General features: G+C 44.1%; 1 protein-coding gene across 2 annotated transcripts; it reads right to left on the bottom strand.

Annotated features, from left to right (window-relative positions):
• Positions 1-161,911: 161,911 nt before the first annotated feature.
• On the bottom strand, positions 161,912-280,293 carry MICALL2 (MICAL like 2). Of its 2 annotated transcripts, none has more exons than XM_033914326.1 (17): positions 278,901-280,293; positions 244,121-244,169; positions 229,096-229,237; positions 224,074-224,264; positions 222,411-222,541; positions 218,181-218,885; positions 212,769-212,920; positions 206,061-206,145; positions 202,495-203,501; positions 191,761-191,907; positions 189,438-189,502; positions 183,569-183,692; positions 176,592-176,682; positions 175,027-175,100; positions 174,209-174,323; positions 168,803-168,849; positions 161,912-162,908 (listed from the first exon to the last, which is right to left on the bottom strand). In XM_033914326.1, exons 1-17 carry the CDS (start codon positions 279,041-279,043, stop codon positions 162,808-162,810), a joined length of 3,369 nt encoding a protein of 1,122 aa, XP_033770217.1. In that variant the 5' UTR covers positions 279,044-280,293; the 3' UTR covers positions 161,912-162,807. The 2 variants fall into 2 exon arrangements, with proteins under 2 accessions (XP_033770217.1, XP_033770216.1); XM_033914325.1 differs by having other exon boundaries at positions 202,495-203,504; positions 278,901-280,292.
• Between the last annotated feature and the right edge of the window lie 8,065 nt (positions 280,294-288,358).

The raw sequence follows: 288,358 nt of genomic DNA, 5'->3' as shown, positions 1-288,358 counted from the left end.
TCATAGGATTTCTTCATTTTCTGTCGTGGCTCCCCCTCTCTGGAGTTCTCCGCCTTTTTATCTCCGTTCAGAAAAATCATTCGCAAATTTCAAGACACAATTAAAGGCATAACTACTTCTCCTTGGCTTTCTTTTCTTAATTTTCTAGATAACCTTTCTCTAAAGTTCCATTTTTGGCTTTATCTCGAGTAGTGTCGGCAGAACAAACTTTAGTTTTCTCCCCTACCATATTGTTCATTCCTTCCCTTATTCAACCTTTTCTGTTTTATTTTAACCTACCGACTCCCTCCTTTCCTCATATTCCTTTGATGGTTTTACTGTTTAGCTGTATTTTATGTTTTGTTTATTTTTTCTTCCCTTTCCTATTTAATTTTTACATTTATTTATTTTAAACTTTTAATGTAAACTGCTTAGATTTACCTTTGGTTTTATATTTGCGGTATATTAAATAAATTGAACTTGAACCTGAAGTACAGTGAGGCTGCTATGAGAGCTTGTGGCAGCCATTTTTTCTGACAGCCACAAGGGAGTAGGAGTGAGCCGGCTTCGCTCCTGCTCCCATCGTCCCCACTTGAACCACCAGAGATATCAGGAAGGCCTGCGGGGGGGAGGGGGGCTATCTGGTCTGGGGGAACCTGAGAGTTGGGCGGCCATCCAGAGGGGGGAGAGTGGTTGGGCCTTGTATGGGCTAGGGGAGGGGGTAGGAGGGAGGCGAGCTTTTTTAGGGACTGGAGTGGGATTGGGGGGTTTAGAAGGAAAAAATTGGTTGTGCAGGTCTCAACTGGGACCCATATACTTCATCTGTCTTGTGCGGGCACTGACTGAATATCAATCAAGACCTGCGTAAACTCCAGTGATTAGGCCCAGATTTTCAGTTCCGGTACCTGGACATGGCCTGGCACTGAATATTTGGGGCTAATATATCCGGTAGCAGTCGACATTTTAAAAAATGATGACCGCCACTGCCTGAATATTGACCAGACTCTGACTAAAAGGAAAATAAGTCTATAATTCCTGTGTTTCCAGGAAAACTAATGCAATTCTCCCTCTCCTTCCAAGTGGACATTAAAAGCCTGTTTGAAAAAAAGAAAAAAGGGGACGGGGTTAATTGCATTTTAAACTTCCTAAAGTTTAACCCAGCCTTAATTGCTCTAGAGAGATAGTTGGGGAGAGGTTGAGGGCTCTGTAGATGTCAGAGTGTGATTTTGGGTGAAGCGGCCTGGAGTGTAGTTCTACCAGTTTTTCAGGCTCAGCTGTATTCTGTTCCAGTCTCTTTCAGGCAGCCTGCATAGAAAACGCCTGGTGCAGAGCAGAGAACAGTATCCCTAATCCAGCCCCTCATCTCCTGCTACTCCTGCCTCCCCCCTTAGCGCCATAGTTCCACATCCCTTTTTGTCTACAAATTAAACCCTAGTGGATGTAGAATATATGTTTGGATTAGGACCATATAAGCACAATGTGAATGCTTGGGGACTGAGGAGGGGGCTGTGGCCCCCAGAATGCAACTTTTTGTACCACCTCATGTGGCTTGCAGGATCCTAAATCCTGCATTGATGCTTTCATTGCAGCTATCTGTTGGTAGTGTTGCCAGATTTCTTCTTAAAAAAAAAAAAAGAGAACATCTGGCACCGCCCCATTCTGACCCAAGCCACACCCCATTCTGCCTTTAGCTCCACCCCATTCCACCCCAGCCCCGCCCCTAGATGAACCTCCTGTCTCCTTCCCTGAGGTCTGCGTAAGCTTGGATGTCAACATGATGATGTCACGCGCATGCGTGTGCATATGATGTCTTCGTGTTGACATCCACTCATGCACAGAGGGCCTCCAGATCTGGTCCTGAGCCCGGGGACTTCCAAAACCCAGACTAACTGACAGGTTTTGGAAATCCCTCCATGCACCCGGATAGTGTTCTAAAAAGAGGGCATGTCTGAGTTTTCCCGGACTCTGGTAACCCTATCTGTTGGGACACAGCATAGGGTGGGGCTGGGAGCAGAGTATAGGAAGACTTAGGAGCAATGTTAGGAAATTCTTCTTCACGGAGAGGGTGGTAGATGCCTGGAATGCCCTCCCAAGGGAAGTGGTGGAGAGGAAAACGGTGATGGAATTCTAAAAAGCATGGGATAAAAATAGAGGATCTCTAATTAGAAAATGAAGGATGTAAATTAAAGAACTAAGGCGTGTATTGGACAGACGTGCATGGTCTGTGTCCCATATATGATGATTCGGTGTAGGATGGCCTGGGGTGGGCATCAATGGGAACTCCACTAATTTGGAACATGAGGACGTTACTGGCCAGACTTTACGGTAGATGTCCTGCAAACAACGGGATGGTTAGATAGGCTGGAGTGAGCTTGGACGGCAACTTCAGCATTTGGAACCTAAGACAATACCAGACTTTATAGGCAAAGGCCCAGAAATATCAAAGAACAGACAAGTTAATTTAATCATGTATTTTTTAATGGGTACAACTTATGGGCAGACTTGATGGACCGCTCAGGTTTTTTATTTGCCATCATTTACTATGTTACCTGGCAGAAACCCGAAGAGTAGCAACATTCCAGAGCTGAGATTGTGATGTCATAATGCCTCATTCCACCAATGTCTTAGAGCCAACTTCAGCAGTGATGTCACAATGGCTTGATTAGATGGGAACTTCAGCATTTGGAACCTAGGACAATACCAGACTTTGCAGTCTACGCCCCAGAAATATCAAAGAAGAGACAAGTTAATTTAATCATTTATTTTTTTAATGGGTACAACTTATGGGCAGACTTGATGGACCGCTCAGGTTTTTTATTTGCCATCATTTACTATGTTACCTGGCAGAAACCCGAAGAGTAGCAACATTCCAGAGCTGAGATTGTGATGTCATAATGCCTCATTCCACCAATGTCTTAGAGCCAACTTCAGCAGTGATGTCACAATGGCTTGATTAGATGGGAACTTCAGCATTTGGAACCTAGGACAATACCAGACTTTGCAGTCTACGCCCCAGAAATATCAAAGAAGAGACAAGTTAATTTAATCATTTATTTTTTTAATGGGTACAACTTATGGGCAGACTTGATGGACCGCTCAGGTCTTTATCTGCCGTCATTTACTATGTTACTATGATTGGTATCAGGTTTTTCTCTTTCAAAAGGTTGGCAGCACTAGTTCTTCCCAATGCACTAGGGAAGTATGAGAGTGGGGCTTGCAAGAGAGAGAGATTGAGAAAGACAGCTACATTTTAACTGGGGATGTAGATTGTGCTGTTTGCCTGAGAAGCTGATCCCGGCACAAGGCAGTTTAATGAGCCACTGTGACATTTACTTGTGCTGCCTGTCCAAGAAACGGAGCCCAGCACAGGTCTGTTTACAGAGACATTTTGATTTCAACTTGTCTTGTTTACCTGCAGAATTAAAGCCCAGCACCATCCATTTAAAGAGATAATATGTGACCTCATCTGGGCTGTCTGCATGAGCCCTTGAACCCAGCACAGCTTCCTATGGAGATCTGCTAGGGATTTAAGGAAGCCCCAGCTGAGTGAGGCACTACCAAAGGGTGCCAGAGGGAGGCACTCTATTAGGACTCTGCCACTTCAATTAAACAATTCCCCTTTTCGGTATGACCTCACATTTCTCATTGCCTTGCTGCTTTGATATATCAACTGAAAGCCTCTTGTCTTCAGTTATGCATAATGTGACCGTCCCGTTTTTAGCTCACCCGTCCCGTTGTCCCCACGCACAGTTTTGGGACGCCGAAATGTCCTGTTTTCAGAAAGAGTGTCCCGAAGCTGTGCCCATGCCGCCACTGCCACTTATTTCTTCAAGCCACCGCCGCACTAACAGCTCATCTTCATGCAGAGACTGCACAAGCCTTCTCCCCGATGTCAATTCTGATGTCAGAGAGGAAGTTCTGGGCCATCCAATCACTGCCTGGCTGGCCTGGAACTTCCTCTCTGACTTCAGAATTGACGTGGAGGGGGGGAAGGTTTATGCAGTCACTACACGAAGATGATCTGTTAGTGCAGCAGTGGTTTGGAGAAATAGGTGGTGGCAGCGGCTTGGGGGGCGGGAGAGAGAAAGAAAGAAAGAAAGGGGGGCAGGGAGAGAGAAAGAAAAAAGAAAGGATGCACAGTCAGAAGGAAATGCAAGAGGGGGCGGGAGAGAGAAAGAAAGACAAAGACAGAAAGAAAGAAAGAAAGGGGGAAGGAAGAAAGAAAGAAAGGATGCATAGTCAAAAGGATGCATAGTCAGAAGGAAGTGCAAGGGGGCTTGGAGAGAGAAAGAAAGAAAGGGGACAGGGAGAGAGAAAGAAAGAAATGATGCACAGTCAGAAGGAAGTTCCAACAGAGACTCATGAAATCACCAGACAACAAAGGTAGGAAAAATGATTTTATTTTCAATGTAGTGATCAAAATGTGTCAGTTCTGAGAATTGATATCTGCTGTCTATATTTTACATTATATTTAATGGGTTCCGGGATCTGGGACAATCCGGGGGAAGGGTCTTGTCCCATCCTGTCTATCCACCTTTTTCACACTATAGGCTTCAAGAATCAGGGACTGTACATTAGAAGGGTAATTTTCTAACTGCTCCCGTTGGGGATAAATACGTTTATGCTTTCACTTTGAAAATTATGCTAGGAAAAGCACATTTATACCTGTGTGAATATTTTTGCCTGATAAAATGTCCTCATTGCTTCTGAAAATTCAAAACAGTGTTTGTAGTTCCACATCCTGCTTAAACTCTGCTCCCAGGAAAGCCTCCCCATTTGTATATTTTTACTCTTAAAAAAGCTCTTTTCCATGACTTATATACAGCTTTACCTAGGGAACCGGCCCTTAATATAATCTCCATCCCATGATGTCTATAAATAGGATGTAAAAGGCATGCAAATACATGCCCACTTATAGAATGTGGTCAATAACATAATTAGCTAATTGGCACTAAAGAGGCATTTAATTGGAGATTAGTACCAATATTTGGCATTAACAAGCTAGTGCGAGCAGCAGACCAGAGGAGTTGCTCGCGCTGGCGAAGATTTGAAGAGGTGTGGGGAGAGGACGTGAGTGTGGCACGGAGGGGAGAGGTACCAGCGCCCCCCACCAAGACAGGGACCGCTCGCCTCACCCCTTACTAAGCCGCTGCACGTGTAACTGACTTATGGCCCTAAGCTGTAAACGGAGCGCCTAACTTCTCTCACGTGCAATTCCAAAGGAGATGTGGCCAAGGGAAGGGCAAGGGTCAGCCATGAGTGTTCCCAGGATTTAAGTGCGGAGTTCTGGAATCCTTACGTTTTCAGGCCTGACCGCTGCTAGATGCAAAATGACACAAAAAGTTTCTTGGTTCATAGTCTACAGTGCGCGAGGACAAAGGCGCGCCGACAACCGAGCGTGGACAACTGAGCGCAGGACTTCATCGCGCCAAAGAAAAAACATATTTTAAAGGGCTCCGACGGGGTGTTGGTGGAAACCCCCCCCACACACACACACTTTACTTAATAGAGATCGCGCTGGCGTTGTGGGGGGCTTGGGGGATTATAACCCCCCTCATTATACTGGAAACTTAACTTTTTCCCTGTTTTTTAGGGGAAAAGTTAAGTTTTCAGTATAATGTGGGGGGTTACACCCCCCCCCAACATGGCCGCGTGAGGCAGCGCGATCCCTATTAAGTAGAGTGGGGGGTTTCCCCCCCACACCCCCTGTCAGAGCCCTTTAAAATACGGGTTTTCTTCAGCGCGATTAAGCCCTGCGCTCAGTTGTCCGCACTCGGTTGTCGGCACGCCTTTGTCCTCGCGCGCTTTTGACCCGGCACCTTCTTTGGTGGTCCAAGTATCAATACACTAACCCCTTCTTTTACAAAAGGGCGCTAAGCTTTTTAGCACGCATTAAATATTAGCATGCGCTAAACACACACTAAACGCTAACACTTGCATGTTATCCTATGGACACGTTAGCGGTTAGCGCACGCTAAATCTGCGCTAATACGCTTAGCGCGCCTTTGTAAAAGAGGGCCTAAGGGCTCCTTTTATCAAGCTGCGCAAGCCGGTGCGGTAAATGCGCCGATGCTCATAGAATTCCAATGAGCGTTGGAGCACTTATCTCGCTGGCCCGTGCTAAAAATACCTCTAATGCAGCTTTATAAAAGGAGGGGGTAAATAAATAAGAAAACTTCCACCAAACTAACCCAGAATGACAAAACATATCATTCCATTCCATTAATTGACTGGAGGTAGGAAAAGCCCCAGAAAATAGGGCTGGAACCCATACGGGTATCAATCACAAGAAAAATCCTGCTGTCCTTATATGGTCATAGGCATAAAAACCTCCCCCAGTATATTAACATACATAGTAACATAGTAAATGACGGCAGATAAAGACCTGAACGGTCCATCCAGTCTGCTCATTAGTAATGATTAAATTAACTTGTCTCTTCTTTGCTATTTCTGGGTCATAGGCTGTAAAGTCCACCTGGTATCGTCTTAGGTTCCAACTGCTGAAGTTCCATCTAATCAAGCCATTGTGACATCACTGCTAAGGTTGGCTCTTAGGCATTGCTGGAATGAGGCATTATGACATCACAATCTCAGCTCTGGAATGTTGCTACTCTTTGGGTTTCTTCCAGGTAACATAGTAAATGACGGCAGAAAAAGACCTGACCAATCCATCCAGTCTGCCCATTAGTTATACCCATTACAAATACATGATTAAATTAACTTGTCTCTTCTTTGGTATTTCTGGGTCATGGACTGTAAAGTCCACCTGGTATTATGCTAAGTTCCAAAAAAGCATTACAATTCAACACATTACAAAGTTGCCATCCAAGCTCACTACAGCCATCCTGTTTGCAGGATTTCTACCATAAAGTAGCTGAAAAGTGTTATCTTAATTTAAGTGCCAATTTGCAGAAACAAAATTCTGTGTTTTAACATTGTTTCAGATCATATCCACTTTTCAGCACCCCTTTGTACATGTTTACTCTGAAACACCCACAAAACACCTCCTTTCTAAGTACATATGTTTCTAATCTAACATGTAAATTACATGTTGAATCAGTACACATGACAGGGAGTAATTTCATGACCAAATTCTGCATCCACTGATGCAAACCAGAATTGAGTTTTCAGGTTTATGCCTGCTCTGGGATTCTATTCCGTACGGCGTAAACTTTGTATTAGACTAGGAAATGTGATCCAAAGTAGCATTTTGGGGGCAAAGGTTTGCTTCCCCCCCCCTTTCCAATTGTGCTGCCATGTTGCAGCTTTTGACAGCATGTCGGCTCCTGCACCCTCCTCACACAGCATTGCCAATATAAAACTGCAAATTGCCAAGCAGCGCAAAATGCACCCGCTTACATTTGCATAAAAATTGGTTGTGAACAGCAATTAGCACTTCATTAATAATCAATGAAGTGCCAATTTACACATTGCCCAGAAGCAAAACGCAAATTCAATTTTGTCTGTATTTGAGATCCGGGTGCTGTTTTGATAGTTGCTGCTTGGAATGACCTGGGGGAGGAAACAGCCTTCTGTGATCGAGAACTCCACTAGGCCCTGTGTCAGTTGCGACGTCTATGGGACTCAGATGGTCACCTTTTTGCTGCAGAGTGCAGATGTTCACATCTATTCGCCTGCCTCGTCCAGAGAAATCCTCATTATAAAGGAAATCAGAACAAAAGGTTGGGTTCTGATTTTACTCTACAATGTTGACAGGTTGTACCTGTCTTAGAAAGGGGATGGAATTTGATATACAGGAAGTCCCCGGATTAAGAACGAGTTATATTTTTTAACCTGTTCTTAAGTCAGATTTGTATGTAACTCAGAACTTGTAGATTTTATGATTCTTGCTGCTTACCTCTGCTCTCAGCTGACATAAGGGCCAACTGTCCTTTCCAGTGTTCCCTCTAAGGTACAGCATGCATAACCACACACTGTTCTTAATGTGGCCACGCAATATTCCTGAATCGGCTACAGGAGAAGTGTAGGAGTTTATTTCAGGCTGCCAAATTGAATATGTGGCTCGGAAAAACTATGCAAAAGGCTACTTCCTATTTTGATTTTAGAAAATTGTTAAAGACACATCTGTTTGATAGGCTGATATCTTAATGCGTTCTGTTTTAAATTATCTCGCTTTTAAATTGATGTATTTTAATTATATCTGCCTGTTCTATCTGTATGTTATTTTATTTGCACTGTATGTATCCACTTTTCTTGTTGTGAACCGCTTTGAATCTTTTGGTATGGCGGTATATAAAAATAAAAATAATTATTATTATTTATGGCATGGGAAATACTGCTCAGTGAAATCAAATGAAGCCACAACCACGCTCTTAAGCAGCAACATTCTAGAGCTAAGATTGTGATGTCATAATGCCTCATTCCACCAATGCCTAAGAGCCAACCTCATCAGTGATGTCATAATGGGCTTCACTGTTCTATACTTGGCTCACATCTGATATTATTGGAGGAGAGTGTGGTGCAGTGGTTAGAGCTACAGCCTCAGCACCCTGAGGTTATGGGTTCAAACCCTGCACTGCTCCTTGTGACCCTGGGCAGGTCACTTAAATCTTCCACTGCCCCAGATAGGTAGATTGTGAGCCCAATGGGACAAACAGGGAAAATGCTTGAAGCACCTGAATGTAAACTGCTTTGAGTGTGGTTGTAAAACTATCCCTTTCCCTGATGTCATAATGTCTGGCAGAACCCCAAATAGTAGCAACATTCCAGAGCTCATATTGTGATGTCATAATGCCTCATTCCACCAATGCCTAAGAGCCAACCTCATCAGTGATGTCACAAAGGCTTGATTATTCCTATACAGGTAGTCACTGAGTTAAGAACGAGTGACATATTTAAAGTAGAGAATGACACGGTGACAAAATTCATCACCGTTCCCGTCCCCGTGGATAACCGCGGGAAATAATCCCATGTCATTTTCTAGTGTCTATTTCATCCTCAGTCCTTCTACACCAGCATTCTTCAAAGCAAAGCTTGCGGGTCAGTGGTTGTGGCCATTCATACTCTGATTCGTCCCTCTCTCCTTAAAGAATGACATGAAGATGGTTTCCCGCGGTTATCCACGGGAACGGTGATGAATTTTGTCACCGTGTCATTCTCTAATTTAAAGCTGTTCTTAAGTCGGATTTGTATGTAACTCAGAACTTGTAGATTTTAAGATTCTTGCTGCTCACCTCTGCTCCCAGCTGACAAAAGGGCCGACTGTCCCTTCCAGTGTTCCCTCTAAGATACAGTATGCAAAACCACACACTGTGTTCTTAATGTGGCCATACCTCATTCCTGAATCTGCTACAGGAGAAATGTAGGAGTCTATGCCACTGGAAATCAAATGAAGTCGCAACAGTGTTCTTAAGTTCGAGTCGCACTTAAGTCGGGTGTCTGTAACTCGAGGACTGCCTGTATAGTCTTTCTGTGATTGCAATCAAAGTAGTTTACATATTAAACGTAGACAATCATTTTGTGCTTGGGGCAAGGGAGGTTTAACTTGCTCGGAGTCACAGGGGGCTGCAGTGGGCATTGAACTCATTTCACCAGGATCTCAACCCATTGCTCTAAGCCAGTGTATCGCAAACTGAGTACCGCGGAACACCAGTGTGCCTCCTGAGATTTCAGGTGTGCCGCGAGACACTGGCGAGGAGGAGAGTCTTCTGCGTTGGCTGACTGCCTACAGGACGTGCCTCTCCAGTCCATTTACACCTGCCCTAGACCTGGCTTAAGTGGATGCAGGAATACATCATATTCTATTATGGAATCTGGCCACCCACCAGACCGCATCATGGCGCCTACCTATATCTAAACACCCCTTTATAGAAATGACCCTGCTGAGCCATTCACTGGTATGTTCTCTGGTCACATTTTGCGATAATCTTCCAGACACGACAATGAGCTCAAAATGTAGGGAGCGATTTCTAAGCAAGTGCAGCTGAGTGTATTTGAACGTGGCAAGGGAGGGGTGCTGGATCTTTCGAAATGGATGTTATTGTTGTAATAAGATCCTTGCTATGGGATGTTCTAAGTCTCTCAGCTTTCACATGGTAATGTCCCCGCCTTCTCGGAGAGATTGAATTTACACCGGACTCTAAGACATTTAAATCCTTTTATTGCAAAATTACTTTTTGATAATTGCATCACTACCTGACTGTACTCCATAATCCAATAAACAGGAAAAATATTAGAAAAAGGATATAATGTTATATGGAAGATCGAGATGCCTCCTCTTTTCCAAAGGCTGCCCATAGCTGAGCTGAGAAATAAGCTTTTGAATGGAACTCGAAGGCATGCGTTGTATGATAATCATATAACGTCTCGGGCATAAATTAATTAATTTATCGCTACACTACTTTGCACGACTGGCCTGTTTTCTTGAGAGATGGCAGTACAAAAGCTGGGATAATGATATGGTTACACAAACAACATTCGATCGGGCCTCTGGTACCCTTTTGTGTGGGAGACCTGGGTGTGTTCATAACCCCAGATTCTGCTCCTTGAGCTGGCTGGGACTGAAGACTGAGCAGAGGAGTAACCTGTAGCAGTGTTTCTCAACTCGGTCCTGGACTCCCCCCCCCCCCATTGCCAGTCAGGTTTTCAAAATATCCACAATGAATTTGCATAAACTTGATTTGCATGTGCTGCCTCCTTTTTATGCAAATTTCTTTCATGCATATTCACTGTGGATATCCTGAAAACTTGGCTGGCAAGAGGGGACTGCAGGACCGAGTTGAGAAACACTGGACTATAGTTATGGGTAGTGTAATGAGCTTAGAAGCTAGAGAACAATGTTTAATTCCCACCGTGGCTCCTTGTCAGCCTGGCGCAAACAAGAGGTTGACCCCCTTAAACTCCACAAATGGACTACTGGCAAAAACAAAAAAACATGTTGAGAAGGAGATTTTCAAGATGCAGGCTTTATTAAAATCACAATATAATAATCCACATAAAAATATCTGTGACCCAAAACATTGGGAGCTGTGGAACCAACATGGTCCGTGTTTCGACAATGCTGTCTTCATCAGGGGTCCCTAAAGACAGTGGCATACCAAGGGAGGGGCGGTCCTTCCTGGGTACAAGCCATGAGGGGGGTGTTCTCGGCCTTGGAGTCATGGTCCGGGAACTTCCCTTCTCACGGCTTGGTCCCAAGGCTCTGGGTAGTCCCCGTGGCCCAGCATGTTCCCAGCCTTCTCTCCTGTCCGATGGCCCTATACCTTCCGTGAAGCTGAAAAAACTGCCGACCTCAGCAGTGATTCAGCTCCATCGTCCGCGGCTCCCCTTCCTGCTTTCCGCATCTGCCAATGACGCAACTTCCTGTTTCCGCCCGGGTGGATTGCGGCAGAGGCAGACACGGAAAGCAGGAAGGGGAGCCGCTGGCGACGTAGCTGAATCACTGCCTAAGCTGGCAGTTTTTTCAGCTTCACGGAAGGTAAAGGGCCATCGGACAGGAGAGAAGGCTCAGAACATGCTGGGCCACAGGGACTATCCAGAGGCTTGGCACCAGGCCGTGAGAAGGGAAGTTCCCGGCCCATGACTCCCAGGCCGAGAACACCCCCCTCATGGCTTACACCTGGGGGAACATTACTAAAAATATGTCTTTTACATGGGGGGGGGTGGCAGGAGTGTCAAAAAACAATGGGCCCCAGGTGTCACATACCCTAGGTACGCCACTGCCTGTCCAGATATGGAAACTCCTTTGAGAACTCCTTACTTGCAGAGTTACATTTTAGGTTATTTTTAGTTTTTGATCCATGAGTTTCCACTCCTACACATTTCTATACCATCTAGCACCTGTCAGCCTTTCATATTTACATGCTATATATCGGTTCATAGACAACGGTGCGAAAGACAAAAGCGCGCACCGACAATTGAGCGCAGCGCACACCGCTGCGCCGCTCTAAATTACAGTTTTTAGGGGCTCCGACGGGGGGTTTTTGTTGGGGAACCCCCCCAGTTTACTTAATAGACATCGCGCCGGCGTTATGGGGGGTTTGGGGGGTTGTAACCCTCCACATTTTACTGTAAACTGAACTTTTTCCCTAAAAACAGGGAAAAAGTGAAGTTTTCAATAAAATGTGGGGGGTTACAACCCCCCACACCCCCCCCACAACGCCCCCACAACGCGGCACGATGTCTATTAAGTAAAGTGGGGGGGTTCCCCCCCATGCCCCCCCGTCGGAGCACTAAAAACAGTAATTTAGAGCGGCGCGGCAGCGCGCACTGCGCTCAATTGTCTGGGGGCGCCTTTGTCCCGGCGCGTTTTTGACCTGACACCCTATATATCACTTGCCAGCATTGTACATTTACACTTTTTGGTACCAGTCACTCTTCACATATTAACAGTTACCCGCAAGACTTCTTGCACAGAAATCAATTTATGTGATTTTGAACCCTTGAGGAAGACAGCATCATCGAAACACAGACCGTGTTAGGTCCATAGTCCCCAAAGTTCTGGGTCCTAGATATTTTTATGCGGATTATTGAATTGTATTTTTAATAAAGCCTGCATCTTGACCATCGCCTTCTCCAGAGAGGTTTTTTTGTTCTTGCCAGACTTCATTTTTATGGAGCATCAACGGTCAACTTTTTGTCTGCGTTTCAAAAAAAAAAGGCATAGCAGAATTAGAAAAGATACAGAGAAGGGCGCCAAAAACGATAAAGCGAATGGGATGACTTCCCTATGAGGAGAGGCTACAGCAGCTAGGGCTCTTCAGCTTAGACAAATCAGACTGTGTCTATAAAAGGTGTTTCAGTGGAAACCCACCTGCTTCCAAGACTTTAAATCTTAATTCCTGTGTGGTAGCACCTACTGTAAGTGCTTGAGTGTGTAACCGCATGGGCGAGCCATGGGCAGGTTGCACACTTATGCATACAATTTATGGAATATTGTAAGCTATGTGCATAAGTGCCAACATTTAGACCAAGGGTCTCCAAAGTCCCTCATTGAAGGCCGAATCCAGTCGAGTTTTCAGGATTTCCCCAATGAATATGCATTGAAAGCAGTGCATGCAAATAGATCCCATGCATATTCATTGGGAAAATCCTGAAAACCCGACTAGATTCGGCCCTCGAGGAGAGACTTTGGAGACCCCTGTTTTAGACACTAACATTTATGTTCAATAATTTTTATTGAGTTTTAAAAATAAAATATACATAACAAAAATCTTACAAAGAATATCATCTCAACTCAATTAATGCATTGTAGATATATAAATTCAAAGAAATCAACAATCAATTATCATCACAATACAAACACGATAAAGTACCTCCCAACACTCCCTATTCCCTTCCCATTCCCCCATCCCATTTCCAAATATTACTAATAAATAGTGCTTCGCTTTCTGATTACAAATGTAATGAGTTCACTAGAAAACTGCCTGCTTTGACTGATAATTGCTGTATATAAGGTTCCCAGGTCATCCAAAATTTACTCTGTTTTTTATAAGATGGGGAGGTCACCCTAGCTTCCATAATCATAAGAGCATGGAATACTACCCTCCAATGCCAAAATGAGGGTGGACTTTCTTCCAACCAATGTTGTAAAATACATTTTTGACCTATAACAAAGGATTTACGAAATAATTCCCTAACCCCTTTCTTAAAAATCCTGTCCCATTGAAGAAATAATACCATCTTGGATCAATTCTAGAAATAATTGATCCAAGAAAAATACAAACAGCATTCCAAAATTTCTGAATTTTGGGACACAACCAAAAAGCATGACCCAATGTATTATCCGTAGAAGGCATTGCAATAATCTATACATGAAATAATGAAGGAGTAGATCAAAATGTTCAGAGAAGCGGGTTTTAGCAATTTGGATAGAGATCTAATCATGCGCAGCTGATAAAAGCAGCGCTGGACTACTGTACTAATATGAAAATGATAACTGAATTTGCTATCAAAAGTGACTCCAAGTAATTTTAATGAAGGTACAACTTTGATTGAGTTCTGAGTTTAAGAGGAACCTGCAGGGAAAGTCCTTCTTTGATGGGAAAGATCATTAATTTGGACTTTTCGATGTTCAAGGAAAGCATATTTGAATCAAGCCAAGAGTTGATTTTTTCCAATTTGGGGTTTATGAATTTTACTTCATTTAGGTTGTTTAAGACTATCGGATGAACTAGCGGGACATCGTTTGTATAAGCGAACATCGTGAAACCAATAGATTGCCCTAATGTTAAAAGAGGGACCAGGAAGATATTGAAAAATAGAGGAGATAAAATTGAACCCTGTGGGATACCGTATTCAGTTGTGAATGAATCTGAGGATGTTGCATTAAAGACTACCTTAGAGGACTGTTCAGTAAAGAAAGATGAAAACCAGTCTAGGACCTGGTCTATGATTCCGATTTCGCTCAGATGTGACAGAAGGAGCTTGTGATCTATCGTGTCAAATGCTGACAAGAGGTCTAAGGAGATGAGCAAAACTGACTGGTGGTGATCAAGATGATAAAGTATTTTTGTGGTTAACCCAATGAGTGAAAGTTCTGTGGAATGGTGTTGACGGAATCCAGTTTGATTTGGGTGTAAAACCTTGGTTTGTTCGATGAAATATGAGAGATTTGGGTGTAAAACCTTGGTTTGTTCAATGAAATACCAGATTTGGCGAAAGACAATTTTCTCTGTAAGCTTTGCCAAGAAAGGGATATTTGCGATGGGTCGGTAATTTGAAACTTCATGTACACTAATTTTGTGGTCCTTGATTATTGGGTGAATGTATAATGTTCTATTCAGTTCAAGTTAGGTGCCATTGACTTATGTTTGAGTCCTAGCAACTTGATGAATTACAGATCTAAAAAGAAATTGCTTTTGTGCTAGTCCAGTAATGTCCTCTAGCGTCATCCCCATGGTTGTTTTCAACATGTCCAGCCATCTGATTGCAGGTCACCCTCTTTGTCTGGTTCCTTCGATCTTCCCAAACATCATGTCCTTCTTCAAAATAAGACAGTCATAACTTCATCATTTGAGTTTTGAGTGACATAGCCAGTTTGATCTCTTCCAGAATCGATTTGTTAGTTCTTCTAGCAGTCCATGGCATGCATAAAATCTTTCTCCAACACCAAAGCTCAAATGAGTCAATCTTCTTTCTGTCTTGTTTCCGTAGTGTCCAGCTTTCGCATAATTGACCACTGAGAAAATGAGTATGTAGCCAAGTCTGATCTTCATTTGGAGTGTTATCTCCTTCCTTTTGAATACTTTGTCGAGAGTCTTCATTGAAGAGCGACCAAGTGCTATTCTGCGGAGTATTTTCTCCCTACTAGTTGTTCTTTGTTTACAAAAGAGACCCAGGAGATTGAAATCCTTTATAACTTCTGTTCTATTGCCTTCAAGTTCAAAATCATCATCATTTTCCATGCTCATGATCTTCGCCTTGTGTATGTTCAGTTCTAATCCCATGCTATAACGTTCTATAGTAGAGTTATATCCTTGTACTTTAGCATAGCTCACGTCCATGCTTTATGCTGATTGAAAGCGGCCGACATAACTTCCATGATTCCCTCAGACAAGATTCCAGCTTCTATTCCTTGGAGGAGCAGGGCGGCAGAAGGGAGGGCAGTCAGAAAGGACCTCAGTGACTGGTCCTCAGCAGTCGCTTCTTGTGTTGATCAGCCAGCCCAGTCAGTTTGCAAGATTTCTGTAGTAAATTGCGTCCCTGCCTACTTTGCATGCCATTCCCCTCATTTGCATGCACGGATCGAAATCGGATCGGAGGAGAGGTAAGTGAATCGGGCCGGAGTAAAATCGAGTCACAAAGGGGTCACAAACCGATCGGTTTGCGTAGTGAATCTAGCCCACGCAAACACTAAATTTAAACCTCTCCACCAAAATGCTCTATATCGGTGGTTCCCAACCCTGTCCTGGAAGACCACCAGGCCAGTCAGGTTTTTGGGATAGCCCTAATGAATATGCATGAGAGAGATTTGCATATAATGGAGGTGACAGGCATGCAAATCTGCTCCAGGACAGGATTGGGAACCACTGCTCTAAGTAACCACTGTGAACACTCTCTCATAGCCTCGGATCATGGCGTGCCAGCGACAAAGGCTCTACCGGCTGTGTTATGTATTAAAAAAAAAAAAAAAAAACATTGGGAGGGAGGGGTTTGTAAAACATATTGTTTGGCGCAAGAGTATTACAATATTTCATGAGGAGCATTGAAGGTTTTTTTATGCCTGTGATGTGCGTGTGCTGGTGCCACTGTCGCTGGCACGCCACGATCTGAGGCTTTTTTCTTCTTAAGAACATAAGAACATAAGCATTGCCTCCGCTGGGTCAGACCCGAGGTCCATCGCGCCCAGCAGTCCGCTCACGCGGCGGCCCAAAAGGTCCAGGGCCTGCACAGTAATCTTCTATCTATACCCTTCTATCCCCTTTTCCAGCAGGAAAATGTCCAATTCTTTCTTGAACCCCAGTACCGTACTCTGCCCTATTACGTCCTCTGGAAGCGCATTCCAGGTGTCCACCACACGTTGGGTAAAGAAGAACTTCCTAGCATTTGTTTTGAATCTGTCCCCTTTCAACTTTTCCAAATGCCCTCTTGTTCTTTTATTTTTCGAAAGTTTGAAGAATCTGTCCCTCTCTACTCTCTCTATGCCCTTCATGATCTTGTAAGTCTCTATCATATCCCCTCTAAGTCTCCTCTTCTCCAGGGAAAAGAGTCCCAGTTTCTCCAATCTTTCTCTATCTATCTATCTCTATTTCTGTCTCTCTCCCTTTCTCTCTCTCTCTCTCTCTCTCTCTCTCTGTCTCCCTTCCTTTCTCTCGCTCTTTCTGTCCCTCTCTACTTTCTCTATGCCCTTCATGATCTTGTAAGTCTCTATCATATCCCCTCTAAGTCTCCTCTTCTCCAGGGAAAAGAGTCCCAGTTCCTCCAATCTTTCTCTATCTATTTCTCTCTATTTCTGTCTCTCTACCTTTCTCTCGCTCTTTCTTTCTCTCTCTCTCTATTTCTCTCTGTCTCCCTTTCTTTCTCTCTCTCTTTCTGTCCCTCTCTACTCTCTCTATGCCCTTCATGATCTTGTAAGTCTCTATCATGTCCCCTCTAAGTCTCCTCTTCTCCAGGGAAAAGAGTCCCAGTTCCTCCAATCTTTCTCTATCTCTATTTCTGTCTCTCTCCCTTTCTCTCTCTCTTTCTTTCTCTCTCTCTCTCTATTTCTCTCTGTCTCCCTTTCTCTCTCTACTCTCTCTATGCCCTACATGATCTTGTAAGTCTCTATCATATCCCCTCTAAGTCTCCTCTTCTCCAGGGAAAAGAGTCCCAGTTCCTCCAATCTTTATCTCTCTCTGTCTATTTCTGTCTCTCTCCCTTTCTCTCTCTCTTTCTTTCTCTCTCTCTCTCTATTTCTGTCTGTCTCCCTTTCTCTCTCTACTCTCTCTATGCCCTTCATGATCTTGTAAGTCTCTATTATATCACCTCTAAGTCTCCTCTTCTCCAGGAAAAAGAGTCCCAGTTTCTCCAATCTCTCAGCGTATGAAAGATTTTCTATCCCTTTTATCAGACGTGTCGCTCTCCTCTGAACCCTCTCGAGTAACGCCATGTCCTTCTTAAGGTACGGCGACCAATATTGGACGCAGTACTCCAGATGCGGACGCACCATCGCCCGATACAACGGCAGGATAACTTCTTTCGTTCTGGTTGTAATACCCTTCTTGATTATACCTAGCATTCTATTCGCTCTCTTAGCGGCCGCTGCGCACTGTGCCGTCGGCTTCATTGTCATGTTCTTGATATTTTAATCAATTTTTTTTACATGTATTAGAATTTATTCTGTGTACAAATTGATAGTATGTGTGGTAAATTGATTTTGGACCTGATTCTGGAAATGGACGTGCGAATCACCGGTAGGCGGCACATCCAGAATTGCATCTACGTTTAGTACAGATGGCTAGTAGGCTAGTGTTGTACAGGCCTCCATTTAAAGCATGTGACTCATGCCTAGGCATGCCCAGTGGCATAGTTTGGAGGGAGTGGGGGGGGGGTCTGCCCCAGGTCTTCCTAATGGCGTGGCACCCCCTCCTTGCCACACGCGCGCTCCTTGCCTTCCCCTGTACCTTTTTTTTACTTCCCCGGCAAGATGTTCCTGCCCACGTCGGCATTGCCACTCTCTCCGATGTCACTTCTGGGACCCGCACCTAGGAAGTGACGTGAAAGGGCGGGCGGACACCAATTTGGGCATGCTGCTCACAGCAAAGGAGTCGTGAGGATCAGAGGTCAATCATTCAGCCACGGGTGTAAAGTTCAAAGTTCACCTTGTGGACAGTAGCACTGCGAGGACGCGAAGGCTCAACGCTGACAGTGTTTCGGCATCTTCACCTTAATGGCTGGTAGTTCTATCACATAAATAGAGCATTCAAGGGCAAATTCTATAAGAAGCGCCCAAACGTCCAAATTAGGCACCGTTCAGCGCGATTCAAGTAAAATTGGGCGCTGTTTAACGAATCACGCTGAGCGGAACCTATTTTGGAGGCGCCCAAGAAATAGGCCAGCTCTAGGCGCAGCTGAAAGTTAGGCACCTAGCTGAGCGCAAAAGCACACCTAAGAGCAACGATTCTGCAGCAAGGCGCCTAACGTGTAGCCACGCCCACGCCTAACGTGCATAGTGCCTATTTTTTTAAAGGCTGCCTAAATTTTTAGAGGTGCCTTCTTACAGAAGCGCGCTTTCTTGATAGGCGCCTATGTTTCAATCAGTGCCAATTAAAAAGCTTAATTCAATTTAGATAGGTGCATATCTAGTTGAGCGCTTCCGAAATAGGTGTCTAACTTTAGGCCCTCAATGCTTCACTTTGGACACCAGATATTTTTCCTGTTCCTTCTAAATTTGACCTGCATTGTAATTATTTAATGTAATTCAAGGGAGAGAGACTGAAGATGTATCACTCTTAACATATCAATTACCGTCCATCCTCCTGCCTTCTCCCCGCCCCACAGATACCACCAGTTCTTCTCAATTGCTCTTGAAGTCACCAATAATTTACTGTATCCCACTATGTATATCTCTTTTATATCTCTTTTTGTAATCCGCCTTCTCAACTTCTCTTGAATTTACCAATGATCCAATATTGTAACCCACCTTTTATAACTCTTTTGTAATCCGCCTTGAACTGCAAGGTAATGGTGGAATAGAAATCTCTAATGTAATGTAATGTATAGTGAGGGAGCAGTATACAAACGGTATTACTCAGAGACATTATGTGAACCAGAGATGGAGAAAGTGATGCATTGGACTGATTAGATCCAATAGGAAATGTGTGTGTTAAGTATTGTAATGCAGTGAAAGAAGTGAATATACAACGGTTAAGACCATCATCAAGGGAAGGCCTGTAGGAGTTATCATAGCCAGATAGAGAAATCTATTAAGATATTTATGAGAGGCATTGCTCGTGCCTGTAGGAGTTATTAAAATCTTACTGTCCCGCACCAATGGTGAAACTTTTGGGCAGCTTACAATCTATACTCTGATAAGGAACGACTTAGGAGACTGGGGTTGATCTCCCTTGAGAAGAGGAGACTGCGAGGGGATCCGATCGAGACTTTCAAAATACTGAAAGGATTCGACAAAATGGAGCAGGGGAAGCAGTTATTTACAATGTCCAATGTGACACGGACAAGAGGACATAAGCTGAGGGGGGACAGGTCCAGGACGAATATCAGGAAGTTCTGTTTCACGCAGCGAGTGGTGGACACCTGGAATGCTCTCCCAGAGGAAGTAATTGCAGAATCCACCGTTCTGGGATTTAAGGGTAAACTAGATGCATATCTCCTTAAGAGTGGCATAGAGTGATACGGGTAAAGGTAAATTAGATGCATAGCTCCCTTGAGAAGCATACAGTGATATGGGGAATAAACCTATGCCAGGGTACACCTGGCGGGGCCTCCGCGTGTTCAGATCACTGGACTTGATGGACCCAGGGTCTGATCCGGAATAGAGGTCTGCACGGGAACGGGGATTGCGGGAATCCCCCCTAACCCACGGGACTCCCACGGGGACCCCCCTCTAGCCAACGGGATTCCCACGGGGATGGAAGGCTTTGAAAGCAGGGTTCGTCCATATAATATAATGGGCACGTCAACCTTAGTAAAAGAGGGGGTTTATAAGTTAATTACCTGAACAGAAAACAAAAAAAGGTTTCCACCAAAGAGATTCCACAAGGAAAACAGCAGCGCAAACACAAAAGAAACTAGAATTGATGATCCTGTCAGAAGTAATTGCTGCTTTTTATGGGGACGGGCGGGGATGGAGGTAATTCCTTGCGGGGATGGGTGGGGACGGAAAGGATCCTGACGGGGACGGGTGGGGACAGAGAGGATCCTGGCGGGGACGGGTGGGGACGGAGAGGATCCTGGCAGGGACGGGTGGGGACGGAGAGGATCCTGGCAGGGACGGGCGGGGACGGGCGGGGATGGGTGGGATTTCTGTCCCCGTGCAACTCTCTAATCCGGAGATGGCAATTCTTATGTTCTTATAACAATTCTAAGATAAAAACATAAAAACCACAGAACCACATAGGTTTGAAGCCACAATCTACACATTAGTTTCTGATCCTGTTCAAAAGATGCCACCATGGCCAAAAACACATGCACTGTAGAAGCCTTCGGGTACTTTTAGCCCAATTAAATGAAGTCAATTTTCAGACAGAAAATCACTATCTGTCTAGGTAAAGGCTCTAAAGATTCACTACAAAGTTGGGGTTTTTTTTAGCCCTTCACAATCACGGCAAAAGAGGATGTTCATAAAACATCTAGATTGCTGGTTGAAATATAAAGCATGAAGGTAATAAGAACCGTAAAGGTCTAGATGTCCAAAGAGCTTCAAGGTGCAATCCCATAATCATAAGAACATAAGAATAGCCTTACTGGGTCAGACCAAAGATCCAGCTAGTTCAGTATACCATCTAGTCACAAGTATCTAGCAAAAAATATAGTAGCAGCATTCCATGCCACCGATCCAGGGCAAGCAGTGGCTTTTCCCATGTTTGTCTCAACAGCAGCTTATGGACTTTTCCTCCAGGAACTTGTCCAAACCTTTTTAAAAACCAACTACATTAACCACTCTTACCACATCCAATGGCAACACATTCCAGAGCTTAACTATTCTCTCAGTGGAAAAAATATGTCCTCCTATTGGTTTTAAAAGTATTTCCCTGTAACTTCACGAGTGTCCCCTAGTCTTTGTAATTTTTGACGGAGTGAAAAATCGATCCACTTGTACCCGTTTTGCTCTACTCAGGATTTTGTAGACTTAAATCATTTCTCCCCTCAGCCGTCTCTTTTCCAAGCTGAAGAGCCCTAACCGTTTTAGTCTTTCCTCATACGAGAGGAGTTCCATCCCCTTTACCATCTTGGTCGCTCTTCTTTGAACCTTTTCTAGCACCACTATATTTTTTTGAAATAAGGAGACGAGAATTGAACGCAATACTCAAGGTGAGGTCGCACCATTGAGTGATACAAAGGCATTAGAACATTCTTCGCCTTGTTTACCATCCCTTTTTTAATAATTCCTAGCATCCCTAGTTTTCCCCTGGCTTTCCTCACTTCTTCACAGCTTATTGAGCTTATCCCAGGTTTTCAGGAATTCTGTTACTGCTTTTGCCTCCACCTCCTCCCCTGGGAGGCTGTTGCTATAGTTGCATTTATAAGGTGCCATAAAGAACAAAAGACCAGAAAAGAGAGGGAACGGAACAGGGGGGAATGGCGGAAGAGAGAGAAGCGTCTGTAGAACCGATGGGTCTGTTGTTCAATGCAAATTTCAGTACAAGAAATCAAAGAGTCTGAAAGAGAGAAACAATTACATTAGTATCTACCACTTTCACCCGCTATTATCATCACATTGTAGGCTGCACACGACACAAATCTCAGTGCTTAGATGCTGGTACAGAAAGCCATGCAGTAGGGTCAAGCGCTGATGGTTTACATGGCTTCGGCCACAAAATCGCCAATAAAATATACTGTAAACTAATGAGATGGAAATTTCAAGTGCACAGAACTTGTGCACTAATCAATTGGGAGCCAGACCCAGTATTTATGGATGGGCTTACAGTTAAGAGATATCAAGGTTTGTTTGTTTGTTTTAATATATCCAATATCTCTCCCGTCTTCTTTGCGGTGTCCTGGCATCTGCCCTCCAATCTCTCAAACACCTCCCTTTCTAGTGTCCACGCACTTGCAGCAGTTCATTTTTGCAGCCAGCATAGGCCCCCGAAAGGCTTCCTTCTGCCAAATTCCGCCCTCTCTGATGTCACTTCCTGATTCCTGTCTGGGGACTAGGGGACACTCGATGAAGTTACAGGAAAATACTCTTTAAAATCAATAGGAGGAAATGTTTTTTCACTCAGAGAATAGTTAAGCTCTGGAACGCGTTGCCAGAGGTCGTAATAAGAGAGGATAGTGTAGCAGGTTTTAAGAAGGGTTTGGACAACTTCCTGGAGGAAAAATCCATAGTCTGTTATTGAGAAAGACATGGGGGAAGCCACTGCTTGCCCTGGATCGGTAGCATGGAATGTTGCTACTCTTTGGGGTTCCGGAATCTTGCTATTCTCAGAGATTCTGCATGGAATCTTGATACTCTTTTTGGTTCTATAATCTTTTATTACTCTTTGGGATTCTGGAATGTTGCTACTCTTTGTGTTTTGGTCACGTACTAGTGACCTGGATTGGCCACCGTGAGAACAGGCTACTGGGCTTGATGGACCATTGTTCTGACCCAGTAAGGCTATTCTTATGCTCTTATATTCTTATAGGAAGAAGTCTTCAGGACCAGCACCAGCAGCAAAAAAAAAAATCAACAAATTGCTGCAGGCACGGGACATGTGAAATGTATACCAGGGAGGGAAAGGGTTGAGAGATAGGAGGGCAGATGCCGGGATGCTGTGGAGAAGAGAGGGGGAGGACAGTGTAGTGCCATCACTTGGGTGGGCCTGAGCCCAGACTGGGTGAACCTGTGCATAACCCCTCCCCCCCCATAACTACACCACTGGCCAGGGCCGGACTCATGTACACAGAGGTTCTGCAGTAAGGGCGCTTTCAATGTGCAGATGTCCGAATAAAACAAAAACATGGATTTACTAAGGGGAGATCCTGCCAATCCAACCTGATCAGCTTCTTTGACTGGGTGACGAGAAAGCTGGATGTTGGGGAGTCCCTGGACATTGTATACCTGGACTTCAGCAAAGCATTCGATAGCGTACCACACCGTAGGTTGCTGAGCAAGATGAGTTCTATAGGATTGGGCGACACGTTGACGAAATGGATTGGGAACTGGCTTGAGGGTAGGCTTCAGAGGGTAGTGGTGAATGGCACCCCCTCCAAAACGATGGAGGTGATCAGTGGAGTGCCACAGGGCTCTGTCCTGGGCCCGATCCTGTTCAACATCTACATAAGAGACTTGGCAGAAGGGCTCCGAGGTAAAATAACATTATTTGCCGATGACGCCAAACTAAGCAATGTAGTGGCCAAGAGTACAACAGACAAAATTTCAATGCCCGACAACATGATGCACGACCTACTACTACTGGAGTGCTGGTCTAGGTCCTGGCAACTCAGCTTCAATGCCAAAAAATGCAAAATCATGCACCTGGGCAGCCAAAATCCATGCAAGACTTACACCCTAAATGGCGAGATCCTAACAAGAACTGAAGCAGAACGTGACCTAGGGGTGATCGTCAGTGAGAACATGAAGACTGCCAATCAAGTGGAGCAAGCTTCATCCAAGGCAAGGCAAATCATAGGTTGCATACGCAGGAGTTTCGGCAGCAGTAAGCCTGAAGTCATTATGCCATTGTATAGATCCATGGTGAGACCACACCTGGAGTACTGTGTGCAATTCTGGAGGCCGCATTACCGAAAGGATGTGCTGAGACTAGAGTCGGTCCAGAGAATGGCCACCCGGATGATCACGGGTCTCAAGGATCTCCCGTACGAGGAAAGGCTGGATAAATTACAGCTATACTCACTCGAGGAATGCAGAGAGAGGGGAGACATGATCAAGATGTTCAAGTATCTCACGGGCCGCATCGAAGTGGAAGAAGATATCTTCCTTCTCAAGGGTCCCACGGCAACCAGGGGGCACCCGTGGAAAATCAGGGGAGGGAAACTGCACAGTGACACCAGGAAATTATTTTTCACTGAAAGGGTGGTTGATCGCTGGAATAGTCTTCCACTTCAGGTCACTGAGGCCAGTAGCGTGTCTGATTTTAAGGCCAAATGGGATAGACACGTGGGATCTATTCACTGAGTTAGGTGGGGGAGGGTCATTGCGGTGGGCAGACTAGATGGGCCGTGGCCCTTATCTGCCGTCTATTTCTATGTTTCTATGTAAAAGTCTTTCAAAGCTGATATTCTGGTTCATGCTGGCACTTTCATTTTCGCTCAGACAATTCGCACAGAGCTATTTCCACTCATTTTGCTGTTAAGTTTCAGGCACTAATCTAGACGCATATAAAAGAAGAATTCCCCAAACTGGGATTAAATCCTTCAGCAAGCCCTTCTGTGCCGCCCTGAGCTTGGTGATATTGTTGCCTAAAATACTGGTGCCAACTAGAGCGGCGCTTAATGTGATTCTACAAGCTGCGCATGCTTTTCACAAAATAGCGCTTGGTGCCTTATGTGCAATGCTTCACTTAGGCGCATCCGGTTAGGCCAGCTAAAACCAGGCCTAAATGCCTGACCTCAATGGTGCACGCATCAGGTGTATTCCATAGCAAAGCGCATAACTGTTAGGAACCTCAATCTGCCCTGGCCACACCCCCTTTTCAAATTTGCACACTGCAACTGGCGCCTACTTTGCATAAAATCCCGCTTTCTGAGTTGTGCGGGTAACTTTAAATTAGTTCTAATTAGCATCAATTACAAAGTGTTAGGCCCTCTTTTACTAAGGTGCATTCGAATCGAATTGGCGTGCGCTAAACGCTAACGCGTGCATGTTAGTCTATGGACACATTAGCGTTTAGCGCATTCTAATTCGATTGACGCCCATTAATCGGTTAGCACACCTTAGTAAAAGAGGGGGGGGTTAATTGCCAATTATCATTGCTGATGGGGCCAATTAGTCAATTAAGTTATGTTCATACATCGGCTATGCATGCTGACGTACGTGCACAACTTCAGACGCCATGTACAGAATTGGGGAGGGGCACATTAAAATCCCCCGTCCTGCCCGCCAACCAATGTTTGGGATATCTACCGATGGATCAAACATTGGTTGGCGGGCAGGAAGCAGAGGGTTGGAGTAAAAGGCCAATACTCAGACTGGCAATGGGTCACGAGCGGAGTTCCACAGGGGTCAGTGCTGGGACCTCTACTGTTCAATATATTTATTAACGATCTGGAGGCAGGGACAAAATGTGAGGTTATCAAATTTGCTGATGACACCAAACTCTGCAGCAGGGTTAGAAACACGGAAGACTGTGAAGACCTGCAAAGGGACCTAACGAAACTGGAAGACTGGGCAAAAAAGTGGCAAATGAGTTTTAACGTAGAAAAATGCAAGGTCATGCATGTAGGGAAAAAGAACCCGATGTTCAGCTACAAAATGGGGGGAACACTACTAGGGGTGAGTAACCTTGAAAGGGACCTGGGGGTGATGGTCGACACATCAATGAAACCATCGGCGCAATGTGCGACAGCCTCAAAGAAAGCAAACAGAATGCTGGGCATCATCAAAAAAGGTATTACAACCAGGACGAAGGAAGTCATCATGCCGCTGTATCGCGCAATGGTGCGCCCGCACCTGGAGTACTGTGTTCAATACTGGTCACCGTACCTCAAGAAGGACATGGCGATACTCGAGGGAGTGCAGAGGAGGGCTAATAAATGGTATGGAAAATTTTTCATACGCTGACAGGTTAAAAATGCTGGGGCTGTTCTCCCTGGAGAAGAGGAGACTTAGAGGGGACATGATAGAAACCTTCAAAATCCTTAAGGGCATAGAGAAAGTGAATAAGGACAGATTTTTCAAACTGTGGGGAGCCACAAGCACTAGGGGTCACTCGGAGAAACTGAAAGGGGACAGGTTTAGAACAAATGCTAGGAAATTCTTTTTTACCCAGAGGGTGGTGGACACATGGAACGCGCTTCCAGAGAATGTGATAGGCCAGAACTCTGTACAGGGGTTCAAGGAGGGTTTAGATAGGTTCCTGGAGGATAAGGAGATAGAGGGGTACAGATATAACTTGAGGTAGGTTATAGAAATAGGCAGAAACCACTTCACAGGTCGCAGACCTGATGGGCCGCCGCGGGAGCGGACCGCTGGGCGAGATGGACCTCGGTCTGACCCAGTGGAGGCAACTTCTTATGTTCTTATGATCTGTGCATTGCGGAGGAATGCCTACCGGCGTATTTTTAATATAGTGAGCGCCCTCGTCTACCGCGCAAGCTAACTGCTGTGGTGAACCCCTTTCTGCATGAAGCAGCCAGCAACGTGAACGCAGCATGCTCGCTGACTGCGCACCTCTGCCCGTGGTAGTTTTCTGCGTCGGCCTCTCACAAAGTTCTGGCCTGCTTCCGAAAAGGTGAACTGAAAGTTACAGATGTTCAGAATGTTTTGAGTTGAGCTCAGGTTTGAGAGGTATGGATTAGGAAAAGCAGGGGTGCCAGTCCCCCCGTCCCCCACCCCCCGTTCGCCTGTGTCTAGCCACAGCAGTGTGCCACCAGTTTCTCGTTCAGGGTTTCCACCCACACCGCTCCACTCGGTGAGATGTTCTTTGTTCCCAGAAAATCATTTAACAAAGGGGTCTCAGGAGCCCCCCCTCCCCTCCCCCCAACATATCACAGCCAAGCCGTGAACTTAATATCTACCGCAGCAGCCAGGACAGACATGGTTCAAAGGTTAGATCTCAGCCCCCCCCCCCAGCATGCTCAAGGCTTACTTACTATTTTATGCAGAATAATAGAAAAAGTTAATAAATCTCGCACTACTTAATTTATTGATGAACTAAGAAATACTGTTTAATGTGGAAAACCTAAGCAGATCAATAGCAGAGAACACAAATAAGCACTGCTATTGGCACATCCGTATTTTAAACCTAATTGCAGCCATATGCACTTTCTGAGGGCATCTCACCTTCTAATAGCACCCTAGAGATTAAGGGGTTAATTGATGCAGCTGTTTACTTCAGACCCACGTGATCTGGACTGATAATCTCTAGGGGGTTTGATTAACACAAAGCGTTCAATACAGCACTGAAGAGCACAGTTTTAACATTCGTTTTTTTGAATTAACTTAAAAAGAGACGAAGGTCTCGTTACCTGTCTTTTTGAAAATAAAACCTCGGGATTGAGCCATTTGGAATCATTCCTTTACTTATTTTATTGTGCACAAAAGAACAGTCTTCCCTCTCCAACTCGCTAACCGTGACCAAGGGGACCCACTTTCTCCAGGGATGAAATGAAAATTCATTTCCCCACATTCAGGGATTCCCAGGCTTCTGAGTTCTCTTTCTGTGACTTTCAGGGTCCAGAGAAGAGCGACTAAAATAGTTAAGGGGCTGGAGGAGTTGCCGTACAGTGAGAGATTGGAGAAACTGGGCCTCTTCTCCCTTGAAAAGAGGAGGCTGAGAGGGGACATGATCGAAACGTTCAAGATAATGAAGGGAATAGACTTGGTAGATAAAGACAGGTTGTTCACCCTCTCCAAGGTAGAGAGAACAAAAGGGCACTCTCTAAAGTTAAAAGGGGATAGATTCCATACAAATGTAAGGAAGTTCTTCATCCAGAGAGTGGTAGAAATCTGGAACGCTCTTCCGGAGGCTGTTATAGGGGAAAACACCCTTCAGGGATTCAAGATAAAGTTAGACAAGTTCCTGCTGAACCGGAATGTATGCAGGTAAAGCTAGTCTCAGTTAGGGCGCTGGTCTTTGGCCTAAGGGCCGCCTCGTGAGCGGACTGCTGGGCACGATGGACCACTGGTCTGACCTAGCAGCGGTAATTCTTATGTTCTCATGACGGCTTATGTGGCCTCTTTTTCTTTACAAGGCACTTTCTTGTCTTGCAAATTTTACTGGCCCTTCATAGAACTGCCCTTCACGGAGACTGCAACCTCAGGTAGACATATTAAAATATTATTTTTTTAAAAAATAGGCTATCACATGTTAATTAAAGAGTAAAAGTCAATTAAAGAAAAATAAGAGAATAAAGACATTGAATGGAAGAGAAGGAAGAAGGAAAAATGTAAGAGGAAAGAGAGAGGAAAAGTGAAAGCCAGTGGAAGGAAATAGAAAAGAGAGGTTGTGGCCATGTTTAATTCACGTTTTACTTTTCTGAAGATTAATTGGAAAAGACACTTCATTACTCCAGAGCAATTTGTGTGTCTGAGTCCAAACACAGTGATAAATTTCACTTCTGAATGTGTAATTAATGTGAATTTGGACGTAGGCCTAAAAGGAAACAAAATTCCATTGTATCACCTGAACCTCCGGCAACAAGAGCCCCATCGGAATATAATCATTCTCAGCTAGTCAAAAATTTCCAAGCAGCCTTCACCTCTTGAGTTCCTCTCCTCTCTCCACATGCACTTAAAAGACATACATAAGAACATATGAATTGCTGCTGCTGGGTCAGACCAGTGGTCCATTGTGCCCAGCAGTCCGCTCACGTGGCGGCCCTTAGGTCAAAGACCAGCACCCTAACCGAGACTAGCCCTACCTGTGTACGTTCTGGTTCAGCAGGAACTTGTCTAACTTCGTCTTGAATCCCTGGAGGGTGTTTTCCCCTATGACAGACTCCGGAAGAGCGTTCCAGTTTTCTACCACTCTCTGGGTGAAGAAGAACTTCCTTACGTTCGTATGGAATCTATCCCCTTTCAATTTTAAAGAGTGCCCTCTCGTTCTCCCTACTTTAGAGAGGCTGAACAACCTGACCTTATCTACTTGAATGTTTCGATCATGTCCCCTCTTTTGTTTTGGTTGTAATACCCTTCTTGATTATGCCTAGCATTCTGTTTGCCTTCTTAGCGGCTGCTATGCACTGTGCCTTCGGCTTCATTGTCATGCCCACCATTACCCCCAAATCCCTTTCTTGGGTACTCTCATTCAATAACATTCCTCCCATCGTATAGTTTCCCACATGTAATACTTTACATTTCTCAAAGTTGAAATTCATCTGCCATCTCGTCGCCCATTCCCTTAGTTTGTTCAGGTCCCTTTGCAATTCTTCGCAGTCCTCTTTAGTCCGAGCTCCACTAAATAGTTTGGTGTCGTCCGCAAATTTTATTATCTCACACTTCGTCCCTGTTTCTAGATCATTTATGAATATATTAAATAGCAGCGGCCCGAGCACCGAGCCCTGCGGGACCCCACTCGTGACCTCCTCCAGTCCAAGTAGTGGCCCTTCACTCCTACCCTCTGTTTCCTACCCGCCAACCAGTTTCTGATCCATCTATGTATGTCTCCTTCCACCCTATGGTTCTTCAGTTTCCGGAGTAGGCGTTCATGGGGCACCTTGTCAAAGGCTTTTTGGAAATCTAGATATATGATGTCTATGGGGTCTCCTTTGTCCATCCATTTGTTAATTCCTTCGAAGAAGTGCAATAAGTTCGTTAGGCACGATCACCCCTTGCAGAAACCATGTTGGCTGGTTATCAGAAGTTCGTTTCTTTCAAAATGTTCATCGATGTTTTCTTTTATCACTGCTTCCGCCATTTTCCCCGGAACCGAGGTCAGACTCACCGGTCTGTAGTTTCCCGGGTCACCTTTTGATCCCTTTTTAAAGATGGGCGTAACGTTGGCTATCTTCCAGTCCTCCGGGATCATGCCTGTTTTCAGGGATAGATTGCAAATTTGCTGCAGAGGTTCCGCTATCTCCATACAGCCATTTTGCACTTGGGGCAGCGAATAAGAGGCCTAGCCCAGATCTCTTACTTGCACCTGGGCTGGATGTCCCAGGTTTGCACGGTCAGTCTCTTTAAATGAAAGTGCAGGGGGGAGAGACAGAATTGGGGTAATGCAGGATGGGTAATGAAAGAGAAGGAACAGTAAATGAAGGATTTGGAAATGAGAAGTTCTGGGTGAGAGAAAGATATGGAAAGCTGTAGGCAGGGCAGGATTAATTTGTCGAGGGCCCCTAGGCACACAAGTACACTGGGCTCCCTGCCCCGCCCCACCCCACCCCACCATGTGCCCAGGCGGAAACAGGAAGCTGCGTCAGAGGGAAGCTTTGGACAAGCAGCACCGCTTGCACAATTACAGTTCCTGTTGCCTTTCTTACCCACGTTGCTTGCTTGTCTTACTTTCCATCGATGGAGGGGGGGGGCACATTGCCGATCAGGGTGGGGCCCGCATTTCCAATCGGGGGAGGCCCGCGTTGCCAATCGATGCTGGAGGGGCCCATCGCCGTTTGGAAAAAACAATGTTGATGTCCTCCTTCATCGGGCCCCCCTGACCATTTCAAGCCCTAGGCATGTGCCTACTGGGCCTATTGGTTAATCCTGCCCTGGCTGTAGGTAGATACAGTGAAAAAGAGAAAATAAAGACTAGATAGTAAGAATAAATTTGAATGGCAAAGAAACAGAAAAATAGAAGAGAGCAGAAAGAAAAAGACCAATGTCAGAGATGGATGGATGGAGAAAGTAAAGAATACTGGAGGAGAGAGAAGAAGAAGAAATGAAATGGAGACCCTGAAGAGCTAAGAGATGGCAGGAAAGGAGGGACCAGTGATTGCAAGCAACACAGTTAAATGGCCAGACAATAAAGTTAAATAAAAGACATTTTATTTTTAATTTACAGTGAAGAAGTGTGGTAGTGACATTAGTCTCCTTAAAGGTTAATAAATTAAAATTTTAAAAAACAGGAAAATTTGGTGATGACTTTTTGGAGACTAAGGGCTCCTTTTACGAAGGTGCACTAGCATTTTTAGCGCATGCACAAGATTAGTGCGCGCTGAAAAACTACCGCCTGCTTAAAAGGAGGCGGTAGCGGTTAGCGCGCGCTAAAACCGCTACCATACCTTTGAAAAAGGAGCCACAAATATTGTTTGACCAGCTTTCAGAGGCCAAAATCTTTTTCCTCTGGTAACTAAAACACGTGAGACAAGAACGTGCTGGCAATCCCGCGCAGGACTTTTGTGCGCCGGATTAAAACAGTTGCTGTAGCGCTCTGAGGGGTGTGGGGGGGAACCCCCCAGTAAAATCAGCAGTGTTTACGCTCCCACTGGGGGTGGAGCTGGGGGGTTGGTAAACCCCCCCCCCATTATAGAGGAAACTGCCATTTTCCTTCGTTTTTGTGGTATTCGGCAGTTATACTGTAAAGAGGGGGTCCCACACACACACACACGCACGGGAGAGATAATGTATGTTTAGTGGGGGGGGTTCTCCCCCCACATCCCCTTGGAGCGCTAATAGCAACTGTTCTAAACCGGTGCGCACAAGTCCTTTGCGGGATTGTCTGCGCACGATTGTCGGCGCATTCTTGTCTCACGTGGTTTTGACATGCCACCAGAGTAGATAGGTAATCAAAAATGTATTAAATTAGTCCAATAAAACGTTTCTACTTATTTTCCTTTTTTGTTTGTTTGTTTTAACTCATTTTTTATTGAGGGATCCTTTTACTAAAATTCACGCTAGTGGGTCTTAGCATGTGCTAAATGCTAACGTGTGTTAATGCGTCCATTATATCACAGTTTTGCGGCATATAAATAAACTGTTATTGAATAAATAAATAGTGTGAAAAATTTCAGCCTCTGATAACCAGAGCTGGTATTGTGATGTCATAATGCCTCTTTCCACCAATGCCTAAGAGCCAACCTCCTCAGTGATGTCACAATGACTTGATTGTCCTATTTTTAGCTCACTTTTACTACACCTGGATCTCTAGGGTGGCACAGTGGTTAAAGCTACAGCCTCAGCACTCTGAGGTTGTGGGTTCAAACCCACGCTGCTCCTTGTGACCCTGGGCAAGTCACTTAATCCCCCCATTGCCCCAGGCACATTAGATAGATTATGAGCCCGCCAGGACAGACAGGGGAAAATGCTTGAGTACCTGAATAAATTCATATAAACTGTTCTGAACGATATAGAAAATTGAATAAATAAATAAACCTAGTCAGGCACTCTCAACACAGTCCCTTACATCGTTCACAAAACAGGAGAAGCACTTTCCATGTGTCAAAGGACAAAAGCAACATGGGTGAACTGAACCATGAATGAACAGCAAATTTAGCCAAAGACTATTTTGTGGTCATTTAGGAAAAGGCCTCACAGAGAGGCATCTCTTTTCTTTCTATATAATGTTTCAGCAGAGAGAAGAAGAACCACACCTAATTAGAGCCTTACCCTATTCACGGACTAGAGGACATGTAATGAAGCTAAGGGGGGACAGGTTCAGGACTAATGTCAGGAAGTTCTGCTTCACTCAGAGAGTGGTTGACACCTGGAATGCCCTCCCAGAGGAGATTATTGCGGAATCGACCGTCCTAGGCTTCAAGAGCAAACTAGATGCATATCTCCTTAAGAGAGGCATATAAAGATATGGTGGACTATAAATTACGCCAGGTGTACACCTGGCGGGGCCTCCGCGTGTGCGGATCGCCGGACTTGATGGACCGAAGGTCTGATCCGGAGATGGCAGTTCTTATGTTCTTATTTATTTTAATTGATTTTTAAAAAATGTATAGACCGCTTAGGTCGAAACGGTTTACATTAGAAACAATGATAATGTTAAAACACACGTCACATAACTCAGTTATTACAGGATACTAATGTTTTCATTTCTCAATAAGGCGATGTAATAAAATAACAATGTCAAATTTAAATTTCTCCTTTCCTTTAGATCTCTCAGTCTCAGAATCTCGCTAATATCATATCAGTCTCCATGTCCTCTCATCATGTATTACATGAAGGCTTCCACGAACAGTTGAGTTCGTGGAAAGGGCTGAGTGGTGGCGTAATTTAGTCTAATGAAAACATCACCCTTTTAGTTGAAATCAAGCTGCCACCATTTGTCCCAGAGCCTAATGGAAGAAGCAAGTCATCATCTAATCCGCAATTGTTCAACACTGGTTCATCACTGCATGAGCATTTAGTTCAGTCTGCTTCTGGCATGTGTCACAAACACATATCACTCTCTGCAGATTTAGCAAATCCCCTAACAGACTGACAGTTTTCTAGACAATTTACGTACAAAGTTCTTTGAACATGGCCTAGTATTGTATATAATTCATTTATTTATTTAGATGTCTTTCTACGGGTGCTCAAGACAGTCAACGGTTTAATACTTAAGAATTTCCACGAACCTAGGGAGAAGGATTTTCAAGCCATTTACAGGCAAGTTACTTTGTAAAAATAATATATTAAAAGTTACTAGTTAATTCTCCTATTTGTATCAAATGTGAGAAAGATCCGAATACTTTATCTCATGCATTGTGGAAATGTCTTCTTATTAAATCTTTCTGGTCTGCCATGAAGGGTATAGTGAAGGTAGAGAGGGACAGATTCTTCAGACTAGCAGGGGCAACAAAAACTAGAGGGCACTCAAAAAAATTGAAGGGAGATAGGTTCAGAACAAATGCTAGGAAGTTCTTCTTCACGCAGAGGGTGGTGAACACCTGGAATACGCTTCCAGAGGAGGTGGTAGAGCAGAGTACGACTTTGGGGTTCAAAAGGGGATTGGACGAGTTCATGAAGGAAAAGGGGATCCATGGGTACAATTAGAGGGTTACTATACAGTACAGAAGGCTGTAAAGTAATAGAATAGTAGAGTAATAGATCACTACAGGTCATTGACCTGGGAGGCTACCGCGGGAGCGGACTGCTGGACGTGATGAACCTATGGTCTGACTCAGCAGAGGCAATGCTTATGGGCTTATGTGCTTAGGTTCATTGTGGAATTGTCAATTGGTGGAATCTCCAAGGGGGGTGATATTTAGTAAAGCCACGGCTTGTGGGGGTTTTCGTCAGGGAAGAAGTATTCTATTTCAAAAGGCATGTATGATTGGTCATAAATGCATTTTGCAATATTGGTTACAGAAAGATTCGCCTAGTTATTGGCATTGGAGGAATCAATTTCATCATTTAATTTTATTTGAGGTTTGGGAGGTTCGTAAATTTCCTAGAAGAACTTGGTTATTTTTGAAAATTTGGGACCCTTCTATACAAAAATTATCCTCTAGAGCAAGAAATATGATTCTTAATACTTTACATTGAAGCTTTGGAATCGTTCTTTGCATTTTTAGTATTTGGTAATTGATATCACCTTTCATTCTAGGGTCAGGGTGGTAATAGGGGGATGATAGTAATATATATGGAATTATTTGAATTGTATTTTAATTCATTTATTAAAATGTTATAATTAAAAATTGTGGGGGCGATGGGGAGAGGTGAATAGGAAACAGGGAAGGGGGGGAAAGGAAATAGGGGAAGGGTATTGAGAGATGTAATGGGTAATTTGGAAATATATTTTGAAGAAATGAAAGACATTTGATGGAAATTAATATGATGAATTTTAATGTAATAACATAAGAACATAAGAAATGCCTCCACTGGGTCAGATCTGAGGTCCATCGTGCCCAGCAGTCCGCTCACGTGGCGGCCCAACAGGTCCAGGACCTGTGCAGTAATCCTCTATCTATACCCCTCTATCCCCTTTTCCAGCAGGAAATTGTCCAATCCCTTCTTGAACCCCAGTACCGTACTCTGCCCTATAACATCCTCTGGAAGCGCATTCCAGGTGTCCACCACACGTTGGGTAAAGAAGAACTTCCTAGCATTCGTTTTGACTCTGTCCTCTTTCAACTTTTCCGAATGCCCTCTTGTTCTCTTATTTTTCGAAAGTTTGAAGAATCTGTCCCTCTCCACTCTCTCTATGCCCTTCATGATCTTGTAAGTCTCTATCATATCCCCTCTAAGTCTTCTCTTCTCCAGGGAAGAGTCCCAGTTTTTCCAATCTCTCAGCGTATGAAAGGTTTTCCAAACCTTTTATCAGACACGTCACTCTCCTCTGAACCCTTTTGAGTATCGCCATATCCTTCTTAAGGTACGGCGACCAATATTGGACGCAGTACTCCAAATGCGGACGCACCATCACCCGATACAATGGCAGGATAACTTCTTTTGTTCTGGTTGTAATACCCTTCTTGATTATACCTAGCATTCTATTCGCTCTCTTAGCAGCCGCGGCGCACTGTGCCGTCGGCTTCGTTGACCTGTCCACCATTACCCCCAAGTCCCTCTCTTGGGTACTCTCATTCAATAACATCCCTCCCATCGTATAGTTGTACCTCGGGTTTCTGCTTCCCACATGTAATACTTTACATTTCTCAACGTTGAACTTCATCTGCCATCTCGTCTTTTATTGTATTATATTATTGTATATTTACTGAATTTCTTCAATAAAATGTTATAAATTAAAAGTTACTAGCTACTGCAAGGAAAAATAAACTTATTACAGTTACTAGTTATTTGTTTAATGAAAGTAATATGTTAAGTTGCTGTGAGCGTACTATGGGGCCAGATATTTTAGCGCACGCAAAATGCTAACATGTCCATTATAGTCTATGAATACGTTACTTGTAGTTACTTTTTTATTCTTGGATATAAATGGTTATTTCAACATTACATTAAATTAATTCTAGCAATTGGAAATCCATCCAGTATCAGAGAAAACATCTAAACAGCAAAAATGCTTAAGTCCTCAAATATAGGGATCCAATATAATTAGAGAGAGCGATTAAAATCAAATAAGTCAGTCCAATAAGATTTAAATCAAATGAGTTAGTCCAATAAAAAAGGCATTACCTTATTTCCTTAGTTTTTTTAGTTTATTTCTATATATTACCAAATCAAATAAGAAAAGACAAACCATGAAAATAACAAGCATATAAGCAGTGCAGAAATCAAACATTATCTATTAGACCTTGGTGTGGCAGCAGCCAGCAGAGCTGTACAATGGGAGGGATGTTAGTGAACGAGAGTACCCAAGAAAGGGACTTGGGGGTAATGGTGGACATGACAATGAAGCCGACGGCACAGTGCGCAGCGGCTGCTAAGAGAGCAAATAGAATGCTAGGTATAATCAAGAAGGGTATTACAACCAGGACGAAAGAAGTTATCCTGCCGCTGTATCGGGCGATGGTGCGCCCGCATCTGGAATACTGCGTCCAATATTGGTCGCCGTACCTTAAGAAGGATATGGCGTTACTCGAGAGGGTACAGAGGAGAGCGACGCGTCTGATAAAAGGGATGGAAAACCTTTCATACGCTGAGAGATTGGAGAAACTGGGTCTCTTTTTCCTGGAGAAGAGGAGACTTAGAGGGGATATGATAGAGACTTATAAGATCATGAGGGGCATAGAGAGAGTAGAGAGGGACAGATTCTTCAAACTTTCAAAAAATATAAGAACAAGAGAGCATTTGGAAAAACTGAAAGGGGACAGATTCAAAACAAATGCTAGGAAGTTCTTCTTTACCCAGCGTGTGGTGGACACCTGGAATGCGCTTCCAGAGGACGTAATAGGGCAGAGTACGGTATTGGGGTTTAAGAGATCACTGCACAGGTCCTGGACCTGTTGGGGCCGCCGCGTGAACGGGCTGCTGGGCACGATGGACCTCAGGTCTGACCCAGCAGAGGCATTGCTTATGTTCTTATGTTTTCTCTGGCATCAATACCAACAAAGCAACGAAACTTGTTCAATCAGAATGGTTAGGGTTCCAGTTTTTGAAGTATCATTTAGAAACAAGGCACTATGGTTGAAGTATAACACCTGCTAATGCTTTAACTAAAACAGTTCCTATTACAACAAAGGAGCAATTGCATTTCAGAATGCTTTGTCTGTCATTCTGCATATTTTTGGAGTCATAATTTGTCTGCCCATGCTGAAAAACCTCTCAGCAGGAGTACTTGAAGGTAAGCTCATGATCTTATACTTCATAAACAGTGCCTTGATACAAAGAAACTGTGATACACTATTACTTCATGAGAATTCTCATCTAGAGATACAGTAGGTCTAAATCAGCAGCAACATCACTTCTGCCACTGTCATCAACATTCTAAATCAATCCATAAAAGTAGAGATGAAAGAAATGCTTCAAATGGGACTTTATTGCACTAAAACAAACATCAGATTCAACACAGCCTGTGTTTCAGCACCTTAGTGCCTTCCTCAGAAGTAAAACTATTGATCATTTCTGTTGTTTGGAGAACAACACTTCATATAATGGTTTACAAAAAAAAGCCCAAACACTGCAATATTAATCTCTTATGTCCAAATAAATCAAGCTAACACTAATTCACAATGTTTTGGATTCATCGGTATTTTGGTGGAACATAGACCTCCTCCTTGTTTTGGGAAATGTCCATAAACCATTATTGAGGTAGACTTAACAAGAGGCATTTCTTATCTCTAAGGGTAAGCAGCATGGAATTTTGTTAATTTGTGGAATCCTGCTAGGTACTTGTGATGGCCACTGTTGGAAACAGGATACTGGATTTCATGGACCCGTGGTCTGACCCTTTCAGACAGTTCTTATGTTCTTATGTTAAATAGGTGGTCTGAAAATCACCCACCTTGTAAGCAACCTTTATGCCTTTACCTACAGTAAAAAGAAATGAGCTCGGGGCGGAGTAATTTCAGTAGAAATAGCAAAACGTATAGAACATAAAAACATAAGAATTGCCGCTGCTGGGTCAGACCAGTGGTCCATCGTGCCCAGCAGTCCGATCCTACGGCGGCCCTTAGGTCAAAGATCAGTGCCCTAACTGAGACTAGCCTCACCTGCGTACATTCCGGTTCAGCAGAAACTTGTCTAGCCTTGTCTTGAATCCCTGGAGGGTATTTTCCCCTATAACAGATTCCGGAAGAGCGTTCCAGTTCTCCACCACTTTCTGGGTGAAGAAGAACTTCCTTACATTTGTACTGAATCTATCCCCTTTCAACTTTAGAGAGTGTCCTCTCGTTCTCTCTACCTCAGAGAGGGTGAACAACCTGTCTTTATCTAATAAGTCTATTCCCTTCATTATCTTGAATGTTTCAATCATGTTCCCTCTCAGTCTCCTCTTTTCAAGGGAGAAGAGGCCCAGTTTCTCTAATCTCTCACTGTACGGCAACTCCTCCAGCCCCTTAACCATTTTAGTCGCTCTTCTCTGGACCCTTTCAAGTAGTACTGTGTCTTTCTTCATGTACGGCAACCAGTGCTGGACGCAGTATTCCAGGTGAGGGCGTACCATGGCCCGGAACAGCGGCATGATAACCCTCTCCGATCTGTTTGTGATCCCCTTCTCAATCATTTCTAGCATTCTGTTTTCCCTTTTCACTGCCCTTTTCATCGCCGTCACTATTTACCAAGCTACAGTAGTTGCATAATGTAAGAATTCTGGTATGCTAATTTTTAACGTGGGCCTGTGGTAACGATCAACATGGCACTTTAATTTCTATGTTAACTGCCTAATATGGAAGGCAGAGGGCATGGGTTCTTTATTTAATGCAGATTAGATTCCACTATACATTCAATCGTGTCCTACCCTTGGATACGCTATAGGCCAGTCCTCGACATGCTTCCCTGTTTTCCACAGTTGTACATGCTTGATGTTCGTTCCTGTGTCATTCTTGATGGTGTCCAGCCAACGGGCCTTTGGTCTTCCCTGCTTCCTTTTTACCACTGGAAATTCTTCTGCATAGTATAAATTCAATGTTGTCACTGTTGTCGCATCAAACACGATCTTCTACCTCCAACACTGCCCATCGGCTGCTACCCAGATGGGTGGTATATCGTTAATCTGATGCCTTCGCTAAAACCTGTCCGCCTTGGGAGGCCCTGCTGGTAGTGAAACTACGGACGGCAGATTAGATATCACATGTTAACTGTTAACTGGACAGATATCAAGGAGCAGGGTTGTTGGGGGGGGTCATTTTTATTAAATTTCAAATTTAACATAACACCAAATCCATAGAGATATATAGAAATGTAGATTATAGTAACAATTCCAAAATACGAAAAGGAAAAAACAGAAACCCAAGAAAAAGATATTATTAAATCATCCACAAGTGAAGTAATGGATCCAAGATTTACCCAATAAACAGAGAAAATATTTTAAACCTTAAAGATTATCCAGGATCAACCCCCCTCCCCCCAGGGTTGCCAGATTTTCCAATCGGAAAATCTGGCCCCCTAGACCTGCCCCCCAGGCCCGTTCAGTTCTGCCCATCCCTGCCCTGTAATGCCCTAATCCTACCCCCAGTCCCATCCTATCCTCCCCCCCAACCCTCCCACCCACCGCTGCCTGCTCTTGTTGGGCTGGGAGGAAGTCCGCCCGACGCGATTTGAGGAGGCTTTTCAAAATCCGGACAAAATGCTGGGTTTTGAAAAGCCGTCCGGACCCCCGGACATGTCCTCGAAAAGGAAGACATGTCTGAAGAAATATGGATGTTTGGTAACTCTAACCGTATCAACAGGAGATTTTGGAAAGTTCAAAAATCTATATTATGCCTTCTAACTTGATTTTCCAATCAAAATTGGGATAGATCTTCTCTTTAATTGAAGCAGTCTCACAACTTTCCAGTCTGATCCTTAGTTTATAGGAATTCTAAATCCATAGAATTCATGGATCCAATCAAGAAGCCGCTCAGCGCCGAACACAAGCACCAAAGCGCGCTCCTGCTCAGTGCCGTTCAACGGCTGAGGAAGCCAGAACTCGGGGCAACCATGGCAGCGACCGACCAACTGGGTTAGCAGCAGGGCAGGAGTGCGGAAAGCTCACTCCTGCCCACTGCACCTCTGGACCACCATGGATTCCAGCGGCAGGGGAGGTAGGACGGACAGGGTGCAGATAATTTAGATAATCATAATTTAGATTCTCGGTGTATAAGACACACCCGTTATTTTAAATTTATTTTGAGGGGGAAAAAGTGCGTCCTATACACCTGCAAATAAGGTAATTTTTAAAAATCGGTTTAATTGGTGTACTAACAGGACCATTTCTAGGATAAGCAGCATAAAATCTGGTTTTCTTCATGGGATCTAGCTAGGTACTTGGATCTGGTTTGGCCACTGTTGGAAACAGGATACTGTACTGGGCTTGATGGACCTTCGGTCTGTCCCAGTACAGCAATTCTTATGTTCTTATGTGAGCCAAGTATAGGACAATCAAGCCATTGTGACATCACGGATGAGGTTGGTTCTTAGGCACTGGTGGAATGAAGCATTATGACATCACAATCTCAGCTCTGGAATGTTTCTACTCTTTGGGTTTCATGGACCTTTGGTCTGTCCCGGTATGGCAATTCTTATGTTCTTATGGTTTAAAATGACTTTTTGTCGACCTCTAATATCCTTATAATCCACCACAATTTTAGGATTCTATTGTAAATTCAAGATATCAAGGAGTATAGCTGCAATATTAAGCTAACCAGTGCTACCATTAACAGGACTACCGTATTTTCACGCATATAACGCGCGCATTATGCACGATTTTACAACCGTGCATAACCATGCGCGTTATACGTGTGAGCGCGCTTTACAATTTTTTTTTTTTACATTCTGATCCGGCATTCCCCCTGCGAACCGGCATCCTTCCCCCCCGCTTGAGTCACCCCCCTCCCCCGCGATCCTACATCCCCCCCAGCACCGCAAATACAACTCTTACCCGATTGGGCACCGGCACCAGCACCAATGCACAGCATGAGCCAGTGCCAGTGCCCGAAGATCCTCCCTCGTTGGTTTGGGCTGGGCTGGGCTGGGCCGGGCGGTGCAAGAGAGATCCTCCTTCTTCCTCTGCCGGGCTGGACTAGGCTTTGAGCATTTGCAAATGCTCAAAGCCTAGTCCAAACCAACGAGGGAGGATCTTCGGGCACTGGCACTGGCACGTGCTGTGCATTGGTGCTGGTGCCGGTGCCCAATCGGGTAAGAGTTGTATTTGCGGTGCTAGGGGGGGATGTAGGATCGCGGGGGAGGGGGGGTGACGCGAGCGGGGGGTGAGGATGCCGGTTCGCAGGGGGAATGCCGGATCAGATTATCTCAGATCACAGGGGGAGGGGAGGGTGACATGAGCGGGGGGGAGGATGCCGGTTCGGAGTAGACGGGAGGAGGTTTTAGCATGCGCGGTATACACGTGTGCGCGCTATATTAACATTTTATTACATAACTTTGTGTTCCCCGCGCGCTATACCCGTGTGCGCATTTTACACGGGTGCGCATTATCTACGTGAAAATACGGTACTTGTTATGCATAGTAACATAGTAAATGTTGCACTATTCATCCAGTCTGCCCAACAAAGGTTACCAGTCCAGCTTCTGAATATAAGTTTATCTGAAGAGCAGCTGAATATCATCTCTACCTAGGTGACTCATAGCTCTAGCCCTTGAATGCCTCTTGCTCCATTCACAATTGTGCAGATACCAACGAGGGAGGAGGGGGTGGCAGTTCTATAACTGGGTGCTACTAAGCAGGTCCCAAATATAAACAGATAGTGCATTTATTCTATACATCTGTTATTGTCATTAAAGAATACCAGTGTAAGTCAGCATCAATGTGTCGATACTTGGGCACTAACATGTACGCCAGGTTGAAAATGATGTGCTTAATCACATGCAGTATTCTGTAAGTTGATGCCCTAATTCAATAAAAGGCACCTAATGGCTAGGCATTGTTCGGCACGCTTGTCAATCAACTGATAGGTGCCATTTATAGAATCGCACTTACCAATGTCTAAGCGCACTTAAACGCCAGTAGACGTTGAATCCTTAGGTACACTGCCATTTAGGCCAGGGTTTTCTTGGCCTAAATGAGTGCACCTAAGGTAGAGGCCTACTGGTACCTAAACCCAAACTCCACCTTGAATCATCTCCTAACCATGCCTACTTGCTGGTAGGTACCTTGGAGTAGACGCCTACATTAATCTTTAATGAGCCTCTATTCATATCAAAAATGATTGTCCCTTATAATTCTTCTCGTTCTCTACGATCATCTTCATTGAATCTGCTTTCAATCCCGTCTTTGAGGGTTATCGGCACAAGAAGAAATGATATGTTCTCAGTAGTAGCACCTTCCTTGTGGAATGCCCTTCCAAATTTTATTAAACTTGAAAAAGACATCACTTCTTTTAAAAAAATTTTAAAAACATATTTATTTCAAGATGCATTTGATTTATGATAAACATATTCCAATTTCCTGCATTTTTATAATAATTAACAAAAATTTTTTACATATCTATCCCATTCTTACCTAATGTGCTTCCCTTTTATGTTATTTCACTAAATATTACAATTGTAACTTTTTCCCCTCTTACCCACTTATTCATGTATGTCCAATTCCTCTGTCTAATGTCTTGTCCCACTATATTAAATGTATTACCAAAACCTGTTGGTTTTTTAATCTGTACATCGCTTAGATATTGTAATAAGCGATCCATCAAATGTAAATAAACTTGAAACTTGAAACTTGAAGTAGTAGACATGCCTACCAAGCTAGGTGCCTGCCAGCAAATTATCCGCCCCCTCCCCTCCTCCCCCCCCCACACACTTTTTCAAAACCGTAGCGGAATTCTTTGAGCATCAGAGCTGTTATCACCGCGGCCAGGGCTAAAAACCACACCAGTTTTGTTAAAGGAGGGGGTTAATTTTTTAAATAATTTTAAATTGGATTTTAATAGTGCCTTCAGTTATCAGCACTGATTAAGCCAATTAAAAAAATTGTTAAGCACCTAGTTCGTCTAAGCGCACTGATCAATGTCCCTAACTGTAGGCGTCTTTTACAGAATCAGAGCCTAAATGCAGCCTTTAATCTACCCATGTGAATGCCCCTCTGACAATTATACGCTTTAGCATTTTAGAATGTAATTACAGAATGGAAGGTAAGGGCTCCTTTTATCAAACAGCGGTAGAGCGTTTTATGATGGACCGGTGAGGTAAATGCTCCAAAACCCATAGAAATTGAGTGAGTGTCAGAGCATTTACCTTGCCCGCTCATGGTAAAACGCTTTACCTCTGCCATTTATCCACTCAATTGATCGCTGTTATAAGGCTGTATTGGTTGAAAGTAAGGGACAAGATACGTTACAAGCTCACGGTAAATGTTTTCATGTGCTTACAGAAGTTGGTCCCTAAACACCCAGTCCAGAGCATCTTGCCGTGTGAGTTGGCGCGACTGCGTCGCTCAATTGAGCATTGTGATCTGTCTGTTCCATCGGTGCGGGACTTAAGGCTTTCCTCTTCCAGACACAGTGTCTTTCACTGCATCGGCCCCAGGGAATGGAACAACCTTCCAGGATACATTCGCCAACAGCAAAATTTAGGAAAATGCTGACAAGACACCTGTTCCGTAAGATGAAATGTAGGGTCTGAATTAGGCTGAGGGAGAAGATCACTGTTGAATGCTGAGTGCTGGTCACGGAGGTGTTTGATGGTCTGGCCTGTTTATCTGGCATAATGTTGTCTGCCATTGAGGCATCTTGTATGCCTTAAGTAATTTTATATTTTGATGTATGTTAGGGTTTCACCAGTTTTTGCCTTAAATGCTATTCATCATTGAAACGACGTGTATGTCAGATGCAATTTGATTTTATATGTAAGTATGTAATTTGTTATAGTGCGTTTTTGTATTGATTTGTACGATAAATGTTAATGTCTTATTTTGTATGTTCATATGTAGCTCACCCTGGATAAGGGCGAGGGAGAAATAAGCAAACAAACATGCATGTACATGCTAATATTCTATCAATTTTATTATTTTTATATTCAGAAATGTTTTAATTACATATCCATCCAAGATACCAAATATGGAAACACTCACAGAAAAAAATAAATACATTCAAAAACAATTTAACTAATCCATCAAGCCCACTTCGTGGGAGGTCAATACCTAATATATTAAAATAAATACAAAAGAATCCAAGGATAAAAATATCCAACCTAAAAGTGTTTAATTAATTAAATACACCTCTGTTACTTTAGTTATCATCTTTTTTCCATATAAGTTTAGAAATTGTTCCAATTGTAATGAATCCCAAAACACAAAAGTAGTTTGCCTTATTAAATGTATTTTGAGCTTAATAAAGTAAAAATAAAAACCCAGAGAGCTATTTAGCAGATCGCTTAAGAACGGCCAAACTGTGCCTAAGTTCTGTCCATAGAATTCTGGTCTATCTGAAGTCCAAACTATGCTGAAAAGTAGACCTGGTTTTCATTCGCCTACAATGTAGGCATGAGATGGTGCCCTAGGTCGCTCAGCGTTATGCAAATGAATCAAAGGATGCCCATATTGAAGCCTCACCCATTCCACGTCCAATGGATGTCCATGAAATTTTGGATGCGCCTACAAAGTGACATTCGCATCCTTTGGATGTCCATGTGCCAATTATCATCCGTTAAGACCCTTAAATGGCTCATTAACTACTTAATTTGGATGCCTAAGTCCTGCTCAACGTTAGGCGCCCTTTATAGAATCAGGGCCAAAATCTTTTCCTTGAAATTTTAACAAACATTTACAGAGAAATTTCAAAAAAATATATAGCAGCCAATGTCAGAACTCTAGACTTCAAAGCAAAAAAGGCTTTTTGTCTAAGCTATTGATTTGGCCACATCAGGAAACATCAATACTTTCGTTCCACAAAAGACAGCATTTTTATTCTGAAAGTACATTTTCAAAATCAAGGTTTTATCCTTCTCATTTGAACACACTACTAATAGGGTTGATCTAGTCTGTATCAAATCTTGGAAATCTTCAAGAAAACCCATAAGATCAAATTCTGTTGATATAAGCTGGTCCATCCCATGTTCAGTAAACAGCCTCTTCTTTTTGGGAATATAGTAACAATTAGAAATTAACAATTTATCAGCATTCTGTAATCCATCTCAGAAAATGCTAATTCTGTATTGTAACACCTTTACAGAAGCTCATATATTGTAACACCCTTACCGAAGCTCATGTAAACCGCTCTGAATTGACTCCACTGTCGTTAGTAGCGGTCTAGAAGTTTTAATAAATAATTCTAAAATCTCTTTGAGATATTTTCTCAGTAGGATTTCAGATGATAGTAAATGTGTAATAGGAAAAATAATTAAACGCAGATTCTTAGATCTCGCAACATTTTCCTGATCACTTCAATTTTTAAATGTAAATGATAAGAATCCTTAATAGCAGAAATGATTCCATCAATTTAAGTACACAACAGCTGCTTAAATTAGGTGACCCCTTATAGAATGAGGGAGATTACGCAGACAAAGACGTTCTCAATATAAAATATATCAGTTTAGAAACCTCAAAATTATAGCGCCAGTGATCTATGTAAGTGTAATGCATTTGATATGGGGTTCACTCTAGAGTTATCTGCACTAGTCACTCTGAGTATTGACCGACATATGTTGTTCTCCAGACAAAATGTGGGTCTAAGTCTCTGTGGGTACGTCTTTCCATGGGCAATTTTGATAGGGAAGGTATCCATGCTCTTTCTCTTCAAGAACTAGTGTTAAGTCCGTAGGGAAGAAATGTCTAAATGTTGCACCTGCCCAGATTTAAAATACATGAAATATGGCAAAATTATAAAGATGCAACTCGTACAAAACCATAGTTCAATAATATAAAACCTAGCCGATCTACGAAGAACATAAAATCCAATGAAAGCATATCCCTCTTCATGCCTGTCCTGCTTGGGGCTCCTGCCCCGCAACTGGAAGATCTAGTAGGCATCTTATGCTGTTTATTAACAGTAGCAGAAAGAAAAGAGCAAGTTATGCTGAACAGTACAAGTGGTTTCCATTTACGCTGTAATGCACATGATTAGTTTGGATAGTCCATTACAAGGGACAAAACTGATTTCCCAAGCTAACTCTATTAAATGCAATACATTTTTCATTGGCCATAATGGACAGAAACTTCCTCTGGAAGAGGCATTTAAGACTACTTTCCCCTACAATGCACCAGGGCCATATGCTCTGCAGAGGAAGCACCAGCTGGCGGCGGCTGTGCAATAGAGCATCGAAGCTTCTCACAGTGGTAGCAGCCGTCCCAGCAAAGCTAAAGATTTGTCTCTCTGTGACCTCTTCTGAAACCCCTACCAGGGATGCTCCAGTACGAAGAGGAAAGAGAAAACGCATTCAATTTCAGTAACTAGGATCTACCTACCTTTTAAGCATTGCAGGCTTCCATTACGAAGAGCGTAGAACCTGATTCTGTTTTCCAGTTTGGCAAATAAAAAAATAAAAAATAAGTCCCCCAAATTGGGTTCTCGGCTTACAGTTGAGTCAGAAGAAATTTCTGTGCTTACTTCCCTACCTCTCCGTGCTAACCAGCTGCTGCTGTTGACAATGTGGTAAGATAAGCTGGACTGGTGCAGGGCCTTGAGCATCTACACGTGGAGAGAGGTGGGAACTGGGAAGTCTTGAGCATAGGCAAATCGCTTTCTGTAGTCTGTCACTCAACCACTTTCTGATCCAGTTCACCACGCTGGAACCCAACCCCAAGCTTCTCAGTTTATTCAAGTTTCAAGTTTTTATTAAAATTTGATGCTATCACTCATAACACTTCTAAGAGATTTACAGCTAAAAATTGGGAAAACGTACAGAAATTTAAAAAACGCCAACAACAGTGCAATTAGAAGATTAAAACAACTTAAGTAAATGGCATAGCATTAAAGGACAGAATAAACATGATACTAGAGGAATTGGGTAGAAGTACAATCGGTCTAGAAAAGTGAACAACAAAAGGAAGGGAGACACGTTGATCTGAATCTTTTAGAAGAACAAAGTCTTATTTGGGTGAAGGGCTAGAGTGTCTAAAGGGAAGGATTAAATATTGAAAGCATCATTAAACAAATGTATTTTAAGGAGACCTTTAAAACGGTCTAAGATGTTTTCTTCTCTGATAGGAGCGGAAAGAGTGTTCCAAAACTGGGGGGGCATCCAAGGCTTTGCTGAAATCTAAGGAGACCACATGGAGCACATGTCCTTGATCTTAGTTATCTGGTCACCCATCAAAGAAATCAATCAGATTCGTTTGACACAATCTTCCTTTGATAAAACCATGTTGCCTTAGATCTCACAACCCGCTGCGTTCTAAGACGTTCACTCTCCTATTCTTAAGCAGCAGTAGTTTCCCCGTCTCTTATGAAGAGGAATTACATCAGCCCTTCTTCAGTTCTAAGGACCTCTTTTGTCTCCAAGGATCTGTTAAGCACATCTTTCAGTGAACCTCCTAGAGCATCTCAGAGCTCTTCAGTATCCTGGGATGTGTTTCATCAGGTCTCATGGTTTTGCCCCTCTTTCACTGTTCCAAGTTGTTCATAAACACATTCTTCTGACAGTCACCTGAAGCCCTTCTCCAGGATTTCCTTCTGTGAACATGGAACAGAAGTGTCTGTTTAGCATTTCTGTTTTATTCTCATCACTCGCCACACATTGGTTCTTAGCACCTTTGAGTCTTGCAATTACACATCCTCTGGCAAAAAATATTAGAATTTAACCGTGCATCGATTAAAAATATGTTTTCTCCTGTTCATCTTAAATGTGCTACTTGGTAGCTTCATGTATTTATATTTTTAAAAAAGAATCAATTCATGTGTTCCCATTCTACTCCACTCAGGATTTTATAGATCTCTATCATATGTTCCCTCAGCCACCTCTTCTTCAAGCTGAAGAGCCCTAAAATCTTCAGCCTTTCCTTGCAAGAGAATAGCTCCGCCCCAATTAATATTTTGGTTGCCCTTCTCTGTGTACTTTTTTCTAACTCCACTATATCTTTCTGAGGTTTGGCGACCAGAATGGTACACAGTACTCAAGGTGTGGCCATACCATGAAGTGATACAGAAGCATTATGATGGCAGCTCTTTCAAAGGAGGAGGAGTTGGCCTAGTGATTAGAGCTGCTGCACACTGAGGCTGACCTCAATCCCAGCCGGTTCCCTGCGACCCTGGTCAAGTCGCCCATCCCTCCATTGCCCCAGGCACCACAGCCAGACTGTGAACCCGCCAGGACAGATAGGTTGCGAGTCTTTCAAGTATGAGGAGCTACCAGAAGCAATTCTTGCTGGGGACACTGTTTTATCTTGCATCTGCTCTACTAGGATGTTCCGTAACATCCATATATTAAAGCAAAGTTCCCTATATGGATACATTTGGTCAGGATTCTTGGGATAGATTGCTTCTAGATAGATATGGGACAAATTGGTTTAGAACCAATGCTAGGAAATTTTTCTTCACTCAGAGGGTGGTGGACACCTGGAATGCGCTTCCGGAGGATGTAATAGGACAGAATACATTAAGAGGATTCAAAGAGGGATTGGACAAGTTCCTGAAGGATACGCGGATTGAGGGATATAGATAGAGACAGAGATAGGATGATGAAAGGGTATTGAAAGGTTTTAGACAACGGATCACTTACAGGTCATGGACCTGATGGGCCGCCGCATGAGCGGACCGCTGGGCGCAATGGACCTCTTGTCTGACTCAGCGGAGGCAACTTCTTATGTTCTTAAATATTTACTTTTCTCTATCTAGGCCATGTCTATAGATCTCTTTAAAGTAAAAAAGAATATACTTTTGGTTTATTTTTATATCTCTTTTCCTTGCATTTTATTTTTTTTCCCTTATCTTGTTGGGTATTTTTTTCTTATCTTTCTAATATTTCTCTCAACAGCTGGACTTCTCCTCTTCCTTATTCACCTCCTGGTTTTTTTTTCTCTCTGTTCCTTCTAGCCCTCCTGTCTCGCTCCTATCTCTTGTCTTTTCTTCGCTCTCCTCCATTCCCCCATCTCACTCCCTCTCTATTCTCCCTCCTCCCCCACTCCTTCGTTCACTTTAGATCTGTCTCCCTCACTTACTGATTGACAATTCCAGCAATTCTGATGGAAAATTCATTAGTACTTTCTCTCGGTTTTTTTTTTTCATTTTCCCAGTCAGCTTCGCGCCTGATCTGTCAGCCTCTTCCATCCTGATTATCTGGAGACGCCAATTTCAAAGAGACATCTTAATAGTGATGTCAACGAATTAATTAGATGTGTTAATGAGCTAAAAGCAACCCAAATTAAATTAATGCAGTAATAAGCACAGACAGCAAAATTAGCTCCAATTTCTGTAAATGATTCTGAACTGTACACAACATCTCATCCTGCTAGAACATTACCATCCCCCAAAGCTAATCAAGAACTCCAGTGCAATTAACTGCTTAATTACAAAACACACACACACATGCACACACACAGCCCAGAGATTTAGTGGCAGACAAGATGCAGGATACTTCTCAGTAAAAGAGGGCAGATCACTGAAACAACAAAAAAACCCTGTTTAATTGAGCATATTCCTTCTCTTCCTCAACACAGTACATTATTGGGTAACAGCACCATATTAAAGCAATAGACAGTAAAGGGGTCAAACCAAAGGCAATGAAAGATGCTACAGCTGAATCGTGCTGGCTCTTTTTGCTAAAGAAAATGGGTACCAGACTTTGGTACTAAATCAGTCGTATGCTATATATATATATATGAAATTCAAGGCTTTCACCATGTTCTTCTTTGCTTATTACGCCGTCAAACTGTAGGAACCAGCCATGGCAACTCAGACATTTAGGTCTTTATGTACTCCTAGCTACTTGAAGGTATCTAAAGATTGTCCGGTGCCTCCTATTGGAGGCGAAGGTCAATACAATCCCAAGTGTTGGAAACACAGTGGGATTGGGTAGTTTATGGCTTGAATCTGAGTCTGAGCTGCTCCTGGAAGCCTAATTGTCCGATGCTGCTGGTTTCCCACTGGGGGTGAGTGGCTAATAGCTTTGTAGAGCTACGCAGGTATCTGATTAGCGCTAATTACAGAGATCGGAGAAAGGGGAATGAAGGAGGGGGGAGAAAAAGAAAGGAGGAAAAATGGGAGAAGGGAGTAAAAGGAAGGGCAAAATGAAAGAAATATTAAAATACAAGGAACAAAGAAGACGCAGAAAGTGAAGATAATGGGATGGAGAGAAAATAGGAAAGAATAAAAAGACTAGGAGCAGAAAGAAAAAATTAAAGAGAGATAGAAAAGTGAAGGTAAGGCAAAGAGAAGAAAAGAAAACAAAAAAGAGGACCAGATTTAGACATAGTCAACTGCCTAGGGTACCAAATTTAGAAGACACCAAATACTTGGTCTAAACAAGAGCCTTAATAGCCTGACTCTGTGCTTTACGACAGTTCTCTATTTTTTAAATTTTTTTTAATTTATTCTTTATTGAATTTCACATTTTTTTTTTTATAACAACAATCATATTGAAATCAAAAGTACCCACAGGATTCCAAATAGTTAAAAAATAACAAAAAAAGGAAATATAACATTCTTTCAACTGTTAGTTAGTCCAGAATAATTGGGGAAGGAGTTGCATAAATCGGAGAGTAATTCACACCAACATTATTTTATAGGCAACACAGAAGGAAGACCTAAAGTGGGCCTAAAATACCAGATACGAGCTTTATTCTTGTCTATTGATAGGGGTGCTTGCTGTCCTCACCTTACTATATATATTGGACTTCTGCAATATTATTTATTTGGGATTACCAAAGAAAGTTGTGAGTAAATTGAGAATAGTGCAGAATACAGCTGTTCGCCTGATATTTGGGCTGAAGAAAAGTGATCACATCAGTCCTTATTATCAATTATTACACTGGCTACCAGTGGAAGCACAAGTAATTTTTAAATGTTCATGCCTTTGTTTCAAGTTGGTCTGGGGATTGACCCCTACCTACCTTTTATCTCATTTTGTGCTATATAACCCCGTGAGGATAACCAGGAATTGAAACTTATTTGCATACCTGAAGATTTTAGGCTGTAAATTTAGGTCTTTCTTAGACAGGATGCTCGCATTCCAAGCAAGTAAACAACAGTCCTGGTTGGGTAACTATATTAGCGGAGCCATGTTGTCATACGGCGCCTTCCGAAAAGAAATTAAGACAGTACTATTTGATAAATTTTCTCCTAATTCGAGGTTTTATTCTCAACATAATAATTTTACTGTATTAACTTAAATATTTTTATTGTCTTAGTTAATATGCTGTATTCTTACCATTAATATTTTGTATTGCGCTGATTCTCCAGTTTTCTCTTTTATGTAAACCGCCTAGAATTCTTTTGATTGAGGCAGTATGGAAAAATAAAGTTATATTATGTTATCAATAATAAATCTAGATAACTGCGAAGAATTAAAGAAAATGTATCTAACTCCTTTGAAATTAACCAAGATTTTATATGGGAATCTTAATACAAAGGTGGTTCCCAATTTTAAAACTTGGGGTCAAGAGCAAAAGCTGTTTCCCATTATTTATTTCATTATTTATATACCACTTATATCCTAAGTGGTTTTACATTCAGCTACTGTATCATATTTCCCTATCTGTCCTGGCGGGCTCAAACTCTATCTAGTGTACCAGGGGCAATGGGGGGATTAAGTGACTTGCCCAGGGTCACAAGGAACAGTGAGGGATTTGAACCCACAACCTCAGCGTGCTGAGGCTGCAGCTCTAACCACTGCGAGACACACGCCCTACGATCACGGAGGGAAACCTGCCCGCCACACCAGCCTCTGGTGCAAATATCTTCAATCCAGCTCTTTGTATCCTGTGATTTATGGATCCTTTACTAGGCACAAATGAACAAATACTAATAATTGATTTGATTATCCATTTCTTATGGCGACCTGACTGCATTGTTTTCAAAGTATAAACAAAGGACAGTCAAAGTCTTCCCATTTCCTTTTTCTAGGGTCCAGTCACCATCACTTTGGCACGGTGCAAAGTCCTGGGATTAGTCAAACAGCGTGTTTATCAAAGAATTACACGACCGGTGGTAAGTTTGCAAAATCGTTAGCCCGTTTAGCAAAACGAGGACTATCTCAGATGAAATGCAAGGACAGATTCGATGTGACAATCCCCCATCTCTGAGCTTCTCGGCTATCGTTTCCCTTTATTGCAATTAGTTCACTTCTGTTAATGGGTAAAGGATATTTTTAGTTAATTTCAGTTCCAGTTAATTGATTCAAAAGTGAAACCTGGCAACTGAGTTAATTGATCCATGTGTATTACACAGTAACACTGAGGCACTCCCCTAGCAACCGTAGGCCCTGGGACTCATAAAAAATAATGATGAAGAGAATGAATGGGGCATTGAACGAGACAAGCTCATAAAATTTCTCTGAGCGGTGGGGAAGGACTGACTATGAAAGTATGGATCTTTGCACCCCAACAGTGCAAAACAGAGAAAGAGCAGGAAAAAAAACTGGGGATGTGTAGGCAAAGAAAAATGTTTTCCTTGCATTCCCATATCATTTGCAGGGTTTATTTTTTGGGTTGTTTTTTTTTTTTTTTTTTTTAATGTAAATTTACATTTCAGGGCAATTTTACTCATTAAGAGGTGGTTGTGACCTGAATCCTCAATAGTCACCTGCAGTTCCCGAAAGAGCATCAGTTGATCCACCCTTGACCTTCACTAAACCTCTGGCGCTAGCATTAGGTAATGTGTCCCCCAATACCCTCTCCTCCCAATACTCACCAAGGTTATCATTGTTTGTATAATATCAAAGCAGGAGTGATCCCAGCCCCATTGCGCTAAAACAAAGGTAGCTGTAGCCGTGGACTGGACTACTAGGAGTATTACATAGTAACATAGTAAATGATGGCAGATAAAGACCTGAAGGGAAGAGGTAAAACATGGACCTCACGACCTCGCGGATCTAAAACCGCACATCCTTAAAAATCTGAGGTCCGTGCCACTTGTAGTTAGTTTCTGGCTCTGACAGACCTCGATGACAATTTAGCGCTGACGGATCCATCTCAGCATAGGGAGGGAAAAGTATTAGGATCCGTCAGCGCTAAAATGTCATCGAGGTCTGTCAGAGCCAGAGACTAGTGCTGGAGCGGCTCAAAAACGAATCCTTTAAACCGGTTTCCTGCAGCCCAATAAATTTAAAAATCTGAAGACCTCGATGACAGACCTCGATGACATTTTAGTGCTGACGGATCCTAATACTTTTCCCTCCCTATGCTGAGACGGATCCATCAGACCTAAATTGTCACCGAGGTCTGTCAGAGCCAGAAACTAACTACAAGTGGCACGGACCTCAGATTTTTAAGGATGTGCGGTTTTAGATCTGCGAGGTCCGTCAGGTCCATGAGGTCCGCGTTTTACCCCTTCCCAGACCTGAACGGTCCATCCAGTCTGCCCATTCTCATTAGAAATACATGATTAAGTTAACTTGTCTCTTCTTTGATATTTCTGGGTCATAGACTGTAAAGTCCACCTGGTATTGTCCTAGGTTCCAACTGCTGAAGTTCCATCTAATCAAGCCATTGTGACATCACTGCTGAGGTTGGCTCTTAGGCATTGGTGGAATGAGGCATTATGACATCACAATCTCAGCTCTGGAATGTTGCTACTCTTTGGGTTTCTGCCAGGTAACATAGTAACATAGTAAATGACGGCAGTTAAATACCATCCAGTCGGCCCATTAGTTATATTCATTAAAAATACATGATTAATTTAACTTGTTTCTTCTTTTATATTTCTGGGTCATAGACTATAAAGTCCACCTGGTAACGTCCTAGGTTCCAACTGCTGAAGTTGCCATCCAAGCTCACTCCAGCCTATCCAACCATCCCGTTGTTTGCAGGATATCTACTGTAAAGTCTGGCCAGTATCATCCTCATGTTCCAAGTTAGTGGAGTTCCCATTGATTCCCACCCCAGCCCACCCTATACCGAATCACCACATATGGGACACAAACCGTATACCGGCCTTAGTTCCGTAATTTATATCGTTTGGTTTCTAATTAGAGATCCTTTGTGTTTATCCCACGCTTTTTGGAATTCCATCAACATTTTCTTCTTCACCACTTCCCTCGGGAGGACATTCCAGGTATCTACCACCCTCTCTGTGAAAAAGAATTTCCTAACATTACTCCTAAGTCTTCCTCCCTACAACCTCAAGCTATGCCCTCTAGTTTTACCATTTTCCCTTTTCTGGAAAAGATTTGATCCTATATTAATACCTTTCAAGTATTTAAACATTTGTATCATATCTCCCCTGCCTCTCCTGCAGGAGGCTTTGAAACACAGCTTAAAGCCATAGATTTAGGATATTTGAATCATGCGATATTCCCAAGGTACCATATGCAGTTTTGCGACAGAGACAGGACCCCTGAGGAAAGCAATTTTTGCCAAAATACGGCCTGTGTTGGGTCCAGGTTCCAGTGTATATTTGTTATTTAATTAACAAAGTATTGTATGATTTATCTGCTGGTTCCAAGTTCTGGATTCATTTTGCGTGCTTGTGGATACTTCTGATTGTGTTGTGGAACCTCGATACTTTGCCTCTGACTTTGGGCTAGCTGCCCCTCTCAGCGGCACTTGTAGATTGTGCAAGATTGAAAATGACACATTTACAGGATTTGAAGAGCATTTTAGCTAACTGTTTGAGGGCCATAATGGAGGATTCAGGGGTCGTGCTTTGGAGACCACTGGCCTACAGAAAGGCCCAGGTATTTACACCAATTATTTAGCTAACATAAGTGCTTGCACCTAAAATTATTCAAACCACAATAGTATCATATAAATAATAATTCATTTAAGCAAGGTCCTCAGAAGTGCCGGTATTAGCCAAGTGTTTTCAATGATGCAGTACTTTCAGCATTGGCCTCCTCATTAGACCCGCAATTAATTCTTTTAATATATTTTTTTTACTTTTCTAGGGGAAAGGGTATCTAAGGACCCATAATTCAACTGAGAAACTCTTACAGTGAATACTTTTCTGGTTCCATATCCATAGCTCGTAGAGGTCTATCCTGAAGGCTGCTCCTTTCTGCTCTGGGCCTCCCTTAAATGTTCAGACTCAAAGGTTTTACTGTCCCCTTTCTGGACCGCACCCTTCTGGCTAGGTAGTATATAGCTGTGACTCATAAAAGGTGACTGTATGAGAGAGTGTATTTAAGGGAAATCAAGTTTATTCCACACACTTCATCACCTGTCCAGAACATGTCCAACAACCCATCCTTTAAATGCCTGCATTCTATTATCTAGGGGACGGGTGTATTTAAAGCAGAACACCTATGTGGAAAGTCCAAAAAGGTGCCTAACTTATCTTTATTTTATAAAAACAAAATAGATGCCTATTTGATTTATTTTTAAAATATTTCAAGGGGATATATGCACCAGAAGAGTTTATTTCACTAGGAAATTGACTTGTAGATAAGCTGTTTCCTTCTTCTGTAGCAATTCATTTAAAAGAAATACTTGAAGAATCTTTTTCTTATATGGCAGCAGCCATGTGGAACCTTCTACCAGATTTTATTAGAAATATTGATTCTTGATTTTTGTTCTTCAGAAGTTTGAAGACTTTTTATCACGGATAGTTTTTTGAGGGATGTGTAGTTTTCATAATCTTAGCTAAAGTGGCTCGCAGATTAATCTGCGGACTTATAACACTGGATGAGCCAGCGAAGATTGTTTTGGGGGGGAAAGGGTTAATTAAATAGTAGTAGGTAGGTAAGAGGATGAGTCGTGGGCTGTTAGGCAGGTTAGGTAAGGGGAGGGGTGGAAGTAAGAAGGTAGAGATAGGTGTAGGTGAAAGCGAGCGAGGATTGGTTGGAAAAAGGGGCTTAAGGATTGGTGGAGTTTTCTGAGGAGATTTGGCGGGCAGTGGAGAATTAGGGGTTTGGAGGGAGTGGGGAAGGTTAGGGTTGGAGGAGTAAATTGTCCCACCCTCCCCTTCCCTATTTTGGGGATCAGTTTTTGGTGTTTTTTTGGTTTTGGGGGTGGGGTGGCGGGGTAGGTTTGGTCGCAGTTTGGTTGTGGAAAAAATTATTTGTTGGGGAAACAATTTTGGATCAGTGTGGCTATGCAACAGATTTGGTGACTAAACGTTGTAACTGCTCATGTTCGATACCGCCATGGGTGGCGGCTGGACTCTGCGGCACCGCAAGTCTTGCTGTAAGGGAATTGGGGAATGGGGGAGAATTTTGGAAGAGGAGCTAGTTCGACACCGAGTAGCTCCAGGATTTTGAGAATAAGCTACACTGTTTTTTGAAAATGTTGATAAGTTGATTTTATTAAGGTTTGCTCTTAATAAAAATAAAGCTGCGGCCCATTTTTTTGCCACTATATCTGAGTTGGTGTATTTTATTGTGAACAATCTGAGTGTGGTGCGAATTCCAGTGTTATAGTTTTTGGGCACCTACAGTAGATACAGCCCCAAAACAACACAAATGTGCATGGACAAATTATAGCAAAGATATTATAAATGTGCATGTACTCTGTTCATGTACACTTTATTGATTATTGCTTATTTTATTTATTTAAAACTTTTTTATACCATTTACAAAAAAACCTAAATTGTTTACATCAACAAGACGCACGGTGTCAGTTGACAGCATTTGTACCATACGCGGTATGACACTTCTCTTTGATTGAGTTTTGATTAAATCTATTTGAGAGCCAGCATACTTCGTATATCATCATTCACGATTTTTAAGACTCCTGAGGCAGGCCTGATGGCCGAAACATGTACATGTCGAGTCATTGAGTTGAATGTGTCATTGTGATATTTGAACAATAAAGATCTTCATATTACCAGACGAATTGGAGGACACTTTTTTAGTGCACATCATTCCAGTCTGGACAATTCTGGACATAAGATCAAAACAAACCATATTTTAAAATATACATAATTAAACAATTTCTTCTCTTCGATTGTCAACTAATAAATCATAAGCGTACAAAAGCAAACATGGTTAAGCAGATTCTTTTCTTCAAATGCCGACTAATAAATCATAAAAACGCAGTAACAAACAGCTGAACTTTTAACCGTTTCTTAAACTGAAACTGGCTTACACACAGTCGCAATTGGCCCACCAGAGCATTTCCGCGATTTAACACCAGCAATACAGAAAGTCTGCATAATTTCCCTGCGCTATCGGAATGAATAGCTTTTGATTTTCAAATCCTAGAGATCTATTAGGCTAAATGAGTGCCACAACTTGTCGAAAGTACCAAGGTGTTTGATGGTAAATAGTCTGGTGGACCACAGAAACAACTTTGTGTTGCACCTGAAATACAACTGGTAACCAATGTAATTGCTTCAGAATTGGCCATCGAGTCAACTCCCATTACTAACCAAGCTGCGGTATTTTGTACCAATTGTAACGTTCTACCTCTTGTTTTTGAAATTCCAAGATAGAGAGCGTTACAGTAGTCTAATCCAGACAGAACCATTCCCCTGCACAACAGTCCGAAAATCAGAAGGCAAAATCAATGATTTCAAATAATAGAGACTATGAAGTTGGTTAAAACATGCCTTAACGTGTGTATATACCACGATTTGCCCCAACTCTGCCTACTCTCCACCCTATGCAGAGTGTCATACACAAAATTATACCTTCTATATATAGTACATGGCTCTGGTGTGAATGTCTATCTTTATTGTCTCTCTAAAGAGTTCTTTTCATGGTCTGTATATATTTGAGACTAGCTCTACTCATTTGCACATTGCTTAGACTTGATTTTAGCAAAATTTTGTGATTAATCAACAGTCAATAAACATAAACAGTCACACAGTTTTACAAAAGGTCTTTCCTGCCTATGAAGGCCCTTCTTTTTATACTTCTATCTTTTTCTTTCTTGTTTCTCTGTCCTGTTTTTTGATACTCGTTCTTTTCATTTTGATTTATTACAAGTAGTCTGTAAACCGCTCTGATTGTACACACTGAAGCTATGAGTCCTCTAAGCTGGGCACGTGAGCAATCGCTCACAGATTTTACATGGTTGCTCACAAAATACTTGCAAATTTGGACAATTGTTGTTTTTTTTAGAACTTGTTCCTTACACAAATTTTTTTATTATTTTTTTTTTATTTGCATACACCTAGCCAATCCTTAGAGGGAGCATTGCACTGAAGGGCAGTAAAGCAAGAAATTAGGACCTGATATTCAACCTATAGCACTCCGCATTTTGCTATCTGCCACCGGTTTCATTCCTATAAATTCAATACTGGGCCATTTCCAGGTTGCGGCACTGAATTTCCAGGTTTATGAAGCTGCTGAAAACATAGTCGATCAAGTGCGATATTCAGCACTTAACCAGTAATAGTGAACTGCGTAAAGATAGCACTGACTTTTAAGCGGTCCTACTAATGCAGTATGTATGTCCTAGAGGAAAGGAGGGACAGGGGAGATATGATTCAGACATTCAAATACTTGAAGGGTATTAACGTAGAACAAAATCTTTTCCAGAGAAAGGAAAATGGTAAAACCAGAGGACATAATTTGAGGTTGAGGGGTGGTAGATTCAAAGGCAATGTTAGGAAATTCTACTTTACGGAGAGGGTGGTGGATGCCTGGAATGCGCTCCCGAGAGAGGTGGTGGAGAGTAAAACGATGACTGAGTTCAAAGAAGCGTGAGATGAACACAGAAGATCTAGAATCAGAAAATAATATTAAATATTGAACTAAGGCCAGTACTGGGCAGACTTGCACGGTCTGTGTCTGTGTATGGCCGTTTGGTGGGAGATTGGCTGGGGAGGGCTTCAGTGGCTTGGAGGGTGTAGATGGGCTGGAGTAGGTTTTAACGGAGATTTCGGCAGTTGGAACCCAAGCACAGTACAGGGTAGAGCTTTGGATTCTTGCCCAGAAATAGCTAAGAAAAAATTTTAAAAAATTTACATTGAATCAGGTTGGGCATACGGGATGGACCATTCGGGTCTTTATCTGCCGTCATCTACTATGTTACTATGTTACCTTGGACAGTTAAGTACTGCAGTATCAGCACTTGACCGGCCAAGTGCTAACTCTGCCTTGGAACGCTCCCAAAATAACCAGTTTCAAGTTGGATGCTAACCAGACATTTTCAACAGCACTAACCGGTTAAGTGTCGCTAAATATAACTGGTTAGCCCCGAAGAAATGATTTAATAATAATAATAATAATAACTTTATTTTTATATACCGCAATATCACAAACAGTTCAGAACGGTTTACAGAGGAAGAGACTGTATACAGACAGCGATAGTACAAAAAAGTTTCAAAATTACATTAACATGGTAAGATTAATCAAATTTATCTGGAAGTGTTTTAGAAATACATCAAGGCAGAAGTGGGGGGTCAGAGAAATTTGTCAAAGAGAGAAGTTTTGATTGACTTCCTAAAAGTTTGATAAGAAAATGCGTCTGAAATAAAGTTGGTTAAACATCTAGTGATTTCTGGCAATTAAATTGCTTTGAATATTGACCCCTTTATAAACATAAAGCCAGTTCAGCTCATGAAAATATTTCATAAGTAATGCCTTTTCAAAAATTGCCACACGTATGCCTTGTAGCCAGTCTACGTATTCATATGTGCTCTTTAGTGGCTTCTAAAGCTTACTCCAAGTTTTCCTAATAAAATATAATCACTGGTCAGAGTGGCAGAGTAGACGTTGTCAGGTAATGATGGACATGATAAATATTTGCCCCTGTCATTCTCCTTAGGTGGCCAGTAATGGCTCAGGCTACAACGATTGACTCATTGATTCTCATTGATATCTATATTGATGGTCTGAAATGCCAAGAAAAGTGAGTTTGATGGAAGCCATTTCTTCAGTATATCCACAGCCCCAAGAGCAGGAAGGGCATCATGATCATTGCTAAGGGTAACACCTAGTGGTCAGATGTAGAACTCATGCCACAGGATTTTAGAATGAACCACAGCATGCGGTTTCTAGGGGTGTGCAGGGGAAAATTAGTAATTTTATTATGGGGTCCTTTTACTAAGCTGCAGTACTACTTCTAATCATTTCTATAGCGGTACTAGACATACACAGCGTTTTACATCAAAATACAAAAGACACAGTCCCTGCTCAAAAGAGCTTACGATCTAGTCAAGACAGACAAACTGGACAAGAAGCTGCATCAATACACTGTGCTCAGGTGGGGGAAATACAGAGGGAATGATAAGACACATATTGGTGCTTAGCAGGAGGGTTGAGTTTGGAATTGAAAGCATCTTCAAAAAAGTGGGCTTTGAGTCTGGAATTGAAGACTGCCAGAGATGGAGCTTGATGTATCGAGTCAGGATTCCAGAATGTTATCGTTCTTTGAGATTCTGGAATGTTGCTATTATTTGGAATCCCTAAAGAGTAGCAAGATTCCAGAATCTCCAGAGTAGCACCATTCCATGTTACTATTAATCATTTCTATAGCGTTACTAGACATACACAGCACTGTACGTACATCAAAACACAAGAGACAGTCCCTGCTCTAAAGAGCTTACAATCTAGTCAAGAGAGACAAACTGGACAAGAAGGTGCATCAACACACTGTGCTGAGGTGGGGGAATTACAGAGGGAATGATACGACTGATATTGGTGCTTAGCAGGTGGGTTGGAGAAGTGGTGTTTGAGCCTAGATTTGAATACTGCCAGAGATGGAGCTTGATGTATTGAGTCAGGATTCCAGAATGTTATCGTTCTTGAGATTCTGGAATGTTGCTATTTTTTGGAATCCCTAAAGAGGAGCAAGATTCCAGAATCTCGAAGAGTAGCAACATTCCATGAAGAATCTCCAAAGAATAGCAACATTCTATGCTACTACTACTACCCATTTCTATAGCGCTACTAAACATACGCAGCACTGTACCTTAAAACATAGAAGAGACAGTCATAGTAACATAGTAAATGACAGCAGATAAAGACCCCAAATGGCCAATCCAGTCTGCCCAAACATACACTCTCAATAATTTAATGATTTAATTTAAATGGTTCTTTTTCTTAGATATTTATGAGCCAGAAACCCAGAGCTCTGCCCGGTACTATGCAAAGGTTCCATCTACTGGAGTCTTCGTCAAAGCTCACTCCACTCATCTAAACCATCTCAACTGAATGGCCATATACGGAATACAGACCATGCAGGTCTGCCCAGTCCTGGCCTTAGTTCTCCAATATATACCATTATTTTCTGATTAGAGATTCTCTTTTTTCACCCCATGCTTTCTTGAACTCTGCCACCATTTTCCTCTCCACCCCCTCCCTCGGGATCACATTCCAAGCAGCAACCACCCTCTCCGTACAGAAGAATTTCCTAACATTACTCTTGAGACTATCAACCCTCAACCATTTTCCTTTCTCTGGAAATGATTTTGTTCTACGTTAATACCTTTCAAGTATTTGAACGTCTGAATTATATCTCCCCTGTCCCTCCTTTCCTCTAGGGTATAATCTCTCCTCCTACCATTTTCGTCGCCTTCCTCTGGACCGCTTCAAGTCTTCATATGTCCTTTGCCAGATATGGTCTCCAAAATTGAATACAATACTCCAAGTGGGGCCTCACCAACGACCTCTTCAGGGGCATCAACACCTTCTTTCTTCTTCTGGTTATACCTCTTTCTATACAGCCTAGCATCCTTCTGACAACAGCCACCGCCTTGTCACACTGTTTCTTTGCCTTTAGATCTTTGGACACTATCACCCCAAGGTCTCTCTCCCCATCCATGCATATCAGCCTCTCACCTCCCAGAACATGCGGCTCCTTCCGATTTCTAATCCCCAAATGCATTACTTTGTTCTTCTTTGCACTGAATTTTAGTTGCCAAATATTATTAGACCATTCCTCTAACTTCTGCAGATCCTATAAATCATATGCAGTTATCCCATACGCCCGATCCCGATCAGGTTTCTAGTTGACATAAATGATCGCACCTAAATTTTAGTGAACGGGTTGGCTGCTATGTGCATTCTAAATAAACCACGCCTAACTTTATTGAGTCACAATAGCTGTCATGTACCTTTTCTTTTTGTCTGTCCTCCTTACACATCCAGGATGGGAGGGAGGGAGGTGGGAAAATATTATAATTATTATTCATTATATCTATTTTATTGAAATTATACGTGTGTTTTTATTTTCATTAGTTAAGGGGAGGAGGGGGTGTGTGAAAATGTTTGTTGTTGAAATATTTGTATATTTAAAGTGCTTTTATTTGATTCGTTTATGTTTAAATTCACTGTATTGCACTGTTAATAATTGAAAACTAATAAAGATTTACAAAAAAAAAAAAAAGATATGGTTTACAGCAGGGGTGCCCAACATGTCGATCGCGATCGACAGGTCGCTCGCTCAGGCGACCCCAGTCGATCGCAGAGCGGGTTCCCTTCTTCCCTTCTCTTTTTTCCCCTCCTGACTGGCCTGCTCCTGAATTCTGCTGCTGCCTCCGCTGCTCAACATTTAAAAAAAAAACAAAAAACCCAGCTTGGAGAATTTATGCTCCGGGGGCTAACGTGTGCTTGTACCGGCTTCCCTTCTCTTCCCTCTGAAACCGGAAGTTATGTCCGGGGGGGGGGAGAGAAGGGAAGCCGGCACGCACATGTTAGAGCCCCGTTCGCGGGCTAAAGCGGGAGACAGGTCAGTGAAGCTTGCGATTTGCTCTTCTTGCTGCCAGGTCCTGCCTACTTTCTGTTTCCTCAAAGGCAGGACCCGGCAGCATTTCTCCCAATAGGTCGATCTTGGGCCGATCAGCCTTCCTCTCCCCTACGTCAATTCTGCCGTCGGAGAGGAAGTTCTGGCCAGCGGAACTTCCTCTCCGACGGCAAAATTGACGTCGGGGAGAAGAATGCTGGTGGGCCCGAAGCAAGGAGAGCTTGGCCGGCGGTGGGCGGCTTTGGGGGCCTGTTATCCGATGGCAGCGGCAGTGGCAGTGGCTTGGGGGAGGGCAGGGAGGGAGAAAGAGGGCAGGCAGGGAGACAGAAGGAAAGAAGAGAAACAGAAAAAAAGAAAGGGGGTATGAAGAGAGAAAGAAAGAGAGGGCAGGGAGAGAAGATGAAAACGTTGGGGGGGGGAATGAGGTCAGGAGGAGAGGAAGCATACAGGCTAAAAGAAGGGAAGAAAGATTGGATGCACAGTCAGAAGAAGAAAGTGCAACCAGAGACTCATGAAATCACCAGACAAGGTAGGAAAAATTATTTTATTTTAAATTTAGTGATCAAAATGTGTCTGAATTTATATCTGCTCTCTATATTTTACAATATGGTCCCCTTTTACTAAACCGCAATAGAGTTTTTTAGCGCAGGGAGCCTATGAGTGTCGAGAGCAGCGCTGGGCATTCAGCGCAGCTCCCTGCGCTAAAAACTGCTATCGTGGTTTAGTAAAAAGGGAGGGGGGTGGGTTTTGTCTATTTTTGTATGGCTGTTACTGAGCTGACAGTGCATAGAGTCATCCGCTTTGACCTCTTTGAAAAAACCCCGGAATAGGAATGATAATTAACAATTCTATGCGTACAGTGTGCGTTGTGTTTTTTTAAAATTTTATTGTTGGTAGATCATTTTGACTTGGTCATTTTAAAAGTAGCTCGCAAGCCCAAAAAGTGTGGGCACCCCTGGTTTACAGAATAGCGCCTCGTGTGTTTTTGTTTCCTTGCCAATATTTCCAATACCATATATAGACTCTGGACTTATGAGCATCAATGTTTAGAATTCTAGCAGTTATGCAAGTGTGTGAGCACGTGGAGTGGCATAATCGAAGCGTGCCTAAGGGCTCCTTTTACTAAGCCGCGTTAGGGCTTGAACGCGCAGAACAGCGCACGCTACATTGCCCCGTGCGCTAGACCTTAATGCCAGCATTGAGCTGGCGTTAGTTCTAGAAGCGTGGCAGGCGGTAATTTCCTGCGTGCACTATAAAATGCTAGCGTACCTTAGTAAAAGGAGCCCAAAGTCTGATTTGACGTTTTGTGCAAGACGTCCACAAACCCAGTAGGAAAAATGTCCATTTTCAAAGCTGCCAAACGTCTATTTTTTTTTATTTTTTGAATATTTTCTCCAGTATGTTTTAAATCTCCTACTTAGTAGCTTCATCACATGTCCTCTAGTCCTAGTATTTTTGGAAAGGGTGAACAAGCGATTCACATCGACCCGTTCTACTCTACTCAGTAATTTGTAGACCTCTATCATATCACCCCTAAGCCGTCTCTTCTCCAATTAAATGCAATTTATGTCAATTATGAGGCGCTAAATTTTAATTATCAGCACCGATTAAGCCTTTTAAATAATTAAGGGCACCTTTCACAAAGACGTAGTAGAGGTTTCTACCGTAGGCCGGTGAGGTAAATGCTCCGACACTCATAGGAATGCTATGAGCGTCAGACCATTTGCCTTGTTGGCCCACCGTAGAAATCTCAACCGCAGCTTTGTAAAAGCCAGCATAGGTTAGGCACTTAATTTTAGGCATCGTTTATAGAATCAGGACTTTAGAACACCTGATTGTGTTGTCCAAATTTAGGCGACCTAAAGACAATTATATCTAACACAACTCCTGTCTTTGTCACTCCAAAATGTTGGCTGTCCCTCTAAAGCAGGGGTCTCAAAGTCCCTCCTTGAGGGCCGCAATCCAGTCGGGTTTTCAGGATTTCCCTAATGAATATGCATGAGATCTATGTGCATGCACTGCTTTCAATGCATAGTCACTGGGGAAATCCTGAAAACCCGACTGGATTGCGGCCCTCAAGGAGGGACTTTGAGATCCCTGCTCTAAAGCATTTTTGTTGGTTTTTACCCATGCCTGCTCGTTGCAATCTTTTTTAGCCAGCATGAAAACTTTTTAACATGTGCAAATTGATGGCATGAGCATTAATTAGCACGTCAACGTGTGTTACATCCATTTTCTCAAGTGCTAAAATGTTTAAAGTGCATTAATGGACCAAATGTGGGCTAATGAATGCACATCTCTAGGTTTTACTTGTCAAAATGATGGCTGGCATTCTGCTCCCAGAAATGTGCCACCCCGAGCCCGTGCTTGCTTTGACGGTCCTTAGAACCGGCCCTGAGCGTACCCCTATAACTCTGTGTTAACAAAAAGAGCTGGCTGTGTCAGTCTTGGCTTCATCCTCTGTAGCTGCACCTCGTTTTTCCCCTAAAAAATGCAGGGTCATTGTAATGGGGTTAAAATCAGGACCGGGTTAGCTTGTTCTCTGTGACATGGACTTAGATGGTCCCTTTACTTTGCATTGGTTTTGCACTGAATACACACATACCCTTCACAATAACCTTTTCTGCATCTAGAAATAGTTTGCCTCTAACTTGTGTGAACCTTTCCAGGTGTAGAAGCCCAGAAAAAAAAAAAAGAAGCCATCTTAATTATCAGCCTAGGTCACAAATAATGTATTTATTCTTTTCTTAGTCTTATTTCAATCCTCCCATCTCTGCCTCTCTTCGCCTTTCACTTTCTCGGATCACCCGTTTTCCCCTCTCCCTTCCTGCTCTAGTTTATCAATTGCTTCCTGCTTTGTTTATCAGTCAGACTCCTTCCAGATGGAGCCTGAGATCTTTTGCCTTCCTTGAAATCAGTGCCATGAGAGCTTTGTGTGAATTCTACCCATCGACAGGTGTGGGGCAGAGAGGAGCATATGATTTTGCATTTGGCAAGGTTTTCCGCAGAGGCAGCTTCTGTTAGTGTCTCCCAGGGCAGCACTCAACTGGGACCTGGCACTGCTCGAAAACACCATCTGGCATTGGCAGACCCGGAACCAGTGAAACCATTACCAGGATGAGCAGGCACTGTTCTGACCTCAGCAGCCTCATCGAGCAGCCCAGATAAAGTTCCCATTTACTAGAAGAGTGAAGGTTTCCCTTACTGTCAAGGGGCACCTGGCATGAGATGGAAAATCAGCTGGTCAGAAATTCTCTCAGCAGACGGGGAGATTTCTAGCAGGACATCAGATATTATTTTTGCCATACTGACAGATGCTGTGGATTTTCAACTGCAAAACAAAGAAATAATAAAGAAACATTAATTGGATGGTTTATAAGGGAAATTATACATTATCTAGTGATGCAGGGCAGATGCCCAGGCCTGGGGATGGCATCATAACACACAGAAGTAATCTATGAGTCAGAAATAATGATTTTTTTTTCTTTCTTGGTGTAAATTTTTCTTTGCAGAAGTTTCAGAAAATAAAAACCCTGGGCACATGCCAAGCTATTTCAAAACTGTGCAGGCAAAGAGACTCGCAGGCTTTTTTAAAAAAATTTTTTGCAAACTTTTGCCCTGCTTTGCCCATTTCTTTATACCAGCCCAATGTTTTGAGCCTGGCTCATTGAATGCCACAAGCAGGGCAGGTTTTCGGAATAGCCCTAATAAATATGAATGAGAGAGGTTTCCATGCCCACGACCTCTATTGTATGCAAATCTTTTTCATGAATATTAATTAGAAATACCCTAAATACTTGGCCTACTCATGGCCTTCAAGGATGGAACTTGGATAAACCTAGAATCTTTAAATGACCCGGGGGGGGGGGGTGTTATCATTTTTTTTTTAATCCCGCTTGCTGAGAGTTCAATGGTGTTCAGTTGTCTCCAGTTTTATAGGTACACCGACAGATCAGCGCACGACAATTGTGCTCCAACGAATGTGCCCCGACAATTGCGTGCATGGACAAGTGTGTACACAACAATTGCAGCCCATCTAGAATTCTGAAAGGCCCTGATTTGCTCAGACTTCTCAGGCCCCATCACTTGGGAGGTGCCTGAGACGCCTCAAGCCCCTCCCAAGGGATGGGGCCTGAGGAGTCTGAACAAATCAGGGCCTTCCAAATATCCGCTAAATGGGTTCCCATAATCATGATGTAAAACTAACCCTAACACTAGATAGGAAGTGAATCTTTTAAGTGTAGTGGGGGGGGTCCCTTCCAATCTCCCTCACCCCTCCTCAAAAAAGAGGGTTACTTCATAACCCTCAAAAAGACAAAATAGTATCCTGTCAGAGCACAATTGTTGTCACCTCCCATTCAGTGCGCGCATTTGTCTTGCGTGCAAATGGCAGGGCGCAATTGTCCTGCGTGCATTTGATGGGTTACCGTTTTATAAGCCAAGCTCATCCATTCCTGGTTCTACCCTATTTCTAGGGACATAGCAAAATGCCCAGGGCCACCCAATGGTAAGGACCACCTAAATTACACGCCTTCTCTCTGCCCTGCACACTCAGGTCCAGCTCTCTGTCCTCCCTCCCCAGCCTCCCGCCAGTCCTCCAAATGCTGCAGCGAGTCACAGTAGTGGCAGTGCAGAAACTGCTTGCTGTCCGGTGGGGCCTTTCTTCTGCCACGAACTACCCATAGGAAGTTACATCACAGAGGCAACACATGGCAGAGGAAAGGCCCCACTGGAAAGAAATCAGCTTTTGGTGCTGCTGATCCGCCGTAGCATTTGGAGGACTGGGGATGGGTGCGAGTACTGTATACATATGCTAGACCAAGGTGCGGGGAGCAGAGAGAATAGAGAGAAAATAAGAAAGACCTAGAACAAAGGAGAAGGGGAAGAAAGGGAGAGAGATGCTGGACCTGGGGGCGAGGGTGCTGAGGGAAGGGAGAGATACCTGGAGCATAAGGGGGGGAGGAAAAAGAGAGGCAGATATTGAACTGTGAGGAGCAGAGAGAAGAGAGACAGAGACAGAGACTGGACTGGGGAAAGATGGTGGCCCAACAGAGGAAGGGAGAAAGACATGGGGGGAAGCCACTGCTTGCCCTGGATTGGTAGCATGGAGTATTGCTGCTCCTTGGGTTTTGGCCAGGTACTAGTGACCTAGATTGGCCACCGTGAGAATGTGCTACTGGGCTTGTTTGACCATTGGTCTGACCCAGTAAGGCTATTCTTATGTTCTTATGAGAAAGAGATCTAATCTAATCTATTTGTGTGTCGCGCATACCTATGCAGGCTCAAAGCAACTTACAGAGAGAAGCTAGAAAAAGGAGAGGGACAGAGGAAGAGAGATAGGGAAAAAAGAGACCTTAAAGGACAGTAATTGACTTGTAGGGAGAGAGTTTGAGAGTTTCATGTAGATTCAGGTATCAAAGAGAAGAGTTTTCAGTTTCTTCCAGAATAAGGTGTAGCTTGTTTCTGTTCTGATTGTTTCTGGGAGGTCATTCCAAGTTTTTATGTCCAGGAAGGTTGGCATAGAGTGAACAATACACCTGTATTGGAGATTTTTTGTAGTTGGAAGATTTAGTTGTATTCTGTTAAGTATTCTACTAGAGGTAGACCATGCCGTAGTGAAGAGTTGGATAAGGGGGAGCTGCTGAATTTCCACAGAGTATGTGATGTATGATATGTGATATTTTGAAATTTATCCACGACGGGATGGGCAACCAATGCAATTGTTTGATGTAGGCCAAGATCGAGCCGTATTTCCTTAGGTTGAAAATTAGTCTTACTGCTGTGTTCTGAATAAGCTGCAGTCTATGGACTAGAGTGGTGTTGATTCCCATGTAGGCGGAGTTACAGTAGTCCAGTTGTGGTAAGATCAGGGCAAAATGAGGCGGATGAAAATATGGCCTGGTGAGTCTTAATTGCCACATGTCATACTACAGAGGGTGAGCGGGGGATTGGGGGGGCACAAGAGAAAGGGAGAAAAGAAGCCATCCATGACGATGGAGAGAGACAAAAGAGATGCTGGCTTTGGAGGGAATGGGACACAGAGGATAGACACTGGACAGGACAAATAAAGACATATAATAAAGATGGATGGTGGAGATAGAGAAGAAATATCAAAAGGACAGGAGACCCTTGAGAAGGTTAAGGAAATAAATTTAAAAAACACGTGACAGCCACTAGGATGACAGCAATGTGGTCCCCTCTGAGCCCCACTATCTTGGAAGCAATGGTGTGGGGGGGGGGGGGGGGGGGCAATCTCAATTTTTCCACCTGGGGCCCAGTCAGTCCAGAAGGGAGACTTTTTGGCCATTACATCCCAAAGCAGTGTAGTAGTTGTAGTCCATGAGTCTATCCATTGAAATCAGTGCTGCAGGTCCCATAGTGCACCAGGATGAGGATGGCAGAAATCCAGGACTGGCCCCCCCCCAAAAAAAAAAGTCTCCCTTCTAGAATGGGTAACCTGGTCACCCTAATCGCCGCTGCCTATTTCAGGTACAGATGTGTAGTGCCTGGTTTTCTTGGAGAAATAAGATTTAGACTCAGAGAAAGGATACTTTACTTTAATGCATTTCATTCTTTAATCAGATTCAAAAGAGACTACTGCATAGAAAGAGTTAATGTTTTGGATAGGGTTACCAGCCATCTGGATTTCCCCGGACATGTCCTACTTTTGAGTTTACAAACTGTTTAATTGGCTACTGTTAATATAGTTATAAGTCCTGATATGTTTCTATGGTGTTACCAACTTTCGTGAACTGTACCTGTTACAAGATGTTTAATTTATTGTTAATCTTCGATAAAAAAAAACTGAACTTAAAAGAAATGCCAGGAGAGAGAAGGGAAGGAAGAAAAGGAGAGGAGAGAGATGCCAGAGCATGGGGGAGGAGTGGAAACAGAGAGAGGAGGGATAAAAATAGAGAGGGCTGAAACTGTAATGAATCTATAAGAAAGGGAGAGGAGCATAGGCTGAATGGAAAGGGCAAGTGGATGGAAGGAGTGGGGCTGGATGGAAGGAGCAGAGGGCAGACAGTTTATGGAAGGGGTATAGAAAGAGGGCAGATGTCATATGGAAGGGGGGAAATGGCAAACACAGAATGGAAAAGAGAGAGCAGGCAGACAATGGATAGATGTGGGAGTGGGCAGATATTGGATGGAAAGAAGAGGGCAGACAGTGGATGGAAGGCGCAGAGAAAGAGTGTAGATGCTGGATGGAAGGAAGAGAGTGAAGAGAAAATGAGGCAAGCAGAAAGTAGAGAAGACAAAGGTAGAAAAAAGATTTTTCTTTTTTTTTTGCTTTAGGATAAAGTAGTATTATAACTGTATTGATAAAAGTTTATGAATAGAAACTGGAAATATGGTGATATTTTTATTGGACTAATTTTAATATATTTTTGACTAATCTTTGGAAACCAAATCCCCCTTCCTCAGGTCAGGACAGTATACTGTACTCACCTGAGGAAAGAGGTTTTGTCCTCTGAAAGTTAATTGAAAAATGTACTAGTGCAATAAAATGGCATTATCTTATTCCATTTTTTGTTTTATTTCTATTTGTTAATTTGTAAAGTGGTGATTTGCCAGTTTTTTCAAATTTATATCTGCTATCTTTAAACTGATATTTTGCACAGTCCCCCTCCTTTACAAAGCCACGCTAGCATTTTTAGCACTGGCCGGGGCGGTAACAGCTCAGATGATCATAGGAATTCTATGAGTGTCGGAGCTATTACCGCAGCGGCCTGCATTAAAAAGGCTAGTGCGACTTTGTAAAGGGGGGGAGTATTAGGGGTACATCGCTTAGAATCACGATCAAGCGATTTAATCAAATGAACTATTAAACGTGAAACTTGTTATGTGTCACTGTTTCTGTGGTTTTGTATTGTATGCAGAGTCTGGCTTCTTGGCAGTCCAGTTTAACTTTTGTCTACATATTTCTATTTTTAGTTTGTGATTACTTATTCCATTCTCGGCGAGGGAGTATCTGTGTTTTATGTGTATGAAAAAGACATGTTTTCTGTTAGCACTGACTGTGCAGGATTGATCTGTACTAATCTGACTTGTTTAGTTTTCCAATGGGTGTATTGATGTTCTAGACCTCACTGTAATGTTTGCAATGCTGCCTTTTCCTAGGTACACTCTTGCTATGTGGCTCGTGGATTATTACCAAAAAAAAAAATTCATATAGAAGAGGTGGATATTAAAACATGTTTGTCCCAGTGTGTCAAATACACTACAAGGAGCCGCTAAAAGGTTCTCAGACGACTGGAGAAAAAGCTCAAAGAAGGCCTCAACAACGAGAGAAGTCGTGAGGATAAGATGTCAGTGAATCAGCCACAGGTATAAAGTTCATGGCTCACTTTATTGCTAGTAGCACTGCGAAAACTCGAAGACGTGACACTGACAGTGTTTCGGCGTCTGTGCCTTTGTCAACAGTCTCGAAGGCTAATTTCTCTTTCGTACGAATAGAGCATAAAAACATGTCAGTTTTCAGAGCAAGAGAAGTAACTGATGTCCAAAGCAAAGCTAAGGGTCACGAGTAAGCCGTTCCAGTGGGAATATACAGCGCGAAAAAAGTAGAACATCGCTGGACTAAGTGTATAGCCTTTAATAGAGACTGCCCCAACCTTGTTGGCTTGAGTTGAGAACTTTTCAGTGGTCCCTCATGGTATGCTACTGTATTGATTATCTGGTTATAACGCTGCCAGCGGCCATAAAAACCCTTACCACCACCAGCTGAATATGTACCCCTAGAATTCCAGTCCCACAGATAAACTTTGTTCCGTTCCTGAAGCTCTGATTGGTTTCTTTCCAGGTTCGGTTTCTCTGTTTTCTGATAAGTTTTGCTCTCATTGTGCTGGAGTTACAGTGTAAGTTTCCAGTCATCTTAGAAGGGATATTTCCCTTTAAAATGTGAGCCAGATTTCTTCCGTACCGTGTAAATAATTTACAAGCAGAAGTGTCCATGGCACTGCTTCCTGCAGGCCAGACACAGTGCCAGGAATCTTGGGAAAAAGGCCCAATAATATTGTACCCATCCAAAGTAATTAAAGTGCATCATTACATATAAATTTGTAATTAAACACTTTAACGTAATCATTTTGCACAGCACGGCTTCTGATGAATTAATTAAAAGAACTCTAGAAATTAATGTTTGAGTTGTTGTTATTGTTGTGGTGGTTTAGCTGTCTGCCTGAATATTTCTGCAGCCCGATGCAAAGTAATTATACAATTACAGGGGAAGCGAAGGGTCCAGATTCCCAACAGAGGCAAAAACTTGAAACAAATTGGAGATAACGCACTGCCAAAGACTGACAGGTCTACAAATAATTTGAGGAATTATCGCCCCTCCTTGTAGGGTGAAAGAAAGTGGTGAGCTCTGGAAATAGTCGAAATGCGTCATTAGGAGGACAGGCAGGGAGAGGCCTGGCCAAGGTGTGCCCCGGAACTATGTGCCAACTCTATTTTAGTGGTACATCTCTTACAAGTAATAATGCCATTTCAGAGCTTGCCACCTACATCAGCGTTTCACAAGCAAATCCTAGAGTACCCTGTAGACCAGAGGTGGGTAACCATGGGCCTCAAGAGTCACAACCCAGTTGGGTTTTCAAGATTTCCACAATGAGTAAGGCCAGTCCTGGGCAGACTTGCACGGTCTGTGTCTGTGTATGGCCGTTTGGGGGAGGATGGGCTGGAGAGGGCTTCAATGGCTGGGAGGGTATAGATGGGCTGGAGTAGGTTTTGACGGAGATTTCGGCAGTTGGAGCCCAAGCACAGTAGAGCTTTGGATTCTTGCCCAGAAATAGCTAAGAAGAAAAAATTAAAAAAATTTAAATTGAATCGGGTTGGGCAGACTGGATGGACCATTTGGGTCTTTATCTGCCGTCATCTACTATGTTACTATGAGTACGCCTGAAATTGATTTGCACACAAGGAAAACAGTATCAATCTCAAGCTTATCCATTGTGGAAGTCTTGAAAACCCAACTGGGTTGAGGCTCTTGAAGACTCTGCTTGCCCAGCCCTGCTCAAGTCAGTCTATCCACACTGAATTTACAAGTCTACTACTTCCATTACATGTTCTTCATTCCATGAACATTGATCAAACTGAAGTCTCCCTAAGATAGGATAGGCAACCTCTTTGCCTATCCGAAGATCACTGATTGCAAATACAGGACCTTTCTGGACAGAACTTTTAAGTTTCAAGCTGGTAGACAGCAATCCTGGCTAGGCAACCTCATTGATAGAGCCAAGTCGACCTACGGCGCTTTTCGGAAAGAAATTAAGACCGCTCTGTTCAATAGATTTATTTCCTAGTCTGACAACTCCCTCCTTTTTAAAGCTAATACTCATCATGTTGATACTGCGTATTCCCACTAACGGCATTCTGTATTCACTGAACGCTCAGTGAGTTCCTCACCATCTGTATCCTGAAATTCGCTGGCTATCCAGCCCCCTTCACTGTAACATGTTAATATTATAATTCTTACTATTCTGTACTCTACAATCAGTGACTGCTCAATGACATCTTCCCTATTTTGTACATTGTAATTCGCTGATTGTCCAGCTCTCTTCACTGTGAACCGCCTAGAAGTCGTAAGATTATGGCGGTATAGAAAAAATAAAGTTATTATTATAAAGTTTTTATTAAGAAAAAATGGGCCTAACGTTCAAAGGCATTTTTCCAGATCATGGCTGCTGAAATGTAGATAAACGCTTTGTCAGTATTGGTTCTGGATGTTCAACAGTACTATCCAGATGGAACTGCTGAATATTCCTGCAAAATGCCTCTGCACTATCTGGACAAGTACCTGGCAGAACCCCAAAGAGTAGCAACATTCCAGAGCTTAGATTGTGATGTCATAATGCCTCATATATATATATATATATATATATATATATACTTTTTTTTTCAATTTATACCATTTATAACTAAATGGTTCACAGAATTACATACATAATTTAAAACATAATCATCATGACATACAAATAATTCTAAGAAAAAAAATAAAAATTATGTTAAAACATATATACATATAAGGTAAATCAAAAAGTACAGGCAAAATACATTTAACGGCTTTAATAGAAGTAACTGTGAGCAATTGAACGTACAATATCACTTTTCCACATAGTCCCCATGCAAGATGTTGAAGAACCATATGTGATAATGCTATAGATAAGATTCAAGATACTTAAGTCCCGTTACCTATGGTATCCATTGGTAATAAATTTGGGTAATAAGAAAAAACTGCCAATGATTTCATGCTGGTCTACATGTGTGGCATAGTGGTTAGAACTACAGCCTCAGCACCCTGAGGTTGTGGGTTCAAATCCCAGGCTGCTCCTTGTGACCCTGGGCAGGTTATTTAATCCCCCATTGCTCCGGGCACATTAGGTAGAGTATAAGCCCACCAGGACAGATAAGGAAAAATGCTTGAGTATCTGAATGTAAACCACTTAAGTGGTATACAAATACTTAAAAAGGAATACATAAAATCTCAGGTTAATAAAGCTGAACGCTTGTGGAGAAAAACATAAGACAAAAGAATCGTTAATTACCTCTTATTATCGTAAGGATGTCACAATCTACAGCGTTATGGCAGAATCCATCCTCCCCATCATTAACACCTCCCTCTCCACAGGGACAGTTCCCCTCAGCTGGAAATCGGCTATTATCAAACCCACTCACAAAAAAACCCACCCTTGACCCTAACAAACCCAGCAACTATCACCCGGTCTCCAACCTCCCATTTGTCTCCAAACTCCTAGAACGAATTGTGCTCCGCCGACTACACCCTTTCATAGAAGAACAAGCTGCTCTATCCCCTGCTCAATCCGGCTTCCGAACAGGCCACAGCACAGAGTCAGTACTCCTAGATATCATCGATGACAGCTGGTCAATACTCGACAAAGGCAGTGATGCCCTACTAGTCCTACTTGACCTCAGTGCTGCCTTTGACACGGTCGACCACCACCTCCTCATATCCAGACTCTATGACCTTGGACTCAAGAACTCTGCCCTCCAATGGTTCACCTCGTTCCTCCACCAAAGGACCCAAACTGTCCTACTAGGGACGCACAAATCTAACCACAAGCCTATCAAATATGGTGTTCCCCAGGGCACCCTTCTATCCCCCCTCCTATTCAACCTCTACATCAGACCTGTCATTGATATAGCACAAAAGTACAACATTAAAATCCACTCCTATGCCGATGACATCCAGCTGCTCCCCCCACTAGGCAAAAACCGATCGTCCCAAATTGCTAACCTCCAACACTGCCTCTCTGACATGAAAACCTGGATGACAAACAACAAACTACAACTGAACGCCTCTAAGACCGAACTCTTATGGATCAGGAACAAATACACCAAATACACACGCCCAACACTATCATGGGACTCCACTCTACTAACGGCAACAAATCAAGTACGCAGCCTAGGAGTAACCTTAGACGGACACCTATCCCTATCCACCCACATATCCCAAGTAGTCTCTACCTCCTTCTACTACCTCCGCCAACTGAGAAGGATCAAACCCTACATCTCCACACCTGACCTAGCCCAACTCCTCTACGCATATGTCCTCTCCAGAATGGATTACTGCAACTCCCTATTTAATGGAATAACCAAAAAAGATCTCAAGCGCCTCCAATGGGTCCAAAATGCAGCTATCCGCCTCCTACACAGCCTCAACTACCATGATCCCATCTCCCCAGCACTCCGCGCTGAACACTGGCTCCCAATTAGCCAACGCTGTGCATTCAAGGCCCTGGCAATAGCACACAAAAAAATTTATGCCACCACCCCCTCCTACATAAAATCCAAGCTACCCATCTACATCCCCACCCGCACCCTCCGCTCAGAAACGGAGATACGCCTATGCATTCCCCCCGGAAGGTCCCTCCTCTCAGAAACCGCCCGCAAACGCTCCTACAGCCACTTCATTCCCCAACTCTGGAACCAACTCCCCCCTCAACTCAGACTACAGAACTCACTAATGACATTCCGGAAATGGTAAAGACCCTTCTCTTCAACTAAAGATCACCCTCAGTCTACACCCAACCCTTTAAACCCCACCTCTACCCTTCTTTCTCCATTCTAATCTTCTACCAAAAATTTCTGTATAGCCAACTCTCAGCCTATACTCAAATAACTTGTATCTAAACTAAACTACTTATATTTAAACTACTGTTCTTAATTTGCTGTATAGTCCCTATATTTACACTGCTGCACAGTCTCATATGTCCAAGTATTTAAGTCTACTGTATAATCTTGTATGTCCAATTCACTCCATTGTGAATGTTTACTTGTAAACTGTTCTGAGCTACTGGGAGGACGGGATAAAAATCTAAATAAATAAATATAAGTGATAAGGAGTAGTTAGCCTAAATTTAAGTGCTATTCTCAATTGATACAGCATGACGACTGCCTTTCCCGTAAATTGCTTTCTTTGTTATGTTCATGGATAGCGGGAAGCAAAAAAAAAACTACCAAACTTAATGCCGGAAGTGGATTGTTGGATTAATTTTGTGGCAAGGTGATAGATCTACGATACAAAATGATTGGTTCAATGAGTAATCAGGTTTCGCTGCAGATCACCGAGGTCAATGAGGAGAATGTTATTAAGTGGTCTAGTTTGAGACAGGAACTGAAAATTTATTTAAAGATATGGTGAAGGCTAAATCAGCGATAGACCCAATTTCTTCAAATTGGTCGATAACTCCTAAGCACGAATTGATTCCTTTAGTAACATGCATGTTGAATATAAGCTTAGACACTGGCTTGGTTCCTACATCTTTCTCTCAATGAAACGTCAGTTGCGCCTAAGGAAATTTAACTTTTTGTACTGCAGTAGACACATGGCTTTCCTTGATAAATTTTCTTGAATTATTTTGCTCTACTCTTTAAATCTTGGATCCAACTATTGAGGACTAGTGTATGATCAAATGGGTTTATTTTACTTTATGTACCTTTACTCTTAAGGTTAACTGTGTTTTTCAATTTTGGAAAATTTTAGTTAATTTGACTTTTGATCGTACTTTTCTGTACAAGATGTTTACGCTTGGTAATATTATAAAATTGTATAAATAAATTTTAAAAAAAAGAGAGAGAAAGGGTAATCGTACAGTAATTAACAGAGTTTATGACTGATATCAGTATGTAACCACAAAAAACAGGGAGGAATGGAGGGAAGTATAGTAGAAAGATTCAAAAATATCACTCCAAAACAAAAGCACCACACAAGCCTAGAAAGCTAGCTTATTACTTAAGCGAAAGAAAAGCCTCAAACAAACAGAGAGATGTGCCTACACTCTTCCACCCAAGCATCATAGGCAAAAAACTTTCACCCAAGTTTAAAGTTAGCAGGTGGGAACAAAAAAATAGCCGAGAATGATTAATTGTAAAAACCACTGAACACAAACAGGCCAGGCCGACGATCAAGCCGATATCAGTATGTTGCACCTGTGGGACAAAGGATCCAGGCTAGGCCAAATGGCTTCGCTGAATCCTAGTCCTGAGTTTAAAATAAGTATAGTGGAACACAGGTTTCTTATTATATCCCAGAAATTGTACACAAAGGTCCAGGTTGTTCAAACAAAACCACTTTAATGAAATATCCATAAGTTTCAAACAACAAAAATATGTCAGAATTTTGGCACAAGTGGAAAACAAACTTTCAAGAATTTCCTTCACTCTTCTTAAGGAAGCAAATAAGTCCTACTCCAGCACAAACCGTGCTTTCAGAGTTAGTCCAGGCTATCAATACAAAAATCCTTAATTTAGTCTTCAGGCCATACTCATGGCTTAACAAAACAGTCCAAGCACCTAGCACCACTTTCTTGGAAAATGTTCTCTCTAGCTCTGGCTCTGATTGTGTCCCTGTTGGGTGGAGCCAAAACCCCAACAGGTTGGGAGAAGAGGAGCCTGTTCACCACAGGTGTTGCCGCCCTCCCAATAGACAAGCTCTGGTGTAACTTCTGCAGCTCCCAGCACAAGTCAGAGCAGTGCACAAACTGCTCCAAACCATAAATTCAAAAGTTCAAAAAAAACAAGGAAAAACTTCTGGGCTTAATAGCCTACTCACACTCCATTAAGTGTTCCTCCCCATTAGGCAGGTCATAGTCCACCTGGCATTCCATGTCTTGTTCCTCAGGCTGGACTTCTGGTTCCTCCATTTCCCAATCTTCAGGGAAACTTTCTTGTGGTTCAATTGGAAGGACTGGCTTCCTTCCCAGCTTCTCTTCAGCTTCCTGTCCCAGCTGTCTCTCTTCTCTATCTGAGGAGGAAAGCTCTGTAAATGGGAGCCTCGGCAGCAAGCCACGCCCCCTCCTAGCAGGGTTAGCTAAATTCTTAAAGGGCCCTGTCCTTTCAGTAACAGCCTGAGCTTTGGATACTCTTAAAAGGGCAGGCAACTTCCTAAAGCTGTTCACAGGATTTTCACCTCGCTCAGGATGTTTCCTAGACCTGGTCACTGGGTTTTTACTGGGGCTTACAGGGACTTTCCCCTTGGATTCAGCAGGACTAGCAAGATCCCTATCACACACCTCAGACAATCAACTTACAGAAAAGGTTACAATACCGAAACAACCATGTTGGAATTGTTAAGTGACCTGATGAGTGGTTTAGATAAAGGTGAAGAGATCATAGTTGTATCGCTAGACATTAAATCAGCCTTTGTTACCAAAATGCTGCAGTTCGCCTGATTTTTGACCTTAAAAAATACGACCATGTTAGTCCTTTTTATACCAAACTGTATTGGCTGCCTTTTGGGGCCAGAGTGTTTTTCAAGTTTGAAGAACACTGTTTTGGGCCTGATGCATGTGCTGGCCCTGTGGACCGGCAGGAAATTTCTGTGGACCGGCACTGGTCCACGGACCGGTGGTTGAAGAACATGGTTCATGAGGGATAATCAATTTATCTATAAATGCAGGTTTGTTCGTTTTATGTGTTTTAAATATTATCAGGGCGAGTTTATATGTTATTCTATGGGGGATGGGGAGCCAGTGTGTCTTTATCAACAACATCTATGTTAGTTTGTTAAGTTTAATTCAATCTGATATAGGTGCATTTATATATGTGGATGACCTTTTACTAATGTATCATACCAGATGGGATTTGCTTGACTTGTCCAGCCTCCAAACTTGTGTTTTGGCTGTCCAAGGATGGCTAACAGATCACAGCATGTGTTTCAGTTTAGAGAAAACAGTACGTAATCTCCTGAATTTATCAAGGCCTAATGCCTCCAACCACATCGGGGAAAACTTTGCCAGTTGCCCTTACTTTTAACTATGTAGGTGTCATTTGGATGGAACTTTAACATTTGTTCAACAGGTGACCAATATTATTAAGCGGAGTTTCACAATTTTGCGAACGCTAAAAGCTGTGAAGGGTTCTTTGGATAGAGCATCTTTTCTACTGTTGGCTCATTCTGTATCTCAAAACTTGATTATCTTTATTTATCTCAAAACTTGCTGATCGATCTTACCAAACGTAATATGAAGAAACTGCAAATGCTTCAAAATGTAGCAATAAAGATGATCACTGGTAGGTTTGGTCATGCCACTCCGCTTCTGATGCATAATCATTGGTTACCGATGTATTATTGTGTCTGTTTTAAGATTGATAGTTTTGAAAGTTTTACAATCTGGAATTCCAATCACATTTGTCTAAACTTTTAAAGATTTACAATCCAGAAAGGTCCATTTGTTCTATCCAGAGACATTTGTTACAAATAGTTCCAGGATTACACGAAGCTAGATTAGATTGGACACAAAAAAGGGGCAAACATGACATCAATCCAGTCCGAAAGGGAAGTCTTTATTGTATAAATCCAAACAAGGATCCATGTTTCGACAATATAACAATTGTCTTCATCAGGAGACAAAATTACCAAATACACAGATTCTTAAATGTCGTTCCATTCGGGTAAAAAAGAGTTAATCCAGGTGATAAACACTCCGATCTGGGTGGTGTAGGCTCAATGGAGCTTTCCTGCTTCATCCAGAGCTGGCTACCTATGAAGGAGTCTGGGACTGGTTTTCCTAAGTGTTGAACTAAGTTTTCTCTTTAATAAAATGCTGAATTATGTTTAGCTGCAGACCTAACTTATCTCATGTTCTAGCCTGCCTGCACTGGGTGTTAGCTTGGGCATTCTAGCTTGTTATGGCTATCTCAGCATAAACGACATGTAACAGAAAGACTTCAGGGCTTAGATAAGTGACCTGCTAGTGACCTGCTAGTGTGAGCTTAGGACCAATGATTGTTAAGAAAAGTAACACGTGAAAAGTTTTTTCTAGAATTCAGTTGTGTAGCCAGAAGAATGTATAAATATCTCTGTAACGTCCTGTTTTCGGCACTTCTGAAGCCAGCTTGGAGCTCAGGAGTCGCATATGTATGCTAATAAACATCTGTGCTTTCTTCAAGTCTCTAAGTTTTGTGGCTGCCCAAAGTGACCTTTCACCTATTCCCACACTTTTCTCCTTGTCATGCCTGGTTTCTGGGGTGGAGGACGTAGTCCCTTGAGCAGTGATTTTCTGAGGGTGGAGACGCTGTTAGTCCACAGCCATTACATCCATGAGGTATCAGCAGGTATCCTGTGAACGTTTCCCAAGTTTGAATGCCAGCAGGTAAGATATTTCAAAATGGAGTTTTTCCTCCCCTTAGCAGATCCTCACTCAGCTCCTCTTCAGGACAAGTGAGAAAAGTGAAGGTGGTTTCAAATGAATAAAATTAAAAGGTGGGAACAGGTAGCCAGCTCCAGATGAAGCAGGGAAGCTCTGTTGAGCTCACACCACCCAGATCACCTGGAATAACTTGGTTTTACCCGAACAGCATTCCGGTATCAGCGTATGTCTCAATCTGTCCTCCTTCCTTCCATTGCTTTCAGTATGTCTCAATCCGTCCTCCTTTTTCTGGAGCCATATGGTAACCCCACATGCCCCAGGCCCATCCAGTTCCGTCCGTGGCACGCTCAAGCTCCGCCTCCCTTAACCCATTCATGCGTCGGGACGGCATCTGCGCGTGCGTGGATGCAGTGACATCACATGCATGTGCAGATGTGACACGATGATGGCGCGTGCTTGCTTCGATGTGACATGATGTCACACGTGTGCACATGACATCACGCGTGGCAACCGCATGCAGATGTCGTCCCGATATCTGTAGCTTTTCAAAACCCAGTCAGAGTGCTGGGTTTTGAAAAGTCGTCTGGATCCCCAAACACGTCTGGTAACCCTGAAAGGTCACTTTGGGCAGCCAAGAAACCTAGAAACTTGAAGAAAGCACAGATGGTTTATTAGCATACGTATACGACTCCTGAGCTCCAAGCTGGCTTCAGAAGTGCCGAAAAGAGGACGTTACAGAGATATTTATACATTCTTCTGGCTATATAACTGAATTCTAGAAAAAACTGTTCACGTGTTACTTTTCTTAACAATCATTGGTCCTAAGCTCACACTAGCAGGTCACTAGCAGGTCACTTATCTAAGCCCTGCAGTCTTTCTGTTACATGTCGTTTATGCTGAGATAGCCATAAGAAGCTAGAATGCCCAAGCTAACACACCCAGTGCAGGCAGGCTAGAACATGAGATAAGTTAGGTCTGCAGCTAAACATAATTTAGCATTTTATTAAAGAGAAAACTTAGTTCAACACTTAGGAAAACCAGTCCCAGACTCCTTCAAACCTACTCCTGACCAGCCTGCATCATCTCTGTATTCGTTTTCTGTCGCTTCAAGAAAATGGTACCACAGCCTGCAAAGACTCCAAAGTCTTGTCTTTACTAACTTCCTTCCTTCTGCGGGAACTCCAGTAAGTGGGATTGAAATACTAATGTTAAGGAAACCCAGGTGGTGAATTGGGTTTAACAGGGGACAGAATACAACATCACGGCTGGGACTGTTGCCGAGACGAGTCTTAATGCAAAGAAACAGAAGAAAGACTGAAGCAATCAGAGTTACTCGAGGAGATCCATACTAGCAGGCTACACGCCTTTCCAAAGCGTGCTCTGCTTTCCTTTGCTCTTAATCTCAGCAATAAAAGTCGCAAATTCAGTAAACAGAAGTTTGCAAGCAAACAATCTCCCTTCTCATTAGGGTTCTGAATAATATAATTCTTCCTTGAAGCTTGTTCAAGGTGGAACCCAAGGAAAGCATTTCCCTGCTTTGCATAAAATATCCCCTTCCAGGAAATGGATTTTATTTATTTATTTCTGCATTTGTTCCCTTATACAATGCCTAGTTTTACCAGAAATCAGTGATTCCCCCCCCCTCCCCAAAGTGTACGCCTAAAAATATGATCAGAAGATTGCAGAATCTAATTTACAAGTGCACGCACAGATATCACAAACCGAAACAACCATTGTTGGCATCTTACTTTTCTGTTGAGAAACAAATTACAGGGCCACTGACTTTTCCACGGGCTTTGCACCAGTTTTCAATGCAAAAGTACTGTACTGACACTTTTGCTCTGAATGTGGTCAGATACAAAGCATTTGTGGTCACTTGCACTAGTCCCCCACCCTAGGGGGGAGGGGTTAGGCCAGAAGCACAGCCAGCTTTGATGTCAGAGGAGCAGACCTTTTGCAAAACAGGGGCCAGCATGAAGGAAGCTGAAGGGGTGATCCACATAGGCACTGTTTTATTCAAAATCCACTGGGGGAACTACCACTCCTCTTGCAACCCCCCCCCCCCCCCACAGCTACACCTCTGGTGTGTACAGTATTAGAAAAAAAGAGTGCATACTTGGGCTTACTTCCCCGCCCCTGTGGAAGTCTCTTTTCAGGGTGGCTAGAAGTCTGTATGTTGGTTCTTTAAATCAGTGGTTCCCAACCCTGTCCTGGAGGACCACCAGGCCAGTTGGGTTTTCAAGATAGACCTAATGAATATGCATGAGAGAGATTTGCATATAATGGGGGGGTGACAGGCATGCAGATCTGCTCCATGCATATTCATTAGGGCTACCCTGAACACCCGACTGGCCTGGTGGTCCTCCAAGACAGGGTTGGGAACCACTGCTTTTAATCTTATTAAGGGAGTGTGTGGTACAGGGGTTAGAGCCACAACCTCAACACCCTGAGGTTGTAGGTTTGAATCCTGCACTGCTTCTTGCGACCCATTGCGCCAGGTACTTACATAAGAACATAAGAAACGCCTTCACCGGATCAGACCAAGGTCCATCTAGTCCGGCGATCCGCACACGCGGAGGCCCATTTAGGTGCTCCTTGTTGGAGACCCGGATTTCCCGTATCCCTCAATATGATTTGCAAGAAGGTGTGCGTCCAACTTGCGTTTGAAACCCAGAACAGTAGTCTCTGCCACCACCTCCTCCGGGAGAGCATTCCAAGCGCCCACCACTCGTTGTGTGAAACAGAACTTCCTGACATTTGTCCTGAACCTGCTGCCACTTGGCCGCGTCACATCTGAAAATGTCAGTAATGCTGCTTCCTGGTCAATTTGGTCAAATCCTTTTAATATTTTAAAAGTCTCTATCAGATCCCCACGCAGTCTTCTCTTTTCGAGGGTGAACAGTCTCAGTTTTCCGAGGCGTTCCTTGTAGCTTAAATTACTTTAGACAGAGCGGGAGCCCACTGGGACAGTCAGGGAAAAATGCTTGAGTACCTGAATAATTTGTAATCCACATAGGATTGTAGGATATGCGGACTATAAATTATTTAAAAAAAAAACAGAAAGGCAATTTCCAGACCCACCCAATGACTTTTTAAGCTGTGTAAATCAGTTTAAATATTGTTCTCCCACTTCATTTTTCATTTTCTGTTGGTCTTCACCGCTTCCCTGAAAAACGAGCTCAAAATCTATTAGGAGACTGTTAAAAAAAAAAAAAGTCTTTATATTCCACTATATCTGATCAAACCCGCAATCACTTGATGGCTTTGGTGATGATTATAGGCGAGGGCTGCTTTCCCTTTTCACCAGTACGTCTTGATGTGAATGAGTTACTGGAGCTGATGTTTATTTATTCCTCATATTTACAAATTACAGTATATTCTGTCTCTCCCTATAGACTACAAAGTGGATTACAGTAAATCATCAAATCACATAGAATATGCATGTTTATGTTCATAACAGCCTTGTGTTCCTTAAAGCCAAAATACGCTTCATTTGAATTAAGTGAGGAAGCAGCAACAACTCTGAAAGCAAATTAAAAAAAAAAAAATATATATATATACAGTCAAACCTCGGTATGCGAGTAACGCTATTTGCGAGTGTTTTGCAAGCCGAGCCAAACACTCTAGCAAATCTTGCCTCGCAAACTGAGCGTTGACTCGATTTGCGAGCCCCCACCCCCGAGAACCGGCATCGCCCCCCCCCCCGCCTAAACCCTTACCGCAATGGGGCACCGGCACGCAGCACCAACCCACAGGATGCGCCAGTGCCCAAAGAGCCTGCCGCCAGCCGCTTGCCGCTGCTTCTGCTGGGCCTTGAGCATCTGGGCTTGCTCAAGGCCTTCTAGCTCCCGCTCTCTCCGAGATTCTAATGAGATTCTCGGAGACACCGAGAATCCATCGGATGCTCAAGGCCCAGCAGAAGCGACAGCAAGCTCTTTGGACACCGGCACGACCTGTGGGTTGGTGATGCGTGCCGGTACCCCATCGCGGTAAAGGTTTGGGGGGGGGGCAGTGCCGGTTCACGGGGGAGGGGTGATGCCGATTCATGGGGGGGGGGCGATGCTGGTTCGTGGGGATGGAGTTGAAGTGAGCCAATGGCCTCGGGGGGGGGGGGGGGTCTTTCGGGGATGTGGAACGAATCAAGCGCATTTCCCTTACTTTCTATGGGGAAACTCGCTTTGATATACAAGCACTTGGTTTACGAGCATGCTTCTGGAATTAATTATGCTCACAAACCAAGGTTCCACTGTGTATATATATACAGGGAGCCCACAAAAACTCCTTGATTTTAAATGGTTACAAAACCAAAATGTAGTGGAATATTCTTTCACCTTTGAGGCTACCGTTTCATCATAAGAACATAAGAAATGCCTTCACCGGATCAGACCTTAGGTCCATCTAGACCGGCAACCCGCACACACGGAGGCTAAGCTAGGTGTTCCCTGATGAAGACCTTGTTAACCCGTATCCCTCAAGGTGATTTGCAAGAAGGTGTGCATCCAATTTACCTTTGAATCCCAGAATGGTGGTCTCCGTCACAACCTCCTCCGGGAGAGCATTCCAAGCGTCCTCCACTCGCTGTGTGAAACAGAACTTCCTGACATTTGTCCTGGGCCTGCTGCCCCTCAGTTTCAGTCCATGACCTCTTGTCCGTGTCACATTTGACAATGTGAATAACGATGTTTCTTGCTCTATTGTGTCGAATCCTTTTCGTATTTTAAAAGTCTCTATCATATCCCCTCGCAGTCTTCTCTTTTCGAGGGTGAACAAACCCAGTTTTCCGAGCCGTTCCTTGTAGCTCAGATTCTCCATACCTTTTACTAGTTTCGTGGCCCTCCTCTGCACCCTCTCCAGTAGGGTTATATCCTTCTTTAGATAGGGAGACCAGTGTTGGATACGGTATTCCAAGTGTGGTCTGACCATCGCTCTGTAAAGCAGCATTATGACGTCCGCCGATCTGCTCGTGATCCCCTTCTTTATCATGCCCAACATCCTGTTTGCTTTCTTTGCCGCCGCTGCGCATTGAGCCGACGGCTTCAGGGTCCTGTCTATCAGTACCCCCAGGTCCCTTTCTTGTTCGCTCTTGCCCAGTGTCACACCTAACATTTTATATTCATGCTCCTTGTTTTTCCTGCCCAGGTGCATCACTTTGCATTTTTCTATATTAAACTTCATCTGCCAGATTTCCGCCCATTTTTCCAGCTGGTTCAAATCCTTCTGCAATTCTTCGCTGTCCTTTTGTGTCCCAACTGCCCGACCTAGTTTTGTGTCATCTGCAAACTTGATAATATTGCTTGTTGTTCCCTCTTCCAGGTCATTTATGAAGATGTTGAATAAGATGGGCCCAAGAACCGAGCCCTGGGGCACACCGCTTGTCACCATCTCCCAGTCCGAGAACTTCCCATTTACGCTGACCCTCTGCAATCTGTTCTCCAGCCATTTGCCTCTCCATCTTAGTATGTCCCCTTCTATTCCATGGCTTTGTAGTTTCCTCAGAAGCCTTGCGTGCAGAACCTTGTCAACTCATAAAGTTTCATATGGTATCTGTTGATTACATACACTCGATGTGCGCCCCCACCTGTTACTCGGCAAACATCGACGCGATAATCGAGCTCGGACCAGACTCTCCGAAGCCTATCCAGCGTGATCGCGTTTATAGCTTCAGTGATGCGTTCCTGCAGATCATCCATAGTTGCGAGTAGCGGAGGTACGTACTCTCCGTCTTTCACGTACCCCCAAAGGGAAAAACCACACACAGTCATGTCTGGTGATCTCGGGGGCCACTTGAGGAACCCCTGGTCATTTTGTCGCTTGCATTGTCTGAAGGTTGTAACTTCTGCACCAATTGTGTAAAATCTTGCTAACCGTGCTTTCTGGGACGCATTTGCTGTCATCTTATTTATAAACATATTCCAATAAGTTTTGATTTTGTAACCATTTAAAATCAAGGAGCGGTTTTGTGGGCACCCTGTATAAATACGCACATGTTTTCTGTGGGAGTTACATTCTGTTCCAGGTCACTTTCGAATACGTGATCTTGGACAAGTCCTGGCAGAGCTCGGATGGGTAAAGCCAGTGGACCTAAACCACATTAATTAATCCTCAGTGGGGTTTCCTTTTATTAATATTATTTTCAGCAGCAGCCAGACACGCTGGCTGCCTCTCTGTTGATAACTGAGGAGGAATAAACAGTTCAGATAGATACTATTGATCATTCATCGCTACGGGAACCTTATAAATTAGATCTGTATAAGGTATCCTTTTCTCCTGCCTCTTTTCCACCAGATTTCTATATAGGAAGCCAGGAAGCAGTCCTGTTGTCATGGACCAATTTGCTGGCTCCCAAAATGAAAAATTAATAATAATAATAATAAAGGGTATTTATTATCTAGTTATGAACGTGCTAATGTTCCTGAAGGTGTATCTCTGCTTGCAGAATTATTCAAATAGTTTAGTAATGTAGTTTCTAGAAAAAAGCAAAGCAGAATTTCACACAAGATTAATTCTTCAAGGGCCCGCCCCGCCTCCATTTATTGACCTGTTTTCTTATTTGCTTCTTTATTTCCTCTTGATTTCACTTGATTCAAAACAAAGAAAGATTAGCATACCAGTGCCAGTGTACAGTTTTTCTTCTATGCAACACCCAAACATCTCTGAAAAAATCCCCCCTCCCCTTCCTTCCCTTCCCCGGGACTTAAACTCTGAACCCTTTCCTCATGGATCCCGCTGAGGCCTACAGGATACATGGGGTGAGCAGGTTCCATGAGATCTACAGGAGTTAAAACAAGGATCCGAGGTGTAAGCGGGATCCAATTCATACATCCCCTCAACTTAGATAATCCAAACGATATTCGTACCATCAACAAAAAAGCTCGATAAGATTCATGACTGGTTAAATTCGAACAAATTATCACTCAATGTCACTAAAACAAAAAACAATGGTTTTTCCTTTCAAGAAAGATAGTTCTCTCTCTCCTATTAAAGTCAAATCTATTCCAATACAGACTGTTTGTAGGATCAAGCTTCTAGGTATCACTTTGGATGAATCTCTCACTTTTCATGATCATATAAGTACAGTTATAAGAAAATGGTTTTATTGTTTAAGAATGATACGCTCTCTAACTAAATTTCTTGACATATCAGCTTTATATATTTTAATCCATTCACTAGTCATTCCTTGTCTGGATTATGGCAATGCCTTATATCATGGTATTACCCAAAAAGAATTAAAATGTGTACGAATAATCCAGAATGATGAAATGCGCTGTAACAGATGGTATGTCAGTAGCACTAGAGCACAAGCAAAAATACCCTTTTTAACGGAGGAAAAAGCCTCAGACAGGGCCCCCCCCCCCCCCACCTCCACAATGGTGGAATAGCGGTGGTAATAATAATAATTTATTTCTTATATACCGCTATACCGTGAAGTTCGAAGCGGTTTACAATAAAGATACATTTGACAGTACATGGGATAGAAACAGTTTACAATAAAGATACGTTTAGTCAGTACATGGGATGCAAGTGGGTTACAATACAAGTGGTTTACTATCAAGGTGCATTTTGTCAGTGTATGGGATACAGGTGGGTTACCATAAAGATACATTTAGTCAGTATATGGGTTACAATAAAGATACGTTTTGTCAGTACATGAGATTCAAGGTGGAAAGTATAATTAGTTTCGGGCCTTGGAATTAGGGGGCGAGGTGGAAGGGTCATGGCGAGGAAGAGTTGGGTATGGGAATTTAGAATTTGTTAAACAGTCAAGTTTCAAGTTTAATATTTCTCTTGATTAATTGCTTAATCAAATTCTAAGCGATGAACAATTAAAATACATTCAATAAAAGACAATACAATACAATACAAACTTTAAATAATAACATTGGGTTAAAGACTAATACATCATTCTCATAACATAAGGTAAGATAGGGATTTGAAATACAATTCAGTAAAGAAAAGCAAAACAAAGGAAAAGTACAATAGGGAGACAAATAAAAGCATAATATAATATGATAAAATTACTGGCCTTAGAATTGTTAAGTTAAATATCAAAAGCATCTTTAAAAAGAAATGTTTTTAAATTACTTTTAAATTTTCCTAAGTCCATCGATACGCATGATGATTGTTCCCAAAATCAACTATGTTCTGAACATGTTACCATTCTATTTACCTCGCTCCTTCTACAAGAATCTAGACTCTATTCTCACGCTATACCTCTGGAATAAGAGACAGCCTCGAATTGCTCTAGGTAAACTCAAATTAGCGAAGATGGAGGGGGGGGTGAATTTTCCAGATTTTTATAAATACCACAGTGCATTTCTCATTAGACATTGGTCTCAAGGTCATGCTGCTAACAGATCTCCAGATAGACCTGGCTGGATTGATTTGGAAACGTGCCTGTACGGGGTGTCACGCATGAAATACCTTCCTGGACACAACCTATCTCGCCTAGATAAAGCGGATTACATACTTATGTCCTACAAATCCGCTATACATACCCTAGATAGCATACTGCCTCATAGCTGGGAAACTTCTTCTCTAATACCGATTTGGAACAACCAAAGATTTTTGATCCAAGCTAAACCTTTTTGTTGGCCTATATGGCAGCAGAGGGGTATTGAGACGATCAAGGACTTAACTGATGCGAAAGGATGGATGTCCTTTCACGAACTCGTAGCTGCCAGAGACATCCCCAACAATCAATACTATGCATGGCTCCAACTCACTCACTGCCTACGGGCCGCCCTTCCAGATCTTCAGGTCCTAGTTGATATACCGAGCCTAAGTACGCTTTTGGATAAATCCTCTGTGTTCAACTACAAAGCCTCTGTATGGTATAAGTTGATTCAAACAGCCTCTGACAAAGACCCCTTGTCTTTTGAAATTAAATGGCAACATGTATTAAACTTACCTTCGGATGCCATCGACTGGCCTAAGATTTGGCAAACATTCCACAAATCCATAAGATCAGCTTCTGTTCTACAGTCATTATTCTTCTTGTTACACCGTGCTGTCTGGACCCCTCAATTATCACACCGAATAGATCCATCTACTCCCTCTAAATGCTGGTCTTGTGACAATGATGATGGGTCTTTAGAACATATGTTATTCAACTGTAAACACCTTGGGATCTACTGGAACAAAGTGTGGGGCACAATCTGCTCTATCTTAGACATTTCAGAACCTCTCTCTCTCAGAACCCTTATTTTAATGTCTCATAGTTTGACCGCTCCACTAGACAAGCATAAAGGCTCTCTCCTGACAATCATGCTGTCGTTAGCAATCCAAAATGTTCTTTTTAGTTGGAAACATTTGGAAAATGTTGAATACTATACTTGGTGGAATACACTGTGTCTTCATAGTAAATATGAACGAGTTATAGCAGAAAAAAATAATGCCCTAGTAAAGTATAAGAATGTCTGGTCTCCCATATACCATTACTGTTTGAATGAGTGAATTGATATTGTATATTCTTATTGAATTCATATAGCTCTTCCGCCGCTAGAATCTGATACCTCTCAACTGCACTTCCTTAGATGAGATATTTCTTGTCACCTCCTGCTTTACTTTGATAGTATGCCGACTCGATACTTGACTTCAATGTTGTTTTCATGTACATGGACCATATACTTTCTAATGTATTTATGTTGTCTTTTGTATTATGTTTTTGGAAACTTAATAAAACATTTTTGAACTAAATTTTCCTAAGTCCTGCTCCTTTCGTAAGTAAATAGGAAGGGCGTTCCAAGTCTGTGGAGCAGTTACCGAAAAGATAAACTGTCGTCTAGTATTGATAATCTTAAGTGAAGGAATGGTCAATAAATTTTGTTCATTGGATCTTAAAGTTCTGCTTGGATGATATGGTATTAATAGTTTATATATAAATGCTGGAGTCTTATTGAAAAGAGACTTAAAGATAAGCAAACAAAGTTTATATGTTATCCGATGGATATCTGGAAGCCAATGTGCATTTTTTAAAAGTGGTGTAACATGATCAAATTTTCTAGATTTAGTGATGAGTTTAATGGAAACATTATGAATAATTTGAAGGCTTTTAAGTTCGTTTAATGATATTCCCTTATAGAGAGCATTACAATAGTCCAATTTAGAAATCACTAAAGAGTGAATAAGAATGTTTAATGATTTTGGACATAAGAATTTTGAAATAGATCGAATTCTACCTAATCTATAAAAGGTGGTTTTAACAATATTACTGATATGATCATGAAAATTCAATTTGGTGTCAAATGTCACCCCAGTCGAGTTTTCAGGGATTTTCTAAAGTCTGCATATGTAGTGGCCTCAAGTATCACGTGTTCAGCATGTGGTAGAGCGTTCACTTCACTGGCTGAAAACCTCCTTCTAATGATCCAAGCAATGCGCTTTGTTAAATGTTGCTTTGAAATGTATGTTTTGTAAAATAGATGAAAATTCAACTTATCTTATCTTTCTTTGATTGGTACACCAACGATGGCCAGTGTTTTCTTTAACTATTGTGGTTTTCACAATATCCGAGTTTTTTCTGCTACAAATAATCCAGAATACAGCAGTAAAAGTCATTTACAAGGCCAAAAAATACGACCACGTAACTCCTCTTCTGATAAACGCCCATTGGCTTCTCATCCATCACTGTGTTATTTATAAAACTCTATTAATTCATTAATACATTTTTGATACCGCACACTACATCGCATTTTCTTCATTCTTCAGAGAAAAATTTATTAGCAATTCCAACTCTGAACCATATTAACACTAGAAGAAACTCCATCTTTTCAGTCATTGCCCCAATACTCTGGAATTCGGCACCAAATGCTCTAAGAGAGATAACTAATCTTGAGAAATTTAAAGCTTTTCTTAAGACATTCCTTTTTAAAGATGCCTTTCAAGTATAAATGTCCTTTTAAGGATTTTAAAAAATTTCTTTACTTTTTTACAAGTCCACTTGTATTGGACTTATTTGTTTTTAATCCCTCCCTTATGTTTATACCTTTATATCTTACTTTTCTTTAACCATTGTAGTTCTACCCTTTTTTTTCCCACTCGTACCCATTTGTCTAGTCTAGTATGTAACCGCTGGATCTGGAAAGGCCCATCGGTCTCTTTCCCTCCCCCTCCCACCCCACCCTCATGTATCCCTACCAAGATCCCCTACCTTAGGTAGCCATAAATAAAGACACACAACTACAACTTGGAAAAATAGAGTTGCAGCTCTGTATATTATAACAACAAAATAACATAGAATTATAAGCAACCATCAAGCTACCACACAACTACATATAAACAGCTTTTTGGCCCCCGTGACCCCGCCCCTGTCAGCAAGGGTCAGGGGGGGTGGCAGGAGCAGCCCTGCCCCTTCGGTCAGATCACCAGCCCACCTGGGACCCGCTTCTGAACCATCTGCCCTCCAGCCGCTCATCTCCGGATGAGCCCCGACTTTTGGTAGCTCGAACCCCGCCTGCGACTCCTGAGCTCCCAACCCGGGAACCAACTACCCCGCAAAGGGAGGGAGGGCGGGAAAGCCGCCGCCGAGGACAGGAAGAGACCCGACACTCGGCGGCTGCAGCTAAATATAGTCCTGCCCGCAGCGTCCTGCCACTAACCAATCCTACAGCCCTAATCTCGGCAGGACGCATTCTAGCCTATCCTAACTCCCCGTTCAACCCTTAACCCTCCTCCCTCCCCCTCGAGAGCCAATCCCGACAGGTCGACACGAAGGCCTTCCAGCCCCATGTTACCAACGCCCGTCGAGACTAGCTCTCGGGCTAACTTTTATTGTTTTGTCGAGTATGTTTTTTTGTTAAAGTTATGTTAATTTGTATTATTTGTTTTTACCCTGTTTTAAAATGTATAACCACCTTGAAATAAATTGATACGATGGTATATCAAAGTTTTAATAAACTTGAAACTTAAACTTGAAACTTGTAAGCTGGATCCATGAGGTCTGAGGGGATCCTTGCAGCTCCCCATGCCACGGCTGCTTTCTTTTTGAGGCCATGCGCTTTTAGTTCCGTGGGATCCTTGCTGCAACTTCTACCCTTGATGACTTGTGCTGAATATTGCATAAATGGTCTGCTGTCTCACCCTAGATCTGTGATGCCCATATCCCAAAGCTAAGTAAATGTCTCAGTCATTCATATAGCATTGACCAATCATTCATCAACCTATCCAAATGGTCAATGTCCCATACTTCTTTAAATATTTGTATCCTACTTTTCAGGGCTTCAGACATGCCATTCAGTTACCCATGTTTTTACGGTAACCAAATATCTTAATGGCTATGGCTTCTTCATTTGCCCCCTCTATATGTGCTAAAATTTCTTTGATTTTCTTATATTTTTCTTGTATTTTTCTTATATTTTCTTATGTTTTAAAGTGCTTAGTGCTTGAATAAATACCTATAACTTAATTTCAATAAATATGAACTTATCTTAAAAGTTTTGTTCTACTTCTTGCTTTCTCTCTTATCAAGGGACCTGTCACATCGACATGTTTCGCCATTAGGCTGCTTCAAGAAAAAGTCCCCCTTTATCCATTTGTCCGAACCATCCCGATCTGTGTTAATTCTGTTAATTATCTTAACAGAATTAACACAGATTTAACAGAATTAACACAGATCGGGATGGTTCGGACAAATGGATAAAGGGGGACTTTTTCTTGAAGCAGCCTAATGGCGAAACATGTCGATGTGACAGGTCCCTTTCCCGACTTGATAAGAGAGAAAGCAAGAAGTAGAACAAAACTTTTAAGATAAGTTCATATTTATTGAAATTAAGTTATAGGTATTTATTCAAGCACTAAGCACTTTAAAACATAAGAAAATATAAGAAAAATACAAGAAAAATATAAGACATCAAATAAATTTTAGCACATATAGAGGGGGCAATTGAAGAAGCCATAGCCATTAAGATATTTGGTTACCATAAAAACATGGGTAACTGAATGGCATGTCTGAAGCCCTGAAAAGTATGATACAAATATTTAAAGAAGTATGGGACATTGACCGTTTGCATATCCCAAAGCTAACATATTCCAGGTAATACTTTTAAAATAAAATTCTTTGTCTCCACCTTTGCACATCTTATTTTTCCATCTTGCTGGTCAACACTAATAGAAAACTGTCTTTCATTCACACAGAACACAGAAACAGCCTTGCGCAGTATGGAATAAGTAGTCACAAACTAAACCCCCACACACCCCTTTCACAAAAGTGTGGAGGAGGTTTTTAGCGCTGGCCGTCGTGCTGAATGCTCTACGCTGCTCCGACGCTTCTAGGAACTCTATGACAGTTGGAGTAGCGCAAAGCGTTTGGCGCATCGGCTGGTGCTACAAACCTCTTCCGTGCTTTTGTAAAAGGGGTGGGTAAAAAATAGAAATATGGATACAAAATCTGAACCATAAGGAAGCCACGGAGCTGGGGCGCCACACTCTCCTCCAGTACAATATCGGAAGTGAGTCAAGTATAGAACAGTGAAGTCATTGTGACATCACTGATGAGTCTGGCTCTTAGGCATTGGTGGAATGAGGCATTATGACATCACAATCTGAGCTCTAGAATGTTGCTACTTATGATTTGAAAGTGTTTGAGGCTTGTGCAGATGAAGACAGAGCTTAGGCATTGGTGGAATGAAGCATTATGACATCACAAGCTGAGCTCTAGAATGTTGCTACTTATGATTTGAAAGTGTTTGAGGCTTGTGCAGATGAGGACGGAGCTTAGGCATTGGTGGAATGAGGCATTATGACATCACAAGCTGAGCTCTAGAATGTTGCTACTTATGATTTGAAAGTGTTTGAGGCTTGTGCAGATGAAGACGGAGCTTAGGCATTGGTGGAATGAGGCGTTATGACATCACAATCTCAGCTCTGGAACGTTGCTACTATTTGGGTTTCTGCCAGGCATTATGACATCAGGGAAAGGGATAGGGATGTCTATACCACCTTTGTATAGTTATACAACCACACTCAAAGCGGTTTACATACAGGTACTTCAAGCATTTTCGCTATCTATCCCAGCAAACTCACAAACTCAGGGCAGTGGAGGATTAAGTGACTTGCCAGGGGTTAGAAGGAGCAGTGGGGGATTTGAACCCACAACCACAGGGTGCTGAGGCTGTAGATCTAACGACTAGGCCTCTCCTTCCTCCTTCCTTCAAGATGTGTTGTCTAATATTTAAGATAATTCATGGGATGGCTCCTTCTCAGTGATTCGTGTCACAGGTCAAACGCTAGAACAATCTCCTAATCTAGCAATCAACTGAGGCTGATCTTTTCAAGACTAAGGGGTATGAAATTATCAAAAACCTTTGCTTTTTCCTTTTCATATTTGGCGGCAAAGACGTGGAATTCATCGGCAACAAAAATTAGCTTCTGAATCAAATTATCTCTTCTTTAAGGAGTTAAAAGTCTTATTCCTAAAATATATGTCTAAGAAATTATAGTTTTTTAAATTTGATGATAATAGATAATTTTGCTGTAACTGCAAGGTAATTAATCTTGTTCTTGATTGTGATCCACGTTGAACCTATTACGGGAATGTGCAGAAAGCAAGAAATGTTTGTATTCCTTTTCTTATTCTTTAGCGTTAATATTTATACCTAAGCACTAGTTTGAAAATATGCATAAATCAAACCCACATTTGATATGCGCATAAATATTTTTAGTGCCGGCTTAACCTAAGAGGCTCTGGCCCAGAGCGCTAGCATTAAAGGGCACCAAACACCCAGGACTGTGACCCATAAGTTAAACTACCGCGTGGCTTTTCTCCTCCTCCTTCTCCTGATGATATTACCCTGTCCCGGCAGAGTGCGGCTCCTCTGACGCTGGTCTAGGGAACTCCATCCTGCCAGATCGGGCAGTAGCATGACAGGAGAGAGAAGGGACGAGGGAACTGTTTGATGGGCGGGGCATTGACCAGGCATGGGTTGGGGCACGAAAATCTCTTGAGTTGACCTTGAATATTTTACATGTGGGCAAATAAGCAGGATTCACACGTATACTTATTTAACTTATGGAACTAATATAAGTTAGGCCTAATATAATAATATTAGCAGGATTCACCCTTACATATAATAATAAATATATAGGTATAATAATATATATATATATATATATATATATATAGGGAGTGTGTGGCGGAGTGGTTAAAGATACAGCATCAGCACCCTGGGGTTGTGGGTTCAAACCCATGCTGCTCCTTGTGACCCTGGGCAAGTCACTTAATTCCCCCCATTGCTCCAGGTACATCAGGTAGATTGCGAGCCTGCCGGAACAGACAGGGAAAAATGCTTGAGTACCTGAATAAATTAATGTAAACCGTTCTGAACTCTCTTGGGAGAACGGTATAGAAAATTAAATAAATAAATAAAATATAATAATATATATATAGGTATATATAATAATATAGAACTAATAATATAGAACTAATATAACGGTTAAAATTTGTTATATAGCTGATAAATTGTTGTAAATCTGCTGTCAACACGGATCCTAATCTAACTGATGTAAACCGCCTAGAACTCGCCGGGTATGGCGGTATATAAGAATAAAATTATTATTATTATTATATAGAACTACTATAATAAGTTGTGCATGAATCTCTGTCATATGCCAACTCTGTGGCTGGCTTTAGTGCTCTCGCCTAACCACATATGTGCTTATACCTGATTACACGTGCATTCTACAAGGAAAGAGTAAGCGCCCTCTGGACCAACACGCGCCCTACGCTCGAGCCAAGAATGCCCACTGGAAATACCCTCCTTCAGAGACATCAAATGCAAAAGTGTCAGGAACAGAATTTTCTCAGTGATGGCCCCAATGTGGTGGAACACCCTTCTGAGGAATTAAAACGAGAAAAAGACACCGGCAAGTTCAAGAAAGGAATGAAGACGATGCTCTTCACAGAACAATTTAGCAAATAAAGAAACAGTTAGGGGGAGTAGAACATGGCGGAAATACCCCGCCCCCCACGATTAAAGAGTGAGCTCACAAATAGAAAATGACACGGTGACAAAATTCATCACCGTTCCCGTCCCCGCGGATAACCGCGGGAAATAATCTCATGTCATTTTCTAGTGTCTATTTCAACCTCGGTCCTTCTACACCAGCATTCTTCAAAGCAAAGCTTGAGGGTCAGTGGTTGTGGCCATTCATACTCTGATTCTTATGGGAGCCAAGGATAATGAAGCCATTGTGACATCACTGATGTGATTGGCTCTTAGGCACTGGTGGAATGAGGCATTATGACATCACAATATCTGCTCTGGATACCAGAGACTGTCATTCTGTAGTGTCTGTTTCAACCTCATTCCTTCTACACCATAAATGTGCACCCATTTAGGCCAATGAAAACCAGGCCTAAACACCTGCGCCTAAGTTGTGCGCAGATCAGACGTTTTCTGTAACAGTGCATCTAACTTTTAGGTATGCCCATGACCCACCCAGGCTCCTCCCCTGGCACGCCCTCTCTTTTGAGAATTACGCACTGGAATCTTCATTTGCCACTTTATAGAATATGTAAGTGCACAAACACGCTTAGAAAGTTATGTGCGCAAATTCTAATTGGTGACAATTATTACATTTTAATTGCCAATTATCAGCACCGAATAGCTCGTTGATTAAGTTGTGTGTGCAAATCAGCTATGTTCACAGATTCGTGCACGCAACTTCGATCGCACTATACAGAATTAGGTCCTCAGGGTCTTCTCAATGCTCTATCCAAAGCTACTACTATTTATCACTTTTATAGCGCTGAAAGGCGTACGCAGCGTTGTACATTTTGATATTTAATATAGAGAATGACACGGTGACAAAATTCATCACCGTTCCCGTCCCCGTGGATAACCGCGGGAAATAATCCCATGTCATTTTCTAGTGTCTATTTCAACCTCAGTCCTTCTACACCAGCATTCTTCAAAGCAAAGCTTGCGGGTCAGTGGTTGTGGCCATTCATACTCTGATTCTTATGTGAGCCAAGGATAATGAAGCCATTGTGACATCACTGATGTGATTGGTTCTTAGGCACTGGTGGAATGAGGCATTATGACATCACAATATCTGCTCTGGATACCAGAGACTGTCATTCTGTAGTGTCTGTTTCAACCTCAGTCCTTCTACACCAGCATTCTTCAAAGCAAAGCTTGTGGGTCAGTGGTTGTGGCCATTCATACTCTGATTCTTATGGGAGCCATGGATAATGAAGCCATTGTGACATCACTGATGTGATTGGCTCTTAGGCACTGGTCGAATGAGGCATTATGACATCACAATATCTGCTCTGGATACCAGAAACTGTCATTCTGTAGTGTCTGTTTCATCCTCAGTCCTTCTACACCAGCATTCTTCAAAGCAAAGCTTGCGGGTCAGTGGCTGGGCCCATTCATACTGATTCTTATGGGAGCCAAGTTTAGGATAATGAAGCCATTGTGACATCACTGATGAGGTTGGCTCTTAGGCATTGGTGGAATGAGGCATTATGACATCACAATCTCAGCTCTGGAATGTTGCTACTCAACCTCGGTCCTTCTACACCAGCATTCTTCAAAGCAAAGCTTGCGGGTCAGTGGTTGTGCCCAATTATACTCTGATTCTTCCTTCTCTCCTTAAAGAATGACATGAAGATGGTTTCCCGCGGTTATCCACGGGGACGTGAACGGTGATGAATTTTGTCACCGTGTCATTCTCTAATTTAATAGACAGTCCCTGGTAACCCTAGTTTGGGTGCCTACGGGCGGCATTTAGAGAATCCAGGCCCACATGCACATTTCTCTCATGCACATTCATTGTGAATAACCTGAAAACCAGATTGGCCAGATGTGACCCGAGGACTCAGGCGTGCATGCTTTTACCATCTCCGCATGATTCGCTCTCTTGCGAAGATACTAGACCATTCTTCCATCAACACCCTCATTCACTCTCTAATTATCTCTTGTCTGGACTATGGTAATGCCCTATATAAAGGAATTACAAAGAAAGAAGTTAGGGGTCTTCAAATATACTGCCGTACAAATTATTTTCAACGCAAAGAAATCCGATCACGTCACTCCCCTTCTGGTCAAAGCACACCGGCTTCCTATCGAACACCGTATCACCTGCAAAATTATGCTGTTGACATTCAAAACCAGAAAAGCAGGGCAGTCTGAATTTATTAATAGACTTTTGATGCCACATTCAGTGCTCTCTTCGATCATCTAACCAAAACCTGCTAGCAATTCCTTCTTTAAGACATGTTAACACCATAAGAACATAAGAAGTTGCCTCCGCTGAGGCAGACCAGAGGTCCATCTCGCCCAGCGGTCCGCTCCCGCAGCGGCCCATCAGGCCTATTGCCTGAGCAGTGGTCCCTGACTATTTCTATAACCTACCTCTACTCTTATCCCTATAACTTACCTCTACTCCTATCTGTACCCCTCAATTCCTTTATCCTCTAGGAACCTATCCAAACCTTCTTTGAAGTCTTGTAACGTGCTCCGGCCTATCACAGCCTCCGGAAGCGCGTTCCATGTATCCACCACCCTCTGGGTGAAAAAGAACTTTCTGGCATTTGTTCTAAACCTGTCCCCTTTTAATTTCTCCGAGTGCCCCCTTGTACTTGTGATTCCCCCATGAGAAATAACATCTTCTCCGTCACAGCCCCCTCGCTTTGGAACTCTGCACTGAACTATTTATGGGAGATAGAAACATAGAAACATAGAAGATGACGGCAGAAAAGGGCCATAGCCCACCAAGTCTGCCCACTCCAATGACCCCCCCCCCTTGATTTTAACCCCCTAGAGATCCCACATGTGTATCCCATTTCCTTTTAAAATCTGGCACGCTGCTGGCCTCAATCACCTGAAGTGGGAGTTCATTCCAATAATCAACCACCCTTTTGGTGAAGAAGAACTTCCTGGTGTCGCCATGAAATTTCCCACCCCTGATTTTCAGTAGATGCCCTCTTGTGGCCGAGGGACCTTTAAGAAAGAAAATATCATCCTCCACCTCAATACGGCCCGTGATATATTTAAACGTCACTATCATGTCTCCTCTCTCTCTCTACGTTCCTCGAGTGAGTATAGCTGCAATTTATTCAGCCTTTCCTTATACGAGAGATCTTTGAGTCCCGAGACCATCCTGGTGGCCATTCGTTGAACCGTCTCAACTCAGCACATCTTTTTTGGTAATGTGGCTTCCAGAATTGTACACAATATTCCACTACACTGGAGAATTTTAAGTCTAGTCTTAAAACTTTTCTTTTTGAAGATGCCTTTGCTGTATGACCGTCCTTTTAAGGATGGCTTAACTCAATGCTAGTCCAGCCCTCCTGGCTTGTCCAGTCAAGGTGGCTGAACTTTTCTGTTCCCTGTCCTTTTGTTTTTCCCGCTCTTTGTTCTTTCCTTTCCGAACAATTGTAGTTCTTCCCCAAATCTCCTGTGTCAGTCTGTTTAGGTTAGTCTTTGTAAGTCCTTTTTGAAGTTCCTATTGGATTTGATGTTTATAATGATTATTTGTCTTCCTGTTTTTATGGAAGCAGCTTTGAATTTTTGATAAGGCGGGATAGCAAAATTTGAATAAACTTGGATAAAATCTGATCAGTCAGATACCTATAGCTCTGCTGAAAGATGAACTCAGGACCGTGCCCCCAGACCCATTTCAATTTTGCTGATTTTACACTGTAATTTAGGTGAAGCCTTGCTTGTTTTGTTTTGTGTTTTTTTTTCTTTCTTAATATGAAGCCCTAGGTGTTTTTGCTTTTAATAGAAAGAATTTTAATTAGTACTGTTGCACTCGGCAAAGGAGTCCCACTGGACTGCTTAGATTAAATGTTTGAAATTAGGATTTTAACTGAAAAGGTTATTGAGTATTGAAATAGAAAGAGATCTTTGCACCAAAAATAGGAGGTTGCAGAAATCCAAAATTCATCAAAGGGTGAAAAAGCTGAGTTTTAATTCTTGCTTAGAATCCAGAAGGGAATTCCTAATTTTGAGGGAATTTTTGTTAGGGGGGTTTTCTGGCTGTTTTTTTTTTTTTCTTTTTGTAGGAGCAAGTTTTTATTTGGAGGTTAGTCCCTCATTTGCTGAGGTTTCCTCCCAAAAAAGTAGGATAAATATTGTAAAGATATAAGCGTCATATATACTCAGGCGTGCATAGTCTAAAAGCAAAATATTTAGATCTCAACAACTCAATTAAAGCTAATTTATCTAAAACAATTATGTACGCTAATAGCAGGTATTCTCCTTGGTGCTTTCCAGCACTTTGAGATCCTTTGTTTAAGGCTTCCAGCTCTGTTGATATTTGTTGTATAATTACTTGCAACTAACTATTTCCGAGGTGTGACGTCTTAAGGTGATACTTACTGGAAGACTAAATATTTTGTTGTGATCATAATGCTGACTAAGCTGAAATCTTTTGCTGGCCATAGGTTTGAAGGGAATCCATGGCTGATACCTCAACCACTGCATTCATAGGAGCTACTCTTTAAAAGTGATTAGAGCTGCTAAATTCAACATAATCTACTCTTTTTAGACATGGATAAATTTTGGGGATGCTTAGCACTCACTGCTTCCATACAACTGGCACCTCTGGTTGTATTCATCTTCCCTCTAGTCCTGGGCTCAGCTGCATCACCTCTGTAACATGCCAGCTGCCATTGAGCCTCAGGAGAGGGCAACATATGACCTGCCTGGATAAATTTAACCACAGTGGTGAGTTAAAATGTTGATAATCAGTGGGCGTAAATATAAGTTGAACCTTCAGTCAGCCATGTGATAATGCATCTAGGATTATTTTTTGTTTGTTTGTTTAAATAATTTTTATTGAAAAAGACCGTCCCCAAAATGAATTTTTCTAATAATTTCAAGTGTTTGCACAAATAGCACAGTGCTTTTATGCGGATGTAAATATATGTGGAGCCAAAGTATGTGGAGTATGATCTCAGTCAGGGTTCCCTCTAAATTGAGCAGGAATCCTCCACCTACAGTCCTGCCAGTAGAGGGTGCTGTTTCACTATCACATTTTCAATTGTGAGGGACAGGCAAGTTCTGTGGGACTCCAGGGAACCTGCATGTCCATAGGGATTGAAAACACAATATTGGAGCATTACTCCCCAACTCTAATCAGCTTAGAGGGAACAGTGAATCTCTCAAATTTACTGCTAACTCACCTTAGGACTTGCATTGTTCCAAAGCTTCTTCCTGGAGTTCATAGAATGTGACCTGTCTAGGTAAGGTTAACAGATATCCAGATATACCCGGGCATGTCCTCTTTTTAGAGGATGGCTGGGTGTCCAGTCGGCTTTCTGGAATGCAGGGCATTTGTTCAGGTTTTGGACTTACTTTCTGCAGTCCATCCCCACCTCAGAGTTGGAGATGGCTCTCCTGAGTTTCCCCTGTCCCCATTTACCTCCTCCAGCTCTGCAGTTTCAAAACTTCGGGCAAACGGCAGTTTTAGCGAGTGATCCTGCTACCGGAAGCCTGCCCCGGAAGCCTTCTCTCTACATCACTTCCTGTTCCTGTATAGGTGGGTGCTGCAAAGTGAAAGCTTCCGGGGCAAGACGACGGCAGCAGGATCACTCACTAATGATGCTAGCTGCCTGAAGTTTTGAAATAGCAGCACTGGAGGAGTTGCATGGGGGCACTGGAGATTCAAAGAGTCATCCCTGACTCCAGGGTGGCCCAGGTGGGGGTGGAGATAGAGAGGCTGTGTGTATGTGGGGAGGGGGAAGGGGGTTTAGAGGTGAAATTAGGGGGATACAGAGCTGGGATAGGGCACTGTGGGTAGGCCTGGGGTGGGGAATGGGTGGGATTGGGCAGGGTATGGGTGGGGCGGGGGTGGGGTCACATGTCCTCTTTTTTGACTTACCAAATATGGTAACCCTAGTGTGGGGGGAGCACTTTGCCTTGCCCTGCTGTTGCTCTTCCCCCCTCCCAAGACCCCACTTACATGAGCTGGTGGGGGTCCTCAAGCTCACCAGAAGAAGCGTTCCTCCACCTGCAGCTCTCTCACCCCCTGTCCATGCTTGGTTTCCATGAACGTTAGCATGCGTGGGAGTGGCCTGTCCCTTGCACATGCTCAGTTTCATGAAAACCAAGGATGCACTTGGTGAGGTGGGGTAGTGGCCTGATACAGTGGCAGTGTCCGAGGGAAAGTGTAGGCTGTAAGTGGAGGAGTACTTCCTCTAGCAGAGCTTGGGGACGCCTACCAGCCAGGGGACTAAGCCTAAATTGATGGGGCCTAGGCTTCCAAAGCACCCCCATTACTTCACCCTTGCTATCTAGATTTTTAGGGATGGTACAAGCAAACAAGAGGGGGGAAAGAAGAATTTTGCCTCAAAAATAGCACAGCAACCCAGCAAAGGGAGGCAAATGAGATGTCAGAAAATCAACCAAACAGTTACTTTACTGTGTAAATAATAAAAAGTCACGTAAAGATGTCCATCTTGATAAGGGATAAAACTTAGTCTAGGACCACCTAGATTGTCCCAACTAGGATTCCAGTTTCGGCTTGTAGTGTCTATTTCAACCTCAGTCCTTCTACACCAGCATTCTTCAAAGCAAAGCTTGCGGGTCAGTGGCTGTGCCCATTCATACTGATTCTTATGGGAGCCAAGTTTAGGATAATGAAGCCATTGTGACATCACTGATGAGGTTGGCTCTTGGGCATTGGTGGAATGAGGCATTATGACATCACAATCTCAGCTCTGGAATGTTGCTACTCAACCTCGGTCCTTCTACACAAGCATTCTTCAAAGCAAAGCTTGCGGGTCAGTGGTTGTGCCCAATTATAGTCTGATTCTTCCCTCTCTCCTTAAAGAATGACATGAAGATGGTTTCCCGAGGTTATTCGCGGGGACGGGAACGGTGATGAATTTTTGTCACCGTGTCATTCTCTAATCTGTAGATCCCTTCACCAGGGCATGAAAAGACACTGCCGTAGATAAGAGTATAAGTCGGCAGGCAATATGTAAACGTTCTGAGCGCGGAACAGCGTCTTTGGAGGCTAAAGTGCGCCAAAGAGTAAAAAGTCACATACCTAAAAATAAAATCATGTATCCAATGAGTTGAGTGCCATTAACAGTGGCTATGTACTGAATACATTTCTGAATATGTCACTGCTTTGATTGCCACTCTTGTGGGGAGAGGAAAGGGTGGGAAGGTTGAGGGGTGCATAGGGTTACGATATGGCTCCAGAAAAAAGAGGATGGATTAAGATATCTGCGTTTTACTTCCAGTTACGCGGCAGAGGTAATGCCCCGGCAGGAGAAGGCCACGAAGCAGCCTGTTCAGAGTGCTGCCGACGCTGCTCTGTGGAGGGAGGTCTCGAAGGGTCGGTGGGGTTCGGACGGGAGGGAGAGATGGAATAGTCAGCAGGGAATTGGCTGTGTGGCAGAGGCAGGGGGGGGGTGGAAGGAAGTGCTGCTGCTGGTGAATCCAGGAACTAGGGCTTTTTTTAGGGGTAGGGCTTATATTAAAACCTACCCTGACAATCAAGCTAGGGCTTATTTTCAGGGTAGGTCTTATTTGGGGGGAAACATAGTGCACAATGCTAGTATTATATGTGTACGTATATACGTAGGATGATTGATTGTGGTAAAGATATGTCTGTATTGAAATCCATCTCAGAAAACTCTGACTCTGTATTGTAACACCTTTACAGAAGCTCATGTATTGTAACACCATTGTAGAAACTCATGTAAACCGCACTGAATTGACTCCCCAGTTATTAGTAGCAGTATAAAAGCTTTCAATAAACTATTGTAGTAAGACTGTAGACCCCTAATTCTATTTTTTTTTTAAAGCACTAAAAATTGCGTGCACAATTTTGGTCATGTACCCACATGGAGTGTGCATTTTAATGGGCTAACAAGCTAATTAGCACTAATAATTGCCATTTTAATAAGCAATTTTTGATGCTAATTAAAATCAATTACGGTTACGTGCATAAATTTAGACGAAGGACCCACTCCTACATTTTACACATGTGTCAAGAAAGGGGACATGGAAATGAGCAGGTCATGGCAGATCAGGGCCGTTACTTTAAGTTATACATGTAATTAAAGACCAAGGGATCGACACCTAAATTAAAGTGCAGGCGTTTGCACTGCATTTTCAAGGGTTCCCGGGCATAAGTGCTATTCTATAAACCATGTCTAACTTTAAGCACGGCTATAGAAGAGCACCTTTTTGGGCCTCTTTAATGCCCCCACGTTCCTAGTTATCTATGGGGTCTCTTTAATGACCCCACATTCCTAGTTATCTATGGGGGGGTCTCTTTAATGCCCCCACGATCCTAGTTATCTGTGGTGGGTCTCTTTAATGCCCCCACGATCCTAGTTATCTGTGGTGGGTCTCTTTAATGCCCCCACATTCCTAATTATCTTTGGTGGGTCTCTTTAATGCCCCCACTTTCCTAGTTATCTGTGGTGGGTCTCTTTAATGCTCCCACGTTCCTTGTTATCTGTGGTGGGTCTCTTTAATGCCCCCATATTCCTAATTATCTATGGTGGGTCTCTTTAAGGCTCCCACATTCCTAGTTTTCTGTGGTGGGTCTCTTTAACGCCCCTTCGTTCCTAGTTTTCTGTGGTGGGTCTCTTTAACGCCCCTAAGTTCCTAGTTATCTATGGTGGGTCTTTTTAATGCCCCCACATTCCTAATTATCTTTGGTGGGTCTCTTTAATGCCCCCACTTTCCTAGTTATCTGTGGTGGGTCTCTTTAATACCCCACGTTCCTAGTTATCTATGGTGGGTCTCTTTAATGCCCCCACGATCCTAGTTATCTGTGGTGGGTCTCTTTAATACCCCCACGTTCCTAGTTATCTATGGTGGGTCTCTTTAATGCCCCCACGATCCTAGTTATCTATGGTGGGTCTCTTTAATGCCCCCACGATCCTAGTTATCTGTGGTGGGTCTCTTTAATGCTCCCACGTTCCTTGTTATCTGTGGTGGGTCTCTTTAATGCCCCCATATTCCTAATTATCTTTGGTGGGTCTCTTTAATGCCCCCACATTCCTAATTATCTTTGGTGGGTCTCTTTAATGCCCCCACTTTCCTAGTTATCTGTGGTGGGTCTCTTTAAGGCTCCCACATTCCTAGTTTTCTGTGGTGGGTCTCTTTAACGCCCCTTCGTTCCTAGTTTTCTGTGGTGGGTCTCTTTAACGCCCCTAAGTTCCTAGTTATCTATGGTGGGTCTTTTTAATGCCCCCACATTCCTAATTATCTTTGGTGAGTCTCTTTAATGCCCCCACTTTCCTAGTTATCTGTGGTGGGTCTCTTTAAGGCTCCCACATTCCTAGTTTTCTGTGGTGGGTCTCTTTAACGCCCCTTCATTCCTAGTTTTCTGTGGTGGGTCTCTTTAACGCCCCTAAGTTCCTAGTTATCTATGGTGGGTCTTTTTAATGCCCCCACATTCCTAATTATCTTTGGTGGGTCTCTTTAATGCCCCCACTTTCCTAGTTATCTGTGGTGGGTCTCTTTAATGCTCCCACGTTCCTTGTTATCTGTGGTGGGTCTCTTTAACGCCCCTTCGTTCCTAGTTTTCTGTGGTGGGTCTCTTTAACGCCCCTAAGTTCCTAGTTATCTATGGTGGGTCTTTTTAATGCCCTCATGTTACTGGTTTTCTGTGCAGGGGGCTCAATACTGCCCTGAGCTCCTTTTATCTGTGGTGGGGCTTTTAGTTATCTATATTCATTATTCTCTAAATTAATCCATGTCATTTTGCCTTGTTCACATGGTGGTCCTTTACATATAGAACAGAGTTAGGACAAGACTTGGGCTAGATGTTCCCAAATATTTCCAGGCTATTTGTGACTGACTTTTCATTGGATTTCAGTATGCAAATTGCATTACTTGATAATCTGACGATACCCCTGACAAATCACATATAAGTTATATATTGAGAGGCAGGCCCTGGTTTCCTTACACAATGAATAAGAAAAAAAAACACTGTTGGAACTGGTTACCTTTCACTGTTCCCTTGTGGAACAATTTACCTTCCAAAGCAGGTTCAAGATATTAATTAAGATAAATCTTCCTCAATTTTGAGATTCTCTTATCATGTAATTTATCAAAATTACGTTAATTATTTCTGTAGGGCAGCAAAATTATTACCTCTTCCATGTCTGATTTGTATTAATATTCATAATTTAATAATTCAGCATCTATGCCATCTGGTTTGGGGATCTCTGTACCTTTCCTTCCCTCTGCCAGAGCCAAAACATTCGGTCGTCTCCATTGCTGTTCAAATCAAGACCCTCCCTGGTGGCTTGGAATGAAAAGTGTGACTCCAGCGCCCCCTCCTCCACCAACCACTCACTCTACCCCCATTCCTCCATGCTCCTGACTTTTAAAAATTTCTCCCACCCATGCAGTTTCCACCTGTAAAGAGAAAGCAGCCCCCTTCCTACCACAACCCCATCTATCTCAGACACACACACACACACACATCTCAGCCCGGCAGGTGAGCACAGCTGAACTGACATTTTCCACACTTTGTGATTTTTACACTGTAATTTGACATAATTAATGCCTACATTACTGCTGATAATTTAGCTAGTTAATTAAACTCGGAGGAGATAATTAAGGAGAGGCTACTGCTTGGATTGCTAATTGTTTTTGTCATTATTTTAGGGGCCCGACAGCTGCTGACTGAGTCATCCTGCTTTGTCAGGTGACAGGTCATGTGACTGTGAAGTCTCTAAGCAGAGGGGTTGGCGTTAACATGTGAGCGTCTCAAGACTGTTACCAGAACCAACCAATCTACCTGCCTCCTCCTGGAAGAGAGCCAATCTAGAGAGCTATGTCATATGAACATGCAAATAACTCATCCAGCCTGGCCATTGGCATTGAAGGGGCACGCAGCTTGTCTAAACTATCATAGCCCTTACACTCTAGGACAGGGGTGTCAAAGTCCCCCCTCGAGGGCCGCGATCCAGTTGGGGTTTTCAGGATTTCCCCAATGAATATGCATGAGATCTATTTGCATGCACTGCTTTCATGGTATGCTAATAGATCTCATGCATATTCATTGGGGGAATCCTGAAAACCACGACTGGATCGCGGCCCTCGAGGGGAGACTTTGACACCCCTGGTCTAGGAAGACCCAATTAATTATGTGTCAAATTTGGCCTTGTGAAGGAACCAGAGTGAATTGTGGTCCTAAAATTCAGCACTGGAACGGGGATCCTGTTTCAGCCCCCTCCTTTTACGATGATTTGGAATGGGATTCCCTCTTGTCTCCTTCCAGATTTTCCGTAAATCTATGAATACACTGTTATTTCAACAGTTCTTAAAAAAAGTGTTCTAAGGAAAATTAGGATGTCGGATGAGGGTCTAGGATGTCAGATGAGGGTCTAGGATGTCGGTTGAGGGTCTTCATTAATAAGTTATCTCTCTAATCTATCTACTTTCTCTTCGATTATCAATTTGGGAAGATGACACGGTATACAAATCCAAGATTTAGATTAGATTAGATTTCTCTACTACCCTCTTCCCACCTAACTAGGGTTACAGGACGTCCGGATTTCCCCGGACATGTCCTTTTGAGGACATGTCCGGGTGTCCAGACGGCTTTTCAAAACCCAGCATTTTGTCCAGGTTTTGAAAAGTTTCCAACAAATCGCCGTCGGGCAGAAGGGCATCTCTGCATGCGTGGATGCCCTCCTGCCCGACGAGAGCAGGCAGAGGGAGCGGGGCTAGGGTTAGATTGAGGGCGGGACTGGGTCGTAACGGGGTGGGGATGGATAGGACTGAGCAAGCCTGGGGGTGGGTCTGCGGGGGGGTCCAGATTTTCCTATGGGAAAAATCTGGTAACCCGACACCTAACCTTAATGAGGCATTTTCTACAGCTTCAAACACTGGCTGTTATCGCTCCATATCCCACTGCATGCTACTGGGCTGCTACTGAAAATTGCAGCAACAGTAAGGCCCTTCCAAGTGTACCCTCCTAAAAGCACAGAGGCTCATGGGCCGGCAACTGTGGCTGTACTGCTGGCCTGCAAACCTGTTCATCCTTAAGAGGACAGACGATACGAAGTTATTCAGAGTAGTGAAGACACAGGGGGATTGCGAAGATCTGCAACGTGACATAATCAGGCTCGAGGAATGGGCATCAAAATGGCAGATGAGGTTCAACATGGATAAGTGTAAGGTGAAACATGTAGGTAACAAAAATCTCATGCACGAATACAGGATGTCTGGGGTGGTACTTGGAGAGACCTCCCAGGAAAGAGACTTGGGAGTTATGATCGACAAGTCGATGAAGCCGTCCACGCAATGTGCGGCGGTGGCGAAAAGGGCGAACATAATGCTAGGAATGATAAAGAAGGAGATCACGAACAAATCGGAGAAGGTTATCATGCCGCTGTATCGGGCCATGGTGCGCCATCACCTGGAGTACTGCATCTTGCACTGGTCGCTGTACATGAAGGACACAGTACTACTCGAAAGGGTCCAGAGAAGAGCGACTAAGATGGTTAAGGGGCTGGAGGAGTTGCCATACAGCAAAAGATTAGAGAAACTGGGCCCCTTCTCCCTCGAATAGAGGAGATTGAGAGGGGACATGATTGAAAAATTCAAGGTACTGAAGGGAATAGACTTAGTAGATAAGGACAGGTTGTTCACCCTCTCCAAGGTAGGGAGAACGAGAGGACACTCTAAAATTGAAAGGGGATAGATTCCGTACAAACGTAAGGAAGTTCTTCTTCACCCAGAAAGTGGTAGAAAACAGGAACGCTCTTCCAGAGTCTGTCATAGGGGAAAACACCCTCCAGGGATTCAAGACAAAGTTGAACCGGATCGTACTCAGGTAGGGATAGTCTCAGTTAGGGCGCTGGTATTTGACCAGAGGGCCGCCACGTGAGCGGACTGCTGGGCACGATGGGCCACTGGTCTGACCCAGCAGCGGCAATTCGTATGTTCTTATGACTTTGTGCTGTTTGTTAACATCAGTGGCCTACCAGGTATGCCCCAGTCCCCCAATAAGGCAATTCAACCCTGCGAAGGAGATTTGCAGTAATTTTGCCATATCTGCTACTCATGGCTGTTTGATTCATCTGGGACACTGAACACAGCCTACCTATTTACTTATTTAGATCTACAAAGAGCGCCCTCTTGTGGCTGGGGCTCTGAAGCAAGAGGATAAAACCAGTGTTACTGATCAACATCTGAGCTTCTCCATTGGCAAAAATCATTAGAAGCCATTTCTTTGGTTCTCACACTGGCGCCCAATAAGCACCCTTCAGGGATTCAAGAAAAGGTTAGATAAGTTCCTGCTGGAACAGAAGATACGCATGTAAGGCTAGACTAAAATAGGGCAATGCTCTTTGACCTAAGGGCCACCGCGTGAGCAGACTGCTGGGCACGATGGACCACTGGTCTGACCCAGCAGCGGCAAATCTTATGCTCTTATGTTCTTATGACATGCATGTCACATATGCAAGAGTCTGTCAGTGTTATGAACGGCTGTAATTATCATAACTTGAGCAACAAAGCAATCAAGGCTTTGTTACCGTTTGGATCCTCTTATCTTTGTAAACCTAGGGGGTCCTTTTATTAAGGTGCGCTAAATGCTAAGACATTCATTACATCCTACGAGCGTCTTAGCATTTAGTGTGCCCTAAATCGGTTAGTGCACTTTAATAAAAGGACCCCTTGGATTTTCAGCTCTGACAAAAATTAAATCGGAAAAAAAGTGTGACTGCAGATGATGAAATGTGTGTTTGCTTGTCGACTATCGAGTTGCGTTTTGAGTTCATTTGCACTCAAAAACAAGCACATCCATCGCGTTGTTTAGCAATTCTATTCTATCTACTTTTGTTTCACTGTTGTTACAATTATCCATACATAGCTTAAAGAACTTTAAATAAATAACTCTCAAATTTAATTTTTTGCTGGTTTTGTAGGTCTATAATTTCAATTATAATGTACCGCAGAAAATGTATTTGCTCCGTTTAGTGTGCCGGAGCTAAAAAAGTTTGAGAGACAGTGTTGTAGATGTATCTATAGGGTAGTATCTATAGGTAGTAAAAAACAACAACAACCCAGCATCCCTTCTGGCTTGTCACTTTGCATTGTTCTTCCCATGTTGTCCTTGAAGAGAAAAAAAACCCCCTAAAATATAAAACAGGAGAACCAAATCCACAAACTCAAAGACGTGAAACTAGGAGTGAAAATGTCCTTAAAAAAAGGCTCCGAAAACTCAATGACTCGACATGTACATGTTTCAGCCAAACTGGCCTGTCTCAGGAGTCTGGTGAGTCTTCAAACACAAAGATATATTAATCCAAGTGCTTGATGCATGAACGCTGATATACAGCTACTTGGATTAATATATCTTTATGCTGAAGACTCACCAGACTCCTGAGGCAGTCCAGTTTGACCGAAACATGTACATATCGAGTCATTGAGTTTTTGGAGCCTTTTTTGGATAAATAAAAAGTCTATTTTAGAATCAAATTATGGCCACCTTTTTTTTTTAGCACTATGCACTCACACTAGGGATGGCACAATTTAAATCTATTTCTTTAATGGTTGGGAATCATATGACCTAAATCGCCAATACTTTACCCAACCTCCAAAGTGTCCAACGTTCTTATCCTTAGGGTTACAAATTGTTCAACATACTCTCATATATTTCAAATAAAGCAAAATGTGGCCTCAGATATACCTCCTCCACCCTTAGTAGTACACTTCTCCCTCCGGATTCGCGGGGGATAGGGGCAGAGCCGGACCGCGAATGGTGAAATACCGCGAATATCTTCTGGTCCGGCTCTGACCCACCCCCGCCTCCCTCCTGCCTTCCCCCCGGCATCCCGGCCTTACCTGGTGGTCTAGCGGGCTTTCGGGGCAGGAGCGATCTTCCTACGCTCCTGCCCCGTGCAGATCGCCAATAGGAAATAGCTGCTGTGAGTTCCCATAGTCTCTTGAGACTACGACGGGAACTCCCCACAGCCATTTCCTATTGGCGATCTACACGGGGCAGGAGCGTAGGAAGATCGCTCCTGCCCCGAAAGCCCGCTAGACCACCAGGTAAGGCCGGGCCGCCGGGGGCTAAACTAAACTGGGGGGGGGGGTTCTTTTTTTCCCCCTCCCCAAAAAATCACAAATATGTGAAATCGCGATTGCCGAAACCGCGAATGGGGAGGGGGAAGTGTACTCAATATCGGTGGGAAACCGGTGTTTTTATTCCACATTGGCCCACATTCTTTTTTTGCTATTGCTTAATCAAACTTTTTAACCTTTTTTTCTTTTTAACTTTTTATCCACCGTGACCTTTTTAGAAGTTTCCTTAAGGTTATTCCTTTTAAAAAATATTAAAAAATATTTGAATGAATTATATACTTAGCTTATCATGCTACTGGGTTACATGATCCGACATGTTTCGCAACAATTTGCTTTATCAAGGATCACCCAGAGCCATTATGTCCACCATCTTAATCAAAATTTTTGTAGGACATTTCCATTCCTAGTTTTACGTCCTTGAAGAGAAGCCACACCCATTTGGTCTGAAGACACTTGGGATGTTAATAATGCCCTTGCATGTTGCACATTGTGACTGACTGATTATACATTCTAATGTTAGACAAGTGCAGAGGAGGTCTCGGAACACAGAATGGTAGACCAGGAAGTGCCATGCTCCCATTTCATCTACCCTGAGGTCAAAAGAGGCTCGCTTGCTTGCTCGAGCAGAAACACCTGCCTTAGAGCTCCCCAAATCATTCCCCTCTCCCCCCACCTGCTTAAGTGAAACTGAAATCTTGCTCATTCCATTCCAACTTTTCGCTCAGAGTAAACACTGGAGAACTCAAGCCTCCCCTCCACGTTCCCATTCTCCTTTTCTTTTATCTTGGCACAGTCATCCTTCTCTGCAAGTCAGAGAGGCACACACACACACACACACACACACACACGCGCTCTCTTTGAGCAGGCCCTAAGCACTCAGGGACTGAGACGGAGAGCATTAGGTGAAATGAGAAATGGAGAGGGAGCAGCCATATCAAAGTACTTCAGGCAAGATAACACGATATATAATCAATCAATCCCTGCAAAATCCTTAAGTGCATGATGTATCCTTCCGCAAATTGAATCATTCCTGCTACCAGGAAGTTCTCTCTTGTAAATAAATGAAAGGAGAAATGGCCCATATTGAAAAATAACACGGTTAAAACCACTGATTAAGTTTTACACAAGCATATGAGAGCAAACTAAAAGGTTTTAGCTTTTTAATTTAAGAAATGAGGAATATGATATAATTTCAATTTGTGATGAAGATAAGATGTTCTAGATAGTATGGTTTCAATTGGATTACATCCTAATGTACGTTATAAAGTGTCAGGCTAGCTGGAGATTAAGGTATGTGTGTAATATTCTTTATTAACAATTTAATGGACCTGCGTTCACTCTATCTGTCTTAATCAGTGTTTTCCGTCCACCTGGGAGATCTAGTTAGTGCAGAACCTGAAACTCTGACCTGATGAAAGAGGGAACTTTGAGATTTGTCAGTGTCAAGGATGAGACAAATCCAATGATCAAATAAACAAGTCGTTGTCTCCTTTCAGCTCCTACTCTTTCCAGCCTGAAGATCCCAGCAGAAACCGCCGGACGTATCCTGAGCAATCCAGGCGAGCCGCTCACAGATCTAGTGCTTCGGACTTTGGGGGCAGCTAGTGTGACTCTGTTGCCCACGTAGATCTTGTGGCATCATCACTACCAGCGAAACCTCAGCATTACAAGGGACCCAATTTCATGCTTGTCACATTAGGATCTCATCTTGATATCTTCAGTCCAAAGGAAGATTGTTTCCATCTTTATTAAAATTATCCAAATGGAACTGAGTCCAACGCTGAGGTCTACCAGTGGACTGTGATAATTCACATATAGTGGTCTGGATTTGTGTTCCCCGACACCTGTCCTCATTGATTCCATGGGATAGGAGGCAAAGTTCAGTTGTGGATTAGGAATTGGTTATCAGATAGAAAATAGAGGATCGGGTTGAATGGTCATTTTTCTCAATGGAGGAGAGTAAACAGTGGAGTGCCGCAAGGGTCTGTACTGGGACCGGTGCTATTTAACTTATTTATAAACGATCTGGAAATCGGAACGACGAGTGGGGTGATTCAATTTGCAGATGACACTAAACTGTTCAAAGTTGTTAAAACACATGCGGATTGTGAAAAATTACAGGCAGACCATAGGAAATTGGAAGACTGGACATCCAAGTGGCAGATGAAATTTAATGTGGACAAATGCAAAGTGATGCATATTGGAAAGAATAACCCAAATCACAGTTACTGGATGCTAGGGTCCACCTTGGGGGTTAGCACCCAAGAAAGGGTATCATTGTAGCAAGGCAGGATTAACCAATAGGCCATGTAGGCACGTGCCTAAGGTCCAAAATAGTCAGGGGGGCCCGATGAAGGAAGGCATCATCGTTGTTTTTTCCAAACAGCGATGGGCCCCTCCAGCATTGAACGGCAACGCGGGCGGGCGATCAGGCCCCACCCCTTCGACGGAAAGTAAGACAAGCAAGCAACGCGGGTAAGAAAGGCAACGGGAACTGTAACTGTGCAAGCGGTGCTGCTTGCCCAAAGGTTCCCTCTGACGCAGCTTCTTGTTTCCGCCTGGGCGCATGGTGGGGTGGGGTGGGGCGGGGCAGGGGGCCCAGTGTACTTGTGTGCCTAGGGGCCTTCGACGAATTAATCCTGCCCTGCATTGTAGGCAATATGATGAAACCTTCCTCTCAATGTGCGGCGGCGGCCAAAAAAGCTAGGAATTATTAAAAAAGGGATGGTTGACAAGACTAAAGATATTATAATGCCCCTTTAGTGCTCCATGGTGCGACCTCATCTGGAGTATTGCATTCAGTTCTGGTCTCCTTATCTCAAGAAAGATATAGTGGCGCTAGAAAAGGTTCAAAGAAGAGCAACCAAGATGATAAAGGGGATGGAACTACTCTTGTATGAGGAAAGACTAAAAAGGTTAGGGCTCTTCAGGTTGGAAAAGAGAATGCTGAGGGGAGATATGATTGAAGTCTACAAAATCCTGAGAGGAGTAGAACGGGTACAAGTGGATCTATTTTTCACTCCGTCAAAAATTACAAAGACTAGGGGGACACTCGAAGAAGTTACAGGGAAATACTTTTAAAACCAATAGCAGGAAATATTTTTTCACTCAGAGAATAGTTAAGCTCTGGAACGCATTGCCAGAGGTTGTGGTAAAAGTGATTGTGGTTGTGTTTTTAAGAAAGGTTTGGACAAATTCCTGGAGGAAAAGTCCATAGTCTGTTATTAAGACATGGGGAAGCCTTTGCTTGCCCTGGATCGGTAGCATGAAATGTTGCTACTCTTTGGGTTTTGGCCAGTTACTAGTGACCTGGATTGGTCACCATGAGAACAAGCTACTGGGCTTGATGGACCATTGGCTTGATGGACCATTGGTTCGACCCACAGGAGAACCCACAAACCATTCACACACTCTCCAACCAAAAACGTCAAAGGGAAAAAACTGTACGACAACCTCCTAGCCACTCGAGCAGCAAAACTGGACCACCAATTCTCCAACTTACTGACCTTGACCACAGACTGCAAAACCTTCAAAAAAAACCTACTATTCAAAAAATTACATAAAACCAAACTTAACACAGCTAGATCTATCTCAAGCATCACCTGCAATACTCTCCAATCCTTAGCAACTTAGAAAATGTCCTGACAATTCATATGTAATCCGCCTTGAACCGCAAGGTAATGGCGGAATAGAAATCACTAATGTAATGTATTCTTATGGTCTTAGGTATATGCAAATACTCGTATATCCCTTGCATTTTCATTTATGATTTCACAATTGTGAAATGTATGATCCTGCAAAGGTTGGACTTCTGCAGCGAACCATATCTAGGGATGGCATCATCTTGGCTTAGGGCACCGCAAATGATTAAAGTAGTAGTGCTGATTTTCCAGGCAATTAATCAGGGCATATCATGATACCCATAGTGGGTTTTGACTATGTATCATCTGCAGTGGTTTCTAAGTAGAGAATGACACAGGGACAAATTTTTCTCCGTCCCCGCAAATTCTTTTCCTGCCCCATTCATCCCCCATTCCTCCAAGCTCTGTTCTCATCTGCACAAGCCTCAAACACTTTAAAATCATAAGTAGCAACATTCTAGAGCTCAGATTGTGATGTCATAATGCCTCATTCCACCAATGCCTAAGCTCCGTCCTCATCTGCACAAGCCTCAAACACTTTAAAATCATAAGTAACAACATTCTAGAACTCAGATTGTGATGTCATAATGCCTCATCCCACCAATGCCTAAGCTCCGCCCTCATCTGCACAAGCTTCAAACACTTTAAAATCATAAGTGCCCAAGGCTTGTGCAGTTATGGCAGAGCTTACAGGAATAGGGCAGGGACAGGGACAGCAATGGGGAAATTGAGTTCCCATGTCATTCTCTATTTCTAAGATCTGAGACATGCATGAGACTGATAAACTGCAACAAATAAGATGTGCAGAAACAAGGACCAGAGCAATATCAGTGGCAGGTTTGAATTTATTTTTAGTATTTATATAGTCTAAGTGGTTTACATTCAGGTACTCAAGCATTTTCCCTGGTGGGCTCACAATCTGTCTAATATACCTGGAACAAAGGGGGATTAAGTGACTTGCCCAGGGTCACAAGGAGCAGCGTGGGATTTGAACCCACAACCTCAGGGTGCTGAGGCTTTAGCTCTAACCACTGGGCAACACACTCCCACGAGCTTAGGAATAATTTACCCGGGCATCTACAGATGAGTGAAAACCTGCAAAAAAGTTTTTTTGTGCAGGCTTATTATTTGAAGGCAAGATAAGTGGTCGTTGATTACTTGTGATAGCGTGTGTTGATAAATATGTTTGGTTTGGTTTATTTATAATCCGCCGTATACAAGACAAAGAACATCAACACATTCAAAAATATACATAAATTAGTCTTTAAGCCCGTTACATTAACGGGTGCTAGAATATATGTCTGTCTATCTTTCTTTCTTTCTGTCTCTCTCCCTACCCCTGTCTCTTTCTTTCTGACTCTCTCCCTCCCGCTGTCTTTCTTTCTGTCTGTCTCTCTCCCTGGACCCCTTTGTCTGTCTGTCTGTCTTTCTGTCTCTCTCCCTGCCCCTGTGTCTTTCTTCCTTTCTTTCTGTCTCCCTCCTGCTGTCTATCTTTCTTTCTTTCTTTCTCCCTCCCACTGTCTGTCTGTTTGTCTTTCTATCTGTCTCGCTTCCTGCCCCCTATGCAGTAGTAGCATTTCCCCCCACCCACTTCCCTGTGCAGCAGCCACAGCAGCATTCTCTCCCCCTCCATTTCCCTGTGCAGCAGCATTTCTCCCCCACCCCACTTCCCTGTGCAGCAGCCACAGCAGCATTCCCTCCCCCTCCATTCCCCTGTGCAGCAGCATTTCCCCCACCCCACTTCCCTGTGCAGCAGCCACAACAGTATTCCCTCCCCCTCCATTTCCCTGTGCAGCAGCATTTTCCTCCCCCACCCCACTTCCCTGTGCAGCAGCACCATTTCCCCCCCCCCCCCACTTCCCTGTGCAGCAGCAACAGCAGCATTCCTAAAACAGCTCCCTTAGTTCCTTGCCGGAGTTATTTTTAAGATTAAAGCTGCTGCCGCGGCTCCTCTCATGATCCCTGCCTGCATCGGAAGCCTTCTCCGATGCAGGTGCAGCTCATGAGAGGAGTCACCGCTGCGGCTTTGAAGTTAAAAATAACTTCGGCCAGGGAATGTAAGGGAGCCAGTCAAACCGCAGAATATTACCTTGGGGTCTGCGTGTGTGGGGCTGTTGTCGTATTTCCTCCCAAGCTAATAGAACCCTAAGTGCGCATGCGCATTCCTACCTGCCACGGACCTACGGATCACGCAGGTAGGAGTGCACATGCGCGCTTAGGGTTTTATTATTAGTGATAACAATTCAATTATTTTCCAAAAACTAAAAATTGCCAACACCAAATTACATAATCAGACTGACTTATCAACATTAACATCGCCATCCCAAGAGGATCAATTCAATGAGCATAGCATGTGGTAGTAGTAAGAGAGCCAATGAAGTCATATTGATGCATAAGTGATGTTTTAACAATTTCTTGAAAGCCTGCAAACTTTCTCGCTGCTTAATGAAAGAAGAAAGCTTATTCCACTCATCTGGACCACTACGTGGAAAAAAAAACAACCCTTTTCTCTCACTGTCTGCAGACTTGGCTCCTTTCTAGACGGTATAGTCAAGTTCCGCCGTGTTGCCGAATGAAGCTTTTGCATCCCAGCATAAGCAATCCACCAAGTATTGTGGGGCACATTTGAGTAAACCAAAAGCGATAATTTATACTGCAATTCTAAACTCAATTTTTAACCAATTCAGCTTACAATAATACTCTGATACATGTTCATTTCTTTGAAGCCGGGAAAACACTCCGGTGATATTATATTTGATGAATATGCACGTATCTTTGGAAACCCGGGTGAGCTTTATGTCTTTTTTTTTTAACTTTATAACAGCGGTACCTGGAGTGACCCGCTTCCTTATAACACTTTCTCCCCCCCTCCCCACATATCTTTCCCTATCTTCAAGGAGACAAATACACTTTTGATGGTAAAACACCTGGCCGCAGTCCTGTTTATTGAACAGTAAACATATTCCTATAACATTTTAACATAATTAAATATATATAAATTAACAGCCTTAAATAATACATTAACAACAACCCATACAACGGAATTACCATTGTGACCATGATCCCGAGCTACCATTAGATGTAATTGGCCCCCGACCCCGCCATCTAAGCAAGGGTCCGAGGGGTGGCATGTCCCACACATGCCCCATTATCCAGGGTCATCCGACCCACCAGGCACAGCTCCCCGCCGGCCCACCGCAAAACCGTTAGGGTCCTCCGAGAGTCCTGCTTTTTAACCCCTCCCACCCACAATCCCCCTCGGCCGCGACAACCAATTGGGGAGGGAGATCCCTCGACCACGGCCACCCCGGCTGCGCACGCTCCTAACCCTCAACCTACCCTAACCCTACCTCTAATCTAACAAGCCCCACGGGCGACTCAGCGGGCCACCCAGCCCCGCGTTAAGGTCGCCCGTCGAGACTAGCTCTCGGGCTTATTTATTCATTTCAAATCTTAAATCAAGTACAATATTTACATTTACCAATTAAGCATTCAAATACACTTGAAATCCTATAATTGATCATCATAACATAAAATATTACCCCCTCCCTTATTTATTTATGAAAATGATTTGTTTCAATTATAATCAAAAATACCCACCCCCCTCCCCCCCTTAATGTCTTAAAATTTTTATACAGGGAAGAATATTTTTAATCTTTACAATAATCTATTAATGGCCTCCACACATCTTGAAATTTGTTATAATTTCCTTTTTGGACAGCGAGTGTCCTTTCCATTTTATATATATGGCATACAGAGTTCCACCAAAAACAATAATTAAGTCTATTCCAATTCTTCCAATTGTAAGTGATCTGTTGAATGGCCACCCCAGTTAAAATTAGCAATAACTTGTTATTATTAGATGAGATTTGCTGCTTTATGTCTTTTAAGTCCATAAAGAATTGTGAGCCCACTAGGAACAGAGAAAGTGCCTTCATATAGCGGTGTGCGGCGTTGTGTACATCTAGAAGGGATGGAAAACAAATTAAATAATTAAATAAATGGCAGCGCTAGAGAAATGATTAGTAGCAGTAATATACTGACCACATGACCAGCTCAGAAACCTTCTGCTCAGTGTGCAATAGCAGCTAAGAAGGCAAATAGAATCTTAGGAATTATTAGGAAAGGAATGGAAACCAGAAATGAGAATGTTATAATGAGTTTATATCGCTCCATGGTGCGGCTGCAACTCAAATAATTATTTTGCTTTCGATCCCGTACTCCCCAAAGAGCTCAGAAGAGGTTACAGGCTAACTAACATACATAATATACAGTTAACAGGTTGCAATTTGGATGATCAGGAATGAAGATTAGGAGACAAACTTGTATTGAAAAACCTTGCACAGTAGCTATGGCAAATTGTAACTTGTTAACTGTATATTATGGGGCTCATAATCGAAAGAGAAAAACTTCCGAAAACCGGCCTAAGTCGGCACTTGAACGAACATTTCTCAAATACAGTGGTACCTCGGTTTACGAGTGCACCGGTTTGCGAGTGTTTTGCAAGACGAGCAAAACATTCGCAAATTTGGTGCCTTGTAAACCGAGCTTGCCTCGCTGTACGAGCGCCCCCCCCCCCCCAGAACCGGCACCCTCCCCCCCCGATCCGGCACCCCCCCCGCCGCCATCATGCACCCCCCCGCCGCCATCGGGCACCCCCCCCGCCGCCACCTGAGATCCCCCAACCCACCCGAACCCTCTTCTTACTTCCCTCCGCATCGGCATCGCCGGCATCAGCATGTCCTGTGCCCAAAAATCTTCTTCCTGTGCTGGGCCTTGAGCATGTGCGCATGCTCAAGGCCTGGCACAGGAAGAAGATTTTCGGGCACAGGACATGCTGATGCTGGCGATGTGGAGGGAAGTAAGAAGAGGGTTCGGGTGGGTTGGGGGATCTTAGGTGGCAGCGGGGGGTGCCCGATGGTGGCGGGGGGGTGCATGATGGCGGCGGGGGGGTGCCGGATCGCGGGGGGGAGGGTGTCCGTTCGCGGGGGGAGGGGAAGGTTTGGGGTGGGAACATATCAAAGCAAGTTTCCCTTACTTCCTATGGGGAAACTTGCTTTGATATACGAGCATTTTGGATTACGAGCATGCTCCTGGAACGGATTATGCTTGTAATCCAAGGTACCACTGTACGTCCAAGTGCCGATACTATAAACGGGTTTTGGATGTATTTCTAAACAACCTAGGCTTTCATAGTGCCGCTCAATGACCAAAACTAAATGGGGTGTTTCAGGAAGAGTGTCGAGGGCGGGAGTTGGGCGGGACGTGGGCCGGCTTAGACTTAGTCGTACAGCATGTTATACAGCCCGAAAGTTATACAGCCCAGGATCGATGGAACTTGGACGTTATGACTTAGACCATGTAAAACATGATCTAAGTCACAAAGAAATACCTAAAGTCACCAGATAAACACTGAAAACACATAACACAGACCCCTACACACTACCCCAGTGATCACCGACTTCCCCCCTACTCCCATAAAAATAATCCCACCTTTAAAATTCATCACCTGGCAGCCTGGCATAGGAAAGCCTCATCGTCCAGCACAAAGGCGGCTTAAGCCATCTTGAGGATGGTTTAGGGACTCATGGAGAGGAGGACCCATGCCCATAAGCCCCTGTAATCACTACATTGATACTTAAACATGTGCACTCCCCTATACACCCCCAAAACTTTTTTGTACTGGCATATAAGCGGCTCCTGCAGCCATAAGGGCTATTAGGGTGGTAGATAAGTGGGTCTAGGGGATTCTGGAGGTGGTTTTGGGGACTCACCATGAACCTATAAGGGAACTGTAGTGAGGAGAAGACATGGCACTCTTTTTGTGAAGTTCACAGCAGTGCCCTGTAAGGTACCCCACTATTTAGGTGCCATGTCTGGGTGTTCAGTCCATCACTTTGCAGACCCCTCCCACGTCCAGCAGGGTTTGTTCTAGGCATTTTTGACTTGGACGAAAAGTTGGACAAAAATGTGGTATAAAGGTGGACGATTTAGCGACTTGGACGATCAGATCGGCAGGACGTATAGTTAGATGACTTTCGAAACAAAAACAATTTGGACGTATTTTTCGAAAATGTGTCCTAGGCTGTTTTTTTTTTTTTACTTTGGACGACTGGCGACTTAGACGAAAACGGACTTAGACGTCCCTTTTGATTATGCCCCTCCACTTATATTGGTATTAGATCGCTAGTATGCGTTGTTAGGATAAAAACCTGTACTATAATTATGGCAACTTGTAACCTGTTAACAGTATATTATGTATGTTAGCCTGTTACCCGTTCTGAGCTCTTTGGGGAGGATGGAATGTAACACAAAATAAATTAAAAAATAAATGTTTGAAGTACAGTCACACCATGGATAGGGTAGCCAGATTTTCCAATTGAAAAATCCGGACCCTCCTAGACCCGCCTCCAGGTCTGCTCAGTTCTGCCCATCTCCTCCCTGTAATGCCCTAATCCCCCCCCACACCCCACACCCCACACCCCCGCTGCCTGCTCATGTCAGGCAGCGAGGAAGTCCGCGTATATATGGATGCCACGCAATAATGGCACTTGCGCATGCGCGTGATGTCATCGCATGGCATCCGCCCATGCGCAGATTTCGTCCCTGCTCGACGCAATTTGAGGAGGCTTTTCAAAACCCGGACAAAGTGCTGGGTTTTTAAAAGCCATCCGGCCATATGGCAACCCTAACCATGGAGCGATACAAAGGGATTATAATATTCTCATTTCTGGTTTCCATTCCTTTCCTAATAATTCCTAGGATTCTGTTTTCAATATTTTATGCAATTCTGGTCACTGCATCTCGAAAAAGACATAGCGGATTAGAAAAGGTACATAGAAGGACAACGAAAATGATAAAAGGGATAGGCAATATCCCTATGTAGAAAGGTTAAAGTGTCTAGGGCTCTACAGCTTGAAGATGAGACAACTTGGGGAGGTCTATAAACTACTGCATGGAGTAGAACAAATAACTATGACTTAGAGAATGACACAGGGACAAATTTTTCCCAGTCCCCATGGGGACTCATTTTCCCATCCTGTCCCTGCGAGTTCTTTTCCTGTCCCTGCCCCATTCCTGCAAGCTCCGTCCTCATCCGCACAAGCCTCAAACACTTTCAAATCGAAAGTAGCAACATTCTAGAGCTCAGATTGTGATGTCATAATGCCTCAGGCCACCAATGCCTAAGAGCCAACATTATCAGTGACTGTCCTATACTTGGCTCACATAAGAGTTGCCATTCTGGGACAGACCGAAGGTTCATCAAGCCCAGTATCAAGTTTCAAGTTTATTAAAATATTTGTTTGACCGCTTAATCTAATTACATAAAATTACATAAAAACAAGTTAAACAGTTACATTGAGACGTATATTAAAACAGGGAAAACAGGTGACTTGCACAGACATACGGCAACAACAGTGGCCAACCAGCTAGATCCCGAGTAGTAAACCAGATGTTATGCTGCTTATCCTAGGAATAAGCAGTGGATTTCCTCAAGCCATCTCAACAATGGCCTATGGACTTCTCTTTTAGGAAATTATTAAAACCTTTTTTAAACCCTGCTAAGCTGATTTCACCGAATTCCAGAGCTTAGTTACACGTTGTGTGAAGAAATATTTTCTCAGGTTTGTTTTAAATCTACTACTTAGTAGCTTCATCGCATGCCCCCTAGTCCTAGTATTTTTGGAAAGATCAAACAAGCAAGCCACACCCATCTTTTCAACTCTAGATGTTCATAGTATGCAGAGTATTTTACAAAAGTCTAATTTTACACGGTTCCTTCAGTAAAATAGGGCACAGGAAAAATGTGTATTTTACAAGAAAAAAGTACACAGTCAAAAATAGAGCAGTACTCACACATGGAAGGGACAAATAGCCTATTAGCTTGATATTCAGCTGGCATTGGCATTGTGTTAATTTAACACTAGTACCAGTGTTTAAACTATTCAGTGACACTATCTTTGTATCTATTTATTCATATTTCTTGTTTGATAAACTCAGGGCAATTTACACATACAGAAATTTTACAAACTAACACTCAGAACAATTAGGACTGTTTTTTAGAAGAAGATGCTTTTCATACTCTTTTGTATGCATTTCTTCGATCTAAATTAGACTATGGGAATTTGGTACATGCAGCATTATCATCTGGAAAATTAAAACGCCTGCAAACTCTTCAAAATGCTTTTCCTAGGCAGAGCTCATCTTAGAGACCATGGGACTCCACATTTTTAACAAAAGAACATAAGAATGGCCGCTGCTGGGTCAGACCAGTGGTCCATCGTGCCCAGCAGTCCGCTCACACAGCGGCCCTTAGGTCAAAGACCAGTGTCCTAACTGAGTCTAGCCTTACCTGCGCATGTTCTGGTTCAGCAGGAACTTGTCCAACTATGTCTTGAATCCCTGGAGGGTGTTTTCTCCTATAACAGCCTCTGGAAGAGCGTTCCAGTTTTCCCCCACTCTCTAGGTGAAGAAGAACTTCCTTACGTTTGTACGGAATCTATCCCCTTTTAACTTTAGAGAGTGCTCTCTCATTCTCCCTACCTTGGAGAGGGTCAGTGGCGTACCAAGGGGGGGGGGCGTGGGGGGCGGTCCGCCCCGGGTGCCAAGCCCTGAGGGGGTGCTCCCGGTCCGGTCCAATTCCCCCCCCCTGCGCCGGGTATCGCGTTTGGAAACAGCCTGCAGCAAGATCGCGATGCTAGCGATCTTTGCCTGCTTCGGCTGTTTCTTCCACCACGGTCCCGCCCCTCCTCTGACGTCAGAGGAGGGGCGGGACCGCGGCGGAGGAAACAGCCGAAGCAGGCAAAGATCACTAGCATCGCGCGATCTTGCTGCAGGCTGTTTCCCCAGGGAAATGAAGCGTGGAGGCCGGGGGAATGAGCAGTGCTTCGTGGTGGTGGTGGTGGGGCCGAGCCGAGCGGTCCTTTGAGGTAGTGGGGGGAGGGGGGCAGCAGGCCTTCAGGGTGGGGCGGGCAGGCAGACCTTGTTGAGGGGGGAGAGACAGGCCTTCAGGGGGACAGGCAAGCAAGCCTTCAAAGGGGGGACAAGCCTTCGGGGGGTGCAGGCCTTCGGGGGGGGGACAGGCCATCAGGGGGGGTGCAGGCCTTCGGGGGGGGACAGGCCTTCAAGGGAGGGCACAGACCTTCAAGGGGGGACAGGCCTTCGAGGGGGGTGTAGGCCTTCGGGGTGGTGCAGGCCTTCAAGGGGGGGCAGGCCTTCGAAGAGGGTGTAGGCCTTCGGGGGGGGTGCAGGCCTTCGGGGGGGGTGCAGGCCTTTGGGAGGGAGCAGGCCTTCAAGGGGGGGACAGGCTTTCAGGGGGGCAGGCCTTCAAGGGGAACAGGCAGGCAGGCCTTCGAGGGGGGTGTAGGCCTTCGGGGGGGATGCAGGCCTTCGGGGGGGTGCAGGCCTTCAGTGTGGGGGGATGCAGGCCTTCAAGGGGGGACAGGCCTTCAGGGGGGGAAGGCCTTCAAGGGGAACCGGCAGGCAGGCCTTCAAGGGGGGGGACAGGCCTTCGGGGGGTGCAGGCCTTCAAGGGGGGGAACAGGCCTTCAGGGGTGGGATGCAGACCTTTAAGGGGAGGACAGGCCTTCAGGGGAGGGGGGGCCCTGGTGTAGAAGTACACGGAGGGAAGGGGAAGGGGTTCAAAGAGACGTGCATATGCTGGACTTTGGGTAGGAAGAAATAATGGGTCTGAAAATAGAGGAGAGAGAGAGAGAGATGATGGACATGGGTTTTAGGGAGGGAAGGAACAGAAAGGGAGAGAAGTTGGACACAAGGGATGGTGTGGAGGGGGGGATAGAGATACTGGTTAGGAGGGTAGTTGGGAAAAGAAAGGGAGAGATGGTGGACCCTGGGGTGGTGGGGAAGGAGGGAGAGCTGCTGGATGAAAGGGTAATTGAAGGATCCCTAGCTAGCTGACATAGCTGGGTCACGGTGTATATGAAAAACTCCATCTTAGATCAGTGGGTAGTAAAACTAAAAACAGCAACCTGTGACTCCATTTTACTGCTCTGAGAAATCACGTATGCATGCAGGCCTGTACTATGTATCTGTCTTAAGTGCCTGGCACGGCCAGGAGGCAGAGGAATGTAGATGCTAGTTAGCCTAAGATGTGTAGATTATAGGATGGATTTATGGTTTTGTTTTTCTCTTTGCTCCTACCTTTTGGTCAGAACTGGTCAAACTGGTTCGGACTGGTTAGGACACTATATAACCATTGTGTCCGAGATCCTCAGGGTCTTCTGTTTATGCAGCCAGTTCTGCCCAGAAGTCCAGCATATATGCTAGTTTAATAAAAGCCTTTTTAAAATCTCTTCAGTCTCTGGCTCAAGTCTCTGCACTACTAAAGGAGGGCCTTATCCTAAAAGGTACCTTCATTTGGCGCCCGAACAGGGACTTGATCTACAGACTTGAGCCTGTTTGGCACGATCGTCTCCCTCGGAGGATTTCAAACCTTGCCTCCTACGAGACCCGTAATAGCCGGCATTAACCTGGTGGTTGACCAGGAACGGTTTTCTCGTCGAAGACAACGGATTGCACCTCGAGAAGGAACGAATCGGTGGAGATTTCTGGCTCCTGGTTTTGTTGTGCCGGTACCGGACCTGTCTTGGTAAGTGAGAAGTTGATTCCTTCTCTATCCTGTCTCTATCTCTTCTGTCTAGTAACTTCTTAATCAGTTGTGAAGCACAGAGAGGTATATAGGATTCTGGTTTCTGGAAATTGGAACTTTTGTTGGGTGCATATATAGATTGTATAATATGGGTCAGAACACCATCGAGCCCCTTCAGATCATGCTTAAACATTTTACGACTGACCCTCTTTTTCTTCTTACAAGAGGGGGAAATACATAGCGTACATAATCCTGCTTTTCATCATGAGATGTAACATCTCAACCCTGCCAGTTATGGCAGGCTTGCAGAAGATGATATAATACAATGCAATTTTATTTGGGTAATTATGGAGAATCAATGTTAACTGAGTTTGATTACTAATAAAATAAAACACTTAGTTAGCTAGACACAGTCATGCTTGGACTGGATTAACTCTCCTAATCTTATGGTTTAGCACCATTTAGATAAATTCAAAGCAACAAAACAAACACCCAAACATTTTCCCTTTGCCCTATTGTTTTTCTTCCATCTATGTCTTCTTTCCTTTCCTCCTTGAAGTTCTTTTTTTCCCCCTGTTTCTTATATGTTTAATTCTGGGTTTGTTGAGGTTTTTTGTAATTTTTTATTGTTTTCTTCATCCTTATTTTTATTGTTGTCAAAGGCTTAGTATTTGGAATTTAATCAACTTTTTGTCATACTTGTCAAATTAATAAAACAAAAGCTCTGGGGACACCTGACAAGACACAGAGAACGAGAAATTGGTGATGTTGAGAAATTACCCGGGGAGATGGAAATAGCATTTAGGTTGGAAACCTGGGAAAAGTTGGTAAAGTAAGCCAGCATGATTGTTTTGCCGAAAGTTGCAGACAGGATAGTGTAAGTTGCTTAACAGGGTAAAATGCATGTGGATCAAGACAGAATTAAGAATGTGAGTTCGCACTGATGAACGAGAATAAAGACTGTGATTTTAGATATATGTTGCGTGCAGTGGATTTGTTACAGACAGTGAGTAATTTCAAGAAAGTTGAGCCAGATAGTTTACGTGTTCTCGCAGTTGTCAAAGTGTGTCTGCTGGTAATAAAAAAAGAAAGAAAAAAAAAAAAAAAGCAACCGTTTGTCAGCCATGTGGGGTTTGTGTTGGGCACATCCCTGCCTTTGTATCCCAGTGTTGGGGGATTTAAAGTACAAGACTAACAATGATAGAGGTTAAGTATCCATATTTTTCTGAAAATTGAAATATTTGCTAAACATGGGCTTGATAATTCAAGTTCAAGTTTCAAGTTTTATTATTATTTGATGAATCGCCTATACAAACATTCTAAGCGCTGAACAATTAAAAAAAAAAAAAACACATTTTAGAGGACAAACAATTTTAAGACACAAGTACAAAGTTAAATAACAAAGTTTTTATAAAAGAGATAAGATCTTTTTCTTTTCTGATGTACAGTAGCAGTGCATTCCACGTTTGTGGCGCTGTAACAGAAAACATGTCATTTCTTCTTGTACCCATAATTTTTAAGGAAGGGACAGTTAATAAGTCTTGTGATGATGATCGTAGAGAACGAGGGGCATAATAAGGAATGATCATTCTAGACATGAATTGAGGCTCATTGAAAGCTAGAACTTTAAAAACCAAGAATAATATCTTAAAAGTAATTCGGTGGCTAATAGGTAGCCAATGGGACTTAATCAATAGCGGTGTAATGTGGTCAACTTTTTTTATTTTTATTTTTTTTTTCCCTTCATTACATTACATTACATTACATTAGGGATTTCTATTCCGCCATTACCTTGCGGTTCAAGGCGGATTACAAAAGGTTAATTAAAAAAAGTAGAGTTACAATGATTAGCTAGAGAGGTAAGTTGTAGATCTTATAAACATTTAACGTGTTGTTGTGGGTGAGGTGGTTTGTAAAAGAATTAAAAGGTGGTCGTAGTGGAGGTTCTTTTGTTATTATTAGTGCGGTAATGGGTAGGTCTAATGTCAGTTTTAGAGTTGCTAAGAGGTCGTGATGTTATTGCTGCTTCAGGAATTTCTTGAAAAGTATGGTTTTTATTTCCTTTCTGAACGTCCTATAGTCTGGGGTGGTCATCAGAAGGTTGGAGATCTGGTTGTCCAGTCTTGCGGCTCGAGTGGCTAGGAGGCCGTCGTGTAGTTTTGTTCTTTTGACTTCCTTGATTGGGGGGGGGTATGAATGGGGAGTGCGTTTTTCTGTGTCTGGTACTAGGTGCTTGGATGAGGCGATTGTTCAAGTATGATGGGCTGTCTCCGTGTAGGGTTTTAATTAATATGCAGTAGAATTTGAATTGGATTCTTTCTTGGATTTATGAATGAGTTTTATTGATAACGGATGGATTGAGATTACTTCTTTTGTGCTAACAGTCTCCCTTGCTTTCCCGTATTGTGTCTTTATCCTGGTGTTCTTTATGAATTCTTTCTTCCCATGCATGTTTGTATAAAGTGTTATTATCAATCTGATTCTAAATACAATTGGAAACAGAAATACCTTTAAAATAAACTTGGTAGCTCAAACTCCAGAGGAAGGGGGTAGTTATTATGTAAGGACAGTGCAGACTAAAGTAGCTACATCTAGTCTGCAGCAGTGCCCACTCCTCAGAGTGTAGCGGGACCCAGGTGGCAGACAAGGGTTCCAGGTCTGCCTGCAGGGAACATGGCTAAGTGACCTCAGGGGTGGTGTCACGTTAAAATGTCTCTTCTTTGTCTTCGCAGTCATACATACAGAGCTGTTCTGGACCTGTTACAATGAGTCTTTTTCTACCCAGAGAAGGAGGACAATGTTCTGCTTTCAGTAACCTTGAAATGACCTTGCACTTAACATTTAACATGTTTCTTTTTTTTTTCCCTTTGAATTGACATTGCCATACTTCAGAATAACATTGCACACTGTATCTTACTTTACCTAGTAAGTTTTGCTTATTTTTCAAGATTGAAGCACACCCTAGCAGTTGCGTCCCTGTCTGCCTTATGAATGTAATTGGCAGGGCACCAAGCCAGAGTGATCACATTCTTACGTTTTATGATGGACGTTTGTTTTTGTATAACTGTGCATTTCTCTGCAGATCTAAGTTCAGCTCTGAATCCTTGCCAGCTGGAAGAAAAGTTTCACGCCTTTTCTGTTTTCTATGTTTGTTTATGCCCTGTAATCTTTGTGTTGTCTATCTGTTTGGTTTGTGGGGTACCCCGGGGAAACCAACTATACCATTGGCCATTTTTGGAGATTTTTCTCTCCCTTTTTGCATTTTTTGTTTTTTTCCTATCTAAATTGCCTTTCTAGCTGTTCACGCCCACGCTGTCCTCTGGCGCCAGCGTTCCTTCCTCACCTCCTCTGGATCCCCTATCCAACACCACCAACTCATCCTGGACCTTTTGGATGCTATCCTGCTACCCTCCAAAGTTTCTATCATGCACTGCCGGGCCCACCGTCGCCTCCGTGATTTCATCAGCCGCGGTAATGCCTTGGCTGACCGCTTGGCTCGCCAGGCGGCCCTCCAAGGTCCGCCCACACCCCCTCTTCTGTTATCCCTTTCCTCCCCTCAACCTTTCCTTCATTCCCTTTCCCCTCAGTACACTGACCCCGAGCGCAAGTGGGCCACGCAGCAACCTGGCCATTGCACCCTCCCATCCGGATGGATTACTATACCCTCCTGTATGTTCCACAACTCCTGGCCCTCACTGTTGTCCAACGTGCACACGATTTTTCTCATGCCGGTAACCCAGCTCTCCGCACTCTTCTCTGACAGAATTTCTATATCCCGAATCTCTCTCAACTCATCTCCCATGTCCTGCTCCGCTGTGTCATTTGCCTCCGACACAACCCCTCTTCTGTCAGGTCCCCCGTTCCTGGTCACCAGCCTATCGGTTCACACCCCATGCAAGTCCTCTCTACTGATTTTACCCACTTGCCCCCCTCCCATGGGTTCCGTTACCTCCTGGTTTTCATTGATTCCCACGCCTGGGTGTGCCCCTTGTGTGGCACTAGTGGACAATGGGGGCAAAACGGAAAATGTTATTAGATTTCAAACTAATTATGAGTGTAAGGGTCAACTAGTGACCCCTGTATGTATATATAACAAGGTTGAATATTCTATATGTAATAATGGAGATTCACAGATCTGTTTCGACCCCAAAGCAACTAATAGGGATACTTGGATAGAGGTCAGGTCAGTCTGGGATCAGGGCCCCCTGATTCAACAAACCCTGGTCACTAATCCCTATGTCCCGGCCTCAGTCCTCTTTGATGCTTGCTATGCCATGGACCAGAACCCCACCTTCCTTGGATGTTGTGGTGCCCTAGCATGGAGGAGGGAATATATGCACAACGATAAATACATGTGCCTGGCGGGACAGAAGCCGTCTCAACCATAGCTTCCGGAAAGCTCGCTATCTTGTGGGCCTACAGATATACGGTAAGGGCACGGACCCTGGTACTGTCTTGCACATCAAACTCGTTGAGAGACACCGGATCCCTGAACAACACAGCATTGTGTTTCCCAACTTTTATGAACATATGAAACTTGACCAACAAGACTTTGTGCCCTCTGCCACCACCCGCAACCTTTTCATACAGTTCGCTGAAACCATAGGAGCCACCTTAAATCTGACAAACTGTTATGTCTGCAGGGGCACCCAGCTGGCCTCTGAAAAACTCCATTCTGGCAAAACACTGCATACAGCGTCTCGGACCATCCTTTACCACTCGTGTTGGACACCTGCAGTGCCAATCCTTATGGATTAAAATAGCACCTCTCAGCCCGGTTGGACTTATTGGACCGGAGATCCTAAGTTAAAAATACCCAGACGATGGAATACTACTGGCAATGCTACCACATTAAATGTCTACCTCAACCTGCCTGCTTCTGCCCCTTGGGCTGCACCAGAAGGATGCTACTGGATCTGTGGGAAAATGGCATACCCCACTCTACCCTCAAATTGGACTGGCACTTGTGTTCTGGGCACTATCAAACCAGCCTTCTTCCTCCTCCCGTTATCCGAAGGAGAACATCTGGCTGTCCCAGTATTCGATCAACGGGCCCGTTCTGAAAGAAGTTTGGAAATTGGTAAATGGGATGACACTTGGCCCCCGGAGCGCATCATTGCTGTCTACGGTCCTGCTACTTGGGCTGATATGTTTGGACTTAACTCACTGACTGATTGGGCCTCCAAACCGGGACTCTTTAAAGCCCTCACCATAATTTTCCTGGTATTCTCTGTCATATTTTGTGTTCTTCCTTGCCTGTTACCATGTTTATTGAAAACCTTAACCGTACTATTAGGACTACGATTGACTAAAGTACCACCGCCCTAGTCCTGGCCCTTTCCTCCTATCACCCAGTCCCCACCTCTGATACAGATGGCCCTGACCTCCCATAACCCAGCTAGTCAGCTAGCCTACAGAAGAAAAGTTGGGAATGAAGGATCCCTAGCTAGCTGACATAGCTGGGTCACGGTGTATATGAAAAACTCCATCTTAGATCAGTGGGTAGTAAAACTAAAAACAGCAACCTGTGACTCCATTTTACTGCTCTGAGAAATCACGTATGCATGCAGGCCTGTACTATGTATCTGTCTTAAGTGCCTGGCACGGCCAGGAGGCAGAGGAATGTAGATGCTAGTTAGCCTAAGATGTGTAGATTATAGGATGGATTTATGGTTTTGTTTTTCTCTTTGCTCCTACCTTTTGGTCAGAACTGGTCAAACTGGTTCGGACTGGTTAGGACACTATATAACCATTGTGTCCGAGATCCTCAGGGTCTTCTGTTTATGCAGCCAGTTCTGCCCAGAAGTCCAGCATATATGCTAGTTTAATAAAAGCCTTTTTAAAATCTCTTCAGTCTCTGGCTCAAGTCTCTGCACTACTAAAGGAGGGCCTTATCCTAAAAGGTACCTTCAGTAATTAAGAAAAAGTGGATCTGTGGAGGGAGACAAAAAAAGGAAAGATGCCAGACATCCGGGGGAGAGAAGGGAAACGGTAGGGAGGACAGAGATGGCAGATGAATGGTTAGCACGGAGAAAGAAAAAAGAAGGAGAACCTGGCAAGCAAGTTATCAGAAGACAACCAGAGCCTTGGACCAACAAGATTTGAAAAATAACCAGACAACAAAAAGGTAGAAAAACTAATTTTATTTTCTGTTTTGTGATTACAATATGTCAGATTTGAAATGTGTATCCTGCCAGAGCTGGTGTTAGACCGCAAACGTGAGCTAGGATTTAACAGAGAGAGGAAAAGTCCTTTTTGTTTCTTTATTTTATTTACACCACAGCGCCAGTGTGGTTAGGAGAAGCCAAAGGGGGGTGAAAAAGCTATAAAATAAACCCACCAGGATGTTTGAAAAAAAACCCAATTGGGCAGGAAAATCAAATCGATAAACCAATTCAATAGGCTGAATCGAATCGATATTTTTTTTCCTGAATCTGGCAGCACTAGTTTGCGCTACTGTCTTAGACTTTAGGACCTGGGATTGGGGAGAGATGGCATCCTCAGTACTTTATAATGCAAGTGAAATGAGGATTTGGTCAGATTTTTGAAGGGTCTGCACTCTGCAGAAGAAAAATATTGTATAGGCCGGGGATATGAGACAGCAGGAAATGGGAACTTTTCTTCCTTCTATTTTTGTGAATGGAAAAGCTGAAAATGTCAGAGAGTTCAGTTAAAATATGTGCTTTATAAGAAAATATAATAATGTGTTTTATAAAGTTTATAGCATTGCTGGCCTACCCGGTGAGGTGTTCCTAGTGGTGGTGGTGGCAGCGTGTCAATGTGTTGAGAGGAAGAGGTGATCTGGGAAATTCTGCTGAGTAAACTCCGGGCCCATTTCCACCCCCCAGTTAGTCTACTCCACTCAACTGGTTCACACACTGAGTGGGTCTTTGGGTGTTGTTCCTGGGTAGTTGTTTTGGGATCTCTTCCAGTGGTTTGTCAATATTTCCTTCTGGTCCAAGGAAGGAAACTTTGTTAACCTTAGCACTGACCTACAGAATATGTTTTTAACAGCGCTGCTTGTGTGGCATTAGTCTATGTAGTGATTGAAAGAAAAAACCAGACCTTTGCACATTTTTGCACTATATGGTGGGTATATGAGGAGATTCACATTTCCTGCACAGCTAAGTCCGTGTGAAGTTACCTTGTGCTATATTTGACATCTAGCAAAGTCTCTGTTTGGAAGGAAAGATCTCAGCTTAAAAATGAAGTGGCCAGAAGTTATGGTAAAAGCAGATAGCGTAGCTGGTTTTAAGAAAGGTTTGGACAAATTCCTGGAGGAAAAGTCCATAGTCTGTTACTAAGACTTGGGGGAAACATCTGCTTGCCCTGGATCGGTAGCATGGAATGTTGCTACTCTTTCGGTTTTGACCAGGTACTAGTGACCTGGATTGGCTTCCATGAGAATGGGTTACTGGGCATGATGGACCATTGGTCTGACCCAGTTAGGCTATTCTTATGTTATGTTCTCATCTGTAGGGGCCTTTGTTTTCACTTCTTATTTTAATGTATTTTTTTTCTGGGAACTTATCAGTGTTTTTTATAATGGGAACAAAAATGGAAGAGAATTAATGTGTGTGGAATGGGGGGTAACTAATTTCTTCAGCTAAATAATTCAATCCACCTCAACCAGACATAGGAGAACTCACGCACCATTCACACACCCTCCAACCAAAAACGTCAAAAAAAAAAAAAACAGTTCGACAACCTCCTAGCCATTCGAGCTGCAACACTCGACCCCCAACTCTACAACCAATTGAAATCGACCACAGACTGCAAAACCTTCAAAAAAGAAATAAAAACCCTTCTATTCAAAAAACACATAAAACCGAACTAACACAATCAGAACTGTCCCAAGCATCACCTGCAACTACTCCATATGTACTTCTGATGTCATGACAATTCAGACATAATTTATGTTATGGTATGTTTGGAATAATGGTTACATATACGAGGTTCAATAAAAGAAAATTTTCACTGCCTGTTTCTATTATGACCATTTATTCAGTTTCATGGTTATTACAAAAAATATTTTTTTACATGGGGGGGTGTCAAAACATTATGGGCCCCGGGTGCCACATACCCTAGGTACGCCACTGGAGAGGGTGAACAGCCTGTCTTTATCTACTAAGTCTATTCCCTTCATTATCTTGAATGTTTCGATCATGTCTCTTCTCAGTCTCCTCTTTTCAAGGGAGAAGAGGCCCAGTTTCTCTAATCTGAAATTCTATTGGCTACCTGCAAAATACAGAGCAGAGTTTAAGATGGTCATGTTGGCTCATAGAGAACACACTTACTTACCTGTAACAGGTGTTATCCAAGGATAGCAGGCACATATTCTCACATGTAGATGACGTCAGCCCCGGAGCCCCAGTGTGGACAGTCCAAATTGTGTTTTCACTTTAAAGGTGTTGAGACGGCCCGCACCGTGCATGCGTTATCGCCTATATATTCAGCATCAGCCCACAGGATCCTCAGTTCAGTAACAAGCTAGGAAGCCAAAGAGGGAAGGTGGAAGGATTGTAAGAATTAGAGAATGACTCGGGGACAAATTTGTCTCCGTCCCTGCAGGAACTCAATTTCCCCATCCCTGTGAGTTTTGTCACTGTTCCTGTCTCTGCCCCATTCCTGTAAGCTCTGCCTTAACCGCACACCCCTCGAACACTTATGATTTTAAAGTGTTTGAGGTTTGTGCAAATGAGGACAGAGCTTGCAGGAATGAGGCAAGGACAGGAAAAGAACTCGCGGGGACGGGAAAATGAGTTCCCATGGAGATGGGATAAAATTTGTCCCCGTGTCATTCTCTAGTGAAAATATCTACCTGCTGTCCTCAGATAACACCTATTACAGATAAGTAACTGTGCTTTATCTCAGTACATTTTCAAGTATGGGACTCCTTAGCTGCCAGGGTCATGCCCTTGAGAAAAGGGTTATTGAGAACCACTATGAGTCTGGCAAACCCCAGAGAGTTGGAGGGACATTGACTTCTGAGTGGAGAATAAATTTTGTACAACTGCGTGGCTGAACTGGCTATCTTGGCTGCAATACTTTTCCAAGCAATAGTGGAACATGAAGGTGTGGGTGGAGGACCAGGTGGCTGCTTTGCAAATGTCCTCAACGGGAGTGGAACGTAGATGGAGTGGCCATTGCTTGGACTTTATGTGCTGCGACACGGCCTTCATGGGTTTGCCTAGTCTGAGCCTAGGAAAAGGAAATGCAGTCCACAAGCCGTGTTGAGATGGTTCTCCTGGTGACGGGAGATTCCAGTCTGTTTGGATCAAAGGGCAGAAACAGTTGAGTGGACGTTCTGTGAGGTCCGGTTCGATCTTGGTAGGAAGACAGAGCACGTTTGAGGTACAAGGAATGAAGTACCACATCTTTTGGGCGAGAGTGCAATTTTGGATAATATTATGGAACAATCTACCTCTTGAAGTAAAGAAAACACCAACTTTACTGAATTTTAGGAAGTTACTGAAGACGGAGTTGTTCAGAGGCAGCTTTTCTTCCTGATTTTTGGGACAGTTAGAAGGCTGTTTAGCAAGCGATTATTTTTTAGTGCTGATGTACAATATGAGCAGCATAATAAAAAAATAACGATTAAGTCCATTTTGGGCCTAGGCCGCTAGTCGACTAAAATTGGCAGTGTCCAAATTTCATTCTCGAAAAATACATCCAAAATTTTTTTTTTTTTTTTTTCGAGACTTGCCTAATTATACGTCCAGCCATTTTGGAGGTGGGAGGGGTCAGCAAAGTGATGGACTGGCCACACAGACATGGCAACAGAGTAGCGGGACACCTTACAGGGCACTACTGTGAACTTCACAAAAAGGGTGCCACATGAACATCTCACCACAACTCCTTTTCAGGTCATGATGAGCCCCCCCCCCCAAACACCCCTAAAACCTACTATACCCGTCCAGTGGAGTATGAAAAGCACTAATAGCACTCAAATAAACTCTGATGGATGAGGTCTTCAGGCTGGGGTTGGAGAGGTGCAGAAGATAGTCCAGCAAGGATAGGAGGGGGTAAATGCTTGGATTTAGTGAAGAGGTTCTACACCAAATAGTAAAGCGAGTCTATTTGAAACTGTAGGAGCATTGTGTAGAACAGTGGTTCCCAACCCTGTCCTGGAGGACCACCAGGCCAGTCGGGTTTTCGGGATAGCACTAATGAATATGCATGAGGCAGATTTGCATGGCTGTCACCTCCGTTATATGCAAATTTCTCTCATGCATATTCATTAGGGCTAGCCTGAAAACCCGACTGGCCTGGTGGTCCTCCAGGATAGAGTTGGGAACCACTGGTGTAGAAGATTTCCAGGATAGCTGATATTGGAGCCAATAGTGTCAAAGACATTTAATAGCTCAGAGAGCTATGAGAACTAATGAGCATAGCCTGGGATGGAGGAGAGAGCTTTCATTCTGTGTCAGAAATGTTGGAAAGATAGGAAGTGTGATGGGGTCCCGAACATTGAGTTGTAGGAGAAGAGAGAACCATGGCTGATGTGGTCACCAAGGTGCTATAAGAATCATGGCAGCTTATTCCTAGCAATGTTTGAGTAGAGTTTTCCCCAAGTAGAGGAACTGAGGGGAAAGCGTACTTGAACTTGTTCCACCAATCAAGAAGAAAGGCATCCGACTCCAACTGAGTGGGAATGTAGACTCTGGAGCTGAAGAGAGGAAGTTTGTGATTATAGGGGGAAGCAAATGGGTCCACTTCTGTGGTCCCCCACTCCATAAATATTTGATGGACTGTGGTGGAACTGAGAGACCATTCACACTCAAAATGTCAGCCAAGAAATTTTGTCATCCTGTTAGGTAGATTACTTTTGCAAGGAATTGCCCAACACCAGATCTGGATCACTTGTTGACAGAGTCGTGAGACCCTGTAGTACCCTGTTTGTTCACACAGAACATAGCTACCTGGTTGTCTGTATGAATGAGGACTATTTGATTGAGTAGATGATCCTAGAATGTGCAGAGAACTTTGTGAATTGCTCAGAGTTCGAGAAGGTTGATGTGGAGAGCTCTTTCTGGAATGCTCCAGGACCCTTGAGTGTGGAGGCCATCGAGGTAGGCCCCCATCCGAGCTTGGAGGCATTGGTGGTTAATATTTTCTGATGTGGTGGTTCCTGGAATACAAAGCTGCTGGATAGGTTGGCAGGGGACATCCACCACCGAAGCGCCTGTTGGAGACCTGAGGTGACTCATAGGCATTATGAAAAAAGCCAAATTGCTAGAGATCACTGGTTTGAAAGCACCCATTGAGGTTCCCTGAGATGTAGATGAGGAAATGGAATCCATGTACTGTAGGGGCCATATGGCCAAGGATCCACAGCATTTGGCATAACGTTATGCGGTGATGAAAGGAAATCATGTGACATAGCTGAATTAGAGTACTGAGTCTTTGTTGAGATAGGAATGCATGAGTCTGAGCCGTGTCCAAGTGGGATCCAATAAATTTCAGGGTTTGAGTGGGCTGCAGATGAGATTTCTCATTATCTACACCTCCTATGAGCTGCAAAAAGTCACATTTGTGGCATGGAGGGTCTGTTGGGGTGTACCAACCTTGAATAACCAGTCATCCAGATAAGGAAACACTTGAAAGGCATGGGTATGAAGCCACTCCCTCTAGGCATTTGGTGAATTACTCTCGGCATTAATGCCAGCCCAGATGGGAGCACTTTATACTGAATGTGATGAGTGACCACTTGAAAGTGACCACTTGTACATATAAAAAAAGATGTAAATTTGGGGAATGCACTACCTACTTATAACTTGGCCCTGTGTAATATTTAAGAACAGATACTTAAAGCATTTAAAGAAAACTATAATTTTATTTTTGCTGAGCAAATTTATTTATAAGATTAGGCAGGCAATGCAGTAATTTTTAGTTAACAAGCAGAATGTTGCGAGACCGTGGCAATGAGAGGGTTGGGGAGGTTTTGAGACACATGACAGCGTTGAGAGCTCAAGTCGTCTTTTTTAAGCTCAAGTCGTCTTTTTTCAGCTTTGCCCTTTTCTAAACCTGTGCTGTTTTGCAAGGGAGGTTTTTTTTTTGCCGGTGAAAGTATTGAAAGCAGTTTGCATTGTGCCTTTTGGTTCTATACTGCTATGTTAATCTGAGGCTTTTTTTCTCCCTCTTATTTTGGGTGCATGCTGGGTTTGAAAAGGGAAGCCTTGCTTATATGAATATATAATACTAGTCTTGAAGCCCGTTACATTAACGGGTGCTAGAATATATGTCTGTCTGTCTTTCTTTCTGTCTCTCTCCCTCCCACTGTCCCTCTCTCTCTCCCTGGCCCCCTTTCTCTGTCTTTCTGTCCCTCTCCCTGCCCCTGTGTCTTTCTTCATTTCTTTCTGTCTCCCTCCCTACTGCTGTCTGTCATTTTTCCCCTGCATTTCCTTGTGCAGCAGCAACAGCATTTCGCTCCCCCCCTTACTTCCCTGTGCAGCAGCAGCAGTATTTCCCTTGCCCTCCAGGTCCCTGTGCAGCAGTAGCAGCATTTTCCCCCACCCTCTCATGAGGGTGCACCTGCATCGGAGAAGGCTTCCGACGCAGGCAGCGATCGTGAGAGGAGCCGCCGCGTCAACTTTAAACTTTAAAAAAATACTTCACATGGTGGTGCCGTTTTTCCATTTCCGGCTGTGTCCTTGCTTTCTCCCTAGCTCCCAGTGCCCTACCGGTCTGTACACCGCGATCTGGAGAGCAGGGAGTCCAACACTGGCGGCTGGAAAGCAGTGCAGCTGGGCAGCAGTAAGGCTGAGGACTCGCGCATGTGCACTCCTGCAAAGCCACGGACATACAGATCAGGGAAAACAGAAGCACGGCAGTTGAGTGCGCATGCGCGGCTAGCATTTTATTATTTTAGATGTTGTGTGTCCTCGTATGAATTGTTAACAGAAGAGTAATTTTTAGGTACAATTTTGGGATCTTTAAACAAGGGAAATGTGCCACAAGATAAAAATATTGTTAGAAAAACAGAACGACTAATTTAAGCTGGATTAAAAGTAACTCACTATGATGAAGGACCTTGTAAGACTGGAAGACTGGGCGTCAAAATGGCAAATGACGTTTAATGTGAGCAAGTGGAAAGTGATGCATATTGGAAAGAGGAACCTGAACTATAGCTACGTGATGCTGGGTTCTGTGTTAGGAGTCACTGCCCAGGAAAAGGATCTAGATGTCATTGTTGAGGGTACCTTGAAACCCTCAGCTCAATGTGCGGCGGCTGCTAAGGAAGCAAATAGAACGTTAGGTATTATCAGGAAAGGAATAGAAAACAAAGATGAAAATATTATAATGCCCTTGTATCACTCTATGGCAGTGGTTCCCAACCCTGTCCTGGAGGAACACCAGGCCAATTGGGTTTTCAGGCTAGCCCTAATGAATATGCATGAAGCAAATTTGCATGCCTATCACTTCCATCATATGCAAATCTCTCTCATGCATATTCATTAGGGCAGTGGTTCCCAACCCTGTCCTGGAGGAACACCAGGCCAATTGGGTTTTCAGGCTAGCCCTAATGAATATGCATGAAGCAAATTTGCATGCCTATCACTTCCATCATATGCAAATCTCTCTCATGCATATTCATTAGGGCAGTGGTTCCCAACCCTGTCCTGGAGGAACACCAGGCCAATTGGGTTTTCAGGCTAGCCCTAATGAATATGCATGAAGCAAATTTGCATGCCTATCACTTCCATCATATGCAAATCTCTCTCATGCATATTCATTAGGGCTAGCCTGAAAACCCGATTGGCCTGGTGTTCCTCCAGGACAGGGTTGGGAATCACTGATCTATGGTATGGCTGCACCTCAAATACTGTGTGCAGTTCTGGTCACCACATCTCAAAAAAGATATAGCAGAATTAGAAAAGGTACAAAGACGGGCGACAAAAATGATAAAAGAGGTGGGAAACTTCTATGAGGAAAGGCTAAAGTGGCTAGGGCTCTTCAGCTTGGAGAAGAGATTAAAGTTAAAGTTTAAAGTTTATTAGGATTTTATATACCGCCTATCAAGTTTATCTAAGCGGTTTTACAATCAGGTACTCAAGCATTTTCCCTATCTGTCCCGGTGGGCTAACATACCTGGGGCTATGGAGGACTGAGTGACTTGCCCAGGGTCACAAGGAGCAGCGCGGGGTTTTGAACCCACAACCCCAGGGTGCTGAGGCTGTAGATCCAACCACTGCGCCACACACTCCTCAGGGGTGATACTATAGAGGTCTATAAAATAACGAGTGGAGTAGAAAGGGTAGATTCGAAACGCTTGTTCATTCTTTCCAAAAATACTAGGACTGGGGACACGATGAAGCTAGTAGATTTAAAACAAACCGATGAAAATATTTCTTCACACCACGGGTAATTAAACTCTGGAATTCAGTGCCGGAGAATGTGGTGAAATCAGTTAGCTTAGCAGGGTTTTAAAAAGGTTTGGATAATTTTCTCAAAGAGAAGTCCATAGGCCATTATTGAGATGACTTGGGGAAATCCGCTGCTTATTCCTAGGATAAGCAGCAGAATATCTGTTTCACTACTTGGGATCTAGCTAGGTACTTTGGACCTGGGTTGGCCACTGTTGGAAATAGGATACTGGACTTGATGGACCTTCGGTCTGTCCCAGTGTGGCAGCTCTTATGTTCTTAAGTGAGCCAAGTATAGGACAATCAAGCCATTGTGACATCACTGATGAGGTTGGCTCTTAGGCAGTGGTGGAATGAGGCATTATGACATCACAATCTCAGCTCTGGAATGTTGCTACTCTTTGGGTTTCTGCTAGGTACTTGGGACCTGGGTTGGCAACTGTTGGAAACAGGATGCTGGGCCCGATGGACCTTTGGCCTGTCTCAGTATGGCAATTCTTATGTTCTAATGAGATGAGTATAGGACAATCAAGCCATTGTGACATCACTGATGAGGTTGACATCACAATCTCAGCTCTGGAATGTTGCTACTCTTTGGGTTTCTGCCAGGTACTTGGGACCTGGGTTAGCCACTGTTGGAAACAGGATTCTGAGCTCGATAGACCTTTGGCACTTGTGTAAGACAGAGAAGAAAGGATGGAAAAGGGAAAGACAGTGGAGAACAGAAAACAGAAAGCTCTGGTTAGGATGTTTACCTTTAAAGAAACGTGTTGCTTCAGACTTCTGTTTAGAAAGCCTGTGCCCTAATCAAACAGAAGAAACGTTCAATCGAGAATAATGTTTCCAATTTATTTGATAAAAAAAAGCACTGCTCCTGCCGCTGGATAGATGAGTTTTGTTAGAAAGGTTTGGTTTTTTTCTGTTTCTCTAAGACGCAATCTCAGAATGAATGTACACATCTCCCTCCGTATTCACTGTGACAGGGGATTAACAGAACCGCAAATACAGAAAACCCGCAAATAACTTTTTCATATGTCATTCGCTGTTTTCTATTAAAAATCATCGTGAATAGAGTGAAACCGTGAATAACATGATGGGAGATCTGGCCTGTTCCTGAAGGAGAGGCAAAACACAGTGAACAAAGTGCTGGGAATCAGCGAATTTCTCTGTAAACGCTTGGAATCGGCGATTTCTCTAGGCAAGCTGATGTCATTTGGGGGGAGGAGCCAGCAAGGTAAAAACCGTGAATAATTGAAACCGCAAATGCTAAAACCACGAATACGGAAGGAGAAGTGTACGTGAAAGTGGTGGGTGTGGGGGGGGGGCAATCTCTTGCCCCCTCAACTTATGCCCATCATAGAATGGGTGTGGGATAGAACAGCCCTGGAAAGATGGAGATGGTCCATGTACATCAGTGGTCTCAGACCCGCGGCCCAGGGGCCACATGCGGCCTGCCAGGTACTATTTTGAGGCCCTCAGTATGTTTATCATAATCCCAAAAGTAAAATAAAACATTTTCTTGATCACACGTCTCTTTAACTATAAATGACAATATTATTATTAACACTTAGCCAAAAGGAAAGATTTATAAACTATAAAGAGTTTTACCTCATGCAAAATTGTCATTTCTTTAATAAGACAAACTATTTTTTTCTGAGGCCCTGCAAGTACCGACAAATCCAAAATGTGGCCCCGCAAAGGGTTTGAGTTGGAGTCCACTGATGTACATGATTACAATGCTTCCAAGAACTACTGTCTCTCTCTCGCTCTGATTGCGGTTTGGCAGTGACGAAGGAGGTAGGCCAGTAAATAATGTCTGATTATTACAAACATTCACTTTAATCTCTCTTGGCTGCTCATTTCCTGTAACTTTGCCTTTCTTGCATGGGTAGGATCCATCATAACGACGGTGCTGAGCAGAAGCAGAAAAAATGAAGTTGTTTGTGTGTGTGTGTGTGTGTGAGGGGGATTTGATTCCGTACCTGGAATTATTTGGAGCTGCAGGCTTTATTAAACCATGTAAAGCAAGTATCCTTATTTGCATGCTAATTCATTTATACCCTCTGGAATGATTTCTTCAATTCATTTTTAACCCACTAACTCTTCTGATAGGGATTGTGTTACCACCTGCAGGAAGACAGAGGGGGAAGGTGGCGGTACAAGACAGTTTTGCACCTCTGGCCTTTTCTTCCCCGTCGCCACTCTGAAAGAGTGCGACACATCCTCAGCCCCGGCCAATCGCCAATGATAAAGGCTCACTATCAAACCTTACTGCATTCTGGCATCTGGGAAAAAAAAATCACCAGCTCGTCTCGTGGTGCTCAGGAGCAGATTGGAACCTTCCGTTTAAGCACGCTGGAAAATAAAGAGAGCGCAAGGCAGCACGACACTGAGGAGGGTTGAGACAAAAGGGCGTATTTTCAAAAACGAAAAAGTTTCAAGGTTATTCTTCATTTGGTATACCGACCAATCATTGTTTTGTTGCACTGTTGATCATTTGGAAAATCAATAAAGAATTTTTTTTTAAAAAATAAAATTTAAATATCTTTAAAAAAATAAATAAATAAATAAAAATAGGGCAGGTTAGGGTCAAGATAAGGACAAAATTTTAAAAGGGGCAAAGGAGGAGGGAGATTTTAATTACATTATGAAAATAAAAATAAAAGGAAGGGAGGAGAGGGGAGGATAAAACAAGAAGGAAGAGCCAGGGATCGCTTCTTAAAAGCGGTTCTCTATTTATTTGATTGTTATTGTATTGGGGGGGTTCCTTGATCAAGATTCTTAGCTGCAATTTTGATATGCATCTTTGAATAGAAATGTTTGCAGTTAATTTTAAATTTAAGTCCAAAAAGTAGAACATAGGGGCGGACAGTGGCGTAGTAAGGGAGGGGGGGCAAGGGGGGCCTTGGTGGGGGTGCTGGCACCCCTCCTCCGCTCTGACCCTCCGCCTCTTCCCGTTCCCCCCCTCGCTTCCCCTCTACCTCTAGCTTTTCACTGCCACGAGCAATGACGTGTTCCTCGCAACCGCAACAGCTTTCCCGCCGATGTCACTTCCGACCACCACGCCTAGGAATGACGTCAAGAGGGAGAGCCGCCGGGGTCGCGAGGAGCATGTTGAAGATGTTACTCGTGGCGGTGAACAATGAAGAGGTACAGGGGAAGGAGCGGGGACCAGACAAGGACAGGGAAGGGGCGCCTTTCACCCTCGCTACGCCACGGGGTGGGGGGGGGGGGCAGATGGACATATTTCTCACCAAACCCTTCCAATTCGTTGTTTTTAAAGCCTATTTTCTAGATGGCTGTCTGTGCTTTTGATGAGTAGTTCATCTTTCAGGGATCTCAAAGTCCCTCCTTGAGGATCACAATCCAGTCGGGTTTTCAGGATTTCCCCAATGAATATGCATTGAAAGAAGTGCATGCACATAGATCTCATGCATATTCATTGGGGAAATCCTGAAAGCCCGACTGGATTGCGGCCCTCAAGGAGGAACTTTGAGACCCTATCTCAAGGGGGCATGTTAGAAGTGTGGTCTGGGCGGGCTAGAGTGGGCTTATGACTTGGACGTTTTCTGCCGCAATCAAACATTTAGGAGTACGTCAAGAGCACAATTTGGACATTTGGGGCTAGACCTGGTTTAATAACGAATAAGTGCCAATAAGGTGCCCAAACTGAAGGGATGAAGGCACGACTAGGGTTGACCTACAAGTGTGTCCATTCTGCTGCCCCTCAATATCTCTCCTCCCTTCTATCTCCTTATACACCTCCCAGAGAATTCCCTTCCTCAGTTAAGTCACTCTTAACATTATCCTTCTCCTCCACTGCCAGTTCCAGACTTCGTTCCTTTCATCTAGCTGCCCCCTATGCCTGGAATAAATTACCTGAGTTTGTCCGTCAAGCCCCTTCCCTTGTTTAAAAGCAGACTGAAAACCCACCTTTTTGATATAGCTTTCAGTCCTTAACCCTATTCCTCTGCCCTCCAACTCAGCCAGCTGATTAACTGTTCCCCTTAACTGTATTTATGACCTCCTGTTTGTCTGTTTAGATTGTAAGCTCTTTTGAGCATCGACTGTCTTTGTGACTCTGTACAGTGCTATGTGCATCTGGAAGCGTTATAGAAATAATTCATAGTAGTAGTGTGAAGAGTTTGTCTTTGGGAAGCAGAGCTGAGATTGTGATGTCATAATGCCTCATTCCACCAATAAGAGTCAACCTCCTCAGTGATGTCACAATGGCTTGATTGTCCTGTACTCCCCTCTGCCCTCCAACCCAGCCAGCTGATTAACTGTTCCCCTTAACTGTATTTATGACATCCTGTTTGTCTGTTTAGATTGTAAGCTCTTTGGAGCAGGGACTGTCTTCTTTGTGGCTCTGTACAGCACTGCATGTGTCTGGTACCACTATAGAAATAATTAATAGTAGTAGTAGGATTGCCAGATTTTGTCCTCCAAACAAAAGAGGACATATAGCCCTGCCCCGTTCCATCCATGGTCTCACCCCATTCCACCCATCGCCCTGCCCCTAATATATACATATATTCAATATATGTGGTGTTCTATGCCCTAAGGAAGGGTGGGCAGATGGGAGTAATGGCGCACCTCCACCTCTACGCCCCCTCCCGTGCACCTCTTGAAATGTTCGCCGGTATGAGCATTTTCCACCTGCTGCTGGCACCGGCGAGCATTTCAAGAAGTACGTAGGGGCAGGGGGATGGTACACGGGCCAGCAGGGAGGATTAGGGGGGAGTGGAGGATATGACACGGTGATGCCAGGCACCACCTCCTGTGTAGAGTGTCATGGTGGTTAGGCATTAAACAGTGGCGATATCCAATCAAGACTATTGAGCTTTATGTATTTCTCAAATCTCTTTAATTCACTTCAATCGACATGTACATGTTTCGGCCACACTGGCCTGCATCAGGAGTCTTGAATTCTTAAAAGGCTATAATGGCTAGAAATAAAAAAAAAAAAAAAAATACTAGACCACTTTAGATGACAAATGTTGTGCTTGAAAATGAAGTGGCCCAGGATCCGAAGCTCTCCTACACTCATGAATTTCAGAAATTTTAAAGCACATTTGTCATCTAAAGTGGGCAAGCTGCAAAGGAAAGCCTTGCTTGACATCAGCAAAGCAGGAGGGCATTAGGATCAGGGCAGAACGCTTCTGGGCATCTTAGGACATGGAGTAGTGGACATGATGCTGAACAAGAGGAAAATAAATGGAAGACATAGCCAGTTAGCGCATTCATATTAGTGTGCTAACTGGGGTAACATAGGACCAGATTCACTAATCTGCCCGATCCGGGGCAGGTCCGACGAATTCAGCAAACTAAAATATGCAGATGGGGGCGATTGGAGGAATGCCCCCAACCGCCGGCACGGATCGCTTTTCTGCGATCCCCACGCCTGTGCAGACCAACTGTAGATTGAACTGAGGTCTTTTTTTAAAAAAAATGAAATTGACTCGTCAAGTAGCTCTTGGCAGCCGAAAAAGAATTCTCCAAAATAGAGAATGACACGGTGGCGGTTTACCCGCGGCCACCGCATTTTAGCCGCGGGTCACCCGCCGAAAACGGGGAAGAAAACTAGCAGTCGCTGCGGCGACGGGGACAAGGCCATTCACCGCCCGCGGGGCGGTGAATGGTCTTGTCCCCCGCAGTGAGGCATGAAGGATCGCGCGGTCCCCGCAGCTCACACCCGCCCGCCCAATCGATTCCAGTGTCCAGCCAGCTCTCTCCCCTCTCCTCACCCCAGTCCGCAGATCCTCCTCCTCGGCGACCCGCACGCTACCAGAGAGCCGCGCACACCCGCCGCTGCTCAGCCTCGATCTTCTGCTCTGACGCAACCGGAAACAGGAAGTTGCAGCAGAGCAGAAGATCGAACACTGAGCAGCCGCGCGTGTGCGGCTCCCTGGGAAAGCGCGCAGGTTGCCGAAAAAGAAAACCCACAAACCAAGGTGAGGAGAAGGGAGAGAGCCGGCCAAACACCAGGATCGACCGGGCAGGCAGGTAGTGGCCGCGGGGACCGTGCGATCGCTAGTGTTCCCGGCTCAAATTGGAAGGAGGGAGTGAAAGGAAAAAGGCTTATATGGATGCAGCGGGGACGGTGACGGGGCGGTGAATGGGATGGCAGTGGCGGTGACGGGGCGGTGAAAGGGATGGCGGTGACGGTGACGGGGCGGTGAAGGGATCAGCGGTGACGGGGCGGTGCAGAGGATGGTGGGCCGGTGACGGGGCGGTGACGGGGACAGATTTTTTCCCCGTGTCATTCTCTACTCCAAAACTGCCGTAAGATTTTGAAGCTCATTCTCCGTAAGTTCGATGGATTTCATGTCAGAGAATTGGACGGATGGATGAATGGATTATTTTCTAGGAAAATGCTCAAGCTCTTTAGAAAGTTATCTGTTCTTTTCCCCTGCTATTGATCATTTAATCTATATGCATGTTTGTAAGAACTGAATTGCACACCAGTGCTAAGCATTCTGCAGGTTTTTTTCTAAAGGGACCGAGATCATACATACAGATAGTCTTTAGAAACATAGAATATGACGGCAGAAAAGGGCTGTAGCCCATCAAGTCTGCCCACGCTAATGACCCACTCCCAGACTTCACCCGGCTAGAGATCCCGCATACATATCCCATTTCTTTTTAAAATCGAGCACGCTGCTGGCGTTAATCACCTGCAATGGAAGTTCATTCCAATGATCGACCACCCTTTCGGTGAAGAAATACTTCCCGACGTCGCAATGAAACTGCCCGCCTTTGATTTTCAGCGGATGACCTCTTGTGGTCGAAGGTCCTTTAAGAAAGAAGATATCGTCTTCCACCTCGATGCAGCCCGTGATATATTTAAAAGTCTCAATCATGTCCCCCCTCTCTCTACGTTCCTCGAGCGAGTATAGCTGCAGTTTATTCAGTCTTTTCTCATATGGGAGGTTCTTGAGTCCCGCGACCATCCTGGTGGTCATTCGCTGAACCGACTCGATTCTCCGCACATCTTTTTGATAATGTGGTCTCCAGAATTGAACACATTACTCAAGATGAGGTCTCACCATGGATCTGTACAGGGGCATTATGACTTCGGGCCTCCGGCTGACGAAACCTCTATGGATGCATCCCACCATTTGTCTAGCCTTGGATGCAGCTTTCTCCACCTGATTGGCAGTTTTCATGTCTTCACTAATGATTACTCCCAAATCACGTTCTGCCCTAGTCCTAGCTAAGGTCTTACCATTTAGAGTGTAAGTTCTGCACGGGTTTCTGAATGGTGAGACCTTAGCTAGGACTAGGGCACCTAAATACCCGTTCCGTGAGAAACAAAGCCCACATAATATATGATTGGATACTACAAACAAAACCGGACCTCCTGTTTCTGACAGAAACATGGATGAACTCCGACACTGACACTATCATGAAAGAAATCATCCCACTATCAAGAAACTGGAAAAAAGGAGGAGGACTAGCGATCATCCTAAAAGAACACTTCAACTACATCAAGACCGACTCCAAATCGTCAGAAAACCTTGAAATACTAACTTGCAAAATCACTAACGTACAGTTAGAAGAATCATTAATTACAACTTTGTTCTATATCCCACCCAAAAAAATGGTCAAACGCTAAAGAGGAATTCACCGAATTCCTTACCTTATCCACCCTAAAAGGATCATATAACCTGCTTCTGGGAGACATCAACACTCACCTAGAGCAAAAGACTAAACCAGAAATAACTGAAATCGCCAACTTCCTAATGTCACTGGACTTTCCAAACCCAGACGCAGAAATAACCCATGAAAAAGGACACAAACTAGACTTAATCACCTTCTCCCACAAAGAAACAATAGATCCCAAAATACAATATTACTCAGGACCCTGGGAAAAATGCATCTGGTCAGACCACGACATTGGCAAATTCAATCTACACTGGCTAAAACAGAATACACAGCAAAAACACAAAAACGTCAACACGAACACAATAACCAGCCGGGGCATTATTAACCCAATCGAATTTTGGACCCACTACGAGTTACATCCCATAACCAAAGAAATTCAGAATTTCCCTACAAGATGGGAAACTTACAGCAAAGAACTCCTAGACCAAATAGCACCATATAAAACATACAAAAAGAGAAATAGACCGCCAAATGAATGGTTTGACAGTGACTACTAACCACCAAACAGGAACTAAGAAAATTGGATTTTTTTTATTTATTTATTTATAATTTTTCACAAATTGTTTAACAACAATCTAAAGAAATTAACAATTGAAAAAGAAAATGATTATATTAAATTATGTATAATAATTCCACATATATGACCAATCAGAGTCCACATATTGAAGAGAGAGAGTCCATCACCTCCAAGGGAAGTTGGGTCTAAAAGAAAAAAGAAAAACTCATGCGAGTTACAGATTACAGAGTACGGTTGGATTAACCATCTGCCTGGATAGAGGACTATGTTGAAGGATCTGGAGCTCTAAATTCCGTCTTACCCTCTAAAAAGAAATTTAACTGGTCCGGATCATAAAATATATATCTAACATTCTGATAGGTAAGACAGCATTTGCAGGGAAAACGTAACTGAAAAGTTGCTCCCATATTTAAAGTTAACTGTCGATATGCCAGGAATTCCTTCCGTCTGGCTTGCGTCAATTTAGATACATCAGGAAATATTGAAACTTTGGAGCCGTGAAATTCCGCATTCTCAGTCCTATAGAATAAACGGAGAACTGCCTCTTTATCTTGGAGAAAAACAAAGGTTACCAGTAAAGTTGCTCTAACAGTTATTTCTTCTTGAATTGATGTTTCCAGCATACCAGTGAGATCCAAGTCTCCTAATACCATCCCTTTGCCTTTCTCTTCTTTGGGAATATTCAAATAGTATATCTTTTGAAGCGGTGGCATATTATTTTCAGGAAATTTCAACACTGATTGTAAAAAGGAGTTGAATAACTCTCTTGAAGTTTGAAGCTTGCGGGTCAGTGGTTGGGGCCATTCATACTCTGATTCTTATGTGAGCCAAGGATAATGAAGCCATTGTGACATCACTGATGTGATTGGCTCTTAGGCACTGGTGGAATGAGGCATTATGACATCACAATATCTGCTCTGGATACCAGAGACTCATTCTGTAGTGTCTATTTCAACCTCAGTCCTTCTACACCAGCATTCTTCAAAGCAAAGCTTGAGGGTCAGTGGTTGTGGCCATTCATACTCTGATTCTTCCCTCTCTCCTTAAAGAATGTCATGAAGATGGTTTCCCGCGGTTATCCGCGGGGACGGGAACAGTGATGAATTTTGTCACCATGTCATTCTCTAGTCCTGTGTACATATATTTGTGTTTAGTTTCCTTTCTGTTTACTCCCGATTCTTTTGCGCCGAAATCAGATGTATTTGGGAGTTAAAGAACAAAATAAAAGGGAATAAAAACCCCACGTAAAATCCAAGAAAGAGAGAACACAGGGCGAGGGGGACCCTGTTGATTCCATTCCTGGGCTTTTCGACGAACCTTGTACATAAGAACATAAGAATTGTCGCTGCTGGGTCAGCCCAACAGCCCAGTAGCCCGTTCTCATGGTGGCCAATCCAAGTCACTAGTACCTGGTCAAAACCCAAAGAGTAGGAACATTCTAGCATCTCAAAGAATAGCACGATTCCGGAACCCCGTTGAGAACAACATTCTAAAGTTGAGATTATGATGTCATAAGAACATAAGAATTGCCGCTGCTGGGTCAGACCGCTACCGCAGCGGCCCTTAGGTCAAAGACCAGTGCCCTGAGTCTAGGCTCACCTACATACATTCTGGTTTAGCAGGAACTTGTCTAACTTTGTCTTGAAACTCTGGAGGGTGTTTTCTCCTATAACAGCCTCCGGAAGAGCGTTCCAGTTGTCTACCACTCTCTGGGTGAAGAAGAACTTCCTTATGTTCGTATGGAATCTATCCCCTTTCAATTTTAGAGAGTGCCCTCTTGTTCTCCCTACCTTGGAGAGGGTGAACAACCTGTCCTTATCTACTAAGTCTATCCCCTTCAGTACCTTGAATGTTTCGATCATGTCACCTCTCAATCTCCTCTGATCGAGGGAGAAAAGGCCAGTTTCTCTAATCTCTCACTGTACGGCAACTCCTCCAGCCCCTTAACCATCTTAGTCGCTCTTCTCTGGACCCTTTTGAGTAGTACCGTGTCCTTTTTCATGTACGGTGACCAGTGCTGGATGCAGTACTCCAGGTGAGGGCGCACCATAGCCCGGTACAGCGGCATGATAACCTTTTCCAATCTGTTCATGATCCCCTTCTTTATCATTCCTAGCATTCTGTTCGCCCTTTATGCCGCCGCTGCACGTTGCACAGACGGCTTCGTCGACTTGTCGATCAGAACTCCCAAGTCTCTTTCCTCCGAGGTCTCTCCAAGTACCGCCCCGGACATGTTCTCAGTCTTCGTGCATGTTCTCAGTCTTTTGAAAGATTTTTTAAAGTTTGTATTCCCAGCACCGGAGTGACACCTAGTGGACCAATAGACACAACCCTGAGGCAGGCCTCCACCTGGGGACCGAAACACAGACCGTGTCGGGTGGATCCTTTCAATATAAGGACATCACGTCCATAGGACTTTTATACATGTGTTTTTACTCATGTGCTTCTGTATTTATTTTGAATTTATAGAAATAAAAGATTGGTTGACGCGTTCCATCCCACTCCCCGCTTATTCTCCCTTTGGGAGTTAAAGAAACACCACCATCTCTCAAAGTACTATGCACAGTATTTTGAGAGAGATGGTAGTGGATTTTCGTAACTAGTGATTCTTGCCAACCCAATCAAGACTGTCCTCTGTAGTAATTTTACTGATAAGTTGAAGATTTATTTTGCAATATTGGTTACAGAAAGATCCTTCAAGTTTTTGGCACTTGAGGAATCAACTTCATGGTTTAATTTTATTTGAAGTTAGGGGTGTTTGTAAGTTTCCAAGACGTACATGTTTTTTTGTTTTTTTAAAAAAAATTTGGGACCCATATATTCAAAATCTTTCCTCTAGAGCTCAAAGTATGATATGTAATATTTTACATTGAAGCTTTGGAAACATTTATAACTTTGTAATACCTGGTAATGTGTCATCTTCCATTCAAAAGAGGGGGGGATGGGGGGTGTAGGGGTAGGAAGAAATAGGTCATATTGAAATGTATATTGAAGGAATGATACATTTCATTTTATATTATAGTTTTATTAATTACTTTAATACAATGTGAATAGGAGGAGGAAAAAGGGAGGAGGAAGGGGAAGGGAGGTGGGGGGAGTTGATTTGGGTCATATGGAAATATATTTTGAAGGAATGATAGAAATATATATGTAAATATTATAATTGTGAATCTATTTGAAATGAAATCTATTTGTATTATATTATATTTAATTATTTCCTTCAATAAAATGTTATAAATTAAGTTGAAGATGTGCACAGCTGAGATTTTTTTTTTTACCCCTATTTATGTATAACAATTTTTATTGAAAGAATCAAATAATCAGTACAATAGGATAATACAAAAATACATTCAATACAATAAGAATTACAATAATATTTCATACAAATTTAAATCATTCTTTAAAATTTAATTTCCATAAGAATTAGTTAAATCTTATCTACACCCCCCTTAATTCCATCCCCTACCCACTATCTTCCCTTAAATGAAATCCCTCACCCTGGATGAAAGTTGACAAAAATAAAGAATTAAAATAAAAAACTGGAATGTAATTAGTAAACCTAATTTTCATAATAAATCATTGATAACCAAACTTCGTATTTTTGGTGAAAGATTCTGAATATAAGGATCCCAAACCTCCATAAAAAGACGAGTTTTTTTAGGTGAACCTCGAACCTCCCAACTCCCAAATAAAAATAAGTGATGTAATTGATTCCTCCAATGCCAAAAACTTGGAGATTCTTTCTGCAACCAAAATTGCATAACACATTTATGCTCAATCATACAGGCTTTCTTAAATAAAAGACATTTTAGTTGGCCAAAAACCCCACAAGCCGATGCTTTACCAAAAAAATTATTCCCCTAGGACAACCCACTATCGAACTACCCCATAAAGAACCCAAAAATAATAGGATGGCTGACCAAAATGAGTTGATCAAAGGACACAACCAAAAAGCATGAGATAATGTGCCAGGATCTTTATTACATTTAATACAAACTGGGGTATCTATTAAATTCGCATGAAAAGCTTGAATTTGGGAAAAATAAGCCCTATGCAAAATTCTATAAGTACATTCTCTCCAAACACACCCTTTTATAATCTTTGGTAGTCTATTAATAGATTGAGTAAAATCAAGAAGAGAAATCTGAATTCCCAACTCCTCATTCCACACAGATCATATTAGACTTCAATTTAAGGGTTTTAACATCTTGGTTTGGATGTGACTGTTTATCTCCACCTACGAGTGTCGTACAAGTGAAGAGCCATAGAATTCAGGCAGCCTTTCACATTTCCTGGGACAGAGACGAGATTGCGGCAGCCCACCTGCTTGGGCTTGGTCACCAGGAGCCGAGGGTTTCCCTCTGCTGTCAGTAAACCTATGTCAGGGGTAGGCAATTCCGGTCCTCGAGAGCCGGATCCAGGTCAGGTTTTCAGGACATCCACAATAAATATCCATGAGATAATTTGCATCTCAAGGAGGCAGTGCATGCAAATCCATCTCGTACGTATTCATTGTGGATATCCTGAAAGCCTGACCTGGCTCTGACTCTCGAGGACCGGAATTGCCTACCCCTGATCTATGTCAACACTTCCCCAAACTGGCAACATGCAGAGGAAGTGAAGCCGGCACCGTGAAAAAGGGGTGGCAAGGACCTCACTAGACAGTGGCCCGGAATATTCCTACAAGGCAGCCATTACCTAACCAGTGGGTTTAGGACAGGCATGGGCAACTCCGGTCCTCGAGGGTTGGACTCCAGTCGGGTTTTCAGGATTTCCCCAATGAAGGCGCATTGAAAGCAGTGCATGCAAATAGATCTCATGCATATTCATTGGGGGAAATCCTGAAAACCCGATTGGATTCCGGCCCTCGAGGACCGGAGTTGCCCATGTCTGGTTTAGGAGCATGCTGGGGCAGGGTTTAGGTGTAGCAGCAACCTAGTCCAGCGAATCGCAAACTGTGCGCCGCAGCACGCGAGTGTGCCACGGTGAGATTCCAGGTGTGCCGGCAGGGACTGAAGGACACATGACGTATGTCGAGTGTCATTTCCAGCGTCGGCACCTATCCCTCCTCTCTGCCCCCACACGAACCTTGCCTCATTTTCCCCGAGCTCTGGGTCTGAGGGCCTCCGAGCATGCGTGGATGTCGTGATGTTGGGCGCACGCGTGTGGCATCATCGCATCTACTACTACTATTTATTATTTCTATAGCGCTGAAAGGCGTACGCAGCGCTGTACGTTTTAACATACAATAGACAGTCCCTGCTCAGAAGAGCTTACAATCTAATTTAGACAGGACATTTCAGGATTGGGGAGGTCATAGTGGGTATAGGTATCTGACGTGCATGATCGGAAGCCCTCCAGACCAGGGGGGAGGGGCAAAGAGGTGACGGCACCTGGGGCGGTCCTCCCCCACCTCACTACACCACTGTCTGTGATGATGCTAAAACCAAACGTATGAACAACATACATAATGTCCAGTCCAACTTCAGCTATTTGGTCCTGGTCATCACCAGTTCTCTTCCCAAGCTTTAGCCTATCCCCCCCCCTCTCCACTGGGTTCATAGACAAAACCGCCGAAGACAAAGGCGTGCGCCGACAACTGAGCGCAAGATGGAAGCGCGCGCTGAAGAAAAAAAGTGTTTTTAGGGGCTCCGACGGGGGTTTTTGTTGGGGAACCCCCCCCCCACTTTACTTAATACAGATCGTGGTGGCGTTGTGGTGGGGTTGGGGAGTTGTAACCGCCCTCATTATACTGGAAAATTAACTGTTTCCCCTGTTTTTTAGGGAAAAAGTGAAGTTTTCTGTAAAATGTGGGGGGCTACAACCCCCCAAACCCCTCACAATGCCCCCACAACGCGGCGCGATCTGTATAAAGTAAAGTGGGGGGGGGGGTTCCCCCACACACACTCCCCGTCGGAGCCCTTTAAAACAGTCATTTTCTTCGGCATGCGCCTCCGCGTTACTCAGTTGTCTGCACGCGCCTTTGTCCCGGCGGCGCTTTTGACCAGACACCCTCCGCTATCTTCAGCCCATGTCTCACAACCTTGCACCAGTCCCCCGACTCTGCAGCTGACCTTCATCTTCCGTTCCAGCACCCAATTCACTACCTCATTTGGGCTCCCAGGTGTCTGATGTCCTGAACCCAACTAGCTCCACGTCCAGTAGAGTAGGACTTCTCAACCCCATCCCCAGGACTCCCCCACCCCCACCCCAAGCCAGTCTTTGTTTTCAAGATATCCACAATGAATATATATTTGCATACCATGGAGGCAGTGCATGCAAATTTAGCTGATGCATGTTGGATATCTTGAAAACCAGACTGTCTTGGGGTTCCTCAAGGAATGGGTTGAGAAACCCTGTACTAAGAGGGAAGGGATTGGGACTCAAACCGGTTTACATACAGGTGCTTTAAGCATTTTCCCTATCTGTCTTGGTGGGCTCACAATCTATCTAATGTATCTGGAGCAATGGAGGATTAAGTGACTTGCCCAGGGTCACAAGGAGCAGCACAGGGTTTGAACCCACAACCTCAGGGTGCTGAGGCTGCAGATCTAACCACTGCACCACCCTCTCCTCCAATAATATCAGAAGTGAGCCAAGTATAGAACAGTGAAGCCATTATGACATCACTGATGAGGTTGGCTCTTAGGCACTGGTGGAATGTGGCATTATGACATCACAATATGAGCTCTGGAATGTTGCTACTATTTGGGTTTCTCTCAGGCATTATGACATCAGGGCAAGGGATAGTTTTACAACCACACTCAAAGCGGTTTACATACAGGTTCTTCAAGCATTTCCCTATCTGTCCCGGCAGACTCACTATCTAATGTCAGGGTCACAAGGAGCAGCGTGGGATTTGAACCCACAACCTCAGAGTTCTGAGGCTGAAGCTCTAACCACTACGCCACACTTTCCTGCACTTTTTCTTTCTGGTGTCGTTTGAATGTACCACTCAAGCACTGGACAAAAAAATCAAAAAATGAGAAACGGGGACTATACAAACTATCAACAAACTCCTACTCTCCAATATATAAACAAGAAGCCACGTTCTTTTTTACTTTGAATTTTTTTTTCATTTTTTTACAAAATCTTTTCATTTTAATACCGGTGGAAGAAAAAAGCCTCAGATTTTGGCGAGGTGTAATCACCCTCTACCACCCACACCATTGGCTCAAAAAAACTTTCACCAATATTAAATATTCTTTCAAAAAGTGAGGAAAAAAACCCCCAAAATTTACAAGTGCATCATATGGTGTACCGTTTACGTTTTCGTCTTCGAGATTCCTGGATCATCAGTTTTTTTAATGTTTTCGTCAGTCCCACCATTTTTCTGCCACTTTTAGGGCTCCGTTTACTAAGCTGCGACAGCGTTTTTAGCGTGTGAATTTTAGCACGCGCTAAAACCGCGCTACGCGGCTAGAACTAACGCCAGCTTAGTAAAAGGAGCCCTTAGTGTATGATTATTGGGTTGTTTTTGTAGGTTATGCGTGTAACCCCGATTGTGCGCTCTCTGGGACGGGACCTACCTATTTACCGGTGACGGGACAAAAGTGCACGAGACTTCAGCACGCCAACTCTGCAGTGCAGACAATTCAGCGCAAGACACCAGTGTGCTGCTTAAAAAGTGACTTTTAAAGAGCTCCGATGGGGTGTGTGTGGGGGGGGGGAACCCCCCCACACTTTATTTCAGACTGTTCACGCTGCCGTTGAAGGGGTGCAACCCCCCACATTATAGAGAAAACAACTTTTTCCTAAACAAAAAAATAAAAAAATTAGGAAAAAGTTAAGTTTACTCTATAATGGAGGATTCCACCCCCCCCAACGGCAGCGTGAACAGTCTGAAGTAAACTGGGGGGGGTCTCCACTCACACCCCGCGTCGGAGCTCTTTAAAAGCCATTTTAGGCGGCGCACTGGGGTCTTGTGCCGAATTGTCTGCACTGCAATGTCGGCGCACTGAAGTCTCGTGCGCGAATGACTATGAACCCTATTTACCATACTGGACTGTAATTCATCTCAGGCATGAATTTGTAAAAGCATGGAACTATAGAAACATAGAAAGATGACGGCAGAAAAGGGCTACGGCCCATCAAGTCTGCCCACTCTACTGACCCACCCCATTAAGTCTGAGTGCTGATGACTTAGTTCCTTAGCTCGACCCTCGCAGGGATCCCACGTGGATGTCCCATCTATTCTTAAAGTCGAGCACGCTGGTGGCCTTGATCACCTGCACCGGAAGTTTGTTCCAATGATCCACCACCCTTTCTATGAAGAAGTACTTCCTGGTGTCACCACTAAATTTCCCTCCTCTGAGTTTAAGCGGGTGCCCCCTTGTGACCGAGAGTCCCTTGGGAACGAATAATCGTTTTCCACCTCGACACGACCTGTGACGTATTTAAATGTCTCAATCATGTCACCCCTTTCCCTTTCACTGGTAACTTCCTGGTAATGTCCAGCTATCTTCAAATGTAATCCGCCTAGAACTGCAAGGTACAGGCGGAATAGAAGTCACTAATGTAATGTAATGGTATTTGTTATGAAATGGAATATGCAAATAGCTCAAGTACCAACTTAGTCTGTGAGCCATCAATATTATTTAGGAAGGCAAGCCAAAATCAAAAGATTATTATAATATATCCATAGCATGATGACATAATTGGCAAGCATGAGAGTACAATTTTATATCTGGTACTATGATGTCATCCTTTCATGATAAAGTAGGTTTGATATTTACTATTTTCATCAGGATTGTGAAAAATTGCAGGCAGACCTTAGGAAATTGGAAGTGGCAGATGAAATTTAATGTGGACACATGCAAAGTGATGTACATTGGGAAGAATAACCCGAATCACAGTTACCGGATGCTAGGGTCCACCTTGGGGGTTAGCGCCCAAGAAAAGGATTTGGGTGTCATGGTTGACAATACGATGAAACCTTCTACCCAATGTGTGGCGACGGCCAAAAAGGCAAACAGGATGCTAGGAATTATTAAAAAAAGGGATGGTTAACAAGGCTAAGAATGTCATAATGCCCCTGTATTGCATTAAATTCTGGTCTCCTTATCTCAAGAAAGATATAGTGGCACTAGAAAAGGTTCAAAAAAGAGCAACCAAGATGATAAAGGGGATGGATCTCCTCTCGTATGAGGAAAGACTAAAACGGTTAGGGCTCTTCTGCTTGGAAAAGAGACAGCTGAGGGGAGATAGGATTGAAGTCTACAAAATCCTGAGTGGATCGATTTTTCACTCCGTCAAAAATTACAAAGACTAGAGGACACTCGATGAAGGTACAGGGAAATACTTTTAAAACCAATAGGAGGAATTTTTTTCACTCAGAGAATAGTTAAGCCCTGGAACGCGTTGCCAGAGGTTGTGGTAAGAGTGGATAGCATAGCTGGTTTTAAGAAAGGTTTTGACAAGTTCCCGGAGGAAAAGTCCATAGTCTGTTATTGAGACAGACATGGGGGAAGCCACTGGTTGCCCTGGATCGGTAGCATGGAATGTTGCTACTCCTTGGGGGTTCCCGAATCTTTTGTTACTCTTTGGGATTCCGGCATCTTGCTATTCTTTAGGATTCTGAATGGAATGTTGCTACTCTTTGGGTTTTGGCCAGGTACTAGTGATCTGGATTGGCCACCATGAGAACGGGCTACTGGGCTTGATGGACCATTGGCCTGACCCAGTATGGCTATTCTTATGTTCTTATGTACTGAAACCATTTACTATGCTAGGCAAATGGTACATATGCAGGTATTTGATTCTTATAGTGATAAAACATGAAATAGAACCTTCCCCTACCTAAAAAGTATTACTTAGTATAAATTATCCATTAATATGGTCTCACTTTTCAATTTCATAAACTGTTGATTCTATTTCAAGATCCATTTGGAAAAAAACAAACAAACCAGGAAAAACAACCCAATAAATATTTTAAAAGGTGTCAAACGTGATCCCCAAAGCAAAAATGCAGAGCTTTGGCTATATGAAATATACAAGTACATGTTTATACTCTTATGTATTCAAAATAAGATGTGCAAACAAACAACTTACAAGTAAAAAAATATTTATTTAATGTCCTTGGACATTTCAAGCACAGTTAACTTCTGCAAATTGAACAGCTATTCCTTGGTCAGAGAGCTGTAATGCCATCTGGTGGACAAGAGGTAGAACAACATATTATTACCAGATTAAAAGAGAGGCAAAATACAGTACAGGAAGGCACCAGTGGCCATCAGTGAGGAAATGCTTTGACATTGGCCTACATGTAGAAAGTTCTGGGACTGTTTGGTACTTGTCTCTAGTCCCTTAACCACCACCTTTTTTAGGAGAGGGGAGTAAAAGCCAGCAGCGAGTTTTATTTCACAAAACAAGAAAGCATGGAAATGGAACGGGGGAAGGGAGAGAAAGACCAGAAGCCACAACTCAGCCTACAACCATCGCGTTTACAATGCCATGGGCCAAAGCAACAAAATAAATCAAGGAAATAGGAGGGTGTCAGACAGAGTACCTACCTCGCCCTAACTCCATCAATATCAGTGACGTAGCGAGTGTAGGGTGGAGGTGTCTCCCTGCGCCCTCCTTGCTGCCCCCTCATACCACACTCATTCCCTCCTTTCCCCTTCCCCCCAACCTCTTTAAATCTTCACCAGCGCAAGCAGCTTCTTTGGCCTGCTGCTCGCACCGGCATTGGTTTTCCCTCTGACATCACTTCCTGACCCGTGACCAGGAAGGGATTTTAGAGGGGAACCAGGCCAATGAAGATTTAAAGAGGGGAGTGCTTGAACGTGGCTTGGGGGTGTTGGCACCCCCACCAAGATGGTGCTTGGGGCGGTCTTCCTCCCCCCCCACACACCCCCTTTGTACATTGTTACTAACTCCTGTACGAATACATCACAGGGGCCCAGCCATGGTAAGCATGGCTGGGCCCGGGCCTGCCTTCTTTTGGCTCAGGCCTACCCAGCAACACTCTTGGTGTAGCTGGTGAGTTTCCCCAAACCTTGCCATCTGAAGACATCCAAAACCCACCGTAACCCTCCTGAACCAACCCCAGCAGTCAGTGGCAGCATTCCCAAGATGCTCACACTGGCACCCTGTGAATCCTCAGGTCTCGCACATGAACTAAACATGCACAGGAACAGATCGCATGCAGGGGTGCTAGCATCAGCGGCTGAGAGAGCTGACATCAACTGCTACAGTTTGTCTGAGAGGAGTCATGGTGGGCTTCAGATTCTGGTGGGGCCTGAGGATCCTCACCAGCTAAGGTATTTATATTTTAAGCAGAGATGGGGGAGGCAAGCAGGGGCTGAGTGGGTGCGGAAGAAATTTGCCATCTAGCTATTCCACAGGTTAATTCCTGGGGTTAGCAACTCGATCCAGGTTTTATGCACTGTTCAGAGACACCAGGCTAGAGTCAGGCAGACGCTGCAAGATGAGGCAAAGCTGGGATTCGTGTCGTATTATTAATGCCTGAGCAATGATGCAATATGCAAAGCATTCTGTATCTTTTCTTGTTGCCTTCTTAAAGCTTCCCTCTTCTTTATCCATCGCATTAATTAGGGATGAGGATATATTCACAAGATCAGCAATTCTGGAGTAAGCATCTTCCTTTCTTGCCAAAATAAAACATTGGCACGAAACTGCCTTACCAGACTACCTCAGCTAAAGCTAACTTTTATATAATCAGTGTTTCTCAACTAAAGCACATGCAAAATTCAACCCAGCAAGAATGCCAGTAACTTCATCGCCAATATAAACACAGAGTGAAATTGGAATATGTGATATGCCATTAAATGAAGGCCTTGGCTGCAGTCAGACGTGGCAGTCTTAAGTCACTGTCCCACTCAGACCAGTAAGCAGGAGCCATTGCAGCATGCACACAAGTTTCAAGTCCAGAGTAGAGAGCTGCACGGGAACAGGGATGACGGGAATCCCACGGAGATCCTGCGGGTTCCCCCTTCGGGTTGCGGGGATCTCGTGGGGACACCCCCTAGGGTCGTGGGGATCCCGTGGGGATGCCCCTTGTGATCTCGGAGATCCCACGGGGTTCAATACAACTCGAGCCACGAGGCTCATCCGATTTTCCTACCTGCCCTGCCGCGAGGCTCGGCTTCCATTTCCTGCCTGCCCTGCTGCAGCACACATAGCCAATCAGAAGTCTTCCCCGATGTCAGCGCTGACGTCGGAGGGAGGGCTTAAGGAAGACTTCCGGTCGGCTATGTGTGTTGCGGCAGGGCAGGCAGGAAATGGAAGACGAGCAGTGTTCTCTCTAGCACCCGGTTGCCCTCCCGCCTGCTCAGCCAGTTTTTGCTGGTGCAAAGTGCTGAGGTACTCATGTTTAGTACTTTGAAAGGACCTCCTTACCCGATATGCCTCCGGCCTAATGCTGGGCTCATCTATTACCTGCTTGGCTTGAATGATCTTGTTCAGCACTTCAGACAGAACAAATAACTCGTATTTGACCCAAGTTAGTTGCAAAAAAGAGGTGTCCAAATGTCTCTGCAGAGCTCGGAAAACTACATGCTAACATTTGAAAAATTCGATTAAATTTCTGATGCTTCTTTTAAAATAATAGAATGAACGAAGTGAGTTAAATGAGTATATTTTTATTTAATTATATTTTATTTGAGAACGAGGTGGTCAGGTTTTAGTGTGGCACTGGATAACATTTAAAGCTTCTCCAAAACAGTCTGAGCAGGGATTCATATGCATACAGAGCTCAGAAATAATTTTTAAAGATTAGTTGCACAATATAGGTTTAGGATTTTAAATTGGGACGTTTTAAGGCTAAATCAGACAGCAGAAAAATATAAAATATATTTTTTTAAAGAGGGGAGGACCTTTGGGAGTCTCCTCTGGCAAAAAGACAGGAGATAATGTTCCTATTTCTGTATTCAGGATACAGGGAAATCTAGAGCCAATTAGACATGTTTTAAAAACCCAAATTCCAAAAGAAAAGTTTCCAACCAGTTCTCAGGACACACCCAGCCTATCATTTTTTCAGGCTACCCATACTGAATATTCTTGAGATAAATTTGTTTTCATTACCTCCACTGAATGCAAATCTATCTCATGTATATTCATGGAGGGTGTCCTTAAACCATCCTGGCTAGGTGTGTTTGAAGACTTGAGTTGAGATGGAATCCCTGTAAAATTTTTAAATGAAAATCTCCAAAGCTAAATGAATAAAAACAAATTATTTACTTTCCCAAAACTTTGCTTTCTAATGTCTGCATAGAAGAACAGTAAAAAGAGGAGGGCTCTAGAATCACTAAACTAGCAGGAGAGTGTTTCGCAAAGTGAGTTTTGAAGTGGCTTTTGATAATTTTTTTTGAAATTATATTAATTTGTGTAGATTGGTTGGGATGTACAGTATTATGATTTTTTTTTGTACCCTGCTCTGAAATTGAATGTCGGGATATGGCAGGGTATAAAACCCTGACTGTAAACTCATAGAGACACTGGATCAGGATAGGGGGGAGAGAGGAGAGAGAGACAGAAAAGGACCTTGAGGAGGGGCTGGAATGCAGACTTGAACCAAAAGGGAGGGGGAAGACAAAGCAGATGCTGGACTAGAGGGGGTAGAGAAGGGAAACACACTGAACTGAGGAGAGAGAGATGCCAGGCCCTGGGGAGAGGGAGGACAAAGAGAATGAGACAGACAGAAAGACCTGGAACAAAGGTGGGAGGACTTTGGGAAATGTATATAGCAGATGTCTTTGTATTGTGTTCAGAAGAAAAGGAAATGCATTTCTGGTTTTATTTCTACAGTGTTGAAGTACTTGCTGACCCTTGCTGTGACTGGTGGGGATCCCCAAGCGCCGCCAACAGAGGACCTCCTCTAGAGATGGCCAGAACTCCCCTCCACCAAGTACAGAAGTCGCTGGCAGCATCCATGAGCCACTGAGGTGCCAGCATCTGTGACTCAGGGGTGCTACTGTTGCCTGCCAAACTTGGCAAAAGGGACCCCCGGCCAACTGCAAAGGAAGTCCTCAGCTGATAGCTTGGGGGTTTTCATCAGCTGAGTATTTATTTATATTGTATATTTATATTAGAGGCTCTGGTAGAAACCCGTTTACAAAGTATATATTCTTCCCAATTAATATTTCCAAATTAATAAAGTGTCTTTGCTTATTTGTAAATGGGTCTCTACCAGAGCCTTTAATTCAGTAGCATAATTAAATGAAATAACTATTTCTGAAGTTTATAGGGACGGGCGGGGACGGAGGGGATTCCTCGCGGGGACGGGTGGGGACGGAGGGATTTCTCGCGGGGACGGGTGGGATTTCTGTTCCCGCACAACTCTCTAGTCCAGAGTTATCATCAGTCTGCTTCTCTGTTTTCAGGATGGTAAGGTTCAGCTTCTGGGTTCTGCAGAAGTCGGGGATCTTCACGCGCATATTAAAAGTTAATTTAGCCCAGTAAAGCAGGGCTAGGACAGCTTTTTGCCCCTCCAGAGGCACTCTCTCTCTGCAACAAAATGGACTGAGTGGGCCAGGAACTCCCAGCGCGATGTCTTTCTTGGATTTTCCCCTCCTGTCTTCATCTCTGGTTCCTCCAGACTGCTGAGAATACAGAATCTGACCAGTAGGTGGCCTTAGTGTTCTGTGAAAATAAATCTCCCCCACCCTACCCATTTCCCTCCTGATATCATAAGTCAATGGTGGGTGTGAAGAATGAGGAAGATGGGAGGTTCCTGAAGCTTGGTATGGTCACATTGCAACTGTCCTAAGGCCCCTGAACCTCTTCCTGTAGCTAGCTATGTTAACAACCAGAAAAGACCTCTCTTGCATGAGACATTACCACTTTGCTTCTGTATGCCATGGACCAGAATCGAAAAGCTGAGGAAATCATCCCAGAGCTTCATTCGTTCTGCAATGCATAGCTTGATCTGCTGAGAATGGACCTCTGTCTGCTCTAACCATTCCAGTACATCCCCATCATCCTGTTTCATTCCATTATACCCCCATGTGCATTCCAAGAACCATTTATCTTGACATCTGCAGGACACACAGCCAGGGCAGAGGCGTCTGTGTTGTGCGCGAGATCCCAGCGTCCAGCCCCGACTCTGTGCCAAGATCTTTGTTAATTTCACTCCGAAGCTTTGGTTTTCACGTTTTTCTGCTTCCAGATTTTTGACAAACGAAACTTTGTTTTCTTCTTGGGGCTCTCGGGATTGTCTCGCTGAAGATCTGTTAAAAAGAAAAGCAGAAAGATTTTAAAAAAGCACCTCTAGATAGGAGGTCAGCGGCATCTATGTGGAGCCCGTTCTATCAAGGCAAGTGGACCTCTGCTTTCCTTTATAGAAAACTGGTGTTAAGAGGCAGGGCAGACCTACTCATTAGGCACAATAGGCACATTGCCTAGGGCCCATGAAAATATACATAAGAAACAGAATATACATCTAGTCTCTTTCATTTGAAAGGAAACTCTGCAATGCGAGGGCATAGGATGAAGTTAAGAGCTGATAGGCTCTGGCTTAATCTGAGGAAATACGTTTTTACGGAAAGGGTGGTAGATGCGTGGAACAGTCTCCCGGAAGAGGTGGTGGAGACAGAGACTGTCTGAATTCAAGAGGGCCTGGGATAGGCAAGTGGGATCTCTCGGAGAGAGAAAGAGATAATGGTTACTGCGGATGGGCAGCTCTATGACCTCACAATGCAGGTGTAAAGAGCCTTAGCCTATAGGAAGAGGAGATGCAAATGTTAAGAGCCTTAGCCAATAGGGAGAGGAGGAGATAATAGATACTGCGGATGGGCAGACTTGGCCTTTATCTGCCGTCATGTTTCTATCTATCTTTCTAGAATACGTACAAATAGATATAATAGAAATCAAATACAAGCAAAATACACATACAATTCAAATTAAAAGCTCAGCCATACATTAAATGTCACCAAGAATGGGACCCACAAAGGCAAAAGTACCTAAAGCCCTGGTAACAGGTGAAATACATTACATTACATTAGTGATTTCTATTCCGCCATTACCTTGCGGTTCAAGACGGATTACATAAGAAGTTATCTAGACATTTCCAGACGTATTACAGAGTGGTGCGGGTTGCTCCAGGGGATTGAGATGATTCTTGCGGTGTTAGTTTGTCTTTAAGGATTTCTTGAATAGCCTGGTTTTTATTTCTTTTCTGAAAGTTTTGTAGTCTGGGGTCGTGATCATTTCTAAATTTAAGTGCAAACATTTTGGCTAGCCATAGAGCTGGTACAAGTGTTTCTACCTAAATGCCAGATATACCTTTGTACCTTATAGTAACACTAGTTTTTTAGCCCGTTACATTAACGGGTGCTAGAATTACCTCCCCCCTGTCCAGCAGCACCCCTTACCTGATCCCCCCTGTCTAGTAGTACCTCTTCTCCCTGCCAGGGCAGACTCAAAAGAGGAGCTCCGCCCCCTTCCAGCAGTCTTGCTCAAGATTTTGATGCAGGCACGTGGTGGTCTGTTGGCGGGCCGGGCTGCTGTGTTCTTGGCCGAGGAACCTTTCCTGCGGGGACAGTGGGCGCCTCGTCTCTGGCCAGCGAGCTCATCATGCACATCTTCTTCTCCCAGACTGGCTGCGGGCCTCAGCCACCTGTTTGCGCCGGCGCGAGCGCCTCTTCCACCCTGCATTCTTGTGCCGCCTCAGCCAACATCCGACTCGGGCCGCCGCGGTCGACATCCGTCTCGGAGGGGGGGGCGAGGAAGAGAGAGAGCGGAGAGGCGGCAACGGCAAAGTTACTGTAATGGAGCACTGGTGCGCAAGGGAACGACGGCGGCGGGGACGGCCAACTTACAGGAAGGGAGGGAACGCAGGCGGGGATCGTGCGAATAGCCACCGCTGCATCTTTCAACAGGACAGACTGAATGCCGCGCATGCGCACTTCCTATGTGTCGCTACAGCTCACGGAAAACCGGCGCACACATAGGAAGTGCGCATGCGCAGCCTAGCGTTTTATTATATTAGATAGTCTGCCCAACCATACATGCTCCATAAATTTAGTTTAAATGGACATTTTTCTTAGATATTTCTTGGCCAGAAACCCAGAGCCTTGCCCGGCAGTGTGCTTAGGTTCCATCTACTGGAGTCTCCTAAGCTCACTCCGGCCCATCTTAACCATCCCAGCCTTTGAAACCCTCCCCAGCCCATCCTCAACTGAATGTCCATATACGAGACACAGGCCGTTCAAGCCTGCCCGGTACTGGCCTTAGTTCCTTCAATGTATACCCATTATTTTCTGATTCGAGATCCTCTATGTTCATCCCACGCTTGTTTGAACTGTTTTCTTTGCCACCACCTCCCTCAGGAGCGCATTCCACGCATCAACCACCCTCTCCGTAAAGAAGAATTTTCTAACATTACTCTTGAATAGCACTCTACAATTTTCACATGTAATCGAGTCCTATCCATGCTACGCCTATGGGTATATCTATCTGTATAATATGTGTATGTGAGACAGTCTATGGGATGTTGGGGGTCAGCGCTCATGAAAAAGATCTGGTAGACAATACGCTGAAACCTTCCGCCCAATGTGCAGCAGTGGCCAAAAAAAAAGCAAACAAGTTGCTAGGAATTATTTTAAAAGGGATGCATCTGTATCGCTCCATGGTGCAACTTCACCTTGAGTATTGCGTTCGATTCTGGTCACCTTATCTACAAAAAAAAGATATAGCAGATCTAGAAAAGGTTCAAGATGGTAAAGGGGATGGAACTCCTCTCGTATGAGGAAAGACTAAAACGGTTGGGGCTCTTCAGCTTAGAAAAGAGACGACTGAGGGGAGATAGGATTGAAGTCTACAAAATCCGGAGTGGAGCAGAACGGGTAGAAGTGGATCGATTTTTCATTCTGTCAAAAATTAGAGAGACTAGTGTTTCTCAACTCATCCCTGGAGTACCCCCTTGCCAGTCAGGTTTTCAGGATATCCACAATGAATATGCATGAAAGAAATTTGCATATAATGGAGGCAGTGTATGCAAATCAAGTTCATGCATATTCATTGTGGATATCCTGAAAACTTGACTGGCAAGGGGGTACTCCAGGACCAAGTTGAGAAACCCTGGACTAGGCAACACTCGATGAAATTACACGGAAATACTTTTAAAACCAATAGGAGGTAATATTTTTTCACTGAGAGAATAGTTAAGCTCTGGAAAGCGTTGCCAGAGGTTGCAGTAAGAGTGGCTAATGTAGCTGGTTTTAAGAAAGTTTTGGACAAGTTCCTGGAGGAAAAATCCATAGTCTGCTATTGAGACAGACATGGGGGAAGCCACTGTTTGCCCTGGATCGATAGCATGCAATGTTGCTACTTTGAGGGGTTTTGCCAGATATTAGTGACTTAGACTGGCCACCGTGAAGGCGGGCTACTGGGCTAGATGAACCAGTCTGACCCAGTAAGGCTATTTCTTATGCTCCCCTTAAACATAAGAACATAAGAACATAAGAAATGCCTCCGCTGGGTCAGACCTGAGGTCCATCGCACCCAGCAGTCCGCTCACGCGGCGGCCCACCAGGTCCAGGACCTGTGAAGTAATCCTTTATCTATACCCCTCTATCCCCTTTTCCAGCAGGAAATTGTCCAATCCTTTCTTAAACCCTAGTACCGTTCGCTGCCCTATAACGTCCTCTGGAAGCGCATTCCAGGTGTCCACCACACGTTGGGTAAAGAAGAACTTCCTAGCATTCGTTTTGAATCTGTCCCCTTTCAACTTTTCCGAGTGCCCTCTTGTTCTTTTATTTTTCGAAAGTTTGAAGAATCTGTCCCTCTCTACTCTCTCTTTGCCCTTCATGATCTTGTAAGTCTCTATCATATCCCCTCTAAGTTTCCTCTTCTCCAGGGAAAAGAGTCCCAGTTTCTCCAATCTTTCTCTATCTATCTCTCTCTATTTCTGTCTCTCTCCCTTTCTCTCTCTCTCTCTCTCTCATTCTCTCTCTCTCTCTCTCTGTCTCCCTTCCTTTCTCTCTCTCTTTCTGTCCCTCTCTACTTTCTCTATGCCCTTCATGATATTGTAAGTCTCTATCATATCCCCTCTAAGTCTCCTCTTCTCCAGGGAAAAGAGTCCCAGTTCCTCCAATCTTTCTCTATCTATTTCTCTCTATTTCTGTCTCTCTACCTTTCTCTTGCTCTTTGTTTCTCTCTCTCTCTATTTCTCTCTCTCTTTCTGTCCCTCTCTACTCTCTCTATGCCCTTCATGATCTTGTAAGTCTCTATCATATCCCCTCTAAGTCTTCTCTTCTCCAGGGAAAAGAGACCCAGTTTCTCCAATCTCTCAGCGTATGAAAGGCTTTCCATTCCCTTAATCAGTCGTGTCGCTCTCCTCTGAACTCTCTCGAGTAACGCCATATCCTTCTTAAGGTATGGTGACCAACACTGGACGCAGTACTCAAGATGCGGACGCAACATTGCCCGGTACAGCGGCAGGATAACTTCTTTCGTTCTTGTTGTAATACCCTTCTTGATTATACCTAGCATTCTATTCGCTCTCTTAGCGGCCGCTGCGCACTGTGCCGTCAGCTTCATTGTCATGTCCACCATTACCCCCAAGTCCCTTTCTTGGGTTCTCTCATTCAATAACATCCTTCCCATCGTATAGCTGTGCCTCGGGTTTCTGATTCCCACATGCAATACTTTACACATCTCAACATTGAACTTCATCTGCCATCTCACTGCCCATTCCCCTAATTTGTCCAAGTCCCTTTGCAATTTTTTGCAGTCCTCCTTTGTCCGAGCTCCACAAAATAGTGTCACAGCCACCTTAAAACCCATAGTCCCATCCAAGGGGGAATTAACACGGAAGGGATGGAGCCAGGATGGTATGGTCCAGGAAATATAAACCCCCAGAGCACAGCTAGATTTAAGAGAGCCCAGAGGGAAGCTGAGATACTCCACTTCATATGCCTCTAACACCTATATACTGTCTTAACTGCAGCTATTACAGTCAGATAGGCCAAATTTGACTTGGAACCTTGCAATTTGGTATCTTTGGCCCAGCTGGTCACAGGCCAGTCTCGGAAACTACTAAGAATTGTACTGGCAACTCTAGGGAGCCAGAGCAGAGCACAGCAGTGCAGGGTTGTTGTTTTTTCCACTTTTCTTCCCCACTTGTAATTGACAGGACCCCTACCTGAGATGTTAAATAAAATATTATTTTGCTCACCTGAAACCCGCTGTGTGGCTCCGGTTTATCCAGGCTGCAGGGCCCACCCCCGTTCACGTTACCATAGTATATTTACAGAACAGAATTTAGATGGAGTTTGGGTATTTACATGCATCAGGGCATATATAGTTTTATATATATTAGAATACTGGCATATATATATATATATATATATACAGTCAAACCTTGGTTTGCGAGCATAATTCGTTCCAGAAGCATGCTTGTGATCCAAAGCACTCTTATATCAAAGCGAATTTCCCCATAAGAAATAATGGAAACTCAGACAATTCGTTCCATAACCCAAAAACGTTAATACAAAATACTATACGTACTTGTATTGCAAGACCTCGCTTGTTTAGAAAAGTCACTACACTCCTAGAGCATCAGAGAGAGAAGAACCATCGGCTCAGTTGTGATGATGTGACACGTGTATACTGTACGTACTTATATTGCAAGACCTCATTCGTTTAGAACAGTCACTACACTCTTGCAACGTCAGAGAGAGAAGAACCATCGGCTCAGTTGTGATGATGTCACGTGTGTATACTGTGTGTACTCGTGTTGCAAGACCTCGCTCATTTAGAAAATTCACCACACTCCCGGAGCGTCAGAGAGAGAAGATCCATTGGCTCAGTTGTGATGTGTTTATACTGTATGTACTTGTATTGCAAGACCTTGCTTGTATATCAAGTTAAAATTTAATCAAATGTTTTGCTTGTCTTATAAAACACTTGCAAACCAAGTTACTTGCAATCCAAGGTTTTACTGTATATGTCAGTATTCTAATAATTTACATGCATAATCAGCGAGGTTCCCATATGTAATTCCAGAGGCACTTAAATGAGACACTGAGCCCCTCTGAGCATTGGAATCTAAGACTTCGGGTGAGATCCTGGGATAACATTTCCCGCTGTCAGAAAGACGATTTCAGGAGTGGATTCTTACCCAGTTTTAGGATCATGGCCTCAATCATCTGATCCTCCTCCTTCTCCCTGTGAACAAAGAGAAGTTGGCTTCATTAGAGTGTAGAAAGCAACACAGAAAAGTCCTGACTAGGAAAGAGTGAGGAAAAAGTCATTCTCCTCCCATGTTCTCGCTAAGCAGCTTTGACCTGTAAAGGGAGTCCTCTAGTGCAGTGTTCTTCAACCACTGGTCCATGGACCAGTGCTGGTCCACAGAAATTTCCTGCCGGTCCACAAGGCCAGCACGTGCATCAGGCCCAAAACAGTGTTCTTCAACCGCCGGTCCACGGTGCGATTGATGCGGCGTTATCTTCGAGCCAGCTCCCTCTTCCTAACTGATTCAGTGCACAAAGCCATGGGCAGTGGCTCGTACGGGCGTCCTGCGCCTGAACCGGAAGCCTTCTCTCTGACGTTGCAACGTCAGAGGGAAGGCTTCCAGAGGAGGCACGGGATGTGCAAGGTGCAATTAGTACTATTATGGGGGCGGGGTCTGGGGTGGAGATGGGGTAGAGATGGGCGGGGTCCGGCCCACAACTTAGCCCAGTGTTCTTCAACCGCCGGTCCACGGACCGCAGCCGGTCCACAGAATAATTATTTTATTTCTGCTGGTCCATAGGTGTAAAAAGGTTGTAAAACACTGCTCTAGTGCAAGGATACTGCGTTTTCACTTGCAAGGGACAGGCAGATTACAAGGGACTGCTCACCTCCTCCAAAACAAACCCCCCCCACACACACACAAAAAAAACAAAAACAAAAAACCTATATAAATTGAAGCCCTCTCCAAGCCATACCTCCCTTCTCCTGACCCATCTTATCCCAAGTCTAAAAAAATAAAAAGAATGAGGGGGGAAAGAGGAAGGGGAAGGGGGAAGGATAAAGGGGGTGTAGAAAGGAATGGATTAGGTCATATTGAAATATATTTTGGAGGAATGATAGAAATATGTATGGAAATATTATTATTGTGAATCAAATTGTAAAGAATATTTCTTTGTATTATATTATTGTATATTTATATGTATTATTGTATATTGTGTATGTATGTAAGTCTCCCTCCAACTTAAGAATCAAGGAAACTCTTATATCTTGGCATCCCAAGTCCTCTAAATTTTCTTCACACTTCTACCTCTAACCCTATGTTGTAGTTCCTTCCTATTTCTCCTACTGTAAACCGCGTCGAGCTCTACGAACGTGGAGATGATGCGGTATACAAACCTAAGGATTAGATTAGATTAGATTATTTGATTCCTTCAATAAAATGTTATAAATTAAAGGCACATAAATTATCCTGTCTCACCAAGGCCCTCTGGGTCAGTGATGCCACACAACAAAGTGTTACCAGTACCATTTGAAACACTGGCTGGGATGGGGAGGGGGGGGGGGGCCAGGAGCTTCCCTGCTCGGTTTGGACTTATGAACCTCATAGATGGAGTTAAATGAGTCCTGGGGAGAGGGGGACAGACCCAGAAAGGCTTCTATTTTGAACTTAGTGTGCTGGCCCTGGAATTTTTCCCTAGGGAGGCAATCCAGTCTTTCACTTTTTTTTTAATTTCATTTTCAAAATGAAATAAAATGGGAACATGGCGACGTCCAGCTGGTGAGGCACGAGAGATGACTGTATGACTATATCCCAGCCACGAGTAAGCCGAGCAAAGCACAACGGTGTCAGGTCAAAAGCGCGCCGGGACAAAGGCGCGCCCAGACAATTGAGCGCAGCGCGGAGGCGCGCGCCACTCTAAATTATTGTTTGTAGGGCTCCGACGGGGGAGCGTGGGGGGAAACCCCCCACTTTACTTAATAGTGGGGGCACCGCGTTGTGGGGGCATTGTGGAGGGTTTGGGGGGTTGTAACCCCCCACATTTTACTGAAAACTTCACTTTTTCCCTGTTTTTAGGGAAAAAGTTAAGTTTACAGTAAAATGTGGAGGGTTACAACCCCCCAAACCTCCCATAACGCCAGCGCGATCTCTATTAAGTAAAGTGGGGGGTGGGGGGGTTCCCCACCCACACCTCCCCCCCCCCCGTCGGAGCACTAAAAACAGTAATTTAGAGCGGCGCGCGCCTCCGCGCTGCGCTCAATTGTCCAGGCGTGCCTTTGTCTTTCGCGCCGTTGTCTATGAACCAAGCACAACAGCTTGGGTAACCAAGACACAAAGGATACCAACACCACACTTACAAATTTCTGTCCTGCTCGAACTGCAAACTCCTCCTCCTGACCTAAAAAACACCCACCTTGCCCTTTTAGCTGCAATACGACGTTGCCCTGTCTCCTATAGCTGGTTTAACCTGCTTACTAAGAGACGAAGGTTGAGGCAGTCACACACCTAGCAATGCCCTGGGCGAGGCTCTTAGCCTTTCGGGCTGCCTACGCTGGTGAAAGTGAGGGCGGTGACAGGGCGGAGCAACTACCCTGCCCTCTGAAGCAGGCAGTCTAGAAAAAGATATTCCAAAACGGAGAGCTGATCTTCCATTCTGCTGCACCAGCCGCACCACCTCCAAATTCCACCAGGTGAACTAGGGCAGCAGAGGGGTTGCCCCAACCGTTTCCTAAACTAATCAGGAACATCAAAGAGCCCTTCTGAATGCCATCTGCCCCCAGATACCTCGGCTGTGGTCCCCCAACTTCTTTTAACCAAATCTTCTCCTGTCCTGTAGGCCAATAATTCCTAGGCCCGTCCTGGGTAAGAAACATAGAAACATAGTGGCAGAAAAGGGCTATAGCCCACCAAGTCTGCCCATTCTAAGTATCCGCCCCCTGAATTCACTCCCTTAAAGATCCCACGTGAGCATCCCATTTACTCTTAAAATCCGTCACGCTGCCGGCCTCAATCACCTGCAGTGGGAGTCTGTTCCACCGATCCACCACTCTTTCGGTGAAGAAGTACTTTCTGGAGTCTCCATGAAACTTCCCTCCCCTTATTTTCAGCGGATGCCCTCTGGTTGTCGAGGGTCCCATGAGACAGAAGATATCATCTTCCGACTCGATGCGACCCGTGATGTACTTAAACGTTTCAATCATGTCTCCCCTCTCTCTTCGTTCCTCAAGTGAGTACAGCCGCAACTTCTTTAGTCTTTCTTCATACGTTAGATCCTTTAGCCCCGAGACCATCCTGGTGGCCATTCGCTGAACCGACTCGATCCTCACATGTCCTTACGGTAGTGTGGTCTCCAGAATTGAACACAGTACTCCAAGTGAGGCCTCACCATGGATCTGTACAGACGTCTGGATTTACCTGGTCATGTCCTCTTTCTGGAAGGCAACTCCGGGCGTCCGGATGGCTTTTCAAAACCCGGCACTTTGTCCGGGTTTTGAAAAGCAGATCGCGTCGGGAGGGGCATGCGCTTGAGCAGATGTCCTCCCGACTTGAGAAAAGCAGGCTGAGGGAGGGGGGCCAAGGCGTGGAACGGGGTGAGCCTAGGGGGGGGCATGTCTAGGGTTCCAGATTTTACATATGTAAAATCTGATAACCCTAGTCCTGGGGGTCATCAGCCAGGCAGGGTGGTCAGGATATCCTCGATGAATATGCCTAAAATACATTTGCAAGCACTAAAGCCAGGGGTGTCAAATGTCGGTCCTCAAGGACCGCAATCCAATCGGGTTTTTCAGGATTTCCCCAATGAATATGCATGAGATCTATTTGCATGCACTGCTTTCATTGTATGCTGATAGACCTCATGCATATTTATTGGGGGAATTCCTGAAAAGCCGACTGGATTGCGACCCTCGAGGACCGATATTTGACACCCCTGCACTAGAGTGATTGTATGCAAACCTAATTCATTCATAATCACTGAGGGTATCCAGCTCCCCCTGGACAAGTTTGGGGAATTCCTGCTGTATACAGTGGTACCTTGGATTACGTAATCCAAAATGCTCGTTTATCAAAGCGAGTTTCCCCATAGGAAATAATGGAAACTCGCTTTGATGCGTTCCCCCCCCCCCCCCGAGAACCGGCATTGCTCCCCCCGAAGGCCCCCCTGCGATCCGGAACCTCCCCCGCGATTCAGCACCCCCCCGCCACGATCCGGCACCCCCCCTGCCACGATTGGGCACCCCCCACCGCTTCTTACCCTCCTCTGGGCACCAGCACCGGCATGTCCTGTGCTTGGTGCCGGTGCCCGAAGATCAGCCTCCTCTTCTGCTGGGCCTTGAGCATCTGCGCATGCTCAAGGCCTGCGAGTTCACGTTCTGAACATGCCGGTGCCCAGATGACGGTAAGAAGCGGCGGCAGGGTGCCCAATTGCGTCGGGGGGAGTGCCGGATCGCGGCGGAGGGTTGCTCGATCGCATCAGGGGGTGCCGGATCGCATCGGGAGGGTGCTGGATCGCGTTGGGGGGATGCCGGATCACGGGGGGAGGGTGCCGGATCACGGGGGGAGGGTGCCGGATCGCGGGGGGCGCTCGTAAATCGAGCCACGCTCGGTTTCTGAAGCACCGATATTGCAAATGTTTTGCTCGTCTTGCAAAAACACTCGCAAAACGGTGCACTCGTAAACCGAGGTACCACTGTATTTTGTTTCTAACCAGGCAGACTCTAAAACTTCCTAAATATTCCTGGGTTGAAAAACTGCAAATAACATAGTAACATAGTAGATGACGGCAGATAAAGACCCGAATGGTCCATCCAGTCTGCCCAACCTGATTCAATTTAAATTTTTAAATTTTTTTTTACTTGTGGCTGATATAATAATGAAGTCACTGGTAATGGTGGGTCTCTTACAGATTTGACCTCTATTTCAGTGTCCCGCAAAAGTTTGTTTTTTTTTTGGGGGGGGGGTTTGCTCCGGCACACTAACGGAGTAAATGGGTTTCTGTGGCACACCAACAATCCTGCCCCCCCCCCCATCCCAGCATCGCTCCACCCCCCAGCCCCACCCCACATGAACCTCGTCTCGTTTACCCTAAGCTTGGGGCCGTGTCTGGAGGGCCTCTGAGCATGCACCGACGTCAACATGACAATGTCGCATGCAAGCGCATGCCATCGTCATAGCAACGTCCATGCACGCTCCAGTCACAGCCCCGAGAACAGGGAAAACGAGACGCGGTACGTGTAGGGACAGAGAGGAGGAGAGGCACCAACGCCCGGAAGTGACACTCAGTATACGTCATGTGCCCTTCAATCCTGGGTGGCACACCCGGAATCTCACCAAGGCGCACAGTTTGCGATTCACTACTCTATCATTGATAAGTTTCTTTAGTCTAATGATTTCATGGTTTTGTAATTCATCTTTAATTGCTTGTTGGTAAAGCGAACTGTAAAAGATCAGATTGGCCCATCCAGTCTACCCAGCTGAGTTTCTTCTGCATTGGATAAATATACCCAACCCTGTCGACTTCATCTCTAAGGTGACCAGAGATTCCTGTCATTCTGAATCAGACATTATTCCTCCTACCTAAGCCGGTCTTCATCCAAACAGTCCACGATGTCATTTCTATCATTGACGATCGTGACGTACTTCTCCAGCAGGTCACTTTGACGAGCTTTCTGCTGAGGCGACTTCAACTCATCTGCAATAGAGAAGGCCCCACAATGTTATCTGCATACACCACTATACTGAACACCTCTACCTGGGCTTCAGTGAGAGGAATGAGGGGCCCGCCCACATAATTGGACATGCTCCTGGAAGAAAAGTCCATAATCTGCTATTGAGACAGACATGGGGGAAACCAGTGTTTGTCCTGGGATCGGTAGCATAGAATGTTGCTACTATTTGGGGTTCCGGAATCTTGTTACTCTTTGGGAGTCTGGAATGTTGCTACTATTTGGGGTTCCAGAATCTTGTTATTCTTTGGGAGTCTGGAATGTTGCTACTATTTGGGGTCCTGGAATCTTGATACTCTTTGGGAGTCTAGAATGTTGCTACTATTTGGGGTTCCGGAATCTTGTTACTCTTTGGGAGTCTGGAATGTTGCTACTATTTGGGGTTCCGGAATCTTGTTACTCTTTGGGAGTCTGGAATGTTGCTACTATTTGGGGTTGCGGAATCTTGTTACTCTTTGGGAGTCTGGAATGTTGCTATTATTTGGGGTTCTGGAATCTTGTTACTCTTTGGGAGTCTGGAATGTTGCTACTATTTGGGGTTAAGGAATATGCATGCTATTAGCTGATTAGGACCTCCCTGTACAAAGCGGATGGAAGGGCACCGGCGATGAAACTTGGGAACAAGGAATTCTGAAACTCATGGACAGGCAACGGAATGAATTCACTCACCTGGCATGCTCAGTAAGGTCCGAAGCTCTTTCTCCACATTGACTTGCTGATCCTCCAATGCCTGCTGTCTGGATCTGTAGTAGGAACAAGTAACACGGGTTGCTACAGACTGAAATACAAACTTTTTCCCCGCTATGCAAATTTCTCTCATACATATTCATTACAAATCTCTTGAAACCCTACCTGAATGGGCGTGTCCTGAGGAATGAGTTGAGACTTTGTACTCTCGAGCAACAATAATCTTCCCAAACCTACATGGAAACTGTGACTGTCTTAAGAATTTGTTTTTTTTCTCTCACAGCAAGAACTGCATTTTCACTACCCTCTAGCACAGAAGAAATTGATTTCAAATAGATTTATTGAGTTTTTAGTAACCAAAACAGAGTTACATAAAGAACAAAAAGAATGATGAACAAAGAGGTTCAAACGAACCATCCAGATATCAGAAGAATACATAATACAGAATGCATATGATATGATATTTATAATATTTCGTTACAAAAAAGAAAAAAACACAAGGAAAACCTGGAGGCTCAAAAGAACCATTTGTGCAACCACACCCCTGTGTAACCCATGAAAAAGAAGGATCTATTGGTTGTTCCTTCTTTAAAAGTTATTAGTACACGACGTCATTCTATTTTCTCAGTTACGGCTCCCCTAGCTCGGAATGCCCAAGAGAGGAAAGAATTCTAGACAAATTTAAGAGCAAACTTAAGGGATTCCTTTTTAAAGACGCTTTTAATGATTAACTGAATTTTTTTTGTTTTTAATATTTTATATTAAATTTCTTCCCCTTCTCCTAATGTAGTTTTACCTTAATTGTTTCTTTTATATTTAATTGTATTTCTTCCTATAACTTTCCCTTTATTTGATCATGTATGTAAAACAGTCTTGTTAGTTATGTTTAGTCGTGTTATTTTATGTTATGTATTTTACGATATTTTAATATGTTTAGTAATAATTTTGTTAGTCATGTATGTTTCCCCTAATTTTGTAATTTTTAGCTGCACATCGCTTAGAATCTGGAATAGGCGATTAATCAAATCTTATAATAAACTTGGAAACTTGGAAGGATCAATGTAAAAATTGTTTCGTATTATCTGTACCTTTGTATTCCCCGTACATATGCTCAGTTTGGGCATGCACGGAAAATGCTAGACTGGAGAAATAAGAAGGTAAGCTTTTACATTTAAATAAATTAAATTAATTACCGGTGGTCCATTTACAATGCCAAAAAGAAAGTCACTTGCACCTGATTTCAAATTATCAACAGTCAAATACGTGAAGCTGGGCGTATAGTTTCCGCTGATAAGTTGGAAGTTTTGTGTTTTTTTTTTGGGGGGGGAAGGTTATTATAACTGTAGAACTTCTCCTCCACCGTGGCCTTGAAACGTAAGGACATTGTTTAACTCGCACCAGGCACCTCCTGGACGTAAAAATGTGTTATATTTGTGAAAATACAGTAAAGCCTGTATAGTGCTCAAGGTGAATAACCTCCCTCGTGGTTCAATCTGCTTCCTTTGTGTTAGTACAAAATAGAGCTGAGTAGATGTCTTGCCACTCACTTGTACATCAGTTCCGACTCCTGTCTCATCAAAAGCTGCTTCTCGTGGATCAGCTTGAACCATTCCACCATGAGGGCATCCTCCAGTTCATCTGCACACAAGACAGGATTACACGTCATCCCAACAGAGCTAACTGCAATAATGGTACTCAAAAATATCTCGTCTGACCTGGTATGGGTCATGCATTTGATATGGCCAGCTGTAAACATTCTAAAGGAAGACCTGCCCTATACGCTGACAAGTTTCCTTGCAACTGAATAATAATAATAATAACAGCTTATATACCGCAATACCGTGAAGTTCTATACGGTTTACAAAGATTAAGCAAAGGTACAAATTGATTGACTTTAAGAGGGGAGGAAGAAAGAGGGTTAATAGGACAGGAAATCCATTTTTGAGGAGAGAGTGATCAATAGAACAAGTTAATCGCTATAGAGGGGAGAGAGAAGAGAGGATCAGTTGTCTAGATACTTTAGGAACAGATACCTAAGGTACCTTCAGAGCAATTCCAGTCTGGGAAGGAGAAGAATAATAACTTTATTTTTCATTTCTTTTTTAAAAATCTTTATTCATTTTTAAAACTCACAATAAGTGTAACATAAAATACATACATTTTATACTTTAACATCACTTAATATATCTTCAAATTCTAACTCGCGTCAATTATCCCTCCTCCCTTACACCCAACAATTATTCATAAGCAAAAGAAATCATAAAATATTCCCACCCCCACCCCACCCTGGACATATATGAACAAAAGGAAATAAAATTAATATTTATTTTATGCAGCAATTTCAATCTTTACAGTATCTTGTTAATGGCTCCCAAATAACCTGAAATTTCTTAAAATTTCCCTGCTCCATGGCAATTATCCTTTCCATTTTGAAAATGTGACACAAAGAGTTCCACCAAAAGCTATAATTCAGCCTATCCCAATTTTTCCAGTTATTCGTAATCTGTTGTATGGCAACCCCTGTCATAATGAGTAGAAGCCTGTTTTTATTAGAGGATATTTGGCTCTTAGCCCTCATTGACATGCCAAACTATACGGTATCATAGGATAATGCCACCGGATTATCTAACAAACTATTTATTTGACCCCATATTGATTTCCAAAAAGCAAGTATCAATGGACAATAGAATAACAAATGATCTAATGTCCCAGCTTCGAGATGACAGTGCCAGCATCTATTAGATTTAGAGCTATCTAACTTCTGTAAACAAACCGGGGTCAAAAATGCTCTATGTAACAGAAAAAAACCAAGTTTGTCTCATAGATGCAGACACTGTACATCTCATCCTCCAAGCCCAAATACGTGGCCATTGAGATGCAGTAATTTGATGCTTGATCTCAATGCTCCAAATGTCCCGAAGACCAGTTTTGGTTTGGTTTGGTTTTTGGCCGCTCAGTGGTATAAATTAATATCTAGATTTATGAATAACTTTGCTGAGGAAAGCGAGATCCTGCTTCCATCAACAACACTTTGTTGTCCTCGTACAATCCATCATCCTTTCCAGACTAGACTATTGTAATTCCATCTACTTATGCTTAACAAAGAAAAGCCTTCAAAGACTTCAGCGGATTCAGAATACCACGGCTAAATTAATCTTCGCAAAAAGTAAATTCGACCATGTCTCCCCACTCCTGTCCAATCTTCACTGGCTTCCAGTAGTCTCACGGCATTCTTCCTTCCCTCTTCCCACTATCTTGGAATTCCTCAAATCCTAACAGCACCAGATCCACCCAAAAATTCAAACTATCCTTCCCCTCATTAAAAGGCATATCCCATCCAGGAAAACTAGGAACATCCCTCTCCTTCAGAATTATAGAGCTCTGGAATAACCTTTCTACCCAATTTTGGAATCTGGGCGCCCTCCAAATTTTCCGAAAACATCTAAAAACTTGGCTATTCTCAAAAATGTAATATTTACTCCCCTTTATCATACTAAGCCCCGCTAAACTTTCTCTATTCTGTCCTGTATCCCTCTTTGGAGTTCCTTCTCCGTACCATTCCCTGTAAATCGTGCCGAGCTCTACGAGTGTGGAGATGATGCGGTATACAAACTTAAGGTTTAGTTTAGTTTAGTTTAACTTTATTTTTCTATACCGCCAACACCAGGCGGTTCACAGAATAAAGAGGACTGGACATCCAGTGATGACACAAAGCACACAGAAAAGCAGTACAATATTCCAATAGTGAAAAATACAACAAGAAACTATGACGTAGTCATCAATCAAGTAACAAATTTTTTGAACAAATAGGTCTTAACCAGTTTTCTAAAGATGCAATAAGATGCAGATTGTTGAATCAGGTCGTCTAACCATACTTGAACTTTATACCTGCTTTTGATAAGCCAAGATCGATCAAAATATTTTTTATAACGGCAATTCTGGGGATTAGGAAAAGTAAATAAACCAGTATGCTGAGTAGGCCTAGTCGAACAATACAATTCAAAATGAGAGAAGAGATATTGAAAGGTCACTTGGACACACAAAGTCAGAGGCGTGAAAAAAGTACAAGAGATTTATTACGGTATACCGGACTCTTGTGCAGTTAATAGCCTGCCTACTAGAGTGTCAGAAACAGGAAATACACGGACTTTTATGCCCTTTTCGCAAACTAATATATGCAAAAACTACAATTTTCATTTGTTACTTCTATAACTTTCTACAATTATTATTGGTCATAAGCTCACACTAGCAGGTCACTTATCTAACTCTTACAGTTCTAAATGTTAAATGTACAGAAGGGCAGGGTACATCATGGCTCAAATTCTTATCTATTTAGCTTACAATGTGGTAAGGCAGGGACATACATTTTAGGCAGATGAAGTCAATAGATTGTAAACTTTCTTCAGCTATGTAGGCCAGGGCAATATTTTAAACAACAGTTAACCATTACATGACCCTACATTATAACAGAGCTAATCCAAATAACATCTTATATCAAATACAGGCAAATTTGATAAGTACTCTTGCTTCCATTGGCAACCAGTACAGCTGACGGTAGTAAGGGCTGACACAGCCAGAATCAAAGGTGGAAATACAGTCCCACAGTTCTGTTGCAGTGAATCAAGACAGACGTATAAACATAAGGATTGATACTCAGCATGTTTTAACCAGATAGAAGGAACCCTACCACGCTTAAATTATACTGACCAGGTCTGGTGCTGATAAAGTCAGCAGAACTTAACTGAAGAGTGCCTCTGAATATCAGCACAGACCACCACGGCCGGTGGCGTAGCGAGGGCGACTGGCGCCTCCCCCCTCACCCCCCCCTGTAGATGGTCTGCACATGTGTCTAAGACCCGTCCGAGCCACAACTTTTTAGCCCAGCGAGTCCATGGTTTTAACCCACTTTAAACCCACAGGTTAAAAGCATGGGCTCACTAGACAGGGAAGGGCAGCAGAGATTTGGGGGGGAGCAGGGCGGCAGGCAGGAGAGATTTGGGCGGCGATTCAGGGGGAGAGCAGGGCGGCAGGCAGGAGAGATTCAGGGCAGCAGAGAGCAGGGCGTGCAGAGAGCAGGGCGGCAATGGAGCTGGAGAGTCGGAAAGCACGTTTGTGACTGGTCCCCAGCAGTCTTCTTGGGTTGATCGGCCAGCCCAGTTGGACCGCAAAATTTTTGTTGTGAATTGCGTCCCTGCCTACTTTGCATGCTGTTCCCCTCATTTGCATGCGCGGATCGGAATCGGATCAGCAGAGAGGTAAGTGAATCGGGTCGGAGTAAAATCGGGTCGTAAAGGGGTCGCAAACCGATCGGTGCACGATCAGTTTGCTTAGTGAATTTAGCCCCTAGTTGGGAGAACTCCAGGTAGCTGCTCGACAGATATCTAAGAGTGGCACATTATTGCAAACAGGCAAGAGAAACCGATTTAGCTCCACGCTTATGAGCAGTTACTCGAGGAGCAGCACGAGGAGAGCAAAAAAGAAGAACAATAAGCAAAGCGATCAGCCAACCAGTTAGACATTGTCCGTTTGGATACCGGATGTCCCAGAGTAGCTGAAACAGTGCTGTGGTTTGAACACACTTCATTAAGCTTAGGATGATTTGTTCTCTCTCTCCCCTCTTGGACCCCAAATCACTAAATATCCTCTTAATACATTCCTTGGTCATTTCAAACTTAGATTATTGCAATTCACTCTACCAGGGAGCGACACAAAAGGACATTAGAAGACTTCAAATAATACAGAACACGGCCGTTAAAATCATTTATGGAGCAAACAAATATGATCATGTCGCCTCTCCCTTAAAAAAGGTACATTGGTTGCCCATCTCTCATGGAATTGCATTTAAAATCATGTTCTTAACCTTTAAAGTGCAAACAGCCCATTCTCCAGCCTTTCTAGATAAACTCCTTATCCCATATACATCTTCCAGATTACTACGGTCAACACAGCAACAGCTATTATCAACTCCTTCTGTTCGCCAGATATTTCATGACTCAACCCGCAAGACAATTTTCTCAGTTATCGCCACCATGCTGTAGAACTCTCTTCCATTAAACATGAGACAAGAATCAAATGTCGCTAAATTCAAATCTGACCTAAAAAACCTCTCTTTATAAAGGTGCTTTCATAGTACAGACTAAGATCGGCCAACTTTATGCATACCTGTACCCTACTATGTCTTTTCCTGCCCCGTCCTTTTTTTTTTTCAAAATGATACAACCCTTACAGTTTCCCTCCCGTCTCCTGTGAAGCCTCCCCCTCTATCTTAGAAGGGTTTGTGTTTACCGCCCGTGTAAATACATTTTTGTTTGGTTTTCTTCTACACTATGGGGCTCATAATCGAAAGAGAAAAATGTCCACAAACCGGCCTAAGTCGGCACTTGGACAAACATTTCTCAAAAACGTCCAAGCACCGAAAATAAAAACGGGTTTTGGACGTATTTAAAAAACGACCTAGGCCTTCATAGTGCCGCTCAACGTCCAAAGCTAAACGGGGCGTTTCAGGAGGCGTGTCGAGGGCGGGAGTTGGGCTGGCTTAGACTTAGTTATACAGCATGTATAACCAAAAGTTATACAGGCCAGGATCGACGGAACTTGGACGTGGTGACTTAGACCATGTAAAACATGATCTAAGTCACAAAAACCCACCTAAAGTCACCAGATAAGCACTGCAAACACATAACACAGACCCCCACACACTACCCCAGTGATCACTAACCCCCCCTACCCCCATAAAAATTTTATTCACAACTTTAAATTTCAGCCTCCAGACCATCATCACCTGGCCGCCTTGCATAGGAAAGCCTAGTCGTCCAGCCCAGAGGCAGCTCAAGTCATCTTGGGAGTGGGTTAGGGACCCATAGAGAGGAGAACCCATGCCCATAAGCCCCTGTAATCACTGCATTGATACTTAAACATGTGCACTGCCCTATACACCCCAAAACTCTTTTTTACTGGCATATAAGTGGCTCCTGCAGCCATAAGGGCTATTGGGGTGGTAGATAAGTGGGTCTAAGGGATTCTGGAGGTAGTTTGGGGGGCTTACCATAACCTATAAGCCATGGCACCATTTTTGTGAAGTTCACAGCAGTGCCCTGTAAGGTACCCCACTATTTAGGTGGCATGTCTGGGTGTTCAATCCATCACTTAGCAGACCCCTCCCACGTCCAACAGGGCTTGTTCTAGGCGTTTTGGACTTGGACGGAAAGTTGGACGGAAATGTGGTATAAAGATGGACGATTTAGCGGCTTGGACGATCAGATTGGCAGGATGTATAATTAGACGATTTTCGAAAGTAAAAAAAAGTTGCATGTCTCTTTCAAAAATGTGTCTTAGGCTCTTTTTAACTTTGGACAACTTGCAAGATGGACATAAACGGACTTAGAAGTCCCTTTCGATTATGCCCCTCCACGTTTTTATGTAAACCACTTAGGTTATTATAAGCGGTATATCAACTACCAATAAACTTGAACTTGAAAGGAACAGCTGAGAGGGTCGATCAGGTCTAGTCGTTTGGTGGAGATACGCCTTAAAGGCCCTTCCACAGTCCCAGGTGTGAGGAGTGGAGGAATCCAAACTGGCGTTCGTGGTAGAACAGGTAGGTAGAACAATCGGCCGATTGATATGAAACGCGGAAACAAACTTATTAAGGAAATTAGGATGCGTCGGCAAAAGCGCTCTTCCTGGGTGAAACTGGAGGTAGGGATAGTAACGTACTAGTAACTGCAATTCACGGATTCGACGAGCCAAAGTGATTGATATTAGAAACAGAGTTTTCCAGCCAGTGGCGTAGTAAAGGGGAGGGCTGGAGGGCGGTCTGTCTCAGGTGCGGTGCATGGAACCCCTTCTCTTCTCCACCCCCCGCCCTTTGCCATGCACACGCGCCCCTTGCCTTCCCCCGTACTTTTTTTTTTTTTAACTTCCCCAGCGCAAGGTTGCTGCCCGCGTCGGCATCGGCGCTCTCTCCGACATCACTTCCGGTACCCAGGCCTAGGAAGCGGCATCAAAGGGCGAGCCAACATCGACGTGGGCATGCTGCTCGCGCCAGAGAAGTTAAAAAAGTACTGGGAAAGGGAAGTGGGGGGCGCCACTGCCTCAGACGCCGCTCACCCTTACTATGCCATTGTTTCCAGGTGAGAAATTTCAAGTCTGAGTTTTCCACATCGACAAAAGGAGGACTTGATAAGGCGTCCAAAACCAGGTTAAAGTCCCATTGTGGAGATGGTTTAAAGAAGGAGACCTTGTACAGATCCCATTTTCTGCAACGACACCTAAGTTATTACTAACTGGGATTAATCCGTCCTTAATGGTACACCACATTTATGACGTCTGCCCTTACATGTAATAAATTAGACAAATAGGGAGCCTTCTCTGAAAATTAAACCCCAAATCATTCAGAAACAAAGGCGCTCAAGTTAGAAGAGTCCATAACTGCAATTTAATAAGAGAGAGGAACACCAAATGCAGCCATTTGGCCAAAATTACTGACCAAATTCTCTCCGTAAATCGACACAAAGACACTCACCTCCCTCGCAACTGCGCAGCTCTTTCTCCATGTCAACACCTTTCAGTTCCAGCTCATCCAGGTGGTTCTCAATGTCACGCAGCTGCTGCTGGATCTTCTCTTCTGGAAGGTAGCCTGGGCGGAGCTGCCAAAGATCAGGGAAAGCAGTAGAGATATGAGATATCTGCAGGCATGGAGATGTCTCCTGCAGGACCCTTCCTGTATCTAGTCACCCCAGTGCCCTCCCCCAAGACCTTCCTTATCTCTCTTCTTCCACCCTTCCCTCCCACTTCCTGTAAGACTGAAGATTGTCATTTGAATCCTTGGAAGTTTTACTCTTGTCTACTGATAGCTGTCTTCATGTGCTTATCTCTGATCTGATGATGAAGGATTACCTTCGTAAGCTAATCTAACCATGCACTAGTTCAGTGTATCGCAAACGGTGTACCATGAGACGCCAGCGAGGAGGAGAGGCACCAGCTGACTGCTTACAGGAACGTCCTATAGTCACTTGGCTGGTGCCTCTCCTCCTCCAGTAACACCACTGGTGTGGTAGTTGCAAGCTCAGGGCTGCAGCTGGAGGGCCTGCATGCGGGCGTTGATGTGATGATGTCACACATGTGCGTGACGTCCGTGCCTTTCCAGATGCCGTCCAGACGCGGCGCCGAGTTTAGTGTGCCGCGGCTTTCAAAAGTTTGTGGGGCACTGCTCTAGTTAGTCCAATTTTAAAAAAAGTATCGCTTGGATTCTGTTTCTTTCTTTTTACATATCACTTACTGCCTGAAAAATGCTTTTTGGACCTGCGTCCCTTGACGAAATACCTTTCCCTCATTCATTGCCCCAGGTACAGTAAATAGATTGTGATCCTGCTGTGACAGACGGGGGGGGGGAAATGCTTGAGTACCTGAAATCATTCATGTGAATTGTTCTGAGCTCCCCTGGGAGAACGGAGCGCAAGACGTCAGCGCGCTGACAATCTAGCGCCGACAATTTGGCGCAAGACAGAAGTGTGCGGGGGAAAAAGTAATTTTTAAAGAGCTCTGACGGGGGGGTTGGGGTGGCAACCCCCCCCACACACTTTATTGGTTAGTGTTTGCGCTGCTGTTGGAGGAGGGTTCGGGGGGTTGGAAACCTCCATTCTAGCGAAAACGGAACTTTTTCTGATTTTTTTCGGGAAAAGTTCCGTTTTCTCTATAATGTGGGGGGTTTCACCCCCCACCCCATCCTGCAACGGCAGCGCGAACACTAACCCCTAGTCGGAGCTCTTTAAAAATTATTTTTTCCCCCGCGCGCTTCTATCTTCCGTCGAATTGTCGGTGCGCTGGCGTCTGGCACGCGATTATCCCGTCACCGGGAGAACAGTATAGAAAAATTGAATTAAAAAATTTTTTATAAACTGATGCCTAAATATAGGCGTTCACAGTGTACCAGATTTATAGAATACAAGCAGTTACATGCATGATTTCTGTCAATAATTGGCAGTTATGAGTGTAAGTGATATTCTATAAACAATGCACCTAATTTGCATAGTATGTAACTGCAAGCAGGCGTTAAGTGATGCGGAATTTGAGCACGCAACTGAGAATACTTATGTAACTACTAATTAGCTCCAATTTAAACCAATTATAGCCAATGGATGGATAAGGCCAATTAGCATCTAATTAATCTATCAGGTTGCATACACAATTGACCTAAGTCAATAAATTGCATGCCAATTATGTTACAAATTTGGACACTCAGCTTTAGAGAATTCAGGGGTCAGCACCTACTTACAGAATACTGCTTAGGTGCATTTTTTGCAAGTGCATATATGCTTCTGTTCTAAATATTTATGTGCATAACTGCCATGCATTAGTCCCCTGAAGCTGAGCGGGAGTCCTCTTCATTGCTGGGTGTCAGGTCAAAACCGCGGAAGACAAAGGCGCGCGCCGACAACTGAGCGCAGTGCGGAGGCGCGCGCCGAAGAAAATAACTGTTTTTAGGGGCTCCGACAGGGGGGTGTGGGGGGGAACTCCCCCACTTTACTTTATACAGATCGCGCCGCGTTGTGGGGGCGTTGTGGGGGTTTGGGGGGTTGTAAACCCCAAATTTTACTGAAAACTTCACTTTTTCCCTAAAAACAGGGAAAAGTTAAGTTTACAGTATAATGAGGGGGGTTACAACCTCCCCAAACCACCCACAACGCCGCCGCGATCTGTATTAAGTAAAGTGGGGGGGCTCCCCAACAAAACCCCCCGTCGGAGCCCCTAAAAACTGTCATTTTCTTCGGCGCGCGCCTCCGTCTTGCGCTCAGTTGTTGGCGCGCGTCTTTGTCTTCCGCGGTTTTGTCTATGAACCGCATTGCTGCCAGAGGGGGGGGGATAGTGCTTCAATATTGAGGGTTCCTTTTACAAAGATGCGCTAGCATTTTTAGCGCGTGCGCTACCCGAAAAACTAATGCTTGCTCAAGAGGAGGCGGTAGCGGCTAGTGCGCGCTATTCTGCGCAGTAAGGCACCTAACGCACCTTTGTAAAAGGAGCCCCGAGTTTTAAATCACTAGAGATCCAGCAGAACTCGCCAGTCCTTACTATCGTAAATGTGATCGTGAAACAGTACCACCTACTAACAGGACTCAGCTTGGAGAACCTTCTTATATTTCCATCTGCTAAGGCAGGGGTGTCAAAGTCCCTCCTCAAGGGCCGCAATCCAGTCGGGTTTACAGGATTTCCCCAATGAATATGCATTAAAATAAGCCTTATAAATAAAAAGAGCTATATATTTAACATAAATATTCTATTAATATTCTAAACATTCACAATTTTATTATTTTTTCATTCTAACGTTTACTTAGCCAAAATCTATCCACTATTAATTCATACCACATATACTATTTTAATGTATAGGAGCTATTGAATAGATATTATAAATCCCGGTGTTATTTATTCATTGAGTATGCATGAGATCTACTAGCATACAATGAAAGCAGTGCATGCAAATAGATCTCATGCATATTCATTGGGGAAATCCCGAAACCCCGAGTGGATTGCGGCCCTCGATGAGGGACTTTGACACCCCTGCCGTAGGGTTACCAAAAGGAAGATGGATCGAGACATCCGGGTTTTACTTTCATTGAAAGCAATGGAAGTAAAACCAGGCTGTCTCAATCCGTCCTCCTTTTTCTGGAACCACATGATAACCCTAAGACAGGAGTGTCAAAGTCCCTCCTCGAGGGCCGCCATCCAGTCGGGTTTTCAGGATTTCCCCAATGAATATGCATGAGATCTATTAGCATATCATGAACGCAGTGCATGCAAATAGATCTCATGCATATTCATTGGGGAAATCCCGAAACCCCGAGTGGATTGCGGCCCTCGATGAGGGACTTTGACACCCCTGCCGTAGGGTTACCAAAAGGAAGATGGATCGAGACATCCGGGTTTTACTTTCATTGAAAGCAATGGAAGTAAAACCAGGCTGTCTCAATCCGTCCTCCTTTTGGTAACCCTACGGCAGGGGTGTCAAAGTCCCTCCTCGAGGGCCGCAATCCAGTCGGGTTTTCAGGATTTCCCCAATGAATATGCATGAGATCTATTAGTATATCATGAACGCAGTGCATGCAAATAGATCTCATGCATATTCATTGGGGAAATCCCGAAACCCCGAGTGGATTGCGGCCCTCGATGAGGGACTTTGACACCCCTGCCGTAGGGTTACCAAAAGGAAGATGGATCGAGACATCCGGGTTTTACTTTCATTGAAAGCAATGGAAGTAAAACCAGGCTGTCTCAATCCGTCCTCCTTTTTCTGGAACCACATGATAACCCTAAGACAGGAGTGTCAAAGTCCCTCCTCGAGGGCCGCCATCCAGTCGGGTTTTCAGGATTTCCCCAATGAATATGCATGAGATCTATTAGCATATCATGAACGCAGTGCATGCAAATAGATCTCATGCATATTCATTGGGGAAATCCCGAAACCCCGAGTGGATTGCGGCCCTCGATGAGGGACTTTGACACCCCTGCCGTAGGGTTACCAAAAGGAAGATGGATCGAGACATCCGGGTTTTACTTTCATTGAAAGCAATGGAAGTAAAACCAGGCTGTCTCAATCCGTCCTCCTTTTTCTGGAACCACATGATAACCCTAAGACAGGAGTGTCAAAGTCCCTCCTCGAGGGCCGCAATCCAGTCGGGTTTTCAGGATTTCCCCAATGAATATGCATGAGATCTATTAGTATATCATGAACGCAGTGCATGCAAATAGATCTCATGCATATTCATTGGGGAAATCCCAAAACCCCGAGTGGATTGCGGCCCTCGATGAGGGACTTTGACACCCCTGCCGTAGGGTTACCAAAAGGAAGATGGATCGAGACATCCGGGTTTTACTTTCATTGAAAGCAATGGAAGTAAAACCAGGCTGTCTCAATCCGTCCTCCTTTTTCTGGAACCACATGATAACCCTAAGACAGGAGTGTCAAAGTCCCTCCTCGAGGGCCGCAATCCAGTCGGGTTTTCAGGATTTCCCCAATGAATATGCATGAGATCTATTAGCATATCATGAACGCAGTGCATGCAAATAGATCTCATGCATATTCATTGGGGAAATCCTGAAAACCCGACTGGATTGCGGCCCTCGAGGAGGGACTTTGACACCCCTGTGCTAAGGGCTGTAAAAGTTAAAAAAAAAAATACTATGATCGCACTTCTTGGTTTTTTCAGGCAGCTTTTTCTGATATGGACTTTCAACAACTTCTATCTTCATCCCACTCTCATCCACACTTTAGAAAACATTTAAAAACACTCCTTTTTTCCAGGTTTATAGCTAACTAGACCCTACATGATGTCCTCTCAATTTGTATTTCTCCTTTATTAATCTTTTGTAAACCACATTGAACTTTACAGCTATGCGGTCTAGAAATCCAATGTTATGTTATATATATGTTATTTTGCAGAATTTGTCCCTGTATGCACAACTAAGAACACATTTGAGCTGCATAGGTTTATACCAGGGATCTCAAAGTCCCTCCTTGAGGGCCGCAATCCAGTCGGGTTTTCAGGATTTCCCCAATGAATATACATGAGATCTATGCTTTCAATGCATATTCATTGTGGAAATCCTGAAAACCCGATTGGATTGCCGCCCTCAAGGAGGGACTTTGAGACCCCTGGTTTATACCTATAAATGTACATGGCTGTATTTTAGTAGAGATTTCTGTAGATTCTACGGAGCAGTTTTATAAAGACACGCGTGAACCAATATGTCTTTATAAAGCAGGCTTAGAATAGGTGCCTATATGATCTAGGTCTTAGGCGACTTGTTCTTCCATAGCATGTATTTTACACACATGGGCGGAGTCTGGGCAGAATGTGGGTGGGACTTAGATGCATACACCTGAATTCTATGTAAGGCAGTTGGGATTTGCAGATTACACTTCTCCCTCCGAATCCGGGGGTTTAGTACCCGCGAATTTGGTTATTCGTGATTTTTTGCCCCGGACCTCCCTCTAGTTTTTAAAGAATGAATCGCTGCGTCCCGGATCTCCCCAGACCTTACCTTGTGGTCTAGCGGTGATGCGGGGCAGGAGCGATCTTTCTACGCTCCCGCCTCGTGCAGAGCCGTCATCAAAAATGGCTGCCGCGAGTTCCTGTGGTCTCACGAGATTACAATGGGAACCCACGGCAGCAATTTTGAGGACGGCTCTGCACGGGGCAGGAGTGCTGGAAAATCGCTCCTGCCCCGCGCCACCGCTAGACCGCCAGGTAAGGTGTGGGGAAGTCCGGGACACAGGAGCGAGGCAAGGGTGGGTCAGAGTCGGCCCTAAAAGCTATCTGCGATTTTTCCATATTCACAGGTTGGCTCTGCCCCTAACCCTCGCGGATTCGGAGGGAGAAGCGTATTTTAACTCGTACCTTGATAGGAGACTCAGTCATACCACGGGGAGATTTCTGAGGCCTTTGGGGATGCAAAGGTTGATCTAGAAAAAAAGAAAACCCAAATATATAATCACCTTGGTGAGGATGAAACATCTCACATAAGATGTATTTCATGTAAATATAAAATATTTATATTCCACTTTTTCAGCTTAATGAGATTTAAGGCGGGATTACATTAAACGAGAATAAAATTCAAGCCTTAACTGTCTCAATCATTCCCAATTCACCTATCTATTGGGGATAAACCTTATCATCAATAATTCAAAATACAGTGTTTCCCTCGCGAATTCGCAGTTTGCGGACTCACTAATTCGTGGTATTCTCCGACCCGCCTCTTCCTGTACTAAAGTCGGGCTACACCAATCAGGAGCTGCGTGTCAAAGCAGCTCCTGATTGGTGTAGCCTTACTTTAGTAACAGGAAGCGGCAGTCGGAGCATACCGCGAGTGATTTTCTTCACTCGCCGGCGCTCCAGCTGCCCTTTGACAGGCGAAAAAACATATTCACGTTTTTTTGAAATTCGCGGGGGTTCCTAGAACGGAACCCCCGCAAATATTGGGGGAGTACTGAATAACAGAACTGGATAGCAAGCTACCGTAGTCACCTTTCTCCTGATATTTCCAGCCAAAAATATCCATATTTTCAGCTTTTATTCAACATATATTGCTCCTTCCTCTTCTTTTCCTTTCCTTGCTTAATGTATTAAGCTACGTCATTGTACGACTGATTTTTGTTAACTGCCTCATAGCCCCTAGGGAGTGGTGTAGTAAGGAGGGAAGGGGGGGCACGGTGCGCCCCAGGTGCTGTCTTGGTGGGAGCGCTGGCACCCGTCCTCCTCTCCGGTCCCCACACTCCTTCTCCACCCCCCAATACCGCATGTATGCACCCCTTTCCCTTCCCCCGTGCCTCTTTTAATGTTCCGGGCACGAGCAGTTCTTTCTCTGATGTCACTTCCTGGACCCGTGCCTAGGAAACGATAGAGGAATAGCTGATGCTAGCGCAAGCAGTAGGTTGCGGTTACCGCTCGTGCCCGGAACATTAAAGAGTTACGGGAAGGGGTGCGCATGTGCATGGCAGGAGGGGGGCGGACGAAGAGGGTGGGGGAGGGGCGCCACCGCTTCGGGTGCCTCTCAGCCTCACTACGCCACTGCCTCTAGGTATATACGAAAATGCAGACTTAACTGTTCTTCACTGTTTGAGAAACCGGTTCCATTTCCCAGACACCAGACCGCACAATATTTGCCTCAATGCGTGATAACGGCAATATCGTGGGTGTCAGGTCAAAAGCGCGCCAGGACAAAGGCGCGCGCAGACAACTGAGCGTAACGCAGAGGCGCACGCCGAAGAAAATGACTGTTTTAAAGGGCTCCAACAGGGGTGTGGGGGGGAACCCCCCCACTTTACTTTATACAGATCGCGCCGCGTTGTGGGGGGTTTGGGGGGTTGTAACCCCCCACATTTTACTGAAAACTTCACTTTTTCCCTAAAAAACAGGGAAACAGTTAAGTTTCCAGTATAATGAGGGCGGTTACAACCCCCCAAACCCCACCACAACGCCGCCGCGATCTGTATTAAGTAAAGTGTGGGGGGGTTCCCCAACAAAACCCCCAGTCGTAGCCCCTAAAAACTCTCTTTTTCTTCGGCACGCACTTCCGTCTTGCGCTCAGTTGTCGGCGCGCACCTTTGTCTTCAGCGGTTTTGTCTATGAACCATATCATGCACTGTATTACCATAGTGATGCCTATATGTTGTGTGCAGCTGTCTAATGGCCAAGGCTGCCCACTCCGCAGGTGTGAAGACGAGTCTTAGTATGGAAGCCCCAGAACTCAGGTGTTCCTGAGTTGGGGAGAAGAGGTAAATATTGTATGTTTGCTTGTTGCCACGGCAACTGGAGAATGGGATGGGGGAGCAACAGATGGCTTCTCTGCTCAGTAGTGCTCTATCTGGACTATGCTATGCTTAGGGTTATCATTTGGAAAATCTGATCCCCCCTCCCCCAGACCCGCTCAGTTCCACCCATCCCCACCCCCCGCTGCTTGCTCTCATCGGGCAATGCGATGACATCACACACGTATGCGCGTGGCGTCCTTGCATGGCATCCGTGCATGTATGGATGTGCTCCTGCCCGACAGTGATTTGGTTCCAAGCTTTTCAAACCGGACAATGTGCCGGGTTTTGAAAAGTCATCCGGGGAAATCCGGACGTTTGCTAACCCTAGCTATGCTGAATACACAGACTGTGCAAAAGACAAGCAGCCAGATTCTCTCATTCTAGGATCAGAAAATCAAACGTATCCTTACCAGCTGCCCACTTTGACCGGGCAGGCTCCTCTCTCTTTGCAGAAATGTTGGTGTCTTGCCAGTTCTGCTGAAATTCTGGCCAATCTTTGGAGATATCCAAGTTGGCAACCAGCAGTTTCTTCTTCTTAGGAAACTCTCCAGATGCGCCTGCACAAAACCACAATCGAGGAAATTGTATTTCATGAGAAGTCAACCTGTCGGCCTACATTCCACCTCAACCTTCAGATGCTATTCTTAAACTCTTTCCTCCTGCAACCCTCCGTTCTCCCGGATGCTGGCAGAGGGCACACAAAGTTTAGTAAGTGTGTATTGTGAGGACTCAAATCAGGAGCCAACTTTTACAGCTGACCTCCCGAGCAAGCACGCATTAAATCTTTTCCTCTCTCTCTCTCTCTCCAATAACTGTAGATCACACCAGAGGGTTTGCTCAATCACTTGATCCTTCACCTCATAGGTAACTTCAGAAGAGGGAATAAACAACTCCAACAGAACGATAACAGATAACCATTCAGCAAAAATAATAGCAAATTTTAAGAAAAATGGAGCTTTATATAATCAGTGGCTTTGAGTGATTCCAGGATAGGCTTTAAAAAATACAGTCAAACCTCGGTTTGCGAGCATAATTTGTTCCAGAAGCATGCTTGTAATCCAAAGCACTCATATATCAAAGCGAATTTCCCCATAGGAAATAATGGAAACTCAAGACGGTTCGTTCCACAACCCTAAAACTTTAATACAAAATACTGTATGTACACTTCTCCCTCCGTATCTGCGGTTTCCGAAACTGCGGATTCGCTTATTCGCGATTTTTCGGCTGCTGACTCCCCTAATTTTCATCACTGAACCCGGCGTTTCACATTGGAAATCGCTGCTCCCGGGGTTCATGGAGGAAATCGCTGCCCCCGGCGTCGTACGGAGCAAAATCGCAGGTCGGGTTATTCACGGTTTATTATCTTTTTCAGGTCTATTTTTACTGAAAACCACGAATAACATGCAAAAAGTTATTTGCGGTTTTTCGGTATTCACGGCTATGTTCTGCCCGCATCCCCCGTGAATACAGAGGGAGAAGTCACTACACTCCCACAGCGTCAGAGAGAGAAGAACCGTCGGCTCAGTTGTGATGTGTGTATACTGTATGTACTCGTATTGCAAGACACTGCTTGTATATCAAGTTAAAATTTAATCAAATGTTTTGCTTGTCTTGCAAATCAAGTTAACGTATTTTCATGCATATAACGCGCGCGTTATACATGATTTTACAAACTGAGCATAACCATGTGCATTATATGCGTGATCGCGTTTTACAATTTTTTTTTTTTACATTGCTGGTTCCCCCCCCCGACCGCTGGCCCCCCCACCCTGAAGGACCGCTCGCACACACCCCCTGACGTCCGATTCATCCCCCAGCCCCCCTGCACCGTTTGCGGTGGAGAAGCAGCCTACCGTGGGTTCGCGATGCCAGTAAGCCCTGCGCTGCTTCCTCTGCCGCGGTCCCGCCCCTTCTCTGACATCAGAGAAAGGGCGGGACCGCAGCAGAGGAAGCAGCGCCGGGCTCAGAGAAGGGGCGGGACCGCCGGCAGAGGAAGCAGCAGGGCTCACTGGCATTGCGAACCCAAGGTAGGCTGCTTCTCTACCGCAAACGGTGCGGGGGGGGGCTGGGGGATGAATCGGACGTCAGGGGGTGTGTGCGAGCGGTCCTTCAGGGTGGGGGAGCCAGCTGTCCTTCGGGGTGGGGCATCAGGCTTTCAGGGTGGGGACAGGACTTCAAGGGGGGACAGGCAGACCTTTAAGGGGGGGCAGGAATTCAAGGGGGGACAGGCAGACCTTTAAAGGGGGACAGGACTTCAAGGGGGGCAGAAGGAGGTTTTAATTCAATGAGCAGCATGCGCGGTATACGCGTGTGCACGCTATATATTAATTTATTTACATAATTTTCTTTTTCCCACGCGCTATACCCGTATGCGCGTTTTACACGGGTGCGCGTTATATGCGTGAAAATACGGTACTTGCAGTCCTTCTACACCAGCATTCTTCAAAGCAAAGCTTGAGGGTCAGTGGTTGTGGCCATTCATACTCTGATTCTTATGTGAGCCAAGGATAATGAAGCCATTGTGAGATCACTGATGTGATTGGCTTTTAGGCATTGGTGGAATGAGGCATTATGACATCACAATCTCAGCTCTAGAATGTTGCTACTCAAACTCGGTCCTTCAACACCAGCATTCTTCAAAGCAAAGCTTGCGGGTCAGTGATTGTGGCCATTCATACTCTGATTCTTATGGGAGCCAAGGATAATGAAGCCATTGTGACATCACTGATGTGATTGGCTCTTAGGCACTGGTGGAATGAGGCATTATGACATCACAATATCTGCTCTGGATACCAGAGACTGTCATTCTATAGTGTCTGTTTCAACCTCAGTCCTTCTACACCAGCATTCTTCAAAGCAAAGCTTGTGGGTCAGTGGTTGTGGCCATTCATACTCTGATTCTTCCCTCTCTCCTTAAAGAATGACATGAAGATGATTTCCCGCGGTTATCCGCGGGGATGGGGACGGTGATGAATTTTGTCACCGTGTCATTCTCTACCTCACATCTCAATTACTTCCTAGCTCTGATTCACAGTAGAGGCATCTGTAAGATAAGATACAATAAAATTTAATATCCAAGCCATAATTCACCGATGTAAACCATCTCGGACTTGGGAAGAGGGGAATTCCCCAAACAGACCTTCGGAAAGACCTAGGGCTCCTTTTACTAAGGTGCGCTAGTGTTTTTAGTGCACGCATGAAATTACCGCCCGCTAAACCGCACGGTACGCTTCTTGAATGATGCCAGCTCAATGCTGGCGTTAAGGTCTAGCGTGCGCGGCAATTTAGCGCACGCTATTCCGCGCGTTTAGGCCCTAACGCACCTTAGTAAAAGGAGACCCAAATCTATATCATCCAGCTCTCTTCCTGACCTGAATAATCAAAGGCTCCTTTCCTGGGAGAATTCAATCTCTGTAACCATTTAGTCTTCTTTTACGGTGAATCTTGCTTTTTAGAATTTCTAAAACAATAGTAAGACTAATTAAATAATCCACTGGTTGACATTTTCATCTCATATTGGCTTTCTGCCTCTGTAGGAGTTAAGCAAACAAGTTTGCATAGGCTAAATGAAATCCTAGCTACTAATTTCATTAGCTGAAGTACAGAGAGGGGTATATGATGTATAAAGCACGAAAAAAACATTGTACACACTAGAACGCTATTTAGGAAGCGCCTAAAAACATACCTGTTCCTGAAATACCTAGACAACTGACCCGCTCTTCTCTCTCTCCTCAATAAAGGTCCTCCTGACCTCTTACCCATTCCCTCTTTCCCCTCTTAAGTCTGCGATATATATAAACTGTTACTATTATCATATTGTAATTTTCGCTGTATTTTTTGAAATGCGTGACCTTTTCCTTACAGGTCCTCTCGGAAATTTCTTAGCAAACTGTATATCTTATATTCTCGCTCAGCAAACTGTATATCCATATTTTTGCATTCTTAAAGTTTCTGCACTCTGTATTTTCCTCCGACTATCTGCACATTGTAACTCGCTGAATGTCCAGCTCTCTTGATTGTAAACCGCCTAGAAGTTGCAAGATTGTGGCGGTATAAAAGAATAAAGTCATTATTAGTTATTATTAAAACTGTCTGTTATACGCCTACCCACAGGAAGCAAATCTTATAAATAAATTCGCATGTGCATGCATTCAGAAAAGAAAAAAAAACACCAAACACCTTTTCTCACAGATCACTCTATACAAGCTCAATACTTGTAAAAAAGAATTCATCAAATGGAAAAAAAAAATTGAATACAAAAATACAGAAAAAGATGGCAGATAAAACCCATACAGCCAATCCAGTCTATCCATCTGAACCAACTGCTCAGCTCAGCAATCGTTTCCTCCCCCTTAGATAGGGTTACCAGATTTTCCTGAAGGAAAATCCGGACCCATGTTTTAAAGAATTTAAGGCACCCTTTTATTAAGCCACATTAAGGGGGGGGAAGGTTATCGCCGGCCGCTGCGGTAAAAGCTCCGACATTCATCGAATCTGAGTGTCGGAGCTTTTTTTTTTTTTTTTTTTTAATCTTTATTGATTTTCCAAACTACCATTGTGCAAACAAACAATTCCAAAATACATAATATTACAAGAAAAGCACATTAAACAGACATTAATGAACAATTATTTCCCCCACCCCAAATAATCAGAAAGTAGATACCTACAAGAAACTATCCATATGTTCCCTGAATTAAACTCCAATGCAAAACCCTCCCCCCTCCCACCCACCCTGGGTGTGTATGCTCTGACGTTCATCGAATTTGAGTGTCGGAGCTTTTAACGCAGTAGATGGCGATAAAGAAACCCTCTCTGGAGAGGAGCAGTATTTCAATTTAACTTTCGGCGGGAGACATCCCCGAGTTTGCCCCTGATGATGAAGGACACGAAACGGGGCTCCGTAGGGTGAACAGTTGGCGCTCCCGGATATCAGACTTTCCTACCAGACGGATGTTGGCAGTCTCAGAGATAAATCCTTGTAGATGGCAGTTATAGTTAATTGGATGAATGCAATTTCCTGCTTTCATGAGGGCTCATCAATTAGTGATTTTTTGAATTTGCGTTTTTTGAATTCTAGAACGATGCGATTTCGCACTTGACACTTTGGGCACTTTATTATTATCAATTTTTATACTTCTGAATTAATATTTATAGGACATCTTTTAAAAAATTTTACACACACACACACATATCCTATATAATAAAACCCTAGCCGCGCATGCGCACTCCAACCTGCGTGTTCCATTTTCCCTGATCCACGAGATGTAAGTCTGTGGCGGCAGGAGTGCGCATGCGCGAGTCCACAGCCTTACAGCACCTAACTACACTCGCGGCAGGACTGGCCGCCAGCGCTGGACTCCCTGCTTTCTCGCGGCAAAAAAACAGTAAGTTTTTCGCGGTCTGACCCTCCCATCCCTTCCCGACATCTGACTGGCCCCCCCTTCCCTTCCCGCGGTCCAGACTCCAAACCTGTCTGCAGCACTCTACACACGCTGCTTCGGGGCCTTCTACTGCCCTGATTTGCTCTGCCGCGTGTCTGATGATGTCATCAGGGACGTGCCAGAGTAAATCAGGACAGAAGGCCACGAAGCAGCGTGTGTAGAGTGCTGCAGACGCTACTAGAGTTGGCAGGTTTGTCGGGACCGCGGGAAGGGAAGGAGGGGGGGGGGCAAGGGACTAAGGGAGCCGGAGAGACTTCTAGCACCCGTTAATGTAACGGGCTAAAATACTAGTGTATATATATATATATATATATATATATATATATATTTTAAAAAGTCTTTTGAGCTAGAGGATGGTATTCTACGTTGTTTGCGGGTGGCTTTATGCTTGATAAGCCCCGGTGAACTAATGACTTTTTGGTCAAAAAAGTTCCCATGAACTGATTGCCACCCTCAGCTATACATTAAACACTTCCAAATTTAGTAGTGGGCTTAATCAGTACTAGGGCTCCTTTTACTAAGGTGCGCTAGCGTTTTTAGCGCACGCAGGAAATTACCGCGCGCTACGCTTCTAGAACTAAAGCCAGCTCAATGCTGGCGTTAAGGTCTAGGGCGGCAATGTAGCACGCGCTATTCCGTGCGTTTAAGCCCATGCGCACCTTAGTAAAAGGAGACCTAAGTAAGCCGTGCAAATTTGAAAGCCCGTAGGTTCAAGATAGCCCTAAGAATCGAGAGCAGGTCTCTTTTTTCCAGTTTATATGTTTTGACCCCTCTCTAATAGAGTAGGCTAATTTAGGTGACAGGTCAAAGGCGCGCCGACAACCCAGCACAGACAACTGAGCACAAGGTGGAAGCGCATCGAAGAAAAACAGTATTTTAAGGGGCTCCGACGGGGGTGTGGGGGGAACCCCCCCCCACACACTTTACTTAACAGAGATCGCGCCGGCGTTGTGGGGCGTTTGGGGGGTTGTAACCCCCCACATTATACTGAAAAGTTCACTTTTTCCCTAAAAAAGAGGGAAAAGTTAAGTTTCCAGTAAATGAGGGGGGTTACAACCCCCCAAGCCCCCCACAACGCCGGCGCGATCTGTATTCAGTAAAGTGGGGGGGTTCCCCACCAACACCCCCCGTTGGAGCCCCTTAAAATACTGTTTTTCTTCGGCGCGCTTCCGCCTTGCGCTCAGTTGTCTGCGCTGGGTTGTCGGCGCGCGCTTTTGTCTATGAACCCTAATTTATTACTTTGGATTTTAAAAATACCTTAGCACAGCTTGATAAAAGGGTGCCTTAATACATACTTTAAAACAACCAATCCCAAGGAAGGGAACCCAGGAGATATAATGTTATTTCAATATGGAGCTGTGGGCGAACAGAACAGTAATCAGCATTTCCCAGCCCAGCTTCAAGTCGCCACACGCGAGTTATTCAGGAAGGTATTTGTTCTTGAGAAATCACCCATGCTATAAGAGCCAAAACAGAGTAAACCTCTTTGAAGATAAAATACCTACAGACACATGTTGAGGCTGGGCCCTGGCTGGCAACATTATACATGCCGATCGATGCATTATTTATAAAAGTGATCCAACAGGCACGCGGGAGAAAATAATGTGCTTGGAAATAAAAATCCGACAAAGCAGGCACATCATCTTTTGATGCAAAAACAGAGGTCTGCTTCTTGCAATGTGCAACACCGACTTAGCACAACGTGTGAAATAAAGCAGCAACTGGTAAAATCGCAAACACACTGGGAAATACTGAGAGTTACGTCTCAAACCACAGGCAGATCAAACCCTTGGCACAGGACTGGTTAAGAAGGGAGAATTTAAACCTAAAGACGAGAGACTGGCAATTGCAGCAGAGGACAATGGTTCGCTGTCCTTCCATGCACTAGACCAGTGGTCTCAAACTCGCGGCCCGGAGGCCACATGCGGCCAGCCAGGTACTATTTTGAGGCCCTCGGTATGTTTATCATCATCACAAAAGTAAAATAAAACCGTTTCTTCATCATATGTCTCTTTAGCTATAAATGACAATATTATAATTAAGACTTAGCCAAAAGGAAAGATTTATAAACTACAAAGAGTTTTACCTCATGCAAAATTGTCATTTCTTTAATAAGACATTAACTATTTTTTTTCTGAGGCCCTCCAAATACCTTCAAATCCAAAATGTGGCCCTGCAAAGGGTTTGAGTTGGAGACCACTGGCCTATAGGAAGAGGAGATGCAAATGTTAAGAGCCTTAGCCAATAGGGAGAGGAGGAAATAGTGGATGCTATGGATTGGTCATTTGGCCTTTATCTGCCATCATGTTACTATGTTTCCATAACCATAAAGTTCTATGACATCACAATGCAGGTGTAAAGAGCCTTAGCCTATAGGAAGAGGAGATGCAAATGTTAAGAGCCTTAGCCAATAGGGAGAGGAGGAGATAGTGGATGCTGTGGATGGGCCATTTGGCCTTTATCTGCCATCATGTTACTATGTTTCCATAACCATAAAGTTCTATGACATCACAATGCAGGTGTAAAGAGCCTCAGCCTATAGGAAGAGGAGATGCAAATGTTAAGAGCCTTAGCCTATAGCAGTGGTCTCAAATTCGTGGCCCACCAGGTCCTATTTTGAGGCCCTCGGTATGTTTATCATAATCACAAAAGTAAAATAAAACCGTTTCTTCATCATATGTCTCTTTAGCTATAAATGACAATATTATTATTAAGACTTCGCCAAAAGGAAAGATTGATAAACTATAAAGAGTTTTACCTCGTGCAAAATTGTCATCACTAATAATAAAACCCTAAGCGCGCATGCGCACTCCTACCTGCATGATCCCTGCTTCTGTGATCAGTAGCTCCATGGCCGGCAGAGAAATGTTAGTGCGGGTTTGGCGCATGCGCGTTCAGGGGTTTACAACGAGTGCGCGCGTGGTGGTTTACTGTGTGCTGGTTGCCCGTGATTAAAAAATAAATAAATAAAGGTAGGTGGGAGAAGGGGCACGATAAACAACGACACACACACTGAAAGACAGGTAGGTGGGAGTGAAAGACACACAGAAGGGCTACTGCTGGACAGGTGGAGCAGGGAAGGGGTGCTGCTGGACAGTGGAGAGGTAAAAGGAAGGGAGAAGGGCTGCTGCTGGACAGTGGGGAGGAAAAAGGAAGGGAAAAGGGCTGCTGCTGGACAGGGGGAGCAGGGCAGAGGTGCTGCTGGACAGTGGAGAGGTAAAAGGAAGGGAGAAGGGGTGCTGCTGGACAGTGGAAAGGTAAAAGGAAGGGAGAAGGGCTGCTGCTGGACAGTGGGGAGGAAAAAGAAAGGGAAAAGGGCTGCTGCTGGACAGGGGGAGCAGGGCAGAGGTGCTACTGGACAGTGGAGAGGTAAAAGAAAGGGAGAAGGGCTGCTGCTGGACAGGGGGAGCAGGGAAGAGGTGGTGGTGGACAGCCGAGAAGAGAGAAAGAAAGAAAGACAGAAAGACGGCGGCCAAGAAGAGAGAGAGACAGAAAGACAGACACACACACACACATCTATTCTAGCACCCGTTAATGTAACGGGCTTAAAGAATAGTTTCTTTAATAAGACATTAAGACATTAACTATTTTTTCTGAGGCCCTCCAAGTACCTACAACTCCAAAATGTGGCCCTGCAAAGGGTTTGAGTTGGAGACCACTGGCCTAGACTGAGCTGGTTTGCTCTCCTTCCATGCAAAGCTGTGATTGGCTGTCGAGGACGACCTTCCTCGAGGGTCCTATGTAAATATGTGGCAATGGAAGTGATATAATGAATATCATCATTTTTATACATTATATTTTACAGCAATTCTCAATGGTTCACTATCACTTTAATGACATCGTTATCATGACTCCCCATAGCTTACTTGGACATTTGCATTGCCCCCTATTTCCATAGGACCCCTGAGGAAGGTCGTAATATCCGAAACACGGACCGTGTCAAGATCATCGATTCCAAAGTGACGTTTCTTTTGTTTAACCCTTTCAGGACCAAGGGACATATTTGTCCCATAACTTTAAAATCCTATAAATTTTGATTGGGATAGTCTACAGTTCTAAATTTGATATGTACGGATTCCATATGATACTGCCTTTATGTAAACAAACTGGTTCCGACATTCATTCATTAGCGTCGTTGCCAGATGGACGAGAAGATTCACTTGCCACACTGTCCATAAGCCAGAAGTGTGATTTTTTTAAATAAAAATAATGATATTTCACAAAAAAAATCAATTTTTTTGGCATCTGCAAGCCCTTTTTACCATAAAAATGTCGTCAAAACCACAAAAATTGGCCTACGATCCTTATGGTCCTGAAAGGGTTAAAGAGGTCATCTAACAGTCACAATCAAAGACCAAGAAAGCGTGGCTGATTAAAAATAACTTCCAAACACACCTGGAAATGCTTGTTGCAGGTTTCCGGGTCTCGCTGGATCTTGTCAGGTAGAACCGACGTTTCTGATGTGGCTTTCTTCAGGGGATGCTGTGAGGCATGCAGTTTGTCTTTATATAGTAGGTGCTCAAACCCGATTGATTGGGGCTTGAGGTGAACGAGGTTCTGCCGGCCCGATAAGATGCAGCATGACTCGGAAACCTGCAACAAGCACAATGTCGGCTGCGGAAACCCTGAGAGAACACCTTAACAAGTTGCCCCTATATATTATGCCTTATGAATGCCAGAAGGAGGTTCTCTTTGGCACAATGCAAGCGATGAGATTAGTGTTATATCCGAGAGACCCTCTCCAAAATACTCTGGCATAGATATGAGGTTCCTTCCTGCTATGATATGTGCAAAACTAATTCATTTGGAGATATTAACCCAGGTAAAATCTGGGATCTGGAAGAAATGTTCACACACAGAAAATCTGATGGATTTAGGATTGGTATTATAATCCAAAAATGGAACAGCATGAGCTCTAGAAGTACGACGGTCGCCATAAGATGGAAAAACCAGCATCAAAAGCTATGATTAAAAGACATTTTCTTTTCCCGTGAGACTGTCGGCAGAATGCTTTTAAGTTACACTTATATAGTCTGATATTTGTCAACTTTTGCTTATTTCTCACCCAAAGGCGTTGCCTTTGAAAGCTAATCGAAAAAATGTATTAAGCTAAAATGTATTGCATTAGTTAATACAGGGGTAGGCAACTCCGGTCCTGGAGAGCCGAAGCCAGGTCAGGTTTTTAGGATATCCACAATAAATATGCATGAGATAGATTTGCATCTCAAGGAGGCAGTGCATGCAAATCCATCTCATGCATATTCATTGTGGATATCCTGAAAACCTGACCTGGCTCCAGCTCTCGAGGGCCGGAATTGCCTACCCCTGGTCTAATACAAGAGGTGTTGTTTTGCCTTTTTGTTTTGTCTTATTTCTATTCATTATCTTCTCACCAGAAAAGCAATGGCTGGAGTTGGAATACATTTTTTGTTTCTTTTTCAGAAATATGACATACAATACCCCCAAATCATAATTTAATGTCAACAAGGTGGACCCTTCCAGGCAGGTACAAGGGGATAACATTATATGATCGACAGTGGCCAAAGCTCATGATGAAATGAAAAATTCCTCTCCGAGTCTAGTCGATGTTGCCCATACAAAGTTAAGATGAAATCGACCTAAATAGCGCATAGATCGATTTCATAGACTATGGAACCCATTTCCCTATGGTACCTGCGTTCCCTAATTAATGTAGAGTCTTACCTATTCCTGAGGTAGTTTGTTCTGCTGGAGATGTGCTGGACTCAGTTGATTTGCTCTCTTTTGATGGAGTATTGTGACTACTTGCAGATATGTTGGAGTTGCTTAGTATGCTCTCCTTCCATGCACTGCTGTGACTGGCTGCAGGTGTGCTTGGTTGGGCTGGTTTGCTCTCCTTCCATGCATTGCTGTGGCTAGCTGCAGGTATGCTGGACTGGGTTGGTTTGCTCTCCTTCCATGCATTGCTGTGGCTGGCTGCAGGTATGCTGGACTGGGTTGGTTTGCTCTCCTTCCATGCATTGTTGTGGCTGGCTGCAGGGGTGCTAGACTGGGCTGGTTTGCTCTCTTTCCATGCACTGCTGTGACTGGCTGCAGGGGTGCTAGACTGGGCTGGTTTGCTCTCTTTCCATGCACTGCTGTGATTAGCTGCAGATGCACTGGATTGGGTTGGTTTGCTCTCCTTCCATGCACTAGACTGAGCTGGTTTGCTCTCCTTCCATGCATTGCTGTGATTGGTTGTAGATGTGCTTGATTGGGTTGGTTTGCTCTCCTTCCATGCACTGCTGTGATTGGTTGTAGATGTGCTGGATTGGGCTGGTTTGCTCTCCTTCCATGCATTGCTGTAATTGGTTGTAGATGTGCTGGATTGGGTTGGTTTGCTCTCCTTCCATGCACTGCTGTAATTGGTTGTAGATGTGCTTGATTGGGTTGGTTTGCTCTCCTTCCATGCACTGCTGTGATTGGTTGTAGATGTGCTTGATTGGGTTGGTTTGCTCTCCTTCCATGCACTGCTGTGATTGGTTGTAGATATGCTGGATTGGGTTGGTTTGTTCTCCTTTGATCCAGTACCAACACTTGCTGAAGATATGTTAGACTGGATTGGCTTGTTTTCTTTTCCTGAAATACCTGAGCCGACGTTCACAATACCTACAGAGCCAGCAATAGGTGTCTTTGGAATAGCAGTACTTGTCTGAGAAGCTGGGGACCATTTTTCCTTCAAATCTGGAATCCTGCTGGAAGGGGAAGGATAGCGTTGTAAGTCATTGAATCTCTCTCTAAAACGATCATCTGAAATACCTACATTTATAAAAATCACTTTTTCTGCTAACAAACGCACACAAAAAAAAGACAAACTGGCATGCTCCAAATAGAACATGAACTACTGGCAGTGAATGGTGTAACCATCAATCAAGTAGTGATTGATGTAATAACATAAACTTTCATTTACTGTATTCTGTTAATACAGAATCACAAAGCAAATAGAGGCAGCCATGTTCGTTCAACTAAGTGGAAACTATTGACCTTTTTGCAAGAGATTAATGATCTTCGGTCCTCATGTGTATACTCTTCCTTCCCAGAGGTCAATATTTTCCTTTATTGACCTCCTTGGCACTTCATATTTGCCACATACCTACAACATATCTACAGTACACATTAACCCTTTGGACAGAAAATAAAAACAAAATCAGTGGCAGTCCAGTAAATTTCCAGAAAGACGAATCCACGAGTCTGGCCGGCCATCGGGGCTCAAGATATGTTTTTGTTTTCCAGCGACTTATTTTTGATTCTCTTTATTGCTTGTCCTGTCCAAGTTCCGAACTCCAAATACTGCTCCCCTAGGCTTTCCCTAGTCATTTGTTCAATCAAGCAACCTGCATAGATTCAAATTTCATGTTTGCAACAGATAAGAGAGAAACGGAAGAAAGAGAGAAAGCCCCTCTAGTTTGTTCAAAGATTGTCCTTCCAGGCTTTCCAGCTTTACGCGGAGCTTACAAAGCATTGCAAATCCATCCATCAGCACAGTCCTTTGCTTGTGGAATGTATTTTGGGGGTTTTTATTGGGGGGGGGAGATTGTTTTTTTCATTATGCTTACGATGCTCCCTTCCCCATTGCTGGGATGCCGGTTGGTATGAGCATTTTTACACTTGGATTTTTTTTCATCATGCTTTTGCTTATCTTTACATTGAGCAGAATTTATTGGTTTTAAATTTAATAAACAGAAAATGATAATAAAAAAAACTAATTAAATATAGCAGTGCAGTGTTAGAATACATGGCTGCCTCTCCCTGGTGAGATGGGAATGGGATTTACATCATATATTAGGAAGTGTTTTTATTGACCACTGTACTTTTTAATTTTTTTCCTTTTTTTTTAACTTTTCGTAGTAAACTGCTTTGGGTTCATAGTTTTATAAATGAAGGGTAGTAGACAAGTACAAAACATATGGAGAGTGATCTTACTTTACCAGCTCGGGTAGCTCTGGCTCAGCTCAAACTAAATCATGCTTTTGATCAGGTTAATCTGTCACCAGCTCTTCTTCAAAGACAATCATATTTGCACACACAGACACAAGGATGACTACAAACATAGATCCATTCACATTATACATCCATGCAAGAGAAACATTGCATATACAGGGTGCCCTCAAAAACACTCCTTGATTTTAAATGGTTACAAAACCAAAATTTAGTGGAATATTCTTTCACCTTTGAGGCTACCGTTTCATCAACTCGATGTGCGCCCCCATCTGCTACTCAGCAAGCATCGATGCATTAATCGAGCTCGGACCAGACTCTCCGAAGCCTATCCGGCGTGATTGCGTTTATAGCTTCAGTGATGCGTTCCCGCAGATCATCCATAGTTGCGGGTAACGGAGGTACGTACTCTCTATCTTTCACATACCCCCAAAGGGAAAAGCCACACCCAGTCATGTCTGGTGATCTCGGGGGCCACTTGAGGAACCCCTGGTCATTTTGTCACATTACATTGTCTAAAGGTTGTAACTTCTGCACCAATTGCAGTTCATAAGGGTGAACGTGCAAGCGATTGTGTTAAGATCTTGCTAACCGTGCATTTTGGGACTTGTATTTGCTGTCACCTTCAATTATAAACATATTCCAATAAGTTTGGATTTTGCAACCATTTAAAATCAAGGAGTGTTTTTGTGGGCACCCTGTATTCTGCCCTGAAAAGTCAAAAACATAGTAACTGTCGAAAATGTAAATATGAGAATAATTTTTTAAAAAATGGATTTCTTTGATTAAATCCCCACGATGTAATTCTTGAGCAAAAATAATATAGTACTGTATTCTCCCATTTATCCAAAAAAAATACTGTGTTTTGGATTTTTCCTACAGGTTTGAAAATGCATCCATATATTAAATGGATTTCAATATTAAGAAATGCACAGTAACTACAGGACAACTGGCGAGTTAGCTCAGTTTTGGCAAAGTTTCAGTTACTATGTTCTGGCTTTTCAGGGCAGAGTAGATTTAATGCACTACCATAAATGTTTATCATTCCTAAAGGCATGCACCAGTTATTCTAGAAGTTGCAGGTAGGATAAGGCAAGGAGTAAGTTGGCAACTCACCAAGGTTGATCCTGTCCCAGGTTTTCCGAATTTAGTCACAGGCTTGATGTTCTGATTAAGCAAGACTACAAGTCCCTGCATGCAATGGGGGTAAACCCAGGACTGGATCAATCCTGTTAAGTGAATCTAATGCAGCTGGCAACTCCTGAGGTACATGCACTCAGATGCTTCTTCCCACAACTGTGTCTGGCACAAACCTGTTTGCCACTGGACCTTTCTCTACGTGTTTTAGCATGGATCTCCAGTCGGCAGGTAATTCGGATTTATCAGGGCTCTTGCTTCCTGAAGAAAAAAAATGGGCAAATGTTGAGGTTTTTTTTTCAAAAGCAGCAACAGAATTCCCTCTCAGAAATTTTCAACACAATCAAAGTTCTCAGTGTCAGAAAAACATAGTTCCCAATTTATCAAATTTGTTGTAAGTATGAGGGTCATTTCATAAATAATGCACACTTTTGTTTTAAATTTACATGTTTATTTTTTTTTCCAAGTTTTTCTTTACAATCCTTCAATATAGTCTCCCTGCTTTGCAATGACCGAGTCCCAACGTCCGGGAAGCTTCCTCCCTGCCGTATTTGCGCAGTTTTTCAATGACGAGTGAAGAGCTTCATCTTCCCCATGATCAAAAAAATTTCGATGAGCTCAATCTAAAGTCAAACAAATGATGATTTTCCTTATGATCATGAAGGCATCATCATCACAGACAAAGTTCCATGTGGAAGAAGTGTCACAGCAGTGTATTATCGTGATTTTTTGCAGAAAAATGAACAAAACCCAACCTCAGTTGCTCTTGGCTGGGCCACTCATTCTTCACGACAATGCTCGCCCGCACATAGGGAATGTCATTGAAAAACTACACGAATACGGCTGGGAGGTGTTACCTCATGCTCCCTACAGTCCAGACACGAGATCAGCAGACTTTGACCTTTTTCCAAAGTTGAAACAACCTATGCGTGGACATCGTTTTGCATCTCTGGAAGAGCTTTTTTCTGCCGGTACCCAAGCCATTCAGCAACTGAACAAAAACGGTGTCTTGGATGGAATAATGAAGCTTCCCGGACCTTGGGACTCAGGCACTGCAAAGCAGGGAGACTATATTGAAGACTGTAAAGAAATGCTTGGAAAAAAAACAACAACCATACATGTAAATTAAAAAAAAAAAAAAAATAGTGTGCATTATTTATTAAATGACCCTCGTAAATTAATGGAAACACTTTTAAAACAGAAAATAGCAACGTTTCTGGAATCCAGTGGATTACAGGATCCGAGGCAACATGGATTCACATGGAGCAGGGCTTATCAGACAAATTTGGCCCAACAAATTAGATAGAGGGAGAGCACTAGATATGGTGTTATTGAGATTTTAGCAAAACCTTTGACAATGTTCCATGCAGGAATCTAATAAATAAACTGAGTGCCCTCAGGATCGGACCCAAGTGATGGACTGGGTCAGGAACCGGTTGAGTGGAAGGCGACAGAGGGTAGTGGTCAATGGAGATCATTCCGAGGAAAGGGATTTTACCAGTGGTGTACCTCAAGGTTCAATTCTTGGACATGTTCTTTATAATATTTTTGTAAGCGATATTGCTGAAGGGCTGTCATGTAAGATTTGCCTCTTTGCGGTTGATACCTGATGGTGTGATGAGGAAGAACCTAGCAAAGCTTGAAGAATGGTCTGAAATTTGACAGCTAAAATGTAATACTAAGAAATGCAAAGTCATGCATTTGGGCTGCAAAAAACTGAGGGAATTGGTTTAGGGGCTGAAGAACTTTTGTGCACGAAGGAAGAGTGGGACTTGGGTGTGACAGTATGTGATGATCTAAAGGTGGCCAAACAGGTTGGAAAAAGTGACAGCAAAAGCTGGAAGGATGCTTGCGTGCATAGGGAGAGGTATGGACTGGGTCCGGTTGAGTGGAAGGGGAAAGATTCCGTACGAACGTAAGGAAGTTCTTCTTCACCCAGAGAGTTGTAGAAAACGGGAACGCTCTTCCAGAGGCTGTTATAGGGGAAAACACCCTCCAGGGATTCAAGACAAAGTTGGACAAGTACCTGCTGAACCAGAACGTACGCAGGTAGGGCTAGTCTCAGTTAGGGCGCTGGTCTTTGACCAGAGGGCCACCGCGTGAGCGGACTGCTGGGCACGATGGACCCCGGGTCTGACCCAGCAGCGACAATTCTTATGTTCTTATGTATGGCCAGTAGGGGAAAGGAGGTATTGATGCCCCTGTATAAGAGACTCTGGCGAGACCTCATTTAGACCATTGTGTACAATTCGGGAGTTCGCACCTTCAAAAAGATATAAACAGGATGGAGTTGATCCAGAGTAGGGTTACCAGAAGGCCGGATTTCAGTAGGGAATGTGACAAAGATATCGGGATCAGGAACGGTGTGTCTATGATGATGACAGATCAGCACTGTAGCAAGATTTAAACAGATTTGGGGCAAAAGAAAAAGCAGGATGGAAAGGGTGGATAAAATATATGATGCAGAGGTTGGTTTAAGCTGTGACTTTATAAACTCAGTTACTCAAAATGGGAAAGAATCAGAAAGCAAGACAAGCAGACAGACTGGAGAGGCCATTCATTCTTACCCACCGTCATCTACTAGGGTGCTATTATTTATTTATTTATGTTAGTTAATTAGTATATTTATTGCACACTTGATTGACATATGCTTCAAGCATCATACGGTATTAAAGCTTCCTTTACAAGAATTTAAAAAAAAAAAAAAAAAATACAATATAAAAGTTTCTAAACCAAAGATAGCAAAAAATACTCCTATTATTAACACAATACTCCAAAACATGCTCCTATTATAAACACAATAATCCAAAACATGCATTATACATCTACAAACAGGAAAGCAATCCACTTAAAAGCTAACCAAGGGAAATAAAAAATGACAATAGATCTCTTGGGTCAACAGGAAAAGTAGAAAAAGTTGAATAACCAGTCACCAGGCCACAGTGAGGAAAAACAGTATATACGACAACGATTGGCCACCAGATACAGACCTTGGGACTAATACAGAAAGATGCATAACCTTTCTGGGAACTCAGTGGAGATGAAAGTAGAATCAGAATAGGATAAAATAAAATATTAATCAACATGCAGGACAGGGAAGTAGCTATCCCTGAATGCAAAAAGCCCAGGACCACCCAACGATAAGGAGAACTTGTTGTCCAGCATCTCTCCCTTCATCCTCCATGAGTCCAGCATCTCTCTCTAGCCCTGCCCAACCCTTCAAACGTTCACCGGCGGCAGCAGCAGCAGGGACAAACTGGTTGTCTCCTGTGGCCCTGCTACAGCCTTTCCCTGTGCTGCCGCCCCTGTTGTAAATTCCTGTGGTCATGGAGAGAACAGAGGGACGAGAGGAAGAAAGAAGACCCAGTCGAAAAGGGAAGAGAGAGAAGGACCTTGACCAAAACAGGGGGGGGGGGGGAGAGAAGGAAAGACGAAAGGTTCTGAAACTACAGAGGGGATGGAGAGAAAAACTCTAGACCATGGGGTGGGGGAGAGGAAAAGAACAGCAGGGGAGAGACAAGGATAGATGCCGCCTCCAGAATAAGAGGACATGAGAGGGAGATATGCTGGCCCTGAGGTGGAGCGTGCAGGTGGTAGGGAAGAGAGAGGGATGGACCTAGTGAAGAGAGCAAAGGAGCAGGGACACCGAGGAGAGATACACAGAGAGTAGATGCTGAACATGGGGACACAGAGATGTGATGCTGGACAGCATGGATAAGAGAGACAGACGGAAGTTGGGTGATGAACAGAGAGAAAAAATTTCAAAAAGGACAGGAGACCCTGTAAAGCAGGGGTGTCAAAGTCCCTCCTCGAGGGCCGCAATCCAGATGGGGTTTCAGGATTTCCCCAATGAATATGCAAGAGATCTATTTGCATGCACTGCTTTCATGGTCTGCTAATAGATCTCATGCATATTCATTGGGGAAATCCTGAAAACCCGACTGGATTGCGGCCCTCGAGGAGGGACTTTGACACTCCTGTCTTAGGGTTATCATGTGGTTCCAGAAAAAGGAGGACAGATTGAGACAGCCTGGTTTTACTTCCATTGCTTTCAATGAAAGTAAAACCCGGATGTCTCGATCCATCTTCCTTTTGGTAACCCTACGGCAGGGGTGTCAAAGTCCCTCATCGAGGGCCGCAATCCACTCGGGGTTTCGGGATTTCCCCAATGAATATGCATGAGATCTATTTGCATGCACTGCGGTCATGGTATGCTAATAGATCTCATGCATATTCATTGGGGAAATCCTGAAAACCCGACTGGATTGCGGCCCTCGAGGAGGGACTTTGACACCCCTGCTGTAAAGAGTTAAGAAAAAGCAGAAAGCAGAAGAAAGGCATTGGGACCAAAGCAATTCTCAAACAAAAAAAGGTAGGGGGAAAAAAAGATTGTTTTTTTAATGTATTAATTGTTATATATCAGCTTTGAGAAATGCAACTCTCTGATCTCTTGCATTTTATTTATTTAATTTTCTATACCGTTCTCCCAGGAGAGCTCAGAACGGTTTACATTAATTTATCCAGGTATTCAAGCATTTTTCATAGTAACATAGTAGATGACGGCAGATAAAGACCCGAATGGTCCATCCAGTCTGCCCAACCTGATTCAATTTAAATTTTTAACATTTTTTCTTCTTAGCTATTTCTGGGCAAGAATCCAAAGCTCTAGCCGGTACTGTGCTTGGGTTCCTACTGCCAAAATCTCCGTCAAAACCTACTCCAGCCCATCTACACCCTCCCAGTCACTGAAGCCCTCCCCAACCCATCCTCCACCAAATGGCCATATACAGACACAGACCGTGCAAGTCTGCCCAGTACTGGCCTTAGTTCAATATTTACTATTATTTTCTGATTCTAGATCCTCTGTGTTCATCCCACGCTTCTTTGAACTCAGTCACCGTTTTCCTCTCCACCACCTCTCTCGGGAGCGCATTCCAGGCATCCACCACCCTCTCCGTAAAGTAGAATTTCCTAACATTGCCCCTGAATCTACCACCCCTCAACCTCAGTTTCTGTTTCTATTAGTAGGCATTCTATAGATCTGGAATGTGTTTTCAGGGTTTGTTTACTGGACTTCTTCCACTACCTTGGCAGAGATAGTGCTACGTAGGGCTCATCTTCATTTTTCTGCCTGGAAACCATCCAGTCCACTGATGCAGATGTATCCCCTACTCCACTTGCTGAACAGACAACTGCCTCTTAGGGAAGATCAGTGGCTGCTTAATAACCAATGCCTCTGGGATTCTTTTTGGAGCAGGGCCCTTAGGTGTGTGGGAAATTCTCTCTCTAACCCCCGGCAGAACGACAAGACGCTCAATTGCTCTGGGTGAGGTTGTTCAAAATCAAATCAGTTTCCTGGGCCATAGATGAACATAACTTATGTCTAGTGCAAAAAATCCACACAGCTCATGAAGTATTCATTGGAAAGAAATCGTCAAATAATTCGCTGTTTCTGCTCCTTAGGAATGATGCTCTGTTTCTCCGAGTCCCTGAACCTCTTGGAGTTATATTGAGGGAGGTGGAGGAAGGGAGGGATTCAGTCTTCATTCATTTGAACTTCTAGGGGTTGATTTTTTTTAAAAAGGATCAGAAAGATTTTCACAGAACCTATCAATAATAAAATGTTAAGCGCGCAAGCGCACTCGCGCCGCGTGTTCCCTGTTCCGTCGCGACGGCACGAGTGCGCATGCGCGCTTATACGTCACAGTCTCCTTTTTTTACAGCCCGGCTCGCAGAGAGGGAGAGCGTCACTGGCACCGGGGAGGGGTGGGGGACGCCAGTTCAGCTCAGCCGCTCCGTCTTTGCCGTCTCAGCAGCCCCCGAAGCTCCTCAGCAGCCTGCCCCGCTCCCTCGAGAAGGGCTCCCGATGGCGGCACTGCTGCTGGTGGCGCTGCTCCCGCTGCTGTGAGCGAGTGAGCTGGACCCCGCCTGTCGGCAGCGGATCGACCACATGGCGAACAGCAGACAGAGGTGAGGATGGATTGATGGGAGATGCTGAACTGTTGGGGGGGATAGACAGAGGGGAGATTCTGCTTTGGTGGGGGTTGGGGAAAGGAAGGGAGGCCTACTGCTGCACAAGGGGAGCAGGAAGAGGTGCTAATGGACAGGGGGGATAAAGGAAGGGAGGCCTACTGCTGGACAGGGGGATCAGGAAGAGGTGCTGATGGACAGGGGGGAAAAAGGAAGGGAGGCCTACTGCTGGACAGGGGGATCAGGAAGAGGTGCTGATGGACAGGGGGGAAAAAGGAAGGGAGGCCTACTGCTGGACAGGGGGATCAGGAAGAGGTGCTGATGGACAGGGGGGGGGGAAGGAGGCCTACTGATGGATGGGGGGGAAAGGAAGGGAGGCGTACTGCTGGATAGGGAGAGCAGGAAGAGGTGCTAATGGACAGGGGGGAGGTAAACAAGGGAGAAGAGCTGCTGCTGGATAAGGGGAGGTAAAAGGAAGGGAAAATGGACAGGGGGAGCACGCAAGGGGTGGTGATGGACAGCCAAAACAAAGAAAGACAGAAATACAGAAAGCGGCTAAGGAGACAGAGAGAGAAAAAAATAAAGACAGACACACACATACATTCTAGCACCCATTAATGTAATGGGCTATAAAGCTAGTATAATAATAATGTCGGTATCCACAACTCCCCCCAGCCCCCTCCCCACAAATATTATTTTAATTCAAAATAATTTATATCAAAAATAATATATAAACAACTCCTTATCCTACCCTCTCGCCAAATATCAGATACACAACTTCACATCATTTAAAAAGCCCAAATAATAATGAATTAATGGCAGAAGTCACAGCAATTGGAGCTTCGTTATTGCCTATGAAATAACATTATTATAAGATTCCCAACAGAAGAGAGAAATCAAAAACTGTAACTTGCCATTTGCAGGCTGAGCATTGGCCCTCTGCTCAGCGACGGCACTATATCTTTCAGGCTTTCCTGCTGCGCCCGTCTGCTTCGTTACTTGCTCAGGTTTGGGAGATTCCGTTTTTGGACTGGTGGGTGGTATGTGAGAAGCAGAGGGGGAGAACCTATAGTCCCCAAAAGACCAATGAGATGACAGGATAAGTAGATCGCAAAAGCACTATAGGCATACAAAGATGTTTGCGCTTATCTGATAAGCTCACGTGTTTCAGAGCCCCGACAGAGAAAGATAGACTAAGACAATCCTTAAGAGTCTGAAATGATCCACAAAAACACAAGGCAAGATTAGAGCCTAAGGCAGTGTCTCTCAAATTGTGTTCCACAATGGTATGCCCCAAAGATATTTCAGGTGTGCCCCAAGAGATTCCAGAATTTTATTTTGGGGTCCTTTTATCAAGGTGCCCTAACCGATTTAGTGCATGCTAAAGATTAGCGTGTGCTAAATGCTAAGGTGCCCATAGAATAGATGCATTATCATCTAGCGCGTTAAATCAGTTAGCACGCCTTAATAAAAAAATCTCTTTATTTTAAAAAATTTCCTTTATAAGTATACACTAGAATAGATGGAATGTACACAAAAATCTGTCACTGTTCTGAGCGTCTGTGGGCGTAAGGATACAACCGCCCAGACAAGCAGCATTCGTTGACGCGATTGGTCATTGAAAACTTAAGGCAAGTGATTTTATTTTTTTATGCAGTAGTTATCCTAACTTGAGCAACAAAGCAGTCAAGACTTTTGTTATCCTTTGGACCTTCTTAGCTTTGTGAACTTGGATTTTCAGCTCTGACAGAAATTAAATCGGGAAAAAAAAAAAGTCTGCAGACGGTGGATGATGAAATGCGCATTTGCTTGTCGGCCAACAAGCCGCATTTTGGGCTCCTTTTACTAAACCGCGTTAGGGCATTAAGGCGCCGAATAGCGCATGCTAAATTGCCGTGCGCACCAGACGCTAAGCTGGCATTAGCTCTAGCCACGTCGCATGGGTTTAACGCACGCTAAAATGCTGCGTGCGCTAAAAACGTTAAACATAAATAAAACAAAGGCAATGATTTTTACCTGGAAAAATGGGTTCATAGACAACGGCGTGAAAGACAAAGGCACGCGCCGACAACTGAGCGCAAGACGGAGGTGCGTGCCGAAGAAAATTACAGTTTTTAGGGGCTCCGACGGGGGGTTTTGTTGGGGAACCCCCCTACTTTACTTAATAGACATCGCGCCGGCGTTATGTGGGGTTTGGGGGGTTGTAACCCTCCACATTTTACTGTAAACAACTTTTTCCATAAAAACAGGGAAAAAGTGAAGTTTTCAGTAAAATGTGGGGGATTACAACCCCCCACATCCCCCACAACGCCCCCACAATGTGGCGCAATGTCTATTAAGTAAAGTGGGGGGGTTCCACCCTACGCCCCCCCATGCCCCCCGTCGGAGCCCTAAAAACAGTAATTTTGTATTTTTTTGGCGGAGGGCTATTTAGGCGGCCTTTCTGCAGGGGATAGCCAGCTCATTCGTAAGGGCTATATTGTGGGAATGAAATGTATTCTTACTCATTGGCTTCAGGACTCCCCGCCCACCATCTGGTATTGGCGCAATAAATTGCATCTTTTAATGGACTGGGAGTCCATGTCCGCTCGGTTCTCTGGATCTCGGAGCAAGCTTTTTCTGTCTGTTTGGGCTTCTTATTTGGATACTTTGCCCCCTGTGATAAAGAGCCAGGTGGTCAATCGCTTGCGGAAGCCAGTTGCCCCTGTCTTGCCAGTGGGTTGAGGGTGGGGTTTTGGGGGTGGGGGGTGTTGGGAGGGAGCGGTTGGGGGGTTGTGTCTAGTATGGATTTGGAGGGCTCCAGGCTATCAGAGTACAGGCCTGGACTCTCGCTGATATCTGGGATTTCTAGTTGGGTGTTACCATGTTCATCTGTATTGTGGCATTGTACTGAGAAAATGATTGTGTTCTCTCTGTTCTGTGTATATCTTTCATGTTGGTGAATAAAAAGTTTATACTAAAAAAAGAAAGAACAAGCAAGAGAAAAGGAAAAAAAAAAACAAAAAAAAAAAAACAGTAATTTTGAGCGGCGCGCACCTCCACGCTGCGCTCAATTGTCTGGGTGCGCTTTTGACCTGACACCGGAAAAATGATATCGGTCTGAAGTCGCCATTCATCCTTAATAATACCCCAATAGAAATCGTTCCCAAATTAAAAATTTTAGGGGTTATAATCGACAATAAATTAGTATTCCAAGACCATATCAATAACATAGTTAGAACATGCTTTTATAAACTACGCTTGATACGATCTATTGCCACATTTCTCGAGCCCAAATCGCACAACATTTTGATTCATTCACTAGTAATAGCTAAAATGGATTATTGTAATTCTTTACTACTTAACATTACTCAAAAAGAAAAGCGACGTCTGCAAATTATCCAAAATACTGCTACTGATTATAACGCAAGAAAATATGATCATGTTACGCCATTATTTATTGACGCTCACTGGCTCCTTATTAGCCATCGCATATTGTTTAAGGTTCTGTTGCTTATATTTAAAACTTTGGCTTACAACGAACCCCAGTTTATATCAAGAATGCTAATTCCCCACGGCTCTGCGCGTACGCTCAGATCATCTTTTCAAAATCTATTAGTTGTTCCTTCTCTAAAAATAATAGGTACACGAAGATCAGACATGTTTTCTGTAATCGGTCCCCAATGGTAGAATTCTCTGCCTCAACACATCAAAAACCAAAAAGATATCCCTTCTTTTAAAAAATCCTTGAAAACACACCTTTTTAAAGATGCTTTTAACATTGAAACCTTTTTCGACTTTTATGATATTTTTTTAACTACCCTGTTTCCTTTTGTTTTTTCCCTTATTTGTCTTTTTCGATATAACAGATGTATCTTTTTACCCTCCTCCCCTTCCAACTAATGTTTGTCCAGTCTCAATCTCAATGTTCATGTATTTTGTATTTTGTAATTCTATCCTATTTTATAATTATGTACATCGCTTTGTAAACAGATTCAGCAATTCATCAAATATTTAATAAACCTTGAACCTTGTTAGTAAAAGGAGCCCTTTGAGTTAATTTGCCCTCAAAAACAAGCATATCCATCGTATTGATTAGCAATTCTATTCTATCTACTTCAGTTTCACCGCTGTTACAATTACCCATATATAGCTTAAAGAATTTTAAATAAATAACTCCTCATTGGTTTTGCAAATTTATAATTTCAATTATAATGTGCCACGAAAAACATTCCTTTTGTTTAGTGTGCCGGAGCAAAAAATGTTTGAGAGACACTGGTCTAAGGGGATGTTATCAATGCAGTTTACCACTAACTCATGCTAGGACCTATTTTATTCAACCATAAAATAACACATCTTAACGGTAGTTCATGATAATAACTTCCCCCTTAATTAAAGAAAGAAGAAAAGTGAGCCAAGTATAGGACAGTCAAGCCATTGTGACATCGCTGATGAGGTTAGCTCTTATTGGTGGAATGAGGCATTATGACATCACAATCTCAGCTCTGGTTACCACAGACAAACTCTTCTCACAAAGGGGGGACATTATCAATGGGAGGGGCTACTGTTAAAATGTATTATTTTACTACCAAACAGGGCTATTTTAGCACTGGTCCTATTTTAGGCAAAGTGACCTAGTTACTAGTAACTGGGGTAAACAACATAACACATCCTTATTGGTAGCCCACATTAGTGCTGCCCGATTCAGGAAAAAAAAAAATTTGATTCGATTCGATTCAGCCTCCCTAAATCCCATTGTCCATCTCTCCCTCTATCCCTCTCCTCTATTTTCAGACCCATTTCTTCCTCCCCAAAGTCCGGCATATGCACATCTCTTTGAAACCCCCCCTTCCCTTCCTCCATGTTCTTCTATACCAGGGCCCCCCCTCCCCTGAAGGTCTGTCCCCCTTGAAGGTCTGTCCCACCTGAAGACCTGCACTCCACCCCTAAAGGCCTGTGCCACCATCCCTGAAGGCTTGCCCCCCCTTTAAAGGTCTGCATCCCACCCCTGAAGGCCTCCCTGTCCCCCCTAAAGGCCTGTCCCCCCTCTGAAGACCTGTCCCTCCCTTTGAAGGCCTGCCTCCCCCCTTGAAGGCTTCTGTCCCCCACCTTGAAGACCTATCACACCCCTGAAGGCCTGCCTGTCCCCCCCCTTGAAGACCTGTCCCCCCTAAAGGCCTGTCTCCCCCCTTGAAGACCTGTAACTCCCTTTGAAGGCCTGCCTCCCCCTTGAAGGCTTGTCCCCCCCCCCCCCTTGAAGGCCTATTCCACCCCTGAAGGCCTGCCTGTCACCCCCCCCCATTGAAGACCTGTCCACTCCCCTTTGAAGGCCTGCCTGCCTGTCCCACCCAGAAGGACTGCTCACTCCCCCCACCAGCGTCCGACTTCCACCCCCCTGGCCTTCCGCTTCCCCCCCTGGCCTCCCCGCACTGTTTACCTTCCAGGAACATCCTGCAAACAAGATCGCGGTGTTAGCTATCTTAGTAGCGCTTCGGAGCTGGTTCCTCCATCGTGGTCCCGCCCCTCCTCTGACATCAGAGGAGGGGCGGGACCGCGACGAAGGAAACAGCACTGAAGCGGTACTAAGAACGCTAACACCATGATCTTGTTTGCAGGCTGTTCCGGCTGGAAGGTAAACAGTGCGGGGAGGCCAGGGGGGGAAGCGGAAGGCCAGGGGGGTGGAAGCCGGACGCCGGAGGGGGGGGAGGAAGCCGACAGAAACACTTCCCGACTGACCCTCCCCCCTTGCCTTCTAAAGCAGGTGCGGCAGCTGCTGCTCCTGCTTTAGGGGGCGAGGGTCAGGCGAATCGGGAAGCCGTTTTGTTTTTTTTTTGTTTTGAACCGATTCGAATCGATTCACCCAAAGTGAATCAGTGAACCGATTCGAATCGTGAATCGGGCAGCACTAGCCCACATTGATAACGTTTCCCTCTTCTAGAAATTGAAATCACTGCTATATGTAATAAATGTGAGCCAAAAATGGGACAATCAAGTCATTGTTACATCACTGATGAGGTTGTCTCTTATTGGTGGAATGAGGCATTATGACATCACAATCTCAGCTCTGGTTACCACAGACAAACTCTTTACATTAAGTTATCAACATGGGCTACCCTTAAGGCATCTTATCTTAGAACTAACTCATGCTACTTTAGCACAGGTCCCATTGGATGCAGTGAGACCTGGTTACTAATAACTGGGGTAAATAGTGAAGTTGCACATCTTAATGGTAGTCCATGATGATAACTTCCCCCTACATCACTGGATAAATTTTATAATCCCTTTGACTTTCGAATGTCCTTTTTAATCCAAGCAGGAATGTATGATTGGCATAAACACCCACCCACCTGCTTGCAACCTGCACACCATTGGAAGTAGGGCCACTGGGGCTGGATGATGAAGATGAGGGTACTGGAAGAGCACCGAGAAGAAAATTCCGTGCTTTGTCCTTCTCGCTGGTCTCTGCAGCTAGGCCAGAATTGTTCATACCAGTGACAGCTTTATTGGGCACCATGAAATGTGTGGTTTTGGACTTTCCTCTACCTGATACATCGTCACGCAATGCTGCTGGACTACCGGTGGACTGGAAAAACTTCTCTCGCGCTGCTTGCGTTTTTGCTGCAGACGATGTCCAGGGCGTGGGGACGGCGTCATCGTTCTGATTCACCTTCTGCCCCACAGGAGACCACTTGGAACTAGGTGGACTGACGGAACTGGCGTTAAGGCTGCTGCTGGAACCGGAGTTTTTCTTTTGCTGAGAATTCTTCACAGGTTCCTCTAGGCCCAGGGGCTTCTTAGATCCCAAGTCCTTTTGGTGGAAGGCCGCATTCGCCGCACCCGTGTTCCCAGAGCCTGTTCCATTCAGGTGGCCAGACCTTGCGGGACTAAAGGTAGGATTGCTTTGGCTGACAATTGTCTTGTTGGATCCAGTCCTGGTGGCTTCAGAACCCGGCATACTGGCTTTGTATTGGTGACTAGTACATATAAAGGTGCCAGGCTTTGGACCAGATGTATAGGTACCAGACAACAAGGTACTGGTGCATTCGGTACACCTAAGCAGTTCAAGAGAGAGTGACGGTTATCTGACATGATCACAGAGGCAGATGCATACTGTATGAGATCAGCTGCCCCCATTAACTAATAATAATTGGCTAGACAGTTACATTAATAAAGCTGAACTGACCTACAATGCTTTTAGAAAACTCATAAAAACTACCTTATTCGACAGATATATCACCTAAACAGAATCTCACCAAACACTGTTTCTTTTCACTTTCCCAATATGCCCTCTGAAATCCTAATCGAACAGCATTTGTAATTTCAGGACCTTTCTTCTAATATGTTCCCTCTGAATCTCTAAACAAACCGTATATTGTAAGTTTTGCTGTTTTTTTTTTTTTAAATTTGCGACTTTTCTTTACAGGTCCGCTCCGAAATTCTTAGCAAACAGTATATTTTGTAATTTCGATTTCTTAAAGTCTCTGTACTCTGTACTCCTTCTACATATTGTAAATCGCTGAATGTCCAGCGCTCTTGAATGTAAACCACCTAGAAGTCGCAAGATTGTGGCGGTATAGAAGAATAAAGTTATTATTATTATTATAATTCACTATAATGTCATTCACCCGCTAAAGATTTAGATTTTAAAGGGGAAATTGCAGTGGTACAAACCTGCAAAGAAATTCTTACCCAAAGATCTCTGAAAGAAGCACATAGCCTGAAGACGGACTGGCCCAAATAGCGAACACACGTGGATGGTGTGGAATAAACAGAGCCTCCACCAGCAAACAGATTGAATAATAATAATAATAATATTATTCTTATATACAGCCATACCTTTCGAGTTCTAGGCGGTTCACAGCAATTACATTAGGATCCGCATTGACATGCCGATTTACAACAATTTATTAGATTAATAACACAATTTAGCCGAACTTGGCTGAAGCAGGAGGGAGTGGGTAGAAGAGAGGGAAGAAAGCGTTTAGGAAGGTGGGGGAGGGTCGAACTTGGGGCAGGTAATGCTGGAAGGGGGCGGTTACGGGTCTTGCTTGTTGAATAGTAAGTTTTGAGTATTTTTCTGAAGCTGAGGTAAGTGGGGGCCTCGAGTATCATTTGGGCAAGCCATGGATTCATCTTGGCTGCTAGGAAGGCAAAAGGTGTGTCTAGGAATCTTTTTAGATGACAAAGTTTTAGCGAGGGGTAGGCGAACAGTTGAATTCTGCGGGATTTCTTGTTGTTGCAGTAAAGGTTAAAGAGGGGGTTGATGTATCTTGGTGAGAGGCCATTTACCGATTTGTAGCAGAAGCATGCAAATTTGTAAAGTACTCTGGATTCGAAAGGCAGCCAGTGGAGTTGGTGATAGAAAGAGGTGATATGTTCCCATTTCTTTAGGCCATAGATAAGACGAACGGCGGTGTTTTGGATCAATTTTAGTCTCCTGGTAGTTTTCTTTGTGGAGTTCAGGTAGATAATATTACAATAGTCTAGAATGCTGAGAATGGCAGATTGCACTAGCAGGCTGAAAGCGGTGTTGTTGAAATATTTTTTTATGGTGCGTAGTTTCCAGAGTACCGAGAAACATTTTCTGACGATGAGGTCGGTGTGAGTTTCTAAGGATAAATTTTTATCCAGCGTGACTCCTAGAATTTTTACGGTGTTTTCGAGGGGGAAAGTCCTTCCTTTCAGTTGAATTGTGGTGTCCTTGATTTTGTCGTTGGGGCTGGCAGAGATACGACGTATTCTGGCAGCCGGAGCAGTGACCTACGACCCAAAACTCCCGAGACACAAGCTCAGTTCTCTGCTACCACTGGCTGACTCCGGAAGGTCAATATTCAAAGTGATTTAACTGGCGAGAAACGGCTCCTGGTCAGTTAAATCGATCGTTCAGGCTACCCACCAATATTCATCGGCACTGTGCTACCGAAAACCACCACAGACCGCTAAACTCAAAGCCGTCTTATTTTGTGGGGCAGAGTCGGCGTTTAACCGCCTAAGTTTAGCGGTCAAACTGGACCACATAAGTCAGTCCTATCTTTATGTGGTTTTAACTTATCCAGTTAAGTGCTGAATATTGCACCAGTGAAAACAAAGAAATTGACCCTGGGAAATCCACAGAGACAAAAATCCAAGAAAAACCAAAATACACTGTGGAGTGACGATGTTCCTGAAATGGACTTTATTGAAAATTTCAAAGTTCCAATGGTATAATTAAGAAATCCACATAAAAACCTAAAGGACCTAGTTCGCTGAAAGCGTGGGATCCAACACGGTTCATGTTACGACAAGATAGTCTTCTTCAGGGGTTTCAAGCAGCTCTTTCCTCACGATTCTCCACACACTAGTTACTCCATATATCTACAACTACTGGACTTTTAGGGACCCCTGAAGAAGATTATCTTGTCGAAACACGGACCGTGTTGGGTCCCATGCTTTCAGCGAACTAGGTCCTTTAGGTTTTTATGTGGATTACTTTATTTTTTTGTGGATTGCTTAATTGTACTATTGGAACTTTGAAATTTTCAATAAAGTCCATTTCAGGAACATCGTCACTCCACAGTGTTTTTTGGTTTCTCTTGAATATTGCACCAGCCACATAAAGTCGGATGTTCGACGGAATAATCCAGAACAGCAGCAGCAACAGCTAAAAACGCTCACTGCTCCCGGCTGAATATCAACCCCCCCTGTGTGTCTTTGGGCCAGTCCCTTATCTCTTCTACAGCTTGGTAAATATAGCTTGCTTCCCCATCATTCTTTTGGAAGCTTATGGGCAGGAAATATTCATTCATCTCATGTCCATAGGCCTTCATGTTTCTAAAACATTAAATTGCCTTATCCTAGGCTCTTGGAAGAAAAATGTTACACAAATTTAAATTATCATTTATGTCCGACAACTCTGTAGTTCTCGCGTTTGATAAACATTTGGATTTTTTCAGACTCTTTCAAGGTTCGATTGAACACTACAGATCGGAAGTCAGGTGATTGGCTACCATGAGAATGTGCTACTGGGCTTCATAGCCCTTTTTCTGGAAACGTTATCCCTCCTCCTAAACTTACTGCTCCACTTCATCAATGACGCTGAAACCGTGGATTGAAGACAAAGTTTTATTTTTATTTTTATTTCCAGCTTATGATCTATCTTTAATCTTATCTATTGTTTTGCCTTTTGTCTTTGTTTAGTTCTATTTCTATCATTTAAATTTCTCCAGAATTCTACTGTTCAACGGTTCCCCCTTCTGCTTCTATTCCTTTCTCTCCTCTCTTCTACCTTCCAAAGTATTTAGATCAATGCTGTCTTGATAAAATATTTATTTTTATTTTTTTTCCTCTAACTCTACTTTTCACTTCTCTATTACCCTCCAGGTACTTTAGTTAGATTGTGAGCCTTCGGGACAGTAAGGGAATTTTTCAAGTACCTTTCTTATTTTTAATCTTAATGTATATTTTCTGTAAACCGCTTAGAACCTAACGGATGTAGCGGTATATAAGAAATAAATTACATTACATTACATCATTGGTATGACCCAGTAAGGCTATTCTTATGCTCTTATGCAATTTGCTTCCCCGAGGTCGGGCTTTACCTGAAGCAATTCCTGTGGTAGAGTTTTCCATCAACTAGATGCCTCTGGACCAGATGGACGTGTTTCTTGCAGATGGCACAGCTGCTACTGAGCGTGCCCGTTGTGTAATTGTTCTCTGTCAGGACTTTTTTCTGAAAACCAAAGGCCACACCTTAAGAAACGATGCCTCATTTCATTTTTGACCAGTTAAACAGAACCTAGCTGGCACAGGCACAATATTGTATGTTCATATGCCGTAAAATAAAAAGAAATACCAGCCAGACCTTAGTCAACTGGTTTGGAGGCCATGATGGACTTGGAATGTTTTCTTCTTACTCATATAAGATCCCAATACTCTGGAATGTCTTGGCCATCAACAAGTGATCCTACTGAACCTTCTTCCCCTATTTACAGATTAACACAAACTCAAGTGAGAGGAAAAAGGTTGAAGAACTGCTTGAAGAACCCAGAACAGCAACTGTGTTCCTACTTAAAGTAACCAACACTTCTGAAGTCAGCCCTAGCTGTTCACCTGACAACCTTCAGAATTACTACCCAACCACTACCCACAGTAAAGGCTTTTGCTGGCACAGAAGAGGCATTTTAGAAGGAGAAACCTCTTGGATGAATTTGGATTTTAGATTTATTGTAGAGAATGACACGGAGACAAATTTGTCCCTGTCCCCGCAGGAGCTCAATTTCTCTGTCCCGTCCCTGTGAGGTTTCCCACTGTCCCTGTCCCATTCCTGTAAGCTCTGCTTTAACCACACAAACCTTGAACACTTATGATTTTAAAGTGTTTGAGTCTTGTGCAGATGAGGACGGAGCTTGTAGGAATGGGGCAGGGACAGGAAAAGAACTTGCCAGGACAGGACGGAAAAATGAGTTCCCACAGGGACGGGGAAAAATTTTTACCCGTTTCATTCTCTAATTTATTGCACACCTCTTCCCAAGCTGAGTTACATTCTGGTACAGGATTTATTTCCATGAACAAATGGGCTCACAATCCAAGTTGTACTTGAGGCACTGGACAGTGAAGTGACTTGCCTAAGCTCAGAAAGGATATCAGCGGGAGAACTGAGATTTTGAACCCTGGCTTGCAACCTGCTTCTCTAACCCCTTAAGCTACTTCTCCCCTATGCAGTTTTAACTTCTCCATTCCGCTTCCCCCCCTGGCCTCCCCGCACTGTTTACCTTCCAGGAATATCCTGCAAACAAGATCGCGGTGTTAGCGATCTTAGTAGCGCTTCGGAGCTGGTTCCTCTGTCGCGGTCCCGCCCCTCCTCTGACATCAGAGGAGGGGCGGGACCGCGACGGAGGAAACAGCTCTGAAGCGGTACTAAGATCGCTAACACCACGATCTTGTTTGCAGGCTGTTCCGGCTGGAAGGTAAACAGTGCGGGGAGGCCAGGGGGGGAAAGCGGAAGGACAGGGGGGTGGAAGCCGGACGCCGGAGGGGGAGGAGGAAGCCGGCAGCAACACTTCCCGACTGACCCTCCCCCTCGCCTTCTAAAGCAGGTGCGTCAGCTGCCGCTCCTGCTTTAGGGGGCGAGGGGGGAGGGTCAGGCGAATCGGGAAACCGTTTTTTTGTTTGTTTGTTTTGAACCGATTCGAATCCCAAGATAAGTCCCAAGATAAGTGCCCCATCTAGAAGGTTCTGGCCATGTGAGCCACCGTTTCTTACAGTTCTCACGGGAGAGTGTTCGGTCACTATGCTGCGCTTTGACGGCACTGGGCTTGTCTTCACGGTAGACGGATGATGGGCCCTGGATGATTTGGGACTTGGCGTCATCCTGGTTTCTGAAATGGCCTTCTTCCCCGCTGGCTCATCACCAGCCTCTGAAGGAGGCCTTTTGATAGCAGCCATGCCTCCAACTGAAAGATAAAAAAAAACAAAACATTGCATCACTTTAGTACCTATCGACCAGCAGATTGGAGCTTATGTTATATGTAAAATTAAGTTGCCAAGACATGAAGAATCCCAACAAAGAGATTCGGGGGATGGAGCAGAATTCTAATTTGATTTAAGAAAATAAAAAATTACCACTTTCTTAGACAAGAAGAATTTCAAAACTATGAGGGGCATTAAGATCCCAAAAAACCATTTCAAGCTTCCAATTTAAACTTAATGGAGAACAGATAGAAAGAGAAAGTGCCTCTGAACCTAATGTGAATGATCCAGTAATTCAATGAGACATAATTCCCTCAGTAGTTCTCCATGTCAGTAGCATCAGAAGCAAAGTGAAAAAAATCTAGCCGGCCTTTGGTTATCGAACATAGCAAGTTGCACCTACACTGCTACTACATCTTCTTAAACTGGTTAAGGGTTTCATAAGAACATAAGAATAGCCTGACTGGGTCAGACCAATGGTCCATCAAGCCAAGTAACCTGTCCTCATGGTGGCCAATACAGGTCACTAGTACCTGGCCTAAACCCAAAGAGTAACAACATTTCATGCTACAGATCCAGGGCAAGCAGTGGCTTCCCCTATGTCTTAATAACAGACTATGGACTTTTCCTCCAGGAAATTGTCCGAACCTTTCTTAAAATAATTTTATAATGGATGCAGAGTTGAGTTTGGGTTGGTGGACAACTTTAGATGGGGGGTGGGGAGGGTTGATGGTTGGAAAGAGTGGAGTGGGTTTTGTTTTACTGAGAGGTCAGGGTGGGTGGAGAATTTTAGATGTTGAAAGGAGTGCAGCAGGGATTTTGGTAATGAGTTGTTGGGGAGGGGGGGGTTGATGGTGCTGAATGAAGCATGCTGGGACAAAAAGATCCTCAGAGGGAGGGGGGTTGATGGTGCTGAATGAAGCATGCTGGGACAAAAAGATCCTCAGAGGGGAGCTCGGGATTCTATTGGTTATAGATTTGCTCATTTTTTATTATTATTTTATGTGAGAATTCAGCATAATAATCAAGCATATACTTGAAAAAGCATATTTTAAGGAAAAAAAAGTGCATCCTATACGCCAGCAAATATGGTAAGTAGAACTGGCCTTTCTCTCTCTCTCTCTCAAGTGGTAACAGCAAGGACAGTGAACCCAAAAAAAGAGCGATTCGGGCAGGGCCGGTTCAAGGAGATTTCAGCGCCCCAGCCCATGCCCGGCCCTTCAATCGATGGCCCAGCCGGTTCTCTCCTCCCTCCTCTGATGCTACTGCCCAGTCCGGCAGGATGAAGTTTCATAGGCTAGCGTTGGAGGAGGGGTAGGGAAGTGCTGACACTGGCCCATGAAGCCGCATCCTGCTGCATCAGGAGAGGGAGGAAAACCACAAAGTAGCTTAATTTATGGGCTCGTGACGTCAAGGCCCTGGGTGTTTGGCACCATTTATTGCCAGCGCTCTTGGCCAAAGCCTCACCTGGTCCATAGTTTAAACCAGCCTTGGGTTCAGGAGCAGAACCAAAAAGCAATTATTTTTGATACTTCCATCGGTATGACTAATGATCATGTGAGGTTAATAGCAAGATTTACTGCTGCTGCGATCCAACTATTTTGAAAACATGGAAAGATGCATTTTTATTATCTTTTCAATTTTGGTGGAACTCAGTTTGCTCAGCCATAATGGAAAAGAGAGGCAAGCAGGCTAAACTCCAAAGGTTGTGGTCACCTATACAAGAATATGTAGAACATGGTTGAGTGTTATTAAAGAATGGATAAGTATGTACGTACAGGTATGAATGCATGAATGTATGGTTTTTCACTCTGCAAATGGGGTGGGATGGGTGGACTACGAGAGAGATTTTCTTAGAAGTTTTAAGAATAAAGAGGATGGAACGCCTCTCATATGATGAAGGACTAAAAAGGTTAGGGCTCTTCAGTTTGGAAAAGAGACGGCTGAGGGGAGATAGGATTGAAGTCCACAAAATCCTGAGTGGAGAAGAACGGATACAAGTGGATCCATTTTTCACTCTGTCAAAAGTTACAGAGATTAGGGGACACTCAAAGAAGTTACAAGGAAATACTTTTAAAACCAATAGGAGGAAATATTTTTTCACTCAGAGAATGATTAAGCTCTGGAACGCATTGCCAAAGGGTGTGGTAAGAGCGGATAGCGTAGCTGGTTAAGAAAGGTTTGGACAAGTTCCTGGAGGAAAAGTCCATAGTCTGTTGTTGAGAAAGACATGGGGGAAGCCACTGCTTGCCCTGGATCGGTAGCATGGAATGTTGCTACACCTTAGATTTTGGCCAGGTACTAGGGACCTGGATTGGCCACTGTGAGAACAGGCTACTGGGCTTGATGGACCATTGGTCTGACCCAGTAAGGCTATTCTTATGTTTTTATATCCTTTGCATTGTGACGATATTGTTTGTGAACAGATGTGTTATAATTTATATTCTCACCTGCTTAAATGTATGTTTAGTATATAGTAACATATTAAAAAAATTTTAATAAAATTTTGGAACTTAAAAAAATTAAAAAGCAGTATCAGCCACTATATATCATTCATCAAAACATAGAAACATAGAAGATGTCGGCAGAAAAGGGCTACAGCCCATCAAGTCTGCCCACTCTGCTTACCCACCCCCTGTCTATGCCCTAATGACCCAATTTCCTTATCTTGACTCTCGTAGGGATCCCACATGGGTATCCCATTTATTCTTAAAGTCTGGCACGCTGTCTGCCTCGATCACCTGCACTGGAAGCTTGTTCCAATGATCAACCACTCTCTCTGTGAAGAAATACTTTCTGGTGTCGCCATGAAATTTTCCGCCCCTGAGTTTGAGCGGGTGCCCTCTTGTGGCCGAGGGTCCCTTGAGAAAGAAAATATCATCTTCCACTTCGACACATCCCATGAGGTACTTAAATGTTTCGATCATGTCTCCCCTCTCCCTACGTTCCTCGAGAGTGTAGAGCTGCAATTTGTTCAGTCTTTCTTCCCTTGAGCCTCGAGATCATCCTGGTGGCTGTCCGCTGAACCAATTCAATTCTGCGCACATCTTTACTGTAATGTGGCCTCCAGAATTGCACCCTGTTCATTGTTTTTGCAGTGCAAAGCAATAGGTAGGCCTAAGTCACAGGCTAAGATCTCTTCACTTGCCAAGTGGAATTGTGAACACATTATATACTAGATAAGATAAACACAAATAGCTTTAACTTTTTTTCCTAGTTTGCTCTGGAATCTTGGAACCAGTAAAGAACATGTCGCCAGCTAAACAGGAACAGAAGGTCAGAGATCAAATGGTGTGGAATTTGGCGGGGGGGGGGGGGTGAGGTGGGGTGGATGGTATGTACTGTCAACAGAAGGCATGTTCATTACGGAGCTCTTTCTGCATGTGAAAAACAGAACTAGAAGCGCGCCGAAACGGCCGCGCCAGCGCGGATGAGAATTTTTCCTCCTTCAAGCTCCGTTGCCTCAAAGTCAATGAGGAAGAGGAACTAAAAAGCAGGAGATGAAGAAGGAGAAACTGGAAAGAATCCATAATGGCAGCTGTTTTTGCCCCTTCGCTTTTCAACATTAGGGAAAGAATGTGAAGTTTATGTGCACACACGCAAAGGAGCATGTGACTAAGAAAACACAGTAAACCAGATGGAATCTATCCACATAAGTGTCCTTGGCTTAGGGAAAGCAGCAAAATTGGAGGAATCCCTTGATGCATGACAAATATTACTTGAGGGGGAGGGGGGAACATCTATAGTGCAGGTGAAAATAGGGTTACCAGAATTTTACAATTGTAAAATTCGGACCTATGGCCCCGCCCCTAGGCCCACACAGCTCTACCCAGCCCCGCCCAAGTCACGGCCCGGTTTGCCCCAGCCTCACCCCTTCAACCTGTTCTCGTGCTCGGAGCCGCTTTGGCAGGGAATCCGCGCGTGTGCGGGGGTGTCAGGTCAAAAGCGTGCTGGGACAAAGGCGCGCCGGGATAAAGGCGCACGCAGACAATTGAGCGCAGTGCGGAGGCGTGTACCGCAGAAAATTACTGTTTTTAGGGCTCCGACGGGGGGAGGCGTGAGATCGCGCCGCGTTGTGGGGGCGTTGTGGGGGGTTTGGGGGGTTGTAACCCCCTACATTTTACTGAAAACTTCACTTTTTCCCTGTTTTTAGGGAAAAAGTTAAGTTTACAGTAAAATGTGGAGGGTTACAACCCCCCAAACCCCCCACAACGCCGGCACGATCTCTATTAAGTAAACTGGGGGGGCTCCCCAAGAAAACCCCCCATCGGAGCCCCTAAAAACTGTAATTTTCTTCGGCGCGCACCTCCATCTTGCGCTCAGTTGTTGGCGCGCGCCTTTGTCTTTCGAAGGGTTGTCTATGAACCGTGTGCAGGTGTGATGCGATTACTTCACATGCGGGCGCGTGACATCACCGACACGGTCCCGAGCTGGAAGCTTTACAAAACACGGACAAAGTGCAGTGTTTTGAAAAGCTGTCCGGACGCCCGGACATGTCCTCTAAAAAGAGGGCCTGTCTGGGTAAATCCGGACGCCTGGCAACCCTAGGTGAAAGCAGTGGAGAAAGGTTTAGATTATGATTATAGGAACCCTTTACATACGTGGATATCTGGAAGGCCTTGATTCGCTCAGACTCCTCAGGCCCCGCCCCTTGGGAGGGGCTTGAGACGCCTCAGGCCTGAGGAGTCTGAGAAAAATCAGGGCCTTCCAGATATCCACTTAGGGCAGATTAAGATTGGCGTGTGCATTTCACAAGGCGTAATTGACGGGGCGCATTTGTCGTGCACGGATTTGTCGGTTTGCCAGAATACTTACTAGGTGAGCGTCCATGGAAGTAATTGTAGTATTGGGACACATAGGTCAGGATGCTGAGTCTGTCCGGCACTTTCAGATTCACCATATCTTCAGCATCCAGCAGAGCGGGAATTCCCAGCTGCTCCTCGGCAACATGGAAAGCCTGAAACGGAACAAAAAAAAAAGAAAATCGGGTTGTTCTGCCAGTGGACTCGAGCATGAGAAAAGGGAGAGGAAAGGACTGCAAAAGGTAAAAGCAGATGAAAGACGAGCAAAAGAAGGCTACGAAGGGAGAATTCAGATTCTCTTGAATATTTTTCATTGTATTGATTTTTGTTGTTTTAAATCAGGGGTGTCAAAGTCCCTCCTCGAGAGCCGCAATCCAGTCGGGTTTTCAGGATTTCCCCAATGAATATGCATGAGATCCATTTGCATGCACTGCTTTCATTGTATGCTAATAGATCTCATGCATATTCATTGGGGAAATCCTGAAAACCCAACTGGATTGCGGCCCTCGAGGAGGGATTTTGACCCCCCTGTCCTAAGTAAAGTGTGTTCCGTTAATGGTTTGATACAGGGATCTCAAAGTCCCTCCTTGAGGGCCGTAATCCAGTCGGGTTTTCAGGATTTCCCCAATGAATATGCATTGAAAGCAGTGCATGCAAATAGATCTCATGCATATTCATTGGGGAAATCCTGAAAACCCGACTGGATTGTGGTCCTAGAGGAGGAACTTTGACACCCCTGATCTAGTGGATAGGGTGGATGGTCTATGCCAGGGGTGTCAAAGACCCTTCTGGAGGGCCGCAATCCAGTCGGGTTTTCCCCAGTGAATATGCATTGGAAGCAGCACATGCAAATAGATCTCATGCATATTCATTGGGGAAATCCTGAAAACCTGACTGGATTGCGGCCCTCAAGGAGGGACTTTGAGATCCCTGGTTTGATAGATTCTTATTTTACAATCCTCCTAGGTAGTTGTTATTGTCTTAAATAGTTCTACTGCATGGGTAGGGAACTCCGGTCCTCGAGAGCCGTATTCCAGTCGGGTTTTCAGGATTTCCCCAATGAATATGCACGAGATCTATTTGCTTGCACTGCTTTCAATGCCTATTCATTGGGGAAATCCTGAAAACCCAACTGGATTGCGGCCCTTGAGGAGGGACTTTGACACCCCTGTTTTAAATGATGACTCTTTGTTTTGTCCTAATGTATATTTTACGAATGTTGGATGATCAGATTTGTGGGATACAATTGGAATAAAACATTGACCTGCCCTGCTAAACCAGAAAGAACTAGGCAAACTTATGAGATGCAACCTAAACCCAAAACAAATCAGCACCCCTAATCTGTCTTGTAAATCAAAAGCATCCAGAAGGGAAAGTCCCAAAATCCCAACACAAAGCACAGACGCAGGGAGGCAGCAAAATTCAACCTGCTAAAGTCCAGAGCGACAAAGAGAGCTTTCTGTGCAGTCGTCCACTGTCGGAAAAAAATATAACTAGACATAACAAGGTCAACATGTTATGCAAAGTGAGATCACGGAGAAAAGTACTGAAGAAAATCAGAGGCAGAGGCCAGAGGACATGTTTAGACTGTTATTAGTGTGAATACCTGTATATTGGAATTTTCCAGGAATGGAAAGGCTCAGAAATAGTTTAGCAATAACACATTTTTGGTTGAAGGGGCCAAACAAACCATCCTTCATACTTGGTCAACATTACACTCATCTTTTTTCCTACTACGCTACGGTTTCATTTTGATGCTGCCAATAAGTTCCTCCTAAGAACATAAGAACATAAGCAGTGCCTCCGCTGGGTCAGACCAGAGGTCCATCATGCCCAGCAATCCGCTCACGCGGCGGCCCATCAGGTCCAAGACCTGAGTAGTAATCCTCTATCCATACCCTTCTATCCCCTTTTCCTTCAGAAAATTGTCCAATCCCTTCTTGAACCCCAATACCGTACTCTGTCCTATCACACCCTCTGGAAGCGTATTCCAGGTGTCCCCCACCCGTTGGGTGAAGAAGAACATCCTAGCATTGGTTCTGAATCTGTCCCCTTTCAATTTCTCCGAATGCCCTCTCATTCTTGTAGTTTTTGAAAGTTTGAAGAATCTGTCCCTCTCCACTTTCTCTATGCCCTTCATGATCTTGTAAGTCTCTATCATATCCCCTCTAAGTCTCCGTTTCTCCAGGGAAAAGAGCCCCAGTTTCTCCAATCTTTCAGCGTATGACAGGTTTTCCATACCTTTTATCAAACATAGAAACATAGAAACATAGAAATTGACGGCAGAAAAGGGCCTCAGCCCATCAAGTCTGCCCACACCAATGACCCACTCCCTGACTTTTATTCCCCTAGAGATCCCACGTGAATATCCCATTTTCTCTTAAAATCTGATACGTTGTTGGCCTCAATCACCTGCTGAGGTAGCTCGTTCCAATGATCGACTACCCTTTCGGTGAAGAAGTACTTCCTGGTATCACCATGAAATTTCCCTCCCCTGACTTTCAGCGAGTGCCCTCTGGTGACTGAGGGCCCTGTAAGACAGAAGATATCTTCTTTCACCTCTATACGTCCCGTAATATACTTAAAGGTCTCATGTCTCCCCTCTCTCTTCGTTCTTCCAGTGAGTACATCCGCAGTTTTTTTAGCCTTTCTTCATATGTGAGTTCCCTGAGCCCCAAGACCATCCTGGTAGCCATTCGCTGAACCGACTCAATTCTCAACACATCTTTCCGGTAGTGCGGTCTCCAGAATTGAACACAATACTCCAGATGAGGTCTCACCATGGATCTGTACAGCGGCATTATGACTTCAGGTTTTCTGCTGACAAAACCCCTACGGATGCAGCCCATCATTTGTCTTGCCTTGGACGAAGCCTTCTCCACCTGATTGGCAGCCTTCATATCATCACTAATGATCACTCCTAAATCACGTTCTGCCGTGGTCTTGGACAAGGTTTCTCCATTTAGTGTGTAAGTCTGTGTGGATTTTTCTTACCTAGGTGCATCACTTTACATTTTTTAGCATTGAAGCTTAGCTGCCAAGTTGACGACCACTGTTCCAGCTGCCGTAGGTCCTGCGTCATAGTGTCAGGCACACTGCTTTTACCTACTATGTTGCATAGTTTGGCATCGTCGGCAAACAGTGACACTTTTCCTCTAAGCCCTTGGGTCATATCTCCTATGAATAAATTGAATAGAATCGGCCCTAAGACGGAGCCCTGTGGTACTCCACTCGTCACTGCTGATGTTTTGGAGGGGGTACCGTTTACCATCACCCTTTGAAGCCTACCACTTAGCCAATCCCTAACCCATGTAGTGAGTGTATCCCCTAATCCCATAGATTTTAGTTTGTTCAACAGCCTGCGGTGTGGGACGCTATCAAAAGCTTTGCTGAAGTCCAAATAAATCACGTCCAGGGACTCCCCGGCATCCAGATGACTAGTCACCCAGTCAAAGAAGTCAATCAGATTAGATTGGCAGGATCTTCCCCTGGTAAATCCGTGTTGGTGTGGATCACGTAGATTTTCTTCATCTAGTATTTGGTCGAGTTTCTGTTTGATCAGTGTTTCCATGAGTTTGCACACTATGGATGTGAGACTCACCGGTCTGTAATTTTCTGTTTCTGTTCTGCAGCCCTTTTTGTGGAGTGGAATTACGTTAGCTGTTTTCCAGTCCAGGGGTACTCTTCCCGTGCGCATGGAAAGATTGAAGAGCACGGATAGTGGTTCAGCTAGAACTTCACACAGCTCTCTGAGCTGTCACTTTCTTCTGAACCCTCTCGAGTATCGCCATATCCTTCTTAAGGTATGGTGACCAATATTGGACGCAGTACTCCAGATGCAGACGCACCATCGCCCGATACAGCGGTAGGATAACTTCTTTCGTTCTGGTTGTAATACCTTTCTTGATTATACCTAGCATTCAATTTGCTTTCTTAGCGGCCGCTGCACACTGTGCCGACGGCTTCATTGTCTCGTCCACCATTACCCCCAAGTCCCTTTCTTGGGTACTCTCACTCAGTAACAGCCCTCCCATCGTATAGCTGTACCTTGTGTTTCTGTTTCCTACATGCAAGACTTTACATTTCTCTACATTGAACTTCATCTGCCATCTCATCGCCCACTCCCCTAGTCTGTTCAGGTCCCTTTGTAAGTCCTCGCAGTCCTCTTCCAAAGAAGTACAGTACTCCCCCAAAATTCGCAGGGGTTCTGTTCCAGGAAGACCCGTGAATTTCGAAAAACTGCAAATACAGTTTTTCAGATGATCGAAGGCAGGAGAGGGCAGCTGGGGCGCTGGTGGGTGCTTAAATTATGAAGCCAGGCACATTTTCCGAACACCTCTTCCTGGTACTAAAGTCATGGTTACACCAATCAGGAGCTGCTTTGATACGCCAGATAGCGTGTCAAAGCAGCTCCTGATTGGTGTAACCATGACTTTAGTACCAGGAAGAAGCGGTCGAAAAATACCACGAGTTACTGAGTCCGCGATTTGCAAAGATGTAGGATCACTAGCTTAGTAAGGGGGGTGCATGGGGGGGGGGCGGTTCGCCTCAGGCGCGGTCTTTATAAAGGGCGCAGGCAACCGCCCTCCTCTCTGGCTTCCCCCCCAGCCATGCGCCTCTTCCCTTCCCTCGTACCTCTTTTCATTTTTTCCTGCAAGAGCAGCATTGAGAACTTGCTGCCCGCGTTGGTGTTGTCTCTCTCCAACGTTACTTCTGGGCCCCCGAACCTAGGAAGCGACGCCAGAGATAGCCGACACAATGCGGGCAGCATGTTCATGCTGTTGCTCTCACCTAGAAAATTAAAAAGGTCTGGGGGGGGGTTAGGATTTTTCCTGACGTTTCTAGAGCTACTCAATTTCGATGGAAAGAATTTTTGAAGTTAAAGCTTAGAGTTTTGGCCCTAGAGGCGTCTTTTTATTTAAAATTTCCCTGTAAATGCTTAGTTAAGTTACATGATGTTGAATATGTTTTCTGGGATCCCATTCAATTGCAACAATTTTTAGTTGCACGTGAGCAAAAATAATATTATTTCTTTCTTTCTTGTATTGTTTCATCCCTAAGATCTTTGAGGAGGCATGTATCCCTATAAGTAGGGATTGATATAAGGTTTGCGAAGGTCGAGTTCAAAAATTTTTTCTTTTAGCTTTATTTTACTTTTTGCTTGCTCTTGGTGAGCTGAGAATCTTTCCTTTATCTTTTCTTTACTGTTTCTTGTTGTATTAGTACCTTGCCCCCTCCCCCCCAATTTTGTGGGCTTAAAAAAGGGATTTATGTATGATGAAATTATGTACTTTGATTGTAGATTTCTCTTTTTTTTCCTGTTATTAATGGATAATGTATTATTCAAATTATAATAAAAATATAAATATGATTATAAAAGGTTCGGGGGAAGGGAGGGGGGTGCACATTAGGCGGGGGGGAGGAGCGGGGGTGGAAAAGAGGGTAGGGAGAGGCGCCCTTGCCCTCACTATGCCACTGTGCAGGATCCCACATTTGAGCTTGTTTAAAGGTTCTTGCAAGTGAGAGCAGCTACTGGTATATCCTTGACCAAAGAACATTCTTCTTCTATCGAGAGGGTCTCAACACACAGCTTTGGGAGAGACGAGCAAGGAGCAGTGAGGGAGGAACGGGACATCCACCTAGCCTAGTAATCAATGGGGTAGCAGATGTCTCCGCTAGATCAGCAGTTCCCAACCCTTTCCTGGAGGACCACCAGCCAGTCAGGTTTTCAGGAGAGCCCTAATGAATATGCCTGGGGCAGATTTATGTGCCTGTCACCTACATAGTAACATAGTAACATAGTAGATGACGGCAGATAAAGACCCGAATGGTCCATCCAGTCTGCTCAACCTGATTCAATTTAAATTTTTTATTTTTTTTTATTTTTTTCTTCTTAGCTATTTCTGGGCAAGAATCCAAAGCTTTACCCTGTACTGTGCTTGGGTTCCAACTGCCGAAATCTCTGTTAAGACTTACTCCAGCCCATCTACACCCTCCCAGCCATTGAAGCCCTCCCCTGCCCTCCCCTGCCCTCCACCAAACGGCCATACACAGACACAGACCTGCAAGTCTGCCCAGTAACTGGCCTAGTTCAATATTTAATATTATTTTCTGATTCTAAATCTTCTGTGTTCATCCCACGCTTCTTTGAACTCAGTCACAGTTTTACTCTCCACCACCTCTCTCGGGAGCGCATTCCAGGCATCCACTACCCTCTCCGTAAAGTAGAATTTCCTAACATTGCCCCTGAATCTACCACCCCTCAACCTCAAATTATGTCCTCTGGTTTTACCATTTTCCTTTCTCTGGAAAAGATTTTGTTCTACGTTAATACCCTTCAAGTATTTGAACGTCTGAATCATATCTCCCCTGTCTCTCCTTTCCTCTAGGGTATACATATTCAGGGCTTCCAGTCTCTCCTCCATTATATGCAAATCTCTCACATGCATATTCATTAGGGCTATCCCTAAAACCCATGGTGAGGCCTTACCCATTGAACCCCAATCTGTAACTTTCCCCTCTTCACTATTGTATTATATTCAGACTCATTATACGATACTGTATTTAGACTTATGTATGGTGTTGTCTTTAGACTTATTGTATTGTATTATATTTAGACTCGTTGTATTATATTGTACTGTGTTGTATACACTCATTGTATCGTATTGTATTGTATTGTTTTGTCTTGTATTGTATGTTGACTTATTGTATTGTATTGTGACCTTGTTATTCGCTGAATGTCCAGCCTTCTTACAGTGTAAACCGCCTAGAAGTCACCTGACTATGGCGGTATAGAAAAATAAAGTTATTATTATTATTATTATTATATTATCTGGAATATTGTGTACAATTCTAGAGGCCACATTACCAAAAAAGATGTGCTGAGAGTTGAGTCGGTTCAACAAATGGCCACCAGGATGGTCTCGGGACTCAAAGATCTCTCGTATGAGGAAAGGCTGAATAAACTGCAGCTATACTCACTCGAGGAACGTAGAGAGAGAGGAGACATGATAGAGACGTTTAAATATATCACGGGCCGTATTGAGGTGGAGGATGATATTTTCTTTCTTAAAGGTCCCTCGGCCACAAGAGGGCATCCGCTGAAAATCAGAGGTGGGAAATTTCATGGCGACACCAGGAAGTTCTTCTTCACCGAAAGGGTGGTCGATCATTGGAATGAACTTCCACTTCAGGTGATTGAGGCCAGCAGCGTGCCAGATTTTAAAAGGAAATGGGATACACATGTGGGATCTCTAGGGGGTTAAAATCAAGGGGGGGGTCATTGGAGTGGGCAGACTTGATGGGCTATGGCATTTTTCTGCCGTCATCTTCTATGTTTCTATGTAAATCGCCCTCACATCCTTTCCTAGGCCCAAGAGTTTCCTAGCTATAGCTCAGGGGTGTCAAAGTCCCTCCTCGAGGGCCACAATCCAGTCGGGTTTTCAGGATTTCCCCAATGAATATGCATGAGATCCATTTGCATGCACTGCTTTCATTGTCTGCTAATAGATCTCATGCATATTCATTAGGGAAATCCTGAAAACCCGACTGGATTGCGGCCCTCGAGGAGGGACTTTGACATCCCTGCTATAGCTGATCCCATCCACTGCTTGGCTGCAGCCTCTGAAGGTCAATGCTTTTAACCTCTACCTCTATAGGCAGTGTTCCCTACCAAAAAAATGAAGGGCGGGGTTATTGATTTCAACTCGGTGCAAAGTTTTTCAGCAGCGTTTGGAACAAAGTTATGGGGAATAATTCCTCTTTAAGCTTTTTCTTCGTGCTGCTGAGTACAGTAGATGACAGATGAGTGGGCTGCATAAAAAAAAAGTTTGGCAGGGTGCCTCCCATCCGCCCCCCCCCTCCCCCACCATTCCTTATCCAGTAGTTCAACAGATTTCCAAAAGGTTTTCTACTCGCTGGCAGAGGGAAACAAAGGAACGTAAAGAGACAGAAAAGAAGCAACTGAGCACTTCGAAGAATGAAGTCATTCAAGGGAAAACGAAGGCAATGCCATGGGTTCAGACAAAACACAATCCTGCCTACAGAAACCATGGGACAACGAGGATCCTTTCGGTGCGAGACAATGTAGAAAGAAGCAAGTGGGAAAGAGGAGGCACGGAGGGGAAAAACCCAAAAGTAATGCAACATAAGAGGGTCCCAAGACCACCCTCTCGCCTCACTTGTCACACTACTCGCCCTCTCCAGCACAATATTCGGGATGTGCCAGCCTGCCTGTTAAGCAAAATGTCTTCCACAACCAATAATAATCACATCAAAAATTAGTTCCATCACCCTTACTGATGGACTTTGAGATTCACTTCCTCCTCTCCGGGCCTCTTATTGCCTAACAAATAACACTTTTCATGAAGGACTGTGCATTTTGCATCCTCCGGCTTAGCGGAGTCGCGTTCAAAGACACTGCAGTTTAAATGCTTAATGATGTGAACGCGGAGTGGGAGTCTTGTAAGCCGTGGAGCCGTTCCAAACAGCAGGAGGTCTTCTATGGTCCGGTGCCAGCACTTCAACTAGTAACTGAAGCCGAACAGCTGCAGATTCAGGGCAGAGCAGGAAAATAGTCCAGTTTTCCAGAGACGGTATCTGTAATTCTTTCCTGAGAAGGTGGGTGGTCCGGCTCCATGCAACTTTTTCGCAGCTGACCACCCCCATCCTCTAGATCAGTGTTTTTCAACCTTTTTTGGGCAAAGGCACACTTGTTTCATGAAAAAAATCACGAGGCACACCACCATTAGAAAATGTTAAAAAATTTAACTCTCTGCCTATATTGACTATATATAAAGTAATTCTCTTGAATAGGAATCAAATAAACACAAAGAAAGTATTTTATAATTACTTTATTACGAAATAAAAAATTATAAAATACTTTATTCAGTGCGAAACCTGGGCCTGTTTGGCTGAACACAAAGCTGATATCCTGGCTGGAATCGAAGAAAGACAGTAGCTCTTCGTCAACAGCTCTCAGTCTCTCTCTGTATTTGGTTTTTATAGCATACAAAAATAGACAAATATACCCTCCATCCTTTTTATTAAACCACAATAGCAGTTTTTAGCGCAGGGAGCTGCGCTGAATGCCCAGCGCTGCTCTTGACACTCGTAGGCTCCCTGCGCTAAAAACCACTATTGCGGTTTAGTAAAAGGTGACCATATTGTAAAATATAGACAGCAGATATAAATTCAGAACTGTGCATAGTAAGTGAAGGGAAGTTTTCATCTCTGGGAATTTACCCAGTTAACTACTAAGTTATTTGGGCAAATTCCTTTGAAAACTGTGGTAATACTGCCTCCACTTTGCTAAATTTAAAATAAAATCATTTTTCCTACCTTGTCTGGTGATTTCTTCTTCTGACTGTGCATCCAATCTTTCTTCCCTTCTATCAGCCTGTATGCTTTCTCTCCTCCACACCTCATTCCCTCCCCCAACTTTTTCTTCCTCTCTCCCTGACCTTTCTTTCTTTCTTTCTTTTTTTCTGTTTCTCTTCTTTCCTTCTGTTTCCCTGCCTGCCCCCTTTCTTTCTTTCTCCCTGCCGTTCCCCAAGCCACTGCCACTGCTGCTGCCATCGGGGAACAGGACCCACCAATGGATAACAGGCCCCAAAGCCGACGCCGACGCATGCTCTCCCTGACGTCAATTCTGCAATCGGAGAGGAAGTTCCGCCCAGCCAGGCAGCGATTGGCTGGCCCGAACTTCCTCTCCGACTGCAGAAATGACGTCGGGGAGAAGAAGACTTATCGGCTCGTTAGATTAGATCGCCAAGACAAAGTGAGTCCTGGGTGATCGACTCACTTTGCCTTGGCGAGCTACTGGCGCCCCTGCCTCGGGCCCCCTGTCAGCTCCGGGCCCGGCGGCCCTGCGGCACACCAGGCAACATCTCGCGGCACACTAGTGTGCCGCGGAACAGCGGTTGAAAAACACTGCTCTAGATCAGCGGTCTCAAGCTCAAACCCTATGCAGGGCCACATTTTGGATTTGTAGGTACTTGGTGGGCCGCAGAAAAAAATAGTTAATGTCTTATTAAAGAAATGACAACTTTGCACGAGGTAAAACTCGTTGTAGTTTATAAATTTTTCCTTAATTGCTTCTGATCATTTGCAGAAAGTGAAGTTTAGAGAGTTTTTCACTTTCTGCATGTTGCACTATTTTCAGCTGTGTATAGCCGAAATTATCAGAAGCAATTAAAAAAGATTCATAAACTATAAAGAGTTTGACCTCTTGCAAAATTGTGATTTAGATTCTAAAGTATCAACTGCAAGAGACAAGATTTTGGTGTAGTCCTCTAGGGGAGAATCAATATCCGACTTGTGCCTTGAAGTGTCCGGTGGTCGCATCCGCAACCGCTTTCAGCTCTCACCTCCTCCAGCACCGGGACACCACCGCCATCTTACATCAAGCAGTCACCGCCAGGAGAGGTGCCGAATTTTGCGAGAGTTCAAGAGATGACGCACGCACCCACAAGCTGAAACTGCCTCCCATGGTTACCTTACGTTCTGGAACGTTGCCCGCCTCACTGCTGTAACCTCACGCCAGCGCATTCCTGCGTCTGTACGCGATTGCCCTCTCCACGTCACAATCGCGTACAGACGCAGGAAAGCGCTGGCGTGAGGTTACAGCAGTGAGGCGGGCAACGTTCCAGAACAATGGCGACATACCAAGGGCCTCAAAATGGTACCTGGCGGGCCGCAGATTTGAGACCGCTGCTCTAGATCAGGGGTGTCCAATGACGGTCCTCGAGGGCCGCAATCCAGTCGGGTTTTCAGGATTTCCCCAATGAATATGCATTGAAAGCAGTGCATGCACATAGATCTCATGCAGATTCATTGGGGAAATCCTGAAAACCCGACTGGATTGCGGCCCTCGAGGACCGACATTGGACACCCCTGCTCTAGATAGAACAGGCCGAGTTCTGCAAACAAGGGAGTTTTACAGAACTGCCTCAAACATGTCCACAAGTTTTACACTCTCCTAGTCAACGGGCTGCACTGAGAAAACAGACTGTTAAAGCAACTGAGAATTGCACTATCTTATCCCTGTCCCTATTTTGAGATGCGGCGGCCAGAACTGCACACAGTATTCAAGTTGCGGCCACACCATAGAGCAGGGGTAGGCAATTCCAGTCCTCAAGAGCCGGAGCCAGGTCAGGTTTTCAGGATATCCACCATAAATATGCATGAGATAGATTTGCATCTCAAGGAGGCAGTGCATGCAAATCCATCTCATACATATTCATGGTAGAGATCTTGAAAACCTGACCTGGCCCTGGCTCTCAAGGACCGGAATTGCCTACCCCTGCCATAGCGCAGGGAACTCCGGTCCTTGAGAGCCATATTCCAGTCGGGTTTTCAGGATTTCCCCAATGAATATGCATTGAAAGCAGTGCATGCAAATAGATCTCATGCATATTCATTGGGGAAATCCTGAAAACCCAACTAGAATACGGCTCTCGAGGACCGGAGTTCCCTATCCCTTCCATAGAGCAATACGAAGGCATGGCAACATTTCCATTGTTTGTTTCCATTCCTTTCCCGATCATTCTTTATTTAAAACTTTTTATTGAAGGAATCAAATAAGTATACAATAATATAATACAATAAAAAAATTCATTACAATTAGATTCACAATACTAATTTTCATACATATTTCTATCATTCCTCTAAAATATATTTCCAGATTACCTATTTCATACCTCTATACCAGGGATCTCAAAGTCCCTCCTTGAGGGCCGCAATCCAGTCGGGTTTTCAGGATTTCCCCAATGAATAGACATGAGATCTACTAGCATACAATGAAAGCAATGCATGCACATAGATCTCATGCATATTCATTGGGGAAATCCTGAAAACCCAACTGGATTAGACTCCCTGCTCTATACATTCCCCCCTATTCCCATCCCCCTTTCCCTTCCCCACCCCTTCCCCCCACCCTTCCCTACCCCCCATTGTTTTTATTTCAATTATAACATTGTAATTAATGAATTAAGCAAATATATAATTCAAGTATTTCCATACATATTACTATCATCCCTCCCATTCCCTCCCCTCCCCCAGAACGAAAGGTGACACATATTACTAGATGTTGAAATACAATGAATTTTTCCAAAGAATCGTACTTCGTGCTCTAAAGGAAAGATTTTGAATATAGGGGTCCCAAATTTTCAAAAAGAGACGAGTTCTTAACGTTCTGTTTGTTTTCTTAGCCACCGCCACACAATGAACGCTTCAACGTATCCCCAAGGATGACACCTAAATCCTTTTCCCGGGCGGTGACTCCTAACATAGAACCTTGCATCACTTAGCTATAAGTTCGGGATCCTCTTTCCCACATGCACCACTATGCACTTGCTCATATTAAACGTCATCTGCCATTTTGACGCCCAGTCTTCCGTTCTCACAAGTCCTCTTGCAATTTTTCAACCCTCTTCTGCCAAAATTTCTATCTTTTAATTGTTACCAGTTTTTCCCACTGGTGCCCGTCCTTCGTTCAAATGTACCAAGCTAACAACTTACTTCTCATCAACATCTTATCTTATCTTTTTCACCTTCACAGTCTTGCACCTTTGTAACTCAAAGCGCAATCTCCTTTCTCTTCTCCTACGTATGCTCTGAATATCGTCGACTGTATAATGCTACTCATTGTGAAACCGTGTAATACACAGGTGTATACACAGGTGTATATATAGGTATAATACACAGACCCTGTAACTCTCCTGTTACTATCACTAGATGTTCAATGCTATATTCTGTAATTCGCTGTCTGTACAGTTTCTCTTCATTGTAAACCGCCTAGAAGTCACAAGATTGTGGCGGTATATAAGAATAAAGTTATTATTATTATTTAACAACTTTGAACAACTTGGTGTCCCTCAGCAAATTTCATTATCTCACTAGTTATTCCCATCTCTAGATCATTTTCTTTCTAGTAATTGTAGTTCCAATCCCCTCTTCCCTTTTGTTCCCGTTCGTCTTTGTCCTTAAATTGTCTTTTCCCTTGGTTTGTTTTTGATTAAATTATATTTGAATTGGTATATTGTTATGGAATTTTTGTACACCGCCTAGAAGGCTCAAGCGGTATAATAAATTTTAAATAAACTTGAAACTTGATTGATAAATATGTTAAAAAGCAAATGTCCCAGAACAGACCCCCCCCCCCCTAGGGAACTCCATTATTTACTCTTCTCCATTGGAGAATATTGACCATTTAACCTCCCAATGATGCTGGATTTATGTATAACAATTTTTATTGAAAGAATCAAATAATCAGTACAATAGGATAATACAAAAATACATTCAATACAGTAAGAATTACAATAAATTTCATACAAATTTAAATCATTCTTTCAAATTTAATTTCCATATGAATTAATTCAATCTTATCTACACCCCCCTTAATTCCATCCCCTACTCACTATCTTCCCCTAAATGAAATCCCTCACCCTGGATGAAAGTTGACAAAAATAAAGAATTAAAATAAATAATTGGAATGTAATTATTAAACCTAATTTTCATAATAAATCATTGATAACCAAACTTCGTATTTTTGGTAAAAGATTCTGAATATAAGGATCCCAAACCTCCATAAAAAGATGAGTTTTTTTAGGCGAGCCTCGAACCTCCCAACTCTCAAATAAAAATAAGCGATGTAATTGATTCCTCCAATGCCAAAAACTTGGAGATTCTTTCTGCAACCAAAATTGCATAATACATTTATGCCCAATCATACAGGCTTTGTGAAATAAAAGACATTTTAGTTGGCCAAAAACCCCACAAGCTGATGCTTTACCAAAAATTATTCCCTTAGGACAACCCACTATCGAATTACCCCATAAAGAACCCCAAAATAATAGTTTGGATGCCGGATTTATATGCGATGCAACACAATAGTCCTAGTTTAAGTTGAATTTTAGTTTAAGTTTAATTTTTTTTGATCAGTGGCTTCCCGTCTGCCTCCAGAGTTCTCTTACAAGAGATGCCAAAAAAGCATGCACAACCAATGGGAGCGCTGCACGTCTGCAAAGCAGAACAGGAAACCCTACACAGCAGTCGTCTCCTTGTGAAGCACCCCACTCAGGTTGAACCCCCATGTTGTTCCTGCTCCTGGGACACAAACTATAGACACTGTTTGTGCAACTTACAGGACAGTAAAATACTGGATAAAGGTAAAACAAACCCGAGGCAAACTGGAGGCCACCAAAAAATCCGGTTGTATACATGCTTTTTTTGGCGACTTTTGTTAAGGCGACTCCAGAGGCAGACCTGCTTATGTGTATACCAATAGTACGCAGTTCCAAGGTCTTTGGCTCCCATCTACCGCATACTATTGATGGTCCACTGTATTTGTAAAGTGGCTCCTCCTACTGTGCGTGGTGTAGGAGGAGCCATTTTACATTCCTGTGTGTCTTTTTATGTATTTTACAAAAAGCTCTATGCTTTTCAGAGCCTTTTGTAAAATAAGGGAGAGTTGAGAATATCCCAACATGGATCTCAATTCCAATCTCAACATCCTATGTAAAATAAATGAGGCATCACAAATAACCAGCTTCTACCAGAAGAAAACCTAATCTACTATAGTAAGATTCCCCAATAATAACTACCACCACCAATATTTTATACACCTTCAATAACTTGGAGCTCAGGACAGTTCACGATCAATCGAAAGCAACAATAAAATAACAGATCACATACATCAAATGAACTCACAAATATTTAAAAAAAAAAAACCCACCCATGATAAAAACAACAGACTGAACCAAATATCCTAGAAGCTCTCACAAATCAGAAAACTGCCTAACTATTGAAAACTCACTTATTTGTAAAAGCCTTCTATGAATAAGGAATTCCTGCTTTGATGAACTTTTCTAGGATCATTTTATATGCTGAATTTATTTCTTTTACTGAGTTTGTATTTTAGTATGTTTTTATTTGAATTTGTATTTTTTGTAGGTCTCATTTTATGTACGTTCATTTGTAATCTGTCTAGTTGATAGGCGGAATAGAAATTTTTAAAATAAATAAATAAAAATACTTACCAGGTGGTTGTTTTCATAAACATTTTCTTTACGGAGGGAACTGAAGTTTCTGAAAAGATATAAATAAAAGTATTCAGCCCTAAAATCATTGATATTGTTTATCAGTTCACCAGTATCTCACTTCTCTCTCCTGAATTCATGTCCTTAGTCTATGTCACCTCCCACCTGAGCTCTCTCACCATCCTTCAGGAGTGGAAACTTTGGATTGTTCTAGAATCTACTAGGCTGACGGGAAGATCATTTTGTATCTTGTGGAACTTAGGGTAAGTGGAAATTGTGAAGGAGAGAGGTAGCAATTGAAACATTCAAATAAATGAATCAACTTGCTTAATGTAGAGGGGATTCTCCTTAGGGAAATGTTTGATTATGCTGAAAATACTCTAGGGCAGGAGTCTCCAAATTTTTTGCCACAAAGGCCACATTGGGTACTTCAGCACTTTTCTGCGAGTCGTAGTGAAAAAAAAAAAAGAAAGATAAATATTTAACTCTGGATATATGAGTTTTATTGAAAGCAGAAAATGTTATCAATTAATTACATACTATGGGGCTCATAATCAAAAGAGAAAAACGTCCTAAAGCTGGCCTAAGTCGGCACTTGGACGAACATTTCTCAAATACGTCCAAGTGTCGATACTAAAAACGGGTTTTGGACGTATTGCTAAACGACCTACGCCTTCATAGTGCCACTGAATGACCAAAGCTAAATGGGGCGTTTCGGGAGGCGTGTCGAGGGCGGGAGTTGGGAGGGACGTGGGCCGGCTTATACTTAGTCGTACAGCATGTATAACCAAAAATTATATAGCCCAGGATCGACGGAACTTGGATGTTGTGACTTAGACCATGTAAAACATGGCCTAAGTCACATAAACCCACCTAAACTCACCAGATAAAAACTGAAAACACATAAAACAGACCCCCCCCACACACTACCCCCATAAAAATATTAATCACACCTTTAAAATTCAACCTCCAGACCAGGGGTAGGGAACTCCGGTCCTCGAGAGCCGTATTCCAGTCGGGTTTTCAGGATTTCCCTAATGAATATGCATGAGATCTATTTGCATGCACTACTTTCAATGCATATTCATTGGGGAAATCCTGAAAACCCGACTGGAATACGTCTCTCGAGGACCGGAGTTCTCTACCCCTGCTCCAGACCATCATCACCTGGCCGCCTGGCATAGGAAAGCCTAGTCGTCCAACACAGAGACAGCTTAAGTTGTCTTGGAGGTGGGTTAGGGACCCAAAGAGAGGAAGACCCATGCCCATAAGCCCCTGTAATCACTGCATTGATACTTAAACATGTGCACTCCCTTATACACCTCCAAAACCCTTTTGTACTAGCAAATAAGTGGCTTCTGCAGCCATAAGGGCTATTGGGGTGGAAGATAAGTGGGTCTAGGGGATTCTGGAGGTGGTTTGGGAGGCTCACCATGATCTATAAGGGAGCTGTAGGGAGGAGATGACATGGCACCCTTTTTGTGAAGTTCACAGCAGTGCCCTGTAAGGTACCCCACTATTTAGGTGGCATGTCTGGGTGTTCAGTCTATCACTTTGCAGACCCCTCCCACGTCCAACAGGGCTTGTTCTAGGCGTTTTGGACTTTGACGAAAAGGTGGACGGAAATGTGGTATAAAGATGTACGATTTAGCGGCTTGGATGATCAGATTGGCGATTTTCGAAACAAAAAAAATTTTGGACATATTTTTCGAAACTGTGTCTTAGGCTGTTTTTTACTTTGGACGACTTGTGAGTTGGACGCAAACGGAATTAGACGTCCCTTTCGATTATGCCCCTCCACGTGAGATTAAATTATCGTATATTAATGACGATGAACACTACCAGTAAATTCTCATATTTTCATCACAAATTATAATAAAACAATTAATGTGAATGATGGAACTATTTTTGTGTTTTTAAAACCTTATTAAACCGAGGTTCAGATTTTGAAATACTAATTACAATTAGCGGCTTCAAATGCTCATCAGATAAATTTGCCCTGTTTTGTGACGATATATTTCATTCAGGAAAAAAAGTTTGTTCGCAAAGGTATGCGAATTGACACTGTCGATCGAGGCTGAACAAATACGAAGAAATATCACAAAGTATACAATTACGATTCGGTATTAAACAAAGTTGTGAATAACATTAATATTGACATAATATGAAATATCAATATATTTTTAACACAATTTTAATAAATGCATTTGAAATCTATCAACACCCCATGGGGTTTGTTGTTTTTTGGGGGGTTTTTGCAGATTCTCATTGGAAAATTAGTTCAATTGGCGTATTTCCGTACAATTATTTCACGGGCTGGATAAAATCATATCACGGACCATACTTTGGAGACACCCTGCTCTAGGGGACAGATACATTAAAGAGGGAAAGGGTGTATTCTAGCGTATAACTTTAACAGACAAAATGATCTATAAATCCTTCAGAAGAAAGGTTAAAGTTAAAAGGTATAATTGCAGACATCTCAGAAAGAATTCATATAAGGGCGGTTCAGTGGAGCAACTGTTACAAAGGCATCAGGAAATGCAAGGCCGGCTGTAAGGGGTCAGGAGTCACCGCCAAGTTAAGTACAAAAACTGTCTCTCTAATATGTGTACTGTAAACTCTAACCCTACAAAGCCCCAGGGAATGCTCAGCCTAAACAATCTCCACTATCTCTTCATCTACACAAAGCTACATGAGGTCTGTGTGTGTGTGTGTCACTCCATCCTATTCACTTAGGCCTTTCCTCTACCATTATAACTACCTATACAATAAGACAGCACATCCCTGCATGTGCGCCTGTCTGTCTGTGCATGTGTGTGTCATTCTGTTTCTGTAGCGCTGCCAGATGCTCATAGCGCTGAACATTAAACACGCAAGAGACAGTCCCTGCTCAAAAGAGCTTACAATCTAATTATGACAGGCACACAGGACAAAGGGTGAATCAACATATGCTGCTCATGAAGGGATGAAGAGGTAGAGAGGGCAGGGGCGACAGAGGGAATTTATTTATTTTTAGTACAGTACTCCCCCGATATTCGCGGGGGTTCCGTTCCAGGAAGACCCCCGAATATCGAAAAACCGCAAAAACGGTTTTTCGCCCGGGGAGGCAGGAGGGGGCAGCTGGAACGCCGGCGAGTGAAGGAAATCACTCGCGGTATGCTCCGACCGCCTCTTCCTGTACCAAAGTCGGGCCAAACCAATCAGGAGCTGCTTTGACACACAGCTCCTGATTGGTGTAGCCCAACTTTAGTACAGGAAGAGGCGGTCGGAGAATACCGCGAATGAGTGAAACCGCGAACCATGAATTCTTGGGGAAAACACTGTATTTATATTTATTATTTTATTTATTTTTAAAATTTCTATACCGTTTTTTCCAAAATGATTTTAAAAAGTTACATATATATATATACAGCCTAAGGGGTCCTTTTATCAAGGCGCGGTAGGGGTTTTACGCGCGTTAAACCACCTGGCACGCTAGTTGCTAATGCCTCCATTGACGAGGAGTTAGTTTTTTGGCTTGCCGCGGGGGTTAGCGCATGATGAAAGGTCCGACGCACTAACCCCCATAGCGTGCCTTGATAAAAGGAGCCCTAAGTGGTTCACATTCAGGTACTCAACCATTTTTCCCTATCTATCCCGGTGGGGAAATGGGGGATTAAGGGGTCCTTTTACTAAGGCACTAATATTTAGCGCGCCTTAGTAAGAGAAAGTGACTTGCACAGGGTCACAAGGAGCAACACGGGATTTGAACACACAACCTGAGGGTGCTGAGGCTGCAGTTGTAACCACTGCGCCACACACTATATGAGTGTATCACAAGTCAGAAGGGTTAGGACCTGAAAATGTCAAGGGCAAATCAAGGTCACGTACACATATGTAGCATCACATCCCCTATGCTATGATTTTATATTGTTGGGCAGATTGGATGGACCATACAGGTCTCTCTATCTGTCATCATCTACTAGGTCACTGTGTTATTTTCCTTTTAATACTCATGTTGTTTTCAATCGGTCCCTAATTCTAGAGCAAGGGTGGGAAACTTTTGTTCACAGAGGGTCATGCAAATGTCAGTAATATCCCTAGCAGGATGCAACTTTATGCAATGTGGGAACTAGAAATACACAGAGCTCCATAGACCTTCTGTGATAAATAAATATATATGAATATTTATATAAATATAATATTTATGTATATTTATAAGGGAGAAGGGCTGCTGCTGGATAAGGTGAGCAGTGATGGGGTGGTGGAGGACACAGGGGAGGTAAAAGGAAGGGAGAATGGACAGGGGAGCAGGCAAGGGGTGGTGGTGGACAGCCAAGGGGGAAAAGAAAGAAAGAAAGAAAGAAATACAGAAAGCGGCTAAGGAGAGAGAAAAATAAATAAATAAAGACAGACACATACACATATAATCTAGCACCCGTTAATGTAATGGGCTATAAAACTAGTATAAATATAATATTTATGTATATTTACAAAGCCACGTCAGGCTTTTTTATGGCCAGCCACAGCGGTATTTTGCTCACTGAATTCCTTTGAGCGTCGGAGCTAATATCACCACAGCCAGCAATAAAAAAAAAAAAAAGAGGTACCAGAGTTTTTAGCTGGTGGGGCTTGGGGATCAATACATCAAGGGCTCCTCAACTTCTTGGTAAAAAAAAATGCTTTTTTAGCTTTCATATGCTGAGGAAAGTGAGATCCTGCTTCCATCAAAAACACTTTGCCGTCCTTGTACAATCCATCATCCTCTCCAGATTGGACTATTGCAACTCTATCTACTTAAGCCTAAGAAAAGCCTCCATAGACTTCAGCAGATTCAGAATGCCGCAGCTAAGCTTATTTTCGCAAAAAGTAATTCGACTATGTCTCACCACTCCTGTCTAAGCTTCACTGGCTTCCAGTAATCTTCAGGGTCCACTTCAAATGTGCCTGCCTAACCTTCAAGATCCTACACGGCATCCTTCCTCCCGTTATTCCACTATCTTGGAATTCCTCAAATCCTAATTCCACCAGATCCTCCCAAAAATTAAAACTATCCTTCCCTTCTATAAAAGGTATATCCCATGCTGGAAAACTAGGGACATCCCTCCCCTTTAGAATCACTGAGCTTTGGAACAACCTTACATCCCCACTCCGAAATTCGAGCTCCCTCCAACTCTTCCGTAAACATCTGAAAAACATAAGAAGTTGCCCCCGCTGAGTCAGACCAGAGGTCCATCTTGTTCAGCGGTCCGCTCCCGCGGCGGCCCATCAGGCCCAGTGCCTGAACAGTGGTCCCTGATTAATTTTGTAACTTACCTCTAATCCCATCCCTATAATCTACCTCTACTCTTATCTGTACCCCTCAATCCCTTTGTCTTCCAAGTACCTAGCCAAAGCTTCTTTGAACCCCTGTAGCGTGCTCCTGTTTATCACATCCTCTGGTAGCGCGTTCCATGTATCCACCACCCTCTGTGTGAAAAAGAACTTCCTGGCATTTGTTCTAAACCTCTCCCCTTTCAATTTCTCTGAGTGCCTCCTTGTACTTGTTGATCCCCTTAATTTGAAAAATCTGTCCCTGTCTATTTTTTCTATGCCCTTCATGATCTTGAAGGTTTCGATCATGTCTCCTCTAAGTCTCCGCTTTTCCAGGGAGAAAAGCCCTAGCCTTTTCAGTCTGTCAGTATATGAGAGGTCCTCCATGCCCTTTATTAGCTTAGTTGCTCTTCTCTGCACCCCCTCAAGTACCTCCATGTCCTTCTTGAGGTACGGCGACCAGAACTGAACACAGTACTCCAGGTGCGGGCGCACCATAGTACGATACAGTGGCAGGATGACTTCCTTTGTCCTGGTCGTGATACCCTTCTTAATGATACCCAACATTCTGTTTGCTTTCCTTGAGGCCGTAGCACACTGCGCCGACGCCTTCAATGTTGTGTCTACCATCACTCCCAGGTCTCTTTCAAGGTCGCTCACCCCTAGCGCTGATCAAAAATGTAACACTTCCCCCCTCTCTGGCACCCTAAAACCCTCTATATCTTCCTTACACTTAATCCTATAATCCTCCTTTGGAGTTCCTTTCTATCTTAGCCCTATAAACCGTGCCGAGCTCTACGATTGCGGAGAAGGTGCGGTATACAAACATAAGGTTTAGTTTAGTTTAGTTTTACTAAGCTGCGAAAGCGGTTTTAGCGCACGCTAAATTGCCCCACGCGCTAGACGCCAACGCATTGAGCTGGCGTTAGTTCTAGCCACGTGGCGCGGGCTTAGCGCGCGCTAAAAACTCTATCACAGCTTAGTAAAAGGACGCCTAAATGAAAAATTGATCTGCCAAATCAGTAAGCTCTACAGAACGCAAACCAATGAAGGTCTATCTAAGGGCTCCTTGTATCCTTGTGTTAGCGGTTTAACGCGCATAATACCGCGCACTAAACCACCAGCCGCGCTAGCCGTTACCGCCTCCCTTGAGCAGGCGGTAGTTTTTAGGCCAGCGCGGGGTTAACGCGTGATGAAAAGTCGTGCGCGTTAACCCCCCAAGCGCGGCTAGAGGACAGTGTCTCAGAGTACCACTCAAGGGATCATGATGGCTTTCACCCTTAGTTTGTGTGGTAATGGTTATTTTTCATTGACACCCCCCCCACACACACACACACACTCCTTTCTACTTTATCATAAATAACTTTGTTACTCTTAAATAATTAAATCTTATTTTTTATCAAAACTTTTCAGACTAATAAATTAATTTATTTTTTGTACTTTTTAAAATTTTTATTTATTTTTTGTGCCTTTTGTTTTCTTTCAGTCACCCCTTAAATCGTGTCGGTGATCAGCTATTTTGCTGCCTCCCATACGGGTCCCATTTCACCGCACTAGGCGGCTTCCTCAGGGTCTTGTAGTCGGATTTCTTTTGCATAGGGTCCCGTCGGTATTGTCAATGTTAGCCAGTATTTTGATGAAAATGCAGTTTGGGCCTTTAGCGAATGGCATGAGTAAAGACACAGAGCAAAGATAAGTAAAATCGCTCTTTCTGTACGCTGAAGATAATCAGTAGAGCGATTACAGTCTTGAATGTGAGGCAGCAAAATAGCTGATCACCGACACGATTTAAGGGGTGATTTAAAGAAAACAAAAAGCCCCCCCCCAAAAAAAAAAAAAAAAAATTTTTAAAGTACAAAAAAAGTTTTACTACAAAAAATAAATTTATTAGTCTGAAACATTTTGATAAAAATAAGATTAATTATTTAAGAGTAACATAAAGTTATTTATGAGAGAGTAGTAAGGAGTGTGGGGGGGGGGGGTCAATGAAAGATAACCATTACCACACAAACTAAGGGTGAAAGCCATCATGATCCCTTGCGTGGTACTCTGAGACACCGTCCTCCACACTTAGATAGACCTTCAGGGGCTTGGGGATCCCCATCAGCCACCGGGTGGGTCTGAGCCCAAAGCGGGTTGGCCTAGGCCCACCCATGGCTACGCCACTGATATAAATAAATAATGAAAGCATGTGGCAAATCTACACAACAATATTTATATGTGAAAGTCTAACATCCAGCTGTGCATTTTTACAAAGTTATTGAGGCCGGGGGCTGGTTGGCCTAGGAGCAGGAGGAACTGAGCACCCCTCCTGCTCCCAACTTTTTGGTGCTTTGGGGTGTGGGCCGTGCCAGGAGGGGGGCGAGGAAGGGCTGCGCTGGTCGGGGGGGGGGGGGGCAAGGGCTGTGTTACATGCATGCAGCTTTTTTTTTTTTTTTTAAACGCTGATGGCAGGAGGGAGTTAGTATCCCTCCTGCTTTTTTCTCCGGGGGGGGGGGGGGGGGCAGGCAGGAGAGATCAGGGCTTGGTGGGGGGTTAGGGGTCGAGCAGATCTCTCTTGCCTGCTCCCAGATTCTCCTGCTCTCTGCCGCCATTCTCTGCAGTGCAGGCCCGTTTAAAACCACGGGCTTGCACTGCAGGGAACGGCGGCAGAGAGCAAGAGAGTCCGAGAGCAGGCAAGAGAGATCTGGGCTGGGCTGAGCCCTGACAGCAGCGACAGGAGGCTGCTTTTCCTGTCACTACTGTCAGGGTGTGCGCATGAGCGGGGATCGCTCTGGCCGTGGGTATGGGGGGCCGTGTAAGGGGCGTGACGATCGTCCCCATTTGCATGCAGGCCTTTACTGAATCAGTCGTCCGGTTTGCAAACGGAAACGGATCGTGCGCGGTTTGGAGGTTTAGTGAATCCTGCCCTTTGTTCTTAATGCCAGGGGCCGGGCGGACGAGGCGGTGCTGCCTGCCTAGGTTAGCAAGTTTCTCTTCATAGTCTTTCTTAGCTTCCTTTATCAACGCTTTGCAAAGAAATAGAGCAACGAAAGAAAGGAAAAACTTTTAAACATACACATAAAACTCTTAGCTCCAAAACTTATTACAGCACCATCAAGACAGATCGTTCATTAGGTGCAGCCAATATCGGAGCAGACATCTGCTTGGCAGCAATAAGTGCGGGAAGATAAGAAGGCTCAAAGACGTACTTTAGTGGCTGCAGCTGTACAAAGCCGTCGCAAGGAAACTTCAATCAAACTGAAGCTCCCAACTGCGAAACCCCTGGTTATAACAGTAAAGACTGTTTACGCCTCTTCTGCGTCTCCCTAGACCCGTCTGGAAAAATTCTTACTTTACAGCTGAAGAAAAGCTTTTCTCGGCTCGCTCAGAAACCGTTCCTCGTATGAGGATAAAGCCAGGGCTACAACCCTAGTGAACTGCATCACAGTTTAAGTTTATTTCCTTGACTGTATTAATTCATTCCACCCTCCTTTTACTAAGGCGCGCTTGCCGATTTAGCGTGCGCTCAATGCTAAAGAACCCCTTATATTCTACGGACGAGTTACATTTAGCGCACTCTAAATCGGTTAGCGCGCCTTAGGGATTCTTTTACAAAGGCGCGTTAGGGCTTTAATGCGCGGAATAGCGCACGCTAAAATGCCATGCGCGCTAGCCGCTACCGCCTCCTCATGAGCAGGCGGTAGTTTTTCAGCTAGCGCACGCTATATAATGCGTGCTAATCCGGTGTGTGTGCTAAAAACGCTAGCGCACCCCTTATATTTTATGGACAAGTTAGCGCGCCTTAGGGATTCTTTTACAAAGGTACATTAGGGCCTTAACGCGCAGAATAGCGCACGCTAAAATGCCATGCGCGCTAGCCGCTACTGCCTCCTCATGAGCAGGCGGTAGTTTTTCAGCTAGCGCACGCTATACAGCGCGTGCTAATCCGGTGCGTGCGCTAAAAACGCTAGCGCACCCCTTATATTCTACGGACGAGTTAACGCGCCTTAGGGATTCTTTTACAAAGGCGCATTAAGGGCCTTAACGCGTGGAATAACGCACGCTAAAATGCCACGCGCGCTAGCCGCTACCGCCTCCTCATGAGCAGGCGGTAGTTTTTCAGCTAGCGCACGGTATATAACGCGTGCTAATCCGGTGCGTGTGCTAAAAACGCTAGCGCACCCCTTATATTCTACGGACGAGTTAGCGTGCCTTAGGGATTCTTTTACAAAGGCGCATTAGGGCCTTAACGCGCGGAATAGCGCACGCTAAAATGCCACGCGCGCTAGCCGCTACCGCCTCCTCATGAGCAGGCGGTAGTTTTTCAGCTAGCGCGCGCTAATCCGGTGCGTGCGCTCAAAACGCTAGCGCACCTTTGTAAAAGGAGCCCTTAGTAAAAAAAAAACCCTTTATTTGCTATGCATCCTTCTCTGTACAAGCGTATTGCTCGATTGTTATGACGTTATAGTCCATAAATAATTTTTTTATTTTTAAAAACACACATATTCCGGGCACCTGAATCCACCAGCCAATACTGCGCTCTTATCTATTCTGACTCTCTAAATAGTTTATATTCCCTCCTTTACTAATTCACAGCGCGGGTTTTTGCTCCAGCATTGGCAGTAACTGCTCCGGCGCTCATAGAATTCCTACGCGTGTCGGAACAGTTACCGCCGCTACTAAAACCCACGCTACGCGTTAGGAAAGGATGGGGCTAGTTTAGTTTGATGTTATATATACATACACACATACGGTGTCAGGTCAAAAGCGCACCGGGACAAAGGCGCGCCCAGACAATTGAGCGTAGCGCGGAGGCGCGCACCGCTCAAAATTACTGTTTTTAGGGCTCCGACGGGGGGGGCGTGGGGGGGAACCCCCCCACTTTACTTAATAGACATCGCGCCGCGTTGTGGGTTCGTTGTGGGGGTTTGGGGGTTGTAACCCCCCACATTTTACTGAAAACTTCACTTTTTCCCTGTTTTTAGGGAAAAAGTTAAGTTTACAGTAAAATGTGGAGGGTTACAAACCCCCAAATCCCCCATAACGCCGGCGCGATGTCTATTAATTAAAGTGGGGGGGGTTCCACAACAAAACCCCCCATCGGAGCCCCTAAAAACAGTAATTTTGAGTGGCGCGTGCCTCCGCACTGCGCTCAATTGTTCGGGCGCGCCTTTGTCTTTCGCGCCGTTGTCTATGAACCCACACACACAGTACTCCCCTGATATTCGCGGTGGTTCCATTCCAGGACCCCCCCCCCCGCGAATCTTGAAAAAACCGCATATACGGTTTTTCGTGGGGTGAGACTGGAGAGGGCAGCAGGAGACGCAGGAGAGAGCAGCCGGAGCGCCGGCGAGTGAAGGAAATCACTTGCTGTATGCTCCGACCGCCTCTTCTTGCGCTAAGTCGGGCCTTACCAATCAGGAGCTGCGTGTCAAAGCAGCTCCTGATTGGTGAGGCCCGACTTTAGTACAGGAAGAGGCGGTCGGAGCATACAGCGAGTGATTTCCTTCACTCGCCGGTGCGCCGGCTGCCCTCTCCTGCTTCTCCAGCTGTCCTCTCCTGGTCGGCGGTTCACAGTCGGAAAATATCGCGAATGACTGGGACCGCGAACCACCGACCGCAAATTTGTGGGGGAGCACTGTACAGTAAAACCTTGGTTTATTAGCATAATTTGTTCCAAAACCATGCTTGTAATCCAAAACACTTGTATATCAAAGCGAATTTCCCCATAAGAAATAATGGAAACTCAGACGATTCGTCCCACAACCCAAAAACTTTAATACAAAATACTGTATGTACTCATATTGCAAGACTTTGCTCGTTTAGAACAGTCACTACACTCCCGCAGCGTCAGAGAGAGAAGAACCATCGGCTCAGTTGCGATGATGTTGTGCGTGTATACTGCATGTACTCGTATTGCAAGACTTTGCTCGTTTAGAACAGTCACTACACTCCCGCAGTGTCAGAGAGAGAGAAAGAGAGGACCCCATCGGCTGTTGTGATGATATGACGCGTGTACACTGCTTTCCGCATTCTTAACTTAAAAGGTCAATTGTCTTTGTCCCCCTTCCTATCGTTTTTCCCCTGAATTTAATTAAATATTTTAAATTCGAATTAATAATTATATTATTGAATGTAACCATTAAATAATTTTTCCTTATGTTTCACTCTACCCTATTTAAATTACCTTTAAATGTAATGTTATATGTGTTATTTGTATTTTAGATAATTGTTTGTTTAATTTAATAATTGCAAGTGTGTTACCAACTATTTTATTTGTACATCGCCTTGAATTTTGAATAGGCGATAAATCAAAAATACCTAATAAACTTGGAAACTTGGAAACTTGGTATGTACTCGTATTGCAAGACTTTGCTCGTTTAGAACAGACACTACACTCCCGCAGTGTCAGAGAGAGAAGAACCATCGGCTCAGTTGTGATGATGTGACGCGTGTATACTGTATGTACTCATATTGAAAGACTTTGCTCGTTTAGAACAGTCACTACAGTCCTGCAGCGTCAGAGAGAGAGAAGAACCATCAGTTGTGATGTGTGTATACTGTATGTACTTGCATTGCAAGACATTGCTTGTATATCAAGTTAAAATTTAATCAAATGTTTTACTTGTCTTGCAAACCAAGTTCCTTGCAATCCAACGTTTTACTGTATATACAAATTTTTATTGAGATGATCCGGTTGAACGCATACAAATAAAGAAACAAGCACATTACAATTTCTATACCATTGTACTGACCTGAAACAGAAGAAACAACAAAAGAATGAAACAACCAAAGTATCAAGCTAAGCAACCAATGCGGGATACATTACTACCCACATATTTTAGTTTTGGAATACAAGCAGACATGCTAGCGCAGGGATCTCAAAGTCCCTCCTTGAGGGCCGCAATCCAGTCGGGTTTTCAGGATTTCCCCAATGAATGTGCATGAGATCTATGTTTATGCACTGCTTTCAATGTATATTCATTGGGGAAATCCTGAAAACCCGACTGGATTGCGGCCCTCAAGGAGGGACTTTGAGATCCCTAGCCCTACACAGAGACAGCGTCATCCCCCCCCAAGAGCACAGCCAACAGCCACTCACTACAAACACGCTCACATTCATCCCCGTACAAACCCCACATTCACACCAGCACACATTCACTACCAACCCCCCACCCCCGCCCGAGGACTCATCAACTACAACTCTTAACGGGGCAGGTTGCCACTCTCGTTGACGCCGAACTCTGTATGTCAAGAAATTGGGTCCACAGCGCTAGGCGTCCATTTCTTTCAGGGTGCGACGAGGCTCGATACGTCCAAAGTTAGAAAACCCGCTAACTCCCTCATATTCGTCACCTCTCCTAGGGAGAAACTGGGTGGGCCTGAGCCGAGAGGGTGGGCAGGTCCCGCCCAGGTCCACCCAACGCTACGCCCCTGGTCAAGGCTGATATACCAGACCTGATTGCAGGTCTGTACATCATGTGCTCTGGAGAAATTTTTGAATACCTTGAAAAAAAAGTGGTTATCTGTGGTATAGGCTTAAAGCAGGAGTTCAGGCAAAAACTGGAATGAATGTAAACCAATTACTTAAAAACCTTATGTCAGTCATAAAATCCACTTGGAAGCTGTGAAAAAAAAAATAATAAGACCACTTGAAGCTGTGAGAAATCTGAAGTGACATTTTCTGAAAAAGCTACAGACAGAACCACCCACAGCTTGGAAAAAAAACCAGGAACGAATTTGTTCCACAGGTAAAGGTTTAAATTGCTAACCCTACTTTGCACTCTTGGAAGTCTTGAACATTCCACTTTATAAGTACATGTGCCAATGTTGTCCTTTAATAAATTACCAAGGTTGCATAATAGTGATTAAAGCCCATAGGAAAAGTAACCGGATATTTTTTTGCACACAATGAAATCATTTTGCTTGCGGTAGTCCTTAGAGCAGGGGTAGGGAACTCCAGTCCTCGAGAGCCGTATTCCAGTCGGGTTTTCTTGATTTCCCCAATGAATATGCATTGAAAGCAGTGCATGTAAATAAATCTCATGCATATTCATTGGGGAAATCCTGAAAACCCGACTGGAATACAGCTCTCGAGGACCGGAGTTCCCTACCCCTGCCTTAGAGGGAACAGTGGTACTGACCTGGCCACTACGGGGCCGGTACATCAAGGTCTTACTCTGTAGACTAAGAAAGAACTTCCTGCCTCGGGCTCCACAGTATCTCCTTTTATTTTCATTGATTTAATTTAGGACGAATCCCATTCCACAGACTAACACGTAACACAGTGCTGTACAGCCTCCTAGGTTTTGACGCTGTTGCCACCGCCACCACTAAAACCCACAAGAGGGCGCTCATTGCCAGCGTTTCTGAATGTGTGGGACATTGCACTCGAGGGGGTGGAGTCGAGGGGAGGAGGAAGAAGGCAAGGCCAGAACCAATGGCGGTCAGAGAGCTCAGTGTCACAGGGTAAATGGCATTTTGTTTTCGCCACGGTAGCAAAAGCTTTTTACCGCTCTCGCGGGTGTTAAAAAGGTTTGCCTCCACATCCACGGGATGTGACTTCTGATTGTCCCATAGAGTGGATTTACCACTGCTCCCCGTCCCCATGTCAATCTCTAATACATGACCCCAGCACCCATAAGCTGTGCATCCAAACAACCTACCCACCTTGCTGGTGTCCCCTCTCCCTGCCCCCTTTTTCTTTTCGACATTGTAGTTCTCCCTTCCCCGTTTTGGCAGTCTAGTGCAGCCTACTTTTTTCTTTAGACTATTAAGCCACTGAGACATTCGTTTGATGGAAGGAATAGTAAATCTTTCAGTGAACTTAAGAACATAAGAATAGCCGTACTAGGTCAGACCAATGGACCATCAAGCCCAATAGCCCGCTCTCACAGTGGCCAATCCAAGTCAATAGTACCTGACCCAAACCCAAAGAGTAACAACATTTCATGCTACCGATTCAGGGTAAACAGAGGCTTCCCCCATGTCTTAACAACAGACTATAGACTTTTCCTCCAGGAATTTGTCCAAACCTTTCTTAAAGTCAGCTACGCTACCCGCTTTTATCTTTTATCTTGAAAACTTGTATCCAGGCTAGACTGATCCACCCAGACTCCAGCATGCAGCAAGATGCAGGATGGGCGGAAAAGGGAACGTGAAGACATATAGTAGCTCATATGGAAAAGGGAAGTCATTGTGGAAAAGGAAAAAGGTTTAAAGACTTCAACCTCATCCTATTCTGCATTTGTAACAGAACCACACCGGGAGAATTTACCCACCTCATCCACCTGGAGGTGAGGGAAGCTCAGATGACATTTCTCTTCAAACCCACATCCTTGTCAATCTTAGGGGTGCACCTAGAAAAATGTTGTGGGATGTTTTCGTTTCTTGTTTCATTCACGACTGTGAGTTTCATTTCTGGATTTCAGTTTGTGCTGAAATTCAGAAACAAAATGAAATTTTGGCTTCTTAAGAACATAAGAACCTAAGAAATGCTGCTGCTGGGTCAGACCAGTGGCCTATCATGCTCATGCTGGTCAAAGACCAGCGCCCTAACTGAGACTAGCCCTACCAGCGTACGTTCCGGTTCAGCAGGAACTTGTCTAACCTTGTCTTGAATCCCTGGAGGGTGTTTTCCCCTATAACAGCCTCCGGAAGAACGTTCCAGTTTTCTACCACTCTCTGGGTGAAGAAGAACTTCCTTACGCTTGTACGGAATCTATCCCCTTTTAACTTTAGAGAGTGCCCTCTCATTCTCCCTACCTTGGAGAGGGTGAACAACCTGTCTTTATCTACTAAGTCTATTCCCTTCAGTACCTTGAATGTTTCAATCATGTCCCCTCTCAATCTACTCTGTTCGAGGGAGAAGAGGCCCAGTTTCTCTAATCTTTCGCTGTACGACAGCTCCTCCAACCCCTTAACCATCTTATTCGCTCTTCTCTGGACCCTTTCAAGTAGTACCGTGTCCTTCTTCATGTACAGCAACCAGTGCTGGACACAGTACTCCAGGTGAAGGCGCACCATGGCCCGGTACAGCGGCATGATAACTTTCTCCGATCTGTTCGTGATCCCCTTCTTTATCATTCCTAGCATTCTGTTCACCCTTTTCGCCGCCACCGCACATTGTGTGGATGGCTTCACTCCCAAGTCCCTTTCTTGGGAGGTCACTCCAAGTACCGCCCCAGACATCCTGTATTCGTGCATGAAATTTTTGTTACCAACATGTGTTGTTTCTAATGAGAAATGGCAGCAGATCACAACTGTTTCTGTGAATCCTTGCCATTTAAAAATGAGGGCCTTTCCCCTGTTAGGATGAAGGTAGAATCCAAATGCACCCTTATAGAACCGACTGGTTTCTAAATTGAGGACAATTATACAAAAAGCTTACAAATTAAGAGCATAAGAAGAAAAATGTTTGCTTTGTGGTTGGATACTTTTTGAAATTTTTTGGCCAATTTCATGACAATTTTAGCTCATTTAAGAAGTAATTTATGACTACTATGCATAAAATATTTTTCTGACACAAATCAACATCACACCCGTTAGTTGGGAGCTCTTATGTACATGTGGGGAGGGGCATTATCAAAAATGTGCCTAAGTCTGAGGTTGGACGTTTTGTGCAAAACGTCCACAAACCCAGCAGGAAAAATGTCCCCATTTTCAAAGCTGCCAGACGTCTATCTTTTCGTTTTGAAAATGAGCCATGTATAAGTTTTGGTCCTTAGGTAGGTATGTAAAAGCGGTATATCAAGTCTGAATAAACTTGAAATTTGTCTACCTTTCTTGCCTATTTTCAAAAATAAAAACGTCCACGCAAAAAATGTACAAAAGCAAGTTTTGTAGACATACACACCAGCTACCTTATCTGATCGTGACAGAAGGAATCCCCATCAGCTGAGCCGGTTTGGAGGATTCCAGGCGGCTTAGCTGATGGGGATTCCCCCTGCCAGGATCAGCTGAGCCAGGGAGCCCTACACCCCTCCCCCGACATCCCCCACATCCTTTTGACATCCCAGACCTCCTGCTGACATCCCCCACATCCTCCCAACATCCCAGGCCTCCCGCTGACATCCCCGACATCTCTTCCCCCCCACTCCCACATCCCCCCAACATTCCTGGGCCCCCATCCCTCCCCCTCCTGTACCTTTGGAAGAGCAAATGGCAGGAGGGAAGCTCACTCCCTCCTGCCTACAAGGCCGTGTGCTGCAAATGATGGGGCTTCCCCTCCCAATGCATCTTGGGATGCTGTAGGAGGGGCCGAAGACCCCGATTGGCTCAAAATCATGACCACTGAGGGAGTAAGGGAGGGTGTTCGTGCCTTAAATCATCCAGTGGTCTTCTTCTCAGTTTGGGCACCTTTGTGGAACTTAGACGCAACTCAAATAGGTCTAACTGCTGGCGTCTAAGTTCCCTCTAGGAAAGCTTCGATTATGGCTGGGGTACGTCCAGGTTGAAGCCCACCCAATTCCCGCCCATAACACACCTAACATGTCCCTTTTGCTCTCACAGCAGCTTAGAAGTGCTGCTGAACCTCCAGAAAGTTGGTTTTGATTATCGGCACTTGGACGTCCCTGCTATTAGAAAGTCCAAGTGCCGACTTAGGCTTGTTTTTGGGCATTTTAAAGTTTTGATTATGAGCCCCACAGTCAATTTTCTATGCGTCCTTCACGTGCACAAAATTTTCCAAACTGAAACCAGAAGCAGAGTATGAAAACCTACAGGCACAGTTTGAAATGAGACTAATTCTACACCACAGGAGATCTAAGCTGAACCTTTTGCTATCGGAGAACAACTCAAGGAACGCAGGTGGGATCTTAGGGGAAAATTCTAGAACACGATGCCTCAAGTTAGGCAAAAGAGAAAAAAGAAGGAAAGATCTTGCCTCAAATATCTAACAGTACAAGAGAAGAGGCGAGTGAGAAGTCTAAAACCAAGCAACAGTTACATTGATTAAAACTAGTCCAGATAAGCAAATGTTCCAACCAAAGTACTTGAACATATGTAATCAGGATTAGAGAATGACACGGTGACAAAATTCATCACCGTTCCCGTCCCCGCAGATAACCGTGGGAAATAATCCCATGTCATTTTCTAGTGTCTATTTCAACCTCAGTCCTTCTACACCAGCATTCTTCAAAGCAAAGCTTGAGGGTCAGTGGTTGTGGCCATTCATACTCTGATTCTTATGTGAGCCAAGGATAATGAAGCCATTGTGACATCACTGATGTGATTGGCTCTTAGGCACTGGTGGAATGAGGCATTATGACATCACAATATCTGCTCTGGATACCAGAGACTGTCATTCTGTAGTGTCTGTTTCAACCTCAGTCCTTCTACACCAGCATTCTTCAAAGCAAAGCTTGCGGGTCAGTGGTTGTGGCCATTCATACTCTGATTCTTCCCTCTCTCCTTAAAGAATGACATGAAGATGGTTTCCCGCGGTTATCCGCGGGGACGGGGACGGTGATAAATTTTGTCACCGTGTCATTCTCTAATCAGGATGTATCCAGAAAAGTCCCCAACTTAGATCTGAGTTTCGGCAATGGTACTGCCTTCTTCTGGGGACAACAGATAACTGCAAAAATTATATAAAATGAAATAAAGATTATAACATCATACATTGGGAGCAGCTGAGCATTCAGCGAGCCGGCCTGCGCTATTAAACGCTTTTGAAAAAAAAAAAAGGGGGGGAGGGGTTTAGAGAACCTGAATGCAGAAGCGTCAATTAAAGCACTGTTCACATTCGCAAACCTAACTTTACACGCCCCGTTATAGAATTTGCTTTTTATGTTTTTTTTGTCCTGTTATAGTCCAGAACCAAGATAACCACAGAACTGGTACGTCATCACTTCCACCCTGGCACAGGTTCCTCAAATTAGTTCACCAGTAACCTTTCGGTCCACAGCAGCTGGCTACTAGTTCAAATGAAAAGAACAATGATCCCCTTCGCCATATGTTATATGGCAGGAAACAACAAGAAAAGGAAAAAAAAAGCAGACTTAGGGCCTCCGAAATAGAAGGTCATTATCATCTGCGTTTCCATAGCCGGCAGCTTCCTGCCATACCCAGAAGAGCAGACAAAGACAGATATTCACTGCATACCCTCCCTCGTTCCCCTGCTCATGCTTTAAAGGTCATCTTGGGTGAAAAAACCCACAAAAGAAGCAGAGAAACAGCCGCCCACTCCAGCGCAAATAAGTTACCAAGACTGGCTTCGTGTCCACAAGAAGCAATGGTATGCTCCTTCACCTAATGCAGTGGTCTCAAACTCGCGGCCCGGGGGCCACATGCGGCCCGCCAGGTACTATTTTGAGGCCCTCGGTATGTTTATCATAATCACAAAAGTAAAATAAAACAGTTTCTTGATCATGTGTCTCTTTAGCTATAAATGACAATATTATTATTAAGACTTGGCCAAAAGGAAAGATTTATAAACTATGAAGAGTTTTACCTCCTGCAAAATTGTCATTTCTTTCATAAGACATTAACTATTTTTTTCTGCGGCCCTCCAAGTACCTACAAATCCAAAAAGGTGGCCCTGCAAAGGGTTGGAGTTTGAGACCACTGACCTAATGCCATGGCTCAAATGTATCGGAGGCTGAATTTTGTAGGAAGTGAAGACCAGCTTTTTAGCCAACTAGACCCAGGGATGTGCCCTTGCTTGAAAGTTCATTCGTTTGCATTTCATTTTCCTTATAATCTAGGCCAGAGGGTGTCAAAGTCCCTCCTCGAGGGCCGCAATCCGGTCGGGTTTTCAGGATTTCCCCCAATGAATATGCATGAGATCTATTAGCATACAATGAAAGCAGTGCATGCAAATAGATCTCATGCATATTCATTGGGGAAATCCTGAAAACCTGACTGGATTGCGGCCCTCGAGAAGGGACTTTGACACCCCTAATCTAGGCTCAATCTATATCATAAGAATATAAAGCTAGTCATACTGGGGCAAACCAATAGTCCATCTAGCCCAGTGCCATACAAAAATAAGTAAACCAACCAACCAAATGGGGGGAGGGAATTACATTTGGCAGCGTGGCTGTTAAAAATCGCCGGAGCTACAAGTCTGTTTATGCAATGGGACAAACCAGATATGACTCATCTTGTCCCTTATCAGTACTCTCTCCTACAGGCCTAGCAAGAAAATAAACATTGTCAGAGAAGCAGGCCAGCATTCCTAGTGCAAACTAGCTGAAACAGGCCAAGGAAAATCATTTTCTTCACCATAGAGGATTAATAGACTAACATATTATTAAATACTAGCATTTTAGCCCATTACATTATATGTCTGTTTGTCTTTATTTCTGTCTCTCTCTCTTTCCCTCCCGCTGTCTTTCTTTCTGTCTGTCTCTCTCCCTGGCCCCCTTTATCTGTCTGTCTTTCTGTGTCTCTCCATGCCCCTGTGTCTTTCTTCTTTTCTTTCTGTCTCCCTTCCTCCCACTGTCTGTCTTTCTTTCTATCTATCTGTCTTTCTCCCTGCCTCCTATACAGCAGCATTTCTCTCCCCCCCCCACTTCCCTGTGCAGCAGCCACAGCAGTATTCCCTCCCCCTCCATTTCCCTCCCCCCACACCACTTCCCTGTGCAGCAGCAGCGTTTCCCCTACCTCCCCTTTCTCTTCCCGCGGTCTGGCCAGCTCCCTTACTGCCCGCCCCCCCTTCCCGTGGTCCCAACAAACCTGCCGATTCCAGCAGCGTGTACAGAACTATACACACGCTGCTTCAGGGCTTTCTACTGCCCTGATTTACTCTGGCACGTCCCTGATGACATCATCAGAGTCGCGGCAGAGCAAATCAGGGCAGTAGAAGGCCCCAAAGCAGCGTGTGCAGAGTGCTGCACATGCTGCTGAAATCGGCAGGTTTGTAGTCGGGACCGTGGGAAGGGAAGGGGGGGGCAGTAAGGGAGTTGGTCAGAAGTAAGCTTGACTCCTACGACTGAATTTTGGCAACTTTGTTTTTAGACTACCCTTAGGCTAACGTCTCCTTTAGTTACTTTGCGGCTCCTCTCTAGAAGCCTTCTCCGACGCAGGTGCAGCTCGAGACAGGAGCCTCCACCGCGGCTTTGTCTGTTGAAAATCATCTGCTCTGCCAAAAAAACAAAAATGTGCAGCCACCCCTAGGATGGCTTACTTTAGGTTTCTTCCCCCTCCCCGATTGCTGAGTCGCTGTTAATATTCAGATGCCCTCTCTCTATCTCGCAGCAGGCTTGCCAGCTTCAGCCAGACAAAGTTCATTTTTTATTTCAAAACCGATGCTGCGTCTCCTCTCTCGATCCCGGAAATCTTCTCCGACTCTGGTGAGGTTCGACAGAGGAGCCGCGGCAGGGGCTTTGAACAAAAAAATGAACTTTGTCTGGCCGGAGCCGGCAAGCCCGTTGCGAGACAGAGAGATGCGTGGTAAGCGCGCATGCGCACTCTGCCGGCCACGGAACTACAGATCAGGCAATACGGCATTAAGAGTGCGCATGCGCGCTTAGCGTTTTATTATTATAGATAGCATAAAAACTCCCAAAACATTTTGAAGTGTGGTGCTCAGTGAAAGCCAAAAGTATGTGAGCACAGACTCCAATAGCTCAGGCTGAAAACATCATTGCACCCTTCCTACCTACAACCAGCATGATGCTTTTATTGGAAAAGATAAGCATCTTTACTAAATTATCTTTTCCGATAAAAACATCGTGATGGTAGGTAGGAAGGGCGCAATGATGTTTTCAGCCTGACCTATCGGAGTCCGTGGCTTATATACTTTTAGGGCTCCTTTTACAAAGGTGGTTTAAGCGCACGCTAAAATTCCCCGCGTGCTACCCGCTACCGCCTCCTCTTGAGCAGGCGGTAGTTTTTCGGGTAGCGTGTGCTAATCCTGTGCGTGCGCTAAAAACGCTTTATAAAAGGAGCCCTTAGTTATTTGGCCTTCACTGAGCACAATACTTCAAAAATTGGGGGGAGTTTTTATGCTATATTTAATAATATGTATTAGTATAATTAATCCTCTATGGTGAAGAAAATAGTAGTATAGCTTTGAGGATTAAATTTTGACCAGCGCCCTAACTTAGACTATCCCTATCAGCGTACGTCCTTGTTCAGCAGGAACTTATCTAACTTTGTCTTGAATCCCTGGAGGGTGTTTTCCCCTATAACAGCCTCCGGAAGAGCGTTCCAGTTTTCCACCACTCTCTGGGTGAAGAAGAACTTCCTTATGTTCGTACGGAATCTATCCCCTTTCAACTTTAGAGAGTGCCCTCTCGTTCTCCCTACCTTGGAGAGGGTGAACAACCTGTCCTTATCTAACAAGTCTATTCCCTTCAGTACCTTGAATGTTTCAATCGTGTCCCCTCTCAATCTCCTCTGTTCGAGGGAGAAGAGGCCCAGTTTCTCTAATCTTTCGCTGTACGTCAGCTCCACCAACCCCTTAACCATCTTAGTCGCTCTTCTCTTGACCCTTTCGAATAGTACCGTGTCCTTCTTCATGTACGGCGACCAGTGCTGTTCCAATCTAAGTTCTGTTGGCAGAGAACTATGAAGTAACCTACTGGGGCAATGACTAGTTGCAAAGAAAGGGGAAAGGGAAAAGGGATAGGAACTTATATACCGCCTTCCTGAAGTTTTACAACCACACTCAAAGCGCACTTCAAGCATTTTCCCTATCTGTCCTGGTGGGCTCACGATCTACCTAATGTACCTGGGGCAATGGAGGATTAAGTGACTTGCCCAGGGTCACAAGAAGCAGCACCACACTCTCCTCTAAGTGAGCCAAGTATAGAACAGTGAAGCCATTATGACATCACTGATGAGGTTGGCTCTTAGGCACTGGTGGAATGAGGCATCATGACATCACACTGTGAGCTCTGGAATGTTGCTACTGTTTGGGGTTCTGCCAGACATTATGACATCAGGGAAAGGAATTGGGACTTGTATACTGCGTTTTTGAAGTTTTACAGCCATACTCAAAGCTATTTACATATGGGTTCTTCAAGCATTTTCCCTTTCTGTCCCGGTGAGCTCACAATCTATCTAATGTACCTGGAGAAGTAAACTAAAAAGAGGTTAAATACTTGGGACTACATCCATGCAAAGTTTTAAAATTTAAACATAAAATTTTAAACTCAGTCCTAGCAACTACAAGGAGCCAATACAAAGATTTTCATGAAGGTGTTATTGAGAACGCGAGAACATTTGATCATGCGACACCACTTCTAATCAAGGCACATTGGCTCCCCGTATCCCACAGAATCACATATAAAATTTTGCTTCTAGCATTTCAAAACAGACATCAAGAAATTTCCAAAATTTCTTGAAAGACTCTTAATCCCGTACGCCCCTTCAAGAACACGAAGGTCAAATACCCAACATCTTCTACCCCATTCCATCCATGTGTCTCATTAGCACAACCCGTTCTACCATCTTCTAAGTTACCGTACCCATGCTCTGGAATATAATCTAATCTAATCCTTAGGTTTGTATACCGCATCATCTCCACGTTCGTAGAGCTCGACGCGGTTTACAGTAGGAGAAATAGGAAGGAACTACAACAGAGGGTTAGAGGTAGAAGTGGGAAGAAAATTTACAGGACTTGGGATGGCAAGGTATAAGAGTTTCCTTGATTCCTAAGTTGGAGGGAGACTTACATTTTTTGAGAAAAGCCAGGTTTTCAGATGTTTGCGGAAAACTTGGAGAGAGCTCAAGTTCCGAAGAGGGGAGGTAAGGTTGTTCCAGAGCTCAGTGATTTTGAAGTGGAGGGAGGTCCCTAGCTTTCCTGTGTGGGAAATGACCATAGAATTACATGAACAAATGATATTAGGTCGTTTTAAAACAAAACTACAGTTACCCATCCCAATTCGCACTTTCCCCAATCGCGAATTTAGTTATTCGTGATTTTTTTTTGGCCCCTTGAATTTTTAATTCAGAAATGCTGCCCCGGACATCCCCAGGTGACAGGTCAAAAGCGCGCAAGACAATCGCGTGCGGACAAAAACGCGAAGACAACTCAGCGCAATGACAATCGTGCTCACAGACTATTGCGCTAAAGACAATTGCACGCAACTATATCTCCGCGCAAGACAATTGAGCACAGCGATAGCCCATCTCCCAGACCTTACTTGGTGGTCTAGCGGCAACACGGGGCAGGAGCGATCTCCCTATGCTCCTGCCCTGTGCAGAGCCGTCATCAAAATGCCGCCGTAAGTTCCCGTTTTAGTCTCGAGACTACAACGGGAACTCACGGCAGCCATTTTGATGACAGCTCTGCATGGAGCAGGAGCATAGAAGATCATTCCTGCTCCGCGTCGCCACTAGACCACCAGGTAAAGTTGGGGATGCAGGAGGGAGGCAGGGGTGGGTTAGAGCCAGCCCAAAAAATTATTCGCAGGCTGGCTCTGCCCCTAACCCCGCAAATATTGAGGGTCTGCTGTAAAAACATATCTATTCAAAGACGCATTTGATCTTTAATTAAATCTTTCTCCAAACCTTTATCTACAGACTGGTCCCTTCCTACTGTACTACCCCTTAAATGGCTTTCTGTCCTATTTCGATATGTAGTTCTCGTACGTCTGTATGTCATATCTATGTTACCCCGATTTTATATTTTAAATACCGGTATATACCACTTAGAAGCTTGATAAGTGGAATATAAAATTTTAATGAAACTTGAAACTTATCAAATTTAGATTTATGAAGCAGAATGCTAGCTACAGTATTTTGAAACAACATTGTAACTTATAACCAATTGTTCCGTTGTTTCAACTTAAGATGCATTTTTCAAGAACGAATTGGCTGACATTTAAAGACTATCTTGATTAATTTATAAACCACTTAGATATTGCTTTGGTATGTTTTATCAAATGAAACTTGAAACTAATACTGAATCTACTGCATTTTAAGAACGGTCATTATAGAGCGGGGGGGAAAACTGTAAAAATCAAAGCAGTGGAGTAATGTACACCATCCAGAGGAACAGGTAGAACAGGAAACCGATAAATGCATAATTATGAAGTAGGGAAACTGTTTTCAGGAAACTCACTGTCAAAAAGCATTTCTTTGTTTGAACAAATTGTTCATCTTAGCTAAGCTTTAATGTACTACAGGAACCTAAAGGTATCAAACCCTAGCTTTGAAGTGGTACAGGAACCACTGTTCCCTCTAAGCTATGTGGCCGCGCAGCTGCACAGTTGGCACAATGGGACCTCCCGCCCTACTCTGCTGCAGCTTTCCAGGACCAATAGGGGCAGCAAACCGAAATCCAGCCATCGTGGGACCTTCCTGTACCTACCCACAGCTGTCGGTCCACCCCTTCCAATGTCACTTCCTTGTTTGGCGGCAGAGACCAGCAGCTGCAGGAAGGTCCCATGATGGTGCCTCCCATGCACCCTGTACAGACACTCTACCCACGCATACGCTTGCTATGGCCCTGTCGACAGGAACCTATAGATATCGACCCCTACCTTGATTTAGATCAGAGGTGTCAAATGTCGGTCCTCGAGGGCCGCAATCCAGTCGGGTTTTCAAGATTTCCCCAATGAATATGCATGAGATCTATTAGCATACAATGAAAGCAGTGCATGCAAATTGGGGAAATCCTGAAAACCCGACAGGATTGCGGCACTCGAGGACCGACATTTGACACCTCCGATTTACAGGCACTTGTTAATTACAAAGCACGTTTGGTGGCTGAAGGAGGTGAAAAGCATAAGGGACAACACCTCAGAACTGATGAGAAAAAGTAGCACCTTTCTCTCCCTTAACCTTGCATTATAAACACTGGTACTTGACATGTCTATGCTGCAGGCAAAACGTGTCCCACAAGAGGATCAGGAAGGTATTGATACCCCTGTATAAGACTCTGGTGAGACCTCATTTAGAATATTGTGTACATTTCTGGAGGCCGCACCTTCAAAAAGATATAAAAGGGATGGAGTTGGTCCAGAGGAAGGCTACTAAAATGGTGCCTGGTCTTCATGATAAGGCATATGGGGACAGACTTAAAGATCTCAATATGTACACTTTGGAGGAAAGGCGAAAGAGGGGAGATATGATAATAATAACAGTTTATATACTGCAGGACCGTGAAGTTCTATGCGGTTTACAATGGTCAACAGGTATTACAGATTGAGTGGAATAAACATAGTTCAGAGTTAGTGAATAACAGTTCTCAAGATCATTTGTTGAGGACTAAGATTGTATAGGTCCGTTACCTAAGTATTTCAGGAACAGATGTGTTTTCAGGCGTTTCCTGAATTCCCTATAAGTAGGCACGAGCAGTTGTTCCAGATCTTTACCCCATAATGCTGCTTGATGTGAGAAAAGATGTTGGTGATGACTTTTAAATTTACAGCCTCTAGCCGGTGGAGAAACAAAGTTCGGATGTGAGCTTCTCCTAAGTCTGTTGGTTGTGAAAGAAAAAAGGTCTGTTATATATTTAGGGGCTAAGCCGTAAAGTACCTTGAAGCAAAAACAAGCAAACTTGAATTTCACACGTGCCTCCATCGGCAGCCAGTGTAGAAGTCGATAGGAAGGTGTTATATGATCAAACTTTTGCAGTCACAAAGTAGCCTAACCGCTGCATTTTGTACCAGTTACAGTCGCCGAATATTCTTCTGGGAGAGTGCCAAATAGGCGATGTTACAATAGTCAAGTTGACTCAGTATAAGGGATTGTACCAGAATTCTAAATGATGGGACATCAAAATAAGCTTTAATGGACCGAAGCTTCCAGAGGGTGAGAAAGATCTTTCTAATCAAGGAGTCTACCTGGTCTTTCATGGTCAGACTCTGGTCCAGTGTTACTCCCAATTCCTTCATAGTGGGTTGAATGGGATAGAGACGTTTAAATACCTACGTGGCGTAAATGAGCATGAGTCGAGTCTCTTTCATTTGAAAGGAAGCTCTGGAATGAAACGGCCTAGGATGAAGTTAAGAGGTGATAGGCTCCAGTGTAATCTAAGGAAATACTTTTTAACAGAAAGTGTGGGTGGTAGATGCGTGGAACAGTCTCCCGGAAGAGGTGGTAGAGAGAAAGACTGTGTCTGAATTCAAGAAAGCCTGGGAAAGGCACGTGGGATCTCTTAGAGAGAAGAAGAGATAATGGTTACTGCAGATGGGCAGCTCTATGACCTCACAATGCAGGTGTAAAGAGCCTTAGCCTATAGGAAGAGGAGATGCAAATGTTAAGAGCCATAGCCAATAAGGAGAGGAGAAGATAATGGTTACTGCGGATGGACAGACTAGATGGGCCATTTGGCCTTTATCTGCCATCATGTTACTATGTTTCTATAGAGATAACACAAAAAGGCAACCTAGTCACATCAAGGTTTGTGTGGGGGACGCTCAGGATGCCAAAATTGGCTCACAACTTACAGCCCAAAATTAAATAAATATAATATAGGTAAAGAGTGAAGGGTGCTCTCAGTGTGAACCATCAGTGATAGGAGCGCAGCTCCGACACTTCACTTCTGGGTCAAGGTGGTAAGCCTCCACCCCCACACCATCATCGAGCACCCTAAGTGTGCTGGAATTTAAAGGGACCTGAGTCCACTAAATCAAACAAATCAATCAATCAAAGTGAGTAAATCAAACTCAACACAAAAAACCTGAGCGACCCCCAAACAAACCCTGCCAGCCAGACCCCCCGGACCACACAACAAAATCAAGAATCACCATACAAAAAATACCAAATAAATACAATACTTATCTGAAACCATCTCACAGACTAATAAACGCAAAAAACCGCGCCAGGAGAAAAGGTTCAACCACGCTGGTTTCGGGAGGAGCCCTTCTTCAGGAACCTGACCCCCGACGGAACACAAACGTTCTATGGCATCACAATTCAGGTGTTAAGAGCCTTAGCCTATAAGAAGAGGGGATGCAAAAGTTAAGAGCTTTAGCCAATAGGGAGAGGAGGAGATAGTGAATGCTGTGGATGGGTCATTTGGCCTTTATCTGCCTTCATGTTACAATGTTTCTATAACCATACAGTTCTATGACATCACAATGCAGGTGTTAAGAGCCTTAGCCTATGAGAAGAGGAGATGCAAATGTTAAGAGCCTTAGCCAATAGGGAGAGGAGGAGATAGTGAATGCTGTGCATGGGTCATTTGGTCTTTATCTGCCATCAGGTTTCTATGCTTCTATTTTTCACTGTTAAGAGACCCAATATGGCCTATATTTCAGTATATTGCCTGCATCAGGGGTCTACAAGGGAGCACATGGAAAGATATTGAGCAGAGATTTAAAAAAAAAAAAAAAAAAGTACAGGACACCTAAGCCAGATATCTAAAATGATGCCCCACCACTCTCATAAAAGCATCTAATCAAATCGATTTGATATAAGAACATAAGAAGTTGCTTCCATTGGGTCAGACCAGAGGTCCATCTCGCCCAGCGGTCCGCTCCCGTGGCGGCCCATCAGGTCCATGACCTGTGAAGTGGTTTCTGACCACTTCTATGACCTACCTCTTGTTCTATCTGGTATATGGTTAAAGAGGTTGGTAAAAATTATCTCCCTCCTTTACAAAGCCGCGCTGGTGTTTTTAGCGCCAGCCGCCACGGTAACAGCTCTGACGCTCATAGAATTCCTATAAGCATCTGAGCTGTTACCACTGCGGCCGGCGCTAAAAACACTAGCGCGGCTTTGTAAAAGGAGGGGGAATGTTTGTAATAGAAATAAAATGATGAAGACGAGAGGAAGTTTTTTAGCTGATGATTGAACAAACTGATACCATAAAATGCTAATATGAGTCTGAGGGTCTTCCTACCCCATTTTTAAACAATCGTCATGTTATATAACAAGGAATCAAGTTATATGGTGGACTGAGTGAAATTTATGTAAAAGAGCAGACATAATTAATAGAAAAAGAATTGTGAATGTAAAATCAAAGGAGTTGTTATTTTGGGTGAAGGTAAGCTTTATACCACTGTTCTCAGAGTTTGCCGAGTAGACTACTGTAATGCCGGAACTGATAGGGAAAATGCTTGAAGTACCTGTATGTAAACCGCTTTGAATGTGTTTGTAAGGTCATCAGCTTATTTGGGGAAAGCCCTACAAGTAACGCAGAATTTCTCTGCAGATTTGATCCCTAGTTGTGGTGTTTGGGAATCTTGTCCCTCGTTGACCGAAATCTCTGTATTGGCCTCTATTTGTACAGCAAATTCTTTATAAAATTTGTATGCTTGGGTTCAAGATATTGTAGCGTAAGTAACCCGGAATAAGCCTCTAGTTATATTAAGAACAGAATCTGATTTTCTGTTCAAAAAGAAATGTAAGACTTTTGATTTTACTCAGGAGCCTGACCGAGAAACCTATTTTAGAGCGTGCGAGTGTATATTTTAATTTTATTTATTATGCATAATGTGTGATGCCTTTTTGGGTACTTATTTATTTAGTGTTCTATTAATTTTTAATTGTATTGCATGTTTTATTGCAAATAAGAATGCATTTTTGTGATGTGCTTTGATCAATATAAATTGGCAGTGCATAGTACTGGAAATTAAAGATTAAGTGGCCTAATTTTTTTTAAGTCATAAAATGGAAAAATCATTACAGCCCCAACTAAATAAATCAGACTCAAACATTGGAGACAGCCAGATGTAGGGCTGCTTCCTCACCCAAGCATGTAATCCAGTTCTGGTTTTGCATGCTTGGAGATATAATCCTGCTTTCCTTAAGAAAATTAGACTATGGATGAAACGTTGCAAACCCCTTCCCCCCCAAAAAAAACTGCTGAAGTGGCACTATGCCAACCCTAGCCAGACGTACTAATCTCCCACCTCTAAACCCCCATAAACTCAAAATGGAAGACTCGTGAATACTCCTGGTCCTTTGTGCATAAAGTTAGCAAACAGTGTCTGTAAACGAAAAAAAAAAAAAAAAAAAAATTCCCCACGTTTCCACGGAGATGAGGCAGCCATGCAATGCAAAGCCCTTACCACGGAATAATAATGTTTGATAAAAGAAAAGCTTCTAAAACCAGCAGGGACAGCAGCATGGAAACCCCCATGTTTCTTTGTGGAAATATTTCTCCCCCCCCCCCCCCCAACCAGAGAATGATAAGACTCATTTGGCGAACTGCTTTCTTAAGCACAGGCTTTAATTGCAAAAGAATAAAATCTCCAACTGTTGTTTAAGCTTGTTTAGCAACAGAAGTGACACCAAAACATTCAAACCTGCCAGAAAATCTTTCACAACTCACTTTATACAATTAGCAGGGCTGGTTAACCCTTCCATTACCGAACCGGTCTGTGAATGTCCGGGCAAGCAAAGTGTTCACCAGAGAAAGTACTAGGGACAGTTGATCAGAGGGGAAAAGCAGTCTGGACGTGTCATTCAGCTCTCATTAATGTCATAACCAGGTAAAGAAATTAATTTAAGTTAGTCCACTATGAAAGGGAACGTCAGGAGCCCCAGCCAGCTGGATTTCCATCCGCTTGATACCGAGCTGTTTAAAAAAGTTTGCTCTGCTCCCCCCCTGGGTCCAGTCCAAATCAAGTCATTGCACTGAAGGGAGCCCAGTGCCAGCATTCTCACCTCACATACCTGACCCTCAACCGCACTCAGTAGGGCATATTCAAACATTTCAATAGTATCGTTCAGAATTCCCATCTAGCTGGATTTAACAGGGGTTTGGCCAAACTCCCAGAGGATGTGTCCAGAAACCATTATTAGAAGAAGCAAATCTCATACAGTTGCCACACAGCCCTGGCAAGGAGCAGCAAGAAACCGATTTATTCTTTCCATCTGCCGGGTACATCTTTGTGGCCCAGACTGGCCACTGTCAGAGAGAGAGAACACTGATCTGGATAGACCTTTGAACTGAACCACAGCATGCCTCATTTTATATTTTTATGGCCTGCAATACTTGGTATTAACGGTTAACCAATAAAATAATTCTGCACGATACAGCAATATAGCTGTACTGGACAAGCTTAATATATTTATCCACTAGCTATCTGGACTACTAATAATAATAATTTCTATAGCGCTACTAGACATATGCAAGGAACACTGTACCTCAAAACATAGAAGAGATAGTCCCTGCTCAAAAGAGCTTACAATCTAGTCAAGTCAGATAAACTGGACAAGAAGGCGCATCAAGACACAGCACTCGGGTGAGGCAATTACAGAGGGAATGATAAGGCAGGTGTTGGTGCTTAGAAGGCGGGTTGGAGTTTGGAATGGAAAGCATCTTCAAAGAAGTGGGCATCGAGTCTGGATTTGAAGGCTGCCAGAGACGGAGTCCGACGTATCGAGTTGGGCAGTTGGTTCTAAGCATGCAGTGCAGCAAAGTAGAAGGGACGGAGTAGGCCGTAGAGGAGACGGGTACAGATAAGAGAGACTTAACTGATAAGCGGAGTGCCCCAGGGGGAGGGGGATGAGAGTGGGGAGAGAGGAGATATACTGAGGAGATGCAGAGCGAATACACTTGTAGGTCAGTAAGAGTTTGAACTGTATGCAGAAACAAATAGGGTGGCACAGTGGTTAAAGCTACAGCCTCAGCACCCTGGGGTTGTGGGTTCAAACCCACGCTGCTCCTTGTGACCCAGGGCAAGTCACTTAATCCCCCCATTGCCCCAGGTACATTAGAGAGATTGTGAGCCTGCCGGGACAGACAGGGAAAAATGCTTAAGTACCTGAATAAATTTATGTAAACCTGGGAGAACAATATAGAAAATTGAATACAGTTTCAGCCTCTGATACCCAAAGCTGGTATTGTGACATCTTAATGCCTCATTCCACCAATAAGAGCCAACCTCATCAGTGATGTCACAATGGCTTGATTGTCCTAGATTCGGCTCACTTTGACTACATTTTGATTTCTAGCGTGGCGCAGTGGTTAAAGCTACAGCCTCAGCACCCTGGGGTTGTGGGTTCAATCCCACGCTGCTCCTTGTGACCCTGGGCAAGTCACTTAATCCCCCCATTGCCCCAGGCACATTAGATAGATTGTGAGCCTGCCGGGACAGACAGGGGAAAATGCTTGAGTACCTGAATAAATGCATGTAAACTATTCCAAGCTCCCCTGGGAGAACAGTATAGAAAATTGGGGAAAATATATAAAAAAATGAAGTGACTTGGAGAGGGGTAATGTGGGCATAGCAACATTGGTAGAATATGAGGCATGAAGCAGAGTGCTGACAGACAAGGGGAGAGAGATGGTTTAGTGAAGTGGAAGTAATACTGAACCAAAATCAATGGAAACAAGTTGGTAAATCCTAAGATCAAACGTTCCAAAAACGTGTTAAATAAATGTTTCAAGTATGCAACTGAACTCTCAGATGCCTGCTCTGGTGAATCATCAAAGATTTCTATCCAGAAATGCAGGAGAAGGTATCAGTCATTGAGTTCGTTGTGAATTTAAACTTATAACTAGTGCAAAAAGCGTGTATTGAACAAAACCATTAAGTAAATAAATATGAGTTCAAAACATCGCACTTATCTTGTAGTTTTTTTCTAGTGCCGATGTAAGAAACCCTACGGGACCCGTTTCGCCATTTGTGGCTTCATCAGGGGTCAAAATTGTGCAGCTTAGCTCTGTTAAAGAGACAAAATGGCCCCTGATGAAGCCACAAATGGTGAAACGGGTCCCTGTAGGGTTTCTTTTATCGGCACTACAAAAAAACTATACGATAAGTGCGATGTTTTGAACTCATACTCGAGGCCCGGCATGCTCAAGGCCCGGCACAGGAAGCAGATTTTCGGGCACCGGCACCAACGCACAGGACATGCTGGTGCCGATGCCGATGCGGAGGCTACACTGGAAGTAAGAAGAGGGTTCGGGTGGGTTGGGGGATCTCAGGTTGCGGGGGGGGGGGTGCCCGATGGCGGCGGGTGGGGTGCCGGATCGTGGGGGGAGGGAAGGTGCCGGTTCGCGGGAGGGGGCCTTCAGGGGGAGCAATGGAGGTTTTCGGGGGGGGGAGCAGCGCTGCTGGCCCCCGGGGGGGGAAAGGTGGGGGGTGGGAACATATCAAAGCAAGTTTCCCTTACTTCCTATGGGGAAACTTGCTTTGATATACGAGCATTTTGGATTACGAGCATGCTCCTGGAACGGATTATGCTCATAATCCGAGGTACCACTGGTACCTGTAAACCAGGGATCTCAAAGTCCCTCCTTGAGGGCCGCAATCCAGTTGGGTTTTCAGGATTTCCCCAATGAATATGCATGAGATCTATGTGCATGCACTGCTTTCAATGCATATTCATTGGGGAAATCATGAAAACCTGACTGGATTGCGGCCCTCAAGGAGGGACTTTGAGATCCCTGCTGTAAACCGTGCCGAGCTCTATCTTTATAGAGATGATGCAGTATACAAACTTAAGATTTAGTTTACATGAGCGGGGAAGCTGTCGGCTCCCGGATGCAAAGGCTGGCAGGACACACGTTCCACTGGGGAAGGGGTAAAACCCGGACCTCATAGATCTTAATGGCACGTCCTTAAAAATCTGAGGTCCGCGCCACTTTTAGTTTCAGCAGAGGTCAGGGGTAGGCAATTCCAGTCCTCGAGAGCCGGAGCCAGGTCAGCTTTTCAGGATATCCCCAATAAATGGATTTGCTTCTCAAGGAGTCAGTGCATGCAAATCCATCTCATACATCTTCCTTGTGGATAACCTGAAAACCTGATCTGGCTCCGGCTCACGAAGACCAGAATTGCCTACCCCTGGCATAGGTTAAGGCTCTGACAGACCTCTATGACAGGGGTTCCCAACCCTGTCCTGGAGGACCACCAGCCAGTCAGGTTTTCAGGATAGCCCTCATAAATATGCATAAGAGAGATTTGCATATCATGGAAGTGGCAGGCGTGCAAATCTGTTCCATGCATATTCATGAGGGCTATCCTGAAAACCTGACTCTGGCTGGTGGGGTTCATAGACAAAACCGCCGAAGACAAAGGCGCACGCTGACAACTGAGCGCAAGACGGAAGCGCGCACCAAAGAAAAAGAGTGTTTGTAGGGGCTCTGACGGGGGGTTTTGTTGGGGAACTCCCCCACTTTACTTAATACAGATCGCGGCGGCGTTGTGGGGGGCTTGGGGGGTTGTAACCGCCCTCATTATACTGGAACCCCCCAAAACCCCAACACCCCCACAACGCGGCGCGATCTGTATAAAGTAAAGTGGGGGAGTTCCCCAACAAAACCCCCCGTCAGAGCCCCTACAAACACTCTTTTTCTTTGGCGTGCACTTCCGTTTTGCGCTCAGTTGTCGGCGCGCGCCTTTTTGTCTATGAACCGTCATAGAGGTCTGTCAGAGCCTTAACCTATGCTGAGACTAAAAGTGCCGCGGACCTCGGATTTTTAAGGACGTGCAGTTAAGATCCGTGATGTCTGTGTTTTACCCCTTCTCCCTTTAAGTGGGTAAACTGATTAGAACCTGGGAATTTGTGTGTTTAGAACTGTCAGATCATTCCAGGTAGCTGCTCGCCTGTTCCAGACTTTTACTGATAGTTTGACTTTGGTAAATAGGTTTTACTAATCCAGGTCTGTTGGGATTTTGGTGGTAGCCTGGCTTCTGATTAGTTTTGGTTGCCTTTGTTGATCTGGGTCCTACATCGTCAATTTGACTTTTAATGCTCTTATTAATAAGAAATTGGGGGAAAAAAGAGGAGCTGATGAAGTATGTTGACAAGGCAGAGGATCTGCAAAACCGGAAGGAAGAAATATAACTAATATCTGATCTGATAAAACTTCAGGAAATAAATCTGTAGGAGATCTTTAAAAAAAATCGAGAGCTTCATCTTGCAAAACTTAAAAACACTTAGGGTTTCTCAGGAGGGGTGGTAAAGGATATTAAATGGTTTAGGTCAGTGGTCTCCAGCTCAAACCGGCGGCGGGGGGGGGGTGCTGGATCGCGGGGGGGAAGGTGCCGGTTTGCGGGGAGGGTGCTCGTACAGCGAGGCAAGCTCGGTTTACGAGGCACCAAGTTTGCGAATATTTTGCTCGTCTTGCAAAACACTCGCAAACCGGTGCACTCGTAAACCGAGGTACCACTGTACTTCAATAAATGAGGGAAGGTCATAATAAGAAATTAGAGGTTATGAAGAGGATAGCTAGGGTTCATAGATAAAACCACCGAAGACAACTGAGTGCAAGACGGAAGCGCGCGCCGAAGAAAAAGATTGTTTTTAAGGGCTCCGACGGGGGGGTTTGTTGAGGAACCCCCCACTTTACTTAATACAGATCGTGGCGGCATTGTGGGGGGTTTGGGGGGTTGTAACCACCCTCATTATACTGGAAACTTAACTGTTTCCCTGTTTTTTAGGGAAAAAGTGAAGTTTTCAGTAAAATGTGGGGGGTTACAACCCCCCAAATCCCCCACAATGCCCCCACAAAGCGGCGCGATCTTTATAAAGTAAAGTAGGGGGGTTCCCCCCCACGCCCCCCGTCGGAGCCCTTTAAAACAGTCATTTTCTTCAGCGCGCATCTCCGCGTTGCGCTCAGTTGTCTGCACGCACATTTGTCCCGGCGCGCTTTTGAGCCGACACCGATAGCTAGCTTTACATTTTAAATAGATCCTGTACTCACATGAGATCCGGCCTGTGCCGATGCAGGATGGCACAGAACGCCAGCCCATCCCGGAAGGAGGTGGTCATGTTGGTGATGTTAACGTCCCGGTACCCATTGCACTGCTGCCGGCACCACTGCTGCAGGGCTTTGATCGCTGCCATCCCGAAGGAGAAACGAGCTGGCCGGGAGAGAAGGGGGAGGCGGCTGAGGCGGCTCAAATATTTGTCCCCTGCAAAGATGTTTCAGAGGGAAACTCCAGCATGTCTAAACGCTTCCAGCAGAGCTAGTCAGTCCTGAGAAAATCCCCAATCCAGGCTCCGGAGGGGGGCTGGGTAAAACCAGGATTTCCTTAGGATCCTGGAAAATGCTGCTTTTTTTCAACCAGTATCTCGATATTATTCAATAAGGATCCTGGTTTTACCTTGATCCCTCTGGGGGAAGGGGTAAAACCCGGACCTCACGGATCTTAAAGGCACCTCCTTAAAAATCTGTGCTACTTTTAGTCTCAACATAGGTCAGGGGTAGGCAATTCCAGTCCTGGAGAGCCCGAGCCAGGTCAGGTTTTCAGGATATCCCCAATAAATGGATTTGCATCTCAAGGAGGCAGTGCTGGAAAATCCTGCTTTTTTTTATTAAACCAGGATCTCGATATTATTCAATGAGGATCCTGGTTTTACCTTGATCCCTCCGGAGGTCTGAAGATCTGTTCAGAGATCTAAAGTCAGGCAGTTAGACGTCGACTCGGAAATGTTCCAGCCTGGGCTCTGCACGCAGTGCCGGAGTCTTGGAACAACTGCAAAGAAACTTTGGCAGATCCGGAGCCCCTCGCACTTGCAGCTCAAGTCTGGAGGGGGGTCGGAGAGAGAAGGTGAAACTTTACAGCTCCGTTTGCCTCCAGTCCCTGCTGGTGGAGCTCTTCCCAGGACGGGGGGGGGGAACCAAAAATCCTTGAGTCCCAGCTGCAGCCCGCCGATCCTATGCCCAGCCTATGCCCGGGGCCGGACCGATCGGGAGCTTTTAGTCCCGGTCTAACTGCTCCGATCCGCCGGGGCTGCTTAGAGAGGAGCCTGCGGTCTGCGTGTCCGTGGGAGGAGTGAAGAGCCACCGCCGGATATCTGGGAGCTGCGAGGCGGGGAGAGGCCGGGGGAGGAGCGAGGGAGAGCGGCCAGCAACCCCCCAGGCGTCCGCTAGCAACATGTGCGCTCTCCTGGGGGGGGGGGGGGGCTTCGGCCCAAACGCGTCTATTCGAACGTCCAACTTGCGCGTCTAACTTGGCCGAGACCGTCGCAACAGTTCGGAGGTGCGTGTGCGTTTTCTAAAAGTGAAGTGACCCCCAGTGGCCCCGGTGCTGTGCCTGGGAGAGTTTGAATGAACAGGGAAACGCGTTCAAATTAAGCAACAACAGAAGTTCCTGGAGTTTAGTTTCCAAGATGACGACGAGAATAAACAAAAAAAAAACCAACCCAGCAGACACGTACGTGTGTGTCAGTCGGTCACAAGGTGGAAACCAGGAAAGCATGTCACAATAAACAGAAAATTAAATGAAAATCGTGTGACATTTTTCAGGCTTTTTGGTTTTATCCATCAGATTTCCTCTTAGGGCAGGGGTGTCAAAGTCCCTCCTCGAGGGCCGCAATCCAGTCGGGGTTTCTGGATTTCCCCAATGAATATGCATGAGATCTATTTGCATGCACTGCTTTCATTGTATGCTAATAGATCTCATGCCTATTCATTGGGGGAAATCTTGAAAACCCGACTGGATTGCGGCCCTCGAGGAGGGACTTTGACACCCCTGTGGTAGGGTTATCATGTGGCTCCAGAAAAAGGAGGACAGATTGAGACAGCCTGGTTTTACTTCCATTGCTTTCAATGAAAGTAAAACCCGGATGTCTCAATCCATCTTCCTTTTATTTTATTATTTTTTTTTAATTAAATTGTCAGTCTCCCTCTATTAACTTATGTTTATTATTATACTATGTACATCGCTTAGAATGTTAACTAAGCGATTAATCAAATATTGAATAAACTTGGAAACTTTTGATAACCCTATGGCAGGGGTGTCAAAGTCCCTCATCAAGGGCCGCAATCCAGTCAGGTTTTCAGGATTTCCCCAATGAATATGCACGAGATGTATTTGCATGCACTGCTTTCATTGTATGCTAAAGATCTCATGTCTATTCATTGGGGAAATCCTGAAAACCCGACTGGATTGTGGTCCTCGAGGAGGGACTTTGACACCCCTGCCATAGGGTTACCATATGGCTCCAGAAAAAGGAGGACGGATTTAAATAGTTTTCAGTGTAAGTAAAATCCGGATGTCTCAATCCGTCCTCCTTTTTCTAGAGCCATATAGTAACCCTACTCATAGGATCCCTGTGGGGATCCTCTGGCAGGTGTGAGGAGTCTTGTTTCGGGTCCCTTAGGGTTATGGAAAGACTCCACACCAGACCGTGTTATGCCACAAGTGTTTTCTGAATTTACTTCTGGTGATAACCATAAAATAAGTTAAACAGTCAGCTCCAACATGGCATAGGCCTTTCTTGTCCTCAGGTGCTCCCGTAGGGAGCTATCCTTAACTCTCTGTAGCTGGGTAATTGTAATAATGGTGAAACTAAAGTAGATAGACTAGAATTGTGAATCGATGCGATGGATGTGCTTGTTTTTGATTGCAAATTAACTCAAAAAGTGGCTCGATGGTTGACAAGCAAACGTGCATTTCATCATTCACCATCTCAGTCGTTCTCTTTTTTTTTTTTCGATTTCATTTCTGTCAGAGCTGAAAATCTAAGTTTGCAAAGATAAAATCCAAACAGTAACAGGTACTCAAGCATTTTTCCCTATCTGTCCTGGTGGACAATGGGGGATTAAGTGACTTGCCCAGGGTCACAAGGAGCAGCATGGGATTTGAACCTACAACCTCAGGGTGCTGAGGCTGTGGCGCTAACCACTGCACTTGTAGGTAAACCACTTTTGAGTGTGGTTGTAAAACTTCTAAAAGGCAGAATACAAAGCCCAATGTTGCTCCCTTGAGTAGGCCAGTATTAAGCAGTTCTGTCAATACCTTCAGGAGGTGGGAACTGATAGGGAATTTCTACCTAACATTTAAAAAAAAAAATTGGTTCCCATGCTTGCTGCAGTAATTTCACACTGTCAACCTTTTACACGTTGACGTGTTTGACATGGTGATAATGCAGTTTGTGTATTGCCGATTTTAGATAAGAGGAGGAACCTTAGATCCCTCTGTTTAATCAAGTAGTAGCTTTTTCATGTATGATTTTGGAATGTTTTCCGTGTCTAATCCAGGGGTTCTCAGCCCAGAACTTGAGACACACCTAACCGGCCAGGGTATGCACAGTGAATCTGCCGGAAATAACTTTGCACGTACTGCCTCCATTGCAATGCAGATCTTTCTCGTGCATATTCATTGTGGGCACCCTTTACGGAGAGGGTAGTGGATGCCTGGAATGCGCTCCCGAGAGAGGTGGTGGAGAGCAAAACTGTGACTGAGTTCAAAGAAGCGTGGGATGAACACAGAAGATCTAGAATCAGAAAATAATAGTAAATATTGAACTAGGCCAGTTACTGGGCAGACTTGCACGGTCTGTGTCTGTATATGGCCATTTGGTGGGGGATGGGCTGGGGAGGGCTTCAGTGGCTGGGATGGTGTAGATGGGCTGGAGTAAGTCTTAACAGAGATTTCGGCAGTTGGAACCCAAGCACAGTACTGGGTAAAGCTTTGGATTCTTGCCCAGAAATAGCTAAGAAGAAAAAATTAAAAAATTTAAATTGAACCAAGTTGGATAGACTGGATGGACCATTCGGGTCTTTATCTGCCGTCATCTACTATGTTACTATGTTTGAAATCTGACTAGCTGGGTGTATTCCAAGGACCGGGTTGAAACCCACTGGCGCTGTCGATGCAAAAGCTGCTTCCGCTTGGGTTTCTGTGATCTTCCTTTCGTCTCTACCCTGTGGTGCTATCACTTGTAGTGGGTCAGGCGCCTTGCTGTACCCTGAAGCGTTTCACACCTAGAAAATAAACAACCAGTGATGGAGGGGAAAAAATAAAAGTCGACCGAGAGCAGCAAAGAGGAAATTGACTTTTGTATTGGCGGCACATTCGCTGCGGTCCGAGGCATCTGTCATAGAAACCTATGCCCATAGCATTGAGCTTCTTCCGGCCTTAAACAGAGGCCAGCCTGCAGCATAAATGCAGAATGGTATCTGGCATTTATTAGCACCTTATTTGTAACCTGAAGATCGATTTCCTGTACCGTCAGGACTTTCTTCCTTCATGTGGATTTTGTTTCTTTGCGAGAAAAGGGATAATTAAAAAGCCAGGAGTATGGTGTCCCCTCCACCAATATTAACATGGTGTGGGGACATCAGCCCTTATGCGGTTCTACACAGGGCTGTGTGGGGGGAGAAGGGGGCATATTAGCACAGAGGAAGAGGAGAACCAGTGAGAACATAGAATAGCCTTACTGGATCAGACCAGTAGCCCACTCTCACAGTGGCCAATCCAGGTCACTAGTACCTGGCCAAAACCCAAAGAGTAGCAACATTCCATGCTACTGATCCAGGGCAAGCAGTGGCTTCCCCCTGTCTTTCTCAATAACAGACTATGGACTTTTCCTCCAGGAATTTGTCCAAGTCTTTCTTAAAACCAGCTACGCTATCTGCTCTTACCACATCCTCTGGCAACGCGTTCCAGAGCTTAACTATTCTCTGAGTGAAAAACAATTTCCTTCTATTGGTTTTAAAAATATTTCCCTGTAGCTTCATCGAGTGTCCCCCTAGTCTTTGTCATTTTTGACGGAGCGAAAAATCGATCAACTTGTACCCGTTCTACTCCACTCAGGATTTTGTAGACTTCAATCATATCTCCTCTTCAACCATCTCTTTTCCAAGCTAAAGAGCCCTAACGGTTTTAATCTTTTCTCGTACGAGAGGAGTTCCATCTCCTTTATCATCTTGGTCGCTCTTCTTTGAACCTTTTCCAGTGCCACTATATCTTTCTTGAGATAAGGAGACCAGAACTGAACGCAATACTCCAGATGAGGTCACACCATTGAGCGATACAGGGGCATTATAACATTCTTAGTCTTGTTAACCATTCTTAGTCTTGTTAATAATTCCCCAGCATCTTGTTTGTTTTTTTGGCTGCCGCCACACATTGAGCAGAAGGTTTCATCGTATTGTCTACGATGATTCCCAGATCCTTGAGAATGGTGCTTTAAGTTTGAACTGGAGGAAGAGAACGCAAGACCAAGAAGGAAGATCAGTGGCGTAGCCCGGGGGGGGGGGGAGGGGTGGCGGCGCCCCCCCCCCCCCCACCCTCATCTCTGCTCCTCACTCCTTCCCCGATCCTCCCCCTGCCGCACATGTGCCCCCTTCCCTTCCCCCGTAACTCTAGTTGCTCACCGCGTGCGTGGTGAGGGGAAGAGTGGAAAGAGGTGGAGGCGGACTGCCCAACCCCACCCCGTTACTACTCCACTGTGAAATCTCTGGTAGAAAATGTTCCTGGCGGGGCTTGTGAGCCTTTAGGTGTTTCAGGGAAGTTGGCTCTTTCCTGGACATTCTCGTCACTCGGCTTTTTGAGCCGCCGTCCTGCACACAGCTTTTACGGATCGGTTGATTTCCGACTGTTTATCCACGGATCTTTACCATAGGACTTCATAGGGACCCCTGAAGAAGACATTTTGTCGAAACGCAGACCGTGTTGGCTCCGGGGTCCAAAGTTATTCAGCGGACTGCGTCCTAGAGGTTTTGATGTGGTTTGCCGAGTTTTGATATTATTATCTATAATAATAATAATATGCTAAGCACTCATGCACACTCTTATCCCGTGTTCACTGAGATCTGATCTGTCGGGATGTGGCTGGCAGAGTGTGAATGCGCGCATTGAAGGACTGGCCAGGTAACACACCGTGACTCCCCCTCCTCCCCCCCCCCCCCCGCCGCCGACCCTACCCGGCACACCACTAACACGCTGCAACTCCCCTCCCAGCCGACCCTCCCACCACTACATGGGCGACAAACCTCGCAACTCCAGCAGTGTCCCAGGCACAGTAAATACGCTCCTTCGGCTCTTCTACTGGCCTAATTTCCTCTGCCGCGTCCCTGATGATGGCATCGGGGGTGGGGGTGGGACAAAGTCTGGAAGATAATGATGAGGACTTAAGGAGGCACTGTGCCTGGGGGCACTAAGGACATAGAAATGGGCACTGAGGGCACTAAGGACATAGGATGCAATGAGGGCACTAAGCAGGACAGAGGCACTGGGGGCACTAAGGACACAGGAAGGAGGCACTATGGGCACTAAGGACATAGGAAGGAGGCACTGGGAGCATTAAGGACATAGGAAGGAGGCACTGGGGGCATTAAGGACACAGTACACTGGCACTGGGGCACTAAGGACACAGTACGCAGGCACTGGGGCACTAAGGACATGAGAAGAAGGCACTGGGGGCATTATGGACACAGGAAGGAGGTAATGGGGGCAGTAAGGACATAGGAAGAGGTACTAAGGACATGGGAATGAGGCACTAGGGACACTATGGACATAGGGAGAGACACAGACAGAAAAAATGACAGACAGGCAGCATGCAAGGAGAGAGAGACAAAGAAAAAAAAAATCCCCAGACAGACAGACAGACATCTACTCTAGCACCCGTTAATGTAACGGGCTTAAAGACTAGTAATAGTGATAAAGGAACATCATTTCACCACATTGTTTTTTTGTTTCTTCCTGGAAATTCTTGGCAGAGCAAGTGATTTGGCAGAGGAGGATTCCAGAGGCCATTTTCCCTTCCCCTCCCCCATTCCCCTAAGAACCAAGAAACGAGGAGAGGGAGCAGAGCAGTACTCACTGCCACTCTTTCCCACCACCAGCAAGCAGCCGTGCTGGGCAGTGGCGTAGCGAAAGTGAGAGGCGCTCGGGGTAATGGTGCCCCTTTCCTGCCCCCCCCCCCACTCCTTCCCCAATTCCACCTGACACTCGCTCCCCTTCCCTTCCCCCGTACGGTCAACAATGTGCTCCTCGCGACCCCGTCGGCTCTCCCTCCGACGTCACTCCCTAGGCGTGGCAGCTGGAAGTGGCGTCAGCAGGAGAGCCGAAAGGGTTGTGAAGAGCACGTTGTCAACCGCCGCAAGCAACTTCAACTAGAGGTACGAAGGAAGGGAAGGGGGGTGGAGAAGTGGAAGGGTGCCAGCGCACCCACCAACATGGCGCTCGGGGCAGACTGCCCCCCTCCCTTACTATGTCAAAGTCAAAAAAAGCAGGGTCTGATTGCAGCTGACCTGATTCTGGAGAGTCCTTCAACTAAGTTTAAAAGAAAGTGGAAAATCATCTTATGTATAACAAATTTATTGAAAGAATCAAATAATCAGTACAATAGGATAATACAAAAATACATTCAATACAATAAGAATTACAATAATATTTCATACAAATTTAAATCATTCTTTAAAATTTAATTTCCATATGAATTAGTTCAATCTTATCTACACCGCCCTTAATTCCATCCCCTACCCACTATCTTCCCCTAAATGAAATCCCTCACCCTGGATGAAAGTTGACAAAAATAAAGAATTAAAATAAATAACTGGAATGTAATTATTAAACCTAATTTTCATAATAAATCATTGATAACCAAACTTCGTATTTTTGGTGAAAGATTCTGAATATAAGGATCCCAAACCTCCATAAAAAGATGAGTTTTTAGGCGAACCTCGAACCTCCCAACTCTCAAATAAAAATAAGTGATGTAATTGATTCCTCCAATGCCAAAAACTTGGAGATTCTTTCTGCAACCAAAATTGCATAATACATTTATGCCCAATCATACAGGCTTTCTGAAATAAAAGACATTTTAAAATCATCTTAAAAAATGGGGGAAAAAGTTCAGCAGGCAGTTTTCTGCTGAAGGATAAGACGTAGAGATCAGGGAAGATTGAAGGAAACGGGCAAAGAGGGTGACCTGCAATCAGATGGCTGGACACGTTGAAAACAACCATGGAGATGACACTGGAGGACCGCACCTGACTAGCTCAAAACCAATTTCTTTTTAGGGAAAGGAACTGGGACTTGTATACTGCCTTTTTGTAATTATACAACCACACTCCAAACGGTTTACATATAAGTGCTTCAAGCATTCGCCCTATCTGTCCTGGTGGGCTCACAATCTATCTAATGTCCCTGGGGCAGTGGAGGATTAGGTGACTTGCCCAGGGTCACAAGGAGCAGCGTGGGATTTGAACCCACAACCTCAGGGTGCTGAGGCCGTAGCTCTAACCACTGTGCCACATTCTCCTCCAATACAGTATTAGAAGTGAGCCAATTATAGAACATTGAAGCCATTGTGACGTCACTGATGAGTTTGGCTCTTAGGCATTGGTGGAATGAGGCATTATGACATCACAATATGAGCTCTGGAATGTTGCTCCTCTTTGGGTTTCTCTCAGGCATTATGACATCAGGGAAAGGGACTGGGACTTGCATACTGCCTTTTTGTAATTATACAACCACACTCAACGCAGTTTACATACAGGTGCTTCAAGCATTTTCCCCATTTAAGGAAATTTGGGGCCTGTTAACAAAATATTGTAAGATATGAATGTGAATTATTAGCATTATTTCCCTTTGATTCATGAAAGATTGTTATACATATCCGGGGGGGGGGGGGAAGGCTAGGGTGGGGGAGGGGGTTAAATAGCTGTATATTATTTATTGGTATAGAGTGCAGTATGTTATATTACTTGATTGTTCATATGTTTGCACTATGTATTTGACTTTAAAAATGAATTTAAAAAAAAAAAAAAACCCCAAAACATTTTCCCCATCTGTCTTGGTGGGCTCACAATCTATTTAATGCAGTGTATCGCAAATAGGTGTGCTGCGACACACTGGCGAAGAGGCGAGTCATCCACGCCGGCTGCCTGCCTACAGGATGTGCCTCTTGTGGCGAGAGGCATGTCCTATAGGAAGTCAGCCAGCGTGGACGACTCTTCTGGCCGGCATCTCTATTCTTCTCCCTGCGCCTCCCGGATCTCCATAAGGGCGGTGTCACGGCAATACGGGCCTGCGCGGACGTTGACGCGATGATGTCACACACGTGCGTGACGTCATCGTGTCGCCTTCTGGGTGCCTTCCGGCTGTGGCACTGCATGTAGTGTGCCGCCGGCTGGAAAAGTTTGCGGGACACTGATTTAATGCAGTGGAGGGTTAAGTGACTTGCCCAGGGTCACAGGATTCAAACCCACAGCCTCGGGGTGCTGAGGCTGTAGCTCTAACCACTACCCCGGATCGGTAATTCATCAAAGGGCAAATTCTCTAAGAAGCGCACAAAAGTTAGGCGCCGATATAGGCACCGTTCAGCGCGATTCAAGTAGAACTGGGCGCTGTTTAGTGAATCGCGCTGAGCGGAACCTATTTTGGAGGCGCCCGAGAAATAGGCCAGCTCTAGGCACAACTA

The sequence above is a fragment of the Geotrypetes seraphini genome, chromosome 11 (genome assembly GCF_902459505.1).
Source record: "Geotrypetes seraphini chromosome 11, aGeoSer1.1, whole genome shotgun sequence".
Taxonomy (NCBI): Eukaryota; Metazoa; Chordata; class Amphibia; order Gymnophiona; family Dermophiidae; genus Geotrypetes; species Geotrypetes seraphini.
This window is presented reverse-complemented; position numbering and strand designations above follow the sequence as displayed.

Excerpts from the sequence above, each read along its gene's own strand:
- MICALL2 (XM_033914325.1), bottom strand. The coding sequence starts at position 279,043 with ATGGCAGCGATCAAAGCCCTGCAGCAGTGGTGCCGGCAGCAGTGCAAT. Across the intron at positions 175,101-176,591 it reads GAGTCGGAACTGATGTACAA|ATCCAGACAGCAGGCATTGG; the intron begins GTGAGTGGCAAG and ends TTCCTACTACAG. Across the intron at positions 162,909-168,802 it reads GGCCATGATCCTAAAACTGG|ATCTTCAGCGAGACAATCCC; the intron begins GTAAGAATCCAC and ends TCTTTTTAACAG.